Below are 288,358 nucleotides of genomic sequence, written 5' to 3' on the forward strand. Positions count from 1 at the left end.
TGCATATTAATTACTGTGTAGCTGTGTAGCACTTGCCAACCATGCCTGTCCCCAAACGTCATCAGATTCTGCAGCTTTGTCAGGAATCATTCACAAGCACAGGGGGTATCCATTAGCACCAGTTTTTACGATGATGGAAAAACCCTAGCTGTGAGACACATTCATTGCCTAATTGCATCAGATACAAAGTCTATTTAAAAGATTCAGTTTAGCTACAGCTTTCCCAGGCTCCTTCAAAACAATCCACCATGACTGGCATTTCTGTCGTTAGCTCAGTGGGGCCACATCTCACACCTCCACTCACCTTGCACTTCCTTCCCTGCTGCACTTAAAGCAGCGCAGTGAGGTGTTCAGATCAAGCTTCTTGGCTGATCAAAAGGTGCCACAGGCTATTGTGAAAGCTTGTGATATCCTAGAGAGGCTGGCAGAGCACATCTCAGGAATTCACTGCATTGTGAAGAGGAGGCAAGCTTTAGGTAAAGAAAACAAAGTCAAAGAATAAGAGGACAAGAACAAAAGGAGAGACTTGTGAGATCCAAGAAAATGTTGGTTTTCCACAGCAGGATCTGAATCCCAAGCTGGAGCTTGAACTACTGCTTGCTTACCTATAGATTCATGTTTGCTCCCCTGTTCTTATCAGGCCCCAACATGATTAGAATCAGATTATCTCTTATCTAATTAACTTGATGTGAACTTTCTATACGTTGCCTTCATGCTCAAGAAGTTTATAAACCGCTCAGGGATAAAGCACACGGTTTATTTCCCATGTTCCCACAACTGATCGCATATTAGTTAACATAAGCCATTACAGCTTAAATTGGGATTTCATTCAGATTAGATACCATACAAATGCATCCGATGTGCAGAGCCTGAGGTGATCCATTGTCTCCATCCACCTCCCCCTTCTGCACCCTGTAACTACAGGTTTGTGAACTTCGTTTTATGTAACAAACAGGAGTTGGTGCTCAATATGGAATAAATTTTCCAATATGAAAGGGTAAAAAGGAAAGAGAGAAAGAGAGAGAAAGAGAGCAACTGAAACAATCAATTTTCCAACCCAGTATTTTAAGATTCAGCGACAGAAGGCAGCGGGAGAGCTGAGAGGAAAATCCTCGGAGGGGCTGGTTCTCTCTGTCACTCCTGCCTCGTCGCTGAATAGGTAATAAACAGAGGCAGCCAGTGAAAGGCTGAGTAAATACAATGTGCCAAGCAGGCTGAGTCTCAGAGGCAACAAGATGTGGAGGGAGGAAGGATGAGGTGGTGACTGGAGGAGAGAGTGAGAAACAGGCATGGAGGGGAGGCTGAGTGGGAAGGATGAAGGTAGTCTATGGAAGTGAGAGGCTGGTGGAAAGGAGGATAGAAGAAGCAACCTGTTGGGGGTGATGAAAAATGGAGAAAAGGGCATAAATGAACTGAAAAGTGATAAAAGAAAGGTGTGAGAATGGATAGCAAGGAAGGCTGAAAGGGAAGGATATTTAGAAGAGAAGTAACAAAGTAGAGAAAAAAAAAAGAAGTACGGAGGACTAGCATTGAACCATCTGCAGGGAATTCAGGAAACCTTCAATTCAACTTCTGCCAGCTGGAGGGGGAAAAAAAAAACAAGTAAAAACAAAAATAATCAGATGCATGGCTGCTTTTTCTGGTAAACAATCAAAACTTGAAATATGAAGAAAACAAACAGCCAAAGTCTGCTGGAAACTTAGACCAAAAAACAAAGATGAAATCCAAAACGTTTCTTAATCAGTCACAGACACATGCAAAAGTTTGGGCACATCTATTGTTAGAGAAAACTCTGTGGTTTTCCTTCCACGCATGTTCGTTGATTTGGTCAGTGAGAACAAACAACTTCTCTCAAAGTCAAGATATTTATTCTTACAATTAATTGGAAATGTTACAGAATTCTGGGTTCTGAGACTATCTCACCCTCTCTGGTTACAGAGGAAGGAGTTGTGCTGCCGATAGCCAAAATCAGAACCCCACTGCTTTCCCTGAACCCAGTGATTAAACCTTGTCTAAACTAAAGAGTGATTGGACGCTTTAACTAACTAATCAACTGTTGCAAGGCATAGCTTTTCTGCATCTTCTGCTGTCAGCCTCGTCTGTCTGCTTCAGCTTCCTCTGAGGTTCCTGTTTCTGCAATAACAGAAGTACGGCCAAAAGCATCCACATGTCGCAGGCCAGACATTTCCCTAATACCAGTTTGAATCTTTAAATGTCAGCTTCTCTTTTTCTTTACTTAAAATCCGAAAGCAACACATGTTAATCCAAGATTACACAATGTACATGTTAAGTGTGTGTGTTATTCTTTCCAACTTGCAAATCTGCAATTAAATATTTTCATTAATGCCATGCACAAGTTATACATTCAAAGACAAATTTAAAATAATACCTAACACTACTCAAAAGGTCTAAACTGTAATTGAGTGCATGTTAAAATGATCTCCAAAAGATGTAAAGATAAAACTTATATGGTACACTTTCTCTTTAAACCTTGACCTACAAGCACCAACAAGTCGCTCTGTTGCTTTCCCAAACGGGAGATCACAGGAAACGTGAGAAACAGAAGAACGTCTTACTACAAGAGTGTTCATGTTGATAAGATAACGTCTATCAAAACACCATTTTTTCTCAAAAAGAAAAAAAAAACCTTTGGTAATATGAGGCCGATTGGAGTGGTGGAGCAATTGTCTACACTCATGGAGGAGTCTCAAAACAAAGATGCTTTCACAACAGGATAATGTTATTAAATCTATGGTTTATATCCTAAGGATCAAAACAAAACCTTTGTGGTTATCCTTAATGCCCCAGTGATTTAAACATTATGGAAAGACTACAAAGGAGCAGAGTGAACAGCATGGCCTTATGGGTCATTTGCTTCAGCCAATATTTATTCTTTTTTGTTATTATGTATAAAAATATAATAATTTATGGTCTATGTCTTCAAGAAATTAGCTCATCTTTTACTGACTTGGCTATTGACACAGAGAGGATGCTTCTGCTTTGATGTAAGCCAAAAGATTTATTCTAGTTTGGATTCAGTATGAATTGCTTTGCAACCCTAAAGCACAAGAGAAGGCAGTGGTAATACAACTCTACAGTGAAAGTGGTGATAAAGTTTTATCATGACAAATGACACAAATATTAGATAATATCAGTGAAGCTCCCGTTAAAGCTTGCACTATAAGTTCCTGTAATTGCTAAGCATTAGTTTCTGTTACACCAAACTTATTGCAATCCAAACTAGTTTTTATCAGCAAACTTGGGAAGTGAAAACTTTCCTCCGTGAGCAAAATGTCTCAGCAAAGTAGCAAAGGCTAAAGCTATTTTAATTACTGACACAAGCAGTTCAGATGAATGCAGCAGCTTAGCAAAGCTGACTCCAGTCTCTGAGGAGCATCTGCTGTTGTTGCCCTTCTTGCAAGCAAGCGTATGAAAGCCCAAGCTAATCTCAGTTTCTGTTTGGAAGCTCCTTAGTGGAGGGCCTGCTGTCTATTGAGTGTGTAAGACGTCAGCCTGTTCCTTATCATTATAACAAACATGCATCCTGATGCCAAGCTGGCATTATGTGTTGGAATGATAGGAGTAATGCTTATAGAATGACCTTGTTTAAACCAGGGTCCCCGTCTCCTTGATGCGCTTCACACAGAGGTAAGAGCTTAGTAATTACAGACAGTCCTGTAAAGTGATCCAAGAAGGGTTTGTGTATTTTTAAGGAGCGTAAACAGAGTTGAGGAGGCAAAATATTGGCACATTTATTTTCTAACTGGTAGCCACTGTGGGAAGTATGGCCTTGGTTTATTTTTGCTCTATGGATATTTGAAATTAAACTGGACCAGACCGTACCAGTCCAAACCGATTCGCTCAGTGGAAATGCGGCTCAAGGGACTGATTGGGACTGAGCACTGAAATACAACCCAATATGCTGGAACAAAGCACTATAAGTCTCCTATTTTAAGACTTTGTCTTTTATTTCTCCTGACTTACTCTCCTCCCATGCCGATGTCTCTGGCGGGAAGCATCAAACATACAGTAGCTTTGCTTTGTTTCACTGAATGTAATATGACTAATAACCCACCAGCTAATTTATTAGTTAACAACATCTCTATTTTTATGCTCTGACATGTGCTCGCAAACTTCCCACAACTGTGACAATAATGTTAGCGGCCAGTAGCTTGCGTTGCTATATCAGCAGCACACTGGCTCACACTGCACGTCTACTTAGTCTTCCATGAAAATTATTTGTCTTCTTTTTTTTCTTTTTGTCTTTTTTAGAACCTATGGGGATAAGACTCTAAAACTGTGATCTCTGATACTGTCACAGCTCTAAATGTTGTTGTGCAAACTTAGTTCTTTCCTACATGTTCCTCCACTGGGATTTTTAACCTGCAACCCTGATCATTTAAGCCCTCTTTTAAGTTACCCTTAAAGTGAGAACTCACATTATTATTTCTACCACATATGCCTGCAGATCTAAAAAAACAGTCATTTAAAAATATCCCTGTTACTTTTTCTTCGGAATGGTAGAAAAAGTTTTAACTCACTTCAACCATAACTAGCCATGAATGCCGAAACCTGGCCCGACTCTTCAGTCCTGTTCTAGGCAAAGAACAGGATTATATGTTGTGCACTTGGCTTGCATGCAGGCAGTTGTGTGAATGTGTGTGTGGAATGTGTGACAAAAGTAGCCATCCACATCTTCTAAAAGACTCCAGTTTTATGGTCAATGGATGACGAGCATTTATGTGTCCTCTTTCCTTATTGGTTCCACTATGTGGTTTGTACAAAAGTTTAAGCTACTTACTGAAGCTATGGGAAACAATTATTCAACTAGCCAAACACCGAAAGTAAAACTCACTATATCTACACATCATCTATTTATGCACGCAGCACTTACAGAACATAATGTGCTATATGTATACATACACAGTCTATACTCCAATGATATAATTCTTACCGACTTGCTGTGCACAAACATGTGAATGAATGCATAAATGTGCTCTGACAAGCGTTAACACACAAAGCTTTCTGCTAGAGCAGAATCGTGCAACAGCCTTTTGCCGTCATCCATTAAAGGCAAGCAACAAGGTTTACAATGACAACACACTGACACCGAGGCGTTGGTACTCAGTGTGCTCTACACAGCAACACTTTATTCTTAACACCTCCTTGCTGTGACACTGATATTGCAGATAAGACGCCGGCTAAGGCAAGGACAGCAAAGTGCATGAAGAGACAAAGAGGCAGACGTTAAGACAAAGAGCCCGGCTGTAAGGTAATCTCATTTCCTTTAATGGTCTAGTTAGCAGCCTCAAGGGACAGTAAGAATCATTTAATCTAGTATCTGGAAGATTGTAAAGGAAGGAAATAAGACATTTAAATAAATGTTAATTCATGTAATCATATCAGAAAATACCTGCTGCACATCCAGCAGGAGTATCTTTTTGTAACTCTTCTTTTAAAAATCTTGTATTGTTTGCATTTGTTTATTTTCATGCAATGGAGCTGTAAATAATCATCTCCAGTTGCTCCTGGATGAGCGCTGTAGCCCGACTGGTGTTTTAAAACCTCACGATTGAGCCTGAGCTTTTTATAAGGATGCAGACAAAAAACAAGGTCATTTAACTTCAGATAATTAAAAAAAAAAAAAAGACAAAGTTCTTTTAGAAAAAAAAATGAATAAAAAATGGAGGAAGCATCTCCATGAACTCAGCAACATATTGCAAATTCAGTGCAACAGACAGCACATCCCTACGTTTGCTGTGACAGGTTTAAGGTAAAAAGATAAAATGAAAAACTTGAATTTGAGCAATGAGTGTAAAAAAACATTTTCCTGATCAAGTCTAGTAAATTCTAGTGCGTACATCCCTGTGGATTAGCACCATTTGCAAACTCCTCCTTTTTCATTATTAATATTTGTGGCCAAATGAACAAAACCAAGATGTGGAAAGTGAACATCATGACATAAAAACATGTTTGGAGATAAATGGAAACTTAGGAGAACATTCACACCAGGATAGTCCAGGGAAAAGCAGAGAAATGTCACACTTGTTTGGTTTGCTTTCACACTGCTCTTTACTGCAGTGGACCAAAAAAAAAAAAAGCCAGAGGAAGAAGAAAACACAAACAAAGTGATGTTCTGTCATTTGTGGTAGTTTTGTTCTGTCCTTACCTTTCTTTGCTGTTAAAGGAAGGTTATACTTGTAGACAGGGTTACTTAGAAAGAGTTCTGTTCTGAATCTAACCAAATCTTAGTCTGTTTGCTCAGAAAGTCCTCTTTGTTTGGGGAGGTGTGAATGTGCAACTGAATTCCAGTGAAAGAAATGCAGGAATCAGACTAAAACGTCTGCAGTGGAAATAGAAATTGCCCTGATTTAACCAATAGCTTATTTTTGTTCATTTACCTTCAGTCATGGTTGATGCAGTGCAGCCTACGGCAAGGTGTGGAGTCATCAAAAGGTTCAACCCCGAATTAAACCGAGTCCCCAGTTGTACAGAGTCTAGCGAACTATCAGATGTGAATATGAAAGTTTTCAAAAACTGATAACCTATCCCCAGTGATGCTGCTCAGGTCTGCGAATCATTTAGCCTGCATGCAAATGCATTTCAGGTGTTAACAGTCACACTTTTCATTCACTTTGATACCTCGAGTCATATTTAAACATGAATTCTGGGTTTGTTGCTCCATTTTTGCAGCAGAAAGATTAGAATAGTGAAACTTTTAACACAGCAACCCTACTGTTGAGTGTTAAAGCATCACGTCTGTGTGAAACCCTGTGTTTGAGCTAAAAACAACTGGGGGAATTTAAAAAGAAAAAAAAAAAAAAAGTAACTCAATAGGCCTCGGTAATCTGTGCTTCGGGCTGAATAAGCTGCAAGTAGAATAACTTATCTAAAACTCCTCCTGGATTGTGAACTAAATTTCAGGTATTGCTAAATTAGCAGAGTGCTCCTCTTCTGATGGTCGATCCTGTATGCAGTCAGTATACAAATATATACAGTATAGCAAATACGCTATATTTGTTAATGGCTCAAGAGATGAACTTCCACAGTTATATAAAAAAAAAAAAAGAAAAAGGAAAAAAAATGGGTTCATGAAAAGGCTACTTGTTTATTGTTATAATGGCCAAGTGACAAAGTTGTCTGCCAGCTGTACAGATTATACAGTAATGTGATCCTGCGGGCTGATTCTTTTAATTTATATAAAGCATTAATACATAAAAAAACATGGTTTATTGTAGCACTAAAAAGGATATGAACTCATGTTTAGATTACATGAAACGTTCAAACAGAATACAACTGTGCAGTTTGCCAAATTTAGAAAAAAGACGACATTATTGTATCAAATCTGTCTTAATAAGTTTTGATACTATCCCCTCCTTGTAGATATATTATTTGCCAGCTCAGCACATTATCAATCTGACAGTTTTACCATTAAAAGTCTCATAAAAACCCTTTATTACACAGGATTACTGTCCGAGCTTTCTAAGAGGTGTTTACCAGTGGCTGAGGGTCATCTCTGCCTCAAAATAACAACCTCATGAAACACCCACAAGCCTTGTTTATTTGCTTCACGTCAACAACAGTCAACAGAAACTTCCTCTTTGATTCAAGTTTTCCAAAATACTTCCAACACCATCACTCCTGGTTTGAACGTAGTCTCTGACTACTTCCCGGTAATCCATATATAATGCATGGCCTTTGGCTTTGCACACACTTGATGCTCAGCAGGCCTTTCCATGCAATCTAACAAGCAGCTTCTCTTTAAGTATTTTGTTCTTTTGCAACTTAATGTTGCATTAAATCATGCTAAGACACATAAACAATCGTTTAAATACTAGCTTCTGCATTTCAGCCAGTTCACCTTTACCCATCTATAATAATGGCACTGGTTTAAAATGACCTTTCATTTCTTCTCAGATGTGAGTAAATATTATTTTAACTTGTAGACAGATTGGTGAACAATTCAAAAGGGGACTACTCCAAAAAATTCTGGATATGTTTATGTATTAAGTTTTTTTCATCATTTACTTGTATTTGTATAATTTATGTATATTTTTACAAGAGTGATCAAACCATTGGAAATTATGGCTTTACTGTAACTCATTTAGGCAAATTTTCCCACTACAAACAAATGCTTTTATGAATACAAATAGATCTTAATAGATAAATTGTGCTAAATGTTGAATGTTCTGATGAGTCATTGTCTTTGTCATCTGTCTGCACTAAAATACAAACTTAAAAAAACAGCCAATTACAGTTTTTCATTCATTCCTTAATGTTTGTTTTATGAGATGCTACAACTAGACAGCATCTTTAAAAAGGGATTGAATACAAAGTGTTTCTTTTACTACTGTAAAGAGTATCAGAATATCAGCAAACCCAGTTTGACAGGCACACCCGCTAATATAAGGATGTAAAGAATCATTTTTTTCCCAAACAAGGCAAATTGTCTACATCCATCCTCCATAATAATATAAAACAATTTAGTCATTATTCTTACTGCTGCCAGAGGAAGGCCTAATTTGTGACAGACAGTAAATTATGGTCAGTTCTGATCTCATGTGTAGGTTTCCCATTAAACGGGAGGAAATAACTCCATGCGATGAGAGTTTACTTTGATGCTTTTTGTGCTTTTGCATTTTTTGGCCTGAACTAAAACTGTTTTCACTCTAAAGAATAGATTGGGTGAAGTTTAGTTGTGTTGATCAGAAATTGTGACATTTTAAACATTTAAAAAGTCATTTCTGATGCACAGATTAGCTGAATGCTGCTATGTTTTATATTGCGAGGCTGTTTCCATCTTTCTACATCTGGGGGAAAGTTTGAAAGCAAACATCTGTAGAGTTTTGACCCAATTTTGTTATTAAGTGTAAATTAAGTAAAGGCTGTTGAAAGGTGCCGTCTCTGTAGTGACATTAAGATGGGTTACACCTTCTGCACATCATTTATAAAAGCCATAACAGCAGCATAACAGAAGTAGGAAAAAGGAATGCCCACTGCATCGTGAACCATTGATTGTGAACCATTGTCGTCTAAAATGTGATGGCACCAGAACGCTGACAATAGCTGAAAAACAATGTTCATTCCCCAAGAGAAGACTTTAATTTATCCCCTTGTCACTTCTCTGCACACCCCTCCCTCCCCACCCAGAGCAGGAAAGCAGCTACAAAACACGGTAGGTAGGCACTGTGACCATGATACACTTTCACTACAAAACTGGGCAGAGTAAAAAAAAAAAAAAAAGCACATCCCCATTATCTCAGTGTATTTGAGATAAGGCAGAGAAGTTGAGGCTTGTCCATGTGCAGTTTGCAGTCTTTTGGTCTCTTAGTGAGGTAAGAGGTGCTGTATGTTTGGGCCCCATCAACAGGCAACCATAGGGGGAGTCATTTATCCCTTGTTCAGCCATCCAACACAGAAACATTTAGATAGTCTCCAAGACAGGAATGTAATGCAAATGCATCCATCTTCATCTTTTATCTAAGGCTTTTTTTTTTTTTTAATCTCTGATGCTTTCAGGTCCACCAGAAAGTCTGAATATCTTCACATTCTTTGAGCTGGCATGTTGATCCATCAACACTTGTCAGTCCTCATTATCAGTTCAAAGAGCTCAAAGATCACCACTCTGAGGCTCAGGTCTGGCTTCCTGGGTGTGGCTGCGTCCCAGTCTGGGGAAGCGTGATGAAGTTCTGGATCGTGGTGTCTTGGTTCCACCGTCGTTGGTCTGGGGAGTGTCTCTATATGAAGGAGAACAGCAGGGAGGTGGAGAGTAAGAACATAAACAATTATCTGCCAAAGGTCATGATTCAAATAGAAAACTGATGCTGCAGCTGATGAATCGCATCATTTCCCTTCTGCCTCACCATGTTAACTTCTAGGAAAACCAGACAGTGAAAGCAGTGATGCAGCATAAAAGCAGAGTCAATCCCACTCTACATGTACATTTCACATTTATTGTTATTTTCTAAAACAAAAGCATCTTGATTTCTGTCAGAGGCTGACCAAATCTAATCCCTGGTCAAGAAAAGAGCTTTTTAACACATCCTGAAATTACACAGTGCTAAGTAGCTGTCCTTGAGGGGCCTGATGTAAAGTTACTGCTATATGTAAAAAAGTACCTCCTTTAAGTGAAGTGAAAGCAGCTCATTTGTTCTGCCTAGTTAGAGAGGTTAAGCTAAGACAACAGAATCACAGGCCAGAGATTTATCAGCCAAAGGAAAAGTCAGACTTTTTTTTATGTTAACAAAGTTATATGAATTTATTTCCAACATCTGTAATAACATAACGTAATCATTTCCTTCCTACCACTGCCACAGAGAAGCATCCTTTGTGAGAGATGGATTAATATTAAATTTGATGCTGGTCCCATGATGATGTTTAAGTTTCCCATTACAGTCTGGGAAAATCATTTTGTCCACTTGATGACATCATTGCCCTGGTTACCATGACGACTGTCTTCAAAACACGTGAACTGCTGATCCCCCGACACTGATAATATTAAGAATGAAAGAGAGGCACTTGTCGAAGGAAGGAAATGAAAGACAGGGAGGCCGAATACCTGGAATGAAATGCTGTTTCTTGTCCACTGCTGCCCGACTCTCCCCCTAAAGACATCATCCTAAAGCCTCTGACCTGTCACCCACTACACGGGATGAAGCAACCACTTTGTGATCATAGTTTCATGTTCAAGTGCTTTTTGGATATACAGTATTTTTGGTAACCCCCCCCACTAAAAAAAAAAAAAAAAAAAAATAACAGGTGAGGGGGCAGAAGGCATCTTCTCCTTGATGGGCTCTATAATGACACACTCCAGCTCCTGAAGCTGTAATTAAGATTAGCCGGGACATCTGGGCTGCCCCATGTTAGGGAGTTCAATTCCCTCTCAGACAATATGGGCTAAAAATAAATGGGGTTTTGACTGAAGGTGTAACTGTGAGCTATATCCTTGCAAGTGAGGCAACAAGGACTGAAAATGCACTAGAGTGAGTTTAGAGAGGATCTGTCATGTTTTTTTTAAAGAAAATCATAAAGATTATTCATGAGAAATATAGTTGATAATGACATATAGTGCAGGGACGTGACAGAACCCTCAAATCTGTAAATATGGTGAACATTTCTTTTTTTTCCCTCTCTCTCTCTCTCTGGCTCACAGTCATCAGTAGCTCAAGTGCCACTTATTCCCATATCTATGCTGCACCAGGCAGGTTCAATCGCATACACTTTTATACTGTTTGGATTTGCAAAGCTCGGCTGAACAGATGCAACGGGGAGTTATATCAGCAAAAATCTTACTAAATTGAGGGCAGCCTGCAGAGCTGAAAGTGCAAGCCACCTCGTTTATTCATATCAAACTGGGTAAATGTGGCAAATTAATTGGGCTTATAGATTTTGTTGTGGCTCTCAGCATGTTTGCCCTCCCCATTTGGACATGGTATTGATTTGTGCAGGATAATCACTTTTTCCCAGGCACTGTTGGAATATTAATAATTTGAATGCTGAGGAACCAAATTAGAGTAAACAGCGACACAAGCACTAACATGCATCAAAATGATTGCCTAACACTAAAAGTCGGTGCAGTAAACGGTGCAGACGGAATATTAAGCCACTCTCTCCACATTCCCGTATACAAGTGCGGTAAAATCAATGTCCATGTCTTAACATGGATGAAATGTTGCAGGTTCCCTCCATAAACATTTTTATCTTTATTCTGAGGTCAAACTTGCTCAAAAGACCCTTGGCATTGAGACAAAAGTCTACAAAACTTTCCTTTTCCTTCTTTTAGGTCAAGAAGGCATGAGTGTGTGTACTCTGTGTTCTGAGTAAACCATAAAAGTGGTGAGGTGGAGCTGCATACTAAGTGGTGGCAGATCTAGGAAGAGGTGTGACCGTGTCACTGTTCCAGAGAAGTGAGGAAAAATGCAGCGTGTGAGTCCAAAAAAACAGAGTCAGTGTGGAAAAACACAATGAGATCTGTACATCTAAGAAGACTAGACATCAAGCACGACAGACCATCAACCCTGCTGTGTCCTGACTTTTAAACATTAAACGAACAAGACTGGGAGTCTATATCTAGACAAGCTTTAAGCTTAAATGTGATCATTTTAAACAATAAATAATAATTATTAGTATAGCCCTGAGACTGAGCTGCTCTAATTTTTATTGTAAGATTATTCCACAGATCTGGAGCTCTGACAGCAAATGTTATGCCACCCTCGCTCTTCCACCTCACCCCTGGGACAGTGAGAAAAGACCACGAGCAGGGCTGTAAGTGATGGAAAGGTCAAAAATCTAGGATGGGGTATGGCCAGTCAAAAACTTACAAGAAGGATTCTTAATGCCACTGGTAACCAGTTTGCAGTGAAGCTAAAATAATATGATCATAGTTTCTAGTTCTTGTCAAAGCCTCAGCTGCAGAAGTTTGTACAAGCTTGAGGATGCATAATTATTTTTTAGTAAACGTCTAAACGGAAGGACACAAGTGCATGAATGAAAATGATGGCAATGCCGAAGGAGAGAAATATTTCCAATATTCTCTTGATCTTGATGATCACACCCGGATCTCGCATAAGATTCAGTTACAGTAGGCGTCCACTTACTTTGGGCAGTTATATTTTCCCACTTGAGCCTTAATTTCTCATCTTGTAAAAGATCAGCATTATTAAATCGGATGGTTGATGTCAGTGCTTCTCTCAGAGTAATCCTAAGTAAAATGAGAGCAGTGGGAGCCCTTTTAAGTGACGTTTTTCTTTAAAATTTCATCAGTTTTTGAAACTTATTACAACACAATCTAAACAATGGTTTATTAACACTGCTTTTGTCCTTGAATGACTTAATTTCAACTTATTTACAGGAAATGGGACAGCAGTAACTCATTTTTGGCTTTGTTGCAAGACTATTCACTGGAAATAACATTACTTGTTTTTTTCTATTATACTTCATATTGCTGTTGGGCGCCAAGTGTTTCCTTTATATTCTCGCTTTATCTTTTCCTCTCTTCTTTCTCATCCTCAGAACTTAGCTTTCTTTCCCTTAATCACCAAAGTGCCTCCCATTCTCTCCTCTCTAGAGAAGCCTTAATTCTTTCTATGTATTAGGACAACTGTCATCTTGTCAAAGTCTTTCTTTATCTCGGCCAGAAATAACATCTGGTAGCATCGTAGAAGTCCAGAGAATAATTTGCTGCCATCAAGAATCCGACACTGGAAATATCTTGCTTTGAGAGAATGAATTCTTTTTGTGTCCTCCAGTGAGAGCTCATAAAGAGCAGCCATGTTGACTTGAAATTCTGACATATTTTCCCTGACATTGTGGTCAGATAATCAAATGCATTCTTTTACCTTTGTATCTATTCTCTTCTTCCTCTATCTGATGATATTTAGCCACATGCAATTGGATTAGGCCAATCGTACAGCCAGTAGGTTCAAGAAAAATATGTAGTAGTTTAATATTTAACTGATACACATAATTAAAAACACGACTGTTGTTGTCAAGGACCAGTGTTGAGAGCAATCAGGTAATATGGTTTACAAACACAAGGCAGGAATATTATAAGTTGGTCTGGGTTGACTCAGTGTCGATTGCAGCTCCGCTGAGTCACAGTGGTGAATACTCTGGAGTATGATAAGTTCTCTGTAAGTTTATCAGCTACTACCACTGAATCTCATCACAGCCTGACACGGCAGTGGTTTGTCCTGAGGTTTTGTCGCTGTGCTGAAGTGTGATTGAAACTGTCAGTTTTCATGACCCAGTAGAACTCGGTCTGCACGCCATTTTCTAGTTTAACTCCCTGACACTAATTTAACTTTGTGTTCACAATGACACATAAGCAAGTGTTTAATGTAATGTAAAAAGGTTTCTGGTTTCTGAGGTTTACACAGCCCCATTTGGTACCCATAATGGAGAATTTCCTCTCAGATGCTTTTAAATCATTGTACTCACCTTCATTGCTGGTAGTGGTGCTCTATTAAAAAAAAATACTTTGGAAATTAATTTTCTTTTTGATTAATTAGCTTCTGGAAAAGCTCCATCCTTGTTCAACGTGATCAGCCACTGAAACTGAAAACACTAGCATGGATGACTAAGGCCTTAAATTTCTTCCCATACAACTTCACCTAAATCTCAGACTTCGTGTGTGAACACTCCCCTTAAATCAAATACCACTAAATGATGACTGACATCTAAGGTCCCTGTAGTAGGGCTGTGTTTGACAGCACATATGAGTTCTGAATTTCAAGCTTTAGCTTTTTAAAAGAAGATGAAAGAAAAGATGGTTTGCTGTGAGTGGAAATAGCGTGGGGTGAGGTAAGGATTACTTCACTATATTTTGGAGGCAAATATTACACTTTTCACTGCATGACATTTATCCGACAACTCTAATTATGACCTACTTTGTATCAAATTTGACCCAAGCAAAAAATCTGAGTGCTTCTACTGCTGCTGACAGAAGGTCATGCTGCACTTCTCACGACTTGATTGAACTCGTTTTTGGCTTTGTGTTGAGTAACGCTCATCTTCTTACACACTTACACAGTAATGACTGATTAAGATCACTTTTAAAGGCCACATGTGGCATTAATAATAGAAAAGGGTACTTGAAAATTCAAAGCAGCAGTGAACACACTCACACACCGGCCACTTTATTGGGTACACCATGCCAGTACTGGAGTGGACCCCTTTTTTGCCTTCAGAACTGCATTCCTCAGAGATTTTGAGATGTTCAGAGATGTTCAAGAAACTGGTTGGAGATGATTTGAGCTTTGTGACATTGAGTATTATAAGTAGCCATCAGAAGATGCTATACTGGTCATAAAGGGATGAACATGGCCAGCAACAATAGTCGGGTAGGCTGTGGTGTTTAAATTATGCCCAGTTGGCCCAAAGTATGCCAAGAACATATCTCCCACATCGTTACACCACCATCAGAGATGATATTCTGCATACTTTGGTTGGAACCAGAAATTATTTGAGTTATTGTTTCTTTTCTATCATCTCCAACCAGTCTGCCTTTTCTCTTCCGACTTCTGACATCATCAAGACAATTTCATCCAGACAACTACTGCTGAATGAAGATTTTCTCTTTTTCATACCATTCTCTATAAACCCTAGAGATGGATGTGTGTGAAAATCCCAGGAGATCAGCAGTTTCTGAAATACTCATACCACCCCATCTGGTACCAACAACAATGCTACATGCCTAAATTCAGAGTTGCTGCCATGTGATTGGCTGATTAGCTATTTGTGTTAACAAGCGATTGAATATACCTAATAAAGTGGCCAGTGAGTGTATGATAAAGGTGTCTTTTCTGTCTGATCTTAAGAGATGGTGAACACTGATGTGCATAAGTTTTAATATGGTAACCACATTAACACATGTCGCTATGGTAACCATAGTAACACATACCTTTTTTTGACCCTTTCATGCCAGTTGTAGATGCTGCTTTCCAAACAGCCACTGTCATAGTTTTGCTAGCAACTTTTACATGAACTTCAGCCACCTGCACCAAATCAGTGTTTGGACTAAATTAATCATCCTGAGTGTCGAATGCTCTAAGAAAAATGTACAAAATTAGCACAAGGACACCAACTGCTCTTGCAATGACAGCATTTTTTAAAGAATTACAATGATGATGATTATTTCAAATATGCTATGATCTCAAGAAGAGAGAAAAAAATGCATGACATGTTGGTGACTTTCAATAAATAGAAAAAGTACATTTATCAAATATGTTGTTGCATTTGGCCAGATGACTCAGACGTCTCCAGAGAGGAAATGACATTCCAGTCGGACGGTGTGACAGATCACGTACGCCGACTGATCGCAGTAAGTGGAAACAGATGTGAATATTGACAGGAAATGACTGGAACATCTCATTTTCAGATGCAGCCTGGTCAGTAGGTGGGTAGCTGAAGCATCCTACATTTTCACGCTTGCAAGTCAGAGTGTGAGCGAATGTGTGTGTGCATGAGAGAAATTTTATGCTCTATGTGTGGCAATGAGTGCAAAAAGCAGAAGTATGTTTACAAGGGATTTGGCATTTTTACTGACATTAATCCTCCTGTTTGTATCCTGTAAGAACGTCAACCACAGCGGTTGTCACAGCTAATTCTTTGTAAAAATTTTATTGATTAAGCTGGGGCAAATGAACACAAACCGATACAAAACTTAACAGCAGCATTTGTCAGAATGCAGTTGGGTTTCATTTTAAAAACGGGGATATATTGTGCATACAATTCTATTTAAGTTTGCTGTGGAGAAGCAAAAGAGTAGATTAAACTCATCATTTTTGCTACTAAGCTACAAATGCATATCTTTGTCTCTGTTTATTTTACCTCGAAGATCTGGTTTGGATTCTACCACAAAAATAGCTGAAATCTTTCATGTGCAAACAAATACTGGTATATCCTCTATCTCACCTGTGCACATGGCTATACATGCTCTCATAAAAGCAGTCAGCCTGCATCAAATATGTCAGTGTGTGTCCACTTACTGACAGAAAGGCAACAAAGACAGCAGGGTCTCCTTGGTAGGGCTGGCTGTGAACTCTGGCAGCGCCTGGATCAGTTTGTTCATCACCATGCGAAGGTAGCCCTGCAGCTGCTTCCTCCTTTCCTCCACAAACTTGGCATCCTGCAGGCAGAGAGACAAACGGAGGAGAAGGAGACAGGAGGAAGAAATGGTTGGTGATGCATGTTGAAGTCAGAGCATTCAAATAGCAAATGTGTTGGTTATAATAAAGATGACTGAAGTATAAGATACAGCAAACATTATGTAACAACTTGGAAATTGTGAAACAACAGCAAGGAAATGGCATAAATTTGTCAAACAAACCTGCCTGAACGATCTGATTATACCATACTATTCCAGATTAATAAAACTGTAATGTAACTGAAACTGAGCAGATGCTCTGTTTTTGCAAGATCTGAAAAGCTCTGTGTTCTCATGATCACTTCTTATAAATAGCTATCATTAAATGAGATGAATGGATTTTTTTTTCTCCCACAAATAAAAAATGAATTACCTTGCTAGGTGCAGGCTGTGCAAATAGGCCCCTAAAACAATCCAGCACCTCACAAAAGGATGGCAGGCAAAGAATACATGAAACGCCAGATCCAAGTAGCCGTCATAGTGAGCAGAAACATCTGTGCCAAATAAGGACTGGAGACCCCTAGGTCACAATGGGAAAAGCCTCCCAAGGTGGTGGAGAATGAGAGGGCTAAGATCCTGTGGGACTTCCAGATACAGACCAACAAGATGGTGGTGGCCAACCAACGGGACATTGTAATCATGGATAAGTAGCAAAGAAAAGCCATAGTAATCAATGTAGCCATCCTCAACAATGGGAATATCAGGACAAAGGAACACAAGAAACTGGAGAAATACCAGGGACTCAAAGAAGAACTGGAGAAAGGCTGGAAGATGAAGGCAACAGTAGTACCAGTGGTCATTGGAGCAATGGAGGCTGTGTCCCCCACACTGGAGAAGTGGCTCCAACAGATACCTGGAGAAACATCAAACACCTCCATCCAAACGAGTACAGTCATAGGAACAGCTAAGATACTGCGTAAGACCCTTAAGCTCCCAGGACTCTGGTAGAGGACCAGATCTTGAGATGAACAGTCATCCAGCCTACCCAGGGGAGACGGGAAGTTGGGAGAGGGAACAGTTTTTTATATATAGTGTATAATAGAAAAAGCAGACTGAAATTTGCCGTTCTCTTCTGTATTAAATTCTGTCTCCTCATGTCTTTCATTTTCACTTCAACATATCAGGCTTGACTGTCTCTAAAAACCAAGTGCAAATAGTCTGAATTGTGTGTGAGGTACAGTCCCAAGGCAAATTTTTCTTTTTGTGAGGGGAAAAAGGCATGCACCTTGTTTGTGTTCAGAAACATTTCTTACATGTCTATCCCTTGTGTGAAAGAAAGAGCAAATTCCAAAAACTAACATAAAATGCCTCAAATTTGTAGGAGAAATAGTTGTTCATGCTCAAAGTATATTTATCAAAGACTCACAACTTTTGCTGGAGAGATACAGATTTAGTTTGGGTATATAATAAAAATCAGTCACACGCAAAAAAACAACAACAAAAAAAAACTGACTTTTTTTAAGTTTCTTCAGTGTTGCTTCTTTCAGTTCCTAACAAAGGCTGCAAGTAAAAGAGCACATGACCCTTCATTAAAAAAGTTAGGTCTGCCAGATTCAAATCCTACAAGGGCGACTCCTGTCAGGTTTCCCATTAGTTCATTAACTGATTCACCAAACAGGTCCGCAATTCTCTCCAAATCTCTTCTATTCTACTCTATTCTATTCAATTCTATTCTATTCTACAGTGATTTAGCAGACGCTTTTATCCACAGCGACTTACATTTATCCATATGCAGAAAACATGCATTTACTTAGGATGAATACTTTTTATTTAGGATGAATACTTTTTGAGTGGCAGTTTATTTCTGATGTTGACAAAATGTATTCATCAGACCCACTTCCACTGAGCCGCTCTGGAGGCAGAGGCTCAGAGCCACATGGCTGGTGTTAGCATGGCTAATCAGCATCCACCAAGACTCAGAACAAAGCCTGGCAAAGCCATGATTTACTCTCTGCTCCATGGGATTGGAACAAACAGTTATCATGTGAAGCCAACATTTTGTTTTAAAAAAAGAAAAAAAAACACTTTGCTTTTGATGTAAAATCCCAAGGATCAGGTGAATTTGACTTACCCTAGAATATAAATGACTGTAAAAGAATAATTTTGTTTGAATTGTGACAGATGCTCGTTAATGGGTAAATGAAAAGCATTTCTTGTGAAAAATTAAAGCTGCAGGTTTTTACCACTGTTTTGAAAATCATTTCAGATTGAAAGCACCGACAAAAAGCTAACACATGCTCAAATTCATTAATAAGAAAAAAGTACAGTGAAATAACAGCTGGATGATCCATTTTTAAAATGTGAGGGCCATTGAGACTGTTTTAATTTTCTTTTCAGGTTATGCTGCCCCAAGTTGTGATATTAACACTTAAACTACAAACACTGTGTTTAAAAACAAATGTCAAATGCTTTGCAATAAAAGAAGAGAACAGATTAACTTCTAATGTAAAAAAAAAAAAAAAAAATAGCTGAAAATTAGTGCTGGACACGTTAACGCATTAATCGCGAAGAAGAAGAACCGACGTTTCTCTTTGTCTGTCAAAACCCATGCAGATGGAAGAACATCATGATTTTTCAACAGGAAACTGCTCCCAAAAGACAATGAGAAACTTTTAATTTATTTTTGTTTTTTATAAATGTGGTTTAAATTTATGCAAGACAGCAAATGTAAGACATGCTTTCTGACTTTTACAAATGTAAAGTATAAATCGGGTCTTCTTCTGCCTCTGGTTCGGTGAATCTTGGTCATAGCAAGATGAAACTTCCAGCTGTGGAATCTGTGAGATGTGAGCTTACAGTAGAGGAGCCGTTTGTTCGTGTTCATGCCGTCGGTTGGACACGGGGAGACATCATCTGTGTTTGCATATTTTTCGGACTTTATGTAGCTGGTCTTTGAATTATTTGTTGTCTTAACTGTGTTTAGTGGACACTGGGGCGCCGAAAAGGGGGGGTAAAGGGGAAGGATTCATGGGGCCCATGAGTGACAGGGGGCCCAGAAGGGCCCTCAATGCAATTGTAATACTGACAAAATTATCTGATACTTAATGATAAACTTACAATCATGCAAACAATTGAGTCACAATGCAATGGTATCACTAAGTTTTTATGTTTTGGAAACACTTCTGAACATTGAACCCCCCTCTATATTTCACTTAAATGGTTCAGTCCACCTGCTCCTTCAGCTGCGAAGCAGCGCAACAGACAGACAGGGAGTGGATGCTTAGACGGCAGGATGCCTCAAAAGTCAGGAAGCTTAAAACGAAAAGAAAAAAAAAGCTGAGGCTGGAGAGAGAACAGAGGGATGGACAGTACGTCACCCAGTTCTTTCAGAGACAAGGTGGTCAGTTAGCTCGTCTGATGGAAAGTTGTGGAACAGCTTGTTGTCTCTTCTAAACTTAGTTCATATAAGCTAGCTCACTTTGCTCCATATTAGCTCATATTTCTGAATAAAACTGGATTTTATTTAATTTCACTGTTGTTTTAATCAAATAAGCAAGGCAGGCAAACGATTATCAAGCTGCTCTATTAAAACATCAAGCATGTCTGAACAGACACGAGAGCAGCCAAGCAGATGCTGCCTGACCCCCCCTCCTCCCCACCTACCTGAACATGTCCAGGTGACCCCTGAGGAAGCAGGTGAGCAGCTAAGTGTTGAATTAATTGATTATTGTGGAGAAAAAACATTATATAATAGAAAAAAAGTTCGGAATTATTAATATTAAATAAAAATAGTTTGCATTTATTTTCTAGGTTTTCTAGGTCAGGTCAGTAGTTCGGGACTCATCCTCCTGCTTTGCAGCAGGAACAGAGACATTTCTAGTGCAGCAGACTGGGTGACTGCTTTCAATCCAATCAGAGAAATATTTACATTTTCTAGATATCAGAAGATTAACTAGCAACAACCATATACCATCATATATGTTTCCCCTCTAATGCTTCACCTGTGCGTCTACAGATCTGGAGATAAGTTAGACTTCATGTGTTGATACATGAGGGAGACGATGACGTGGAGGATTGGTAGTCAGATCAGTTTCCCTTCACATTGTTGGTGAAATCACTGAAAGCACATTTAAGTAAAACAAATAGTGGGAGGCCACCAGAAATAATGATTGTGATTTTATTACACATGACATTACATGATTGGAGATACTATATGATAGAACAGCTGATAGAACAGAAAGCTGGACTTCAGGACTTGATAAGTGGTTTTCCAGGGAGAAAGCTCCACGTTGGGCTCTTGGTTAAAAAGGCTGAGCAATGAGATTGCAAGAGCTTGACTCAGCAATAGTGTACCTTTACCTCTCCTTGATATCTTATTACACAAAGTTCTACCTTTTAAAATGTAATTATTTAATTTTAAAGACGCTCCCAGCCGTTGTTTGGCTATAAATCTCCACAGTGGTTTGCTTGTGACCGTTTTACATTCAGTTCATATAAAACAATAAACCATGTGAGGTCCTGCTAGTTTTTTGTTTATGAGCCTACCTAATTTATTTTACCATTGGCTTCTGATTTAATGATGATAATTTCGCCAATACAATAAATCATAAAAAATGAGCGGTCATTTTGTTTTTGATGGTGTTTTAGCTGATATTTGATTTGTTTCTCCACAGATGATTAATGCATTTCATTTTCATGGAAAAGGTTATTTTGTATTTAAGTTTTGTATTTGTAATTTGTTTTGTAATTATCATGAGATAATTAATTAAGTATTTAAAAAAAGAGAGATGGGTTTTGAAATATAAAGTATCCGTCTTGCAGCATATAGTTGAATCTAAATTAACTTCATTGTATTTTTAGTGCTTCGTCTACCAACTAGCCTGTCATCTTTTTCTTTTAATTTCTTTTAATTTAATTTATTTTAATGCTATTTTGATGGTCAAAATAGCATTAAAATTGCCAATTGGATGTAGAGGGGGCCCACTGAGTTTCTTTTCATGGGGCCCAAAATCTCTAGCAGCGCCCCTGAGTGGACATAGAAATGTTTTTGCTGAGCTGGTAGCTGAGATTCTGGACTTTCTGTGGATAACACACATTTAGTTGCACTTCTGACGCTACACCTGGAAACGAGATGTTAACCCCTTAACTCACGGTAGCAGAGGCTGCAGTTGCAGTCAAGCTAAAAATGAGAGTTTAGAGAAATTATAGGCCAAAAATCTGGATAATGAAACACTAAAGATGCATGGATGGAAGTTATTGTGCATATTGTGAATATTTCTCTCTCCTCACCATCTAGAAGCTGTGAGATTCTAATCCTGCTTTTTGTCTGTTCACCTGATGCTGATATTCATCACATATTGTTCCTTCTGTGTTTAGAAGGTAGCAGCTTCACAGCTTTAAATTCATCCTGCTGACTTTTTACCTTTTTAGTTAGTAAAAAAAAAACTAAATATGCTAAATAAAACTCCTTTAGAGCTGCAAATGTTACGAGAATTTTCAAAAAGGCAACTTAATATATATTTTAATTAAGAACCATCATAGGATGTTTGTTATTTTTTAAGAACCACATTTTTATTTCCATTTTTAGGTTGTAAAATAAAGAAAAACATAAAACTTTTATAAAAAGAGGATAAACAGACTTTCTTCTAAGGGGTGTAGATATTTGTGAAAAATTATGTAAAAGGAAAAAAAAATCCCTGGTTTCCAACCTAATGACAAGATAGATTTAAAAAAATATTTTAGCCCCGTATTTAGAGGCATTGTGGAAGGTCCAGAGAGACACTTGCAGCTCCAGAGTTACAGGTTGGAGACCCCTGATGTAGTGTTTGTAAACCAAAATTTACTGCATTTTCTTTATATAGCTGTAGGCCTTCTTTTACAGGAAAGATACTTTGCGCGTAATAATGTGATTAATCGCGATTAATCGCATGACATGCTGCGATTACTTTTAATCTTTGCCCAGCACTTGATAATATTATTTCAAAGTGAGGTTTTCCTTCCATCTGAAATAATGAATGATTGCTAGCAAGATCTTATCTTAAACCTTTGGTTTACAATGCAATTTAATCCATTTTAAAGCATTGACTGATTAATAACTTTAGTCCCTTCCAAATCCATGGGAGCCCCTCAACATGCATAGACTTCATAATGAAGCTTTAGTTGATGTGGTCACATGATTTTTGTCATGCTGAACAAACAAACAATGCTCGCGACACTTTCATGTCACATGCTCAACACATGCTTAAGCAGGTGGGCGAGCTTAACATCACTACTCCAGCTACGCCAACACACCCTAAACATTTGCATATAGTCTTTCTACAAAAGCTTGCACAATTTCTACACTTGTTGTGCTCATCTTCATTCTTCCTCTGCTTTTTGTTCCCCCGTGACTTCTAGTGGTATTGCTCTATTTTCTGCGTCAAGCAACGGATAGCTAAGCTCCCTAAAAGAAGGACCAAATTACACGTGTAACCGACGCAGAAGACATATCCATCTTCTGTGTGCTTAATGGGCCTTTAGTTCCCCTCTGTATTTGTTCAATTGATCCATTGGGTTGCTTTTGTTTTTGTTTAGACACTGGATTGTATTATAATGATTCTCTATATAGTTAAAGGGAGGGGTTCAAAGGCAGAGTGGTTTTTGCATGTGTTTTGTTGCGTTTTAAGTATTATAATTTGGTTTTTTGTTTTTAATTCCATGCATAGTAGTTTGGTTTTTAAAGCTGCCCTTACTGAGCCTTTCCAACGATATAGTATTGTCTTATTTTGTTTCTTTTGTTTGGTCCATTTCTTTGGTCTAAAGTCTCAGTATAGAAATACTGTCCACGCTCTTTATACATCCAACATTTAGACTATTAAAGATTTTAAATGATTTTATTGTGTTTATAAATAAATTGTTCTTTTAAATATAATGATCTCTTGTTCCAGTTCATTCTGGTGTTTTCCTGGGTTAAAAAACAATTGGTTACACATGTAAAACAAAACAAAGCTTAAAGCCAGAGAGGAAGGTTTAATTTCCAAAAGAGGCACCATCTCATCTGTTATTCAGAGCTGATTCTGTTTTGCCACTACTCAGAACAAGTAACATGTTGCCAAATCAGTTTATAGGTCATTTCTACCAAAACAATTTATTTCAACAACTCATATACAGGCATCCTGGCAAGTGGGAGAAATACTGGTCTCCATGAGATGTACAAGACAGCAAAAGCTCACAAACCTCTGCTAAGAAACAGTGGGATCATTTTCATAGTGTATCCTGTATGATAAGAAAGGGCCCGATGGAAAGAGGTCATGGATGTGGTTGTGTTGCATCTTGTTAAGGATACGGAACCCGTTCATATGGTGGAAAGGCTCGCTTCATTTACATTCTTCACATTATTTTTAAAATAGGAAAAGTCACATTTACAGTGCAAGAATATTAAGTATAATGAAACTGAGTTCAGGACTGTGGTAACAAAGAGTGTGTCTCAAACAGTGCACTTACTTGAGTGCACTGGAAGGTAGTGCGTAGTGTGCACTAAGCACTACCTTCTGTAATGCACACTATCGTGGATAAGTGCTGACCCAAATGGAGCACGTTTTGCACTTACTAGCAGTGACGTACCAGCATTTGATGGCGATTCTTCTGCCTGCTTCAATTTACAGAATGAATTTCCAACTCTTTTGTTTTTACTTTTTCATTTACTCCGTTCCTTTACTCCTTACTTTACCCCATCTGTAAACTACGTCGCTTATTGATATATTTTAAAATATATGACCCTCCTACATGCTGCCTAATGGCAGCGCCGCTCCATTAAAATACTTTTTTTTAGGACAATCCGTCCAAGTTCTTCCAAAATCCTAATCCAAAATCACGCTCACATACGTGTTTGCATGTCATCATATTTTTATGCTATTAAATGCCTTTAAAAGGCCTCATTTGTGAAACGAAGTACCGTTGCCTACACTGTATTGATCTACCTCAGCTGATAACAATAGTCCTAAATCCTGGATCCATCAGCACACACGTTCATGTGTCTTCGCATGTCTCCCCGATACCTGTTAGTATAAAGTGCAATTTAAAAAATTTGTAAAACAACTTTTAAATATGCAAAGATATCTTCACTGATTTAAAGTACTTTACGTCACATACATCTGTTTTCATTGGTATTTACACTGATAAGTTCACATCTGGCAACAGGAAACGATTATACTAGAAATCATCATTTAAAATATGAAATGCAGTAATGAAGAGGCTTAAACAGGGATGCAGAAAACCTTTTATTGAAACTTTTAAATAAAACATTTCTCTCTTGCTGCCTCCTCTGCCTCAGTGCCACTGCTGGCTCGGTGGTTTGATGCCACAGTGACCTATGGTGAACACACAATGGCCGTTTATATAAAAGCAAACATTATTTGTGTTTATATGTACTTTATGGGTACTTTGCAGACTCTTATCTAAAGTGATGTACAATCAGCTACGGCTTAGTCAGCGGTACCGTCCAAACGGGCCAGTTCTCTAACCAGCAGTGTTTCCTAATCAGTTTTAAGATCAAGGACTACTTCGTTTACACCACAGACACCGCAGTGCTTAATCTAGAGGTTTAACAATTACGAATAAACATACGGAACCTATAGCATTCATAACACTTAAAGCTTATCTATGTCTGTGAAACTGGCTAAAAAACTGCTAACATTTATGTGTGCTAACTACTGCAGCATCCAGGAAATGATCAGATCCATAACTGTTTGCAGGGATAAAAGTGATAGGTAGTATGCTGTCGCATAGAATTCTGATCAAATAACTTCATACTTACATTTATACAAAATAGCCTCCGCCTGCATCGGTACCACTGAGTCAGTGACCGCAATTATTCAGCTCTGGAGAACTGGTTGAAAGTCCCTCCCCTTCCGCACAGTCAGCAAGATGGCGTCCGTTTAGTGCACGTAATGTCCATCGTTTCACACTAGATTTTTACAGAAATTTCTGGGTCAGTGCACTATGCACTTGACCCATAAGAGCCTGATGTGACATATATGTTACATACAGTTTCTGAGACATTTTGCCTCAATTTATGGTATAAACTTTACTCAAAATCCTGTTGAACACAATCTGATACTTCTCTCCCGTAATAGATACCCAGAAGTGGAAAACCATATTATAATATTTTTAATATATCACAAGGTAATAAATGGTAGATATCTCTCCCCAAAAAATGTAAATTTTTTTGTTAGATTTTGTTAAAGGGCCAAATAAAGACCTCATATTTAAAAAAGTTACTTTTCTTATAATTTTTTCACAGGTCAGGCCTTAATGAAGTTTAGAAGCGCGTGGATTGGGACACACCCAAAGACACGCCAGGCATTAGCATTACACTAGTATTAGCACAGCATTTGCTAAACTGTCTATTGCTTATTCACAATAAACACAAGAAAGCTCATATATTCCCATGGCAACAGATTCCATTGATCTCACTGTACCCATGGCAACAGTGGCCATGTTCTGACCTTACCATTTTTATGGCATCGCTGGCAGCCTTGTGGCCTTGCAATTCCTACGGCAACAGTGGCCATCTTATGACCTTACCATTTTTATTGCATCACTGGCGGCTTTGTGGCCTCACTGTTCCCATGGCAACAGTGGCCATCTCATGAACTTACCATTTTCATGGCATCGCTGGCAGCCTTGTGGCCTTGCAATTCCTATTGCAACAGTGGCCATCTTATGACCTTACCATTCCTATGGCATCGCTGGCGGCTTTGTTGCCTCACTGTTCCCATGGCAACAGTGGCCATCTTGTGACCTTACCATTTTTATTGCATCACTGGCGGCTTTGTGGCCTCACTGTTCCCATGGCAACAGTGGCCATCTCATGAACTTACCATTTTCATGGCATCGCTGGCAGCCTTGTGGCCTTGCAATTCCTATTGCAACAGTGGCCATCTTGTGACCTTACCATTTTTATTGCATCACTGGCGGCTTTGTGGCCTCACTGTTCCCATGGCAACAGTGGCCATCTTGTGACCTTACCATTTTTATGGCATCGCTGGCGGCTTTGTGGCCTCACTGTTCCCATGGCAACAGTGGCCATCTCATGAACTTACCATTTTCATGGCATCGCTGGCAGCCTTGTGGCCTTGCAATTCCTATGGCAACAGTGGCCATTTTGTGACTATTATAATGATTTTATCTTATTATAATTGCTGATGAGGAAGGTTCTCAGATTTACTTCATTGTCTGCTCTGTGTGCATCTTACCTGTGCCAGATTTACATGTTCAGACCAAAAGACCCATGAAGATTTGGTTTTTATTTTTAGATTTTTTTTCGTTTTTTATTTTTATTTAGTTCCCTGTGGTGCACCAGAATTTGTTTTGATGAATAGTTTTATTGAATATGTCTACTGAAAAAGTCACTGGACATTAATAACTAAATTAACTCTTAACACTACCTATCATCTTTAACTATATTTTTTCTGTGTAATATTTATGATATTTGTAGTTTTGTGAAGAACAAGAGTCAAGTCAGTTGTTCCTTCAGAAAACTACATGTATAAAAAAAAAAAAAAAAAAAAAACATTTGCCATCAAATACGATGTTGTTGTTTATGCATTAGTCTAAATAAGGTTTTACAACATTATAACATTCTTTACATAAAAACAATGAAACTATAAACTTATTTATTTATTTATTTTTATTTATTTATTTATTTTATTCTTTTGCATTGGCCATCCTGCCATCCAGCTGGATCCAGCCATTATGGCAGAAATCATTATCACCATTTTCTAGTTCTTGCATTTCTTCATTTTGACTGGAAGTCTAAGGTGTCTGGGAGTTATTGCAACCCTGAACGTTCTGTGTACTCTGCTGGTGTTTTATATTTTTCAAGATGTCTCGACTTTGTCCTGTTTTGGTGTACTAGCTGTGCTAGTTGGTAGCCTTTTGTGTGTTGGACTATTGTGTGTGCAGCAGGACGAGTCCTGGCTGTGTGAGTTTATTGGGACTGCTGCCCTTTTGCCAATTACCCTATCATGCCAAGTTAAGAGCACCTCTTTGTTTGTTGGATTTGAGATGGTATTACTTGGCGGGTTTGGTGTATAGTTTCTGATTTAACTTTTGTTTTCTTTCAGCAGTTCCGTTAACCCCAACACTTGGATTTACGTTAATTCCCTGTTTTACCCCTTTTATTTTATTCTCACCACAATAAAATCTGCTTGATTTCAACTTTACAACTGTCTGCGACTGTCTTTTGTGTTATGCCCCAGTCACACCCCTATAACAGGACGTAACAGAGGGATTTTTTCTTTTGAAGTCCACATCTGATGTTAAGTCTTCCTCTGGTCGAGAGACATCCTGTGGTTGAAGGTCCAGTTCTTTGGAGACTTGCATTTCTTCATTTTGACTGGAACTCTATGGTGTCTGGGAGTGATTGCAGCCCTGAACGTTCTGTGTACTCTGCTGGTGTTTTATATTTTTCAAGATGTTTCTACTTGGTCCTGTTTTGGTGTACTAGCTGTGCTAGTTGGTAGCCTTTTGTGTGTTGGGCTATTGTGTATGCAGCAGGACGAGTCCTGGCTGTGTGAGTTCCCAGTGGAGAACAGTTGGATAGTCCTTTTAGATTGGGCTTACCTTTGTGTTCCCAGTGGGGAACATTCTGGGCACAGGTTAGGTGTTGAACAGCGCTTCCTTTTGTGTGTGTTCTGCCATTTTGTTATCCTTTGTGTTAAAGTTTGGGTGGGTTGTGTTGGGCTAGATTAGGCCATATGTGTTGACACTTAGTTTATTGGGACTGCTGCCCTTTTGCCAATTACCCTATCACGCCAAGTTAAGAGCACCTTTTTGTTTGTTGGATTTGAGATGGTATTACTTGGCGGGTTTGGTGTATAGTTTCTGATTTAACTTTTGTTTTCTTTCAGCAGTTCCGCTAACCCCAACACTTGGATTTACGTTAATTCCCTGTTTTACCCCTTTTATTTTAATTCTCACCACAATAAAATCTGCTTGATTTCAACTTTACAACTGTCTGCGACTGTCTTTTGTGTTACGCCCCAGTCATACCCCTATAACGGGATGTAACAGAGGGATTTTTTCTTTTGAAGCCCACATCTGATGTTAAGTCTTCCTCTGGTCGAGAGACATCCTGTGGTTGAAGGTCCAGTTCTTCGGAGACTTGCATTTCTTCATTTTGACTGGAAGTCTAAGGTGTCTGGGAGTGATTGCAGCCCTGAATGTTCTGTGTACTCTGCTGTTTAATATTTTTCAAGATGTCTCTACTTCGTCCTGTTTCGGTGTACTAGCTGTGCTAGTTGGTAGCCTTTTGTGTGTTGGGCTATTGTGTGTGCAGCAGGACGAGTCCTGGCTGTTTGAGTTCCCAGTGGGGGACAGTTTGATAGTCCTTTTAGGTTGGGCTTACCTTCGTGTTCCCAGTGGGGAACATTCTGGGCACAGGTTAGGTGTTGAGCAGCGCTTCCTTTTGTGTGTGTTCTGCCATTTTGTTATCCTTTGTGTTAAAGTTTGGGTGGGTTGTGTTGGGCTAGATTAGGCCATATGTGTTGACACTTAGTTTATTGGGACTGCCGCCCTTTTGCCAATTACCCTATCACGCCAAGTTAAGAGCACCATTTTGTTTGTTGGATTTGAGATGGTATTACTTGGCGGGTTTGGTGTATAGTTTCTGATTTAACTTTTGTTTTCTTTCAGCAGTTCCGCTAACCCCAACACTTGGATTTACGTTAATTCCCTGGTTTACCGCTTTTATTTTATTATCACTACAATAAAATTTGCTTGGTTTCAACTTTACAACTGTCTGCGACTGTCTTTTGTGTTACGTCCCAGTCATACCACTATAACGGGACGTAACAGAGGGAGTCCACATCTGATGTTAAGTCTTTCTCTGGTCGAGAGACATCCTGTGGTTGAAGGTCCAGTTCTTCAGAGACCACCTGTGGTTTTGCTTGTGCTTGTGGCTGTGGAACTTCAGAGTCAGAGTCCACAGATGGTGTTGAGAAAAGTTCTGGTTTGGACTCTGCTTCCATTGAAGGACAACCTGCTTCAGATACCTGATCAGGGATCTGAGGGCCATTGCTGGCCATTGCCATGTTGAGTCGGACAGTAAATTCTGCCACCTTCCACTCTAGCTCTTGTATAAGCTCCTCTTGAGACCTCAATTTGGATTTCATTTCTTGATTGGATTTGATCTCCTTTTCCAAACATTGCTTTACCTTTCCCAGCTCATCGATGTTCCCTAACGGGGTTTCTTCCTGTCTGAGCTCACTCTCACCATCAGGGCTTGGTTCCCTGGATGATTGATCCAGTTCCTCAACAATGTCCATATTTGTCTTCAGCTTCTGTTCAAAATGCCTTCTGAGACGGCATTCTTTTTCCCTTTGCTGGTCTGTTTCTACAAACATTGTCCACAAGTTTTCAGATCCTTTTTCTGCTTTTATTCTTTTCTCTTTCTCCAAAGTGAGAAATTCGTTTTTCTTCTGCAGCCTTGCTCTGAAATCCTCTACCTGATTTTGGTATGATTGAGAATCTTGTTCTGCTTTAATCCGTTTCTCTTTTTCCAAAGTGAGAAATTCATTTTTCTTCTGCAGTCTTGCTCTAAAATCCTCAACCTGATTTTGGTATGACTGAGAATCTTGTTCTGCTTTAATCCGTTTCTCTTTTTCCAAAGTGAGAAATTCGTTTTTCTTCTGCAGTCTTGCTCTAAAATCCTCTACCTGATTTTGGTATGATTGAGCATCTTGTTCTGCTTTAATCCGTTTCTCTTTTTCCAAAGTGAGAAATTCGTTTTTCTTCTGCAGTCTTGCTCTGAAATCCTCTACCTGATTTTGGTATGATTGAGAATCTTGTTCTGCTTTAATCCGTTTCTCTTTTTCCAAAGTGAGAAATTCGTTTTTCTTCTGCAGTCTTGCTCTAAAATCCTCTACCTGATTTTGGTATGATTGAGCATCTTGTTCTGCTTTAATCCGTTTCTCTTTTTCCAAAGTGAGAAATTCGTTTTTCTTCTGCAGTCTTGCTCTGAAATCCTCTACCTGATTTTGGTATGATTGAGAATCTTGTTCTGCTTTAATCCGTTTCTCTTTTTCCAAAGTGAGAAATTCGTTTTTCTTCTGCAGTCTTGCTCTAAAATCCTCTACCTGATTTTGGTATGATTGAGAATCTTGTTCTGCTTTAATCCGTTTCTCTTTTTCCAAAGTGAGAAATTCGTTTTTCTTCTGCAGTCTTGCTCTGAAATCCTCTACCTGATTTTGGCATGATTGAGCATCATGTTCTGCTTTAATCCGTTTCTCTTTTTCCAAAGTGAGAAACTCATTTTTTCTTTGCAGTCTTCTTCTGAGATCCTCCACTTGATTTCTCAGATGGTTCAGTTGTGTTTGGTGAGCCATTTCTGTTTTCTTGGAGACTACTTGATGTTTCCAAAAACAATGTCCAAAGATCCTTTAAACTTTTGAAAATTGGAGATATTAAATTTTTCTCAACACAATGTCCAAAGATCTGTCAAACTCTTTGGTTAAATTTGACAAATAAGGTGTTTCCCAACACGATATCCAAAGATCCTTTAAAATCCTTGGAAAAGTTGAGGAATTAGATGTTTTCGAAACACTAAGTGCAAAGATCTGTCAAACTCTTAGGTTAAATTTGACAAATTAGGTGTTTCTCAACACGATGTCCAAAGATCCTTTAAAATCCTTGAAAAAGTTGAGGAATTAGATGCTTTCGAAACACAGTGTTCAACGATATGTCAAACTCTTTGGTTAAAGTTGAGAAATTAGGTGTTTCCCAACACGATGTCCAAATATCCTTTAAAGTCCTTCGAAAAGTTGAGGAATTAGATGTCTTCCAATACAATGTCCAAAGAGCCTTTGAAATCTTTGTTTAAAGTTGAGAAAATCCCAGAAAAATGTCCAATATCCTACAATTTCTTGTCTAACAAACAATCTTGAAAAGATTCAGAAATCTATTTGGATGCTTCTTAGAAGTGTACTCCTTGCCAGACGAACTAACAATACAGGAAACTGGATATCTGATTTACATATGTAGTGTAATTAGGTCACATGTTGTGATGTCATTGCTTTGATCTATTCTATGTCGTGTTGTCATAGTAACACAAATAAGGAATGGAAGTCTCCTTGTTCCTAAGCAATATGGGGCAGGGGTAGAAGATACAGAATTTAGAGTTTAAATGTAAACAGATAAAATATACTTCTGGGAACAAAGACATGTCTGACCTACCATCATGTGTTTTAAAGCTACGTCAGAATCTTTTTTTCTTTTAGTTCTATATATCTTTAATTATACCATGGTCTGGGTGAATACTCGATTCTGATTGGCTGGAGGGTGTCCATTAAAAAGTGATAATGGACACCTATGAAAGAAGTTTCGGTCAAATAGACTTATTGCTGTAAATTATTGGGCTAACTAAACAGTAGTTGTAACCATGGCAACAGAAACTCAGACGCTGGGCTGTAGATAGGCCAGATCGTGTCTGTGAGCATTGCTGTGAAAGCAGGTGCAGGCTTATTGGGCTCCGTCAGTCCAGGAGAGAGAGAATGGCAATAATTTCTATACAAAAAAAGAAAAAGGTTACAACCCAGCTGGGGAGTTATAACCCCCAGCAAACCTAAAAAGAATAGGTTCAAATAAAAGTCACCTTTAGGACAGACTTACTTGATACACTTTTTAAGGATCAGAGTGGTGGATAATATTTCTTTCAATAAAAAAGAATCAGGAAACTATCTGTGGACTTTGACTGTTTGAAACAAAATATCGTATCATCCTCTGGATACACGCCCTCTGAAATGTTTGTGTCATGTCTGCAGCCAACTGAGCTGCAGGTTCTGTGCCAGAGCCGGTTGCTGTGGCAACGCGTCCCAACGAAATAGTCCACTCAACCGCTTCTTGTGAAAAACCTATGATTTTACAGGTAAAAAAATAACATTAACGCATAAATAATTTATTTAATATTTTTTTCTTTCTTAATGGACCTTGGTATAAGCGGGATAATGCGCTCTTTATAATAATGCCGTTTTCTAACCAAAACTTACTGCATTTTCTTTATATAGCCGTAGGCCTTCTTTTAAAGGAAAGAGACAATGCGATTTATCACGATTAAAAATTTTAATCGTTGCCCAGCACTACTGAAAATATAACAAACTATTAATTTAAGCCAAGACGACTCTTAACACATTTAACCCTTTAAAGCGGTACTGCTGAATTTTGGCAGATTTTTGCTCTGTCCCCTAACAACAGCTCATTCAGCATCCGTTAGGCATCCTGTTTCTTCTCTGAACTCCCTCCACCCAGTAAAAGTCAGTCCAATGTTGACTCTTGTCTTATCTTTTGCTTGGTCACTTTCTCTCTTTTTCTTTGCTTCTTCTGATGATGTTTTCTTGGGTTTCTTTGCTGAATCAGCCATGGTGTGGGTCCAAAATGGCCAGTGTGTCGATATGCAGTTGCTGCTGGTGACACGGTGTGATAAAGCAAAATTCAGCTGTCACAAGAGTTACCCTGCTCCAATTAAATGTATTTCTGGACTTTTGTTTTTATGTGGAATTGTACAGATGCATACAGAGTTTACAGAAAAATTTAGAGGTGCCTAGGTGGAATATTTCCTAAAGGTACAAAGTTAAAGATTAAACTTTTATTTTTATTTATTTATTTATTGTATATTTTTTTTTATAAACATTTAAGTTCTCTGATGACTTACTCGGGTCTCAAATGTTACAAGATTGTGCCTAAAATAGGAATGATTGATTTAATTTCTTTGTATGTGACCAAACTGCCGATGAATAACGATAATGAAGAAATTGTCATTCACGTATTATTTTATCAGTTTGGTGTGTGTTTGTCTGAGTTCATTTCATGGTGTGTGCTAGTGTCATCAGGCTAATTACTGTATGCTCTTCTTTATTGTTATTACATTCTTAAAAGGGCCATTTGGTGTAATTTGCTTTCAAATTCATATTTGCGTGGTGGTTCAAAGCTGTGGGACAGATCTTTAGACAAGCTTCACATAAGAGAGGGGTGGCATGGAGTCGAGTTTCTCACTCCAAACTCACTCAGAGTTGCTCTGAATGGAGCTGGCAAGATGGGGCTGATAAGATTATGTCTGTACTGGATCTCTGTGGTATGTTGACCAAAGCAGTCATTAAGACACTGACGAAACTGAAATTGTGTCAACTTGTGGGAAAAAGGTCATGTGCCTCTTTTAAAGATCATTCTGCAGTGATGTTAATATGTTCCAGTAATGAGTCAGTGACTTCATGTCCAAACAAAAGGAAATATTGGTAACATTTATGCAAATTCCATTTACAGAAGAACAAAGGCTGTCTTTATCTTTAGATTATGACACTAACTTTATAATTTGAAGCTCCAAAAATATGTAGATGACATGCAGCACAACAGTCAGAGAGAACTAAGGTGAATTAAAGAAAATGGGATGAAAGGTTCACTGTAGCTCAGAGTAGAGCACAAGTGTGCAAGTTTAACAGAGTCAGAGTGGATAACTACATTCCTGAATGCAGGGTGAAATAGACAGGGTAGGAATGGGTAAAATCTGATGTGTCAGATTAGGCTGTGCATGCCAGCGTGGGTTCCATGCTATGTCAACACAATAAGGGACACCATGACTGCTTTCACGGATGTCAGTGCAGCAATAAAACTAATGGACAATATGACAGATTCATCCTCTTGTGGAGGCTAGGAGGAGGACTGAGGAGGCCAGGTGTTGTCAGAGAGGAAACTACGAAGGCTGATTCTGTCTTTCTACACGTCTGCTTACATCCAGCTATCCCTACACTGCGCCTCCTTAGCACTCCCCCCTCATCCACACCAACTCTTTTGACACCACTATAGTCGTGTTACATGCAGCCTAAATAAGTTTATTTTATCCAACAAATACATATGAACATTAAGGCGAATAAAGTTTAATTGAGCAGCTTTCTGTTTTAAACGGGAGCTTTTATAAATCTCACACGAAGGATAGCACAGGAAGCAGATTAGCAAACAGCTGCAAGACGTTTAGTCAAACTTAAAATTACATGTGACTCCGATTATCTGTGTCTTCTGTGGACCACCTTGTAGAAACTGCTCTTGTTTATCACAAGTGTGGATGGTGCTGTCATCTGTCGCTGCAGCTGGCTCTGTCTAACCTGGAGAGCAGAACACAGAGGATCGTGTTTTTTAATTTCCCCAGTGAACTCACTACCATGAAAACCTTTCCGCTTACTGAGAGGCTGTTAAGGATGGATGTTAGTTCTACTGTCTCTTGGTTTGATGACTGTGTGTATGTTGAGGAGGTGGGTGGGCTCCTTGTCTGACAGGATGGTTTGCGACATAGCAACACAAAGGATTTTCCTGTCTCCATCCATGTTTACTCTGCAAGCATGAGATATCCAATATAACCGAGTCTTCCCACCAGCAGACACACTCTGATGACTCTGCTGTGTTGAAAGAAGCGGGTAGTAAAATATGGGAACTGCTGGGAAGCTTTGTGAGAAAATGCCGCAGCAATTGGTTGCTACACTTTGGCTTTTGTTTCATACAATGGATCTGAATTAACTCCATATTGGTACTCTTTTGAATTGAGTGAAATTATTTTATATCGAGAACTGATGTTAAATTAAATCAACCTCAGCAACTGAAACTTAGCTGAACTGTGTAATACCTGAATCTTAAATGGTTTTACTACTATCTTACAGATGGATCATTTTCTTAAGTATGCATGCGTGCTCCTCAAGAAGCTATTAAATCAAGTCTCACAGCTATGCTGATGATACATAGTTCTACATCGCTGTGTCTCCTGATGACCTAGAGCCGGCAAACGTCTTTTAAAGTGTATTTTAGATAGGATCGAAGAGAACTTCTTACAGTTTCACCCAGGACAAAACTGAAGTTTTAATTACCGGTCCTGAAGACAAGAGAGATCATTTTAGAAAAACTACAAAATTTTACAACTTCTCTGTGTGTGAGAAATGTGGATGTTCTTTTCACTCTGCACTGGATTTTATTCCACATAATCTGTTTTCTTGTCACAAAAACAAGACACTTTTAGTTTTAGTTGTTTGCTAAAGTTAGAACCAAACCATGCGGTAAGAACTTGTTCCATCTTTTCACAGTAAGAAGGTCGCTGGTTCGAACCTTGAGGGTGGTGGCCTTTCTGTGTGCAGTTTGCATGTTCTCCCCGTGTATGCGTGGGTTCTCTCTGGGTTCTCCGGCTTCCTCCCACCGTCCAAAGACATGCATGTTAGGCTAATTGATGACTCTAAATTCTCCCTAGGAGTGTGTGCGAGTGTGAGTGGTTGTCTGTCCCGTATGTGTTGGCCCAGCGATGGACTGGTGAACTATCCAGGGTGTACCCTGCCTCTCACCTGTTAAAGCTGACATAGGCTCCAGCTAACCTGTGACCCGTAATGGACTAAGCGGTACAGAGAATGAATGAATGAAACATTTAATTATGTACAGTGTATTTATTTTATGTACACTATGTAGCTATGTAGGGTGGTACATGCACTTCGTGTGTGTGAGAGAGAGAGTAAGGTTTGGTACATATTTTAAATTGTTATGTTATATACTTGGGTGTGTGAAGGATTATGATTTGTTCTTAATATGCATAAACTGTTCTTATGTAAAGCAATTTGTGCTGTTTTTTGCATGAAAAGTACCTTATAAATAAAATAAAATTTTATTTGATTAAAGAGTTACAGTCCTTGTTGTTACCTCTGCTTCAGGAATTTGAGGAGAATAAAAAATTATTTGAAAATTGCATATTACTGTGTTTAATGAGACTTTTTTCTCTGCTGTGACCTTTTTTCTCTCGCTCTTTCTTGGCTGTAGAAAGAAATCTTCTCATGATTAAAGTCCTAGGCCAAGCTTGCTTTTGGCATAATAAGCTGCTGTCTTAGCTATTTCGGTATTTGTTATATACATACTGCAGGCAAAAATTGCAACAAAACACGCTCAGATGTAAATCTAGCCAGTGGTGACTCCTTTCTAAGTATTAGCTGAGATAAGAAATCAAAAAAACTACACAAAACAGCAAAAACTAAAAAAGCTAAAATCTCAGTACTTTACAGGAACTTTAACCTGAAGTCCTCTTGAATAAAATGAGTGTGCAGCGTTGGTATAGTCACAAAACAAGGTCAACACTTTTGTCCAAGCCAGCCCACTCTGGACCACAGTAGGGCTCAAAAGGCTGCTCTCTAGGTACCATGTTTAAACACTCGCCAAGCTGCAGGGCTGAGCCATGCATAAATCATCACAGGCAGTTCAGGAATTCTCATACAAGACTTCTACAATGGCTTCTTGTCATAATTAAAAGCATAAACATGTATATTGCATAATATGTGAACACAACATACTAAGCCTGGTTAATAATTCACTCTGTGGATTCTGATTAATTAATCAGGGCGGCCTTGGCACTCGTCCCTCCATCTCTCAGTATATACAGATGGGGCAACTGCCATGGGCAAATGGTACTTGTGTAAGTGCCATTTTTTCTGGTATGACTACCTTTCAGGACACTTATATAATTTGTAACTGTAATCAACATAATTAAAGCGAACAAGTACCACTGTCACTGAACAGATTTCTAGCATCAAAGACAGCATTAATAAACTGTTGCAATCACTTTTCTCATCTCGTTTTAATTCCCTTGTGAAATGTTAACCTGTTTAAGTCAGTATTTCTTTGTCTTTTTTAAATGTAACATTACTGTATATAAGGGAAACTGATCTTTGGTAGATTTCTTTGTGTATCTGTTAGCAGGATTACTCAAAAACAAGAAAGTTGATTTTCATGATCTATGTGCTAACTCCTTACTTTTAAAAATATGGTTTTAAAACTGGATTATTTTTATGTTTCTGATAATTTAGTCATTGATGTTTTAAGCTGGTAAAATAGTATAAAATATGACCTCTGAGGTCAATGTTTAATTTAAACCTGCAAAAATGACTGTTTAGGTCTCAAATGCTTCCTTTTAAACTCAGTCAGGGTAGGTTATGTATTATATTTTTTTCTGGCTTTTTTTTTTTTTTTAATCAGTTTGAGTTGGAGTTAGATGTGACACAATCAAAAAATGCACAGATGTGCACGAGTCTGTCCAGATGCTGATGACCATGTTTCAGCGCTTCATAACATGCTGCAGCATTTCATAGCACCGTGTACATTGCTCTGAAGGATAATTCAGAGAACTCATTAACAAAAGTGAGAAATGTTCATTTTGGACTGTGAACTTGGGTCAGAAATTTAAATGAATGAAATGAAAAATGCTTTATTAATTCCAGAGGGAAATTGCAAGTGAATGAACTATGAACTATTTAATTTTAAACTGTGTGAATGAACTGTTTTTTGTAAAGTTTGAACTCACACGATAGCTCTTCACAGTACTGCGAGCAAGCAACATAATTCTTCTCCATAGAAAGAGAGCAAGGCAATGCCAAAACCTTACACCAACAAAGTCCAATAATAAACTCCAGTGTTTATTAGTGCTGTTAAACAGCAACATCATCCCGAGCTCTCTGTTGGAAAGTCCAAGACTTTATCACAAGTGAAAAATATGATCTGTTAGAGGCAGCTTTGTAGGATGCCAAAAACATCCAGGGGCTTTCCTCTTTAGGGAAACTGGTAAAACAGTTCTGAAGTTTGTTTAAAATAAAAAACTAAAAGAATGTAGTCTAGTTTTTGTGTTATTTTGCTATCTGACTGATGATGCAAGTCCTGTAGTTATTTTCTTCTAATTGCAAAATGTAAAATGCAGCAACTGACCCTGAATTCTCTGAAGAAAACATGCTGATGTCCTAAAATATTGAAAAAACAGAGAAAAGAAAACACAGTCAACTATCTCTAGCAGTACCAATGCTAACACACATCTTCCCCCTTTCGTCTTTCTTAAGCCCCATCTTTTATCATTGCAGAAGTCACACCAAGCTGCGAAGCCAGGCTTGTAGAAGTGGGAACAAAAAGTCTCAGATTTTTCATTACGGAGTTCTTGTCTCATCCACTGAACAAATCTGTTATCCATTCCAGTACTGGTGGAGGTTTTTCTGCCTTACGTAATAACAGGCGATGTTGGCTTCTGTAAATGTAGCCCCTAAAACAGCAAATTAAATCAAGACGTGTCTTGCAGGAAATATTGGAGAAAGCGAGGACGAAAGCAGATGAGCAAAGATCAGAAACTCCAAGATTTGAAGGGAATGTTACAATTACATCAGAATTTAATGAGCCAACTTATAAATGATAAATGCTCTGTGCCTTTTAACCTTAGTGGCTCTATAAAGCACCAACCCACACGTGCACACAAGCACTGGAGTGGGGGGGATTGGGTTCGTTAAAAAAGAAAGGGCTATACCCTCGAAAATTTTACTGTTAAAGTTATACTCACTTTAAACATAAAATGAACCTGATTTTTTTTTTTTTTTTTTGGGGGGGGGGGGGGGTTAGTTGTTTACTTCTTTAGATAAGTAGAATAAAATGTACACTGTATATAATTTTAACCAGACTGCCTTCAATGTTCGATGATCATAAGAGGAGAAAATTTTGGGTGTTAAAAAATAGGTACATTACTCAAATGGTTAAGTCTCTACTCAAAGATTGCCTATCCATAACAAAATTGGTATATCAACTACAAGGTATATTTGAATGCTTTTGGAGTCATAGTAAAGGGATGTGCAGATATAGCCTATTAAATCATACTAGATTATGTAAACATATCTGCAATTCATTAATCTGAATCAGGTGTGTTGGAGTAGGAACACGTCTAAGACATGCAGGGCAGTGGATCCCGAGGACCTGGATTAAGAAACTCTGAACTAAGTAATGGTTAAGGAGTAAAATGCATGTACAGTATGTACTTATTAGTCTTGTTCGGCTTGCTGAATTGTGTTCAGTAGTGCAGCTAAAGCAGTATCCTCCCCAAGACATATTACAGATATTTTTTCTTTCTTGTTTCTTTTTATTTCACAGCTCCTGGAAAACAAAAAGTTCAACATCTCCATTTACAGCCTTGAGAGGGAAAAGAGAAAGATTACATCAGCAGCAAAAATGAAATGATTTTTATCAAAGCCGAGGGCGAGTGAGTAACTCGAGTGAGAAAGAGGGGAGATGGTGAGACACTTGGTCAAAATAGAGATTGATATAAAAGGGGGAACACACACAGAATGGTAACCTCCTTTGGACACAAGCTGTAAAATCTGTATGAGCTGCAGCCAATAAGGAAACCTGACAACCAGACTCTGGGGTCTAACCAAAATGTGACTTTGACGTGTTAATTCTGCCCCCTCCTTTTTCTTTGGTCAGCATCAGGAGGGATTTGACAGGCACAATTCTGGAACACTTAGCCTGTATGCCTGGCTCCTGACAAATCAGCTGGTTAGGAGCTGTCAATGGTACCGGGTGTGCAGCTGTATCAGTGTGTAACATCTTCTGTACCGAGTTATGCAGCTGGCCGGTCTCGCCTAAAGCATTAGTAGATGTAGAGAGGGGGGGATTCATTAGCTCATTAGCAGGACTGAAATGACACAGAAACAGAAAGTGAGCGAAAGAGGCCGTCAGGCTGACGGGGACCTCACAGCTATTACTGTCAGGGGTCAACACTGCCACCGGCTGTTGTGACACGAGTCAACCTTCTTCTCTTTAGATGGAATTACACAATGACCTTGCAGCCAATAGTGTTCATTGCATGCTCATCCTCAACACCAGATGTGCACTTTGCCACTACATCACATTAGTGTTTAAAATAATGAGTATAAAGTCTTTCAGGTGTCAAGCACACAATCTTCAAACTCACTAGAAAAAAGGAAAAAAGTTAACTTCAACTAGAGTGGTTCAACTTAAATATAATCATCTTTTCCAGAATGTAATTACAATTATCATGTTATTTTGCCTTAAAGCAAAGCTGAGGTGTTATCAGTCATGAAATTCTGCATTTTTTATGATTTTTATTAAAGCAGACATATAAGGTGTGGACTTGAATGCTACATTTATTAATGACTGGAGGAGACAACTCTGGTGTAATAAACACATTTCCTCTAAGTGAAGAAAAGATCCAGTCTTCAATGGCACTTTTTTTTCCATTTACAGTGAATCTTTAAGTGATTGTGTGATTAGTTAGAGCATGATAACCCATCTCCAACTGATGAAGATCAAGACAATGGACATAATATCTGAGACAAATCACCAGCTTCCAAGAAAACTGGCTAAAATTAGACTGTACATTTATATGATATCAATTAAACAAGGGACAGCTTTAAGTAAATGGTCCATTCAACAACGGCAAGAGCCAAAATCAAAATGATTCTGTGTTTAGACTGTATGAATAAACATATATAGTCTGTCAGATCCAGATTATATCTGGATTGATTTTTTTTTAAATAAATTCAACGTGTCAAAAAACAAGATACTCAGAACAGACATCCTAAAAGCCCTTTTATGCTCTATGCAAAAGATTAATACAGAGCATTTTGTCCGTCTTCACGTCATTTACATACGTAATTTGGTTAGTTTTCAGGGCCCCTGCAGGTCTGTACCCTGACAGAGCAAACAGAGTATTACCCCCAGAAACCATGAGGGCAGTGTTGAGCAATATAGCTGATATGCAACCCAAAAAAAGGAACAAAGAAGAACTCATTGCGATTTATTTAGTGGCTACACAGACCACCGCCATCTACAGCGCTACCTCCTTTTACATCTCTTTCTGAGAATGAACATTACCATGATCCTATCAGCCAACACCATGTTTGTTATTGTCTGAAACTGTAGGTGGAACGCAGAGCTTAACTCTGAACTCTGCACTGCCATCTGGTGGATTTATTGGCTAACAACTAGGCTAATGTAGGCGACGCATTAAAGTATGAGAGCAGTGACATTTAAAACAGACGTGCCTAGATGTCAACTTTAGGAGCAGATAAATTAGGACCCAAATCGAGAGAGAGGTTTCCCTGTTTTTTTTGTTTTTTGTTTTTCCCCTCTTTTCTCAAATAAATAGGCATCCTTTTGCAACCACATGAATGTCTCTCCGCTAGAGACACGATAGATTGCAGGTTTGCAACATATCAGTGTTGGCTTTTATTTATCAAACAGTTACAATTGCATTAGGGCTATCTATTCAATTGCTTGTTAACACAAACAGCTAACCCATCCTATCAAATGGCAACATCTCAATGGATTTAGACATGTAGACAAGGTCAAGATGACTTGTTAAAGTTCAAACTGAGCATCAAAATGAGGAAGAAAGAGGATTTAAGTGACTTTAAAAGTTGCAAAAAACTGCAGTTCACTCCTCAGCCGCTAGGGGCTGGCTCCAAAACAGAGTCAATCCCCATAGAGTCCCATGTTAAAAAGACCAACTTCACAGCAGAAATAAACATGTTTAAAGCCTGGTACAAAAAAACATTTTAGGATTAATTGGTCAAGTTTACCTTCATGACAACTGTGAGGGGGGTGAATTCTTTTTCTAACTCATCCGTTTGGATGTTATTTAATCTTGAACTTTGGCATAATTGGGGCGTGTCCTTTTGATTGATGAGTATCCAAAATCCGTGGCAAGAAGGGAGAGTGTAGCTCAAACAGTTTTTAGCCGGCTAACAGTGCACCTTAGCTTTAGCCCGCCTACCTCCGTTAGCTGGTTAGCTACCAATGGCACCAGGTTAGCTCGGTTAGCTCTTAGCCACAGGCAGCTCGGAGTTTGAAGGGTGTCAATCATCCACCCCCACCTTCACAGTCCCCCTCTCAGCTCCACCTCTTTGCCCATTTTTGGATTTTCCAGGAATGACAACACACATGACGCTGCCAAGATCGTGATGGTGTGAACCGCCCAATGAACCCTGTGCTGAAACCATGCTTGATTTTTTACTTTCAAAAGTGAGATTTTCACCACAAATGATGTATTCTGGCTGAATCTCAGGAGAATCTCATAATGGATGTGCAGCCAACAAATCTGCTTTAACTATGTGAAACTATTATGTCAATATGGAACAAAATCCCTGAGGAATGTTTCCAACATTTTGTTGTATTTATGACACCAACCATAAAGCCAGGTCTGAAGGTAAAAGGAGTTCCAGCCTGGCTCTAGCAAGGTGTATTATATAAAGTGGCCGGTGAATGTATGTCCATCTATTTAATATTTTTTGGTTGGTAATGCTTCATGATCAAATCTTTGAAACAAGCAGAATTTAACAAACCAGCTTCCTTTTAATTTACCACATAAAAGTCATAAACTTAAAATATAACAAAAATTACATTTTCCATATAAGTTTAAATTTCTGTTTTATGAAATGTACAATGTTAGCTTGATATTTGCTCATCAGGCTAAGTCCTTAATAAGCCATCATCAAGGTGGTTGCTCACATCAAGCTAACATCTGGATGTGAGCTCAAGTGAGTCAAATGGTGTGATAAATCCAGGCTAGGCGGTTTGTGGGAAAAAGGGCCACTCACTGGGCACTGGTATGAAAACTGCTGGAGAAGTCGGTCAAATCAAGTCAAGCACAGATAATCTCACTAAGGAGCACATGTGCAGGCTAGCTATTACATGTGACAGGCAGGTGTGAAATGTTCTTCCAGAAGTTTCCCGGCTACAAAAATCCAAAGCCTGGCAGATGCTTTCTGACAAGTTCAGTTGTTCCTTTCTGACTTGTCAATCATCTCTGAAAGTGTCTGGTGTGTGTTTGTGTGTGTAAGAGCGCACATTAACAGGCATGAAACTGAAAGTCCTTCACATGTAATACAGTTAGCAAGGTGGGTGTGTGTATTAAACATTTCTCTTACGACCTGATCAAGATAGTTAGTTTCATCCTTTCTAGAGCAACTGAAACAGAGCACATATTAATGCTGTGGCCTCTCCCTCACACATTAAACTAAGTTGACATTTTTTCATTAGCTGCACACATAACAGTGTGAAGCCTCATGTGGACATGTTTGTGTGTGTGTATGTGTATCAAAGTCAGCCTTGGTTTGCAAAGTGTCTGTAATGGATAAAAGCATGACAGAGACCGAAAGGAAGATAGCATCAAAAATGGAGATAGAGAAACAGATGGGCTGGGGAGAAAGATTCTGCACAGCTACAGCTTTTATCTACACTGGTTGTCACTCAAGCCTTGGCATCATACTGGATATGGCTCATCTCCTGTGTAACTTTATCTCTTTGAAGACTTTGTACTTTTTGTTTTAAATGAGTTCATTTTACTCCTGTATTTACTCAGGAGAAAACTATTATTAAAACAATATGTCCATAAATAATATTTCTATCTCAAATTTATTCACTTATAACTGCTATTTTGAGTCCATAAGCAGATTTGTACATACATGGTGAGAACCTGGAGGGCTCATAAAAAATGAATAGTGAAATGGTGTGCATTTCTCACCTTTAGTAACTGGCTTCTAAAATCTTAGGACAAAAACAGGCAAGAAATTTTCGACCAAACATCTCATCAGTATTGTTAGCTTTGATAGTGATGCTCTTGCTAGCTAGCTGGTATCCATCACTTCCTACATTTATAGGGTTTGTCTTGATTAATGATGTCACTGGGAGGGATCAAGTATTGGGGGAGATTGATTATGTTTTGTTACAGGAATTGTTTGATTTTGTGTGTGTGTGTGTGGTACTAGGATTTAATTATTAATAACTGTATTAGTGGTTATTTAAGTTTACTGTAACTTTGGTTAGTGTTAAGATTTAAGTTACATTACGTTTCTTTGCATTTTCCCATATGTATTTTGTTAAAACATGCACCTTGAAAAATTAAAAATAAATTAATCTCATGGCAATCTGTTGTATTTATTGTTGCTTTAAATTCAACTTGACAGGTGCTCAGGTGAACAGATTTCTGTTACAATACCCAGTTTGTTCATATAGTTGTGGTAATTTTTGGTGATTTTATTTATCTATTTAATGTTTGGTGGCAGAGATAATGCAAGAGTAGCTTTGTTAATTTAATAAGATTTTATCTTCTCATGTCCCATGTATGGTGTGAGTTTATGAACAGAATGTCTGCTGAAGGCGAGGGACATCGCAGTTTAATATAATAAAATAATAATAAAAGTCCACTAATCATGGGCTGATAATTGGGTGTAATTTGTTGGAGCATATTTCCCTAGTTAGTTAGTTTTGATTAAAGTAAACAAGAGAGCAGTTTATGAAATTTTTATATATGAAGAAAAAAAAGTTGTTTCAAGGGCTGAAGCTTCAGTGACAGTTCTGTGTGATTAATATCAGCAATGAGGCTGATCAATTTAACCATGTCACATCCTTACGCTGAGACGGGAAAATAAACATGCATTGATAATAAGTGGTCTAAATGGATCCACCCTTTATTCCAGCTGGACTACATGGTCTGTTTTTAGTCTCTGTATAAATTCCAATGCAAACAGATGTTCCACAACAACATGCTACTAGTAAAAACCTAATTTTCTTTTTTTTTTTTACTACATTTATTTATTTATCAAAATACAATGATGATCATCGGAGCAAATTAGTTGTCCTCAATGTTGCAGAAGTTCTAAATTCGGATGTTTGTGAGATGTTTTGCTGAACAGCACCATAACGGTTATTTTTAGTTCTCCTAAAAGAGATGGCTGATTTCTGTCCTGTACTTTAATCTGTTTTTGGACTTTGAGGAACCTCTTTTAAATGTAAGCCTAAATATTGTCTTTGTTATCTTAGATGGGATAATGACACAGTAAATAGTTTTAAGGTGTTTTTGTGGATCTTGTCTTGACTCCATTTAAGGGGATTTTTCCATACTGCATGAGGACGATCAAGAGCTACGATTACATGGATCAAAATTTGATCTGACTTAAATCAGTTTGTTCAGACATTCCAGCTGAAATGATAAAGTAATCTGATCAGTTGTGTGTTTACATGAAGATTTAATGTGATGATAACTTTTTAAACACTCGCAAAGATTTGATCAAATGTTTGAACAACTTGTTTCAAGTCTTCTGACTGTTGAGATGCAGAACTGAGTGTAGACATGCTTATTTTTTCCTGTTGATCAGATCATGGAAAAGTTTAAACATCCACCTTGTTCGAATTAAAAGTGAATTCCAGTCAAGGCCGATCAGATGCATTTTATGCTAACATATTAGTTTTACTTAGGGCACCCAAGTGGCTAGCAGAGGCCCTGCTCTGGAGTCTCAGATCCTGGGTGCTTTCTGGCAAACCGGCCCACGTTCACACCAGTCTAACCAGAACCTAAGTCAATCAGTGGAAGTAAACATAAGTCATATGGCTTTATTACAACTTTGGTTTTCCCAAAATAAACAAGATGTGCAGATGACCGAGCAAAAGCCCTAACTATCAGCTCAGCTGACCACAGAGATTTCTTTCATTCAGCAGCACATCTGTGTTTGAGTTGCTGCAATATATCAGTTGTTCTGTCATCATGGTGAAAAGAACCTTTAAAAACTAATTATTACAACATGATGATGCTTGTTCTTCATCTGAGGTCGTAAAACTTAATCAGTTCCAAAATTAATCAGGGGTGTCCAACTCTGGTCCCTCAAGCGGCCAGAGTTCTGCCAGATGTTTCCCTGCTCCGACACACCTGATTCAAATTAAATGCCTCTCAACACCTTGTCATCAAGTGCTGCCCAAGAATGTTGACCCATTAACCTGATTCAGGTGTGCTGCAGCAGAAAAAACATCCTTAACCTGCAGGACACCGGCCATCGAGGACTGACTTTAGACACACCATAAATAAATAATGACACAGTGTGGTGCTCCCTTGTCAGCTGCTGTCTTTAGTTGTACGTGTGTGCACATGTGTGTCTCTGAGGGGTAGGGGCAGGGGGAGAGCCCACTGTCAATTATGGAAGCCCAAGACGAGTGTTGGCAGTAAAAATTAAAGGGGAGTCATATCGAAGCTGACAGCCAACTAAATTGTCTATTGCTTTTTTTTAACAACATGCCAAAGCTAATTAAATTAGCTGCTGTTAGCATGTCTTCTTTTCTACTTGTTGGTAAAATTGTACAGTCCACTGCTGCCCTCTACTGTTAACGACTAATGAGGAATAATTTGATTGGCTGAATAGCAGTGTGAGGTCATCCAAAACTAAACACTGGGAAAAAAAAAGTAATTGATCAAAATTGAGAAAAATGTCAATGCAGGAATAATTTGGTATTTAAAATTCAAAGGCTTGTGAAATTCAAACTCCGGTAAGACAGATTTACTCCCATACCTATTTTTTTTAAGACAATGAAGTAGGAGAGCTGTCCATATATTTGAGTGTTTCAAGGGCCGTCAAAAAAAAAAAAAAAAGTCACACACAGCTCTGGTTTATGAAAATCGTTGGTGAGACTATAACTGAAGTCATAAAAAAACGGCATTAAAATGTTTCCTATGATAATTTAAATGAATCCCTGATTTTCATTTTGTATATCTTTATATAAATTATCATGGACGATTTTGACTCATTTGAATTTTCAGTATTTCTGTTTAATGTTTATATTTTATCCCTGTTTTTACCAGCGGTGCTCACCTAAAGGGAAAGGTTTTCACAGCTGCACCTGGAGAGCCGGAAACAAACACTGACTGGTCAGAAATGGAAAGTCAACATGGTGAGCCTGCTGATTACTAAGAAAACCACAATTTCACCCCCACCCACATGCACATGCATACACAATACTCTGTACAAGCTGCAGAAACACACTTCTTGTGTATAAAAACATATTTCAACTCAGAAAGACAAGGGTACACCATTTCAATGACAACATCAATGTCTTTTGTACACACACACACGCAAAACATCTCTTTTTCCCTCTACATGTAGAAAATAGCCAGTGTTTTATTCTCAAGTTTCAATCGGATTTTAGAGACACATTTTCACTTTAACATGCACACACACACACACACACACTTGGCATAAAGTCACACTCAAACCTCCCCAATCTGGTACTTATCATATCTTTAAGCTATAAAGCCCTCCACCTGCTTCCTCATTTCCTTCCGGTTTGGACATAAGGCCTTGAGTTCTGTTTTTGTCGCTGGAGGAGTCGTTTTTAGAAAACAGAACAAATGATTGAATTGGGTTCAAGCTCTGCCTTAACTTTGTTTAAAGATGGAAAAAATACAGCATACAGTCATGTTCAATTTTCAAAATGTCCTTTAGATGCCTGATGCAGCACCACACCCTGTAACAGCAGTAATATAGAAAGAAAATTAGATGCAAAAACCACTAGATATTTAGTTTATCAGTTTTAGTGCATCTGATCGTTTGTGCAACAGAAGATCCCAAACCAAAAACAGATGGTTGCATGCATCCTGCAGGAATCGTATATTTATCCCCAAATTTACTTGGAATACGCTTTATTTGCAATCAATTGCACAGTGAATTGCTCACTTTTAAGGGCCCTGGTTGATGGGAATGAAAAAAGAAAAACGATATGAACTAGATGTTGCAAATGAAACAGGAAATCAGAGTGTGTACAGTATGTTTAAGTAATCGAAACTGTAAAAAAGATGAGAGCAAATACAGTGTGGGTGCAGAGCGGAGATCCAGAGAGGCAGATAAAAATGGCTCAATATAAAACAAACATGATGACAAACAAGAAGTAAAGGTGATTTGCTAGAGAAGAAAAATGACATAAAAAGTCAACAAGAATAGGAACAGAACAACAACAAAGAGAAATCAGACAAAAGAAAGATTTAAATAAAACTAGGTCAACAGAGAGGAAAACTGATGGTGACAGATGACTTCCATCATTTACAAGCATGTCAGTAACTGGAAATAACTGCATTACGCCTCCAAGTTTACTGTCTTTACAGTTGAGCAGATTGGTTTTATGACAGTTTCTTGTCCTGTGCCTTGAATTAAAACATCTTTTTCTTAGTGAGCTCTGTGATTTTTGGACATGATCTCTTATAATTAAGTGGACCTCCAACCTGCAGTGCTGTGAACATGAAGAGGGGTGTTACTCTGCTCTGATCCTGCAGAATGGGCTCCTCACAAAACAACAAAGCCAAGGCCGCTTTCTCTGCGTCCTGGGCGACTTCTTGGAGACTGTGAAAACCAATAATTCACAGAAACCTGCAGCGTAATGAGCTTTCGGAGAGCCTTCCAGAGCACAAGGACACCAACCATCTAAGCCTTTGATGGACACTTGTCCTGCCCACAAGCTCCCACATGGTCACGCAAGCAGGAACACACACACACATTTCACCTCTTGTCAGGGACCGCAACTCTGTGCTCGGTCCACTTACTGACCATGAAAGTACTGCGTCTTTGAAGGTGGGAAGTCACACCGCAGCCTCTTGCTGCAAGACCGTCAAATCCAAGCAGGCAGAGAATTGGGGTCAGAGCCAAATTATGTCCAAAAGGTTGGAGGGTGACAGAAGAGAAAAGGAAGAAAAAGATGAAAAACAAGAGGAGTGAGAGGAAAGGGAGGAGAAAGGTTTTCCAGCTGGAGAGGAGTGCAAATAGCGATTGAAATTAAAAGACAGAAAAAGATGGCGGATGAGTTGGTGGTGAACTCCACCTGACCGGCACTTAATGCTTTCTACAGTTTAACATCTTTAAAAGCTGTTAATGGGTTGATAGAAACGTAGTGAAAGACAGGTGCCATTAACAGCTTGTAAATATCTAATATGATTTTTCCTTGTTGCACCAGTGAGTATCATCTGCTGTGCTTGTTATTGTTTCCAAATCTCATTAACACTGCTGAAGTTGGCTCACGCACCAAGCTGTACCACAAGCAATACCACAAACCTAATTTATCTGGTGATTAAAATGATTGTGAGGGCTTTGATTTGCATTGTTAATTCACTGCTAAACAACTGTAACTTCACACAGCTAACAAAGACATCGTTGAGGTGTGGACAAATGGCAAACCAGTAAGCACGGGGCTGTAGCAAATACCGTATATTAAACACAGTCCAAGTTAAGGTTTCAATCAGTTCCAGCCAGCGTCCCAGACTGAGCTACCTGTCACATTTCTGAGTAATATTATGGTCTCATAAACACAACTCAGAAAATTGAGTGTTTCAAAAAGAAATTTGATGTTAGCCTTGGATGCATCGAAACTTAGCACAGAAAGTAAGGAAATGTGTGTGTAACAATGTTTCTAGGAAATAATCTTTTAAACGGAGCCACATTTGAGGAAAATTCATTTGTGGGATGAGCAGCAGAGTTAAGTATGTGTGTTGTACCGAACATAAAGTACAGCCTCCAGAGTCTATCAAACTTTGCATGTTTAACAATGTCCTTCCAGACACATCTACAGCTCAGTATGAATTCCCATTGCCCTGCCCACTAAAAGACGTCTCATATCTTTCTACCAAATATACCTTTACATTCTAATCAAACATTTTGATGTGCCCCACTTCACCCACTGTCATGTTTTGCCATGAAACGAGAAGTTGCTGTAACATTTGATATTTCCCAGTGTTAATAAAAGTCACATCAGTACCCACCCACAGTCAGATCGTCATCTAGTATCTACAAGGCGTCACCTTGATGTCACACTGGGCATACTGAGGCACCTCTTCATCTGGCGGTGGACGGGATGTGCACAAGTGCAAGCAAGGCCACAAGCAAGAACGACAGTGCCATCGTAGGGCAATAGCCATAGAGCCGCCAAAGTGTGAGGGCTTGCTGTTTGTGCACGTTGCAGCACCAGGAATGAAATACTCTCCCAGTGTGTTTGTTTCAGTAAAGAATGTTGAAATATCAGGAATTTAATTAGTTAATATTATCAGAACAAACAATGGAAACTAAGCTCCACTGCAACTTTTGTCGCAACTTTTCACAAAAAGCATCATAAGACAATTCTGTGAAACACTAGAGGGACTGATTTCATTATTATACTAGACTTGGACAGAGTAGCTACTCTGTCCTGTATTACTGCTTAAAACTTTTCAAGATCCATTATCTGCCAGTCATGGTGCACATTTGGTACCTGCTTGAAAAATACAAAATAGCTCCAATCTTTCTAATTCTGCTTTAAAAAAAAAATCCATTCAGCTAACATTAGCTTAATTAGCCGACTTGTGAGCTAGAGCTGACAAAAGCTCTCAGTCACAGCTGGATACCTCAGTGTTTCTCAACAGGTTCAAATCACAACTGCGAACCTAATCAGGCTGTTGTTCGTGACCTGTTCTCTGTTTGCTCTGCACTGACTCAACACAGGAGTATAACAGACACAAAGACTCAGCTCACCTTGTTCCCTATGGCTTTCTTGGGTGGGAAGTTGAAGGTGTCCACTCGTGGAAACTGGGTTCTCAGGTGGTTGTGGAGCTCTCTGAACTCTGTGTAACGCCTGTACACATTCCACTCATTATCCAGGATGCGGATATAAACCTGAGGACAGGCAGATACATCATCATCATCATCATCATCATCATCATCTCAGTGATCATCAGCTGCATGTCCTCATTTTAAAAAGCTTGTCTAAACCAGAGTCTAAAATACAGTAATATCTCTATTCTATTGAAGATCTATCAAAGAAGAAAAAAGAAAGGAACAATAAAAAAAACACACCACTAGGATGATAATGGCTGGTTTGAGCACTTCACATATTGTTCATTAAGCTCTTACAGTGCCTCACAATAAACGAAAGAGATTGGAGAAATAATGTGCTCCTCTTATCTTTGTAAATGTGTATTTTCCCTTACATATTGCAACGCATAACACAAAGAGTCCTCAGACGTGACTGTGCTGCCACCATCTCCATGCACCATTAGCTGCTTTATTCAGACTCATGAAAGATGGAGGGAGAGGAGAGAGAAGGAAAGATGAGCCTATTACAGGAGAGAGAGGGAGCAGGAGAGCAGAAGCTGGGCTCTATTCTCGCACCAAAAACCAGGCAGCACAGACAGACAAAAGAGAGCACAAAGCTTCTGAAGATTCAATTTAAAATGCACAAACACATACTCTCTCTCTCTCACACACACACACACACACATACACACACACACACAACAAAACAACATTCTTGATTCAAATCAGTGAAAACAGAAACTGATTTAAAAATCACTTAAATTTATGCTGGATTACCTCCATCCCTGCCAGGCTTATCAAAAACTAAAGAAGATCAAGAACTTACATCAACACACCCTAAGCAGAAATATTCAACTGTATATTCATAACAGGACGTGCTGTTTTACAGCCTTGCTTTGGGCTTAGGATCAGATGAAGTTGAATGACCATGATTTTTTTTTTTCTTCAAGACTCTGAGTCTCATGCAGATTCCTGTTGAGCTGCCGGGTTCAACTGCAGTTTGTTTTAGCAGCTGGTAATTAAGTCTGTCCAAAACAGGGCTGCCTAAGTCCAGTCCTTAAAAGCTACTATCATTTACCTTTAAGATGCATCACTTCTCCAACACACAAATGAATGGCTCGTTACCAGGTCTCTGCACAGCTAAATGATATGAGCATGAAGGAATTTAGCTATTTGTTTCAGGTATGTTGGAGAAGGGATGCATCTAAAAGTTGCAGGATAGTAGATCTCAAGGACTGAACTTGGGCACCCCTGATTCAAAACAGCAGCCGTTAACAAAGTTGAGGATCTTATCACACTAACAGTTGTGTTTGCAGTGGCTGAAGAGTCTAAGCTACCCTCCCTCAACACCTTTTATCATCAAAAACACTGGGGCTGCTGCTTCCAGCAATTCTGCAAAATTGATAATCTGCCAGTCACACCCACTTCAGACAGGGATGGGCCAAGTAACCTCTCCTCTCTGGCTCATTCTTCACACAACTTTTTAAGTATATAAATACGTAAGTACAACACTATGTCCGCTTCAAGGAGAGACTGTAAAAGTTTGCGCTTTCATCCTGGCAATTAAGCAATCATCGCATCTCATGCCTCCTACTGACGGGCCTGCTTTTACCAGAGAGGAAGTTAGTAATAAACTATAAAAGCTTTTTGATGTCATTTTTTAGGTGCATAGTCTTATTTACGCTCAATGGGCACTTTATTAGGTCCACCTTGCCATTACCAGGTTGGACCCTTTTCCCCTTCAGAACTGCCTCAGTTTTTCATGGCATAGATTCAACAAGGTGATGAAAACAGAGATTTTTGTCCATAATAGAATAGAATAGAATCGAATCACATAGTTGCTGTAGATTTGTCAGCTGCACATCCATGATAAGAATCTCCTCTTCCACCACATCCCATATGTCAGGGGTTGCTAGGTCCAGTTGAGAGCTACTATCCTGCAACTTTTAGATGCATCCCTTCTCCATTACCTGGTTCGTTACTGGGCTTCTGCAGAGCTGAATGACATGTGGATGAGAGAATTCAGCCATTTGATTCAGATGTGTTGGAGAAGGGTTGCATCTAAAAGTTGCAGGATAGTAGATCTCAAGGACTGGACTTGGGCACCCCTGCCATAGGTGCTTTGTTGCAGTGTTTCTCAATCCTTGTCTGGCAAGTCCTACTTCTGCTGCAACTGACAGCTGTCAACATTGAACCTCTGTCTTTTGGCATCTGGCCCTCAGATTCATCAGAATGGATACTATGAGGCCTAAAACTTGCAGAGTGGAGTTTCACCCTAAAGAATCTTGCTGAGATTTTTAATACCAATCTCAATAGGATTGAATTCCACTCCAATTAAACATGATTGGCATCATGTCCACTCAGGTTGTGTTTGAAGACAAGGTTGACACCTTGAACTCTTTTTATGTTTTTGCTTTTTCTGAGCAGTTTTTGCTGCACAACTGACACAAGGAAGTGCTGTCCCAAACTGTAGGCCAGAACCTATTCTATTCTGCTAATGACTTACATTGGAGAGTAAGAACAACACAAGCAAGAAATAAAACAGGAGGGGACATCATAATTTAGTGGTAGTCAGACTGCTGTGAGTACAGTTGGACACAGGTGCTGTCATGTAATGCTAGTGCATTTTTTATATATTTATTTATTTATTCCCGTTCCCTCCCTACAATAGTCCTTTGTTTAATTACAAGATCACGATTTCATCACACAATATCATCTTGGGCGTTAGTGCACGCAGCTTATTCAGTACTGAGTTGAGCCAAAGAGCTGGACAAATCTTTCTAACTCATTCAGATGAGTAGAAGAGTTAAGTTAAGTGTGGAAATGCTCCTTAAACAGGTGAGTCTTTAGTTTGCTCTTAAAAGTGGATAAGGACTCTGCGGATTGGACAGAGTTTGGTAGATCGTTCCACCACCCGGGAACAACAGAGGAAAAGAGTCTAGCTAGCTTTACGATAACTGTTGATGTCTGTGGTGTTAGTTAACTCCATATAGAGTGTGTATTTGTGGATGTGTTTCCTTTTACATGGTAATGACATGGCTTATTTTACTGCATGAAATATTCTGTGGGCCCTGAACCAAACATACCTCAGCAGGTGGATTAGTGCATAGTTTGTAAACCCCTCTTAAGGAGGTACAGTCTTTTACCTAACATGAGTTGACTTTTTTATTTTCCAGTGTTATTTGAATCATATCAGAATAGCATATTATGAGCTTCCATCATAAGGACTCAGGCCCCTGACCGACACCGGGCGAGCGGCCTTCAGTACGCCACATTTCCCGCGTCCGCCAGTCGGACCGGGATTCGGCGCTGGGCTCTTCCCTCTTCAATCGCCGCTACTGAGGGAATCCTTGTTAGTTTCTTTTCCTTCGCTTAGTTATAACTTGCGATGGACTGGTGACCTGTCCAGGGTGTACCATGCCTCTCACCTGTCAATGCTGGGATAGGCTCCAGCTTACCCGCGACACGTAATGGACCAAACGGTACAGAGAATGAATGAATGAAAAGGTCCCGGTGTAACTGTTGTGCTGAGTCTTTTGGTGAGAGTAGGACAGAAAAGAATGTGATTGGTGAATTATATTTGCGTGTGAATGTCAGTCTCTATAGGATAAAAAGGTTTGGTGATTACTTAGTCTATATGTGTACGTTTGCATGCATGTGTGTGTGTGCACTTGCATGTGAGTATATGTGTGCAGTACATGAGTTGGGGTGGCATGGTATGACTCCTAGCCTGATTTTTTATCCCAGGGTTACCACAGGTTAAGCAGACTGTTGTCTGTGTAGTTTTTGGGGAACAATAACACAGTGAAGCTAAAGTTAGATATAGTACATGCAACTAAATGAACTGGTTAAAGACATTATTGAAGTGTAAGGCCATCAAATTACCTTTAAACACAAGTATTCAAAACACCTGTTAGAGGCTCTGTGATCAATTTTGTCTTAAAATTTCTGCATCAATGCACATCATAGACAGGAAAAACAGGAACTTAATAGTGAATTCATGTGGTTGTTCCTGGAGTTTAATGTATCTGGATCTGAAAATAAATATCCTGATCATGAGTCTTCATCATCATTCTGCTTTAAATGTATTTATTTAATTAATGTTACTGTATAGCCTTACGCCATCTACTGGGTTTGAATAAAAGAGCTGCATTAGCAAAGATAAGAAGATGAAATCAGTCCTCCAGCATCTGGAAGAAGCTTCTCACATAAGGTACCGTTAGCACAACAAGCTCAATTCATTTTACACCATTAGCCACATCAGTCCCCAGCTTCCTCCCCATTACTAATCACAAACAGTCCATCATTATCTCTGTCAATAATCATGACAACATCCACACTGCTCTCCTAGTATTTGAGCACTATGACTTTGATAACTTCAACAAAACCCATCCTCAAACAGTGACAGGGCCTTTAATAATTGTTCAGAGGGATCTTGTGGAAAAGAGCTGATGGGTTTTGTCTGATGTTGAAAGCTCAACTATGATGGACACAATCCTATTGTTAGGGTTTAAATGGCTTGTGAGAAGATGTGGGGGAAAATTAATTAGATGAGAACACGACCTCAGAAAGTCAATGTAAAAAAGGACATTTCAGCCATCTGAACTAAAGCACGTGTTTTTTTTTTAACCATGCTAGAGTGCCATAATTTCCTTCTTTGACATACCAGCCATTCCTCTGAAAATGTACTCTGACAAGTGCAAACTCACTGGTTTATAGCCTCTGGCCACATTCTAGCAAAGGGAAATGTTGAGGAAATATATTTTCTTAATCATAACAGCACATGTTTGATAAAGTACCTGCGCTGCACCTTTTCATCCACAGAGACTGATGAAGGCACAGACGGTTGGCTCTGCCTCCATGACTGATTCATCACTCTGTGATACATAACATCAACCTCAGACTTGTAAATTGCTCTTTTTAACTCTAAAGATCACCTGTAAACGAGGAGGTAAACTTCCATGCATACTTAGCACCAATACTCTGCCATCTATGTATTTGCTTCATCAGTGCCAAAATGACATTCACAAGGGAGTAACAGGTGGAAATAAACACTGGGAAGATTCAAATCCTATCAAAAATAAATAGATTATGCTTTAAAAATGACTAAATGTCTTATCAAAGCAAAAAGTCCAGGTAAAGGCTGGTAAAGCATATTTTTTATCATAACTATTAAGGATTTTGTAATGCTGTATATCAATCAAACATTTTCTATAAGTATAAAAATGACCAGTGGGGGAAAAATCTTCTCTTAAAAAAAAAAAAAAAATTGAATTAAATAAACAAGTAAACAAAAAAGGTCCGGATCTAATGGAGCGTTTAACTGAAAATCCTCCTTCATTAACCACAATTTTGTTGAATCGGGTGTGCAGTTTACATCAGTTTAGCTGGTTGTCTTCCCATTATTAATTTAAGAGTATTAGCTGGTTTTCGTTCAAATTTTCCCAAAACCCTTTCTGATATTTATTGAAATTATTTTGCATATTAAGGCTAGATCATCCAACAACATCAAGGTTTGTCATTGAGAAAAAGCTTAAAAATATTTATCCTGTCCTGAGACATACTGTAGATTTGGTAGCCATGGCTTCAGATGCTGCATAGTAAAGTCGGTCCAAAGGCAGAATAAGTGAAATAAAGAATTAGTCATCCTGACAGAGTTAATTCAGGGGATGAAATGTCACAAAGTTTATTGTTTGTTTTTATTGTGGTGTTTTAATGTCCAAGCTGAAAATTTACATTAAAACAGTCTTGAGTTCAGGAACCTAATGCTCTGTATGTGCTCTTATGGAAGTTATAGATTAAAGCTCTGCTACTGAACTTTAGCAAATCTTAACAAAGGCTAATTCAGCATCTGTCTTGCATCCTGTCTCTTCTCTCAACTCTCCCCGGCCAGGAAAAGTCATTGCAACATTGACTCTTGTTTTATCTCTTGCTCCGGCATTCTCTCTCTTTCCTTTCCTCTCCACCGATAATGCTCTCTTACATTTTTTTTGGTGTGCATTCAAAACAGCCAAATGTGTTGATATCCAGTTGTTGGTATGTGACATGGTCTTGTAAAGCAAAACACAGCTGTCACATGATATTCCAGGCTGGAATATTAAGTTGTGAAGTGTAGTTTCTCAGCCTTGGGATGCTGCAGGGCAATGAGGCCCCAGAAATGTGCATAAAAAATGTCAGTGTGCCATCAAAACAAGTCAAAAACGCCCCGTTTTAAGCTTCGGAACTTGTGTAGCGCTGCTTTAAGACTCTTGGATGTATTTTCAGTGTAATTCATTTGCCAAAACAGATAAAACATGAAACAACGTTCAAGATGGATTTGACTGACAATTTTACAGATTGTGGGATCAGCAATAAAATTCACATTAACTTTATTATCAGGAATTTTAGCCACATAGATTACAGCATTATGTGTTGTTTTGTTTTTAAGTCAAGAGTTGTTTGTCTTGTGAAAAAAGACAAATTGTGCATGAAGCTATACTTACAAACGAGTTTGAAACATTTATGCATATTGATATTGAAAACTGTCCTTGTACAGATTTCATGTAAAACCTGTTTTGTTGTTTAAGGAAACTCAGGATTTTGATTAATCCCTTTAGATTACTGATCTAATAATATACACCATATGAGCAGACAGAAATAATAAGTAATGTAGTAACACAGTGGAACTAATAGTTTTGTCAAGTGGATGTTAAAGTCCAGTGGATGTTAAAGGGCTAACAATTTCATTCAACCAGGATTAGAGAAAACCACAGGAACCGCAACCCGGTCTGAGTCCCTGTACACCAAGCATAATGCATGATTCAAAGTTTCTAACCACATGTGTGAAATGTTGAAGGTTTAGTGCCTTAAGCGTACAAACTGCACAGAGCAAGAAAGCCAAACCTCCTCTACATCTCTGTGCCTTTAAGCATGATGGCTGCAGAGGGAAATAAGTCCTTGCATAAGCGTGAAATAACTTCAGAAAAAGATCTGAAAGAGAAAGCCTCTGAAGATGTAATTGCTGCTTTTTCTTTGCTTGACATTTAACTGGCTCTTTAGCCTGAGGGTATTCCAATCAGCAGGTGGAAATGGGATTAGTTGTGAGCCACAGCTGAGAAATGCAGAAAGTGCAGATGATAATGATGTCTCTCTGCCTGCTGTACCTCCCAGAGAAGACCCTGGACTGCTGCTCCTCGATCTGTCAGCCAGGCGGACAGTAGGAGCGCTAGCTGTGGTGAAAACTGTGTGCAAACCCATTTCCAGCACCACAGGAGGCCCAAACAGATATGCGAGCTTTCCGCTCAGTCTCTTCACAGTTGCAACTTTAAGCATCAGCCACGCACAGGCTCAAAACAGACGATTTTGTTCGTTGATCAATGTGCGATATCAACAAAAAGGCAACAAAAGGTGCAATCAGCATGAAATTAGATCCCAAAATCTATTTGTTTCTGACCAGCTTCAACCAGCAAAATAACACTATAAGAGAGTCGAGTAAGAAATTAAAATAAGAGCTTGAAAATACAAAGTTATGACTTGAACCATAAAAACACACACACACACACAACTGACCCCAAAATATAAAGAAGTTCCACAAAGTCTGTAAAATCAGTGTGCTTGTTCTATATTTTGTGAGAGAGAGTATGAGAAGAGAAAATAACCACCTCAAATCAAAGCAAAAGCAGCAGAGCATTGCATCATCATCCCCTCTCTTCACAGATCATTGTTGGCCAAACCATTTGCCTAATTAGGCAGAAAATAGAAGCCATTTAGAGGATTTGGGAGAGAGGACAGTAACAGTAGCAAAGTACAGGAACAGAAAGGCATCAATGTGCCCTTTCCTTTCAAGCAAACAATACAGAATTTCACCATGATAGCAATGAAATTACACAGAAGTCACTCAGTCGCTATCATCTAAACTGAAGCCCGATGTGGATGCCACGCCTCTGACTCCACAATACCTGGATGCTATTAGACAGCAAATGCTCCTGACTATTTTAGGCACTGTGAAGACAAAAGCTAGCAGATAAAGATGAGGAAAGGACGAGTTTTCTTTTCCATATCTGTTGAATGTTGGAAAAAATGGCGAGAAAGAAATTAACCAAAGACACCAACAAGGAAAATTATGAATAAAACTGAAAAGCAAAGCAAAAGGAAAAAAAAAAAAAAAAGTGAGCTGCCATTCAAACAGGAGGGCGAAAGGATGAGAGAAGGCTTTATTAATGAGGATATTTACCTTTTAAAGACACTAAATAGAAAAAGTACTGAAGAGGAAAGAAAAGGTCTGATTTAATGACTGATGAATGACTCCATGAGCTCACAAAGAAAACAACCAGCAGGACAACTTCCAGTATCATTATAAGAGTGTGATGAGACAGTGGGATGTACCAAAATAATCTCAACTCTACTGTGGTGGGAACAAAAACAAAAGCTGATGCACAAAACTCCAGCATGTGCTTTTGATGAACTTAATTAATAGATTCACTCAGCACATTTAAGAGCCACTAGAAAAAAAAAAAAGAATAACTGTTTTGGTGTTTGTTGTCCAGTTCTACCCAAGCCTGTTAATAATCCAGGTGTGTTGAGCCCGGAAACATGTAACACCTGTAGGACAGTGGCCCTTGAGAACCAGAACTAGACAAACCTGAGTTAGATCCTTTCTTTTGTAGGTTTGGTCCTGCTCACCCTGACATTGAAATTTAACATTTTCTTTCATAGAAATTCTAATTAGGATAGCACTACATTAAAATCAGGAATGATTCTCTGTGTGGGTTCAGGAATCCAGTAATCGCTGTCCGCCATGCAATCCACAAATGCAGGTTAAAGCTCTATCATGTGAAGAAGAAAACATAAGTGAAGGCAATCTATAAACACCACCATCTTCCCCAGAACAAAGCTCATTAAAAATGGTCTGAGGCCAAATGGAAAATTGTTCTGTGGTCAAATTAATCAAAATGGGAAATTCTAACTGGAAACCATGGACACTTAGTCCTGTGGATTAAAGAGGAGAGGGACCAGTTTGTTATATAGGGTTGCACTAGTGTCCATGGTTGGGCAGCACAACTCCATCAATGCTGAAAAGTACAAAAAAGTTTTAGTGCAACATCCGCTCCTATCCAGACGTCTCTTTCAGAGAGAATTCCTTGCAGATTTCCGCTTGACAATGCTGAACCACATCCTGCATCCATCACAAAAGTCCAGGTGCTGAACAGGCCTGTCTGCAGTCCAGATCGTTGGCGAATAGAAAATGGAACATCAGGAAGCAAAAATTCCAGCAACAAAGATTGAGGACTGTTGACTGTTCCCCATCAGACCAGAATGGAACAACATTCCTCTCATAAAACTCCAGAAACTGGTCTCATCAGAGACGTTTCCAAGTTGTTCAAAGAAGAAAAGATGTTACACAACAGTGAACATCACCTGCTCCATTTGTTCTTTTTTAGATCTGTTGCTGCCATCTAATTAAAAATGAGCTAATATTTAATATTTAATATTTTTTTAAAAGTTTGGACATCTGATGTGTTTTTAAAGTTCTATTGTCAATAAAATCTGGGTTTGTAAGATTTGCTAATCATTGCATTCTGTTTTTATTTACATTTTACACAACATCCTAACTTTTCTGGAACTGAAAAAGAGAAAGTTAGAAGCAGCAGAATATTTTGAACATTTTTGCTCTGCAATCCAGATATTGGACATAATTCGATGCAAAAGTCAATTCCTCTTCCACATTCAATTAAATGTCCCGGTCAAACTAACCGTAACTCGTTCCAACTGAGTACAAAACTATGCTGAAGGACATCTAACTCTACATCTCCACCAATAACTCCTTACATATACTTTTTATTTGGGCTGATAGCGTAGAGACCTCTGGATATCCTACACTTTCCTATAATTGAGGAAGGCTCATGGAGGCTTGTGATATAGAGGTGAGCTTTTAAAACACAGAGAAAATTAAACCCCATAAATCTACCCAACCACCTGGGTCACCCTCGACTTGTTCTTTTACACTAAAGCAAGTTACCAAGAAAACAGTAATACAAAGTCACATTTACAATCTATGACATGTACATCTTGAAAATATTCATCATTACTGGCAATACACAGAGCACATGTAAATAGATTTGCTGCTTCCATTAGTCTGTAAAGTCTGACAAAGGAAGCCACTGATGTTTCAGCTTCACATCTTCTCATTAAAATGTAATAGGTGAAACCAAGAGTGTGAAAAACATTTTATCATCTAAATGTAAAAAAGGGACTCATTCCTCTTTCACTCTGTGAATTGAAGAAAATGTCACATCACTCCACAAATCATACAACAAACAGGACTTCATCTGCTATCAAGCCCCTAAATGCACACTGACACTGAAAAGACAGAATTTTTGATGAAAAAGAGTTTTGTTGAATAAAAAGATGCTGGATAGCAGACAGTATGTCCATCTCCAACATAATCAGACTGCAGATGTGTCATTTAAAATGCATATATTAGGGAAAATACTGCAAACAAAAGTAGAGTGAATGTACACTTGGAAGAAAGAACCATGATGCCTACAAACGCCAGCTTTAAGAGAAAGCTCAACCACTGAGCTGAAAATAACTAATTCTCTGTAGACCTAAGTGCAAATCAGCTGCACTAAATTGTCAAAATCTTGAAAATCATTCACATTAATGCAGTTTCCAACATAGATTTCATCTTCTTTAGTTTGCATAAAATGGGGTTCTTGACATTTCTGAATAGAAAAAAGCTGCCTTTTTAGATTTATGTATAATAAGATGTTCCCTTTTCAAAAGTGGGCCCGAGATCCACGCTAATTTACACAGAATTAATGTAAACATTTTAAAATAAAAAAATGGGATTAATCCAATCTGATATTAAATACTGATTATAAAAAGTATAATTCATAATCTAGAGCAGGGGAGCCCAAGTCCGGTCCACAAGATCTACCATCCTGCAACTTTTAGATGCAACCCTTCGCCAACACAGCTGAATCAAATGACTGGCTCGTTACCAGGCCTCTGCAGAGCTGAATGACATGCAGATAATATTTGATTTAAGTGTGTTGGAGAAGGGTTGCATCTAAAAGTTGCAGGATGGTAGATCTCGAGGACCGAACTTGGGTACCCCGATCTAGAGTTAAGCTTTCGGCCAAAATGCTGTTGTTGCAGACTTAATTCATTAGTAGTTATATATTCACTGGCAACTTTATTAAGTTCACCTTGTTAGTATCAGGTTGGACCTCTTTTTGACTTCAGAGCTGACTTAATTCTTCATAGCATAGCTTCAACAAGGTGTTGGAAACCTTCCTCAGAGGTTTTGCTCCATATTGACATGACAGCATCACACAGTTGCTGCAGATTTGTTGGCTGCACATCCATGATGAGAATCTCCCGTTCCATCACATCCCAAAGCTGCTCTACTGGATGGAGATCTGGTGACTGTGGAGGCCGTTGTCATTTTCAAGAAAGCAGTTGAAGATGATTTGAGCTTTGTGACATGGTGCATTATCCTGCTGCAAGTAGCCATCAGAAGATGCTACACTGTAGTTATAAAGAGGTGGACATGGTCAGCAACAACACTCAGGTAGGCTGTGGTGCTTAAATGATGCTCAGTTGGTACTAAGGGTTCCAAAATGTGCCAAGAAAACATCCCCTACAGCTTTACATCACCAGCAGCCTGAGCTGTTGATACCTCTGTTGTCTCCCCTGACATCTGACAGCAACAAGGCATTTTGGTCTAGACAAATGCAGCTAATATTTTCACCTTTCCAGATTCTTCCCAGTAGATCACCAGTTTTTGACATTTTCAGACCAGCCCATCTGGAACCAACAACAATGCCACATTCAAAGTCACTTAAATCCCATTTCTTCCTCATTTTGATGTTCTGTTTTAACTTCAACTAGTTAGCTTGACCGTGTCTACATGCCTCCATGCATTGAGTTGGTGCCATGTGATTGGCTGATTAGCTATGTGTGTTAACAACCAATAGAACAGCTTGACCTAATAAAGTGGCTCTTGAGTGCATATCAACTGAATCAATTAGCTACCCAGCAGTCCCATTTAAATATTTCAATTTCTCTAAAGACATACTAATTTTACACAGTTTAGACCTGCTATACAGAAGCAGGTAGAGCTTCCAGAAAGAGTCAGCCTGATACAGACTGAGCAGTCTTCAAACTGAAGTAAATCAGGTATTTAGGTAATAAAATTAATCATGTTAAGATTTTCTATATCCACTTAATTCAATTCAGTGTAATTTTATAAAATCGAAAAGGACAAATGTCTATCATAAACTGAAACTAGTAATGGTAAAGCAGGGATGTGCAGCAAAGTGGACAAATGCTGTCTACGGAAAGGATGGAAACGTGCAGGCCTGAACACTGGTGATGAGTGCACACTTGGGCTCAGAATGTCAGGAGGTTAACCGCTCATTGAGGATGCTGGAAAGAGATTTAACCCCCTCTCCAGATGAAATAATGCACTGAAGGGCCCTTCTACGTTCCTATCCTACATCCCTATTTACTCATACAGACTTTGATGCATCACACTAAGATTTTAAATTACATGAAAACTTTGGTCAAGTTTTTTAAAACAGAAGATGGTGGTCAGATAGGAGTCATCATTTTTTAGGCTGGAGACCAATTTGGAAAAGCTGTCTGTAGCTGAAGCAGGAGGAAAACGGGACAAGATGCAATTCTTAACTCTGTCTTTTAACACAGCTAACCCTGTTCTCTTCATCTATCACTTTGCTCAGCAGCCCTCTTTGTCATCTGTCTCTTGTCAGACATTTGACTAAAACTTCAGTCATGGTAGGATACTTTGTCTCTTCCCTCTTTCATATGAACCAGTGAGTCACTGACAGGGCTTGTGAAAGAGCTGTGAGCCTGGAAAGGAAGTCAGCTAGCAAATCATTGAGACGAAGGGCAGAGAATAGAGGATGTAGAGCACAGCAGAGCTGAATAAGAAACAGAGTAATAGTGAAGTGATGAGGAAAATGAAACGTGCGATAGAGAGAGGAAGGCAATTACAGAGACTAAAAAAGATAAATATAAATTGAAAATAACAAGGGAAAGGGAACATAGTGAGAAAAGCTCAGAAGAGAAGAGGAAAAGTGACACTGACAAATGGTGTTCTATCCCCAAGATCCAATCAACTGTCTGGAGGCTAAAGCAGAAATCCTCACACTCTTGTGACTTCCTCAGAGACATCGTCAACATCCTAATTCTGATTCCACCATTCTAACAAAAGAGACAGCAGCTTCCTCTTCCCCTCTCACATCACATTTCCACCTGCTGAAATCACACCTTTGAAGTTTTACAGGAGGGCAGAACACTGATGAAGAACCACAGGACAACTTCAGCTATGACTACTGGGTATTTTTCATGAACTGAAAAGAAAGGTGGGAGGTGCTGAGATCAAAGATCAGATCCTCCACAACGTGGTCACCAGTTAATGGTTCATCCCTTTGCAGAACACTCTCTGGAGGTTTTCATCTCTGCTGATTGTGGTTCATAGGTACTGAAAGATGAAATGTTGTTGAAAGGTTACATTGTATAGTTTGTTTTACTTGGGAAAATTTAACCAGGTGAAATGAAACAGAAATACCTCAGTGGCAGCCATGCTAAGAGCTGGTTGAATCCTCTAAAAGCAAAGGCAAGGAACTTCAATGTTTTGAAACAGGACTTTAAAAATACATACAAACACATTTATCTGAGAAAGGTCTTAAAGCCAGAGAGAGGCTGAAACTACACTTGCTTTTATTTACACATAAGCTGTGTTTCCACCAACGGGTACGTCAAGACAAGATGGTTAAGGTACGGATGTAGTTTGTAATCTGTAATCTTCCCACAGCCAACCATAACCTTACCTGAGAACCTTACCTGAGTATCAACCCAGCTACAGATGCCTCAGCTACGTCGTAGCATGACGCCATCACAGCGCAACGCCTTCCTTAAAGTATAACCCAAAACACAACTCAAAAAGAAAAGAGGAGAATGGCGGTCAACAGTTTGTGCTCGGTTTTTCTTGGCGGTGCTTCATAATGCCATTCTAAACCGAGATGTAATCAACAAAACAACAATATGTTCCTCTAAACAAGGAGCCATTCCTGCATTGGTTTTATGCTAGGTGCACGGGAAGTGACTTTTTTTTAACCAATCAATGAATTGTAGTGTCTCTAACGGCACCCTTTTGGGTCAGATCGGTTAAATTGGTACCCCAACGGAAGGGTCCTAAAAAAAGTAGGATGTGTTGGGTGGGATATTAGGGTACTTGTCCCAGTTTTTGAGTGTGGAAACACAAAAAAAATACATCCCGATCCACCAAGGATCCAAGGAATGCTCAGGCTAGAGACCAGCAAATGGGGGGAATTCTGGCTTTCGGGCAGGATTTAGACAACCTTGGGCAGGAGTAGGCAGTCAGACCAAAACACGTCGGGTCCTGCCTCCCTCATATGTCTCGACTGACTCACAAAAAGCAGTGTGTGAGACAGAGAGAAGCATGATGAGTGATAAGGTGTTGAGGGCAAGGTTAAGTCGGTTAAAAGTAAAATAAGAGATGGCACATACAAAGTGCAAGCTAACAAAAGTGGGAAGTCAGACATTTGGAGTCGCTTTCAAATTTTGGGGACAAAGACCACCTTCTTTTTAAATCTCTGCACTGTGAACGCAGTGGCCTGCTGTTACTAGTAGCGCAGGTCACACGATCCAGCCTGTGTTAGGGTTGTCAATCAAAGCGTCATTCCGCATGCTGGAAAAATCCCCTCATAAATTGTAATGAGAAGATCATCTTTAGAAATTGCATTACAAAACTCAGGACTCGCGGGACACGTGGAAATCCCTTGGGCGCTCGGGTAAAGGGAGTCCCACGGACGGACGCACGCAGGGAAGCTTCGGGAACAGGATTGAAAATCCAATCCCATCCAGGTCTCTAGCTCAGACTTTTATATAGAACAGGCTAAACAATCACGTCATTAAGGCATGGCACAATGTAGGAGAGCCAGCTCTACAGGTCAAGATTCAGCAGTCCATCTCCATCTCAAGGATTGAAGATGCTCTTTTGAGGACAGCAATGCACACCTTTTGAACAGGGAAGACAAATAATTTGAGACTGGTGTCTGGAAAGTGGTCTAATTTAAACTGGAAAAACCATCTTCAAACAGAGGAAGTGGCCTTAGATATCACCTTCCCAGCACCTACAGTATAGCTCTGTTTCCACTAAGGGGTCCAGCTCAGGATGGGATGGTTTGCTGCAGTTTGGTACAGTAAATCCCAATCTCTGCCGTATTTCCTCACCGAACTGTACCCTTACCTGGTAGGTGGATAATAACCTGGACAGCAACAGATGCATCAACTATATAATAGTGTGATGTCATAGCGGCGCAATGTCTTCCTTGAATTATAACAAAGAAAAACGCGACAGAAACAAAAGTTAGAATGGTGTTTGCGTCTTTAAAAAACTAAACCTAGTAAAGTAAACTTGTTACCACCAACGTTGTATCATGATTTTATCTACAATAATATTTAATGTGCAACTCCAGAACAATAAATAATCGAACTTAAGAAATTTCTTTGCAAAAAAAAAAAGAAATTCTTCAGAATAAAACGAAAGAAATTTCTTTGCATCTGGCAGCAGTAATATAACTCAGAATAACCTGCAACAATATTATTGTTATGAATTTCTAGAAATATAGTTGATATTAGACTTCAAAATTCTCATGTCAAGATATCTGTAGCAGCTCTCCTTGAGTAGTGTATTTATTGCAGATGTATTCGAGAATCCGTTTTCTGTGTTCTCTCTCTCAAGCTGGATAGTCACAGCTTTAAGCCCTCCTGCCAAAACACATCTATTAACTACAATGTGCTTTCAAATGCCATTGAAAAGGATACTAAACCTCAATCTTCCCTGTTGTGAACCGCTCTGGATAAGAGGACTGACGATGGTGGCTAAAATGGAAATGTAATGTAAATTACAGTGAAGTTGATAAGGTGCCAGTGCTGAAGAGTGAGGCTGTGAAAGCAGCCTCAGTGCCTTCCAGAGGGTGTTTAATCTATGGCTTATAGATGTACGACCAACATGATTGCAATTATCATCATCATCTTTGTAAAACATCCATCACTGCCATCATCAGAATACTTATCTCCCTCTGTCACCAGCCGGTCGTTACTGCAACCACAATCACTCATACAGGCATGAATACGCATGCATTCAGTAGAGATCATGGCCAGAATGACCTACATTCAAAACCAGAGCATTCAGCCATCTACGTATGAGCTTGCACTCAGTGTTCCCAGTAATACATATGTATGGATCACCTCATCTGCATAGCTCAAGCAGCCCAGCAGCATGAGGTTTAAGCTTCTGGCTAATCAGGGCGACTCACACGAAGCAGGTCTGAATGTAAAGCTTACTGCCTTAGCAACTGCCAAGTCTCCCAAGTTAACTCAGCCATATCCAATGGCTGACATAGAAATTAAAGGTGCTAACACATTTCACACTTCGCATTTCTCTGGAGGGATGACAGTCCATTGATGGCAGCAGTGCACACATCCGAAAAGAGTGTCAGCAAGGACATCTCAATTATTCATCGAGAAGCTGATTTATGTGGCACTCATATGCTGCATATTAAAGCCTTATGGGTGGCACAAGGAAAACAAAGATAGTTTGTGCAACTATTTTTAATGGGGACATCTCACTCTTTTTCTAAGCTAAAAACACTGAGCTTTGCATGAATGTAAGCATACGTGCAGGAGATTATAAAAATCCACTTTATTAAAAAAAAAAGAAGAAGAAAAAGAAATAGAAAAGCAGTGGACATGACTTCTTACGTTGTTTACTTGCAATATATTTCAAAAGTGTGAAGGGCAGTGGGAGAAACTACATTAAAGGGGAAAGTTGCAATAGACAGTATTCTGACTTGCTGGCATTATAAAAACAGTGAGAAGTTTGCACTGAGCCCTTGACTTTGTGATGAAATTAAAGGCTCAGCTTTTTGCCGATCAAAGAGAATTCCTCATCTGAACTATATGCACGCGCACACACACACACATATATATATATATATATATATATATATATATATAGAATAAATGTATATGTAAATTATCTGCTGAATTGTAGACAAGAGGTGCCAGCTTACTGACAGACTAATTATGTAATGTATATAGTCAGTTCACACTGTGGTTCCTGATACTTGGATGTGTTTTGAATGCAAGCAGATGTGGATGTATGAGCATTATTGAGCTGATTTTAGCTAATCTTTTTTCTTTTTCTCCTTTCAGTTAGCAGTTTCTCATCTCTAACGTGTTTATCTCATCTGGGAAGTTGCAACAGGTTAAATCTGAGATTTGTAAAAGGTCCTTTCAGTTAAGTCCTGAAACATATCCTTACGTGCATGTCTGACATAACTGGGTAAAAACTGATTGAAAAATAAATGAAAAAACTTGAGTGGGGAGAAAAAAGATTAGTCATAAAACTAGAAAGAGCAGGATAATGAAACATAAGAGGGACTAAATAGGATGGGGAGAAGAAGCAGAAAGATAGATTATGTAAAAAACAGATCAATAATTACATGCTGGTGTGTTTTTATTGCCATTTAGCAGTTATAAAAACTGGCCTTCCAAAGCTCCTTGTGCATCAGGGTTATTAACAGCATGGCTTCTTGGTGTTTTGATTAAAAATATCTTACTTTTATAAAAAAAAAAGGTATGACCAAAGATAAGACCACAGTTACATTTCACAGGTATACTAGTCTCTAATATGTTAGAGCAACACTTCTGAGCAGAATTCTACACTTTGATACCCCTTAACAAAGGCTAAGTATAGCATCCTGTCTCATCTCTGAGCTTTCTTCAGCCAGTAAAAGTCAGTCTGATGTTGACTCTTGTCTTATTTCTTGCTCTATCACTTTCTCTCTTTGTTTTCTTCTCTTCCATCATTAATGTGATCTTGCAGTTCTTTGCTGAATCAGCCATGGTGTGCACCTACAACAGCCAGTGCATTGATATCCAGTTGCTGGTGAGTGACATGGTGCCATAAAGCGAAATGCAGCTGTCAGGTGATGCCCTGGACTGGTGGGGAGGGGGTACAGCAGTTGTGAAGTGCGGTTTCTCAGCCACTGGATGCTACAGGGCAATGATGGCTGCAGGAACGTACATAATGAATGTGCTATCAAAACAAGTCAGAAGCAGAGTTTTAGGGTGAGAAACCTATGTAGTGTTGCTCACATATTATATGTGATTTCAATGTTGCATCTGGTCATTGTCTCCATTTAAATAATTTATATTATAATAATTTAAATACCAAAAGTCAGTGCTAGATTTTGGCTACAAACCACTGCTGTCTCCACAAATTTAAATGGTAATTCAATTAAAGCTGCTGAAGTGAACTAATTTGGTGAACCAAGTGATTTGGTGAGAGTGCTATTGCTAACTCTAATAATGAGATCACAGACATTCCTGTACACATCAAGGCTTCCTGTGTTCACTGACTTTGTGCAAATAATGCTGCCTTTCCTAATAGCTTCTATGTTGTTTGGTATTGTTCAAAAGAGAGACACTGATTCGCAAGGACTGGTATAATTCTGTCATTATGGAATCGGAAAAGGACAAGAGGAGCAGGAAAGTATGGAGTGATAAAGCAAGGATGAAGGCCCAGAGGCACAGTCTTCCACAAAGAGCAGAAGCCAACTTATAATGGAACAAATGCATCAGTCTCTGCCTCTCCATCGCATTCTGTCTCCTATCATCCATCCACAGGCCTTACTGCACTTTAAATGGAAGTCATTTCAGAGAGCTCAGACTAAAAAAGTGGCTCTGAAGAAAAAAAAAATACAAAGACAGAAAATGGAGTACATGAAGTCTTACCCCTGCCATGATGCCATGAAATCTGGCAGGGAAAGGGAGACTGATAGAGAAGCTGAGCAGAGAGAAAGAGATGAAGCAGGCAAGAAAAACGGAGTGGACAATGAGAGACAGACATTTAGGGACATGCGGTGTGAGAAGTGGTGGTTAGCTCTCTCTTTCCTACTCTCTGGATGGCTGAAACAGCAGCATGGAGCTGTCATTGTGCTTATTTTCAAGCACAAGGTTGCAATGACCTAACTTAGGCTCTTGTATCCAAAAATCCCACGCACTCTCAGAGTCTCGAAAAACACTCTCTGGCTTTGGCTATGGCTCATTGCTCTCATCATTGGTTCAATCGTACAAGCATATGCATGTGTGTGCAAGTGAGACTATATGAAAGGTATTGTATTCACTAGAGGGCATTTTAAAGAGACCTTTGCTCGCTTCACATGGTTCTCTTAGGTCTTTAAGAATGTTGGCTCAGTGTTCAATCACCACAACAACCTCACCTTAACAACAGTGACTTCAGTAACCTTGGCCATCCATTAGCCTGTCGAAGAACAAAAGCTGTTTCCACAGGGAGCTATTAGACAGATATAGCTCTGGGAAAGGAAGTATCCAATACACCAGATGGGCTGTGCTTTATACCAGCCCCAGGGCTGGACAGTAGTCTCTCAGAGACCATTATTGAGAGGAAGAAATCAGGCTATATCAGCACAACACATGGAACGTGCTCAGCTTTGATGCTGGAGTCGAGCCACAAATCCCAACTGCAGGTGGACACCGATTATTGCTGAAAGCCCAGCGGATATCCAAATCCACCAATATGATTCACACACTTTAACCAGCTATTATCACCTCTACCCCAAGTTAGAAACATTTATCAAGCTGAACTCAAGAGAAAGGTTTATCTTTACTGATGGTTTGTTGATTAGTACGTTCATATATAAGAGTCTCAAACTGAGCACAGGTGGCACAGAGATGCAGTTAGTGCAACATCAGTTAGCAACAAAAGCAAGCAGCATTCTACCATTACCAGAAAATGAAAATTCAAAGTTGTTTTCATGAAAGATAAGTGTAACATTGTGTTTGTGCAGCGTTGAACAAAGTGCACTGAACCAGGCATCTTTGCAAAAGGGTTTGAAGCTATAAGTGGCAGGAATTATAACAATCCATCTCATTCACCATTTCTGTGCTTTCGTCCTGTCAGGAGAAAGGAGACATTTTAACCCACAAAGACTTGAGAGCTCAGAGCTCGAGTCCTGAGCTGTGAATTAACATTTATTATGCACAAGTTGAGCCGAGCTGAGCTTGGTTGCCAGTCTGACCATCAGTTATAGCTGAGGATGTGCCTCTGCTGTCTCCTCCTGTCCCACATGGTTTCCACTGACTAGCATTACAGCTGTGGCTCCTGGTTACAGAGCAGATAACAACACTGTGTGTATCTATGTGTGCGTGTGGGCACATATTTCTGTCTGTCAAATGTTTCTACAAAACACCAAGACGAATGTCTACTATAGCTTCTGTGTGTCTACTTAGTTTACTGTGTGTATGCACAAATTTGCAATGATATACCGAAGCACATATGTGCATGTTATCATGTAACCACGTGCATCTGTATGGATTTATGCCGAGCAATGAATACCATATTTATACCACTAAATGCATGTGTGTTTATATGTGTGCCTGTCTCACAAGGCTGAGCCAGGGGATTGGATGTCTGATCATGCACGTGTGTGTGTCGGTCTCATATGGCTGTGGTGAGAGAGCTGAGGTGTGACATCTTGTTAATGTGACAGAGTAAAACAGTAGCCCAGGGAATGAGCTGCTGTTGTCGACTTTGCTCGATAACTTGACAGACGAAAGCAGAAGGTTTGTTAAGCTGCTCTCGAATCCAGTTCCCAGCACACCACACTCAAATAAGTACCTGGCAAAGGAGTTCAGGAACCATTATATGCTTTAGGAAGAGTCGTGCTATTATCATTGCTGTGCAAAGTCTCAGCTTCGATAAGACTTCTTTTCGAAATACGGTGTTAGACTGTAATGGGAAGTTAGACTATAATTTAGGGACGTGTGACTATGATCAGTGATAGAAAAAAATAATTGTTAATATTATGTTAGCATTTGTTTTAACAGAGTGGTTCCTGCTGACCTAAATGAGATGCCAAAGATCACAAGGAGGAAAGCAAAGGAAAGATTTGAACAAGTACAATGTCATAACTTATTTACTGGATAATCAAAGGTCTGTGTGAGGACAAACTGCATCAAACACTGCTATGACACACAGGAATGCACTAGTTTGTTTTGAGGAAATGAAAAATTGTCACATGACAAACTTTTCTAGTCGGCATATCCTTTTATCCATGCATTTACCCAGCATATAAATGGTTTGGGAGGGAATTGTGTCTCATTTTACAGATGATGATGCATGCTAATAACATGAGCCTTGGGGCTTCATATTTCCAAACTCAAAAACATGAAATATCCTGGCTGCAAAGACTAGCTTACACCCTTGAAAGCTGATTGAGTGAGAAAGAAATATTTATTTTTAATGAAGCAAAAGTGTGACTGACTGTCCTGGAAAGGGGTGACAAAGTTATGTGTTTACAGGGGAAAACAGATCAGAACCACTGTTCCAGACAATTCTCTTTTTTTAAAAAAAGTTTTAAAGTATTTAGTTCAGAGACCACCTCTAAAAAATGTCTTTCATGCAAGCGGTACAGTAGCACTTCTAGCTTAATTCTTAAATTTTAGCATTTTTCTTCTAACTAAATGCTAAAATCTTATCTTTAACCTTTTCCATCTTTAAACTGAATGCTAAAACGAGCTGCCATCTTTGAAATAAACCCAAAAATTTATATTTAATCTTTTTCTTTACGCTGAATTCTAAAATTTGCATTCATGTTTCAGCTAAATGCTAAAATTCACATTTAGTATCTTAAGTTAAATGCTCAAATTAGCATTTAGTTTAAGGCACTACTTTATTACATGTGTGTAACCAAAATGTAGAAATACAACTGTTTAGCTGGTTAGTTTATAATTTTATTCTATTTTATATTGTTAGCATCAGACAGCTAGCATGCAGCTGAGGCTAATGCTGTTAGCACTGTGGGTAAAGGACAGGGTGTTTTTGTTTGTTTTGTTTTTTTTGTTCATGCAGAGCTTTCCACATTCAATTTAAATGATTTACTTGTATGATAATCTGAGTTCCAAAGCAAACAAAGCCTGGTCTTTGTTAGATTAGTGCAGCCAATTATGGACAGATAAGTCCATGCAAATCATTGCAAATGATTAATTGCAAATCAGCTGATATAAAGAAATATCTACTTTCTTTCTCTCTCTCCTTTTTTCTTTCAATCTTTCCTTCCTTCCCTCCCCCCTCCTTCTTTTTCACTTTTCATTTCTGGCCAGCCAGCCAGAAATGAAAAATTCTAATACAACCATGTGCTGGACAGACTGAAGAACTAGCGGACTACCACTGGCAAATTAAAATGTTCTGCTTGACCACTTCAGCAGAGATGAGGGGATAAAAATCTCTAAGCACAACAATGCTAATGAACACTGATGATGAGCTTCTGATGCTAATGTATAACTCTTTCAGAGCTTTCTCATTTATTCCCTCACTCTTTGCATTAATGACCTTTTAACTTCTGTCTTTACTGCTCTTCAACATGATCACACTATATACAGATAATGGCTTTGTCCTCTAGTCAGAGTTGCTTGTATCCAAGTTAGGCCCAAATCAGTTTGTCCAGATGAAATGACTGTTTCGGCATTATTTTTTCTAATAAACAGTCACATTTCTGTGTGAGCAGTGTCCTATGAGCGTACCTGATAGACATGGTAGGCGTTCGCGGCTCTGCCCTGCAGGAACACAGAGGGGATCCACACGTTGATGAGAGCACGATGAGCCCTGAGAGACACAAACAACAAACAGTCCTCAGTGACACCGTCATTATCACTGTCATCATCATTATCACCAGCAGCAGCAACATCAACAGCACTATACTTAATAGCATAATGATTTAAAAAGAGAAAAAGTAGCAGAGAAATATCCTCACGTCTCAAAATCTGACAGGCTAGGATCATCTGAGGTCTGGCTTAAGTCACCTGGAACCTGGAAAAATGAGCGAGGGACATTGGTAGACAAGTAGAAAAACAGTTTTATTAGATATTAAGGACAAACTGAAACACAAATATACAAATACGCTAAATGTCAAATTTGGCAATGACTCCTAACTAAGCTCTACTTGTAGGCAATTTAAAGGGGGCTGAGAAGGGGTGTGAATGTTTCTCCTCTAAACATTGTTGCAGACTCAAGCACGCCTCCCCATAGCAACGCTGCACCCTGACAGCAGTAGTCTCTCCTAGCACTGTGACTCATGTTGCATTCCTGAGGTCCCTTGCCCCAACTTGGCATCTTAAGTCCCTGGATACTGATCTGATCCAGCATCAGTAGGATGCATCAAATCATTCCACTGATGCCCAACCTCACAACCCATATTCCCAACCTGCTGCCAAAAACTAGAGGACATAGTAAGAGATGTCCACACACTGAAAGGTAAAGGTTTGTTTTGGCAGCACAAGAAGGATCTCCATGATACACAGCAGAAGCGTTAAAGCTGTGGCTGAGGAGTGTTTTCCCCATACTTCTATTAGGTAAAAAATTAGACAAATTGTGACTCTAAATGCTAATCTATGAAACACGGTTGGCAAACTTTACAGTACACACATTTCCCTCAGCCCTACTAAACATTATGAAGCAATGTTTAGCAGGGCTGAGGGTTTTTTGATGTTTCTGAAGCAATGAATTATACTGAATGACAAGAATAGGTGAAAGAATGGATAAATGGATTTCCTGCTTACAGGCACAATGAGAGAGTTTGCCCAGCTAAACCAAAAACATAATAAAAAAAAGCCTCTGCAGTAGGGTCATCAGCCTCCAGACTTTGATGAAACTCTCCAACACTCACAGATAAACACACACACACACAAAGTAATAGGAGGGTGCAGTAGAAACACAAAAAGAAGATGAGGTGTGGAAGCAGGGGAGTGAACCAAGCTTGGCCATTTGCAGCAGCTCTAAAAAAAGATGGAAGAGTACAACAAACAGGAACCAGGGATGGCCATGCGTGCGCACACATATATGGACAGAGTGAGCGGTCCAGCAGAGCAGGGCTGAAGCAGAAGGATAAGAGGTCCTATCTTCAGCCTGAGGCTGCCTTCACTGCAGCTGTCTCAACTCTCACTGTGAGCAGAGAGAGTGTTTGTGTGTGCATGTCCAAACTGCTTCAAGCTCTTCTGAGCATGACCAGATGTTGGGGCTTTATTTTTTTTTTTAATTCTAGAGAGCAACCTTTAAAATACTAAAGTACTGAAAAGTAGTTTTATTGAAATATTCTTAAATAATCTTAAAAAAGGAGATTGTCCCGATTGGCATTTAGTATGTTTACATGTCTGAACAAAACCATTCCTGCATCATACATGTATGTAAACAGCACTTTCTGATTACCTCAACAAAAAAAGTCATATTTGGACGAAAAAAAAATAGGTTTAAGCTAAAAGAAGTATTTAAGATCCGTCATTCCTTAATCACATTGTGTAGACACGAATACATCTTAATCCCACTATTAGGTCGTGCTGGGCCTTTTGCAACATTTTGAGGCACACACTGCTTTTTTACCCAACATCCCCTTGTGCTGCATTCAATGTAATGCAGAATTTGGAAGCTGTAACTCTAAAATATGGCTTCCATAAAGATTGTTTTGCTGGTTTGTTATCAAGCCTTTGCTTATCTGCATATCATTCTCTCAAATCATGAATCACACTTGTAGATTTACCATCAAGTCTTTGAATAAACACTACATTTCTTGGCTGGATTGTAAAACCTACTAGATAGGATATAAATGCCTTAAAAACTTAAAGACTAAGCTATTCATCACAATTTACCCCACAGAGTTACACACTACCGTTCCTGAGAAACTATTGCCACTATAAGTGATAGCGCTAAGGGTTGCTGGCCATCTGGCAGAGTTTTAAGGGTTAAAATATTTCATCAGTCCATAAAACACACGCAGATATGCACACAGTTTCAAAGGTGGTTCATTCTGAAAGGATCTGTCCTGCAGTGATGGCACCAAGATAAAAATTTGTGAGATTTTGCTGAGCTAGAAAAATCCAACCAATCAACCTATTAATTAGAAAATAAAATTAATTAAGAAAAAAAGTTTGACATGAATGATCTAACCATTAATCTTGCAGACAACTAAATAACTATACAGCTTGGAGAACAAGCTGGATTTCATGCAATCACGAATTAATAATAATAACATTTTATAACATTTACTTTAAAAGACACAATATAGGGTCACACATAAACAGGATGAATTTAAATTGATCCAATAAAATTTTAAACTAATCTGTATAATGCGATAAAATCTCAAGCAAATTTAAACTGTAAGTCTCAAAGGTGTGACCAGTAGTGCAGGAGAAAACTCTTTTTGCCTGTGGTGTGTAGAGTTATGGTACAAGAACTAATAAATCTCAGGCAGAGGCAAACTAAAGTGGCACCATGGAGAAAGAGCACCACAAAAAAACAACTAGGGGTAAGTGGAAATGCAAATGAATCAAAATACCCGGGAGCAGAGTGGCAGAGAAGGAACAAGAGGAAAACAGGGGGGAATCCTGCAGAGACTTCAAGATGAGACAGAAGCATGCATGTTTGTCCAGTCACTCACCGGTCCTCTGAGGTCAATGAGTTCCTGTCTCATCTGGACAATGAGGTGGTCTTTGGCCATGAGGGAACGATATAGGCGCTCATTAAACTCTATCAGCTCACCGTGCATCTCGGCCACCTGCAGCACGTACACGAAGAGGAACAAAACACACAGGACGCTTAAATTAATCACTGTGGATCATAGCAGCGAGTGAGACACAATTATATAAAAAGTGAGAAAAACTTATTCATAGCATGAAACAAGGTAACAAAAAAAACAAGCAACTTCATTAAAAAGCGAAAAAGAAAAACACAAATAAACATGAGACATAATAGAAGTTGGCAGATGGACAGATTCTTGGAAACAGTCAAACAGAGATGGGTGGGATGGAGTGAGGGGGTGCACCCAGCTCATATCCAACACTTTGCAAATCCTTCCAGCCCACAATTCAATCGTCATTAGCCCTAATCAACCATGACGGGCTGTTATTTACATCTCTGTGTGTTTGTGTGTTCATGCAAATGTGCTGATGTTTGTTCGCTACCCCGGCCCGTCCGCCTAACCAGGCCGGACAGTGTGGACAGGTCTCTGTCTGGAGATTGGCAGCTGTGACACCCACTGTGCTGTATGGAGGACACCTGCTGTCACAGCCTCTTCCACAGGCCGCCATTGCCGACTGACAGGTGAGGCAGTTGCTACGGCAGTTGCTACGGCTGCTCCAAAACCATCAGTCATACATGAACTTATTCACATCCCATTTCAGAGCAAACACACTACAATAATAAAAAAGCCCCTGTTACATGGAAAACTGAATGTTATCTTGAAAAAATAAAGTAGCAGACATAGACATGTTTATATTCATGTTTGTAGCTTCCCACTTTCTTTATTACCTCAAAACAAGTCATTAAGCTGGAAATTCAAACTCCTGGAAACAAACTTTCTGAGGTAAATAACGACCACATACTCTGCTTAAGCCGTCTTCTAACATCCTCTTGGCAGCAAGTTTGTGAAGTTTTGCAGAAAGTATTCCAAATCGAAATTCCATTTAAATGAATGAACCTATATTTTGGCGCTTTGCCCTCAAAAAATGTTGCTCCACATTTGGATTACTTGTTTCGGATTAAATGTGCTGCCAGCAGGCAAGCAATTACCAGAGAGTGGCATAAACCAGAAACACTCACGGCTAATGACTGCGGGTGTTTCTCCGTCCTGTATATGATATATACAGGATGAAGAAAATTGTCTTTTCTGTCAAAATGTAATTACAAAAACCCTTATGGATCTTGGTTTAGTTTTTATTTATCTCATTTATTTAGCCTCTCAAAATTAGGCATGTCCTCCACACTTTTAGTAGTACTCCACAAAGATAACTTTGTACTTGTTTATGTATTTGGCATATGTCTTTATAGGGTATGACCCTATCTATGAAATCTGTGAATTGTTTTGTGACTGTGTGGTGTATGCTGCCTTGTGCCAAGTGGCAGCTAGACAAGGTCTGGCCACCATGCAAGCCTGCATTGGAACACAGTTACAGACAATGGATGGATGGAGACATTATTTACATAGTGATTTGACTACAATCACTTCAGGATAACGCTTCTAAATTTTTCTCATTTAATCTTTCTTTAAACAAGTGGAAAAATCCATCTTTCTCCAGCATTCTTACAGTAAAAAACAAGTTCACACTGTTTTCTTTGGGTCAGTTCTTTTGCTCTCTTTTGGACAGAATATTTCTTCCCAACTGACTTTCTGACAACTTCAACCAACATTTATTGTTACTAGGGGTGGAAGTTTAATTAGTTAATTACGACTAATTAATTACAAAAATTTTACGCCTTAAAAAATGTGTGCTTTTAATTGCAGTTTAAATTCCAAATAACGTGGGACGTTTGTCAGTGCACGAGTTCCTGGTACACTAATTAGATTGGTGCACACGTCAGAACTCGGCTAACAACTTAGCAACTTAGGCGCTTATTTAGCAAGTTTTCACACGACTATTTAAAAAAAATTGACTAGCGACAAAAGTAGCTACTTTTCTGGTGTTATTGGGAACTTTTGGAGACTGATGTGAAATCGCATATCGTTTATGCTTCTCAATGAGCCGCGGGTGCTGCTGCAGGCTCCTCCCCCATCCAAAAACTCTCCCAGCCTGCAGTCAGAGCAGCAGATGTTCATCTCTGCTGGTATGAAGTGGAGACAGAACATGAAAAGTGCAAAGTTTGCTGATCCCGCCCTGGCTTACCATCCAATATTAATGTCTATTAATGAAGAGTTTGGACAAAAACATTTTAAAAGTTAAAAGTACTGTAACATGGTAAGTTTAGGTACAAAAAACAATTTAATACATTTTTCCAGAGATTACTAGAACTTGAATTTACATTATTTACATATTTGTCTATTATATGATTAAATCATCCTCTAAAATCTATTTAAATTAAAAACTGTTGCTTTTGGGGGCAAATATTTTTATACGATTAAAATGAGATTAATCGAGATCAATTAATTACATTAATTTTTTATTGGAGTTCCACCCCTAATTTTTACACTTAAAAAATAAAAATTGAACAGACAATACTTCTCTTTCCTCTCACACAAGAGTTAAATTGGGCCAATGAGATGAGACCCAGCACATAAGCTGATGCTGCATCATGGGAAATAAAAACTTCTCATGACTTTAGAATGAATCATTAAAACTATATATTTAACCTTTAAGACAATCAAACGACTTCACAGGTTTTTTTTTTCTGCTAAGAACTACTGGATATCAAGTCAAGCGAGGGGTGAAGAGCTGAGAGGTGCGTTGAGAAAAGCCAGAGTAGTGATTACTGCAAGAGCTCCGTCCTCATTTGCACTGTCAATTTTCACATACTAAATAAGATATCCTAATCTGTCATATACAGTACTAATGTCTTACAAATTAGCATTTAAAATTAATTAGCTTTTGTCTGTAGCAGCTTACAGCAGGGGCGGACCTAGGCATTTTCTGATGTGGGGGCCATGCAGGAGCACAAACTGGAAAAAGGGTGGCAGATGTAAATGATATATTAAAAATTGGGGGTGGGGGGGTGGGGGGTGTTGTTAGGGTGATCCTGTATTGTATTTATCCTGCTTTATTCATTGTTGTATAAAGGCTTATAATTAATTCATAATGAGAAAACTAAACCAAATCACAAGTTTTATCAGTGTATCTTCAATTGGCTGTTTAACTTTGCATAATCATCATAATCTGGTGTTTTTATGTTTATGTTTTTTATGTTTTAATCCTTCAGAAGCCATAAACAGTTTAGACAGACATATTATCACCTATGTAGGTAGTTGCTGAAATGATGCTATATGAATGCTGCATTATGATCAAGAATATGGCGGTGCTGATACAGAACATCATATACAAAAACATATAAAAATCATTACATGCTGCATTCACTTTGAATTTAATGAGATTCCCTGTGAGGGGGATTTTGGATTACTATCTTGCCCTCTAGAGGTGATGAAACAGTCAAGTTTCAAATAACTGCTCAGATGCCATGGCAACCACATCATAAAACATAGAAAAAAGGGTGCTGTACAATAGATTTGTTCTGCCTCTGGGACGAATAATACCAACTCTTCCTCGGCCTTTTTCTTTTGCTATTTCTGAAAAAAAATACAATAAAAAGATCTGGCAAAAATATGAGATGAGTAAATGAGTCCAAATGACTGATTCCAGGAGTAATACAAAGTAATGGGTGGCCTGACTGCCAAACAGTGTGTAGATGGGTCACGATTCTCAGCTGGAAGACTCATAAATGCACAGTGAGGCCATTTGACAGAAATCCTAAAACTCCTGCAGCATGGCTCTACTTCAGTAATTAAAGACATATCCATCCACAGTTTAACACATCCATCTACACGAGCACACCAGGAATTATTAAGTAAGACAGAGACATTAAAATACTATACCATATCTACAGAATCTGTACCATCCATGTGGTACAGATGTACCAACATATGCATGTCTTTTTCTGGCTAAAATATTACCATAAGTGAATTTCATGGGATTGTACCATGTTGTTAAAAATTCCTAAAGTGTTTAAGGTAAGGTAAGATAAGGCAAAACAGTCCCACCATGTGAGTGCTTTCACGCATCAAACCAGCATCATTAAACTTGCTATTTTTATCACTGGTGCTGTTGTAGCTGCTGATTTCATGACACTGGTTTGATTTGGGGAAGGACACAGTGATGTGGGACTGAGCCTTCTCTGTTTGACACGTGAGTTATCGAAGAACAGCAGCAGGTTAAATAGATTGTGGTTTGTTTTGTTTTTTTGCCAGTAAGGTGCAATTGATATCTGAACAGCCCTGGACATATTGGTGAGTTTCAGCTGTTTTATTCATGCAAAGAAAATAATGTATATATGTTGAAGTTACTGTACAACGGCCAATTGGTGGTAACTAGAGGAGCAATAATTCATCGATTTGCATAGACAAATATATCAATTCAATGATCAACGAACTAGTAGAAACAATATAAATTGCAAACATAATCAGTCAATCATCTTTACAGTAATCATTTGTAAGAGACGTTCAAGAAAAAACATGTGAAATTCTTTACATTTTCTTTGTTCTGAACATTTTCGTCTGAGCCTGTAAATCAGAGCACGTTTACACTGATACCACTTAATATAAACTAATGCAATACCAGCCAAAGGTTTGGACACATTTTCCCATAAACTAAAAGGAAAACGTGCCCAACTCTTTTTACTGGTATTAAACATTTTTTCCTTTTGTTTCCTTTTACACTATTTTACATTATGTGAAAATGTTAACACTCAATAAACAGAGTGTGGTACATCTTGTTTTTGTTAAAATAACATCATTTTTTATTTAAATGCCTGAGTGAGCACAGGAATACAATTATATTTTAATATCTTAGTTGTTTTCTGTGATGTGGTAGGAATGGAAGTGATCCTATTAAATCACATTGTCACATATTGATCGCTGGCTTCTGAATCAAATCAAAATTGTATTGAGGCTGAATTTTTAATATCAGCAATCATTATTTACTGACCTGATATAATACCATATCAAACCTGTGACTCACTCTCCTAGTGGCCAAAAGAGAGGATGATGCTAAGATTAATTCTTATAATCTGCAAGATTATCCCTTTTTTTATAATTCAGTTTAATTCAGATTTATTTGTATAGTTCCAATTCACAATATTCATCTCAGGACACTTTACAGACACAATCAATTCCAGCTGATTCACTGTGATCCAAATCCACATTACTTCAATTTATAATGACTGTGTTCATACAAATGGATTTTTAAAAAATAATTGCCTCACTAAGGAAAACCATCGGCCTGCATCTAGACTTCGATTCAGTTCTTCATCCTGAGCATGCAAAAGGCAGCGGGCCTCATTTGTCTCCATAAAAATCCTCTCACAAATAAGACGTGATAAATAAATAAGTAAAAACCAGAACAGAGGAGAAGACCGGCCTAACTTTTAACATTTGCAGAGCAAATCTCCATGGCACAAACACCCCAGTTATGCATTCCTCTCACATCTAGTGTTGAGAGTTTTACAGATTATAGTGGAAACACAAAACTGCAGCAGCCACTTGGCAAACATTATGTGGTCTGTGGGGCCTTTTGTTTTAACTTTGCTCTAAAATGCTAAACAAATTGGGCAAAACACACAACTACAATTAACTGCGTGACTACCGAACACATTACAACCACCCACAATAAAAAAGAAATCACAGCAACAACACTTGATAAAACGGGTTGAAACGTGCTCCTGAAATCAGAGCTTTTTCTCATCTGCTTTAACAACAGCTGCTCCAAGCAGATCTGCTCGAATTTTCTCAGAATCATTGTTTAAGTTTAGCTAAAAGTTATAAACTAAAAATGTGTTTATCCGTAGGCGGGTTGTAAAACCCTGAGCTCTATGGAAAGTAATCTATCAATGGCATCAAATAAACTAGTTGTAACACATCTGGGAGCTCTCTAAATGATCTTATGTAAATGACTAGAGAACTAATCATTTTGACACTTATTGTGAAGTGAAAAAAAAAGTATGTTACACTTTTTCACTGGTGGAAATTTATGGGAAAAAAAACAAAACACTTTAGTTGAGACCATTTGGGCTCTGCTGATCCCTCCTCGTCCTTCCTCCTTTTATTCAAACAGGTGCACCAATGCTCCCAATCAATACATAAAACAACCAAGACAACAGAATCACAGGATCAGATCAGGTTGCAAAGCAATAAAACAAAGCTGTTGGGAATCTGAACATAAAACATCAACTAAGTCCAGTTCAAAAAAATAATCCCAAAACCTCAAATATGCCACTGCACCAACATTTGTTGAAGAATGTGAAAACATGTCCAAACAATGTGATGAATCATGAGGGGTACTCTGGACTGCAAGTCCCTCTCCTGTAAACACACGTTAAGTCTTGTCATTTTCCACTCAGTGAAGGACAAGAGGACACCTCCTCTGACTGTCATGCCAGCCATTCATCACCTCTATTTATTTTACCACCACAGTTCTTAACTAGGACATTATAAAAGATGGAATTAATTTTAAGCGTGAAGAAACTCAATTAATTCTCAGTGAGAGGAAGCTAATAAGTTTTTGTGTGTGCGTGTACAGCATTGTGTATGCAGTATAGTGTATGTCAATGTGAATTTGACAGTGTGCATGTTCATTTTTCTAACCAAACACTGCTTTATATTAAGTAATTGCTGTGCTGCATGCTAGCCCGATCAATTTGTTTAATCAGACTAGGTCATCGTCTAGCAGATGTCAACACAGGCTCAGATTCATTTACTTATTTCAGGACCTTATATGAAATCGGCATTACTCATAGAGCATATTCATCTCTCCCTAGCTGACCTTGCACAAGACAAGGCTACCCAAAGGCTTGCTTCAGGCTTGCATCAGCTAATAAATATCTGCAGGACAAAGGCTAATTAGCAGCTTCAAAAGCAAAAAGGTGTTGTATGATTAGGTGATTAAATTGTACAAAGACGGGTTTACTAGCAGAGAATGCAGCATCCAAACAAATCTTAATCAGCAAGAATTTCTCAGAAAAGCATTGCAAAACGCCATGTCTCTACAGTGTGAGTGTGTGTGCATCAGTTTTCCTTCTGACACACAGCCTGAACAGTAACTTGTTAGTCTTAAAGCTGATGGACTGGCTGACAATTTCCTTCAAGCCAGTGCAGTTTCATGCTGAAAAGCTTTCAGTGGGGAATCAAAAACATCACAAAAATCTGACAGCTCAACAAGCCAGCAAAGTGGAATCCTGACATGCAGTTGTTGGGAGCTTTAGGCTACAGCCCATCCACAGCCTTGATCCATGGATATGTGGCTCAGGCAGGGAGCTCCCACGGCTGTCTGGTGATTAAACCAGAGGTGACCGAAATGAGTCGCAACGAGGAGCCTGAGGAGCAAAAACAGCCTCATTTATCCAAATCAGTCTAACCTGTGTTTCTGCAGTGGCCTACGAACAGCGTACGGTGGTGTTTCTCTGCTCTGGAGGGTTTAAAGACAGGCTGTCAGATTGTTGATCAATACTAGCGCTGCGGCACAATAATTCCAACATACAAGATAATTAAAGGGAATCAAAAATTGCAGGGTTGCAACATGGATTTCATAAACACACATATGACTCAGTTCATCACGAAGACAACTCCAGAAATACAAAGACAAGAGGCAGAGGAGCAATAACTGAAGCTGTACAGGTGTGTCCTTCATCTCTGCACTCACTAGTAACCAGTCAACTACAGGGATTTTAACATGCAACCATCTCTAGGGTTTACAGAGAATGGTCTGGAAAAGAGAAAATACCCAGTGAGCGGCAGTTGTCTGGACCAAAATGTCTTGCCGATGTCAGAGGTCAGAAGAGAATGGGAAAACTAGTTGGAGATGACAGAAAAGGCAGCTTTACCTTAAAACACACCACTTACAACCAACACCGCCTACCTGAGTATTATTGCTGACCACATCCACCCCTTTATGGCCACATTGTATCACCTTCTGATGGCTACTTCCAGCAGCAAAATATAGAATTTAATGAACACCATTAACACTTATCACGTGTTTCTTCTTCCCTTCTTTGCTTGTTTTTACTTCCTCATCTCCTCTGCTGATCCCCCAGGAGTTAGGGGCTAAGATGTGAGAATAGGTGACAAGGAAAGGAATCAAGGATAAACAGAGTTAACCAGCAAAGGATAAGTCTTGGTTTTACAAGGATGCTGTAACAGATGATATGATGCACATTCCTGCTGTAAGTGTTGTGCTTTTGCTCTGATTCACAGTTGGTAGTGGTAGCTTGCATGTGTCATGAGGACACACACACACACACACACACACACACACACACACACACACACACACACACACACACACACACACACACACACACACACACACATACAACCATAGTGACACATTGCAATTTTAAAATACTTCTTGGCTAGGTACTTTAAATTATAATAGACATGTTTAATCAATCAATTTGCATAAATTCAATTATTGTGTGAGCAATTAGATTTTTTCAATTTTCATGTGGACATACATGGCTCATTGCTTTTACTGGAAAATGTACAAATCTGATTAGAAAACGCTGGAACTATTACAGCAATACATCAAATTGAAAGATCTTTTTTTATTAAATGAGGACATCGTGTTCAAATTAGACAGAACTCATTGCATGATTTTCAACATCTCTTAGTATATCCAATTTTCTATTGCATTAATCAGTTTCTCCTGTTGACCTACTTTAAGTTAAGTCGGAGACATTTAAACTATTACCGGAAAACTTGCAATGACCTGACTGAATTAAGACAACCTCCTCCAGAGTTATTAATAATGATAAATGCACAAGGGGCTCTGCAGTAAAAAGTACCACATTTAGTGGATGTTTGGTTTATAAGAAAGACAAATGTGATCCATTATTTTTATCCAACACTGGAAAAAAGTGTAGCTCAAGAAGTACGTGCAATGCAATCGTTTTTGTTCTTAGAGTCTGGACCAATACAAAAAGAATAAAAAAATCACATACTGTAAAAGAAATTATTTTGACTTAAGAGCATGCACACTTTCTGTCAGACCTGCAGGGTTGCTCTAGCATGACGCAACTGTTGGTACTGCTACAGGCATTACATCACATCTCACTGCCACCCATAAGACGCTGAGCCTACAAACATTACCTGCAACAGTGTTCAGAGCTCACGAACACACACAATCTCCAGAATGACACCCTAACCTCCCTCCTCCCCAGCTTTCTTTTTCCATGACATCTTCACAGAATCTCTCAGTGACGTTTTTTTCTCTCCTCTCCCTCAGTGGATGTTCTTATCCGAGCTGTGCCAGGCTGAGCTGGCCTCAACAAAAAGACTAAGAAAACCCTGGCTGGCTGAACAGAGCTGCAGAACGAGGGGAAAGGAGAGCAAGGCAAGCTCCAGCTGTAGCACAGCTGACCCAAAACCTGATAACCTTAATTAGACTGGACGCATGCAATGAATGGGACGGAGCAAAACGAGGTCGAGGGGAGGGAGAGAATCTGAATACTCTTCAGGAAAAGAAAAGAGGATAGGGAGAAATGGATATGATGGGTCCAAAACTGTACAAAGCTTCAGTGTTTCCTTGCTTCTTTTATTTTCTTTAAAAATGCAAACTCACAGTAATTTTTACACAGTGATCAATGTATGCTCATTGTCAGAATATGAACAGAGTATGTGTGGGATTTTGAGTTTTTTTACATACGAACTCAATACCATAAAAAGTTGATGCACTGTTTAAAATATATATAAAAACAGATTACAATTATTTGCAAATCTAACAAGCCCATTTTTTCTCCAAAAGAACATAAATAACATTTCAGATGTTGAAACAGACAAAAGATCATCCACAATCTATTCCAGCCTTTTCCAATGCAGTCAGTTGTCACAGAGACATTTGAGCTTTTATGGAAAATGTAGAATTTGATGCCAGCAAAACAGCTTAAAAACTTTGGAAGAGGATGATGTTTACACATGTTAATAATAAACATGGGAAAGTAATGGGACAGTTTTAGAAGAATATGGCATCTTCTCTGTAGGACAGAGCTTTAACCTGCATTTGTGGAGTGCACAGTGAACTGTGTTCAAGCTGATTTCTGGAAGTATTCCTGAGCCCATGCAGTCATTTCCAGAAGAGAAGCAGTACTCCCTGAAGATCAGGTTACTTGTACTCAGAAAGGGCTCCAGATTCTCTAAATCCTCTGCTATTCTCTTAAATAGATGACACAGTATTCATTTACTTCATAATTTTACATCAATGAACATTATTCTAAAATGTTACTGACCTGGTGCTAATTAATCTAATTAGTTGCATCCTCTTTAAAGCACCACTTATTTTTCCAGTCTGTTGTTGCACCTTTCCCAAATTTTATAAGACATGTTGCTCTCATTAAATTTAGGAGTAGCTGACCGTTTTTCATGATATAGTACAATGTCTCACTTTTAACATTTGATATATTTTGTTTTCTACATTGTATTCTGTTTTTATTTTCATTTTATAGTGTTCAAAATTTTCTTGGAATTGGTGTTTTAAGACTCTGTTCCTGATTCCCGATTAAGCCAGCTTTTGGAAATTTAATTAAGCAGACTTAAAAGGGCTAAAGAAAATATGACACAAGGGACATCGCTGAAAGACGGTTAAGTTATCCAACGGCCAGACATAAGAAGCCTGCATAGAAAAGGCTCAACACTGAACTCATAGCTTCAAAACTGCAGTTCACAAACCACCGAGTTACATCACCACATCTTTTATATAAAGTCTTTGGCTTTAATAACTAAATTATGGTCTACAGCCATGAGAAGTAAACCATTAGATCTCCATTTCTGGTCCCACACAGTAGTTACACAAACAACCTTTTTACGTTTAGTACAAGTGGGTCTTAGATGTAGAAAAATACTTTATTTTTTCCAGAGGAAATAAAGTAGAGAGGGACATTACAAAAGAAAAAATATGAGGCTTGTACAGTCAAGAGGCAGCAATACATGTATGTGTTGATTATTGAAGAGGAAACGGAAGTAGGTGTTGCCATGGAAACTTAAATTCAATGCACGCTAAAAGAAAGCTGGTTGATTTTTTCTAATTATACAAATTAATTTATTTCATGTTTTAAAACTGCACATCAACATATTTTATCACTTTTAAATCAAAGTGAATGAAGATATTTCTAGACCTAAAACACTCTAATTAACAATCATATTTCTGAAATATCTACTTATATCTGTGTGTATTTACTTTGGTAAAATATACTCACCAGCCACCTTATTAGCTACACCTGTTAACACACGAGATACACAGGACAAGGTTTAAGTGATTTTGAACATGGCATGGTTGTTGGTGACACGCATGCTGGTATGTGGAAGAACATCTCTGAACGTATAACATGTGAAACAATGAAGCAGATGGGCTGCAGCAGCAGAAGACCCCTCCAGGTGCCACTCTTCTCAGCTAAGAACAGAAAACTAAGGCCACGATTGACACAGACTCACCAAAAGTGGACACTAAGGAAGAATTATTGTAAATTATAAAAAATTCCAATAAATATATCGGAAAAACGTTGCCTGGTCTGAAAAACCTCAATTTCAGCTGCATCATTTAGATGGTAGGGTCAAAATTTAATGGAAACAACATGAAAGTATAAATCGATCCTGCCTTCCATTAAAGGTTCAGGCCGGTACTGGTGTACTGTGGAGTGTTTTCTTGACACACTTTGGACCCCTTAGTACCAAATATCACAGCCTACCTGAGTATTATTGCTGACCATGTCCATCCATTTATGAGCACAGTGGAGCATCTTCTCATGCCACTTCCAGCAAGATAATGCACCATGTCACAAAGCTCAGATCATCTCCAACTACTTTTTTTTAACATGACAATGAGTTCACTTTACTCCAACGGCCTCCACAGTCACCAGATCTCAATCTAATAGAGCAGCTTTGGGATGTGGTGGAAAGGGAAATTCTCATCATGGATGTGCAGCAACTGTGTGATGCTGTCATGTCAATATGGAGCAAAATCTCTAAAGAATATTTCCAACACGTTGATGAATCTAAGCCATGAAGAATTGAGACAGATCTAGAAAAAAAGGGGGATCAACAAAGTAATAGCAAGGTAGGTCGAGTACAGTGGCCACTGCATGTTGTATGCCACATTTCTTTAAATTCTGGTTATTTTTATCCACATCAAGACATATCATCACAGTGGTGTTACAGAAAACCTAATGGCAGGCAGCTCTAAGTGTTCATATTCCAACTAGGATGATTTCACACTGTGCAGTACACCCCAACTTGAGAGAAAAATGTCCTTGATCTTTTAGGTTATTGATTCCACATGGGAGATCCAATCAAAGTGCTTCAAAGGCATCATAACCTGGGCAAGAACTTAATCACAAAATGGCCAGAACTGGGGTACTCTGTATATGTAAATGCTGCTTATATCTCTGCCTATGTCTATGACTCACTTCAGCACAGCTGCTCCTAAACAGGAAGCGAGATGGCTGAGGAAGGAGGAAAAAAAGAAGAAGAAAGAGTGTGAGAAAGGACCAATATAGACATCACAAGCTTTGCTGTCCATTCTGAGGTGGGAAAAAAATACAAAGAGAGATAGAGAAATGAGGCACGCCTTAAGAACGAGTGAGAATGGCAGATGGACAGACAGAAAAAAGACTATTTTCAGTTTTTAGAAAAGGTCAAAAGAAAAACTTTTTTTTATTTTTAAGAAGAAGAAGCATGATACAGAGGTTCGTCTTTGTCTCTGCAGCATCACTCAGTGACTTCCTGGAGCAGCTGAATCCCATTTTTCTGGCTGCGTTGTGTTACTGCTCTGATACGCAGCAGTGACGGAAACAGTTAAAGTGCAGTCTGTCAGCTTTAATTTAGCAGTGTTTTCATCACATGCGGATGAACACTCCGGGAACTAAAGCCTTCTCTTAGTGGGCCTTCTCAGACAGATTAAGATTAGGTTTCCATTCATAAAGTTGTCCCTTTAACCATCACAGGGCCAACATTTTAATATACACTGACAGAAATTTGTCAGGATAAAGATTGTGGATTAAACAACTCTCAGCTGGTAGCTGTGGATTAAAGCAGCACATGCTAAATGTTTTCATGTATTTGGGCACATCTGTGTTTCCATGACTCAGACTATTGCAGCAGTAAGGTGTCCTTTTCTTACAGGGGTAAATAAATAGCAGTGGTCATTTAGATTCTGAGTCATGGCGTTGAGCTGGCCCATGTGGATGGCTACATGACCACTATTTCTAAGAGAAAAGGGGCTGTTCTCTGATCTGCAAGAATGACAAACGGAGGAGTTTAAAGCTAGTTTAGGACAACAAAGTTGCATCTTTCTTTTGGCCTTTCCAAGATTAGAAAGAAAAGCTGCACTGGCACTATGTCCGTCTATCCAGCATGGATTTATAACTTTAAAACTAACACATCAATCACATAGTTTTCTGTAAGCCAAGCCTGAACACTGTGGGCTCAGTCCTGCTCCAACACCTCAGCTAGTGTCATCCCCCAAAAAACACTACAACATGTCTGCCAGATGTACCAGCCCTTGTCTGTGTAATCTATCTGTAAGGATAAGAAAGGATGGTCATCACCCACAAATCATATGGCCCAATATTCAGTGATTAGTTTGATCTTCAGTCTCCTTATCAGCAAAGATCTCATTTTATATCATATGAGATAAGAAAAAAACCTGTTTTTTTTCATCTTGTAACATCAAAGGGAGGCAGGTGAAGTGAAAACTGTTAACAATGACTAAGCCACATTTATATTTCAGGTAATAAAATAGTTGTGGGTAGGGCAATGTGGAATGCAGCCTTCAGCCTTCATTAATGCACCTGAGAGTGACTTCATATTGTAAAATATTTGATACCACAGCTCATATTATGCAACATTCTGCAATATCACTTCTTTCTAATATCGTTTCAAAAGAAGCTAATAATAAATCTGCTACTATTTCCTTACAGTGAATATCTGTCATGATCTTTGGGTTTTTTTTCTTGTTCTGTTGCTTTCCATTTAGTTTTCTGGTCTTTTATAATTTTTTATTTCTGTCTTGTTTCCTGTTTTATTTTGTAGAGTTGTTTCCCTTTGTGTACCCTGTCTGCTCTACTTCCTGTTCGCTGCTTCCGTCATTGTCACACCTGCTCCTCATCTTGTAATCAGCACCTCTGCTCCAGGTTTTACTTTAATTCGTTGCCAGTTCATTGTGTCTGTGTTAGTTTGGTCTTTTGCAGTTGAGTTTCCTATGCAGGGTTTTTCTGTTCTATTAAACTATCTTTAGTCACCTTTTCCTCCTTCCTTCCACCTCGTCTCCTGCGTCCGTTCAATGACAATTTTATCCAAGGACGAGTGAAGCAACAGTAACTTACATATTTTAAGACCAGGCCTTAATATTTATCTGTTTAAGAAAGTTTTCTATTCATTTATTGCTTTTTATCCTCTCTGGTACTTTGATAGTATAGTATACTTACATCTATATTAGTACTTATTGTTACTTGCAATTTGCTATGATTGTCGTCATCACTACTTCATTGTTTTATTTAATTATCTCCTTTCATGTTTTTTTTTCCTTTCCTTTTTTCCCCCTGTAAAGCCATTTAGATTGCAATTGTGTATTTAATCAAATGCCTTATTAAAATATGTTGATTTGTGCAACTTAGAGGAAGCTGCTTTGAGCAAAAACATGAGACTGAAAGAAGAAAAACAAGTTCGTCACATAAATTCGAAGTTGTAACAGACCAGCTGCAAAGTTTCAGAAGTGACATGTATTATTTTCCACAATGAATTCTGTAATTAAGACCGAAGAGAAGACCTGACTTTAACATACGTGTCCATAGTTAAACTCCACAGGAGCAACATTAACTTTTGATACTGGAATGATGGTTTTAGAGCTTTGTGGGTCGACAGTTATTCTTCTAAATATAAATGAAAATGCCACAAATTGTAACTGAAACAGTGACTGATTAATTAGGACATTTATTTACATTTTTAAATTTGAATGCATGAGAAAGCCTACTATTTCCATCAGGATAAAGATACTTTAATAATTAGTCTTAATAAAACAAAAAGGCGAAGAAGAAGGCAAAGATTAGGAGGGCTTTAACACAAACACTTCAAAGCAGATTCACCTGCATCATTTGGGAGAAAACTGTGCATTATGCAGTAATTTGGCTTTTCCAGGGTCACATCTACTTACATAACACTATAAAGACAACAGGCATTATGCAAGCACATTGGTTCATAATCCTCTAGCCATTACTACGTCTCTTCCGAGTCAGTGGCTTGTAATTGTTGCTCTTGTTCTTGATGTTGTTTATGGTTAATTAATGAGCTGGTGGATCAAAAGGAGAATCCCTGATCCCAATGGAGGTTTCGACCTATATGTCTTTCTTTCTTTCCACCAACAGCTCTCTTTAACAATACAAAACAACAGACAAAATACATGGCATGTGGAAACATCTGGAAAAAAATAAATAAAAAAATCTACCTTAACAGCATAGCTGAATGTTTTTTAAGCCAGTTTATAGGATGTGAATGCGCAGAATAATTTGGGTTTGCAGCAGTAGTGCCTGTCTGTAGGTCTAACTAAACTATTTTCAGTGTTCCTAATCTATATATGAATGTGTTCTTAGTTTCAGCAAAGACTGATCACAGCCTTGATTCTTAACAGTTTCAGACAAATATATTGAAATTGTTGTTTTCTTTCTTTTACTGACTTATCTTTCAGCCTTTCAGTCTTTCTAACAGTCACCAAATGTCATCTTTTGAGTTGTGTGCATGGCCTATAGACAATAAATCAAATCTAATTTTATTTATAAAGCACTTTTCATGCACAAAGCAACACAAAGTGCTTTACATAATAAAAGCAAATTATGCATATTGAAAACAAAATTTAAAAAGCCTTTTCCTTTACACACCAGAGTATGTAACAGCAATTTAAAAACACACCTCTTTGTAGTCTGTTTCACACACACACAAACAAAATGCATGTACACCCCCACCACCCTCCCACCCACCCCTACCCTATTCTGCCCAAACATGAACTCCCATCCCTAGTTACTGTCTCTTCACTGAATGTAGGTATAAAAATATTAATAGAAATAAATATTTGACTTGACGCCGCTGAAAGGAAACCATATCTTGGGGATCCAGTCAAACCAGAAAGCCAGCCCAACCATGACCAGAGAGGGCACCTACCACAGAAACCGCCCAGATCAGAGCAGGCCAGGGTCTACACCACAGCCACAGGGCCGGACCCCCAGCCACCCAAACAAGGGCTATCCCCATGGCAACGACCCTGCAGACCGAGCAGGCATAGCCCCTGGTATGAAGGATCCCCAAGAGGAAAATTATTGATTATGTTTTGTTACAGGAAATGTTTGATTTTGTATTACCTAGTTCTGTGGGTGGTACCAGGATTCATTTATTACCAATTGTGTTGGTTTATTTAAGTTGACTGGGATTTAGTAATTTAAATTGTATGTATAATTTATGTTGAAAGGATAGACTCACCTGTTAAGTGTGAGGAATCCAGGGAAGCCATTTTGTGGATAGAACTCAAGCTTATATAAGGCTGGCCTTTAGTCTGTATTAGGAGGGGCCATGATGATGCAGCAGGGTGCATGTCTACTTTAAGTTTGGTTTATTAGATTTCACTTATGTTGGTTAAGTTAACTGTTAACTTAGATTATGTTTCTTTGCTTTTTTTCGTATATATTTTTGTTGAAACATGCACCTTGGTGAATAAATTATTGCCATTTTGGAAGACCTCTGCCTACTGCCATCTTTCTGCCACTCTGGTCACACACCCTACAACACAGTTTAAAAATGTTTTTCTTTGTTTTCTCCAGACTCACCATTGCTGTGTGTCCCTTGGTTGTTTGTGTGTTTGACTGCGTGGGATCAGGCGTGAACTTTGCCTATATCTGCCTATGTTTGTCTTACTGTGACATTTTAGTCAATCATCATCAGTTATATCATTGTCTAGTTTATTTTTAATAGAAAATTGACATATCAGTCAAACTATGAACAACAAAACAATTTTTGAGAAGACTCAGACATGGATACACATCTCTGTAAAGCAGACCTAAGACAGCCACAAGTGCCTTGAAATATTGCAGATGAGTCAGAAACCTGAGGTGCCTCAAGGGGGGGACTTTCTGTTTCATCTCAAACTGCAACTGAGAAATCATTCTTCTCTACAACTCGCTGTCATTTTCACCAATTTATAAGAAAGATATTCTGTTCGTGATGTTCGGTGATGATGAACAACATGCCTCCAAGGTCCATGCAGTTCTTACCTCAGTTCCCCAATTGATAACAAATGTAATTAAACACGAACAGTCACATGCTGGTGAGTTTAAGTGATTTGCAGGCTGATAAGTTCATAAAGGAGGTTCACTGCATACAGTACACTACACAACTTCAACCTGACAACAACAGCCTGTATGCTCTGATAAGAGCTTGTGTTACATCACCACCTGCTCACCCTTTCCTTATCACCCAAAAGTTGTGGATCAATGTCACGCAGTACGGCTTTTTCTCAGAAACCTCTGGACATGTTTACAGCATTATGAAATCTGTTCCTATTACTCAAAGCCAATAAGAAGCAGTGTGAAGTCGATCCAAAGATTTAAATGCTCACATCTTTATCCTCTGGAGTTGTTGCACATACATCCGCTTGGCTTTATCTCTTTGCATCTGCATGTCATTGACACATTCTTCGTTTCGTCCCACCTCACCTTTGCTCATTTCAGACACAGAACTTTAAGTGCTCAGCCACATAGATTTTTAATACGACTTAGATAAAACATTCATGCAGATTAATGTGAGAAGAAACGTTTGGATCTGGTGAATGCATGCAAGCATAAATGAATATAAGAAGTAGTGCGCTGTCTCTGGTACAGAAGCGAATGAAACAAATGAAGGCGTGACAGGAGAAAGAGGGAAAATCTCCCTCTGGGTCCAACTCTTCAGATCAGTTTTACTCAGTAACACTTGAAGCACATTATTACCATGTGACCGAGCATGCAGCAAACTAGCAAACATACCAAATTGATTTTTTTTTTGTAAATTACTTAAATGTCTCTGATCTGGATTCTGTCATGGGTGATTTTGGTAATGATTTCTCTTTTAGACTCAGTCATATGACTGAGTTGAGTCAAATTTTAAATACATATTCAATTGTAAGAAATTGAATTATTAATAGTTAAGGTGACTATCAGGTATGAACCAGACTGTCGTTTTAACCAGTGCCTGGTAGTAATGCAATAATTAACACCACCACAATCTGTCTGTCAACCGCCAAAAAAAAACAACCAAAGAAGGTTTCATGGTTGCAAAGCTGTGGTAAAATGCATGTGGTGCTGTGGGATTTTATGCCAATGGCGTACCAGAAATAACCAGTTTTATGTGGAACCTCTTCAAGAAAATAAGAGAAAATGAGATCCAGTGAAATCTCTGTCAGACGAAGCTACCATATCACAAGTCCAATACGGTGGCTGTAGCTCAGGTGGAAGAGCAGGCATCTATTGAGGATTCCCCGAACTACAGGCAGAAACATCCTCAGGCAAGACACTGAACCCCACATTGCCTCAATGTATCTATCGATGTGTGATAGTGAAAAGCGCTTTGTACTGTGTGTGTGTGTGTGTGATTGGGTAAATGTGACATGTAGCGCTTTGAGTGGTCAACACTTGACAAGAAAGGCACATTTACCATGACAATGCAGTCATTGGAGAGCAAAGCATGCAACAGACGATATGTCCACAAAGTAGCAGTCAGTGACTAGCTTTGTCACCACAGGAAGTAAGTTGGATGTCAGATGTGAAGAGGATCTCATCTTAAAGATAAGCTAAAGAAATCAGTTTCCTTTAAGGTTTTCAAAGTTTGCTGGAACTGGTTGAGCCTGAAGACTGAAGAAACTTTATGATGATGCTGTAGCTGAGCTGCACACAAAGTTAGCAAGATGTCGCTCACGACAAATTCATGCAGTGTTTACAACAGAGTAGTATATAACATCATATGTCATTGTGTACTCAAGAAGAAAGTGTACTATGCTGTTCTGCAGACCAAAGCTGTGCCAGAGCATCATAACGCTAGAAACCTTGCAATGTGTTTTCCAAAACTACTGAACACTGGGAACTAAATGGAAAACCAACAGCATGTGTACATGGCAATGCTAGCAACATGGTGTTAGCCAATACTAACCACCTATCTGGGGTGAGGTATTTAAATTTAAAAAACTTTTTTAGTGATTTCACGTAATATTTTTGCTTGAAATGCTTGTCTCTTATGTAGAAACCAGGACACAGCAGGCAAAGAGCACAGTATGCCTGGGGATTTCTCTCAAATATGAGCCAAGTCAAAATCAATACAACACATTTGCATTCGAGTTAAATTAAAACTGAAGTCAGTCTGAAGTGAAGGTTTTTCCCATTTTAATTCAGGCTGAGCCCTGTCCAATATTTGTCCGTAGTAGACCCGTATGTATCCATCAAAGCTCGATGTGACATTTTCTAAAATCAATATGGTCAGATTTTATCTCAGACACTGAAGTGAGATTGTTGAAAGAGGAGTACTGATAGCTACTTTTGTAAATCACAGACTTTCCAAGTCCTTATAACCCTCAAATCAGTGAATACACACAAAACAGTACACACACTATTATATGAAGCTTTTTTCTACAATCACTACATCTGCTTTTCTCGACCCAATTTCAACCGCAATCCTCTGTATTTCTGAATAATATGGCAGCTCCTATTAAACTGGATTGTTGACAGCACTGGTGCTGAACAATAATGAGAGCATCCCGAGTCGGCTGTTAGAGCCACATCTCTCTTGTTTCCTCTCCTCTGTGGCTTGCTGATACAGTACCATTAGCCGAACAAAAAGAGCCAGCAAGGGTCTTGCTGTCGCAACCACTTTGAATTTTTGCAACGTTTCCAGGAGACAACTCATTACCAAACAGGGACAAGGAAAACATCTGGGTTCTGAATGGCGGGATTATTTACATGAAGCCATGGAAGCCCGGCTGGCATGGAACCAGGAGAGAGCCGACACTGTTGCTCTGTCCTACACCCAACCTGCAGGCCTTGCTGTGAACACCTGATCATGACTGACAGCTAAGCAAATAAACAAATAAATAAATAAACAGCTAAAAATGCACCATACATGCATGTGCATAAATAAGTTAAAAAGTTCTTTAGGAGAACAAGGACTGAATTACTTTTTATTAAAGAAATATAAAACCACACATCAATTATTCATGCAGCTGCTCCCCTCCTACACACACATCACTACCCATCAGAAAACACACGGAGAATATCGCCTCCTTTGTCAATCTAACAGGAATTGGACACAACTCCTATTATTGCTCACACAGCTGGCAGCATTAAGGCTCATGTCCAATTATTAGACATCTTTCCCATCTCCTGCTATTGATATTTCTGTGAAGAACAGCTCAGGGAATTTCTCTTGGCACTGTTACGGTTTTTAAATCAATGAAACTGCAGATGGTTCAGTTCTGTACTTTTTTTTTGAGGGGATAAAGTCGCTTAAGGAGAACTTTTCCCTGCACAGCTCTCCACAGGCTCTAAAAGACTTCATTCTTAACTAAGTATCCAGGAGATTCTCAGTATACGGCATCATCTCATTTACTTTGATGAGATATACAGTGGAGAAGTGACACTGTGTGACAGGAAAAGGGCCTTGGTCTGAAACCTGGCAGATTGTCTTGTTTTGCTTCAGCAAACAGGAGTTATCTGAAATTCTGGCATTGAGAGATGATCCGAAGACTGAAATGCAGATGGAAAGATCATGTTTATTCCGCAGGAAAAAATAAACAGAATAAACAGCAGACTGAAGAATCAACTTCCTCTTTGAGGCAAGAAGCAACAAGGTTTATGTGGTTGGGAATTAAAAAAAAAATCCTGAATGCCAAAAAGGCAACAAATTAGACACACTGACATGTAAACAAGCAGCAGGATGAATGAAAATAAAGATAATATTACTAACCAGGCCTGGCCACAGTGTCACCTCGCTGGTCAACAGTGACCATCATTCTTCACTTATTACATGTTTACATGATTATCCTAACAATAATTATCATTCATTATGTCAAATGATATAACTCATTATTACCTTCTGTGTTTACGTGTGTGGTTATTTACAACTGTGACAAACGTTTCAGCTGAATCGATACTTCATGATTTCGCTGCTAAAAGTTGTTCTATGAGCTACTGAATCACAGGCCTAGTGATATTAGTGAGTTGCAGTTTTATCTATGCACACTTCTGTCTTATTATACAGGGATGAAGTTACTGTGCAACTGCCCTTTGAAGGCAGTTAGAGGTGTAAAGGTACATCCATCTACACGGATTCAATGATCAACAAATCAGTAGCATTCATTTAAACTGAGACATCATTTGAGACATGCTAAAGGAAAAATATGTGGAATTGTTTACATTTTGCTTTATTCCAGCAACCAAAGTTTCTTATTTCAGTTTGATGAGGAAAATGCTGATATCTCTAAATAGTTGCACTTTTGATCCGATCAAAAAAAAAACAATCATGTAAACATGTCAGCTGATCAAATTGGCCTCAAAAGGAAAGAATTTTCAATCCGATCGAGAGGGACGGTTTAAACCTTTTCACGATTGGATCAGCAGCATAAAGTAACCATGATAAGCTCATTTCCTTTTTTTTTTTTTTAAACCTGCATCATAGCACGCCAAATGATGGTCTTGTTGCTGTGTTGTGCCAAACAAATTTGCTTTTCCAAGGGGAGGTTTATTAGTATAAGACTCCTCCTGATAATCTAATTCATTTATTTATTTATTTATTTACTGTAATTTGTTTACTTTGAATTACAGAATCTATGTAATCTTGCTGGACCAGACCAGAGGAGACAGAAAAAGGAGGAAAGGAGGAAGACAACAGATAGAAGGCAACGACCCTTCAGTCCAAACCATCACCAGACAACCAGCTGCTACACTTATACAGAAACACACCAAACAATATATCATATTCAGCTTGTACAAAAACAAAAACAAAGCTGAACGTTATCCTAAATAATAACCATATCAACAAACATCACAAACATATCACAACAACAACCAAAGTACCAGATGCACACTCACAGAGAAAAAAACAAAAATATCTTTTAGTCTATAAACCCACTGAACATGTCAGTGACTGTGTCAGCATGCAGAGTATGAGGAGTCAGGAGTGATCAGAGATGACTGTGATCGTGCAAATGTGACCACAACTCTACGGAGGCTAGAGGCAGACTAGGGCGGCCCAGAGAGGATATGATATATTGTTATCAAATTTGTGATTTAAATGCCTAACGTTAAGCTAATTAGTTTCCTCCATTTAAATAAATAAATATGATTTTATCTATTGATAGGCATGAAAGTGTAGATGGAGACCACACCTACCTCAATAAGTTTGCGTTCATAGCTGGAGGCCAGCTCTTCAATGTCACCCATGAACTTACTCTGCTGGACAGGGGTCTGCTCCTCACTTGACCTCAACACTGTCAAGGCTACAACAGATAGAAAACAGAGGGGGCAACATTAAATACACAGAAAGATCTTGAACATGACCAGACAACCAGCTGTGTGGGAAAACTCTTTCTGAGACTCATTTTGAACAGCGTGTTTCCACCAATTCAGTTATCTTCTGTGGAGATTTACCACACTGGAGGATTTTCGATGTTCTTTTTCAAACAGCAAAAAAATAATTTACTGTACTCTTTTTTTTTTTTTTCTTCAATTAATGTCACACACTGAAGATGATATGAGTCCTGCTGCTTAATTATTTAGAGAGAAATGAACACCCAAAGATTCACTGTGTCTTATATGAGCATTATGAAATGGAAAAGCACATTTTTATTTCACAGAAAAACTGCTGCTCTGTTCTTCAGAGAGCTCAGTGTTTGGTCAAAATTGTAAACTCCCCCTCTCTCACCCCTGCCTTAACTTTGATTTGCTCTTCAGATAGACTTTATTGTTTCTTTGCAATACTGTCTCTTGCTAACTGGTTAAAGTCATCATGTGGCAGCCTGAAGCTACGCTTTTAAGCGTATACACATCAACTAATCCAGTTCCCTCCACAAACAACAACAGAACTTTACAAAGTCAGAGATGTGCCTCTCTCTCTCTCTCTTTTTTAATTTTTCCCCTGATAGTGGGCGTAAGATGGATTGTTTTTCACCTCAACAAAAGCAAATTAACACCGTTATTTCACTGCCACCACACAAAGCCAACACTTAGACGAGGCTTCGAGGAAGGGGAGACAGGGAGAGAAAGAAATAAACTCAGCATGCGTGAAGGCTCCACAGAGCTCAAATAAACTTGTGCTGATAGCTCTTCGGAGAGGCGTTTTAGAAAATATACAGCCAGACTGTGATTAGATGGAGTGAACCCACAGCAAGCGTCTAAATGTCTAAACAGAGCCAGACAGGTATTGATGATGGAGGCCAACTTGTCTGAGTTCCAAACAGAGAGGACCACTGGGAGGAAAGCAGCTGGAATCATGAGCGTTCACACACACACACACACACATAAATATGCTCAATATGTTTTTCTTGTTTGTTTTGTTGTGACTTTTTATCAATTTCACCAAATCTGAGGCAATGTTTGCATTCAGTTGTGTGTAGGAACGACTTGCTGACGGAAAGAACAGCAGGGCTGGATCGAATTAGTGTTAAAGTTTTTAAAGAAAATATCCATTAACAAAGAGTCCTTTCTGTTTTAGTTGAATGACCATTCTAAATCATTTGTAGGTGTATGGTGAGCATTTAGTTGTCTTTATGTTAATCCACCTTTAGTGTTCCCTCCTAAAGATAAAGCAGGTATGGACTGCATGTGTTCTCAGATGGATGCTACAACATTGCCATTTCCCTCTGGGACTAATAAAGTATTTTTCATTAATTTCTGTCATTTATTCATTAACCTTGTTAACACATTTTTAAATAACTCAACAGAAATCATTGTGATGGTAAAAATAATTAAAAAAAAAACTAGAAATAACACCTGTCAATCATATTTTATGACCCAGTAGACACGTGTGGTGGTGTTTTTCTGTGCATTGACCTATGTTTTCCTGGTCTACTCTCCACTTTATACTTTGTCTGCCTTCTGAACAGAGAAGAGACATAAAATCCGTCATTGTGGCACCTTTTCATGAGGTTATTTTTACTTAATAATCCAGCCATGAAACAATGTTTTACACTGATTTACTGCTTTGTTCTGTTTCTGGCCCATCCTGTCGATTTTATTTGTTATACAGATTTCTTGAACTTAGCTGTTGCTCCATTCCTCGCTAAATGAACCGGGATGAAGGGGGCCTAAAACAAAACACAATTTATTGATACCAGTACTTTGTAGAAATAACACAAATATGAGTGACCAAGCCTTTTCTTATCTCATCTGCAGTGTTTTGGATTCAGACTCCGGGGAAAACCCAGGACATGCTAAAGGGACTATCTCTCGACTGGAAATTTCAATTCAATTTAATTTAAATTTATTGTTTATTTGGCAGGGACAATGCACAACCACATGACTGCACCAGAGTTGGCTAAAAGCTTATTTACATCTGCAGTCCCTGGGCAGGTAAACAAACAGTAAATACGCAATAGAAAAACAGCACATTACATAAAACAATTGACAAACAATTTAAGAATGAAAACAAATACAGATAAGACAGTAAGAAGCTATAAATACAGCATAACAATTTAGTCTAAATAACAGGAGTAAAAAATATAAACTGTACAAAGCATAAATAGTGAATAATACTATTAAAAAGTCCTACTTTAGTTATAGCAGCATCTTTAAAAGGATCAAGCCCCGAGTGTGAATCAATAGTGCAAAACCAGTGAGATGAGGCATTTAATCATGGTTACAGTCTTGTGTGGATTTTAGCCAAAGTTTAAGTAATTTTTTAACAGTGTGCAGTGGCCAGACCACAGTGTTCAGTGTAGATTAGCTGACCACTTGTCCCTAATTTTAGCACACTGTTGTCTATTCTTTAAATAGGAAATAAGAATACTGCTCTGACTACGCCACCACTACCAAGGTAGCTTTTATTCTACTCCACAAAACAGAACACCTCGGGATCCCCTTGGATATTGGGAAATCAGGGTTTCACTGCTTAGGCTGCTGACCCTGCGACCCAACCCCAGATTGGCAGAGGAAAACAGATGGATGGTTGGGATTTAGTAAAAATGATAATAAACAGATTAATACAAAGTTCAAACCTTATTGTTTGTTGGTGAATGCCAGACTGAAAAACACTACTAACATCTTTTAGCATCTGGGAAAAAGTTTCAACCCGATGGCGATGCAGACAGCATGTAAACATGGGCTGATATTACTCAGTGCGCCAGTACTTACATCACTTGTGGCCACCGAATTTCTAAATCATGCAGAGAGATTACACAAGTACTGTAATCTCTCGCTGTATTGTAAAGTGTCATTGGGTTTAGTGAAAGGCGCTCTAAATAAATGTTTTTTAAACTTGGCCGTTGCAAACAGAATCATGGTCTGCTTTGTTTAATGGTTTATGGGTATAGGGCTCCTCTTGATAATCTTATTTATTTATTTAGAATTATGTAACTTATGTAATCTAGCTGGACCTAACCAAAGGGGACAGAAAAAAAGGTAAAATAGTGAAGAGAAGTAAAAAGGAAAATGGAAAAACTAAAAGGAGACAAAGATACAACAGAAAGAAGCAACGACCCTTTAACACCAGACAGCCAACTGCTACACCTGTACAGAAACACAACAGAGAATTTCCTACAGCTTTTACAGGTAAACTCATCAGGAGTTCCTAAAAATAAATAACCAAGACAGCAACAACATGTATCACAACAACAGCCAAAGTACCAGAAACACACAAAAGAAAAAACCTAAACAAAAGTAGCTCTTAGTGTATAAACCCACTGGACAACTCAGTGACTGTCAGCATGCAGAGTATAAGGAGTCAGGAGTGATCAGAGACGAGTGTGATCATGCAAATGTGACCACAACTCTACAAAGGCTAGAGGCAGACTAGGGCGGCCCAGAAACCCAGGCCATCAGCAGCGATCCCGGAGCACGAACACAAGCCACCCCACCACGGAGACAACCCCGGACCCACCCAAAGGGTGGCAGAAGAAGGCTCCAGCCGGAGCCCACCATGGTCACAGTGCACAGGCCCCGGCAGGCCAAGATCAGCAGCTGCCAGACCAGGGCTGCCAGAGCAAAGAGGACCAGCATCAAAGTATTCAGTATATTTAATCATGGGTTATTTTATCAAATTTAAAAAATATATATATATTACTTAACCATCACAGCCTACCTGACTATTGTATTAATTTGTCCATCTGAAAACTTTGTTTATATGCCAACACTTTTTATTTAATTAAATGGAAAAAAAATTTAGGTATGTTTTACGACGGCAGCAATAAAATGATAAATATATTTATTATTGTAACCCCTGAAAAAAATACAGTTGGTCTTGTGAAACAGTTTGTTTTGTCTGAATTGCTGAAGAGTATTGTTCAGTTATTTAATGTGGTCACAAGAGGGCGCTTTATGTGTGCTTAATGACGGAGATCCTGTCATATGTGCATTGCATGATGGGAAGGAGATGGGCTAACGATCTCATACCGAAGCTACCACGAGGTGTCACTGAGCAAGACTTGTGAACGTTTATGAAAGGATTTGGTTATATTTTCCCAGAGAGAAAGAGTGTTTTGTTTGAGTTTTTAAAGAAGTGCGAACGCGACTGTAACCGGAGCAGATATATTTTTGTTTTACCGAGGACTCCGGTGAGTTCTTTTACATGTTACGGTGCTAAAATGGCTAACAGCTAATGCTAACGTGAATTTTCAGTTGATTATTAATATGGGATGTTCATTCTTTCTTATGTATAAAAAAAAAACCAATCGGAGTTGACTTTAAAAATATTGGAGAAGCTGTAATGAGTCAATATGTTGAGTTGAGTTAAAACAGAATATTTATTTTATATGGATGTTCGTTTTTTTCTGATGCCATGTTGGATGCTGTGAGTGAGAAGAACTCAGTGTGCTTAAGCAGCATGTGTGCGTACGCAGGTTCTTACCTGATCCTTTTCATAATTTAAACGGTCTGTTTAGATTTAAATTTCTTTGAAAGGATGAAAATATATTTTGTGAATTTAAATTAGGAACACGGTTGGAAAAAAGAATATAAGGATTTATCAGTGTAATACAATTCATATAGTACTGTTAAGAAAAACACATTAATGGCAAATTGAGGAATTAATATCTCATGATATAAATGCTTATTTTGTGGGCAGTATTATCAGTTACATTGAACAAAAAGAGAAGAATAGAATTAATTCTGTACAGAGAGAGAAATTTATGACTGTTAGTGACATTATGTTCTGCTATGCAGATTGGTTTTTTTTCCTCTTGGTTCATGCCGAGTGCTGGATCTACGACAAGTTAACAGCAGTCAGTTAACCGGAGATTCCGTTCGAGACGTGGCGGAATCGGGAGGATGCCTAATTCTTCATCTTCATACTCTTCATGGAAGACCACATCCGGAGGAGAAACCCCTGAACAGCGCGCAGTACTCATACACACACACACTACCCGGGTAGCATACACATACACTGAATAGACTTGGACTGACTTGGATTTGGACTGGACTTTGAATTGGACACATTGAACTTTGAACTTTTGATATCTGAACAGCTACAAGCTGTCAAAGGACAATTTCTTTCATTCTTGTTGTTGTATTATTGGGTTACTTGGGAGTTCTGAAATCTGAATGAGTCCGTTGTGAGAATAAACCACTGTGTTGTTTAACATAAATAATTTCCCTAGCTCCTTGAGTCGAACCGGTATACATTGTTCATTGTGAATAGATTGTGTAAACCACAGAAGGTCACATATAGGAAACAACAAAAGAGAATTTACCATTAACAAGTACACAGCACAAATATAAGTGTTATATCCCACACATGTTACATTATAATGTCTCATTATTGTTTAATTTGTCTTTATTCATTTATCTATTTTACGAAATGAAGAAACTTGAGGAACATCCTCCATCACTGCTCATTCCATGATTTTTGCCAGTAGCTGGATTATGTACTCTAAAGAAAGATGATATTTTAAAAGAAATAATAAATTTGTACATTTGACAACATTTTACTCATACACGACCACATACCTTGAGAGTAGAGATGCACCGGTCAATCGGCCGCCGATCAAAAAGGCCGGTTTTCTATCCAATCGGCCCAATCGGTGACCGGCCGGTCACTGTCGTCATTTCCGGTTTTTGGCCGGTCACGCTGACACGCATGCGCAGCAGCTCAACGCGGACAGCTCAAAACTGAACCAAAGCAAAACAAAGATGTCGTTGATCTGGACATATTTTACCGTGTGCCAGGACGAACCGAAACAGGCTATGTGTAATGCTTGTAAGTCTAAAGTAAGCCGTGGAGGATCAACGCCTAAGACTTATGGAACAACCAACTTAAGACGCCACTTGGAAAAGAAGCACCCATGCTTGTTTAGCAAGTATAAAGAAGACACGGCTGCTAGTGCTAAGACTAAGAGGGATGTACCTGAGTCACAGCAACAACACCCCACCGTCGCCCCTATGTTCGACACGAGTGTTGAGAAGTCTAATGCCACCACTCGAAAAATAATGGAGTACATGGCACTGGACGACCAGCCGTTCAGCGTAGTGCAGGATAAAGGCTTCGTCAACCTGATTAAACACCTGAGTCCACGGTACAAATTACCAAGTAGGCGATACTTTTCTGATACAGCGCTATACAGTGTTGAAACTCACTATATCTTATTTTTGATGTTTTATTCTCAAGCCAAGTAAATATGGTGTCTATTGTATGATTATAATGATTTCTTAGATAGAAAATCGGTATCGGTAAAACCGGTTTTGGCAGGTCAGACCCCCTCAAAAACCGGAAATCGGTATCGGCCAAGAATTTTGCAATCGGTGCATCTCTACTTGAGAGGCAGTCAGGAAAGCAGTATTATGACTCCAGCTAAGTGGCCAACTGTATAGCACTCCCGAGCTTATCTTTAGTTCACCAGCAGCACTGAGTTGTATACAACAACCTGCAGCCTAATAACTGAGAAAACTATGGCATGCAAAAAACTGCAAAATATATTTCCCTAAGGATGGAGCAATCCTAAAGGAAACAGAAATTAGAGCAACACTAAAAAAAATAGCAGACAAGCATAAATAGAAGTGCTGATGGTCACTCTATTTCCATCAGCTAGTTCTCTTTTTTTCTCAAGTTGGATTCTCAGCTGTCGCATTTACATAGTTTAAATGAAAAATACACAAGGTGTGTAAGCAAATGAGAAAAGGAGATAAAGAGACAGCAAGGTAAACAAGAGAGGAAGGGGACGACACAGATGTTACTGTAGCTAGGAAATATGGCTCACAGCTGGTCTGAAATAACAAAACTAAGCGAGCCACAAACCCATCGGCTGCACGCCTGCATGCATTGTGTCCAGCAGGGAAACCTCAGGAAAGTCAAGATTCATACATGAGCAAATGCAGCTTATGCAGAAATGTGCTGGACATTGTATGAGGTTGTCTTCTGGTGCGTTATCCTGCATTTTCCCCATTCCCACAGGTGTGCATCCCGTGGGTGCTCACCGGAGTGTGTGCGTCTCTGGAGGCATCTCCAGAGCGCAGGCGATAACGAGCCACTTTTAGCGGGGAAGTCCACTGAGAGACAAGGATTCGGGCCAGTGGAGAATTTCCCCAGAATGTGGGCCAAATGTTCAAATAAGCAATGTTCAGAAAACACTGTACAGTAAAGTTTTAGATGTGCCTCAGTGGCTGTTAGCAATGTTTTCCGCTTTCAATTCACTTAGTGACACTGCTGTAAAACTGCTGTCGGGTACAAAAGCAGTTCATGTTTACTGGGAACAAACAGGCAATTGGAAAGTTCACCGGGGACTGACAACACAGAACTTTGCTAAATAACCAGGATAACATGCCTCTAACTCAAGTCATGTTTATTTTATACTGCACAGAATTAAAAAAATATATCTGTCTTGGGTGGACAAGTCTGTTTGTTTCCCTCTATTCCCATGATCTGTTGGTGGCTGGATAGAAAAGCAGTAATATGCTGACAGTGACAAGAAAGCAGAGGGCTGTTAGCTAACAGACTTGCATGTAAACGGTGCAGGATAGAAGTTATTCGCTAGAGTAAACAAATGCATTCTGCATGTTTAATTGGAGTCCACACAATGAATATTTATCAGATTTTTCAATGATGACTTTAACAAACAGCAGAAGGACATATTTTCAAAGTACAGTGTAGTTTGTTTTATTTGTAGTTGATGGTAGCTCCATCTTCTGATTCATGTGATTCTAATTCTGCGCCACAGACAAGCTAGATAACAGGGATTACTGTCAGGAGCAAGTCCGTCTCATTTATCTTTCCTGCAGTACCAAGGACAAGCTGCTGGAAACTTTCTGGTGTCCATAGGACATGATAGCAGGAAGAAATCCAGGCCAGAATGACACCGTGGGTGACAACATGGGTGAGCAGAAATGAAAGACAAGACTGAATTTGTATGGATAATTTAGAAAAGTTGCCAAGGGGAAGCTTCTTCTTTTTATAAGGTACATTGCACTACAGTTTAGGTTTGCAAAGATGCAGGTGAACAAACCAAGACTTCTGGAGTAATGACCTCTGGACAGACACCTCATACCAAGTATCAAGCACGGTGGTGTAGGGGTTATGGTTTGGGGTTGGACACCTTGCATTTATTAAGTCAACCACAAACTCACCCATATGTCAAAGTATTTTTTGACTAAAAATACCTAAGGAAGAGGGTTTTGCATATCAGTGGGACTTTCCTTGCAAAATAGAGGACAAATAAAGAAAAATAAATAATTCTACCCTCCTATGACCTTGCACTTAAACAGACTGACTTTACATTATTAGTTGTCTGCACCATAATACTCAGTTCTGTGTAGGTATCGTTCACTTACACAGCCATATGGTGGTGTCAGAAGATAAATTCTTATTATATATAAGAATTACATAAATTTTTCCTAGAAGATATTTTAAATGCGATAAATTCTTATTATATAATAATTACATTTATTTGTTCATAGAAGTAAGCCAAACTGAAGCTCAAGTCTTAGGAAGCTACAGTCAAACATGTGGCCATCTGTTAAACATCTAAAGAAAAATTTGTAAAGAAGAATGGCTCAAATTTCCACTGCAAATCATTGGAGGGACTTGTAACATCACACTTGAATCGATTTCTTCAAGTTAATGGAGTAAAGGTTGGTTTTAAAAAGCAAATGCATGCTTTATTATGCTAAGACCTAAGACCAAAGAATTTTCTATTATGCTCTGATAGGCAAAACCTTAGAAACTGCAGCAGGAGTTTTATTTGCATGGAGAAAAACAGTTGTGACGATTTCCAACAATTATATTACTGTATTTTTTGATCACTGTAAATTACACTGAAAAATTCCAACCTTGGATCTAAATGAACAGTTTAGCTGTAATTGAGGTGGTTACAAGTTACAATGAACAGCTATCTTAATCCTCACACACTAATCAAATACAGTTCTAGATACTGTATATCGTGGAGTAAAATTGTTGCAGTGTAACCGGACCCCTCTGTGAAATCGAGAAGACCCTGAAATATCCTTTCCAAATGGGGAGCTTTGACGGCTGATGATAACATGAGTGCCAGCAGTTGAGAAAGCAGGACGGAGGCTGACACACTTGACTAATGCTGCTCCGTCCATTAGCAGATGTGTTACGGAGATGTGGCTCTGCATCTGCGACCCCGAGCACGCAGCAGGCTGAAGAACAAACAAACGCCTGTCCTGCTACAGCCAAGCTGGAGCAGAGCTGCTGAATAAAAGATGCGCAGGGCTCCCACCACAATAGGACTAATACGCAATCAAGTGAAGCGCTCCTTGTGATGCCGCAACAGAGTAAAACCCGCGGCACTCACACCACTGTGAAATTGGGGCTCCTCTGAAACACGTTCCCTGTATCTTATCTTCATTTGAAATCGCTCCCATCCCTCCCAGCTCCTTCTTCTCCATCTTTGTTGTTCCTGTTTATGTGCCTATAACTTTCTTCCATCTTTTTTCTTTTAAAAGAAACACATCCCTGTTTTTGCTGATTCTTCTCCCCTGCGGTATAAAGTATTGATTGGCTCTTTGTTTCTTGTCTTTGTTCTTTCTTTTAAACTTCTTTTTTCCACCCACCTTCATTCATCCTTCCTCTCTTTACCTGCCTTATCTATTTATCCTCCTCTTCCATCACTACCTCTCATCTCCTTTTCTTTCCTGTGCTTGCTACTGCCCCGTGCCACTAATTAGACATTGTAAAGACCACTGTCTTCTTCTTTCTATGCACACACACACCTGCAAGTGAAAGTCAAACGTCAGAGCAAACCAAGGTTCATCTGTTTGTCATTAAGAAAAAAAAAAGAGTGAGAGAGAGACAGTAAAAAAAAATGTCTTGTATCACTAAGAAAAGCATGTCATCCTCTGACTCACACATAGAAAAGTTGAGTTAATCATGCAGTCAGGCCATGTGTAGTCAAAGGGCTGGTTATGGAGCAGGCACTCCGCCGACTGAGCTAATTAATACAATCAAATCAAAGACAATCTTCTTTCATTTACTAATCGTTCATAGTTCATTTCTCATGTTCTCCTCCTTCAAATACCACAGCTCTTTGTGTATCAGCTCATATATATGTGTTGAGAAAGAAAAGAGGAGAAAGAGGCCAAAATGCTGCTGTAGCACAGGACAAATCACGCATGGTTTTTCACTCACAAGGGAACCACAAGGTGAGGAAACCGCTATCCTTCTCGCTCTGATGGCTCCAATCGGAGGAGCTCTCACTCCAGGAGGGGGTTAGCTGATGATGAGCAAAGAACCAATCACATCTTCATCACACTCGTATGCACACCCTAGCTCTTCTTCGCTCGCCCCCAGATTTCCTGACTTGTCTGAAATGGCTTGAAAGGAGCTTTTCCAACTTTAATGACAAGAAAAATACAGAAACTGAAGCCTCTGTTTTTTTCTATTTTCTTTGTTTTTTTCTTTTCTTTTGCTCTGTAAGGGATTTCACTCGAGCAAAGAAAAGTAAGAAATGTGAACAAATATTCTGACACAGGCTGAATCAAAGAGTCAGACTTTCTTTTGAGTGTGGTACCAAACAAATGAAATTAGATTCAAACTGAAACTTCCTGCACCATGCTTGCGTCATATCATGTCAAAGAAAGGATAGTGCATAAGAATATACATACAACACACACGGCTATCATTACCAACAACCATCTGGGTGTTTGCTCTACTTTCATTTTAAGTGTGCTGTTTCTCTTCTTTTTTTGTATGTGTGCTCTGTTCTTGGCTCAGTCCAGAGTAGCTTCAATAACAGCAAACCACCATCTATCACAACCAAGCCACAGCCAGTTTCCAGCCTTGTATCACACAAAAGGTGAAAAACAGGTGAAAGTACTTTTCTTCTGCCCCAGAAAATGCTTTTTTTAAACAACCCACACTCAATTCAGCTAATGTCACAGCCCTCTGAATAGCTTTTTCTGTTCCACCCCGGTGAAAATATAACAAAAAATAATGGTTTCATGCTATTTTTTTTCTTTTTCTAGATGTACACTGACCTGCTCCTAAAACACGTCATCTTTTTTTAGATTAGTTTTTAAAACATCTGCAGAAAACTGCAGGCACAAACACTGCAAAAACATAATGGAAAATGTACCTTTTTATCTATTTAACATCAGATTTTAGCAAAAAGAAATGATGGCTCATGATTGGTGACATGAAGCCATCAAGCCTAAATTATGTATCTTCTAGATCAGCTCTCTGCCTTAAATCGTTTTAAGACTTTTCAAAAATTTTTCCCACTCATTCAAAAATATATCTATCTCATAGTAATGAATAATAACCTTCAGCTATCTGAAACTCATTGTTTCGGTTCGCCATTCTCATCGGAGCCATTTCAAGCCTCAGCAGGCAGCTGATTTCATTGAAAAGAGCAAATAACTGAACACTACCTGTTCTGCACCAAAAAGCAGATAAAGCTGGAGGGCGAAGTGGCACATTTGGCAACTAAAGAGCCACAAATTCCCCTCAAGAGTTGCCACACATGAAATCTGAGACACAAGAAAAAAAAATAAAAAAACAAAAACAGAAAACTGGCCTAACACACAAACTGGAATCTGGCTGTATTTTACATCAGCACTGATATGTCAATGCTTTCAATAAATCTTCTCCCAATCATGTCTGGTGGTCAGTTCACTGCTTTAAAATGATAAAAATGAAAAATACTTTTTTACTATCCAAAGGGAAATTCTAATGTTAGGTTTATAAAAAAAATAAAGGGAAACTTATTAATTATATGCCTGTTTTCTAATAGTGATCTTCTGTTATTAGTGACAAGACAAAGACGGTAAGAGAGCCACTACTGCCATCAAAACAAAAACCCAAACATAATATTTAGGATATATTCCTGATCATCATCCTTCAGTATATATTATAAATTTTGTATGCAACTTTGTTTGCAAAGTAAACATAAAGGTTCAGTGTGGAGGCCATTGGAGGACATTGTCATGTTCAAGAAACCAGCTGGACATGATATGAGCTTTGTGATGTGATGCATTATCCTGCTGGAAGCAGCCATTAGAAGATGCAACACTGTAGTCATACAGGGATGGATGGTCAGCAACAATAGTCAGGTAGGCTGTGGTGGTTAAATAAAGCTCAGTTGGTACTAAGAGGTCAAAATGGCTAAGAAAATATCCCCCACATCATTACACCCCCACCATCAGCCTGAACCACTGATACAAAGCAGGATGGATCCATGTTTTCATCATGATTCCACCAAATTCTGAGCCTACCATCTGAATGTGGAGCTGAAATTAAGACTCATCAGACCAGGCAAAATATTTTTCCATCTTCTGTTGTCCAGTTTTTGGTGAGTCTGTGTGAAGTTTCCTGTTCTTAGCTGACTGATAATACTGAATGGAGGATCGTCTCTTCCATGAGTCAACAGAAAATATGAAAATGTGTTTTCTGTTGTGTAAACAAACACTTTCATATCGTTATCCCCCCAATGACCCAATTAATCTGCCAGAATCAATAACGTTCATCTGATGCTGCCGGTATGAGACGATAAAATCTGATTTAGCCTCACAGAAGTTCTGATGAGAGCTCTGCTGTCAGATCTGTGCCGCATTGTTTGGACGGGTTCTTCATCAATGGTCAGTGTGACCCCAACAAGCTGCTGCTTTACGTAAGCAACACTTTTCCAACCATAACGTTTCTTTCCATTTCAGCTTTCTTAAAAGACGAGGTTATACACGTGTCAAAACAAATCCATTAATAAGATTTTCTTTTTGAACATGAATTTTGATCTTATGTTCTTAGCACAGACCAAATGAACATCACATTTTGAAACGTATGCTGCAGCTCAAACTATTCTGTTTACTTCTCAGCAAGCTTTTTTTTTTCTTTTTTTTTAAATCGCTTTCAATATTTTCTATTTGCTTCATTGTCATGTTTTCATTTTTACTCCAATAAATTCTTTTTTTTTTTTTAAATCATGTGAGGTACTCGTCTTTGGTACACAAACAATTGCCGAGGTTACAGACTACAGCTGCGCGTACCCAGCATGCAATACTGTGGTGATTAAACTAATAGGATGGGAGGCGTAGAAGGGAGGGATGGTGGCGATCAATATTTGGATTATGTGAAGCGGAAGGATTCAATAAATATTCATTGGAAATTCAAAAGGTATGTATCTGGCTTAATTATTCATTCTCATAGTCTAACTGGGGGGAAAAAATTGGATTGCAATGTGCAGGTGTCAAAATCACAAATGCACAAACAGACACATATTTGTCACGCAGGCATGCATACAGTATGGAGAAGAGATTTGCAGGCAAAGACATGCATGCACAGAATCCAAAACAGTTCAGCTCGCTTCTGTAACTCTACTATAGAAAAGAAAAATCTCATTTAACTAAAAAAAAAACACATTACATTAAGTCAAAGCCAGAGGCATCCCAATTCATCTGGGAAAAAGTAATGTCTAATAAGTAACTGCAACAGTCGAGGCTAAAATGTGAACATGAACAGTTTTATGGGTGTTTTAGTGGTAGTGTTATACAGGTATTTATCTTAGTAATCCAATGCCAGCTAATGTTGATGATCAACACCTCTATAATTGGTCAGAGTTGGGAAAACTGTGGGATAACCCCCAACTGAACCTCAGAAACACCATGAGGATCCAGGATTTTTTTTAACCACAAAACGTAAAAAGTAAGACATGATTTATGATTGATTTATTTTTATTTTTCTTTCAGCTCTTTGGCTGCTAGCTCGCTGAGTCTCTGCTTCCATATAACTGGTTGTTTGTGTGGTTTGCTTGAAGTGTCCATATAATTGCTTGGTTTTTCATTTGAATGCCAATACTTGGTAGACTTCTAGATGAGGGTCTCCCCAGACCATTTTGGTATCCTACATGTCAGGATTGGTGTTTCCAAGCATGTGCAAAGATCTTCTGTACTGCATGCCGCCCCCTGTATGTAGGGCCTTTAGTCAAAGGGAGAGAAATCGTAGGCATAACTTTGTCTTATTAAACACATCAAACTTGCTTAAACTTGCTCAAGTTCTTGTTACCTTCACATTTAAACTTCACAGATTGTCTGCATGTGTAAGATAAAAAGACTCAGGAGGAAAGCAGCCCCACAGTGGGGAGGGTTTGCAATTCAATTTGAGATTCACAGGACTCCACCTTTAGCACAGCATGCCCAGGACTTTTCTACAAATAGGTAACAGTACAGCAGCTTCAGAGAGCAATTATTGCTTCTTATGCAGACATGTTGACGTGAGGAATCTGTTTAAAATTCAAATCATCTTGACGGCGTGCGTTTGGAAAACATGGTTTCCAGAAAATCTTTGAACTGACAGCGCTTCAATCGTTTTGTAGCCCGTTCCAAAATCTTTCCATCTTCTGTCAGGGTTTGTTAAATGCGTATGACTGCACACTCGAAGGATAAGTGGAGAAATGTGGGTGAGCAGGTGTCTGAGTTTTCTAATGGGTGTGTTATGAACAGGGGAAAGGAGAAAACCTAATTATTCATGTGATCAAAGCAATAATTAAGAAAAAAAAACTGACCCAAAAACGTCTCAGCTGGAAACCATCACAGTTCAATCTGCTGCAACCTATTAAAAGAGTTATTAGGGATTCTCAGGGTGCTGAGAGGACCCAGACTCTCATGCATGACAAAATTTCCACATTTACAGAACCAACTGCATGCAAAATCGGGTCTGATTTCTCTAAAACAATACACACATACATAGTTTTCACCCCATTATTTGAAAAGTGTAGGCATGTAAGACCGAGCTGACTTATAAATCCACTCACTGCACAATAAAAAGCACTTGTGATTGATAACGTGTGAAATATTACGCATGTCTGAGGATAAATTTGTATACATGCATAGTGTTTCCCCATGTGGATGGCATCTAGTCTACCAATCAGCGGCACAGTAATACCAACCGTTCATGCATTTTGGTGAGCTACTATTGAAAAGTTTAACTTCTTTTTAACAGTATGAGAAGAGAAAAAGTTGGAGGCTGAAACATATTTGTGAGTCGCCTTTCACAGCTACAGGTAAAGGAAATACACAGTTTGATAAATAAGCATGACTTGTCTTAATGTCCAAGAAAGTCCATTCAGAGATTTGCATGTTTCAAGAGAGAAAACTGTTTGAGTGCCTTGTGCAGGTGGACTGTTAAAACAGGTTGTCATCATTTTTCTGTTGAGGCTCTTTGGGGCTGGTCTAAAATCTGGTATCCATAACACATTGTATTTTTTTATTATTATTCATTTGTAGTTTGATGTGTGATCTCATTAATAAACCAACAGGAATCTCAAACTCAAGTCCTCAAGGATCACTATAACGCAGGTTTTAGATATTCTCCTGCTTCAACACACCTTGGACATGAAATTTTCATTCAATTTCACACAACGTCGGATCACTATTCACCAAAACCCTCGTTGAAGTCATACTACAAATCGTATGTAAACGCCTCAGTAATGACAGGACATTTAGGAAACATACAAATCTCATAGCTGAAGACATCCCTTCTCCTATGTTTTTTTTTTCCCAAATCCACCTATTTCAAATTCAATGAGAAAATTTACAGACAAAAAGAAGGATTCACAATGAGACATCCATTGTCAGCCATCATGAACAGTTTTGGAAGATGGAAGATCTGGAAGAAAAAGCCTCAACCACAGTACCCACACAATCCAAACCCACCCTCTGGAAAAGGTATGTCGACAGCATACTGGGAAAAAAAAATCTAATCTGGCCACACACAACAACTCTCAGATTGTTTGAACAAAACGGACACAACTAGAAACATCAAACTCACCCATGAAGAGGAAACAAACTGAACTATAAACTTCCTGGACATGAAAATTTACCACCAGTATAAAAATACAGTAAACAGAAAACCCACACACACCGATCAATACATACAATCTCACCCCATAACACACAAACTTTCTGTAGCCAGGGAACTTGCTATGAACGAGCCAGTATCATCACTGAGGAGGAGGACAGACATGAGGATGAAGAAGACATACGGCACGCACCGACACACTGACAATATCCAAAATGGGCCATAATCAAAGAAACACAGCAAATCAAAAACTAAGAAACATGAAGGAAACACAACAAAACCCAAATAAAAAAAAATGAAAACAGCAACAAGGACATGGTGACCATACCATACATCAAGGGAATCAGTAAACACGTAACAGAGGACAATGAGAAAACACAAAATCAAAGCAATAGCATCACCACACATAAAGCTCCACCAGCTCTTGATACACCCAAAAGACAAGACTGACTCAGGCCAAAAATGCAACGCAACACATGAAATCCCATGCAAACTATGTGAGAAAACGTACATAAGAGAGACAGGAAGAAGTTTCAGCACAAGTAACGAACACAAAAAAAGAATGAAAAGGAAAAAACAGGACGACTCACAAGATCAGAAAAAAAATAAATACTGCAGAAGAAAAGACCATATCATGGACTGGGACAAGACAAAAGTCATCAGAGAGCAACAGATTCAAACGCTGGAGCCCAGGACACCATATACCATGATGAGGGGGCATTCATGATATCCCACACATGAGATTCTCTCCTGCGAAAACCATCGGGCGGCAGGAGGCGTGACCAGCCGGGCAAAAATCTGTCAGACTGCCAGGCTGGTCACGTCTCCGGGATACCATCAGCTGATAAAGACACGTCCTGACACACGTTGGATAACGTTTTCTGAAGAAAACTGGAATAGACAGAATGAACCTAGTCACACTACATAATTAAATTAAGTAAACAAGTATTAATAATATTAAACATTGAAGTAAGAAGTAAATATAGAGAATAAAAAACTGATAAAATAGACTAAAACAACATAAATAAAAAAATTTATTATGAGATAAGCCAAAAAAGTAGGTCTACTAGTCTTGAGCCGCTTTTTCTCTGCAGCCCTGAAGTTTTCAAGCAGGCTTTTCCACAGATGAACGCCATCATTAATCCAGGAAAAACATCTTCTCTGAATGCCAGCATTTATTGTGCTTTATTTTCCTGTTGCCTAATTAAATTAATTAGGGATGATGATAATAATAATAATAATAATAATATTACAAGCAAGAAGAATAGATTTATTATGTAAAAAGTTAAGCTAAAATGCAGCATCACAGATGCTGGAGGGCTACCAGTCCATTAAATCAGATACACTACTCATAAAAAGTTGAGGATATTCAGCTTTTTGTATCTCAAAATTTACCTAAAATACACTATACCCTTTACATGTTAACTTAATCTAACTTACTCTGAACTCTGGATGTACACGTACAACCTTTCAATGTTGCATGTGTGTTCAGTAGATCACTAAATACATTATTATTATAAGTCCAAGATGACACTTGACAAGTTTTTTAGAACATTTTATGTTGCAGTATATACTGCTGTAACATAACGCTCATAACACGGTATGAGATGAAAGAATTACCATTACGTGATTCTACTTAAATGTTCTAAATTCATGATATAATGTGTAGCATGAATGTTTATCACATTTTCTGTGAATTTTACTTCAAAGTTAAATATCTCTAACTTTTTGTAAGTAGTGTAAGTGATCAGTGGATTGAAGCTCATTTACTTACTGGACATATAATTCAGATCCAAGTCCAAATGCATCCAGAGAAAAGTTTCAAGAATAACTGAAGTCAATGGAAGGATTTTCTGCAGAGTAACATTGATAAAGTCGAGTATTACGGAGAGAAAATTGACACGACTGACACACACACACTGCATTCAGCAGAAAAGCTGCACAGGTAAACAGCAGCTGTTGAGAGCAATTAAGCAAACTGCAGACAGAGGACATCTTGAAGGGCCAACTATTCTGTCACAGAAAACATTTTTCCCTCTTTGAAATAAATGGAAAAGAAAATCCAATAAAAACCCCAGATTACCCACTTTTCCACCAGCACTTAAACACACCATAAACACACCAAGCTGTGTGGTTCCCAGAAGTGTTCAAAGAGTCTTAAATCCCCTCATGCACAGTTTTATCCATGCACACCAGGCGATTTCTGCACACATATTTAACGATTTGTCTGCGTAGGAGCCTTTTTTAACAGAAAAGTGTGTGTGTAGATTTTATTGTTTGTGGATTTTTATAATTTGTGCAAGTGTAAATTTCTAGATATTTGTGTGTGCATTTAAACAAACATTTGCGAGTACCCAAAATTATTTCAAAACTGTTTAAAAACAATGTATTACACACAATGATATTGATTTTCTCTTCATAGAGCGTCCCCTCCAACACCCAGCCATTATTGAAACCTGTGGTTTCACAAACTTTTAGTTTACTTGGGATTTATTGATGTACTAATATACCTCTACAGTCATCAGACTGACTCTCCCCAATGCACTGATATCCCTGCTGACCCGTCAGCAAAGACCATCAGGAAAATATGAGATCGAGCGTGTCAATGTGTCAGAGCAGAGAAAGATCCACTGTTTCAATCATATGCGTTTCACTGGATGGTTCATAAGACTTACGTGATGTCACAAACTTTGAGCAAATAGGGTTTTTTGCTTTATTCGTACCTAACATGGAATAATTTCAAAACCCAAGTGGTTGTTGGGTAATATAAAAGAGGGAACACTATTTAGAAAAAAACAACTACTGATACAGTCATTTCTTTTATGGGCTTGTACAAGAGTTCATTGAAACACCAGTATGACCAAACATTTAAATTTTCCTGGGAATGTAACCTTGTAATACAATTACTATGAACTGTCTGCCAACCGACAAAACCAAATAACCAAGGCCACCACTTATTATCTTGTCTATTCCCATGACAACACGACTTTCTTCTTCTCTGCTTCCCCATAGCAGCAGACTGCATGCTGTGAGACTTACTTTACGAGGAACAAAGCATACAATCAAACATTGAATATCCTAATATAACTAATTCTTCATTCACAAATGCAGTCTGAGAGTGCTCTTACTTCTGAAAAAAGGTAGAAGAAAAACATCTCAGAGCAAAAACCGTATTTGCATGCCAAGAAAAGACGCTTCCTTTTTTCCATTTTCCTGTCTCTTTTCACAGGCACAACAGTAAATATGTGTTTTATTCTAGTACGTTTTCTTAGGGTTGAATATTTTCGGTCAGTTAAACTTCAGTCCTCAGTTGAAATTTCAAAATTCGAAGGAGTTCGATCCACATCTATCAATGTGGTCCTCCCTTTGTTCCAACCGGAAACACAAGACAAAGCCAGACGTCTGCATAGTACAGGCATTTCAAAGAAAAAAATATATTAAAGAAATTTTGGGACCTGTCTTTGTGTTCAAGACACAAAATCAAAACAATCTTCAGTGTTCTTTATACAACTAAATCTTCTGATGAGTGGCAGCATAAACCCTAATCAACACAGTGTGATCCACAATCAAACAATAATCAAAGCAACACATCTCTTACTAGCACAACAATAGGGATATAAAAATTGGCAAAAATCATACATAATTTGGGGATTTACTAGGCAACATGAACTTTGCAAATATCCTCCAGCAGAATTTAAAATATGAAACCCACCAGCATGAACAAAATCCATTTGTTTCGCCAATAAAGTTCAAAGCTACACTGACCACTTTGCTAGGACTCTACAGTATTTTAACTAGCTCAGCTCTTCTTTAATTCCTCTAAGTGGAAAATATCCTAGAAGAGTAGGACTGCCTTGAACTTACTTTAAAAATCAGTAAATTTCACATTAGCAAAATAAGGAGGTGAACAATGAATGCAGGTCCATTAAAAAAGAGAATTAAATTAAAATGTGATGCAGTTCTTGTACACTATAAAATGTAATATTGGTTTTAATAGAATATATTTATTTGATATTACTTCATTTTTGTTTCTAATACTAATGCAAAATATTGAATAAATTAATGTATTTAACTTGAATGAATGTAATTAGGATGGGTCCATGAAAAATGGTGGTGATGGTCAGGGGGATGGGATTTCCCACAATGCTGTTCACTTCTATTAACAACAAATTAGATGTATTTAATTCTGTGAAACTTTTCACTTTAATTTTGGCAGTAGAGTAATAATTTACCCAGTTAATTTTTGAAAGTTCATCAGTAATAAGATTAACAAAAAAAGTATCAAATGAGTTCAGTAAGAGGTAAAATAAATAAATAAATAAATAAAATAGATGTCATATCTATTTTCCAATCATACAAACTAAAATGTCGCAAAATGTCCTCATGTTTAATTTTCTTTCATTCTTCTTGTTTTCTCTCTGTTATGATGAATAAGTTTTAGGAATGATAAAATGTTAGAAAAATAACCATCACCTGTTGTCATCCTTCATCTTCTATATCTCCAAACCTTGTTTGCGGAAAACTGGTTTCAGCTAAATTGAATTGAAACCCGGTTCAACTCAGAAACTGCTTCTAGATTTTCCAAAGCACTGGAATCATGAGCCACTGGACCTATCAATGCAATCTGTCAGGGTCAACGGGTGCTGGCCAGCTCGCTGACTACAAATAAGCAGACATGCGTGTCTGTTGTGGGAAGAGGCGATCCAGATCATGGCTACATGGGGAATAATGCAACGTGCTTTCCATGTGCGCATCGGGCCTTGCACAATACAGAGAGCAGCGGAGAAATGTTGTTTTATTCTATGAAGTCTAGAAGTGGGCTGCATCATAGAGTTGGGAGAAAAAAACTCTGACACCGGCAGCAGGTGAGGCAAAGCAGAGCGGCAGGTCTGATTTGCTCTGGCTGAGACTTCTAAATAGTTGTTTTAGCCTCATAGTAAATCGTGTAGATTTTCATGACAGTATAAATATTACTGCCTTCTTTCCAAGTGCACGTGCTGTATCGTAAACTACATGAACGTGCATGTGGTTGACAGATGTGGAGAGAAGGCAAGATTCCCTTCAAAAACTCTGCTACATGTTCGTTTGCAAAAACCCCTTTAGGCTGTGTGTGTTTCAGTGCACTTCTTGATGATCGGGACGTTTATTCCTAGAAGGTCGAGTGTGATGTAACACACAGCATGAACTCATCTCTGCACATCACCCTTTACAGGATACTTCTGCATGATTGGATCCAGAATGAAGGGAATCTAAATTAAAAAATAATAAAACAACACTGTCATAATGACAACATGTAGTATTATTTACCCTTTTCAGAACAGATGTGTAGTTTTGGCATCCAGATCAGTTTTTATTGATCTGAGTCATTTTCTCTACATTGTGTGTTGACAAAGATTCTAAACTCAGTTTAACTCTTTTCAGATAAGAAATAGATCATTTTTGACACTGCAAATCTGTGTTGTAGATACTTGTTTCTTCTTAATAAAAATTGGGTCTGGAATTGATAAGGGAAACAATAAAGAACTGGATCGATAGCCAGAATTGATAATGGTACTGATATCGACAAAATCTTATCAATTCCCATCCCTAGTCTCCATAATGACCTCGTATCAGCAATAATCCACCTTTATGGTCTCAATTTATAAACAACATGTTATGGACATAAAAATACTGTCTACCTGTAATAATGTTGATTGGTGATGAAAATTTATAATTTTTAATTAACTTTGGCAGCGCCGTGTTACTGCTCTGAAGTTACTGCTGGGCATCTCTGTGGTTAAAACTCAGGCAGAAGTTGTTCCATGACAGAGACATCTGTGTTTTAGCAAAGACCACACCCACACCCCAAGCAGTTTGCTTTTTTTTTTGTTGTAAAACCAAATAGTTAATTTTTTCAGTAACCCATGCCTTCCACCATCAAAAGCTTGTCCCTTTAAAACCTAATGGGACAGTGTGTCCAAACCTTTGACTGGTAGTGTATATATTTATATAGTCTGGAAAAATAAGTCAAAGAAAAATAATCATTTCAAGGCCATGGGTTAGTGATGCATGCTAACATGAAAACTAAACATCTTTAATGATTCATGGCTTCAGGACAAAGAATCAGTCTTTCTCTGTACTGAGTGAGCTTTGTAAAGTACCATGGGACTATAAACATGTAAGACACATTTGATTACATTTCTTTTATTTTAACTGTGTGATGAAAAATTGTGATATTATGTGATCTTTTGGGGTAAAAGACACTGTGATCATTAGTGAAATTAGCTATTTAAAAGACTGGGGGATGACACCTTGTCCAACACTTATCCAAACTCCAACCACTTAGTGTGTTATTTCAATAGATCAGGAAGACAAGCAAAAAGCGTAAAATGCAAATAAATGACATGCAGTAAATACCAAAGTGTTGCACTGTTCATGCACAATGTCAATATATTTTACAAATCTTTATAACAGGGTTGATCCTACCTAAAGAAACTGACAAACAAGGAAGACTATGCTTGGCATTGCTCTGGAGTGGTCGTGCATAATGCACACCATCTAAACAGCAGTCATTAAACAAAGCATGTTCAGTCAGCGGCTTCTTCAGCAATGTTCCAATAGGGACAGACACAGTTGTCATTACAGCCTAGAGAAAGAGCCTTAATTACTGTCACGACCCGACTTAAGGGGTAGGGAAGGGCGTAACAAAATAACACGGTGAAGACAGATGTTACTCCAAAATAAAAGCACATTTATTTACAATCCCCGTGAAAGTGATGGACAACCTGTAAAACAAAAGATGAGCTGGGGTTAGCGGACCTGCAGAAAGAAACAAACCAAAACCTATACCAAACACTCACCGAGTGCACACACAGACACAACCGCAAGTCGGTGAGGAAACTAAAACCAAACATAAGCAACAGGCCCATAACTAAAGTGACCGTCGTCACAACACAATAAAACGCTAACCTAGCCCAGCTCTAACACAAACACAAAGTAAACTTAACTCAACTAAACGCTTAAACACCCATTGTGGAAAGGAGGTGGTCGTGACACACACACACACACACACACACACACACACACACACACACACACACACACACACACACACACACACACACGCTGCACAACATGAGGGGGAGAGCGGCCTGAGCCTTTCTGGCATCTCCCCCTCCAGACCTGCCTCGGCTGCAGCCTTTCAGCCTGAGCTTCTCCGTAGGCTGCAGCCTGACTGGTCCAGAGGGGTGCCAGTCACACAGGGGCGGGGACAAAGGCGCTGGCCTTGGCCACTCCGGGCAGCGCTCTGCCGCCCCTAATCACACACAAGCGGCCTCAGCTGTCTGAAAACAGCAGGGGCCGTAACAATTACTCATTTATACACATTTATATACTCACTCCTCACTTAGGTACTATTAGGTACACCTGTTCATTTGTTTGATGACAGAAATAGCTAATCAGCCAATCACATAGCAGGATCTGAACGACCTGGTCAAGATGGCCTAGTGAAGTTCAAACTGAGCCTTAGAATGGGAAAGAAAAGGGATTTAAGTGCTGATCTACAGGGATTTTCACTTACAACCACTGCTAGGGTTTACAAAGAAAAAAAAAATCCAGTGAGCAGCAGTTGTCTGGAACAAAATGCCTTGTAGATGTCAGAGGTAAGAGATGGGCAGACTGGTTGGAGATTAAAGGCAACAGTAACTCAAATAACCACTGGTTACAAGTAAGGTATGCAGAATAAGTGAATGGACAGCACGTCCAACCTGGTGTGTGTGTTTATTTATGAAGTAAACAAAGCCCTTAGCTATTATCAGAATCTTTCTCTTTTTTTGTTTGTAAGAAGGATTTATCCTCCCAGCTGGACTTCTGACAATGTCAGCACCTGCTCAGTGTGCTGCTCTTTTCTCAGCACTTAAATCGAGGGCAGCCAGCAGCACTTCTTCTCCATCTCCAAGCATTTCTCTCACCTCTGCAGCACAGCAGTTTTGTTAATTGAATGCCATTTTAGAAAGTCAATTTAATTGCTTTTTGGTCACTATGTTAATTGTCTGTGCTGTTAAAGAGCACCTGCACTGCTGACATCCAACTTAATCATACAGACTATTCACGTCGCAGTAGCTCCGGCAGTCACAGTCTCCCACTAAATAACCATCATTTAACAATGTATTATGTGAGTCCAGCCATTTCTTTTCTGTTCTTCTTATATCAAGGTCACCACATTTAAGATTTAAAATTCAAAATTTAGCAACAAGTTGGTTCTGGCTGGAAATCACAGCAACAAAAAATGAAGTCAGACACTGCATTAAAGTTTTTTATGATACATCAATAAACAAAAGAAGAAGCCATTACCAAAAACATAAACTAAGCGATAGGTACATGAAGCAAATTAGATCTTTGTAAGACAAAAGCTAAACATCTGGATGGATAATCTTTAGGCAGTGGATAAATCTGCCTCTGAATAATGCAGTGATGGTGCAGCTTGTTGAAGATAAAATTCTGTACAGTTTGTATTGTGAAGCCAAACTTGTGTACTTATTAAAGCTTTAAAAAAAAAAAAAAAGATAATCAGCCACCAGAATTCTGGTTAGAGGCATTTTTTCCTCTCACAAGAGCATAACTGATTCCGTGTCTCGCCGACTAAAACAAATACTGTGTAGATGATGAAAAGAGAAATGGTTATGAAATGCTGCAAGAAAAAGACGCATATCTGCATAGAAGAAAAAAATCATATTAATGCGTAACAAGAAAATGTCTCGCCCTGATATTTACAGATATAAAACCGCTGAATTTCCTGCGTATTCAAAAGGCAACACTAAGCCATAGTAACCAACCAGCATGTCTAGCCATCCTGTCTGCCATGTATCACTGCAAAAACACATGCTGAGGTTAAAACATCCAAGTTAACTCTACTCCACAACACTGTCAGAGAAGAGGAGGAAATTACTTTTTCTAAGAGCTGAGAAAAATACAATATAATACAATATAGCAGATCTGGTTAAAGTGTGATAAACAAATGCCATCGCAGCAGAAATGACGGCATACAGTGCTGGAAAAAATGATTCCTAAAATCAGCATCCTTGAATATTAGTACCAAAAATTTAATTCCTACACAAGCACAGCTTATTCTGCTTCATGAAGACAACAAAGCTACAGTCTCACAGAGGGCGAAAACAATTTAGCACTGAAAGGGATGAATGCAAACTCATCACTCAAGAACTGTAGGGTGACATCAAGTGACCTTCAAACACGGTGACAAACAGAGACTGGGGTCAAGTGCACGGCAAGAACAGTTGGAAACAGCCTCCTACAAGCAGGACTGAAATGACTGAACTTACTGTCATGGTTAGATGATACCCAAGGTGGAAGTAATAATGTTAGATGTTCGGCCTCTTCTTCTGATGAGGCTAATTCCATGATTATTTCTGGAAACATGCATGCACAATCCAAATGTTGGTTAATCCAGCAAGACATAAAGGACAATGCAATTCCCTTTTTTTTTATAGTTTGAGATATTTCAGTCTCAATCCAAAGAGAGGGACTTTGAGTTAAACTTTTCTTTCTTCAAAGACTAAATTAACATGGGCTCATTAATTTTATGTACAATATATAGATGACCAAGTCAAAGCCTTGAGCAACCGATCGTTTTATTTATCTATAAATATCCTATATAGCTGCAGTGATTTACTGAAACATACAATATGGAGTTTTATCAGGCAAATTTCAAATTGACTTAAAACTCAAAATATGGTATGAGCAAACAGTAACCCTCCTATACAAGCTTTCCTGTAATTTATTTAAGCAATTTTCATGAAAAGTACTTCAGGCCTCTTCAAGGACTTTCCAAAGCTTTTACTTGGATGTTGGCTGCCTTTTGTTCTGTTCTTTGTCAAAATGTCACTGATTTTCAGTCCAGTTCTTGAGCCATTTATGCAAACCTCAGCTTTTTCCTCCCCATTTCCTGTAAGAATGACTTCTAGAAAACCACTCCTCCACGGAGACCAGCTCTGACGATGTTTCAGTAAATAGTACATGGATCAACTGAAGGTCCAGATGTACCTCTCAGGTCTTGGGTCAAGTCTTTCCCAGATTTTTCCTGTTTCATAAGAGTTGTTTTTGTCCTCCAACTGTTCATTTTTTGTCAAATTATTCACCAACATACTGCTCACTATGCTGAGATATGCAAAGTTGTCAGCAAGTAAACATACAAACTTTTTGTCTTTGTTCTCATTTAAAGAAATGAGAACAAATTATGTGTCTTTGTGTCAGGCTGCTAGTAACAAAATGCCTTAAGATACAATTTAAAACAGTTTTTGTTTTTTAACTAACAAACATGGTGCATGTCATATTTATTACACATAGTTTCTGGGACCTATTGCATCCCTTCATGGTAAAAACTACCAGGCTGTGTCTGTCTCCCCAGCACTCGCCAACTATTCTTGGTAATCAACCAGACTGTTCCTGGTGGTCACTGGAAAAAATCTGACTAGCAAGATGAAAGATACATCCTATGGATGCACTGGAAAGTATCTTTGTCTTAAATAAAAGGATACGTGACCAGACTTATATGATGTGAAGGTTAGTATGACGTGGCTCTTCTGAAAATGGTCAGACAGAAAGCTTGGTCTACAAATGAGTAATAAAGAACAAAATTATCAAAGAAAAGCTTTGAAAGACCTTCAGGAAGCCTGAAGAACTACTGCTCATAACAACTTTAAAAGATTACACGGATGTCTGACTGCTTGGAGGCAAAATGCAGGAATGAGACACAGTTCAAGACTTCAAGACACAGTACAGTAAATCAATCCTTATTTCACTAAAATTAAACTGATGAGTTTATCTCTGAGGAGAAACTGAAAAATACTGTAATGATATTCCACTGCAATTAACTAGCAGTGACGCCTTGAACCACAACTGTAAATCAATGCAGCACTGAGAGAACCTAAATCACTGTAGATTAAGTAGGGAAATATTCTCCTTATATTTCAGCGAATTCGAACAAAATTAAATTAATTAAAAATAATTCTAAGTTGCAGCATTATTTGTGCTTAAATGATTTCCTTCTTGAAGATCTGTAATTCTTTAGTTTTGGATGTCAGAACTAATTTCAAACAGTGTCTAATTTCTATGTTAATCTTTATCCCTTTTAAAGCAATAAAGTCGAGTCCTACAGTGTCAGACCCATCAGCACAGAAAGCAGAACCCAGAGTGCGGGCTAAAGGAAGCTGCCAATCTTCTCACTGCTCGCAGTGTTTGCAGTGTTTGGTGAAAGCGATTATTCTAATGTCTCAAAATGAATATGATAACGATCCGTCAATGTGCAAGTGAGGTACTTTTAATGAGTATTTGGCTCAGGTGTCTGAATATGATTTATTTTTTTAAAAAAGAGAGATTTAATCTTCTCGTAGGTGTTTTAGACAAGCAAAGTGAGAAGGTGCCCTGTGCTCTGGTTTTATATGCCTGAAGGGGGGGCAGGGGATGCCAGCATGGCAGAATGAGCATTAAGAATTGATGTTCCCATCTGGAAGATCTGGAGAGGAGAGGAGAGGAGAGGAGAGAGGAGAGGAGAGGAGAGGAGAGGAGAGGAGGAGAGGAGATTGCGCTGAGCAATCCTTTCATTCAGTATCAAATAAACCAGCTTCATTCTTTATACTAAATTATAAAAATGCAGACAAAGGGGGGCATAGGTAAAAACAGGGCTCCAGAAATCTATGAGCAAGGTTCATTTAGACATCTTCTATTCTAGAGCTGAGGGAAATAAAGAAAATAATAACAGGGGGACGAACAGAGAATGATAACGAGAAGGCGATAAGACGTAGAAGACAGAAAAGCTGATGAAGAGCAAGAGATAATTAGATTTTAATGCTATCACAACATAATGAGGACAAATGGGAGAAGGGGTGTCATAAAACTGTCTGAAACACACACACACTTTGGATGGAGAAAAGTCTGCCAGTCAGTTTAGAAATGCAGTTGAACACATCTAGATGCAAACATCTGATTTCTCGTTCTGCTTAAGACTTGTGTGCTGCAAAATATTTAACAATACAAACTTTTAAAAATTCAGGGGAAAAAAAGAAAGGAAAAAAACAACTTAAGTGAAACATAACTTGGGAGTCCAGCAAGCTGCTCACAAAAAAATCTCAGAATAAACAAAACATTTTCCCAGCTCAGTCCCAGCTGGTTTGCTCATGTGGAGATTGAAAGCCTGAATTTCTGTCTGTAAAGAAAATCATTCTGCTGCAGTTTGTTTCACATACCCCTTAGTTATTGCAATAACATGTAAAATATTACATATATATTGAATCTCTAGGTCCAGCACTCCACCTGAGGCTTGGTCAACACTCAAGACTCGGGTTTCTATGGTAACAATTCATGACAGCTGCTTGCCACCCTCACCAAATGACAGAACATAGATTTAATCATTTTTGGTATCTTTTATTAACACATTACAAACTGATACAAGACATGCTTGCTGTTACATTACAAGCCTGATGAGACAAAAATGTTGCATCAACACCTTTAAAACTTTTTTATTTATAAATGTATGACCAAGTCAATAAAAATTAAGATGTAACCTCTTAAATGATTTTTTTTATTTAATTTTGAAATTGTTCACAGGCTGAAAAAATAAAAAAAAAGCTTCATCTTAAAGGTTTAAGTTTCTTTATTTTATTTTAAATTATTTGACAAAATTAATTTTACTTATTTGTACATTTTTATTTAAAATTGTTTTTATTATTTTATTTATTTATTCATTAATTTATTTAACTATTTTTAAAAGCCCTGGGTTGAAATGGGTTACAACTATTTCTTATTACTGGATTTCTTTTTTTAAGCCAAAAACCCTAATTTGTTAGTAGAAATTCTATTTAAATTTTATGCTTTTTATGTTCTTGGTATGTGGAAATAAGTTTTTTTTTATCATTATCAATGCCATCCACACACAGAAGCAACTTTTGCCTAACAAGTCCACCAGTACTTGCAGCTGACACCTGACTGGGACACCTCTCTATTAAAACACATAAAATGCTGCCCTTACTCCTCTTGGCTCTTATGCATTATGCATGAGTAGAATGACAGACCACCAGCTCCATAATAGCCTCAGGTCCAAAAGACAGCCTTACAGGAGAGACTTGAAGTAAAGAGAGGAAAGAGTAGGTGGTGGAGAATAGAGGTCACATATTCTCACCAGGCAGGGTGAGAGTGTACGAGCATTTGTCAATAGCGCTAGGTAATACACACCCACTCTTACTGTGACCTTATCAACAGGTTCAAATCATATCATTTCACAACTTGACAAAGAAAAAAATAACTTATTTCTGTTGTACTTTCTTCTCAGTCCTTAACTAGTATCATTAGTCAAAGTCTTTGGCAAATCAATGATCTAGGCTGTAGTTTCGCTCGCTCACAGTGAGGTCAGGCCACGGCAGACTGGAGCAAGATGTCTTTCCAAACTATTTAACAGTCTACATCTCATTTCCTTGGAAGTCATTACAGTAAATCTACATTACAGGGGGGTTGTCAGCGTCTGCCAGCATCTCCTCACATCATTACGGCCCAGCAGACATACAGACGTCAGGCTGCAGACCCATGGACACACTGCCATCTATGGGTACAAGATTCAAGCTTGTAGAGAGTTGTTGAGAGTTGACTCTTTGCTTTTATTAAAACATTTAGTATTCATAGCAAATTTCTATACATTTCTCTTATTGTAGAAGTGAAACTTGAGTTAAATATGAAGTGTGTTTCAGCAGCTGCTACACAATTCATAAATATATAAATCTGTTAACATGAGAGGTGTATTTATTGGTAAACTGATTAGAATAGGGGCCAGCGCTTTGCCGCTGGTATCTCTTTAACAACCATGCTATTTAAAGGGAAAACGTGTCCAGCAATGCTAATTCATGGTAAGTTTGGTTGCAGATTATACATTTTGAGCTTTCTAGAAAAACAACAAACCATTGCTCATGTTAAAGGGACTTTCTGTAAAGACTCTGTCCATGGTGCTGATTCTGGAGGGGTGGCATTTGAGAGTTGTACAACCAGAATTGCAGGGAACTCAAAGATCAAAGGCTTATTTTACTTATATAACATGTATACTCCTTCACACATCTCACAGGCCTTTTAGTTAGGTGTTCAATTTCATCGCCTCCTGTTTATGGTCAGTTTAGTTCATTTTTCCTGCTTATTCTGCCTGCAGACTGTTTCTCATTCTCTGCACTCAGTATTCAACTATCTCTGCATTGAAATCGTAAACAACAGTCAAACTGACAAAAGACAAACAGGAAGAATCCAAACTGGAATTTAAAATTTTAAAAGCCCAGTCTCAATTCATCCCCTTGGCCTCACCTTCTGATTCTACCATTTAGGCAACAAGATGTGAACTAATACTTCATCTCCAAATAAAAAGGGAGTCTTATTACTGCAAATTAAAATGGAAGGGTAGGACCAATAAAAAAAACTGGAATTGGACAGAAACCTTGATCATCAGAAGCGATGGGAGACGAATGTCACTACAATTAAAGAAGATTATGGCCCAGTCCTAATCCCTTCCCTTGGTCCTACATCTATGTGTGACAGAGGTAAGGTACCCCTTTATTTTTAGGGATTAAAGAGTCATCTAGTCATCTAAATGGCCTTCACAGCCCCAGTTGGGCTTACATTATCACAACTCCTACCCATTGCTGAACAGAGCGGTGTGTCCGTATAAAGGAGACAGACTGGTATTTAACCTTAGTCTTATTAATGAATACAACAAAAGCTTTTCTACAATATTTTAACATAGAGTTTTTCCTTGATTTCTGCTGCTATAGCAACAAAACCTTGCCTTAAAACCAGGATTGCATTGGCTATCAGGCCAAAGAAATTATGTAATTTTCCAGCAGAAGAGAAGCTAAATATCGCAGTTTGCTGCAATAAGGTTTGTTGTTGGATGGCAATTACATCATACCACAACATTTGTCCAGATTATGTTCAAAAACACACCTTGCATCTCATCTACAAGTTTTTTGTTTTGTTTAAACTTTCCATTTATGCACATCCGTAAACCACAATTCATAACTTTGATTGGAGTACCACAAGAAGATTTAAGCACATGCACGTTCACTTCAATCATACAGCTAGCATCTAAAGTGAACCCCAGCATTCAAGGATTATCAACTCATCCGTAGTTCAAGAACTTCCTGCATACGTTATTTAATCAATATGGGAACTAATTACGCAGGAGATAAGTGCTATTACACACTGACGTTTAGATGTAGCTAATCACTGGAGATGATGGCGGATTTAAGCAGCACCACCTGCTCCTCACTTGGTAGCGGTTCAAAACAACTGCACCATGGCACATTTTTGTTTTTGCAAACTCTTTCACTTCACTTTGTGCTTGTCAAGATCCTGGCTCATTCATAACCACAAACAGGCATACTGATGAGGCCTGACACCAGCACTCGTCAAAGTTCATTAAGTGGTCTTTAATCACCATAACTTTTCATCAGAAATGCAAGCTCTTACTCTGCTAGCAGAGAAGTCCTGCAGACAGGAACCCTGCGAGCTGCTCAGACGCAACGAAGCCACAACGAAGGAGGGATCTGAAATAAGGTGATAGTCTCAGCAGCTCATAAAAACATTGGATCACCTCATTAGATCTTGTCCGTGGAATCAGCTAAACAAACACACACATGACATTCATTAAGACGTGAACATCCAGGAAAGGAGGTCTGCAACTTTGCTCATATAACCTGCTACCCCCCAAAAACACCCCGACACTCCTCTTCACATTAATATTGACACAGAAGGAAATAACCTTAAAAACAAAACAGTGTTTCAAAACCTTTTTGCACATGCAGAGGATGAAAGGGAGCTGGAGTGCTTCTAAAACACACACCAAACAACACCCCCCCCCACCCCATTATTTCCTCAAAGGCCACAGATCAGTCACGCCAGCAGCACCACAATGCAGACTGCAACAGCTGCTTTCAAAGGATGGTCAAAGGTTTTAAGATTATCAAATATACATATGGTGTCCTATTCATATCTCCACGTCCACTGAGAATTTGCGTGGATTATTAATGCAAAAACGATAGATAGCATGGATGGGAAATAGAGTAATAAAAGACAGCAAAGGAGAAAACTGGGGAATAAAATGTGAAACGGAGGGGGTTGGGGTGGGGTGGGGCTGAGAGTGCGGGAAGAAAGCAGCATTTCATGAAGCTTGGTGCCAGTATTAAACATTTCAATCACACTCTGAGCTGCTATGAAAATGCGTTTGATCCAGACTCCAAAGGGCTTTTTACAAAACAAGCATTTCTTTGAGTTGGCTGCAGCAATGTGGGGTTCACCGAGGGAAAGTCCAAAAAGATGCTTTGAAGGGGGGGAAAAAAAACTTTTTTCACTTAATAGATTCTCTCCAACAGAGATGTCTTTATCATATTGTATAAAGTTTTTTTTATTCATCTTCATTACAAGAGAAAAAAATGCCATGGGGGATTTTCGTCTATATTGGCTGTTGAAACATGGTCATTTTAAAGACTCAGATTAATCAGAGCAAGACTTTAAATAAAGTCAATGAAGAGATGCCGACAGATGCAATTTTTCTAAGTACATGGTTGTGAAAAGGCATCCAGCTAAGCAAAAAAAATCTTTCATGAGCAAGTAATTTATATGACCTCAGGACGTCAACAGCAGTGAGAATCAACAAATTTCTGAATGAATACACGTTATCAGCCTGAAGATGCTCGTCATTAGAATGAATAGATTTAAGTCTTCTTTAATTACCACCGTCAGGTTTTCTCCTGTTAGTGAGGTGTCCTCAAACGACTGCTAATTCGACATCGATCTTGCATCCTACATGTACTCGGAGCTCTCTCCAGCCAGTAAAACTCAGTCCAATGTTGACTCTCTTTGTTATGTCTTGCTCTGTCCCATTCTCTTTCATTTCCTTGCTTCCTCCGACAATATCTTCTTTGATAAATCAGCCATGATACACATTAAAAATGGTAGGTGTTGATGTCCAGTTGCTGGCGTGTGATGCAGTGTGTAAACCAAAACTCTCATTTCACAGAGCTTAGCTATCCGTCAGAAAACGGAGCAATACCACCAGAAATTGCGGGGGCAGTGCAGAGCAGGATAACTGACATGCTACCAGCGAAACTAACAAACCAAAGAAGAGGATCAGGAAGAGGAAAAAAAAAAAGAACAACAACGAAGATGAGGACAACAACTGTAGAAATTGCACAAGCTTTTGAAGAAAGACTGTATGTGAGTGTTTAGGGTGTGTTGGGCAGTTGGAAACAACTTCATACAGGAGCATTGCCGCTGCCAAACGGTGTCTGAAACTGATGTCGGATCACGGGAATGAACTCTGAACTCTGCCGAATAGTAGAGGAACCAACTTAACAACCATGGTAATGCAAAAGATGTATGGAAGTATGAAGACAGCGACGTATGACTGTTACGAACCCTGGGGCACTAGCTGTAATAGGGTTGGTAACACAACAGGCTGGACTGAACCAAGAGTGGTAGAAATGAAATATTTATTTCCAATAAACATAAAAGCTCACGTTTAACTAACTAAAGGTGTACACTATAGGAGATTATACCATGTCCAGCAAGGAATCAATAATCAAAGAAAAGGAAAATCAAACAAAGGTGTCCTTTTTCAGGTGACAATATACAACAACAAAATAAATGAGATACAAATCTTAGCTCAAACAAAAGCGTCCAAACCAATATACCAAAAACATACAAAGAAACGGACGTCCCTACTTACGTTTGTAAGGGAGCATAAATGGGATCCATGTGAAACCAAGCATGCTAAACCTAATATTACATCATGAGCTACAAGTGCTTTGCAAGGCTGCAAATTTTAAAAGGTTTAAAAGCCATCATGTTGTCATTAATAATTAGAAAAGTGAATTAAACATTATTCCAAGATGGAAGTCAACAACTGACCTGCACAAAATTAAGTAATAAATGTTTTTTTTTTTAGTTGACTAAATAAACTGTAGCTTTTGATTAAAGTTTATTTTTAAAGGTATATTAAAGGTTTAGATTTCAAATTGAAGTTTTGACATCCTAGGGCTGAGAAACCGTACTTCACAACTTTGTGTTCCAGTCAAGTCAACAACAAGACAACAAGACAACTTTAAGACTATAAAAACACAAGCATGAAACAAATAATCAGCCAAAAAATGCCAAAACTCAGTCTGGTTTAAAAGGAAGAGAATAAAAATAAGTATTTAAACAAGATTTAAAAATATCCACAGAGATTTTAATAGGAAGGAGGAGGCTGTTCCACAATTTGGGGGTGACAACAGAAAAAGCCCTGTCCCCTCTTAATTTCAGCCTGGACCTCGGGACAATAAGAAATGACTGGTCAACCCACCTCAGCAATCTAGAGGGAGCATGTGGGCTTAAAAGATTGGCGAGATAAGAAGGGGCCAGCCTGTTTAAAGACTTCAAAACAAACAACAGAATCTTAAACTCAACTCTAAAACTAACAGGTAGCCAGTGCAAAGAAGCTAAAACTGGTGTGATGTGGTCTCGCTTCCGAGTGCCAGTTAACATGCGGGCAGCTGCATTTTGGGCCAACTGCAAACAGCGCATGAGGGACTGACCCACACCTGAATAGAGGCTGTTGCAGTAGTGAAGTCTAGATAAAATAAAAGCATGAATGACTTTTTATAAAATCAGAAAATGACAGAAAATGCTTGACTTTTGCAAGAGCTAATAAAAACTGGTTATGACCACGACACTTATTTGTTCATCAAATAAAAAGGCCCGATCAAAACTGACTCCCAGGCATTTTACGGAGGTTTTGTTCCATTGGTGCAAGGGGCCAAGATCAACTTTCTGGGCCATGCCATGGTCCAAGCAACATATCTTCAGACTTATTCTCATTTTAAAGTAGGAAATTTTTAGCCATCATGAACTTAACATCTTCTGAACAGTTTAACAAGGTGTTTAAAGGAGTCTGGCTGTTTCGCTTCTGAGGGATGTATATCTGTGTATCGTCTGCATATAAGTGAAACGAGATGCCATGGTTTTTAAAAACAGACCCTAAAGAAAGCATGTAAATAGAAAATAGAATTGGACCTTAAAATAGATCACTTGGAGAACCCCACAGGAGAAGGGGGTTGAAGAGGCGGAAAATGCACCAATGTTGACAGAGAAGCTTCTGTTAGTGAGGTAAGACTTGAACCATTCAAGTACAGTGCCCCAAAGACCACTAATTTGTTCAAGTCGTGATAAGATGCTGTGATCGACCGTATTAAAAGCAGCGCTAATATCTAAAACAACTAAAATAGTGGAGTCCCTAGAATCTGAAGCGCTGTGGAGGGCTTTAAAAAAACCAGACTGGTAAACATCATTAAGACCATTAGAGGGAGCTTAGGGAAGAGACAAGAGCATCGTGTGACACCTGCAACTGGATGTCAACAGACGTTTTGAACGCGTAAATGCCCAACTTAACAAAAAAAGCCCAGGAGAAAGAGAGAAAGGAGCACAGCAAGAAAGAACAGAATGGTCAATATCAGACTGACTTTTACTGTCTGGAGGGAGCTTAGGGAAGAGACAGGATGCTAGCTGGATGCTGAGTTAGCCTTGTGTGGCGGGAACTAAAGTGTAGAAGTCTGCCAAAGTTTAGTAGTGCTGCTTTAATTTCAATTTATTCGGTTGACTTAAACTAGACTAAAACTCAATATGTTTTATTTGACCAAATTATGAATAAAAACTAAATTTATTTATAAGATTGACTAAAACTAGAAAAACTTTCCTTGCAAAATAAACACTGGCCACAGAGACTCATCTAGCATCAGGATCCTCAGTAAATTCCTGAAATTTTAGGGCTGCCTGTCTGCTTTTTTTGGATTTCATAATGTGTTTAACACAAAAATTTAATGTGTGGGTGGTGGTGATTACGAGTCTGTGATGACGAATGAGTGTTAAGCTCTGAGTAATATAAAGCAGAATAGTAATAATAAAAATCTTTTCTTTATGGAACAAGCACTGTGTAGTAAATAATTGATTAAAGGTTATTTGAATATGTTTATCCCATCCAGTTCCTTATTTGCATTTTTCTTTTGAGCGATCCAATGTAATGCAATTAAGAGCCTGAAAAAAAATGGTTTGGATTTGGATGCATTTGAACATCACAGACGATGATGATGATAGCAAGATAAGATGTGAAAGCAAAACCTGCATTTCATTTCTAAATAAAAACCCAAATTTATGTGAACTTAATAGTCATGCTAAAAACAAACTGCAGATTAAATTAATCTCAAAGCTCCCCACAATCCAAATCTCTGAAGCCATTCGTCTCAACTAATCACAATCAGACAGAAGCCAAAATGAAATTCATCTCCACCATGTTCACATGCACAATCTATTTAGATCTGTGGACTGTTCACAGTGGCTCAGATGAATCATACGAGTGGCTGCCCAGAACAGAAACGTGGCTGTTTACTGAAGGTGGCACAGATAACTCAATCTTCAGTACATACTGACATCTGGCATCGGTATTCTGGGTGCGAGCTCTGACAGCTGGCTGGGTCTGCAGGTAAAGTCCATGTGCCGTCCCAAAGGAGGAAAAAGAAATAAACAAGCAGCACGGATAAGGTGTTTGGAGACTTATCCTCTACACTGGTATTTGACCAACAGCCTTATGGACAGCAGATGAGAAGGCTGTTAGGAGGTGATTATGAGTATAAGAACAGAAAGCTCTGCAAAAGGAGAAAATTCAAAGTGCGGTTTTATCCATCCAAAACTCTATTACCATGTAAACAAGAGGCCAGAACCCAACAACACTTTTGCTTTTACTGTCTCAGTATTGTGGCGTGAACAGGGCCTTAGTTTCTTCATTTTTCAGACATGCAACCTCCTTTCCTACTCCATTTCACAATCCTTTCACACTAGAACACAATCCAGTCACCTGCACCTCTCTTCTTAAGCCCTGAGGTCTGTGAAAGAGCAGAGCGCGCTGCTCTTTAGCATATAAGAAGCAGGATTAAGTTGTTTATAGAGCTAGGCTGTTATCACGTAGCACATTAACAAGCTCAACTCTCAAACTCTACCCTAAACACACACATACGTTCACAACTTGTGATTGGGTGCGAGGGGATGGTGGAGCGAACTGTGCTATGAGGCGGCGATAAAGTGATAGAGATTTGCTGGTTTGCTGGTGGCACTTATTCAGTAGAGAGTTGCGGCGGCTTCTCAAAAGGCTCCATGGGGTTTCGAATGAAAAGGCTCCAAACAAGCATGGATAGTTATCTGTGTAAGCCTCTAAATATTCATATCCAAATCCCAGCAGTGCTTCAAAAAAGAAAAATAAAACTCATAATCAAGCCGAGACCTATCAATGAAAACAGATCACTCCCACGTTTGGATACCCATTTTGAAACTAGAAAAGAAAAAGGATTCCTTTTGTGTTTGGGTTCCTTAAAAGGCTCTCCAATGATATATTATTGCCATTTTTATTTTAGGTATGCCGGTGAGTAGAATAATTGAGCCTAGTTGTTTCATTTTATGCCAATTTTGCAGGATTTTGTCTACAACTGTTCATACAAGAGCATGTTCTCAATGACCTTTTGCAGCCTGTTCCTAATTCCTCTGATCAAATAACAGAAGCTCATCCCTCTGCACACACTGAAAATTACTCTGGATAAGACCTGGAGGATTATTAAGATATTCATTTTCTAATTTGGCATCACTTTCCTTGTTCCTGTCATTATGCCAACTAATTCTAACCATTACAAAGCCTTTGTTCAACTATCCCCCCAATGAGTTTACAGGGATTGCTGCTTTCTAATGAGCTCCATCTAAACATCCCCCAAAGGACCCAAAATGTTTAGCACGGATGCATTCATCAGCCATGGAAAGGTTGCTTATCACATTCAGTATAAAGGTTCTCCCAGCCTCACACTTCCACAATTTCGGGCCCATAGAGCATGCACATTAACATTTTTCTCAGTCTAACTCATGAATAGCATGCACAGCTAAGCTGAATCCTACCGCTTGAGCTAACAGACTTCCATCACAGTGGGTTTTTCTAAACATCCCCCTCGCAGCTTTTCTTGACTTTCCGAATGCAGAACAAAAGTTATCACATTTTTTTATGGAGTTTGGAGCTGTGCTCAGCAGGTAGCGATATCTGTCAGCCAAAAATTTTGTTCAAAGTGTCTCTTTGTGACTTGCAAGCAATTAAACCAAAGATTAAAAATGCTTATTTTTGATGACTAAGTTTTAAACACAGACAGAAAGACTGAGTTTGGAGTGCAGTTTAGGTTTTACATTAGACTAAACCAGGAAAAGGTCTTTGTTATACAAAAAATAAATAAATAAATAAAACTACATCCAAGCCCTAAAATTGCCTTTAATTCAGTTTCCACTTAATTCAGTTCATCTGTATAACGCAAATTCCCAATTAAAGTAATTTCTGTTAAGAACTAATCCAACTAGATCAGTCCAATTTTATCCAGTTTAATAATTAAAAGGGCTCATTTATGCACCCTTCACCTGCGTGAAGCGGTACATCCGTTTCAAACCTTGTCAGACATCACTGTTCACACCGCTTTCTGGAGTGGTCGTTAACTGGTTCAGGTCCTATTTAGAAGGCCGGATTATTTTGTTAACATCGGCGGCTATGAATCCGAGCCAGTGGCCATGACTTGTAGAGTACCCCAGGTGTCAGTCCTTGGACCTCTTCAGTAATGGACCTCCGCAAAGTCCATTAATTTATGATAATGGACACCTTAAAGGGCATTATCCCGCTTATACCATGGTCACTTACAAAAGCAAAAAAAAAAATTAAATAAATTATTAATGCGTTAATGTTTTTTTACCGTTAAAATCATAAGATTTTCACAAGAAGCGGCTAAGTGGACTACTTCGTTGTGACGCGTTTCCTCTCTCTTGGGTTGCTGAATGCGCTGCCTGTCAAACGTCCTCCAGCCAATAGAGTACTAGATCAATGCCGACCAAGCAAATCATAGCAACATTTGCATTGTTCAAGTTGGACCAGGTGAGCCCGTAGGAGTAAAGAACCAAATCTGCAAGACTGGGACCAGATTCATTCACTGGATGATTGGCACTCCAGAACAAGAAGAATTAGATGTAGTACATCTTTCAAAGAAAAAAGCCATTTATCTAATAGGTGAGACAACTGCTTTGACGGCCCATTGATCAGGAGATAAAACGTGACATGATCTGTCAAAGTGACACTGAAGGATTGATCCCACTGTACACTTTGTGGTTATTATTCAGAGCAAGAAAAAAAAAAAGAAAAAATTAAAGCAGAAGCAGTATTAAAACACACATTATTGGCTGTCTTAGTTGGTTCTGATATTTTCCACCAACCATCACAAATGAAAGAAATTAAACAGAATTAAACCAAGGTCAGTTGTCAAAAGTAATCAAAATCAAAATGGCTTACAGTAACACATCTAGAGCTAATTTATTCAGACTCAACTTATTAAAACTGGGCACCATGTGTTTCAATTAAATCTCCATTTCTCAGATCCTGTTTTAAAATGTAAAGAAGCACAACTGCAACACACTCCTGCTGCAGAACACACGCATCAAACATTGTGTACAAAAACCTCATTTCAGTTTTTTATGGATTGAAAGGAAAATCTTTTAACACTTCAGAGGCTTTTCGGTAAGGGTAATTAAGTCGTGGTTTTACATTAGAGTAATTTTTCAAATAAAAAAATAAGAGCTTTAATTTAAAGGCTGCTTACTTGCATGAGAAGACAACAGGAACAGGTGAGAGGACACCAAAGACAGATGCTGCAACAGTTTCATTATCAGCTCAGTGTGGGGGCCACCACACAGGATGGCAATGTGAGGATACTAATGAGCTCTGATTAATATCCCCATCTGATAAACCAAGCCAATGACATCATTGTAACTCAAGTATGCCACTACCTCTTACCCAGAATGCATTGCAACAAGTGTGGTGAAAATTTAAAAATGCTCTCCTTTAGACATCAAACTCTTTCCATTTCGATCTTTATAAAGCTCAAACCCGACTCGCAGAACTTCACTGTTTTATCGCACGTCGTCAAGGCAAAAACGTGTCCAAGTCTGCCACAAGGAGACATCATGTCAACCTTTGTACCCAATGTCTGCCCACCACAAGCCAGACTGCTTATCCCACACCACCAGGCAGCATGCTAAAGTAACTCGGTGCTCTGTTATCGTCAGCACGGGCGGCCATGCGGTAAGCAGCTGGTCTGGCCTCTGCTAATACAGCACCAGAGCCTGCGCTGGCTGAAGGGCATGCAGGTGAGCTGGGACCATATATAATTACTCACTAGATAGAAGTGGGAGGTAGATGGTGGCAGGGGAGGCAGCAGAGGACATGTTAAATGATTGTGTACTTTAGAGAAAGTTTATCCTACCAAAACACACCCAGCAACACACAGACCCTTGTGGCTGAGAAGCGGTGAGACGTATCAAGCAGAGAGTAATGGAGTACACAGATGGCCAGGAGGCATGCGTCTATGCATGTGTATGAATCCAAAAAACACCCTGAGGTAAGAGGGGGATGAATCTCCAGATGCATCACCTGAATGCTTCAGGCTCTTCTTTTCCTCTTCTGACTCACAGCTTCTCTGTTTTTTCTTAATCCAGTTTCAGAAATGGATGCTTTGCTCCATTACAAAGCTTCGAGAGGACTGAAGCAACAGGATGCATTGGAAGTGTTTTCCTTATGAGTTGCTTTCAAATTCCACAGACAGACAGACAAACAGGCAGGCAGCAAGAAAGCAAGAAAGAAAGAACGAAAGAAAGCAACAAAGCAAGAAAGAAAGAACGAAAGAACGAAAGAAAGCAAGAAAGCAAGAAAGCAAGAAAGAAAGAAAGGAGTCATAGGACAGAAGTTGGAAAGAGTTTAAAGAAAATACAGGATGCTTAATTGTGGTTAATTTATGCTCCCTTTATGTACGTAAATAGTTAACGTCTGTTTCAAATGTCAGTACCGTCATACTTGCGTGCGTCCTTTATGTAGACATGGCTGTTAGCAAATACATCCACCAGAGGGCAGTACAGAGATCATCCTAAGTTCTGACATCATTTTCATATAACAACAAGCATGACAATAGTGGAGAAGATCACGTTAATGTACATTCTCAAAAAGAGACATGGAAAGTGCGGCACAGCTGACGGTGACAGCCTGTCCAGCCATTAAATACATTCATTGTGTCTTTATTGTTTCTTTTGCTAGTTGCATGTGAGCTATACTGCTCAACACCAAGAGCCTAGGCAATATTAAAGAGTACAAGTTCTTTCTGACTGAATCTTGCTCAGCTATCCTTATTTAGAAAGGACCATTGTTAAAGATCGTCCAAGTTGAGTTGCCTCCTCTTCCAAGTTTGGATAAACTGTGGCACCTACTAAAACAAACAAGACCTGCACTCATTTGAGTAAATGTTTGATTTTCTCTGTAAAAATACGACAAATTGGCGTCGCTTCAGATAAATGGCTTGCAAGATACAAAATAAATAAATAAAATCATGACATTTCTTGTACTAATAAAAAAAAGATGAACACAGTACTGTAAGAAAATTTAACTAAATTTTGTTCACTGGAACTTGCATTGTTTTTACGGGTTATCCCATCTACCTAAATATTCCCTTAATCTCATTAAGAGCAGGGTTTTTCAGATTGGAAAGCTATAAGTAAGCACCAAAGCTTAATGGTGGATTTGCTTCACATTCCAGTCAATTTTGTTTTTTCCTTTGTTTTTTTAATTTAAGGTAAATAATGACAATTGTATTCTAAAATATATTAAATCCTTTTAAGTGTGAATCTCAGAGTCACATTAAGCCTTTAGGTGACACTGTTCCAACTTTTTAGAGACGTGTTGCTGCCATCAAATTCAAAATGAGCTAATATTTTCTATGAAATGGTAAAATGTCTCAGTTTCAACATCTGATATGTTGTTTATGTTCTACTAGGAAATCATTGCACTCTGTTTAAACTAACATCTTATACAGTGTGTTTGGAAATGGGGTTGTACATTAAAAATTAAGAAAAATTAAATAAATGATTGTAGCTTTGTAAAAACCCATCATGGAGACACCATTTCTTTATTTGGGTTATAAACACTGCACCAAAATGGCAAAAGCCCCCCCAAAAAAGAGGATGTTGTTTTCCTTAAAGCAAAGAAGTGCTTCATATGTGAATCCGAACTCCTGCTGGAGCACTCCCCCTGTTCATCCACATTTTTCCATATTTATCTCCGGGAAAGGCAGAAGATGACACCCAGCAGGCTCTGGCATTAGGCGAGGTGATTAAAATGTTCATTAACACCGATCTGTCCAGGTGATGAAATCTGTCACACACCCCTGCTGTGCCTGCACTGAATTGCCTGGGAGATATGATGCTGAAGACACAAAAACCTTCACGTGTGTGTGTGTGGATGACCACCTGGTCCCACCTGTAACAAACAATATGCGATGTCACCTCTCTTGCGCCAGGTGAATAAATAGCATCTGTTGGATTAATTGTCACATGCACCCACGAACGGACCACCCTCTGCTGAATAAATGAAAGTCCCTCACACCTTTGGGCTGGTAAACAGACCCAATCTGTTGGATTGAGATCTGAAAGGCGAAACAACGGGAGCTGCTGCCTGGTTCTCCTCCTCTCATGATCAGAGTCCACAGCTGAGTGTGTGGGCTCAATTACGCTCAATTCACATAGAGAATGAGTCATTATTTGCTCTTTTACAGTCTGCCAACTGGGACGTAAATAACTTTATAACATAAAGCACTTACACACCAGTTACAACAGTTTCAAACCCACCCACAGCCACTAATGCACTTTTTAATTTGAACCTCTTGCATGTGTCTGTCAAAAAAAAAAAATACTATTTGCCATGTAAATGTGCACACGTATGCACATTTGTCCTGTACAACTCACATAGCTCCACATATTTTTCTCATTAGGACTCCCCCTCTGTCATCTATGACCGGCTCTTCTCATATTAACCCCCAAACACACTCCTTCGCTCATTTGTCAACAAGTAATGAAAAATACACCTCCACGTTGGCACATTAAAACGGCGCACTGAAAACACACCTCACATTTTTTAGCTTGCACACACAAACACAGCTGACAGCTCATATGCTCAACCTCCCTGAGACCAAGGGCAAAGTGGAGCATGCAGCATGGCAATAAATGCAGATCTATGTGTGTAATGAATAAGTTACACACTCCTATTAGGGCAGGCAGAAGTGACAAATGCCTCTCATTCACTCATTAGGCCACTGGCTGTCACAAGGAGCAGGAGAGACCAGGGCCCAGCGAGGGAAGCTTATCGGGTTTTAAACGGCCATGTAATCCATTTCCTTATTGCAGATGAATAAGCTGCTGTCCGCAGAGGGTTTATTTATGGACGAATTAAACACGTATACGGAAACAGGCAAAAACGCAGGATGAATCAAAGTGGCGGTCATGAATGTTTCACGTTTATGACTCTGGTGAGGAAAACAGGTGAAAAAAAGTCACCAGAATGGATCCTAACATTGGAAGGGTTACTTTGCCCTCTTTACAAAAAGTAGAAGAGCTTGAATATAAGGGATTAATGGACTCAAAAGATAAAAATGAAAGGAAATAAAACGTATCACAAAACTCTCAACTAGAAAATGGAGGAGAGGGAATTCCATCTCGCCAACCTAACAGCCCTCTGACCCTTCATTGATCTCCTCGAGTGTCCTCGACGTGCCCGGCCAGCACTTAACAGGTTAATAACTCCTGATCCCTATCCAGCACTGGCAGGCCAATCTTTTTTCACATACAGCACCGCAGGCCAATTTCAGCTAACTGTGTGGAGAAATCAGCCATCCTAGGGGGAGGAATTGAGAGCTATTTTCCTAGATTTGGTGACCCTCATCCTTGGAGGAGAAAATCCCCTCAGGTCGAGCCGTCAGTCAATCGCTAGCCGGTCGGTCGGCCAGCCATTAAGGGTCCACCTCGGAGACGGAAACGGTCTGCAGTATTATCACATGAGAGACAAAGAGCTTCTAGTTAGAGTGAGGCAGCACAAGTACTGTGGGAAAACTAATGTTTATTTAATCTTGTCTCTGCCCTTATTTCCAACCCTCACCTTCCATCGCTACACCAGCAGACTTCACAATCTCACAAGTTTCTCATCTCAATTAAAGCAAAGTACTGCTACCAGTGGAAACCTTTTTTTGTTACTAATGTACTATACCCAAAGAAAAAAGAGCAGCACCTTTCACATAGACAAGCAGTCTCTGGGTTTTAATCATAGAGACAAATAAAAGGACCCTTTGACTCTAAAAAAAACATCCTATCCACAGTGAAGCATGGGGGTGGCAGCATCATACTGTGGGGACATTCTTCATCAAGAAAAAGTTCGGAATGGAAAGACATTGTGCCCTGAACCAGATCCAATACTAGCATACTCCCTTTGCCTTTCCAGTGAAGTCTTTTAGTCTTTGAAAATGAATTCATACAGACTGGTTTCAGGCAGGTTTCCACAGGTTTAATCAACATCAGATCCAAACCAGGGAAAGTATCAACGTCAAGATGATGAAATTTGGTGAAAACAGAAATAATCAGAGTGAAAGAACCAAGTTATGAGTTTGTCACACGGGTGAGGTTTTAAACCAAAGCACAAACTAGCTTTCATTGCCAAAAGGTAGATTTATCTGTTCGGAGCTTATGTTACACTACTGCTAATCTCTAACCCTGATGATATTTTAGGTGTTTAGTGGACATAAAGGACTGCAGTTTTATGCTGAAAAGCCATTACAGATTCACTTCATTTGCACAAACCTTTGTGGTTATTCAAGACCCACAGCAGCTGTGTAAAAGTAGGTTTGTGTGTATACAACTCGGTATCTTTCCCATGAGATTTGTAATCATACCACTCTGCTTTACAGTAAACATGAATGTCACTGCTACTCCACAAGTCCTCTGGGGTTCAGCTAATGGCTTCCCTTAAAGACATGCATATGAACTCATTATGAAAGCATTTAAGCTCATGTGAACTCTTGACACTAGAAAAACTGGAGCTATGCTAATGAGACATGGAAAGTACATCCTGTTTTCCACTTTAACAGCATACAGTATGCAGATGTTCAAGCTGGATCCGTGCACTGAGATGAACATTCAGCAAAAGAGCAAGCAGATACGCAGAGTGTGCTGCCACCTTGTATGCAAGTATGAGCAGAGAGGGGCATCCCCCGAATAAACGGGGACAGACGCTATCAAACACAGGAACAATAATTATCACTCCCCTAAACAGTGGGAAAAGCAACCCGTCTTCTGTGGGATGTCAGTGGTTCTGACAGCGCCTGAGGAGCGTTTGTGAGATCACATCTGCAGCGCTATCATTAGACAGGAGGGGTTTCAAAAAAGCCAGCACTCCGATTGTGAGGAAGCATGCTGACAGCACATGAAAAGGGAGTGCTTGTGCATCAATTCACCTCAACCCCCCGTCCCTCCTTTATTCTTCCCCCAAAGATTTTTTTTGCTCACCCCTCAGCAACTCACACATTATTTCACTGTTTCCCCTCCCAACACACACACACATGCTGTGGTAGTCAACATCAAAGTATGATAGAATGAGGCACATCATTAGCAGAAGACAGGGGCAAGGGAGGATGAAATCATTTAGACGCCGCAGAGGAGAGGGAATTACTACGCCCGTCGGGACGAGGGGAGCGTGGATAGAAAGAGGGTAATAAGAGCGGGGAAGAAGAAGAAGAAGAAGAAGAGGGGAAAAAGACAGAAAAGGTACAAATGATGAGAGAATGAAACCTAAACACAGGCAAGTAGGATAATAACTGCATTAAAACAAAAAAGCACAAGAAAACAAACAGGAGTCAAAAACAAACTCCAGATGACAAACCTGAACAGATTTTTCAAAGACTGTTTGGGGTATTGAGCTCAGAGACAGCGACTTTTCCTAATAACACATGTATGTCTTCACTTAAAAGGGCAAAAACGTCTTTAATATCCAGTTATTTCCTTTCCTGGTTGTTGCAGCACACCAGGCGACCCTGTCTGACAGGCTCAACACAGTTATTGCCAGGAGCCCGAGTAATGAAATGTGAAGCGGTTGTGATGTTTTAAACATGATGCTGATGTGGGTCCAACCTGCACCTTAATAAGTGGGGGGCTGTCAATGTTACTGATATTATTTGACACTTTGAAATCCTCAGAATAATTAAATTTTTTTTTCTCTTTTTTTGGTGACATGTATCATAAATGTTTTCCAGTCCCAGAGTGATTCAGCTTTCTCTCATCTGTTGTGTGGGAAAAGTCGGATGTTTTGGATATGAGTGGTGCATTTGCATGATAAAGGATGATCCCATGAGAAAAACTGAGTTGCAGCTGCAGGATAATAATAAAGTTGTACAGTGGAAACAGTACATATAAACATAAACATCACATAGTGTGATGACAGTAAGAGTAAGAATAGTAGAATAGAATAATACTGTATAATATAGGTTAAAAAGATCTCTGCTGCATTAAAAAGATGAACTAAGATGGACATGTGGCTAAAAATATCCTTCCAGTGATATTTTCTGAATTGTTAGAGCTCAAGCAAGATACAGAATTTGATAAAGCTGTCGTTATAAAAATGTACACCAATGTACATTTTAGCTTATATCAAATGTATTCACACCACATGTCATTACGTAAGCAGGGTAATGCCTTTAATATTTTCTGTCTCACTCGCATTCATGTGTCTGTTAGCTGCATGGATGCTGAACTCACTCCAGAGCCTGCAGTGAAGTCCATTACAACTTCTACCTGGTAAAATAGGCTGCCCCTGTATGTGCAACACACATGCAATAACTCTTCCTTCTGCCTGCCTGCAGCAAGAACGGGCAACCTGAAGTTACTTTGTTTTTTTTATTTTTTTAAGAAGATGCCTTTAACGAACTTCAAGTTCAAGTATGGATTCGACATGAATCCAGGGGAGGGTAATTTGCCAGAAGCAGCACAGTCTCATGAACCATTTCTGAGTTTGAAATGTTTATAGTTTCAGTAAAGCTAGCACTAAGTTTATTTTTAAAAATAACACTTTTTTCTATTTAACAATTGTGCTTCAAATAAAAAAATATTTTACTAAACCTCATTCTTGTTTTCAATACTTTAAATAACCATCAATGTATGTGGGTATTGATCAAAAGGCAATCCTTAAAATGTGGTGCTGAGAGTGATGCTGTAATATTTTGGTGCACCTCAATTTTTTTGCTGGTGTGCCAAAATTAAAAGAAATTAGGCGCACTAGTCTAACCAACACAACCAACAAACAGCTCCAAAGGATCTCTGAGGGTTCAGGGTTTAGATAGCTCCAGTAAGGACAACGAACCTTTATGAAAGTTCTCTGGTTGCATTCTTACTGCAGACAGGAAGTGACATCACATCCATACACTGGTTGGTAGACAACTAAGATTCTTCCATAATAATTGATACTTGCTCAGTTGACTATCAGATTGACTTTTACTCCATTACGGTTGTGTTTTGTTTAGTTTGGCAAAACAGAAGGGAACTGCCTCCAATAGTAATAAGAACTATGAAGATTTTATGAAGTCCATAAGTACATAATAAGTTTGTTTAAATTTGTTGCTCATGCTTGTCCTGCTAACCTCTTCCTGTGCCCATTTCAGATATTAGCTTTATTATAATAAAGATAGAAAATGAGCGCAGTAAAAAGTGTTTCTTTTAAAAAACTAGTAGAAGCAAATAGTGTTGTATTACTGAGAGTTCTGAGGCACAAAAAAAAACTGTAAATGTATTAACAAGACAAAAGTCCACGAATCTCATTACCTCAGTCTGACAAAAACATACAAAAAGCCTCTCAAATACATAAACTCTTTAAGCGTCAGAGATAAGCACTCTCTCCTCTAGCCTCCCAAAATGCAATTAACTATTATGTGGTCCTCTATAATCTGCCACAGTCGTTTTAGTTTCCTTTTAAACAGCAGCGGCTTATCTTGCAAGTCTTTACACAGAGCACCGCTTACATCCCCTGGCAACAGGGAAACAAAGTCAAGTCATGAAATCTGAAAACTACAATGACGGATGAGTAAAAACAGAGAGACAGAAAAAGGAAACAGGCCGTAAATGTTTGAAATGCTGTTATAAAAACTGAAGTTAGTCATTGGAACAAAGTAATGATCTGATTTTTCTGCCTTTGACTCATTGGCTGTTTCTGTTTGTGAGCAAGACAGATGTACTGGCATACTGGAATGAAGAGAAAGTGTCTCTTACCGTCGTTGCCCTGGCCTCCCTCTCTCTTCAGCATCTGCACAGCCCCCACATACTTCTTTAACTGGACCTTCAGGACCTCATTCTCCCTGTACAAATAGATACAAGCAGTTTACTTCCAAGCATTTCTGATTTTCCAAGTCAGATCTTTTCTCTAAATCGCTGTACCAGATTTGTGCATTGAAGTCTAACCACCAGGTTGCAGTAAAAACTTTACCATGAACACCTTAACAAAGGGCACATTCTCTAACAACAGCGAAAGCTGCAGCCAGACACTGAGAGGAGGATGTTTACTCTGTTTTATGACAGCATGCAGTGGAGAGAGATGGTGTGAATCTTGCTGTGACATCTTGCCACCTGAGGAGCGATGAAAATAAAAAAAATAAAAAAAATAAAAAAAACACTTGGAACGTAATCCAGATGGTCAGACTGAGACATGTTCACAGAGATGTGACTTGATGATTACACAGGAATAAAATGCTGAGACTGAGATCATCAAAAGCAGCTGTGTGGATAAAATGAGAGCTCTGAAAATTCAAAATAGCGTAGAAAACCTGTAATTAACTTCTTCATGTGAATCCAAGCGGGAAGCAAACAGGTGGCAGGGTGCCGTCCAGAAGGCTTTTAGATGGGGGTCTTGGAATTAAGCAAAGCACAAAATACTCTAAAATTCCTGGCAGAGCCAGAAAATGTTTTAGGGGTGGTCATTTTTATTGGGTTGAGACCATAACTGTCATGGGAATGAGAGAAACTGAAGCCTCTACTGTTTTATGTCTGCATGGAAAATTGCTGTATGGTCTATAGTGAATTATTTAGGCCATTCAGAATATCAGACAGGTATGACTGTAATGTAGAAATACAACTAATTTAACTCTTGATTGATAAAATATTTTCTCTTAAAGCAATTTCTTATCTTAACTTTTTAAACTGCTGGTAAAAGTCATGTTTATTTTAGATTTAAAGTACATAATATAACAACAAATATACATTTGAAGCATCTTCCCAGAACTTCTAAAAACAGCTGTAATCAAACCTCTGCTAAAAAGGGACAATCTTCCACAAATGAGCAACTACAGGCCAATCTCAAATCTTCCTTTCTAAGTAAGATTATTGAAAAAGTCGTCTTTCATCAACTAAATTAATTTTTAAACACAAAACAACTTAATTAAGGGAATTACAAAATCAGCCTACTATCACCTTAAGACTATATCAAGGGTAAAAGATCTGATGTCTCAGCAAGACTTGGAAAAACTAGTCTATGCTTTCATCTTTAGTCGGCTTGATTATTGTAACAGTGTTTTTACAGGTTCTACCTAAAAAAAAAATCTATTAGACGCCTGCAGCTTATTCAGAACTCAAGAAAGTGGACCACATCAGTCCATCTCTGAGGTCTTTACAATGGCTGTCTGCTTGTCAGAGAATAGATTTTAAAGTTCTGCTGCTGGTCAATAAAGCTCTGAATGGTTTAGGACAAAAATACATCAGTGACCTCTTGACCCATTATGAACCTACCAGAACCCTCAGGTCATCTGGATCCCGTTTCTTATCAGTTCCCAGAGCCAGAACCAGACATGCAGAAGCTGCATTCAGCTTCTCTGCTCCACATGTCTGGAATAAACTCCCAGAAAGCCTCAGATCAGCTGAAACACTCAGTTCATTTAAATCAAGGTTGAAGACCCACCTGTTCTCTATTATATTTCAATACTTTTCCTGCATCTGTTTCTTTTACGCTGAAATCTTAACTATTTCTTTATCTGTGCTTTTTTTTCCTCTTTCTGTTTTTATGTAATTAATTTTATCTTTTTTAATTTTTGTTTTTCTAATACACTTTTGTTCTGCACCTTGCTGTAATGTTTTTATGTTTTGTGTAAAGCACTTTAAATTGTCTTGTACATGAAATGTGCTATACAGATAAATTTGCCTTGCCTTACAGAGATCAGTTGGATCATGGGGTCAGAGTAGGGAGAAGATGCAGAGAATGCTATCCTAATTGCTGCACTGGTAGGATAACAGTTTTGGTGGAGGCAGTGTGATGGTGTGGGGCAGCATCTCCATTACAATATCAACATATCGAGATGAGATTCTGCAACCAGTGACCATCCTATCTCTTCACAGTCTATGACCGAACTCTATCATCCAACATAACAATGGACAGAGCGGGATTTATCAAGAGACTAGCTCCAGGATTTGGGAGAGGAGAGGATGAAATGGTCTGACTGTAGTCTTGACCTTAACTCCATTTAACTGGGAATGAGCATGAGGATGAGGTGCCAGACTGATGTGGCTGTGTATGGTTCTTACACATGCTAATGAGACCCATTTGTTAAATTAATAAATTGTTAAATTGCAAACATTTTTTGTTTCTTCAGATTCTAATAATTGAATCAAATAAACATCACAAAACAATAGCAGATTAAACTCTTTGGCATTAGCAGATAAGATTTGGCAAGTCTTTCATGGGCACAACTTACATGTTTAACTCTATTCATTACTTTATCTCTTTATATATTAAATTACTTTTTCTGCTTTTTCACATCATTTTATTTATATTTCTAGTCCAATGAGGTCCTTTTAAGATTTCACAATTGAACAATTTTGCACATCTTTGCATGAACATGGGTAGGAAGGTGGGTAGGGAGAGAGAGTAGAACATTCTGACTCATCAGACATCAGCCATTGGTTATGTGTTTGTTAGCATTTTCAAAACCCCTTTCAGCCTACACAACAACAACCTGCAAGCTAGCAAACGATTCCTGTTTGATGGAAAGATGGAAAGTTCTAATGAAGATATGGATCATGTAATGAGGCAGGTTGCTTAATTCTTCTAGTGAATGGCTCTACAAAAACTTCCACCTGTACAGTCTATTCATAATAAACTTCACTTAGTGTTTAATAGATGTGCTTGTGTTGTTAAATTTGTGTTTAGTGAGTTAATATGTATTTATTATATTATTCTTTTTATTTCACCTTCCTCTGTTGAAAGTAAACTAAAAAAAATAGAAAAAAGAAACGAATAAGTAAATCCACAAAGGCATTTGGGAGAAATCCACAGGCTGAAAGGACCTTTATATGGTCACAGAATAAAGAAAAATCTATGTGAACAAAGTCTGTTTTAAAGTCTCTTTCATGTAGTTAGAGAAGCAGCAGGTGTATTTGAACCTCTGTTGTGAGAAGAAAAAAAAAAAAAAAAGCTCAAAACCTTGGAGATGAACTTGGAGAGTGTTTGTTAATGTAAATACATGCTCTGGACAGTGGCTGAGGACGCAGACACAAAGGCACCGATAAAGAAACAGAGAGAGATGGAGGCGGTCTCTTTATAAAGGTAAAACCAGCTGAACATCATTGACTTTGTGAAGGAAATCAATCACAGTGTGGCTGCGTTGTAGCTTTATGCCCTTGGCAGTTAAATTTAACAGTCTTTGTCTTGCTCTGCCGTCGCTCCCACACACCCCCCACCCAACCACTCATTCTCCATTGCTGATTTTCGGTGCCCTGCTTATCAAACTCCTTTCACAACCAACAAAAGAAGCGCCTGGCAGGAGACCTCCTGAATCCACATGACAAGCTCTCAGTGGAGCCGTCCACACTCTTATCACAACCACCCGCAGCCCAGACGCTTTCTCAGCTTGATTAAATTATAGCTATAGTGTGTGTGTATTTGTGTGAGGGCTTGGGGAGATACACAGGTATTCAGACCTGTCTCATTTTACTAACAATAAGTGTTATGTATACAGATATACCTGAAAGCAGATTACATTCTGAGTGGCCTTGAAATCTGAAGTCGAGTTCACTTTAGGCTGATAAACATTAAAGATCAAGACAACATAGTTAGAAAAAAACAAGTACACTAGTACGGCTTGTTTGAAAGGCACCCTAGGACAAAAAAAATCATGTCAGCAAGGTTGAGGTTGGTAAAGTTGTATTCTATTCTACAGTCATTTACCAGATGTTTTTCTCCAAAGCGACTTACGTCTGAGAGTAAGAACAACACAAGCAAGAAATCAAACAGGAGGGGACATCATAATTAAGTGGTAGTCAGACTGCTGTGAGTCCAGTTGGGCACAGGGGCTGTCGTGTAGTGCTAGAGGCAGTGCCATTTTTTTTCATCCCTAAAACAGTCCTTTGTTTAATTACAAGATCACGATTTCATCACACAATATATTCTTGGGCGTTAGTGCACGCAGCTTATTCAGTACTTAGAGTGTCAAAGACCTGGACAAATCTTTCTAACTCATTCCGATGAGTAGAAGAGTTAAGCTAACTGCGGAAATGCTCCTTAAACAACTGAGTCTTTAGCTTGCTTTTAAAAGTGGATAAGGACTGTGGATTGGACAGAGTTTGGTAGATCGTTCCACCACCGGCCAACAACAAAGGAAAAGAGTCTAGCTACTGGTTTGGCTCCACGTTGTGGTGGGAGCACTAGGCGTCTTCTGGATTAAGGAGTGAAGGTAGATCGGAGCCGTTTGAGTTATTGTTTTGTAAGCCAGAAGCAGAGCTTTGAATTTGATGCGAGCTGCAACTGGAAGCCAGTGAAGAGCAATTAGCAGCGGAGTGACATGAGCTCTTTTGGGCTGGTTGAAGACCAGACGTGCTGCTGCGTTCTGGATCATCTGCAGAGGTTTTACTAAGCAAGCAGGCAGGCCAGCCAGTAAGGAGTTGCAGTAGTCAATGCGTAAAATGACCAGAGCCTGAACCAGGAGCTGTGTGTTCAGTCAGGTAGGGTTTGATCCTCCTGATGTTGTAGAGAGCAAATTGGCAAGATCGAGCAACCGAGGCAACATGGTCCTTAAAGGTCAGCTGGTTGTCAATCATGACACCGAGATTCCTGCTAGAAGACGTAGGCACAAGCGTGATAGAGTCAAGCTGCACACTTATCTGTGGCAATAAGGAAGGATTGGCTGGACAGACGATAAGCTCGGTCTTGGACAGATTTAGCTGAAGGTGGCGACCCTTCATCTATGCAGAGATGTCAGCAAGGCATGCTGATATTCGCATCGAGACGGTTGTGTTGTCAAATAGGAAGGAAAGGAAAAGCTGAGTGTCATCTGCATAGCAGTGGTAAGAGAAGCCATGAGAGCTAATGATTGCACCGAGTGAGGAGGTGTATAGTGAAGAGAAGAAGGCCAAGCACCGAGCCCTGAGGCTGTATCTCAACAAACTACAAGATTTCTGGAACAATGCCCTTTGGACAGACAAATGTACAGCATCATGTTTAGCAAAAACTAAATCCAGCATACCAGTCCTACCAACTGTCAATCATGGCGGTGGAGAGGACATGATCAATGGTCAATCATTGGGTGTACCATGAACTCCTCTGTATACCATAAAGTGAAATATGAGTCCATCAGTCTGAGAGGCATCTAGAAAAACCAGATGCAACATATATGTACAGTAGTCTGATTTCCTCCCAGTCTAAGGAAACCCAATAAGAGAATCATGCCTTGGTGTTTGTGTCAACAGTGCATCTATGCTAAAGCAAATAGAAGAACATCATAGTCTCTGTGACTGTGAAATCAGTTATTGCTTAAAAACAGTGCCTAGAGAAAATACCCAGGTGATAGACTGACATACATATTTATATATTCTATACACAATATGTTATTTTAAACATTTAAATGGAAAGAAAATCTAACCTTTTTTGGTAACTATCTGCATAATGATTAGAGGCAACCACTTTGAAAATGACTCTTGAAATACTGTTTATAACTGCAGAAGTCACATCAAATTTTAAACAACAGGATTTTAAAAGATGTTTAGATTATGTGTTTGGTGCAGAGGTCAGATGACACATTTGGTGTTACAGGGTTATGATGTTAAATCAAAGTGCAAACTGTAAAAGTCACTCATGTGCTCACACTGAATAATACTGCTTTTAGTATCAGTTTCCTGTTGTATTAGTAGGTGCCTAGCATGATCTAAATCATTTTCAAGGAACTTCACCAATCCAAACCATTCATCTTCAGCATGACGTAGAACAGCTTGTAATCTTCCGGTCTGACCAGCAAGGATTGCTTAAAATGCTCTCAAACCAATATGCAACTTCCAGGTAAATATTGGCTGCACTGAAGAACTTTTCTGTTTGTTTTTGAGTAAATGTTCAGTGAATTCACAGCAAAATTGCCTTACCGATTTCTCTAAACAAACAGTACATAATATGACTGTGTTTGAAGTAAGACAGCCTGATAATGAACACAATTTGCTGAATTATTGATCACTTTGATACAGCTTAAGTGCTTACTACTGATGTAATATGCTTACTTTTCCCATTGCTTAGGACAGAAATCCAGTCTCACCTAAAAGAACAAACCAAATGTTTTTACAGGAAATAAAAAAGAAAGATAAAGTAATCAAGTATGATATCTTGCTTCATCCTCAGCCATGCTCCCCTCTGACAGGGAATTATTAATCAGCCACATCAGCCTAACTTTTAATTAATGGTTCTGCTTTTGGGAAGGGTTCCCACTCCTCATTGAATACGCAATGAAGAAAAAACAGTCATTGACCTTAAAAAAATAAATAAATAAATCATATCAATACACTGCGACTGACTGGTGACCTGTCCAGAGTGTAACCCTGCCTCCCACCTGCTAAATGCTGGGCTAGGCTCCAGCCTCCCTGTGACCCTTAACTAGATGAAGTGGTATAGGTAATGGAAGGATCACACCAATACAATAAAAACAAGACAATATAGTATCGAGGGGCAAGGAGCACCTATCAGTGCCGCCGCTCCCACCATAAACATCACACACTGTGCCCTAGAGTACCAAGAAAAAAATCAAAGATTTTTAATAAGATGCTCCATCAATCACTGAATTGATTGGGCTTAAATGACACTCTGTAAATGTCACTACAACATTAACAGAATATTTTTATCTCATCTAAGCTGATTCTGTAACCACGGTAACAATCTTAACGTGACAGTTTTATGTAATATGTCAGTTTGTTACAATATGAGCTATGTTGACCAACATAAAACAATACAAAACTATTATTTTGATTGTTTATTATTGATTATGATTAACATAGACAATTAGAGCCTGTCCCACTCAGAAATCTTCTGCTGGTCTGTTCTGTTCGATTTTGCTTCAGACAAAGGTGCTCGGACATTACACAGATATTTCTTTCTTTTCCTTTTAGTATGTTTTATGTCAATTTATTTATTTATTTAATGTTTGGTGGCAATGTTAATGCAAAAATAGCTTTGTTATTATATTAAGGCTTCATCTTCTCATCTCACAGTTCTATGGTATGATTTTGTGATACTGTTCCCACTGGTCTAGTGACACCACAAAGCAGTTGCTTAGGGCACCTAAATGGCTAGCAAGGCCCTTGGCATGGATGTTTCTGAGTGAAAGTTTAGGAAGTGCATACATGCACCAGCTGTCTGTGTGGCAACTTAAACCAGCAAGAGTCCTGCAGGTTATGAAGGAATATGGCTCTTACAATACAGGACATTATTAAATCCAATTTCTAGCAGAAAGATAAAACTCAACCTGGAGGGAAAATATTCAGTACACCCTTTTTGTTCTTTATCGAACCTTCATCGGAGCAGCTCACCTCTAGGTCATACACTCAAACCACAGGATTTCTTTGCTTTACCTCCCAACATGTCCAATAGACCTGCTCAAATCACGCTGGAAAGTGCTCTATTCATTCATTTTCTATACCGCTTAGTCCAATTCAGAGCTGCGGGAAGCTGGAGCCTACCCCAGCAATTAGCGGGCGGGAGGCAGGGTACACCCTGGACAGGTCTCCAGTCCATCACAGAGTCAACACAGAGAGACAAACAACGGTTTCTCATGATCACATTCACTTCTAGGGAGAATTTAAGATGCAAATCTTTCTTGTCATTATGCAAGCATAATGAAATTTTGAGGAGTCTCTCGGCTTAAGCACATATAAATAAGAAAATAAAAATATAACAGGCACACATAAATAAGTAAAAAGTAAAGATATAAAATATATAAAAGATATAAGAACACCTCTATATTTACAGAAAAGGAGAAAGAATTCACAGCAGACAGAATATTTACAGGGTGGATAAAGTGCATCCTAGTGAAAGGATGGAGGTCTCTGTGTGTGTGTGTGTGTGTGTGTGTGTGTGTGTGTGTGTGTGTGTGTGTGTGTGTGTGTGTGTGTGTGTGTGTGTGTGTGTGTGTGTGTGTGTGTGTGTGTGTGTGTGTGTATCATGCAAACTCCACACAGAAAGGCCACTGTTCGAACCTCACCCCAGCAAAGGCTCAGTGCTAACCACTATGCCACCGTGCAGCCAATGGCTCCTTATTTGTGAATATTCAGTCTTTTTTTTTACTTATTTTTTTACATTGTTTCCTTTTTTTCGTTTGTAGTGAAGAAACATAGCTGTATTTCTCTGTTGTAATATACCACAGGCATTGCCAGACCTCATTTACAGGGGAATGTGAGGAACAAGATGATCTAACATTAAGATAATTGTCTTTTGTAATTGTTAGACTAATATCTGAATTCAAATAATGCAGTTTCAGGGAAATACAGGTTCCAGTTCGCTCTGAATCCTCCATTTACAAAAATTATGAATGTTCTCTTAAGCCCCTCTCTTCCCTTTAAAATGGTGCACAATGGTTTAGTCCACACCTACACCAGCGTTTCAACAGCGTTATGGATCCTGCCAGTAGCCAATGAGTGATCAGATAGAAGGAAGGAAAAGTTTATCCCTAAAAAGGAGAATCAGGTTACCAAAAACGAAAAGAAAAGAGAGAAAATGAGGAGAGAAGCAGCTGCTTCCTGACTTATTTGAAAAGACAGGTGAGTAACACCTGAACCATCAAAGTTTGAGCTGATACACCAGCATGTTAGGATTCGTTTAAAGACAATACAATTAACCCTTCAAGGCCTGACCCATGAAAAAATGATAAGAAAAGTCCAACTTTTTTTAATATGAGGCTTTTATTTGGCCCTTTAACAAAATGTAACTAAAAAATTTTTTTTTTTTTATTTGGGGGGGATATCTACTATTTATTACCATGTGATAATTTAAAAATATTATAATATGGTTTTCTGCTTCTGGGTATCTATTAGGGGACAGAAGGCAAGTATCAGTGTTCAACAGGATTTAGAGCAAAGTTTATACCATAAGTTGAAGCAAAATGTCTCAGAAACTGTATGTGACAAATATGTTGCATCAGGCTCTTATGGGTTAATTACAAAAAAATCATCTGTCATTACTAATAAGTATCTATGAGACGTTTCGGCTTTGTGTTGATATTCATCCCTTTCCCAGTGATCAACCAGGACATATTCAGGATCAATGGATTCCTTGGAATCTCTCATTGCTCTACCTGAAAACTGGCCAAACACTAGCACCATTTCTTTCATCTATATGATGTGATTTTTTTTTCTTTGTGCTACTTTATTATCATATGAAGCTCAAAAATTTAATATATACTTAATAAAACAGCTGATTCAACCACTTTTTCCCGTTTTGTAAAATGATGAACAATAACGACTCATCCCACTTTTACACTTGGATAAATATTTTTATATTCTCAAAATAGAAACAGTCATATCTCTGGTTATATGGTCTATAAAAGTCAAACAAAAACAAGAGTTTCAGTTTCTACTCTTTCGAGTGAATTTGACAGCAATGCTCCAGACGGCCTAGTTTTTATTTTAAAACATCACGTGATCTGATCATAGACTCCTCTAAGCTTAAGGGCTTAAGGACTAGGATCATTGATCTAAGGTGGAGAATTTGATCTTTGTTTCCTGGTTTTAAACAGGTGGTTTTTTTAAAAAATGGACAGGCAATAATCAGGCAATTAAAATCAAATATTGCCTCTAATCCGTGGTTCAATGTGAATTAAGGATGCAGACTTACCTGCAGAGTTACCATTAAAAAAATGCAGTTGGTATCTCTTTGCATGCAGTAGAAACAGGCTGCCATAGAAACACTTTCAAGATAACAGCTTTATGGTTGGTGACATATATATCAAGTAGCTTAAGGGTGAAACCAGATAAGTGTAACATGTTTAAGATGTGACCTCTATAGTGTTGGCCTCTTTCTCAGTTTGAGTGAGGTTAAAAGTCTGAGACCTAAAGAATTATAAGTGTCGTAGTGAAACGGGTGATATACTGTACTTGAATATCAGTTACCAAGAACAAGAAACCATTAGAAGCCATTTTTTTTCTCTTCTAAGTATTAATCTAAAAAAAAAAAGAAAAAAAGCAGCATTTAAAACCCAGCTATTGTCAGCTTGAAATTTTGTTGTCGTAAACATCAGCTCAGAGGATGAGGCCTTTTAACTACTCAGTGTGATAAAACTGTTGAACTCATCTCATCTTCTATTGGATATAAGTGAAGGATGAAAAGCGTCTGTGCACAAAATCCATGAAAGACTTGTGAGTAACAGAAACAGCGAGGCAAAGAAAAGCTGTGAGCCTTAAAAACAGATATAAAGAAAGTGAAGCTGTTTTGTGTGCAAATGAGGAGGATGGTGAAAAAGCAGGAAACAGTGTGCATCCGACAGCGAATAAACTGTAAATGTTTTGCCTGAAAGAAAAAGGTTGGCAAAGAATGTAAAGTTTGAAAATGTGTGGGGTTTCAGTGCAAAGCAAACACTGTGGGAGATTATTAGGAAAAGAGTGAAAATGGAATAGAAAAAAACTAAAGTGAGAAGCTTAAGCTAAAACTTAACAGTAATTACTGAAGTTGTACTGAAGCCTTGGAGTGCTTTTTTTTCTCTGTTATTATTGTATTCCCTCCACCAATTTTCTTGACTATCCCCTTGCTCTGAAGTAATCTTAACGTCTAATAAACACAGATTCATCGGCTGTTCTTCAGGTAAGGTTTGCTTTTGTTTGGAGGAAGTAAATGAGAGTCCTTTGGAAGCAGACAGCTCAGTGTTTAAGTAAGGCTCCTGGGTGCAATTTACAGCTCAACATCTCCTTTTTTCCCCCAGGAATTGTCTGAGCCACACATACATGCACAATAAGATTATTGGGTGCAGGCCTGGGTTGCTAAAAATTCTAAGCAAGATGGCCCCTAAAGGCCGAGTGGCGTAACAGAGTTGTCAAAGAAAGCAAAGCAAGCCTAAACACTCCCAGCGAATAAATAAGGCAAACTTCACAGCCGCTCTCTGTCACTTTTTAGAGCAGCCATACCAGACCGCCTGAAGAAAGACGGCTTTGCCAGCTAAGAAAAAGGCATCTGCTCTAGTTTCTTTCTTGTGCAAGCGCACTGTGTAGGAGTTTGCCTGTCCCAACACCCCCTCTCCTTGCAAAAAGAGAGCACTTCCTGGCCTGAGCCCACTCCAATGGCCGCCTTCCCGCTGCGAGAGGCTGGCTGTCTCCTCTGCCAACTGATGTCTAAAAGGGGTAACAACAAACGGCTAAGGGGAAAGAGTGTCTATGAGTGTCTCACTTATCTACATTTGAAGGGGATTTTTTTTAGGTTCAGACATTCTGAGAACATTTAGGTTTTTGGACGCTTATCTTTTATATAACATCATTTTGCTAACTTTAAACAGTTATTTGTCAAAGTAATTTAGTAAAAGCAGAATGCTGTCTGATACCACATGACAAGCTATTACTGAAATATAAAATAAATCAAACTTTCAATATGGTGAACCAACAAATTAAGGAATTAGCTTAGATTTTCTAAATTAAAGTTAATCTAAGATACATGGACACTGGATCGGTCTGTAAGGTTCGTTCATCGAGGTCATGTGTTTGGTTTGAGTCAAGTAAGCTGGACTGGATTTACTTTCTCAAAAGCTTTTCACTTACATTCAGAAGAGCTTCATTTCTGACGTAGACAGTGGGGGAATTCACTTACGTAGCCTTTAAAACCATTGATGTTTCAGAGTCTAGGACCATTGTTAAGGATTGTGACTCTGCTGAGCTCATGTTAAGCCTCATTTATGCTACCTTTACGTACATTAATGAGTACTTCCATGCCAAATGTTGTCAAATGTCCCTACTCATATATTCTCATGTGTTGTTTATGCTGACAAGGGTGTTAGGCTATACATCCACTAGAGGGCAGTGTGGAGTTTAGAGTCCACTTCCAGGGTCCGGTGTCAGTTTCAGACAAAAGTAAACATGTCAACGGTGGATGAGGTCATGATAATACAGTCTCAGAAAGAGAGGTGATTTGTGTGGCCATTTCTTCTTCTCCATTCCTTTCATGTTACTACATGAGCTATAACTGTGCAATACTGCCCCCGCAGGTTCCAGTGGTACTGCTCTACATCTGGGTATGCATCTGCAAGTTTTCAGAAAATGGACAGAAATACACATGTAAAGCACGCGGAAGACGAGGATAAGACTCCGTCCGTTAGCATATGATAAAATAGCATCCTTTCAGCTTACCCACGAAAACTGACACTTATTCACACTTAGCCTCAAGTGAAATTACGAACAATGGCCATTATAACTAGACCTCAGGATACGTTATGACTCTTAATGGCAGTCCTAGACTGTAAAACATCAGTGGTTTTACAGGCTACTTAAGTGAGGTCTCCAAAGACCGCCATCAGAACTGAAGAAGCTTTTCTGGATGAGAGCAAAACCTTTTCAAGAAACTAAACTCAGTCCAGTTGACTTGACTTAACCTATATTGGACATGTGAGGTTCAGTGAGCAGCTGTAGCTCAGGAGAGGAAGCAGTTGTCGACTACATGTCAATACACTGAATCCCACATTGCCTCCAATGTCCTCATCGGTGTGTGAATGTGTGATAGGGAAAAACACTTAATAAATAATTCCTCAGAGCTGTATGTGTATGTAAGTGCTATATGTGTGTGTGTGTGTGACTTGCAGTGTAAGAGTGCTTTGAGTGGTCAAAATGACTAGAAAAGTGCTGTACAAGTACAGTCCATTTACTATTTAGTAAATTAACAAATGAGTGTTTGCAACCAAAAAAAACTAATTGGGAGTATGGGTTTCCTTTGGAATAAAATATTCATTAAGTCTATTTTTGCAAGATTGTAAATCTTGCATTGTTAACATCTGCTAGACAGCAGTCTCGTTCTTCTTCCTGTTAATTTTCTCAGCTACTCCCACCGACGGTGAAATAACCATCAGTGAGAATATGTATTGCATCAGCAGCAGGCTTGCTTGTGCATGTTTATGCAGCCTTGTGCATTTATATGAAATGCAAAATAGGTTCCTAGTCAGTAAAACATTGCTCCACAGAGCTACTTGTATATTGTTTAATTCATTTGGTGGTCTATTGTAATTAAAAACATATGGTGCTGTAGGTAGGACTAACCCTGCAGGGGTCTGGTAAGTGGAGTAATGGAAGTTTCATGTTTTGCTTGGCTTTCAAAATTACAGACTTTGCCTTCTTATGCAGACGTGTGAAAAAGAAAGTACATCCACCTTTAAAGCAATACTACATGAGTTTCTAACATTAAAACTCTGTGCTCACGACTCATTCTGATGGCACTCTAGCATTCATTATGGACATTTTTGGAGCCGTCTTTGCCCTGCAGCATCAAACAGCAGCTCACAACAAACCCTGTTGTCAAGAACAGAGCATTACATGACAGCTGCATTTTGATTTACAGCACCACACCAACATCTGTATATCAACAGCTCTGGATGCACATCATGGCCAATTAAGCAAAGAAATGAAAGAGGACAGAATGAATGAAAAAGAAAAGAATCACAGTGTTACAATGGCCCAAAGTCCAAACTTTAATAATACTTCATTTTAATTTACAGAAATTTTGTTCTATAATTTATTGATTTAAAACAGAGACATATATTAATAGGCTTAACCAACTAATGAACATAACATTAATGAATTCAGAGCACTGAAAGTTTCAAATGATATCTTCTAATGCTTGTGCAGCAGTGCTTTGCTTGCACCAAACCTACACCCTTAGACTGTTGTGGATTTGACTGATTTTTGCATTTTAATGTTAAACAGTGCAATGACAAGTCCAGGTTTATGACGGTAAAAATATTCTTGCTTCTGCTTAACAGTGGAGGTTTTGACAGGTTCTGACTATGATACTCGGTTAGAGCGGTGCTTTTCAACACCAAGCAGATAGGAAGATTTGTGCGTCAGCACATATTCATCCACAAGAACATGATGGGACATCCCCTTTTGTTCTTTAAACACAGCACAATACATTCAGGCAATTTTCAAATCTCTCCAATAACACTAGTTCCAGCAGGGAATCACAGTCATTAGCCTTTGAGGCTATACACACCATTTGTCAAATAACAGACCTTTTCCTCTGGCAAATTCTTCATGAGTTTGTCCAGCAGCTTTTCTCTGCTATCAAAACTTTTTTTTATGTAGGTTTCAGGAACCAACTCAAAAGCCCGCAGCACTGTGGTTTTAACTTTTTCATGGTTCAGGTTGTACTTTAGAGGGAGCGCGGCTACAACCTCCTGAGCTTTACCCAACACCTTCACTTTTACAAAAAAGGTCAAATCTCTTGAGGCCATTGCAAAGCACCAGCCATACGTTCAAATGCTGCAAAATATGAATCCACCTCAGATTCTAGAAAAGCAGGTACCAAGATAATGCACTTGCTAACATCATAGGTGGTAGCAGACACAGGATGGGAGGCAGGCGGAGCTCAAACCTGAGAATCTAGCTCAAGCTTTCGCAGGTTCACAGCCTTCTTGGCTTCAATCTCCAGTTTTCTGATTTCCAGCTCAGCCTGCCTGGCATGTACTTGTGCTCTTTACCGAGCCTCAATCTCAAGGCATGTCGAGCAAGCCTTCACCTGAGCCCCATAACAGGCTCCAGTACTGGCAGAAGAAAGTGGATTGTAGCAAGGAAGAGTAACTGCCCAGTTCACCTTCCTGAACATTCACCACCGCAGCTGTAGTAGGAGTGAGAGGCGGTGCCTCATCTTTAGAACCGCCCGGTGTCAGAGCGCCCTCACTTGGCACTGCAGAAACACCAGGCACACAAAGTATACCAGAGTCCACCAACGCCTTTATGTCACCCTCAGTAGCCTGTTTCGGAACCTGCTGTTGAAAGATTTCCACAATCTGCAGCACATCACACCTACAGCAGCTGTCAAGCAGCTTGAGGGAGGGAGCAGCTACGAAGTGCTCCAAATTAAAGGTAGATGCCATACTGAACCACGGCAACCACAGAACAATGAAAAACCACTCCACAGGCACAGGAATTAACACAATATCCCGGACAAGCCCCCACTTATGTCATGACCCAGCTCGAGGAAAGGGGATGCAACATAAAATAAAATGCTCCAACCGAATGTGGAGGATTAGGAAATTTTATTGTCCCAATTGGCTGGTGGATACAAAGAAACAGATATACACGGGAGGGACGGGGAGGTGCTGCTGTTCAAATCAAAGAACCAAATAAAACAGAACAGGTTAAATAAATAGAAAACAACCAGTCTAACTAATCAGCATTCAAACCAGCACAAAAAAAAAAAAAAAAAAATGACTGACTCTACTGATTCCCAAAGGAAAACACAACCAGAAGCATCACCGCTAAATAATGATCTCACAAAAGAAAGAAAACTGCAAAAGGTTTACAGTCCTAACTGGCCCAATCTACAAAACAATCAACAACTGCAATTAACAATCACTAAAGCAAAAAGCCTTAAAGGCTCAACACTAGACCTCAGGGGTCAGACACAATTCAGTATCTTCACAAAATCACCAGTCTCAACAAGTGGGCAAGCTGTCAAACAAAGAACACAGCAGCCACTGCATGAAGGGATGCCGCATCCTTTTATCTGTGGAACAAGGCCTCAGCAGCAATTGGTCCAGAGGTCAGTAAACCAGGGAGCAGGTGAAGGTGTGGTAGAGCGCAGCCAATCCCAGCCAGACAATGACACATGGTGTTTTGCGTACAAAATAGAATAATTACTGCAGCAGGTGACAGCTGTAACACACTGTACAAATATCGGCAGAATTTCAGGGACTTTTTTGTTGTTGTTGTTTTTAAGTGAAACTGAATACATTTACACAGTCTGTGCTGTCAGGTGCAGTGAGAGGACGCACACTGTACCTGCTGCAGACACCTCATGCAGCACATCTTCAACAGCTGCAAGTACAGTATGCTCAATATGTGAAGAGCCAGACTGGAAATAAAGGCAATGATGGCTCCTGCACAATCAATACATCCCATGTCATGATGCTTCTATCAAAACATTTATAAATAAATGTGAAATCATTTGAAAATAGTTTTTAAATGACATATTGTTGTGATCACCTTGACAATCAGTGAAATAAATTCTACTGTGACACGTCTGTGCAATACAACATGACAGATGTAGCTAAACTGCTATAGGATTACATAAATAGAACAAAGGCTTTTTGCCTCTGTCTTTTTCTCACCTGCCTCCATTTTTGTCTTAAGATGTGAATGGTTTTGTTACCTTACCAAATTTTGGTGCACAGCAATTTTCCACCTGTGTCTGTATATGCGCTTGGATCCCACGCAATGTTTTCTAAATGAGACTCCTGGACTACAAAGGCTGACATGGTTTCACTCTGTATCTTCTATCCACACCACCAGCGTTCTTTTGAGTTTGCACCGTCAGTAATTCCACAATACAAACTGACACGCAGCTACTTCCTGTTCTCAATGCTGATGTCATTGTTTTGTCTCATTTCAGTTTGTATACATCCTGTTGGATTTAAGGAAATCTCAATATTTGCAAACAGGAACATTTTTTAGCGTCTCCTTATTAGCTCCCTGTCAAATCCAGAATAGAATTTAAAGTTATTCTACTCATATCTAAAACTCATAGTGACCAAGCTCCATTGGCTCTTAAACATCTCATAGGTCCACAGTTTCCCAGCAGAGGACTTCATTCTCAGACTACAGGTTTTCTTGTGGTTCCTAGAGGTTCTAAAAGTAGAATGTGAGCCAAAACTTTCAGTCCAAAACTTCTCTGTGGAACAAACTTCCAGTTAGTATACAGGAAGCAGACACCCTCTGTACCATCTAAGATTAGGCTTAAAACATTGCTTTTTGCTAAAGCACATCTTTGGGGCTGGCTTAGTTGTGCCTTTGCCATCCCTTTAGTTTTGTTGCCATAGGATTACGGCTGGGATATACTTGTTAGCGACGTACGTATCATGGCTGCCATGCATTTCTAGCATTTGCTTGGCACGTAGAAAGTTCGCGTTGACGCTGACGTGTGCGCGAGTTGCAATATTGACTTGAATGCTGGAGGCACTCGTGAACAAGAGCAAGACAGACCAGAGGTAAACACAATGGTGGATAGTTTTGAAGACTGTCTCTCAGACCTTGTCCGAAACTACCGGCATCTGTATTATTTTTCCTCTTTGTTGCACACTGATAAACACTTGTGACTTAATAGTTGGCAACAAGTTGGAAGTGTTTTCGGGACTGATGCCCCAGAAATACAATGTGACCGGTAGATTGACCTTTTCACTATTTCAGAGTCCACTGTGTACTGGCCCCCTTGCAGTGACCTCCTGTATTGAGCGTTTTGGTCGCGCCGTCCTTCCGTTGTTTGCAGTAAGTTTATACACAAACGTAGTGGAACGTTGACGTGTACGCTGGCGTTCACCGAAAAATAAAAGTATATTAGACTGCTGGGGGACATCCCATGATGTACTGAGCACCACCCTAGTCTCTTTATTCTCAATGTATGAATATTAGGGATGTTAAATTTATTCATTCAGACTGATTTCCAAAATAACTATAATTACAAAGGAAATTTATATTTATCTGAACGCTTATATTTATAGATGAAAAAAGTAGTAATTTGCAGTAATAACTAAAATTGAGGATGCAACACAGTGATGCATCGTAGAATCAAATTGAATAAAATCGTTGACAAGATAACGGTGATCTAATCTAATCATGAGACTAGTGAAGATGCACAGTCCTGATAATTATGTGACATCAACTTGTGTTTCTTTCTCAGCAGGTATCTCTGGATTAGAGGTATGATGCGTGTTGACCCCTCTATTGTGTCCCCATTTATTCTGTCTTCTCCAAACACAAACTGGAAAAGGCAGATGGCTGCCATCCTGAGTCTGGTCCTGATAAAAAAGGGAGTTCTTCCTCTTCACTATCGCCCACCACTCCGTGCATGTTTAGGACAGGGACTATACAATCTGATGGTTTCTTTAGCTGGACATTTTAAGGAATTGGACTAATGTAGATCATAGAATGAATTGTATTTAACTCCATTACAACTGGATAAAACTGAACCGAATTCGATTGTACCTGGACTATAGTATATCTTTAAAATTGTCATGAGATCATTTTATCATGATTATCTGCAACACAAATAAAATTGAATTCAAGTGAATTGAACTTATCCATCAGGAATCCAGCTGGTTCCAAGTTTATTTTCTGATCAACACTGAGCTCAAATGTACAGCCAGAGCCACAAAAACATCTTCGGCAACAAAAGAACAAGAAGTTTTGCAACAGATGGTCTGTTCCCCCTCAGAGCCCAGTCTTCAAAAACATGTAGTTAGTCTGGGATTACAAGACTGTTGAAGGCATATGGCAATTACACAAATGCTGTTTTTTCATTATTATTATTATTATTATTATTATTAGTTCTCTTTGTTCACTGCACTTAACAATGCTGGTACTAATGGGAAAAAAAAAGTAGAAAGAGCAGCACAGTAACCTCTTTGTCTCGTTCTGATCTTATCATCATACTGTGCAGTCAACGGTTCTGCCAGAACAAACATGATAATCAGATTAACTGTGACAAATTCACTCGGTCTCATCACGGTGTTGGCTGTCCTGAAAATAAATCCGTAATTAAACAGATTTTAGGCCTACAAGATATACATTTTGATCCTCTTGCCCAGGTAATAACTCTTGCTGGCTAAAAATTACGAAAAAAAAACCAAGAAGATGCCAAACTCAATGCTTTAAAATAGCAGTTTACAAATCAATAATTGGTAATGATGCTTTCTTATATACAGTTTTTAGGAGGATGTTGACAACAGGCACAACTTCTTGGTGGAATTGGTTGCAACATCAGTTTTTGGGAACTTGTGGGCTGTTGTATGTCAGTGTGTGAGTAATGAGTAGGGGCCATATATTTTCATGTTATATTTGGATTTGGGGGTGAGTAAGGGTCCTGTATATCAGAGTTTTGTGTGTGAGTAAGTCAGTAAGTGAGCAGCATCTCATTTTAGCCTGCACCCGTCTGCGGGTGTGTGCGTCAGCCGGAATCTATCTATGGCGGCTCGCTCATCCTCTGCCACCCCCGCACACAATCAGGCTCAAGACACACACACACACACGTACGTTCGCCTTGTATTTGTATGCCACTTCCTTGAGTTTAGCTTCTCTGCTATCACAAGGAGAGGCTCTAAAATAAGAAGATGAGTGGTGGCATCTTCCTCGAACAACAGGACCATCTGGTGCTGGAGATAAACATTTAACCCGAGCCTCGCTGCTGGCAGCGGCGTGATTCCTCTCAAAGCCGGAGCACGTTGTTGACGTGTCTCAATTAAATCCACAGCGGATGAGTTCCTCAACTTGTTGTCAGTCAACAAGTGAGCCAACAGCCCACTCAGGTGTTAAAAACTGGCTCCCGTTTTACCTGTTCTGGAAAGAAAAACTAAATCACAAAGAATTGTGGCAGAAGTAGCTGCTGGTAGTCTCTTTCCACTGAATGATGGTGACAGCTTTCAGCCCTCGTTTAGTAGCTCACAGCACCTTTAGGAGTATTTATAGCTGCTATTGATTGAGATAGATTTGGTGAAGAAGGAAAAGCAACACTTGAGAATTAGCAGCAGACTACAGAACAGACTGTCTGTTTGGTTGTGCAGAGATGTGCACTGTATGCCATGGTCACTAGCAAGTAATGCTTCGCTGCCTGTACACTCATTACTAGTACTCTCTCCTCATTTACACTCTGTTAAAGTGTGAACACAAACAGCATCCTGTATTAAAAAAAAAAAAAGCTAAAACAGCTGCCGCTATCCTTTCCAAAAAACAAACCCATCAGCTTTAGCAATCCCTGAACATGAGTCACTCGATCAATCCTAGATGGTGGCTTGACTTCCTGTAGGAGGCTACTATGTGAGCACAGACTTGCTGGGGCTTTCTGTTTAGACTGCTGAGAGATGACTAATGGTTCATCTAAAAGGCTCAAGGATTGACTGAAGACTCCGGGCTTATGGCCAATATACCATGGAAGCTGAGGTGACGCAGTCCACTTTCAGGGAAACTGCAGGTGGTTAATTATTGGGATAGAACTGTGAGTATTTATGGTGTAGGGAAGGAAATGGAACACAATAACAATGAATAGTGCAACATTTCCTACTTTTTTCTGACATTAATCCTCCAATTCTTAAAATCTCAAGTGGATTAAAAGTTGATATGCCCTCTTAACACTGATTTAGGCACAAATTTAGTTCAGTTTCCTTTTTGTGTAAAGTGGGGTAGCAATAATTACTGTGATTATGTGTAAAACAGTGAAGCAGCTGCAGCAGGTATGAGGCACAATCAGCAGCAACACGGCGGCTTTAATTACAGACAAGAGGTTGTTCTGGGCTTTTTTAGCTTTAACCCAGCTCTGTCGACTGAAAACTCTTCTCTTTAAATGTATGGATCTACAAAGCAAATAAAAGGCGCTACAAACAGGCTTAAAAAGAAGCTAACAAGCCTAACAAGGTGCAGCATCTTTGACCACAGATATTCAAAAAGGTGCAGCTCAACATAAAAACTGTGTAGCACTAAAACCATCATTGGTAAAACCAGGTGCAGTTAATTAAGTGGAAGCAGACAGCTCATGCTCAAACCTGATTGGCTTAGAGCACAAGGGGCGGAACCCAATAAAGGCTCAAATCTGATTGGCTCAGAACAAAATCTGCAGCGAAAATATCAATGGAATTAGACAAATAAGAAATAGTATGAGGAAATTATAAATAAATTAAACATAAAAAAAGGTTTAATTTATATGCACAAAATAAATATATAAAATATGATGAAATAGCTTTTGTCTTTCCTCATTTATTTATATGTTTCTTTGTTGAGTCTTCATTTATTGTTTTTTTTTTGTTTGTTTTTATTTTTTTAATGCCACTTTAATCATTTCATAGCCATCAGCCTCACCCAGAAACACTGACCACTTAATTTTTTTTCTAAACCTAAAAACTAAAATTAGTGTAACTGTACATTAAACTCAACCTGTTTGTCAAAAGCCTACTCATGACTTCCACCATAAATTAGAGTTTATTAGAGTGAACTGCAAACTATCAGTGCTGTAATTGGTTGTTAGCAGATATGAGGTAGTGGAAGACAGATGGACAATTTGCGCATATATAGACATGTTAGTTCAGCAGCTACTTCAAAGACTTTAAATACAGTGATTGTTTAGATTATTTTGTGGCAACTAACACATGGAACAAAGTAAAAATAATTTTTCTTTGTTAACCAACTGTCCAAAATCAAAAACATACCAGCGGGATTTTCTGCGTGTTCTTTTTTTTACTTCATAATTTACAAATGTTTGGACACCCTTGTTAACCTTGGCTTATTAAACTCACATCTAAATTTGCTTGTTAGATCTTAATTCTGTTCTTTTTAGGAAAGAGAAATTTTCCCAAACATCAGCAGCTTCTCAAAGCGGTTGCCTCAAAGTCTGAATGAAATTAAAGAAATAACTGGTGCCCGCAAAGCAGAAGAAGACTGGAAGAAGAAGGCAAACAGTTCTCTGGCACCTCTTTCCTCAGATTGTTATGTAACAGAAATGGTGGAGGCGTATACGAGGCCAGGAAAACTTGGTACAATTATACCTCAGCTTCACTGTGAATGGACTTCAGGAAGACTTTCCGCCATCCTCAAAACAAAATTCAGCATCAGGCAAAAGGTTCCTCACAAAGAAGGTCTGATCATACTTTAGGCTGGCATTATAACCAGAGACACAGAGTTTAATACACTTACAGAAAGAAAATAGATGTCTACAAATACTGGGACCAAACATCAGACCATCTTAAATAAAACTTAAGTGGGAAGAAATATTTTTCAAATCATGGTTGTAAACACAAACTAAAACCATAATAGGAAAAACTCGAGAGCTCAGTTTAATTTTACACAACTGGAAGCCTTTAGCAGGAAGACGGGCTGGACCAAAGGAAAAAGAAAAAAAACATCTTAATCAAGAACTGAAAAACTACAAAAGGTTTTTACCAGCTGTGAAACTTGCCAGAAGGATTGCTACTGAGTACTGAATGTACTTAGTGTCCTAATCTTTGCTTTGGGCTGCTTAAAATATTCAAGAAATGTGCCATCTTTAACCCTCTGCCTTTTGAAATCAGGTTGTCTTGTAGTCACAATGTTAGACAGTCACAGGAAGTTTAACTGATTGTGTGTGTGTGTGTGTGTGTGTGTGTGTGTGTGTGTGTGTGTGTGTGTGTGTGTGTGTGTGTGTGTGTGTGTGTGTGTGTGTGTGTGTGTGTGTGTGTGTGTGTGTGTGGATGGGAGGGGGGGGGGGGGGGTCAAATGTTTTAATCCCTCTAAAGTTCAAAGCAGAACAAAAATGTGGTTGTCATGTCGACAACAGCTGTTCAGAGTGGATTTATAGGTTCAGTCGAATCTTAAAAATCTTGGCACACGCTGCTTTAATATCTTCAAATTTACTAAACAGGATTTAATTATGTATGAATGTGGAGTACATCCCAGCTGTGTCTTACCTGGCCAGCGCCTGGACCTTGGCTGCATGTCTCTCCTCCAGCTCTGCCAGCTTCTTCTTCTGCAAATCAGTTTCCTGCCTCAGGCCTGCTGAGTGCTCCATCTCCCCATCTAACAGACTGCGAAGAGACCTGCGGATCACATGCCAGAGTAATTAAATAACACTGGTTTCTGTTGCATCATGTTCAAGTGAAACTCTTATCCTTTAGACATAATCCTTGACTAAATGTTAGCATTCTGATGATGTTATTTTCATGAACTGATTAAATACCACTTTAACAGAAATGCAGACTGAGAAGCTGAATCAAATTTAGCTCTGATGGAAAACACTTAATCAACACAAATCTGTGACTGCATCTCCTTTAATACCCTAACTGCAGATCATACTCTTTCATGAAAATCTAAATGCTGCTTGGCAGAAGATTCACATTATTTCTGATTAGCTGCAGAGGTACATTAACATAACACCATATTTTTTTTTTTATTGCAACAGGAATGTAATTAAACTGATTTACAATTTTGCACATCTTTAGCATTTGTTAAACTAGAGCAAATTCAAATCTCTGCATGGTTATAGCTTGAAACAGTTTGCTGCCCCAAGTCAATGCTAAAACATACAGAAAACCACTTCTCTAGGAGAAAAAGGTAATTTCCCCTTCCAGTCTAAGTGTGTTTATAGTAACGTACGCATTTTGTTCCTCCAGCTCGTCCTTCCTGTTCATCATGGCTACAATGGCCTGACGCAGCTCCACTGAAAAGGACAAAGACCAACATTAGAGTACTTCAAATACAAAGTATGCACAGAAACGAACAGGAATATGAATAAACCAATAACCTACAGACTAATCATATTTTAGATTTGACCAAAGACAAAAGGATCAGATAAAAAATCAATGATTCTTATATTTACTTTCACTACTTTCAATGCAGACGGTACAAAACTAAGACATTTCCCATTTGTCTCATTGCCTCATTTGTTAATATACACTTACTGGACAATTTATTAGATACATCTTCCCAAATGCTTGTTGACACTAATATCTAATTATCCAATCACATGGCAGCAACTCAAAGCGTTTAGTCATGCAGACATGGTCAAGACGACTTGCTGAAGTTCAAACTGAGCATCAGAAAGAGGAAGAAAGGGGATTTAAGTGGCTGTGAACATGGCATGGTTAATGTCAGAGGTTGAAGGAGAATGTGCAGACTAGTAGGAGATGATAGTAAGGCAACAGAAACTCAAAAGAACACTGGTTACCACCAATGTACGCAGGATATTGTCTCCTAATGCACAATACATCTAACCTTGAAGCAGATAGGCTACAGCAGCAGAAGACCACACCGGGTGCCACTCCAGTCAGCTAAGAACAATTTCAGCTTTTTAGCAAAGATTTTTTTTTTCCAAATTATACAATGAGTATCCATACCAAGAATAACTTGAAAGCTCCAACTGTTTGCAGAGCAATAACTTGGAAATTTAATAAAAACCACTACAACATAATTAGTTTCTATTTTCATTTTTCTTAAATTAAGTTTTCTGATGTGAGTTTGTAAAACGAACCCCTTTGTAATGCTTTTTTTTTTTATCATTTCTTACTTAAATGTTTTGTAAAAGTTCCAAAGAAATTATTGTATTAAGGTGGACATCAATAAAATCTTTGGAAGTTACGATAAAACCTTTAAAACTTTTAAAACCTGAAGAACTCCATTGAGGATGGCTGCGAAATGATGGCAAACTGCGCCAAAACGGCCATTTTGGAGACCTCGTCTGAACTGTTAGTATTAAAACCTCTTAGAGTTGGCCTTTGCAGAGATAATGTTCACACATTGTACTGTGATTTGATAGAGATTTAGAGCTACAGTTGCATCATTACTAAAGGATGATGGAACTCTCTTTGTGACTGTACTTAAATTTTTCACGTTAAGAAAATGTGCTCCTTTTTTTTTTCTTACATCCCTCAAAACCAACTCCAGTTACCCAGCCTGTGCCACCGATCAGAGCTGCCGAGTTCTCATGAATTGATGTTGATGTTTTCACTTAATAAAAAATATGCATGTATGGAGAATTTTTGCATACTATGATAATAAATTATGTTTGCTCTTTCACACTGACAAGAATGAATTGCTGAGTACTTCAGACTTTGCAAGAATGTCCACAGTGTTCATTTTGTTCTCCACTTCTCTTAACAAGACATCATCATCAGCAGTTTGATTCCAAATTAAACTTTTGACCCGACACTAAACAAACTGTTAAGGGACCACCAAAGCTATTACAATATTTTCCTGAGGGAGGGGCATGCCAAAGCAACGGAGGCAGCAGCTGTTGAGATATTTCACTCTCATAGTCAACACAACCCATTTTCAACCCAACTAAGAAAGATTTCTTAAAAAAATTGACATATTAATTGCAAATGAATATAGTATTATAATAACTCTATGATGCATTTGCATCATGTGTCTCTGCAAACTTGCAATTTGCAATTCTGAGCATCTTTTCCAGGCTTAAAGCATCAGGGTGCAAGCTGTGAGAGAGCTGCTGGGTGATGTTAATCTCCATCCTGATATTAAGGATAGATTGGGGCCGAGCTGTGTGGCGGTGATGGTGACTCATCTCCACAGTTGTGGTACATTCACATGTTCACGTGAAGGTTTCCAAGCTAGGACTTATGAAAATAACAGCTAGAAAACAAGGAGTTTGTCTACCCTGCAGACATGAGACCACAACACTATTTTTGACTATTATCACAGGGCGTCAATGTAGACCCAGATACAAGTAGGTCTCCTCCAGCCCCGAGCTAAGAGCCATGTTTGGGGGAAAAGAGGAGGAAGACTGTGATGACGAGTGCAGCAGGGAGGACAAAAGCAGAATTCCATTATCTCTGTTGCTCTGTTCTCCACATCAGCAGGACAGAAATAAATGTGACCTTTAGTCCGACCACGCGTTCACAGCGGGTGCCACAGACGAGCCATTAGGGACTTCAGTCGAGCCAGACGCCCCTCCTTCCTCGCAGGAGGACGTGAGTAAATTACAGCACAAGTGTGTTGATGTATGTATGCATGTACCGTTGTGCTCATGCATCAAAGAGGCACTTTTTTTTTCTTTTTTTTACAGGAAAAGACAGCGTCTATATGTGCTGTCACATGCTGCAATAATAGGTGCATTAGCAGAGAGCCAGGCCTCGTAATCAGTGCCTTGTGAATCACAGACTCCATACTTGGCAATCAATGGACTGCTTGGCCTCACACGCTGTCAAATCCAAAAGGAAATCACTAAAGCAAGACCTCCTGCTGAACACTCCTTCCTCTCTCACGCCATTTTAACCCCACACAACTTGAAAAAAAAATCTATCAAGGTTTCAATGAATCTTGGATTGTGATCGGAAGTCGGTGCAACATCCTATGAAAGATAAACGTTTGAATGCAAGTCTGTATTTACAAAATCATGAGAGGGGCAAACAATGATGGAGACTGTTATTGCTGAAGCAAGGAACAGATTGTAAATAAATATTGCAATGATTTTTACAAGTGTGTCAACATGTAGCCAATCAACAGCTGTATTTAACTTCTGACTCATTTCAAGTATTATGCATTTTGTGTGACACTGATAACAGGTTCCTTTAATTGTTACCTTTATGAAGATTAGAGGAAAATGGGGTTTATGCTTCAGGTGACTGCAATGCAAATTATGTCTTACTTGCACGCAGGTGAAATCTACAGTGAAATGTTCTTATAAAGTCAACGCATTATCAATTTGTCATGTTAGGTGCAGTGAAAGTATTCTCCTTCGAGTCTTCTTCCTCTGTGGTTTTTAGATATTTCTCTGAACAACTCTGCACAGATCCCTGGAGAATCACTGCTTTGGGTTCGGAGAGCAGGTTAGACGAAGGGAGTCAGAGAAACGAAGACTAGGAAAGACAGAAAATCCAGGTCTTTTATTCAAAATGTAACCAGTGTAGTCAATGTCACCACTGCCTCTGTCAGAATGGATTTCCCCCTGGGTGATGTGAGCGAGTTTAAGATGGTTTTTGCTCTATATAACACACTAATGAAGCACTGTTACAATATTTCAAGGTTTACTCTGAATTAAAACACTGTTTTCTCTCCTACTATGATCGTTTGTGACTACACCCTGTGATCTGACCCTGTGATCTGTTCTCATCAAGTGCAAACAGACAGAAGATGGTGCCTTTCTTTCTTTCTCACAAACAGAAAAAAAATCATTCAAACAGCAACCATCTGAGAAGCTGAGGGTTTTAAGCTCCGATCAGCTCTGGGGCTACAACTGCACGCCAGGCAAGAGCCGAAGAAATCTGACGTCACAAATCTGATGTAAAGTGAAGACATTCACACAACTTTTCACAAGCAAGATCCTTGAAGAGGAGCAAATGAGTCCACACATACAGTAAATACAGTAACATGTCCCTACACTGGACCAACAGCGCCACCTGCTGGATCATTTGATACTGTGGAAAAAATATCAGAAAAAAGAATTTTTTTTTTTTTTTTGGCACAGGATTTTGAAAAACTGTACCTGCAAAAGGAAAACAGGTTTTGATTCAAGTTTGATTTCATTGGCTCCAGGCTAAAGGTGATGAGGAAACTCCAAACAATGACAAAGGAATTCATTACCATCACAAGCCTCTTGTATAACCTAAAACCTGACCATCTTCTGGTAAACCTGAAGAGGAACTGATCATGTAAGCAGCAAATGCTGCAGTAGTGTTTGAAGTAAATAATTTGGAGGTCAGATCAAAATGATAATAGGTTAAGTCCCTGTTTGTTTTTGTTTCTAAAATTTGACCACGATTTTACAGAGCTATCCCACTGAAATGACTGAAGTCCTGTTGGAAAAAAAGAACACCGTTTTGATGATGGCTTACATGCAGCAGGATGAATCATTACACAGAACAGGTTTGGAAAACACACACACTCAACCAGAAGAGCAAGAAGTAGCCAGAAATGGTGACAAAGCAGATGAAAAAAGAAGACATCCTCACCCACTGTCATGGACTCTGGCAGACCAGATGTTGGCAGCACACCGGAGAGTGGAGCAGGCTGCACTGGTGGACTGGACTCCATACTGGTGCAGATGAAGGGAAGAACGGAGTACTGTTTGAATGATTTCATCTTCTGTTTTTTCTTATAAAGTATAAATCTGCAGCACTTTTTGCCTCCAAGTAGGCTCTCAAACTACAGAAAACTGATAGTAATCCTCATTATTCCTGAACACAAAGATCGGCTTACTTGAAAGTCAGCTGTGATCTGCTGCTCTCACAGTTTTCAACCGATCCTGTTGACTCACACTGAACAGGAAATGCAGCTGTGTCCTCCACAGAGCTCACTGAGACAAAATGGAAGTGAAAGTGAAGGTGCAGGCAGAGAAAGTACCTACGATTCCAACTGAATAGTTGGGCAACTGTGGAAAGATTTTACTCTGTTCCATAAAGGTTAGGCTTTGGTACCTGGTTGAGAGTCTGTGGGGTTCAGGGGAATCAGAATGTCTGAGGTGGTCTGATTGGCCATGACCTGCACAGGACTCCACGTGGACACACTGGACAGACTGCCCACCACCAATCTGATACAAGACAAAGGTGACCACAGTCAGTTTTTGCTTTCATTAACTTGTTGCCAATGTTTTCCTTAGTTTGTCTTCTTACAGGTGCTCTAGATGATTGTCTGGTTTGTTTTCTTGGGCTGTAAGATGTTTTCTTTTAAGTTTATTTACAGGTGTAGGTGTTTCCATTTTTATTTTACAGTTGTTGCTTTCTGTCGTGGTATTTTTGTCTCATTTTTCTTCTCTTCACTCTTTCCTTCTCTCTTCTTCTCACACTCCCCCTTTCTCTATGATTTCCAAGCAGATTACAGGACGTATACTTGCAAATTACTAACATCTGCAGAAAATAAAAGTGATACTGAAGTTTATTCGACTCAATCCTGTAACATTTTCTTAATGTTGTATCTGTTGTATTTGTTTTTTGGGTCATTTTAGTCATTTTTGGGGAATATCTTCATTTAGCTGTGAAGCAAAAATGCAATTTGCACATTAAAGTGAGACATAACACAAACATTGATGGTCCTTGGCCTGTTTTCTAAAAGGAAACACTTTTCTATCTTAGTCATCAACTGCAGCAGCAAATCATTTCACAGCTATTAATAAAATGACAGACTGAAACAAAAACATGGGTGTTCTGTGTTTTTTTTTGTTTATTTTAGTATTTTTATGTTTTTTTAATAATTATCTTGTTTAAGTCCTGAAACACCATTCTGCCTCCTTTAAATCTCATAGAAATCATTTGTACAAGTCAAAAAAGACGTTAAACTCACTGATCATTGGGGATCTTTTCTTCCTCCTGGGTTTGTCTTCTGGGTTTGTACATCTCTTCCTCTTCCTCCTCCTCTTCATTATCTATGCTCTTTCTGTCAGGCAGGGGAGGTGTGGGAGTTGTGCGGCAGGGATGGGGGGAACCCACCCAGTTGACGATGCCCGGCTCTGCCAGGCCATTCAGCGTGGGAAAATCTGAGAAGGCCGGCTCCAAAGGGTCTATCCCTTCCTCAACGCTGCTCTGAGCCGGGGCGGTGTGACTCTTCCTCATCCCACTTGCTTTTAGAGAGTCTTCCTCTCCTTCCTCCTCATCCTCTGCCCCTCCATCCAGATCATCATCAAAGGAAATAATGTTGGTGATCTTCTTTTTCCTCCGACGCTCCTTCCTCAGTCCTGAATCTGACGGGAGAAGGATAGAAACGGGCTGAACAAACCTTCCCTATGTCAACCATTCATTTAACCTTAAGTTTATTGCAGCCTTGATTTAACATCCTACTAAAAAATCCACTAAATGTCAGGTCCCTCTACTCATTTTTTTTTGCACCACAGAAAGCAACAAAGCAGACCTGTCCTCTTTCACCAGAATGACTCCACTACAAACAACATACTTATTCATGCACCTGGATTATTTCCTGGCAACAAAACAGGAGAGAAGCAGATCTTCTATCTTACTAACAGCTTCACAGCTCACAGAGATAAAAAAAAAATCAATCCAAAGCTAATTTGGCTGCAGGTCTCAGACACAGGGTATTATTCTGTCTCTTTGGGACAAGACAAATGTAATCAAAAAGATAAATTGTATACTGAAAATTTAACCTGCTGCATTATCTAAAACGCAGTTTTCAATCAGATTTAAAAAAATAAAGAAAGAAGAAGTCTTTTCTTCTGTCTCTCTTCTTATAGGAAGCTGGCTGTGAAATAGCAAATTTTCTGCCAGTGACAAACCTCAGCAGCTCGCATTTAATTTACATCCATTCCAGTGGAAAGATTTAGCACCACAGAGTTAAAATTTAAAACCCTATTAACCAATAATGAAAAGAACATAAGGAGAGAAAAAGATATGGTTCTTCAGGAAAGACGATGTACAACAGGGAGAAGAAAAAAAAGCTGCTTCCTACCAGCAGAGGTGCTGCGTGGCAGGACGGGTAGTGGGTCCGAGGCTCCGTCCACTCTGGGGGTGAAGCCAGGCACTACGGCCGTGGCGGTGCTGATCTCTCGCAGCAGGCTGCTAACGCCCTGAGTGGACTCCTTCCAAAGACTGCCTATGCCCTGTGTGGACTCCTTGAGGAGGTGGGACACTGATGAGCCTCCTCGTGTTACGCCACCGTTCAGGTCACTGTTGTCGATGTTGATGGCAAACAGGATCGAGTTCAAACCTGAGAGCAGCGAGAGGAAGAGATAACCAAAGAAGAAATTACACATCAAGCCTGATAAGTTTTTGAACCTCAACTAAGTGTTTGAAAAGCATTTCTGCTTTACACAGTGAAACCTAGATTACTTAAAATGACTCAGGCTGTCTGAAAAAAAAGAAGGGGGGTAAAAAAGCAGAAAATCAGGGGGATATATTCTTAATATTCAAGAGTTTGTGTTGATTCTAGCCAGGCTTGTCAAAACTTAAATGGAAAGAGCATAGCTGTGAACACAAACGCTGCTTCAGTGGTTCGTAAATCCAGTCAAGTTTAACAGGTAAGCTGGAAAGTAAGAAAGTAAGGCAAGTTACAGCTGCTTGCATGAACCAACTTCAACTAGACTGAAAATGGAGCAGTGATGCTACACATCAAAACCCTGAATTCTTAGATTTTAACCTAGTTCTGCTGTTTTAGATCTTAAACACTAATGGAGCAAAGGGAAAAAATAGAAAAAAAAGAAGCACAGCTCAACCTGAACACAGAATAAAGCCTCCTATGGGCCCCCTATGTCAGTTCAGTTAAGGACAGCTGTGGCTCACTGCTATTACACATTGCCGAGGCATTCAGGGGGTCCAGTTTGGTGGGTTCAGAATTGGATCTCTGCTTTTTGCAGATGATGGGGTTCTGTTTGCTTCATCAGGCCATGAGCTTCAATTCTAACTGGAGAGATTCCCAGCTGAGTGTGAAGGCTGGGATTAGGATCAGCACATCGAAACCCAAGACCATGGTCCTCAATCAGAAAAGGGTGGAGTGCTCTCTTTGGGTCACGAAGTATCTTGGGGTCTTGGAGCACGAGATCAACAGGCAGATCTGTGCATCATCTGCAGTGATGCAGGCTCTGCATCGGTCTGACATGGTGAAGAAGAAGCTGAGCCAAAAGGCAAAGTTCTTTTACCGTTTCTACCCTTACCTATCCTCATCAGTCGTGGGTCAAGACTGAAAGAATAACATCACGGATACCTCCAAGAAACCTCCACAGGGCCTCTCCCTTAGGGATGGAGGCCATCCGGGACGGGCTTAGCGTAAAGCCACTGCGCCTCACTATCAAGAGGAGCCAGATGAGGTGGCTCGGACATCTTGTTAGGATGCCTCCTGGACGCCTCCCTGGTGAGCTGTTCTAGGCACGTCCCACAAGGAGGAGGCCTTCAGGCAAAGACCCAGAACATGCTAGAGGGAGTGTCTCTCAGCTGGCCTGGGAATGCCTTGGAATTTCCCCCGATGTGCTAAAAGAAGTGGCCAAGGAAAGGGAAATCTGGGCTTTACTGCTCATGCTGCAGCCACCACAACCCAACATCTGATGAGTGACAAAAGATGGATGGGTGGTTATTTAATAGTTAACTTGATGAGGCTTTTAAGCAATACCAACATCCTGGCATGCTAAGTCCATGTATACAAAAAATCCACTTTTCAACCTGGTTATCACATACATAATATTTTTTGTGTGCTACAAGACATACAGCAAACCATTCATCAAAGCTATAGTTATGCTTTGAACCTGCTGAGCACCACCTACAGGTTGAAAAGGTCAAACTGCTTTTTTACAGGGTGAGACTGTTGGGACTGTGTGGGAGGGATTGTATTGCTATTTTCCATACAGTGTGAGACATAGATGAAAAAAGAAGCCAGCACATGCTACAAGGAAAAATTAGCTGAGGGCTAGTGGTCACTCATAGCAGCTTCTGCAAAACTGTCTGCTAAAGCAACCATGTGTTAGCAAACTAGCCACACATTAGCTAGCTAGCTAGCTAGTAGACACTACCAAGAGTCTGAGCAGGTAAAAGCCGGACTAGCAAGCGCCCGCTACAAGCTCTTCTAGTGGCTAGCAATGTGAGTAGGACAAGATTAGTATATTCATAGACTCCCCTTTACTGAATGAGGTATAATAAAAGTGAAGTGTCCTATTTAAGCTATTTTATGATAATTTCTCTCATGCTAACTGGATGCAAAATTACCATTATTTTCTTCCACGTTTATGCTAATATTGTAACAACATGTGGATGGAAAGTTTTCACTTTTATTGCATGTTTTGGGGGGGGGTTATCAATAAAACTAGTATTGAGAGCTGTTGTTCCCAACAGTTCTAGTGGGCAGTCTCATGTAATCTTACGACTGATCGTATGAGTGATCCTACAAGTTTTGGCACCCATTTGCTTCAGAAGCTCTCCACAAGAACAGAGAAATTAGTTAATTTTCTCTGTTCTTGCAGAGTATATACAGGACTTTCCTCCCACTCTTCTAGGCAGTAGGACATAAGCTCAACACGTCTGTACTCTGGATTTCCTTCATGGTGACTATTTGCTTGTTGGTTACCTATCTGATCAAGGCTATTTGCTCCTGGCAACTTAGTTTAGCTGAGAAGTTAGATCTAAGAAATGAGTAAATGTTTCTTTTTCAGAATGATGGAGGTTTTTGTAATGGATGGTCACATATCCTTTAGTGTCTTGACAAAATCTTGTCTCCTTGGTCCATAGGCAGTTTACCTAATCTCAAATCTTGGTTTTCACTCTGATATTTATCCTTAAATTATAATAATTAGACAGGTTTGTGCCTTTTCTATTGACTTTATTCAAATACACAAGTTACAGAAGCAGGTTATGAATACATATATACTCCATTTTAAGATGCATCTGAAACATCTCAGCAAAATTTTCAGTCAGCACATGTGTAACCTTTAAAAACAAACTTACCTGCAGCCATTGTGGGAAGCATACTTGCTCTCTCTTCATCAAGAATAAAGGCCCAGTCTTCATAATAAGTTCTACACAAAAGAGAAGAAGCACCGTTACATCTGAAGAAGTCCTACATACCTGAACAACTTCCAGCATTAACTGTAAAGGCAAAGAGGACCTATGAAAGCCCAGACCCAAAACTTATCATGCTTTATAGATACAAATATACTTGATACCAATGTCACTGAACAACAGCATAAAAGGTGAGTGTGATTCAGCATAATTCAGCTCCACTAACCCCAGACGTGGGCGGTCAGCCAGCAGTGTATGAAGGTAGCGCTCCAGCGAGTGCTCATTGAGGGCGCAGCGCAGCCATGCACGACCCCGGCCCAGCTCTGAGGAGATGTGGCGTAGGGAATAGAAGCGCTGGAGCTCATGGCGGTTCAGATGCTCCTTCACATAAAACCAGAAAGTCAACTCTGGTGGGAGAAAAAAATGAAAGAAAGAAGTCAATTACAGGAAAAATATGGGTAGGAGGAAGGCCCAGAGAGGGAGAAGAAAGTTAAAGAAAAAGGAGTAAGAGGAAAAGGCGTAAAGACGAAGAGAATTAACTCCAGCTCATTTTTTTAGAACAAGTTTTCTTAGGTTAAAGAACAGGTTTACAAAGTCAGGAAATATCCACACCTCCTGTTTCCTTCTGTTAATAAGCTCTAACCTTATAACTCTTAAATTTATTTTCACTCATAAAACAACAACTGAAAGGTAAAAAATATATATTTGGGTCTGCTTTTCTGCATTAAAGTTTTCCGTAGTGTGCGGTAATTTGGAAGAAGCATTATGCCAGTCATTTACATACAATTACAGCATGACCTCAGAATAAAGTGTTAAAAATATGACTGCTATTCCTGGCTTTGTTAGAGGACTTGGCATCATTAGGGAGCTCCAAATCCATGAGTTCAACCACAATCCTGTCTTCTAATTGACTGTGAAATACAGGAAAAACGTCAGATATGCTAATGCTAATGGTTAGAAGTCATGCATTGCTCCCCCATTTGAAATTAACAACCATGCCGGACTTCAATAAGACACAGTAAAAGCTATTCAGTATAATGTGTAGCTAATGTCTCAACCAGCATACTGGTCCCTGCTTTTCCCATGGCTGCACAGTCATGTGAAAATGAAAAGACATTCTCTCAATTCTAATATTTCAGATATCAGAACACAAGGTAAAAACAGCAACAGGACATATTGCTCTATGTCATCATTAATTTAACTAAACCAAAATGCAGAAGCAATGTGTGATTTAACAGTTTGTAGAACCAACTTAGCAACAATAAGGTTTGCAGTGATTGTTTATGCATAGCATTTCAGTCAGGTTTAAGGTCTGGGCTGGCTTGATGCAGTTTTAGCTAAAGCTTTAGCTGATGGACCAGCACTAAAAAAAACAAAAAAAAACAAAAAAAAACTTGGTGTCAACTTAATGACTGCAAGGTATCCAGGTCCTGTGGTGCAGCACTTGCTTTTTTATGTAAACGATGCAAAAGTAAAAGGGCGTCTACAAGTAACAAGAGTCCTCCAGCTTTTTCATTTTTACCCCGAGGATGTGGAGGGTGCTATTCTTAGTCCCATATATTCTTGGCACTCCGAAGCATATTTGCAGCTAAGACTATATAATAGGTTTCTTGTATTGCAGCCTCTGCATTTGTAGTAAATAGTTATTTGGTCCACATCCAACCTTTTAAAACCAAAGTCTCTCCAGACAAACGACACAACTTCTTTTTGCAGTAAAAGTTCTTCTGTATCATCATCTTCAACTAAAACATCTACTAGAGCTTCAATTTTTTAAACATTCTCCAATTGGCACCTCCAATAACACAGGTGCTCTGTTGTATACAAGTTTCCACTGAATTATTCCAGATCAATCATTTCAGGTTCTTCCGCATGCTATTGGTTGTTTGGGATCTTGACTGGTATTTAAAAAAGAAAAAAAAACATATTGGCTTTTAAATACATTTTTTTTTTTTTTTTTTTTTTAAAGACATAGAAGCAGAAGAAAAAAAAAAAAGAACACGCGAATATACTTGATCTGTATCTAAAAAGGGAATAGAGGCCAGAGTCTTATCACACTAACTGATCCACAAGTTTCAACATGTGCAGAGAAAGTGAAAAGAAGAAAATACTCGCTGGTCTAATAGACTAGATGTTTCCATGCACACATACACACACATTTCCTAACCTTCCATGTCCTTCCAAAAATAAACCAATCTCCTCTGCTGCTAGGTCAGGATTCTATGCTCTGCACAGTCCAAGGTAACTGCTGCAATAAGACATTCGTACCTGCTTCCGTCTTACTGCTGAAGCCTGCAGCCTGCTTAAGAGCAGCAGCAGTGAGGGCCAGACCTCTGCTCTTCCTCAGGCCGTGCTGCAGCACCGCCTCAAACTGGGCACACAGGCAGATCACCCTGCAGGCACAGGGACACGTAACCAATGTGAATAATACTTACACAGCAATGTGAAGGACTGCAACTACACCTGACAGTTTAACCCAGCAAGAAGTAACTACCAGACTAAAGTTACAATCTAAGATGTATTTATGTTATCAGAGTGTAAATTTAGCTCTACTGAATCAATTAAAAAGGCATTGATGAATTTTTGCTGGATACTAAGCAGAAGTTGTAATCAATGGTGGTGCTACAAGCTCAAAATGAAATCCAACCAGCACAGGATATGAAATTTTGATCAAATAATACTTTTTGCTGGCATTAAACTCTCATAACTCTCGTAAAACATGGCTGAGGTCTAATTTGTGAAACATTTGTACAAGCCTTCCTTTGTAGAACAGCATTAATATCATTAAACTGAATATTATCACTGCTTAGATGAGGGATTTCACTTTGAAGAAAATGATCCTCAGATGGGACATATCGCTGGATCGCTCTACAAAAAGAGGCTGAAGGTGACGCCACCAGATAAAACACAGATAAGGGCGAATGAATCTCTGGTTAGCTTGTCTTACCTACTGTCTGAGTCTGTGGCAATCTCCTTTCTTCCTCCAAAGCGAATCTGGCACTGGGAAGATATGAGGGGAATGATAACAGCTGCATATAAAATACTACTTTTCCCCTGTGCTTGCCTGCTAGGGTCTAAAAGCTCCCCTGCACACACATTTCTACATTTCAAGACTTAATTCACTGCTGTATACACAGAATAGAGTCTGTTTCTTTTAAGGGGGGGCAGGTTGGTATACTAGGGAGGATATTTGTAAGATCAGGTTTGCCAGGCTTGTGGATAAAGTTTTAGAATTCTGATTACACTCAGAGAAAATGGATTTAAATCAAAACAAAGGCCACAAAATGACAGAAATCATTGGATTGGGTTACATTTAATCAGCTTAAAGCTCACTATGAGCTTCCTGTTTCCATTTTATTAATGTAATATGATGCAAGACATAATAGTCACAGAAACCCACTTTTGAGATCTATTTATGAAATTTGTGGCTTTGTTTTTCTTTATTTTGGTGCTTGGAATTCTTTGATTTGCAGCACTGGAATCAGTTTTGGTGCTACTTTCTCTGTCTTTGTGTGTGAAGATCCATCAAACCATATCTGCCTCAGTTTCACTGCTAAAAACAAACAAATCTTCCATTCTGCTCATTTTTTTTTTTGCCATCCACCCAACATGTTTGCACTGAATTCCACAGAAGATCAACCCATCAAAGCTGTGAGCAGAGCTTAGTTTTACTTCCTCTGGTGTTCATTGGTATAAAGGAACTAAAACATGCCAGGGCACCGCAAACTGTGACCAGTGTCAGGCATCACTCTAAAAATGTCTGATCAGCTGTAGATTATCTGAGACTCTGTTTATCTATAATTATTTATAAAAGAGGCTCAAATGTGAATTACTTACAAGTACTATGCTAGTTTTAATTTCAATAACACACAGATGACATGATACTCACCTGTTTTACAGCATCCAGCAGCCTCTCCAGGAGGTGCTGTCTCTTTGTATCGCTCTGCTGCTGAGTGCCTATGGAGGGGAAACAACACCCATCAATGAGGGGACAGGGCCAATGACCATATACACTCAATTAACCCAATATTACAATATCACCATCAATTATTTGTAACTAAAAGTACAGGAAGGAAATGAACTGGCTAACGAGAAATGATAGAACTGCTGGGCTCTAGTTACTCCAGGAAGTGCTGGAGTAGCTTTCATGTCTGCAACAATTCGATAAAAGGTTTGTTGTGAGACCATGTGTGTTTCTCACCAGTACTATTGTTCCATGTGTCTTGTACACACAAATGGATGCACTCACTTACTGTGATTGCTCTTTGTACTTATACACTCTTTAAATTGATGTTTATTGCTTTAGGGTTTCCTCTACTTAAAATAAAGCACCCTTTGAGTTTACTGGTTTAAGAAAATTCATATGCATTCATTACATTTGTTATCTTAAATAAGGATCCAGTTATCTGGTCTCATTTTTATGAATCAAGTGAATTAAACATAAGGGAAAAAAAGTCTTTTTGTTTTGTTGTCACAGTAGAGATGAACAGTATGTGGTTTGACTTTGGTGCAGTTACTGAACTTGTTTACATTAAGAGTAGCCCTGCATGTAACTGCATTTGAACTTGTTTAATTAATTTATTTTTCTCGCGAGCAAAACCCCTATAAGTAATATATCCAGATTTTAGGACCGTCCAAGTCGGTTACAAAAAGTAGTTGCAGCTGCACTAACTTGCTGTTAACTGTTATCAAGATGCTGAAGCATGTCATGATAGTGAGGTTGAGATTCACACAATACAAACAAGAGAGCTCACCGTTCATTCTGACAGCCAAACTCCAATAGCAGTAACCTCCAAGCTAAATAGCTCACCGCCGATACGATTCATCGCTTTCTGAAGCTGTTAAATCACAAAGGCTAGAAAGCTAGCGATGCACCGGCTCCATGCTGCCTCTGTGGACGAGCTGGACCCACCCAACCGCGCTGCGAGAGCTGATGCTCACTCGGTGAACAGCGAGGCCTGCCGGAGAACCGCTGGAGCTTCCACAGTCTGACATGAAGGAGTTGTACTCAGTCTATTAAAGCAAACAAACTGCAAAGAGCTCGAGTCTGAGTCTAATTTGAAAGTATTTACATCACCTGTTCGCAGCGTGGAGGGCCGCTGGGTAAAGAAACGAAGTGTTTTTAGTTTCTATGGTTTGGAGCCTGTGACACTGCGAAAAAGAGAAACAGAGGACTGACATAGCAGTGTCAAGGTCACATGACAAACACATTGCGATCATATGACTACAAAACGCTGATGGGAGTTGTAGTCCTCCATGAAAATGTCTCTAAAATAGAATGGATAAAAAATTAACATTTGAATAGCTTTAATTTAAATGTCTGGGTGCTTGACGAGGAAAAAAAGTAAGAAAAATATACTCTGTATTTCTAAAATGAGAAATATATATATATACATAAAATATATGCAGACATATCTGAAATTTGTTTAATGTTTAAAAATGTTTTCCCTTATTTTTTCGTTATCAGTTATGTGTCTTCTGGGCCAAAATGAGAAGAAAAAAATCAGATAAATTTTAAATCAAAAGATAAGAATATTTTCATTTGGTTTTTGTTTTGATTTTCGTTTTTGTTTTTTTGTTTTTTGTTTTTTTGTTTTTGTTTTTGTTTTTTTTGTTTTGTTTTTGGTTTTTTTTTTTTGTTTGTTTGTTTTTTCCTTCTTCTTCTTGTTCATTGAATTCAGTGATTTAAATTTGAAATAATGAGAGCCATACTGACAAAAGCAACTTATTTATTTAACCAAGAGGATTCCCAGTAACTTGGAAAAACCAGTCACAATAGCATGATACATCCTCCTCATGCTGGACACACACAGTACTGCATCAAGGCACCCATTCATCAACCAACATCTAGCCAATGTGCTTGTGCTGGTCACTCCGGCACTAACAGTAAACCAAGAATAGACTTTAGGTCCAGACAATGGAGATTTGCCACCAGCTGGAGAATCTCATCACGTTATCTCTCTGCACCTCCAGTTACTTCCAATGATTCCTTTTTACCCTGTGTGCCGCCCCACATCATCACACTCCACCACTAAAACCTTATCAGTGCAGCAATCACCATAATATTTGTCAATAAATGATACCAAACAAGAGCTTACTATTAATATTATTATTATTATTATTATTATTATTATTATTATTATAGTAATAATTCACACCTTTCTATTACACCAGTTCCAAAATACTGATATAAATGTAAAATATGAATTAAAAAGAATTAGATGATTTACAGATCTCATAAAATTATATTTTATTCACAGTGGAAAGAAAATTAAATATGTAATTTCATGAAAAATATAATCGGATCTAGAATTTAACAGTGACAATGCACTGGGATTGTGGCCCAAAAATGCTGGGAATTACGTAGTGCTGCAAAGAACCAGCAGAGGAACATGTTGCAACTAATTTGGTTAATTGGTAACAGGTCAGTAACATGACAGAGCATAAAAAAAACACCTTAGAAAGGCACTCTTTCAAAAGGTTGGCAGAGGTCAAGCAATCTGCTGAAAACAGTGAATAATATTTTCTAATGTAAAATTGTGAAGATAAATTACTCCACTGACAGTACACAATAACACATGATTACCAGAAACTGAAGACATCTGTGCACAAGGGGTGTGGCTAAAAATGTGTAGCAGAGCTCTGTCCTGGAAATTACTGCATGGGTTTGGGAACACTTACACAAATTGTTTTCTGTGAACACAGTTTGCTGTGCAATCAACAAACGCAAGTTAACGTTCTATCATGCAAATAGAAGCCATATATGAAAAAAGTCTAGAAACACCTGTCTGTCCTATTTAAAATGGACTGTTGCTAACTGCAATTTTGTTCTGTGATCAGATTAAATTAAATTTTTAATCGTTTTGGGAAATTTTGGAACATATGTCCATTTGATTTACTATTCAGCTTGTTATCAGATCTTAGTTTAAAAAACTTGCATCTCTGATGTTCCCAGTAACGGAACTAGGAACATATACATCTGGAAAAGCTGTGACAGCAGATGGGTGTCAAATAGTGTCCTGCAGGGATGAAAGCATAAAACCCAAACTACTATGGCCCAAGGCTAAGTAAACAAAGTATGGAAAGAAGGGAGGGACGACGAGGGGGAGAAAGAAACTCCATCAGCAGGAGAACTGGCCAGGTGCTCCTGATCACCCTGATCTTGATTCCACCCACCAATCCCTGCAAAAGAAAGCAGAACAAGGAAAAGGAAACAAAACTAGGCCCCACCAATATGAGAGGGCTGTCACTGAACCACACAAGAACGGGACATTCCAGCAACTCTCCTCACTTCCGGGTTGTGTACAGACTGTTGTTAAAAGAAAAGGAGATGCTACAAAACACTGTTCTAGCTTTTTCGAGACCATTTGCTGCCATCATATTCAAGATGAGCTAAACATTTTTCATAAAATAGCAAAATGCCTCAGTTTCACCATATTTCATTGTTCTATTGTGGTTTATGAGATCTGCAAATCAACGCAATGCTTTAACATATAAAATGTCATCCCAGCCTTTTGGAAATTGAGTTCTACTTGTTTCATATATGTAATATTCACATTCTTGATATTCAGAATTTAACATTTAAGAGACCATTTCTCTGCAAGTCCATAAATATATGTTTAAAAGGAAACATTCTGAGCAGCGTTTCAGGCATCAAAACTTCACGGTTAAACAAGTTTGATGCACTGTTTAGTGTTTAGTGTAAATTTCCAAGGAAAAGCAATGTGAGAGAAATCTAATACGGGGATATATATATATATATATATATATATATGTATATATAGCAGTCATCTTTCGACCGGAAGCTAGGCAGATCGATTCCAGGCTTCCACTGACTACATGCTGAAGTGTCCTTGGGCAAGACACTTAACCCCATGTTGTCTCCCGATGTGCCTATCGGGTGTGAATGTGTGTGTGAATGGGTGAATGTGATGAGTAGTGTAAAGGGCTTTGAGTGGTCAAACTGACTGGAAAAGCGCTATATAGGTACAAGTCCATTTACCATTTATAATGGTCACAGATGTGAAAATACAAAAACTCCTGACCATGCATGGAGGGTTCCACCCCAAATCCAGCACCCTGAGACTGTACACTAACCACAAGGAAGGAAGCAGAGGACTAGTGAGTGTCAGAACCACTATCCAGGATGAAACATCCAACATCCTTGAATACATCAGGAAGATGGCCTCAACGGTGCTCGGTGAATGTCTCAGGCAGTGAAAAACAGATCATGTGGTGATGGAGGAACCATCATGGGAGGAAAAGCCCCTCCATGGGATGTACCACCGACAGATAACTGAAGTGGCTGATATCGAGAAATCCTACCAATGGCTAGAAAGGGCTGGACTGAAAGACAGGAGCTGCACAGGACCAGGCCTTGAGCACCAGAGCATTAGAGGCCCAGATCTGCCATACAAGACAAGACCCCAAGTGCAGGCAAAGAGGCCCCTGGGACAATCCAGCACATAACTGCAGGGTGTAAGATGCTGGCAGGGAAAGCTTACAAGGGGCTTCATAACCAAGTGGCTGGTATAGTGTACAGAAACATCTGTGCGGAGTACAGACTGGAAGCAGGGTCAAGGTGGGAAACACCTCCGAAGGTGGTAGAGAATAACGGAGCTAAGCCTGTGGGACTTCCAGATCCAGACCAACAAAATGGTAATGGCAAACCAGCCGGACATTGTGGTGATGGACAAACAGCAGAGGAAAGCCGTTGTGGTTGACATCGCAATACCAAGCGATTGCAACATCAGGAAAAAGGAACATAAGAAACTGGAGAAATACCAAGGCCTGAAAGAAGAACTTGAGAAGGCCTGAAAAGTGAAGGCAACAGTGGTGCCCGTGGCCATCGGAGCACCCGGAGCAGTAACCCCCAAACTGGAAGAGTGGCTACAGCAGATCCCAGGACAAACCTCAGACATCTCCGTCCAGAAGAGTGCAGTCATAGGAACAGCAAAGATACTGCGCAGAACCCTCAAGCTCCCAGGCCTCTGGTAGAGGTCCCGAGCTTGGATGGATGAGAGGCCGCCCACGGAGGGCGAGGGGACAATATTTTTTTTAATATATATATATATATATATATATATATATATATATATTCACATATACACACATTTTGGATTAATGACATGAGGTTTTAATGACATAAAAACTTTTGAAGCTCCCTTTCAGACATAATTATTGACAAAAAAAAGCATTTTAACAAGAAGTTATGATGGATTTTGAAGCTAAAAACACAATCTATATCTTACATTATGTTAAAATTAGCTAATGCTAATGTTTCAAAAGGCACATTAAATATTTATTTGCAGCAGCTATAGATCAGATTCAATGTTTGAGAGGAATTTAGGACTGTTTGCAATCATCCCAATTTGCAGGACATTTGCGGTCCATCTTCATCTTGTTCATGTGGTGTTTGAGCCTCTCCAGAAGGTGTCATTCTTTTTGCTTTCAACTCCTTCAGTATTTACATTTAAGCAGCTTGTTCCAGATCACAGCCACAAGTACACGCTACACTTACAATTTATTCAGATAAAACAGTTCTTCTTCATTGCACCTCTCTCATTATAATCCTCTTTTTGATTTACAGTTACAATGGTCTTCCTTTAAATCTCTAAAGGTGTCGGTGAAACATTGTTATTGTGTGCAAAGTTTCTTCCTTATCAGCAACACACAAGCATGCAGACCTTATCAAGATGAGACTTCAATGTTGTCTAATCATTACCAGTGCAGAGCAAACAGTACATCACTTTCAATAAATTCAAAATGGAACAAAAATAAAGATCCAAGTCTTTTATGTGCTAGTTCATACTGACAAGGTCTCCCGCAAAAATGTTTTTGAGGAGGAAGCGTTGGTGCTGTCGTGTATAGTGGAGAGTGACACATCTGTACTGGTGTTTGAAGGTCTGTTGTGGCCTGCAGGTTCCTCTCTGACAGATTGACCTTTCTTTCTGAAAGAGTTCCTGATGCCGTTGGAGAGGCGGTCAGAAACCCGCCGCACAACCTGGCTGAGTCCACTTTTCTTCACCTTGATCAGGCCCACATCATCCTCTAGCTCATTGGGTGACACATCAATGTTGCCCGTGTACCAGAACACCCACCAGATCAGGCTGAAGAAGATGATAATGGCCCCGGAATAGACAAACAAGTCATGGACAACCAGCCCTCCAAACACCCCCACCAATATGATGAAGACACCAAGTATGTCGTGGGCCACAGCAAACCAGAATGAGCACTTGCACCGACCAACTCCTCCATACCTCTTCTCAGTGGCTGGGTCTTCTTGTACAGTTGACATGATGATAGTGGAGAGCCCCCAAAGTAGAAGTAGAAGCAAGTACTGCAGGAATATGAAGTGGAGTCCTCACATGAAACAAGTTGCTCTGACACTGGTCAAAGTCCAGCCTTCACGAGCTGTTATCAGGAAGCACCACACCAGCTTGACTGTATTGGATGTTTCAGTTGCATCATCACTGACAAAAATAGCATTTCCATTTCCACATGAAAAAGTTATTCCCATCTTCTCTTCAAGCCCCCTGGCTGAATCGCTGCCGCCTGTGCTTCTCTTTCAGAATGGGGATCCACACCAGCCCCACCACCACAAACATCAGCCCTATAGACAGGCAGGCCGAGGCCACAGAGCGGGATGCATCAGTCACCCCCGACGGCTGGATGAGGAAGAGAAGCGAACCTGTGGCAGACATCAAAGCTCCCATCACTATCGCAGTAATGGGTTTGTGGAAGTAGGTCCAGCCTGGGGCCATTGCAGCTGCAGACTGAGGGTCTGGACAAAGGCTTTCACTCCCATCTGGAGGTAAAGTTTCTCTGATAGTCTCCATGGTAGAAAGTGTGCCAATTAACTTTTTTTTCCACCAATAGAGCTCCAAATGTCTATCTCCTGCTCTCCCTGTATGCTCAACCAGTCTGTGTGGATCTGATACTTAATGCAGCTGCCTCCTTACAGTCACATGTAGGAGCTGCATCTTCTGTATGATGACAAACTGAACATGATGCATCTCTTATACTCCTGCCCAGTAACCCGTGAGAATGCTGTAATTCCAGATGGCCCACTGCACCCACACAGCAGAGGGAGGGCTTAAATGAACCGACAGACCCGGCCCGCTTGTTGACAACAATGCCATCATACTTTGGTTACATTAACGATCAAAACAGCCACATTACTACTGAAATTCAGGACGACCATACTGGAGTTAAACAAAGGTGTGCAAAATATGCTCAACAACCTCAGACATAAATATAATGAAGAGACTACTTGACTTCTTGCATATTGGATACACTTGTGTCCACTTTGCATTATTACATGCAGGTAGCAGCTGCACAAGCTAGAATCTAACAATGGGCCTGTTACCTGATACATCTGACAGCTATGCAAGCACACATCTGATGGCTGCATTCAATGAGTGCAAACAGTTTTCAAGGCTAATGTTTGCTAAAGTACAAAAGTTGCATAAACAGCTCATATTCAATCATTATAATGGTGGAGTGGCTAATGTTAATGCTGTTGTCCCAAATGTTTTGGAAAGAGAATCGCATTTTAAAGGCATGATTAACTAATTCCAGTGTTTAGTTGAAGCCTATATAAACCTACTTGGGTGTGAGTTGAATGTGACTTCTGTTTTTATTTGTTGCATTTGCCACAAGCATTTATCAAAAATAAAGTGTGGAGACTGTCATAAGCTGTTATTGAGGGGAGATGAAGAGGTAGGAACCAAAGGCAGGATCTGGGGAGTCAGCCATGAATCCCAAATTTAAATGTCATAATCTCTGAGCCACATCTTTATCACTTCAGCACTGTGTGCTTCATCATAATGGAATTCGCACTGAGTGTTATTAAATTGCTTTTGGATTGTTAGAAGTAACTGCTTGTGGAGAAAGGTTTGTCATTTCTTATAAGTGTTATTGAAAAGAACTGAGTGAGCCCCTCATGTGGAGGAGAAACAGCCCTTCACATGTATAATCTCAGGGTACTTCACTGTTGGCACAACACAGGACTCATGGTAAAACTCCCCTTTCTTCTTCAGACAGCTGATTTTTTCAGATATCCCAAATAGATGGAAGTTGTCCTCATCTGAAAATGTAACTTTGCACCAGTGTTCTTCGGATATTTATTCTGATGCTCTTCTTGGAAAGAGCCCTTCTTGAGACCAGAAAATGGTCAAAAATCTTCATTCCACGGTGCGTGCAGAAGCCCTCCCATCTGCTTGCTGGCCCTCTCGTACAAGTTTTGCAATGCTGGCAACATGAGTTCATAGCAGACTCTTCAGGAGGAGACAGTCCTGGTGCTTATAGTCCTTCTTGCACGTCCTAAAGCCTTCACCACACTTGAACCTTAATGATCCAGTGCAATTTTTTTTAGGTGCAATACACTTAACAGCAATTTCCTTGCATGTAAAGCCATTTTTATCCGAAGCAATGATGGGTCTTTATGGTTTCGGTAGACGTAAATACTGCTGACAGAAGAATATCGTGACTTCATATCATTCAAAGCAGTCATGTGACCAGCTGATTTGTATACACTCACATTTTTTCCTGCTGACATGATACTAAAATGATGTTGGTTGATAAGAGGATAAATTTACTCTGCTCCTTCACCTCAGATCAGGACACAGCAGGATTCAACGCTGCCCACCTTGATCCTATTTGGGGGAATTTAGTTATTCTGGAATTGGAGAAAGCGCCAGGTGAAGCAATTAGCAGAGTGTTTACCACTTATCCAGATTAGTCAAACGTAGCAAGCCTAGACACCAACTGACCACTGTAGCAGGGTCCATGCTCAAATGCTGCTAATCACACACCCAATAGTCAGCACCTGAAGTACCACAAATACAGCTCCATTTAAAAGGGAAATAAACCAGTTTGCAAATGGTATAAGATTTTCAAATTAGTAACATTAAAATGTGGAGGCTCCTTGTGTTTCTGAAGTCATTCCTGAACAATTTATGAGACGCAGGAAGCCACTATGGTCAGAATTGTCGCTACCCGGACATCAGTAACGTTTAGGCGGGTGATAACGTCGATGTTAGTGCTTCTAAGCACATCACTGCCTTTTTGATTTGATCAGTGTGGCTGACTGGCAATGTCAACACTCACCAGCTCAAGTATTTTCAAAGCTGACTTCTTCATACAAATTAAACTTGTAGAAACCACTAAATACTTTACAGCTGTTTTTCTTTAGCTTGAAAACTTTCAGGGAGCTGACCCTGCATTAACGGCTCATTTTAATGGTTTGTTCGTAAACTCTAAACAGCACCACGAATATCATTTCTACTTACTGACCACTGAGATAAACAGCTCCTTGTTAGACACTTTTCAGAAAAGAAAATGCAGCCAAGGAAATTTTACATATCAGACTTTATAATACGGTTCATAAAGCAAAAACAGACTAAATACACAGACCACACTCTGAGCTGTGTTAAATGTCCACGTCGAGACTCCAAACCAGCACCAAGAAGAATCATTTCACTTTAGGTCCTTTTCTTTTCCCTTTGGACTCCATCTTTCCAGCCTTTTTTGTCACTTTGCTCTGAGCCTTTATTTTCTTTGCTGCAGCAGGTTTGGATGCTTTCTGCAGCTGCTTCTTTTTGGTTGGCTTCTACAGAAAATAGAGAAAAGGTGTAACATCAGACTATTAATGGCATAAGAGCTGCTTAAACCGTTATAAATCATAAGCTGAAACATTTATAAACAGCCAGAGCTTGAAACTTGTTGCAGCCATGAACGGTACTGACCTCCAGTTTAGGCTTTTTGCTGGGTGTTTCTATGGGAACCAGCTGTGGGACTTCTTCGTCCTCTTCCTCCGTCTTTTCCTTTAGCTCTTCCCTGATCTCTGCTGTAGTATCTGCTTGCTTTTTGTTCTCTTTCTTGATCTTCTTTGTCTTTTTGTTTGCGGCTCCCTTAAATTCATAAAAAAAAAGCCTGTTAGTTTTACAAAGCATATGGAGAAATCCTTAAACACAAGACTGTTTCTCAAGTTTTCACCTTATCTTCTGCAGTCTGCAGCATGCTGAGATGGTTCAGGTCTGAGGTGTAGATAGGCAGTGCCACTGATGTCTGGCTCTTTAAGTGGATCAGCTTCACCACTGGGCCTTTCTGTAAATAGCACATGAATGACACAACCCCAGTTTATAAATAAATATATGTATAAAACTGTCACAATGAGATGGCTTTTGATTTATTCTTTAGAATATGTCATTTAACAATGCTGTAAAACATATTTAACATCTAGTGTTAATTTGTTAATAGGTAAATAAATTGGGTCGTTTTGCAGCAACAGTCTAGTTTATTATGCATGATTTCTTTTTAATTTGCTCCAAGGTCGACTCCTTCAAACCAAAGTGTTACCAAACCAATTGTTTTTCCACTTCGTTTTTTTCTTTTTAGTAAGAACAAAAATGAAATAGTACAGACACATGAACATCCCAGAAAAAAAAAAAAAAAAAGAAGGTATAAACAGAACAGAGATGTGAGGGTGCCCTCCCGGCAGAATATCAGTTTATTATCTTCATCGTCATTCCTGTGGCCGTCTTCGCTGTTCTGATTTAAACACAACCAGACTAAATTTATTTTTCTTTTTTATATTAATAAAAAGCCACGTTTCTGACATCTTTTATAAATTAACAACTTCCCAAACAACTCCAGAAATAAGTTATAGTTTCTAGTTGAATGAAGTGCTGTGCACTGCATTTACACCACACTCGGGCTGCAACGATTAGTCGACATTGTCCACAATAGTCGACAACTAATTTACCCGTCGGCTATTGTCAGCAAAAAAACAAACAAAAAAAAAAACCTATAGAGTGAGACATCGTCTTCTTCCCCATCTCTGCTGAGAGTTGCACAATGCACATGGGCAAAGAAAAAAAAAAAAACACTACAGAGTGAGACATCGTCTTTTTTTCTTATCTCTACATGTCAGATTTGTAAAGGGGACCTTGTGTACCAGGAAAGTACGTCTGCAAAGCTCGAACATTTGAAGCCGAGGCAGGTCGGACTTACAAAACAACCTAATGCAAGATTTCAAAGCTGAAAGTGAAATAAGATCCATTTAATAATTATGAGATACATAATGCGATTGGTCGACTAGTCGTTTTAATAGTCGTGACTAATTGACCATCAGAATAGTTTAGTTGCAGCCCTACACCACACGATGAGTGAAAACATCCTGCACAATAACCATTTTGGTTGATTATGTCATTTTCAGAAAAGTCACATTTGGAATTAAAATTGCCCAACCCTACCCTGCACCATCTCCTCCACCGTCATTAGTACTTTCGTTAATAGATCTATTTTACAGATATTTGACAAGCACCTTAATAATAATAATAATAATAATAATGGATTAGATTTATATAGCGCTTTTCAAGGCACCCAAAGCGCTTTACATTGTGTGAATCCATTATTCATCCACTCCTCACTCATACCTGGTGATGGTAAACTACGTGTGTAGCCACAGCTGCCCTGGGGCAAGCTGACGGAAACGTGGCTGCCAGTCTGCGCCTACGGCCTCTCCGACCATCACCGAACATTCATCCACACATTCATACACCAGCGATGCCAACACTGGAGGCAAGGAGGGTTAAGTGTCTTGCCCAAGGACACAACGACAGATGACTGCGGGAGCGGGAATCGAACCGCCGACCTTCCGATCATTGGACGACCTGCTCTACCGCCTGAGCCACTGCCGCCCCTTGGCTGTACAACAGTTATAGACACATTCTTTAAAAAAAAAAAAAAAAAAAAATTATATACACACATCATTCATATATATATATATACACACACATACAGACAACACACACACACATGCAAAATACTGTCATGAAAACATCAGACCATTCTCTTGGTTGCTGGACTCACCATTCGCAATTTAGCCACGATAGTCTGAACCGCAGCTTCAATGTTTTCCGTCACCTCATCTGCAGTCATGCCCGAATGGGCAACACGTGCCATACTGCAACACAGAGCTCAGAGTAAGACGATAGAAACCGGGTGAAACGCAGAGCTGAAGCTGCATCAGTTCAAGAATACATGTAGTTACTCATTTCATGAGAACATGGCTTCATGTACCAAAGTTGTAGAGACGGGCCCCACATGAGGAGGAGGTCCATCTGGATTAACTATGAGTTTCTCTAGCACCTGCGATACCCACGTCAAACAAGAAGAATCGACACAGGTTGTACTGAGGTGCTGTCAATTCTTCTAGAATAACCTTTTATTCAAACATTCTTAGGCTACTTTTTTATTTTGTTTCCATTCCTGGTAAAATACATTTTTGAGACTTAAGACCCATTTATACTCCACGCTAAAGACAAAGCCTTCTGTCTATCTTCTGTTTGGTCCATTTCTAGGACCTTGCAGATGCGTCCCCTGACGTAGCAAATGGAGCAGTACCACTGGAAACTGAGGTGGCAGTGTTGGCCAGTGCAGCCAACGTGTGACTAGCACAAAGAACAAAGAAGAGGAAGCTGTGACGGATTTAAACACTGCACAGACCACCGCTGTCTACTGCACTTATGGTCTCATTTACGGCCGCCATGTTTCCTGTTATCTGACATCAGAACTCAGAAGACGTACTTATTCAGGTACATAAAGGGAGCATAAATGGGTCTTACATCTGTTTTTGCAGTTAAATAAAAAAGGAGAAAGCTGAGGTTGACTGCTTGGGATAAATCTCACCAGCAACTGCCTTTGTTGGTAATCTTCAAGGTGGTGCCTTGGATTATTCTCTGGATGTCTCTGGCCAGATGTTTACTCTGCAGGTTCACAGACAGTGGCTCTCTGGTAAAGACGGGGACAGTGTTGAATACAGACAGAAATTCATTTAATTGTTCTCTGGTTTTGGTACATCATTCTTTCATAATTGAATTGTTCCCCTTCAACAAAACCTTTCCATGATTATATTATGAAATATACTTGTCTGTAATAGCTGGGTTTTTCCCCTTGTCTACTGGCTGCTTAGAAAGCAGATCCTATAGTTTTGACACTGAGTGCTCTGTCTCTTGTGGTAAATGTGCTTGTTAGAAGCAGAACATTTTTTATAAGAGTTTATATATATATATATATATATATATATATATATATATATATATATATATATATATATATATATATATCTTAAATCTATATATAGATCTCACAACCCTAAAAAGGTCTAGCAATGGCAAAGTCAGGATGGTTCTTACTTTTTTCTTTCATAGAAGTGTTTTCCAATGTGTGATGGCAGCAGGCGGCGGATACGATCATCAGAGAGGAATAAGTCAAAGTTCCCAAGCAGGCGGCGTTTGGCTTCAAATGGTTTGTATTCTGTCTTCAGTACTTTATAAGGTATAATCTGCAAAAACGGCAAAATTATGCTCAGCATTGAGAGGACGTCTTAAGGTCAGGGGTCATACAGAATACACAAATTAATGTAGCAAATCAGACAATTACAACACTGATTGTACAATATAATTTTACTCAGGAGTGCGTTTAGTCTGACTACTAAACTGCTATTCATACAAGGACCAAAAGTGGCATCTTTACAGAACCTTAATTACCTCAGATATGTTTTTGACACCCTTCTCCTCCAGCAGCCTCTTGTAAAACCTCTGTGTCTGCTCTGAAGTCATCTTAGGCTCATCTCTTGTGAAGAGGCAGATATCCTCTGTGTCTGGACGCTGGCCATTGGGCAAGGGTCTAAGAGTGGAGCACACGTGAATATTTGGGATGCATGAACAAGGAGTTGTGCTTAGACGTTGAAAAAAATTGCCAGAGGATCAAAAGATTAGCCATACAGGTACCTCTGTATCCCTGTTAGACGGACTTACATGCGGATGGTCTGTGCCACTTTGGGTATCTTCCATAGGGTAAAGAGCAGGCTGATCTGATGAGTTTCGTTCAGGAACAACGACTCACCAGTAGCCTTGGTTTTAAGGAAAGCCTGCAAGGCTTGAACGGCTTTCTTTACCTATAAGACATTACATTCTATTAAAATGAGACCAACAGTTTTCTACCAGTTTTCTTCCATCGGGAAATTTATACAAGTTGTGAACTAGCTAACAAGTTGTGAACTAGCTAATTTCAGGGCTAAAGTTAGCAAGCCAGCAATCCTAGCTTAGTGACAGCTAGCGTCTATAAAAAATCTTTAGAATTGTATAAATGAAAGGAATAGCACTCAACACGATAGATTATTTCATTGTAAATGCAAAAATACGAGATTAATGAAAGCTTTTACCTGCGCCTGGTCCAACGTTAACTCTGTTTTTTCAGCCATGCCGTCCACTTCACGTGTATGCTGTAGCTACGCATGCCCACATAGAAGTTCCAGGGTGACGCTATGGTGACGCCAGGAAATACAAACTCCATAAACTTTATTTGTACAAAAAACTGTAACAAACGGCGCCTATGGCCAAGATGCCCTGAACTTGTCAGCGAGTTATTTACCTAAGAAAAATGATCAATGATAAATTGATTTGAAAAGCTTAAAGAATATAACGGACTTCTAAAAAGTTGTTTTTTATTATTTCTAAAGAAAGCTTAACAACAAAATTATTTAACTTTTTTTCTGTCTTTTAATTTCTTTATAAATAACAGCTTTGTGGGATTATTTGCTGTTATTATGCAGATAAACTATCAATATAGATTAGAAATTAACAAAATTTAGAGCAAATTCTTTTAATGCAAACTGCAAATCTCAGTTGCGAATATAAATAAATAACAACAAAATATATCTATATATATATAAAAAACTCATACAACTTTGTCATCTTGATCTTTTATTTTCACTTGAGATTATGTAACAGTTGTCTGTTTCTGTTTGTGTGAGTGTGTTTAGCATTGGATCATCAGATCATTACTGAATGTGAGCTCAGTCCAATTAAACCATCTCACGTGGAGAGAGACCAAACTAAAAATTTTGGTACAGCAATCCTTAAAACCAAATCAAATGTTTGCTGGATTCCTAACCCCCCCTCTTAAAAAGTGAAATTCACTTTGAATAGCATAACTACAAGCTAATCCTGGTGTTTTTCAGGATATTTAAACCTTTCTAAACTGTTTTCTTCTCCAAGCTTGGAAACACTGCATCCATTCTAAAAAACAATGGCGTGGTCAGCCGACAGCACGGTTGGCCCTGGGAGAAAGGAGGACAGGGGGTGTGGGGCATGTAGCTACATTAGTGGCATAGCTGAGCTCTCAATATGAGAAAGCTGACACACTGGACTTGGTCTCTCATTTCATATTGTTCATAAAAACTGATTCAGTCTTGTTTCTCTTCATCTGACATGATTTTATTCTCCTTCATCCCTCCTTGTTGTTGTTGTTCTCTTCAGCAAAGTTGTGTGTAAAGAGAGAGTAGGTGTTTGGGTCGGCTCCGGCAGCGTTTCTCCTCTGATAACGAGTGGAAGAACTCCATGCAAGCTGCCAGTGGCGCATTTAGTCTTTTTCTGGCACCAGCTTCAGCACTTTGCCAATAGCGATAGTTTTGCCTGGTGGTGTAAAGACAAGTGACACACAAAACAGTGTCAAAGCTTGTATCAGTAGATAAGCTGTGCAAAGGAACTCAAATAAATATTTTATCCATGGTATAAGTTAAAGATTATTTAATATAAAATCAGTAGCATGGAACATCCTGACATTGCATCCTAAAAACTTATAAAAGAAGTATTCAAAATTTTCCCCTTACACTCACCTTATACTTTAGCACTTCCTAAAAAATAGTTTAACTGTTGAAAAAAGACCTTAGCAAATACCATAAGAAGATAACTGTGAGCGCCTTCAACTGCAGAATGGTAAAATACATGGATGGAAAGAAATTAAGGAAGTTAACACATCCAGGGAATTTATTGCTGTAAAAACTCGTCCTCGTCTACATATGTCTTTTTTTAAGAAACTCTGTGGATCAAACTCAAGTAAATCCTACAGCTAAGGAGAGATTACGCTTTCAGAGTCACACCTGAGAAGCAGATGTCAGTTCTGGACTAGTGTTGCTCCTGATTCAATGTCAGTTAAAGGGGCATTTTACCACCAAAATGGTTCCAGTGCTGATTTAAAGCCAGAGCCTAACTTCCAACCTGTTCTTCCTCTTTTTGACCACAACACTAACTGGTGTTACAACAGCAACAACTCTTTGTAGAGCTAGAGCCAAAAAAAACTGCTAAAGTTAGGCTGTGGGTTTATGGAGAACATCAAGTAAAATGTGACCGCCTTGTTCTAAATCTAGAGCCAGTGTCAAATTTAATCTGCTTAATAGAAAGAAAGGTAAAAGAGAAGTATAAAAAACTGAGCATCAACCCGGATGGAAGTTGAAACAGCAGAACACATGTTCCTCTCAATGACCTGCTTTTTAATGTTTTTAATCACCAATCAAATATGTGAATTGCCCCTTATAGAGCTGCATTTACAATCCTAGTTTGTACTTGTAAAACCACTAATAAGGACTGTCAGGTGTCTGAATATGTTGCCACTGAGAGATTTCCCCTAAAACAGTAGGTGTAAATCCTGTGTAAATCCTGTCTGTAGTGCTGTTCATATCTGTCAGTCAGTAGTTGGAAACACCTGTCAGGTTTGACATGAGCATTCACAAGCACCAGCTACTGTTTAAAAACTATGTTCATAAATAAGATAAATGATGTTCATTTCAAGACATTGGTATTAAGGGAACAAGTGACAAACACTGTGATCTGTGAGGATAAATTATTTCCCTGCTCTGTGGCCCTGTACGGAAATTCAGGATAGCATCATAAATAGAGGGACTTTCAGGCATGTGCACTTAAACTATTTTGGACAAAAAGGTTGAGTCTTCTGAGAACTTGTTTGCTTTTCCACGAGCTACAGAGCTACCTCATCTTCATTAACTTCACCGTGTACATCTCTGCTGATAGTCTTTTAGATCTTAAACCTACCATAATTCATTATAAACTACTACTGAGCACCACAGCAGGAAAAAGACACTTTATCTTTTCTGAGCCATATGTGATTCACTTCATTTTTCATACTGCTGCAATTTTAAATCACCACTGCAGCTCTGGGAATTCTTTTTTTTACCACTTTCTCTGGACTAGATGCTACACTTCATGCTTTTTGGTCACAGTTTCAGTCGGTCTAGTTAGACGTACAGTGATAATACTGCTTTCAGCCGTCTGACATCAGCTGTTCTCGCCTCTATCTCAAAAACAGAGTTGCTCTGAAATCTTTCTTCCTTGTTGAGCTACAGCCGTCCAAATGTGAAGAACTGCCTTGGCCGTCCTTACCTTCGTCTCGCAGCGTGAATCGTCCCATCTGAGGGAAGTCTTTGAAGGTCTCTAAGCAGATGACTCCTGCTGCCCGGAGCCTGGCGATACACACCTGGTCCTGCTTGACAAAGCGAGGTCGGGTTTTGCTTTTGTCTCCTGTCTTCTTGTCAACCAGACAGATTAAGGCCTGTGGAGAGAATTTTGAAATATTTAACCACAGTCCAGTCAGGCAGGAGGCCATGTAAAATAAACTGGCTGAGCAAACGAAACAAAACACTTGTATTACTGTCATTTGTGACAAAGATGAACAAAATGGTGCCATTTTATAAGTTTGTATTGTTACAATGAGAAACCTAAGCTTGAATGAGGAAAATATAGGACATGCTTTATTTATTCTGTTTAATTTAGCCAAGCCCAATGCCTGGTAGATTATTCTTTTATAAGGGTTCATACTCAATAAGGGATTTAAGCAGAAGGGAGAAAAGCATGGTGTCATTTCTCCTTGATCATCTGGATGGAAGCGATCCCACAGGTCACACCATGTTTTCAAAAGCAGTTTGTATCCATAGCGCTGCTGTGTCAACCCAACCGTGAAGCAGAATGACATCATCGTTGTGTAAATATGCCATTGGTCATGTGTTTTCCACCATTTAACTCAAATATTTCTCTTTAGCTGGAGTGGGAGCTTCCGCAGGACAGAAGAGCAGCAACTTACTGTGATCTGCACTTCTTCAATGCAGGTGTGGATGTGAAGGACAGCATTGTAACCAGGACAAATGATTGATTTGTGCTCAATGATGACAATCTGAAATAAAAAAAAAGCAACATGTCAGTTTAAATGATTTTTTAAAATTGTGCACAAGTGTTTCAACATCCGTTCAAATAACTGTCTTTTATATATAAATGATTTTACAGGAAAATAAGCTATTTTTTAAATTCCTACACAGGTAGGGAATGAGTCTCCATCCTCTGCCTTTTAGTCCACTTCCAACAATCGAAACTCATCCAGCTGGCCTGTGAACTGTACCACATCTGACAGACTGGATGCCTTTTTATAGAGACTTTGTATAAAACAGTTTGGCTCAGAAACAGATCAGTTTAAAACACAACCATCCCACACACAAAGGCCCTGTTTTGGACAGATCTCCCAGTCGTTTGATGCTGTTGCTATGCCAACCTACAAGAGGATGCATTTGGTTTTTGAGTGTTTGATCAAAGAAAGCTGCACCCTGAGATGTGAGAAGATTACACAGAGGAGGATATGATCGGAGAGCTTATTCTTCCTGCATCAAATAGAATAAGTGAAAGGTAATCAATCTTGCTGCCGCCTGAATCTTTAACTTGAAAACATATTTTTATTTTTCTTCTTAAAACTGATGTCTCTGAGCAGCTATCATTTGGTTTTACCTGTGCATCAAAGGTGCGGCCAGAGTGGCAGAGGTTGTCAGGGCTACAGAGGATGAAACCAGGGAGGATCTCTTCTTCCTCGATTCCCTTCAACCTCAGCTTGAGGTTCTCACCAGGACCTGCATCATCCGTCTCCACATCGTCACTGAGCAGGCTCAATACCTCTACTGTATGCTGCAACACACACATTTATATATATGTGTGAAAGTCATAAATAAAAAGACAATACTGAAACAGGATATGTGACTCAGTGGGAATGAAACAGCGTGTTTGTGGTTATAAGTTCCCTCTTAATGTAGGTTGTAGCTTTCAACACCAGAAAGCAGGCTTTGATGTACAAGTTTTATTTTAGACAAAGTGTACAAGCATCTCAAAAAACCTAAATCTCATGCACGACTCCAATTTTATTGTTACTTTAAAACTGTTTAACAAAGAAATGTGACGGCCCACCACCACCTGTTTTGAGTTTGTGTTGCAGGTGCTTAGTGGTGATTAGTGGCACAAGTCACACCTGGGCCCAGTGTGCTCTGCCTCTTATTTAAGAGCCTCAGGGACTCTCCCAGGCTGGGACATGAGAGCACCTGGGCTTTGTGGGGGCGGCATGTTTGGTTTTCTTCTGGTTTGGTTCGCATTATGTTTTCACATACATTCCCATACATCCATGCACTGCTTACACCACTGATAAAGACCTTCACATATTTCAATGTTATTTTCAATAAGTTCTGCTTTTGTTAAGAGCCACTTTGTGGCTGCCTCCCTCGTTGTTGCAGCCATTGAGCCAGGCTGTATCAGAAGTCTGCAGGTTTTTGGGAATGGTCCGATGTCATTGCTTCAAATACAGTAAGTCCTCAGGGTTCTGTTCTGTCTCCACTAAGAATGCACTCATATCACATTGCACTTGAGTACTTGCCGATACAGAGTACCCATATACGTACTAATAAATCCCATTACAGTTCACTGGTAAGGAGTGTGGACCAGATTCCCAGATGCGATGAGTTGAGTAGTTAATTGTGTGATATATCCGATGGGTTATCTGGTGGCCTTTCAATAAGGGTGGTGGGTTATATCAGCTGTGACAAAGCACCTACAAGCCTAAAATCAGCTTCTCTTACAGCATGAGTACTTACTTTGTTTATGCATTAATGTGTTAAAAAATTCCTGCATTAATTCCAGATTAATCGCTTTGCGTTAACGTAACAATTTTCAAACATAACTAGTTTTTTCACATTGGTATCTGGGTTTTGTTGTATCAGAATATCTTTACTAAGTACAAGTACATGCACATAGTACTGGATTGATACCCATACCTAGTCTCCACTACTCTTCAACATGTACACAGACAGCTGTAGGACATCTATGATGGCAGCCATCTTGTAAATTGTCTGACACTGTCCTACTGGCACTGCTTCAGGGTACAGATGGTCTTGGCTGTGAATTGTCAGCATTTGTGAAATGGTGTGATAATTTTTTAGACCTTAATGTAATAAAAACAAAGGAAATAATAGATTTTAGGGAGAATTGTGACCATCCAAAGCGCAGGATTATCCATGGTGAAAAAATTGATTTGTAGGCAGTTAAAAGTACTTGGGAAGTGTGTTTGACTCGAACAAAGAATCCACTAGATGCTGAATTCATTTAATGTATCTGAAACTATTCAGTGTAAATTGTTTCTTAATTTAAAGTCTTAACATTTTCTTTATGGTTTTATCTGTGAGGGACAATAATAGCCTGAATAACATGGTGAAACTATGTCCAGCTAACATCATGAGCCCCCCCTGGAAGAAACTGGTGGTCCGGAAAGCAAAAAGTCTAATTAACCAATCTGACCACATTCAGTCTGACCACTTCGTTTAATGGCTTCTGTGACCTGATCTGTTGCACTGCCTGGTCCTGGATGTCAGAATGCTGTTTGTGGTTATGTTATTGTTTTTATCTCTATTTAATTAAGCGACTGCAAAACCCAATTACCTGTCAGGGATAAATGAAACAGACAATTTATTAGCCCCTTGTGTCAAAATGAGAACTCACCCTGTTTGGCATCATGGTCAGCTGCTGGGCTTTACTGATGGATCCAGACTCCAGTTTCCCGAGGATGACTGTACCCATATCCTGGAAACACATGGAAAACAGAATCAGAGAGATGCAGCATTACACGGCAGCAATGTCTGACTAAATCTTTCATTTTTGGGGGTGAATATTTTTTTTTAGATTATTTTAATTTATAATGCCTTTTCTTCTAATTTACCTTGTAAAGACTTTTTCACTGTAATTTAAAGGTTATGTGGTTCATTTTAACTTTCAGGACTTGTGTATCATGTTTAAACTTGTGAGAAAACAGTCCCAACTATCAACATCTGCTGTAGAAAGCATGAATATATACCCACTCATTTCATACATGTACAGAAATTGTTTAATATTTTAGAAGATATACATGTTATTTTGCTGAGAAGATCAAAACCATGGTAACTTCCCCTGGTGGTCTTGAATTAGCCTGGTAGCTAACAAGTCTGAGGAAAACACATGAGCTCATTTTAAACTAATCATGTGTATTTTACATGTTAGGATGGTGCGGATAAAACAAGGATAGCTGGTTGGTTTCATTGCATTTGACCAGAGCCAGGCAGCTGTTTCTCGCAGCCTTTGATTAAACTAGGAACATAGATCTACGTATACCCTAACATGGCTCTGGGGTGGTGCTTTACATGCACACATCAACTTGTTGTTGCATTCCAGGAGCGAGCTCGTTATTAGCTATTGTGTTTGGAAAGGTGCTCCTTGGACCGGTCCATTCAGGAAGGTTGTGTAACAATCTCTTTCTTCTGCTATCCTCTTTCTTTGACTGGGTGACCTTGAACAAGGCCTCTTCCTTTTCTAGTTCAACCAAACATTTAGTCAGTCAGCTTTCTGTTACTGCAGAAAACTTCTGTGCATTAATGCACGTCTGTCTGTCTACATTTAAAACTTGCTCTAAATTCATAAGTCTGTGGGTACTGAGAGCTACAAAGACCAATATGTATGCATATACATGTAAGAGTTTAAAAAAATGGGTGTAACTGGCTGCTGATGGTGGCATCACAGTTACAGCACAGACAGGAGGATGCTGCATCAACCCTCTAAAACAACAAAGTGAACCACTGCTTTAACTGTGAGGATTATTAATGATTTATAAATCTATCAACTTAGTCAGATATAAGCATTTAAAGCTAATTGAAAAATACATGATTCACTTCTGCAGACACAGTTCAGTTAAATAATAATCATGACTTTTAGTTAAACACTGGGACAATGAGGGTTTCGTCCACAGATCTGAACGCTTCATATCTCGACTGGGTGGCTGTTAGGACAGCAGCACCTAGTTAACAAGACCGTAATCCCATTACATCAGGAGAACACCAGTTAAGGCTACTTAGTCATATAACTACTGTGTAAGGCTATTATGCAGTCACAGGGAAAGAGGAGTATTTACACCACACAAAGACAACAATCTGAAAGAAGAGTGAAGACGACAAATAAAGACATAAAACAGGACATTTAACGGAAATGCAGAATATACTTCCAGCAAGTGTCTGAACTGCTTCCAAAATCTAAACCAGTGAGTGCCAAGAAGTTGAATTATCTTAAAGAGAAATGGCTACAGCATGCAGAGGTCTGCAGTGTGTGTGTGTGTGTGTGTGTTTGAGCATGTTTGTGTGCTTTTGGAAAATCACCAGAAGGAAGGAAAATGATAAACTGAAAAGGGAGCAAGAAAAAAAAAAAAGAAAGATTTTGGCCAAGTGCGCAAAAACCCACGTCTGCAGAGACCAGTGAGACTCAGAAGAGAAGCTACCACTGACTTCTGTTTTTCTCAGAGAGGAGAATCAAAGCCCTCCTGAGGCTCACCTTGTACTTGTCAACGATGGGTAGCCTGACAGGTCCGTCACTGGATCTGTTGAAGTTTGGCAAACTGTCCAGATGGGAAATAAATGGCAAACCCCTGGGAAAGCAAAAGATAGGCACTTTTTTTTTCATGTGCATTTTAGTAAACCCAAAACTCAAAGCTCACCAGCCAATAAATCCAACAAAAACAACAAAAAAAAAAACACATCTGAACAATTCCTTTCCACCACGATTCAAGTGTGCAACAAAAAGACAAAGACAGTTTTTCTCCATAAAAACCCTAATACCTTTTAATTTAGACAAATGCTCATTGAAGCCTCTAATGACTTCTACTACACACTCTCTGGTCCCTTTTAATGCATGAGCAGTTCTGAAAGTCAGGGTGACAAAGAAATGATGAGTTAGTGTCCTGTCACCTCCATCTAAGCTTGATCATGGCTGCTTTGATCATCATGCAGTTTAGTTTTTATTAGAACAATTACGCAGACTATGAATGGAGCGATGATCGGTATAACATCATAATTATCACTAATGTCTTCGTCACTTTGCAGTAAATGGTCATAAGAGGTTAAAGGTGATGTAATGTGCCGATGATGACGATATTAGGGTGATGATAATGGGAATAAATAGTCAACACTGACTTCTATTGTCTTTATACTGTTTCTAGTCTTTATTCAGAGATGTAACCATGAACTCAAGAGAAATTTCAGCTACTTATGAACTCACATCTGCATTTACGTACTGATTGACTTGATAAATTAACTTATCATATCTACTACTTTTCTATCATTGTGTGGGGGAAGTGAGATGAGCCTACTTACGTGTACCAGGGGCACTCAGTTACAGGGTCTTTGAGGTTGGCACCTGTGAGTCCAGAACAAGGCATAAAGTGGATGTCCTTTTTAGGGTTGAAGCCCACCTTTTTAAGAAATGGCACCAGCTTCTCTTTACACTCCTCATACCTGTGAAAAAGGTAAGAAAACTGTTCAAATTTACCACTCAAACAATAATTATCTTATCCTATTGGAGGTTTTCATTGAGATAACCTCTTATCTTAGTAAAAACTGACTTTTTATCTTATATTAAATCGATTTTAATCTCAGCCCTGCTTACCTTTCTAGGCTCCAGTTAACAGTGGGGTCGTCCATCTTGTTGATCAACACAATGAGGTGTTTAACTCCGGCCGTTTTAGCCAGCATGGCGTGTTCCCGCGTCTGTCCCCCCTTCTCAAATCCAGTCTCAAACTCCCCCTTTCTTGCTGAAATCACCTAAAACAGATTGATAATTAACAGTAATAAGCAACAAAAGAATCATCAACAAGTAAATAAATGTTTGCGTCCCATAAATGAACAGATGAGAAGAGCATCATCGAGACATTTCATGCGTTTTAAAGCTCAGTGCAGGATTTTAGGTCAGTTATTAGTCCGCCTTACCAGGACTGCCAGGTCGGCCTGTGACGCCCCGCCAATCATGTTGGGGACAAAGCTTTTGTGTCCAGGGGCGTCCAGGATGGTAAAATGTTTCTTCTCCGTCTCAAAATAAGCCCTTCCAACTTCAACTGTCTTCCCTTTGTCCCTCTCCTCCTGATTTGTGTCCAGAGCCCATGATAGGTACCTGCAAAGACCAAGTTTCTTTATAATTACATTCATTTTTATATAGAAAACAAGCTGAATGTAATCCGAACATCTGACCCAATAATTAATCTAATTCTGTGCTTTTCTCACCATGTCTCCCTGTTCTTTTCTTTTGCTTCTCTTTCATATTTTTCCAGGGTTCGTTTGTCCACCATTCCAGTCAGGTACCTAACAAGAAGAACAACACAAAGAAAAGCTGACGAGAGTCAAAAGAAACCTGTTTCACTGCAAATCGCAGCTACAGTGTTGTCACCGCTGCTCCAGATATATGAATTCAGTTTCTTCATACAATAAGATGCAGCCATCTGTATTTCCATCTGAGAGACAGCAAATGATTCAAATTCCAGTGTTAAATTACATCTGTGATCATCAAGCACAGCACATGGAAGATAATTACTCACATGATTTGTCCTCCAATAGTTGATTTGCCAGCATCTGACATGAGAGTAATTAAAGGTTTTAAAGATAATTATATTTATATAGAATCTGCCTTAAATAAAAAAAAAAGAGGCAAATTAGACGTTACGTACCTACATGACCGATGAAGACCACGTTCACATGTTCTTTCTTAGGAGCATCAGGAGGGGGCGGAGCCACTTTAGGCATGGGCATCTCCTCCTCTTCCTCCTCCATCATCTCTTCATCCTCCTTCCCCACAGCTGCCTCCTCCTCACAGGGTCCTCCTGTCCCTGAATCCTCCTGTCCTCCACCTCCCTCGCCTCCCCCGGGTTCTTCCTTCTGCTCCCACGTCTCCTCCTCTGTGGTCATGTCTGCTTCTGTGTTTCCATTCTCCACTGGAGCTGCAAACAAACGATTGTAGTGCATCTCAATTTCTTAGTAATGACTGGGCCTGTAATGACAACTTAACAGTACTATATACACATGAGGAAACTTTAATGACGCAGAGTTTGCAGATCCATAACAAACAACTGTGTCTGCTTGTTTAGCAAACGTTTGACCAAAGATGGGAGGTCCAAACGGCTGATTATGATTATTGCCATAACAACGCAGATCATTAACTCTTTCCTCTTAACAATATGTTGTTAAATTTTGACAAGCTTTGCAGTTGTAAAAATAACATCAACATTTACATTTAAAGTTGTTGCTTCTGTCGTGTGTGTTCATTTAGACATTTAATTGGTGTAATAATGTATCGCAGGACTTATTAAATAATCTAAGAACAATAATGCTTCACCACCTGCTGTCTAGGAATACGATTCAGTTGTTTAGAACACAATCAATGCAGCTACTTGGCACAGGAGTATAACTTGGAATAAAAAGGGGATTAAAAGCTGCTGAGGGCTGCCCCATATCTGTAAACTATGAAATTATGCAGCATACAAAGCCATGGCTGCTTCTTAACCGATCTTCATTCATAATGAGCCTGTGAGAAACTGTGACTGGCAACTCAGAAAGCTGTTCATGTCTTGTTGCCTGACTCATCAACCTGTAATTATATTCTGTCTTTCAGAAAAGCTTGGCGAAATCTGAGGGGGAGCATATTAGAACAAGCATCTCCATGAACATGTCTGTCTGAGATCTGAAAAGGAAAGGTTATTCCAGATTGATCTGTCTTTTATGTGACCCGAGTACCTGAGTCTTATAATTTGTTTCTCTGTCTGTCTCTGACAGTCTGACTCTACTCCAGGTGAAAAGAAGAAAATAAGAAGTCAGCAAGTTAGGAAAATTAAAGCTGGCCAGCACACACTGACAACATTTCAAGAGTATTCACAAAGATATTCTACATTGCTCTACAGGCCACACAGCAGACCCAGAGCCTTGAACATGGAGCACTTGTCATGGCATGTGTCAATGGGATGTCTATTTTGGGCAGGGAGCAAGGTTGCATCATTTTTCTACGTAGGTTCGTGCACATGGTTTAGGCAATGTCAGAAACCCAAATAAGGTGCAGTAAGTTCACAAGCTTTACTAGACCGCATGGGGTCTCAAATTTGCCCACCTCAGGCTATAACCAATGTCCTCTGATAACCTGCACGAGACAGATTTGTAGCTCGATAACCAAAGCTTGCAATGTCAGGAGTGTACTGTGGATGCCTACCGACTGTGTCTGCCACATCCATGTTAGCAGCGGGTTCAGGGGTACCTTTGAGGACAGAAACAAAAGCTTGTCAAACTTTCATATAAATGTATATAAAAAAGGGTGGCCGCGTCTTACATTTTCTTATAAGAATTAACGTGTTATAAAACAGCTATTACAACGTTCCAACACATGAACAAAAACTGAGGCCGACTTGTTGACCAGTTAGTAGAATTGAGACAGTGACCGGACTGAACGCGGTGAGTTGCACACAGAAAAGCTAACTTAGCTGGATTAGCACGCAAGCTAGCAAGTTAAGCTAACTTCTAGCCAGCTGACTGAGATTAAACCCACCGTCTGGAACCGGCATTTCCGCGGTGCTAGCTTGAAGAAAGCTTGGTACAAATATCGGGGCGTTAACGTTGGGAACAAACGGCTTGGCATTAACGTTGAGGGCAGCAAAGGCAGTCTGAAGCCCCGCCGCGGGAGCCGGGGCCTCGGCATCCACCTCCAGGTCCCATGATTCCGGGGCTGTGTCTCTCGAGTCCATGGCTGCTTCTTCCAGAGTTGACAAGGTTTTCACCACCAGCCGAGGTGGATGATTTTTGTAGTTCCTTGAAAAGGCCGTTAGTTGCTGGTGTGTTTCAGAGTCTTAGCAGCACGTTTGATGAAGTTCCCATAGCTTTGTTAACCCTGGCTTTGATAAGCATATGGATCCCGTAGCTGACAAGAGGTGGTGCACAGCAACTGCAAGTCCACTGCACACCGCTAGGGGTCAGCATCGGACTGCGAATCAGATGTATTTATAACCGAGGATGAAATAATCACTCAGACTAAACCAAAACCGAGTTAGTTTTTATTTGTTTGTTTCATTAAAACATCTTTGAAATACATAAACAGCTCAAGTTGGCGAATAAATACAATAAATCCTTAAAAAGGTGCAACAGTAAAAGATTATCAACATAACTTCAACAAGTTATCTTAGGTCAGGAAAAGGGAATAAATATAGAAATCACAAATACAATAAATATCTTAGATGAGCCTGGAACAGGGTTGATATTTATGTGTCTTCTTTTTGTTTGATCCTTCACTCTTTGGCATCAGTAACTCCTCCAGCGGAGATAGCAAAGGTGGCTTCATTCTCTGGCATGTCAGGACTATAGATCAAGAAGGGACACATGAGTATAGATGTGAAGTCAACAAACCTCATCCACCTTTAGCACCAAACATATTCAGTCAAATTTAACTATAGTTGGTGAGATCTCATTTATTTGCCGAATTCTAAACGTGTTAAACCTTTAGGGAACCTGGACGTGTTACAAATGTCCACTTAAACTGCTTAATTAATACCTATCAAATATCTTGGCAATTCTCATCTCCCCGCGTCCCTTCCTCAAGCTGATCCGTGTGGTGGAGGCGTGCGCCAAGATGTGCCCACCGATTGGCTTCTTGGGATCAGCTTGAAACCTGAAATGGGGAAAAATTAAATAAACCTTAATCAGTCTTTCAAAACAATCTTTCTAGGACAATATTTGTCCTATTTATTGGAGATGAAAGTATTTGATATCTCTTACGTCATTCCTGCTCCAGGATCAGCTGTCATTTGGTTGGTAACAAACACGGCTACATTGTACTCTGGAGAAAACATGAATAAAAGCCATGAATATATATATATCCTGCATGGGCAAAAGCTTAAAGCACAGAAAGGAAAAATACTTATTTACACACCCTACATTTAAGACATTACACTGAGAAAGATGTTAACTGTTTATACACAAAAATTGATATATCTGAAAATAGATTAATTCTGTAAAAAAACAGCTGGGGTTTATTTCATATCTCAGGTCTGTGAGCTACAAAATCCAAGATGGGTAGACTGTTTTTGGTTCAGGAGACTTAATGAGTTACTGCAAACAGCTCTGAAGATTTTTACTGAGTTAATTGCATGCATTGTCATTACGAGCTACTATTTTTCTGATGTGTTTCATGATGATGCCATAATGAGAGCAAAAGTAAATTTTTTTGGTCAAATGGTCCAAAAAATGACTTCCTATTGTCTTTTTCTGAGCCCTTTTCTTTGACTTTGTTGGAAAATGTAATTTAGTTAATGAAAGATGGTAGGAGAAATTCAGAAAGGCTTAGGGAAAGATGATGGTGCTGCAATAAAAATCTGACAATAGGCACACTGCTGCAGGTCTGAAGCACTGAAAACTACAAATACTTAACACATATTCCACACAAAGCTCTTTACATACATTATTTAATGTGTTTATATCGTAATGTTACAAAGATTTAAAAGCATTAGTATCTTAAGATAAAAAATAAATTACTTTTTTATCAAGGTTCGTAAGAAAACAAAAGAAAAGGTACAAATGTTAAACATTGTCATTCTCAACCGAATTGACAGCTGGGTGGCGATCATTTCTGCATACTGACCATATTAACCAGTTAAAACAACTTTGAAAGATGTGGCTGCATAAAGGATTCTCCACTGTTTCATATAATAAAGAAGGAGCACTAAAGCCGCAGTATATACTGCTTCAAAACTTATCATAGCTGCTCTTTTGATACTTTTGGATCATTTAATTCAGTTAGAAGCGAAAAAAAGAGACTTTTTGACTGAACCCACAGATTAAAAACAAGGTGCTTCAGATGTTCATTACAGTACCGCAGACAACGTCACAGCACAGACGTTGTCTGCAAGTTAAAGTGGTGATTTTGTCGTACGATGCTGCTGTTAAAAAACCCCTCTTGATTTTAAAAGAGCAGAGCAACTGTAGAAACGTTTCACTCATATTTATTAACAGTATCATCATAATCGGCTGTTTTTTAATTTTAATTTCTGATGTGTTTGCTGTCTGTCAAAAGAAACAGAAAATATGTAAATGAGAGCGGCTTAATCGGGAATTCAGCTGTACTGTTTTTACAAAAAGATGCAGAAATAAGGAACTTTGTGTGGAGGACCACCAGAGTCTAGTTGATTCACAGTTCAGTTAATATGAGAGTTAATTAAATTCTAACCATATTATCTGTGCGTGTTTGTCCAGTTTGGAAAGCTTTAATTTTTCTTGTTTTCATTAATTTAGAAAAACAGAGCTTTTTTTTTCTCAAGTGAGTGCAATAATAATATACAGTACATGTTTCAGACTAGACAAACACCCTGAGATCTAAGGAATCTACGCTGTCCAGTCACTTTTTACACTTATCATCACTTTTGTCATCCTTAAAATACACTTAGTAACAAGCTAATGTATGATTTCAATGTTTTTAAAACTTTCCGAATGTGTCTCCTAATCTTTACACTCATATCAACTTTACTAATGAGGGAACAAAGTTAGTTTCTACTAAACCTCTTTTCTGGTATAAAATCCTTGTTCACACCTTCAGAGATCTTCTGCAGTCTGGAAAGCATCTGGGCCAGTTTCTGCTGCCGCTCGGCCAGTTCTCCACGACCAGAAAAGTCGACTCTGAACAGAGCCATGATGGAGTCGATGATCTGACAGGACACAACCAGAGAACAAGTTAATACTCTGCTGCGATTGACTTTACAGAGCAGATTAAGACAAAAGAGAGAAGATGCCATTAAAGTTTTTGATAAGCTTTCGTTGCTTACCAACAGTTTAAACACCCCTCCTTCTTCATGAAACTTGGCTGCTACAAAGTCCAGCAGCTCCATCTGGTGTTCACCTGCAGAGAGAGCGCACACTTTCTAATTAAACACAATTTAAACATAGAAACTTGAAATTCCAAGTCATAAAGTTTTAGGACATAAAATTACAGTCTTTGCACACCACAAAAAAAAGAAAAGAAAAAGATTTTATTAAAATAATCTTGCTGAATCTAATTATAGCGTCTGTTCGCACTGGTGTAGGCTCTGGCATAAAGCACATTGTCCAGTACAGCAGTGTGGTCCACATTAAATCTGTCAGCGATGTCTCTCAGCCTGTCTGGGCGACTGGAATCAGACAAGTCAAGGATCATAGGAATTAGATTAACACTCACATTATGACATCTACAACCATTCATGTCTGCACAGGACACATCTACAGTCAGTCTGAAATTACAATATCAGCCAAACTGCACGTGTTAAATGTATTATTGTTTCTGGCTATAAGGATACAACGTGTTCTCTGTATCAATGAATATCACTTTTCCACCTGAGTAGCCATCTTCACCTGGAAGCTGTGCGGTGACTGGACAGAATAACACAAAACTAAATTTATTTAATGAATTGTATTTTTATAGCATTGTAACCACTCTTACTCCTTACTCACCACAAAGTGTGTGAGACAGCTGGGTTTTCCCTGTACGGAACTCTGGGAAACAGCAAACCATGCAGCAGACACAGAGACATTTCATTACTTTGTAAATAAGCAGTATAATGCATTTAACAACAAGTAAAATAAAAGAATCACTGTTAGGTGGGTCCTCACCTCCAAAGGCCTCTGTGATAGCCATACTCTCAATACCTCCACCCAACAATTTGCTGCACATACAAAAGGTAGGCATTAGTTAAAATATAATGTATCTGCATCACAGCCCAAGAGGATGTAGCATCAAATATTATCTTACATGATCAGTGTGTTCAAGTATGTAAATTCAATACTGCATGATATTAATATTAAATCTTAACTCAAATTCCTGGCTTCCAGTTGAGACGTGGAACACCTGCCTCCTCTTTGCACTGTACTCAAAGGCCGTCTGGAAACCTACGTTCTGCAATGTAGAAAAAAAAACCTCTTAATTATAAATAATGTCTAAAAACCACTTCTGCCCTACTGCCATCCGAACATAGTGCCACGGGCTAAAAACTTCAACATCTTACCAGCATTTTTCCTGCAGCTTCCTTGATTTTTTCTACTTTTGCCTCTGAAAGACCCTTGATGTTGCAAAGAGCTTTGCGTGTAGTCATCTGGATCCCTTTAACAGTGCAAATACCCACTGACTTCAGCTTTTTTATGTCTGCCATGTTCTGTGGTTACAAGTCAGGAATGAGTAATAGTCATCTGACAGTAGACATGTGGAGTTTTGAGTAATAAACATGCTTCTGCTGCCGTTCTGTTTACTCACAATTCCATGTTTCTGCAGGAGGTCAATGTCTTGGAAGAAAGACTCCTGTTAGGTTTAGAGAAACCATCTATATGACGTTATTGCTGGAGAGAGGACTGAAATAGTGATGAATAACACATTTCCTATAAAATAAACGTTGGTCATTCTTTCAATCTAAAATGTTTTTTTCATACTTAAAATGATATACTAACTTAAAATGCAAGTATGACTTGATCATGTCTACTCAGTTAACTCAATGTTACCGCTGTTTAAACAGGCTAATTTCTTTTAGTAATGATGTAGTGAACTACTAATGCTACATTAGCTAGTCTTTTAAGAAATAAACTATTATCTTGCCTCATCATCCTGGAAACCTGTATCATCTTCAACGACCTGATCCTCTGCAACTTTCATTTTTTTAAATCTACAATGGAGTGCTAAACTCCTAAAGAAAGAAGTTGAGCTAAAATCCAAAGAGCTTTAGCCGAAACCAGAGAAGTTCGCTAAACCAACAGTTGCGCTCTGGTTTCACCACAGGTTGGCTTGGATAAAAAGAAAAAGTGAGCCCGAATTCATTAATTTAGTTATGTTAACCACCAAATAACGTAACTATATATAAACATAAATATATGGGCGATAGTTTAACGCGTTTATTAATTTAAAATTTATCCATCTCTCTGAAAGGCTCACGTCTCGCGCCAGTGGCGGCAATTTCCGATTTCAGGTGGGTTCACGCGGCATCGGGAAATATGATTTCAGCTAAGAAATTAAGACATTTCATAAAGCCTGCTTTCAATAAAGCTGCTTCACTTTCACGACATTAATAGTGTATATGCATAAAGTCATTCATATAAAGTCTGAATAATAATAATAATATTGTATACATGTATGAATACATTCAAATCTAAGCCCCAAATTCAGGCCACTCAACTTGACCATACGAGCCATGAATGCAGCATTGTACAGTAACTTCTAAAATGCTTCAAAGAGGTTTATTTTCTTTTGTCATTATCTATTTTATTTTACTTTAAGGGTTTATTAAGTGAAATTATTATGTGCTGCGTTCTGGCTATTACTTATAGTTATCATAAGCTTGTTGTCTTTTAAACTCAAGTGAATAGGTGTATTTAACCATTATATGAAGTATTTTTCAATTAAACAAAAATGAGCAAATTTATAAAACAATAATTCTACATATATTTATCTATATATCTATATATTCCAGTGATAGTAAGTTAACTAGGTGGGCCTGCGCTTTCCTTACAATTAAATCTTCCAATTTCTGTAGTAAGTCTTTAGGCCCTTGAATAATTTTACAAAAACATCTTTTCTCATTGGCAAATAATTCTGGAACTCAGAAACAGCAGGCACCAATACTCCATTAATCTATTTTAAAATTTGAAAATGCATAATCTTATATTAAGTTAAAATTACATTTCATTTCATGCATAGGAGCAGTTGTACAGCTTAATATATTTGATCAAAGACACCACCACCATTGCTACAGGTAAACAAGGCTTTCTATTTAATGTGGTGTTTTCATTTTTGCAGCCATGTTTGAAAAAAGGTGGGAAACTGGTTTGCATGAGTGTAAGACAATGTAACTGGATACATATATAACATTGGACAAAACAATATAATATTCTTTTAAGACTGAATTTGTTGGAATAACTATGGCACGAAACATGTGCACCATCTAAAATTCCAAAACTATGAAAATTTCATATGCACACCAAGAAAAAGAATGATCTTGACTCCAGAAGAACATGAATTCTGGTTCTTTTGCATTATGTAATACATAGTTTGAAGCTGAGAAACAATAAAATCAATAAACATGATGGGAGCATTTTGACACAATTTACAATTATTGTGAGAAATGTAGACAGAAAAACACCACACAGAAAAACGTGCCGTTTACTTGGTAGAACTTTGAGAGGCTGCTTTGTCGACACAACTTGACGGTGTTTACAGCAGCTTCACTTAATCGTTTGGACCTAACATTACTCTCCATATACAGGTGGAATCAACAAGACCATGAAGATGGACAGAACTGCTGAAAAACTGCAAACACCAGCACAAACAACCTTGAGGAAGTCTTCTTCTCGTCGTGTTTCGACCTGCATCTGATATCCGCTAATGAACACTTTACTTTTGTTTTAATAAGTATTTTTTAAAAAAGAGAAAAAAAGAAAAAGACCAACATAATACAAGACATGCTCCTGGAAATCAGTCTCTGCATAACATTAGTAGTAAAGAGAGACAGTGAGAGAGAGGCAGTCTGCATCACACACTCCTTCTCCAGGCCGATGCACCAAAACATGTTGGAGTGAGAGTAATGCAGTGTTGTTGATTCACAGGTTTTGCCTTAAAATGCTTTTCTTCTCCCTGGTCTCTCTGTCTTTCCTTGCAGATGACCCCGCTGGGTCACTGGCAGCAGATCTGAGGCTAATGTCATCCCGTCCCATTGCTCACATCTTGCCAGTTGCAGGAGGCATCATACTCGGCATCCCACCAGACATTCCAGTGTTAGGCCCCAACAGGATCTAGAAAATGGAGAAACAATGAATCATTCAACTTGTTCTTCGAGATATTTGTGCATGTTTCATAATTATCCCTGCTTTGTGACAATACTTGCTGCCCCAATCCTACAAAAATGTGGATTTTGTGATTTTTTCCCTTAGAAATAACAACTAATGAAGAGCAACCTCGGTGCTAATTAAAATATGTGATCACATGGGCAATAAACCTACCTGTCTCTGTTGCTGTAGCTGCTGCTGCTCCAGCTGTAATCTCTCAGTTTCAAACACAACAGGAAGCACCAGAATCATGAAAGAGGTAGTGCCCACCCAGAGCGCAGAGCGAGAAAAACTGAAGCAAACAAACAACCTGATTATTTTCTGTTGTGTACAAAGTTATTTAATACATAAACATTTAAGAAAATAAGCCTCACACATGTAAAAGCTTGATTTAATCTCAGGATGCACCTGGCTACCCATGTTCTGAGTAACTAGTCATATTGCCAGTGGGAGTAATTTGCCTTAAGTCCAGTTTACTATCTTAAAATATATTTCTAAACCATTAAGATTCCTTGTTGCAATTCAGTATAATGAACAGTTGTGAGACACGTGCTTATTTCTTCTTCATTCCAACAACCTCCCCTTTAAATTAAAAAGATAATAATGATTATGCAGTAATAACTTAGAATGGTTTTAAAAATTAATTGGAACTAGTTTTATATGAGATTATCTGTTTGTTTGTTTTTGTCTATAACATTATATCCATAACAGAGGGTTATGGTGATCACGTGTAAACAAATTCATGAAACTATAGTGAGGAGGAAAGGCTGAGAAACACACCTATAAAACTTCTTGGCCAGTGAGACAGAGCACTGAGCAGAGACCTCTGCAGCTGTGCGCACTGTGTCAGGAAACATCTCTGTCAGGCCCCACAACCTCTCCATCAACGTCTCATCCATCTGAAACATGAACAGTAGACAGCATTAATACATACATAAAAATAAACAGAAACAAATAAGAGTTTTCCAAATTGGAGTAGTTATACACAATAATATTAAATATGGTTTTTATTTTTGTTCAAAACCTAAAAAAATATATATTTACTGCCATAAAGCCTGAACAACTTGGATCATTTTGAGCGCTTTGAATGACACCTCAAGTAGCTAGCTGGTTAGCCTTGCTACGGTCGTGTTAGCTAGCCACAGCCGGCAAACACAGTGGGGGAAAAACACACACAAAGAAGAAAGTACAGGTCAAATTAAAGAAGCACAATGAATTACTAAATACTAACATCTTCATCTTCTTCGTCGTCGTCTATCTCGTCTTCTGGTGGCCGGGTAGACACCGGGCCCGCAGCAGGGGAAAGCTCCTCGATTGTAGCCATGCCTTCTGCTAACCCCGCTCCTCTCTGAGTTTTTGAGTTATCTGTGTGGCCGTGAACAAGATGATAGAGAAAAAATCTAAGTCGGAGAACAGTTCAGTGTATTTCTACTAATTTTCTATCCGTTTTCAGCAATACTAATGCTAAGAGGTGTGCATCTGACAGCCTGAGGTCACAGTTAGGAAACGTGAAGCTCCTCAGGGTCGGATGACGGCAGCAGGGTAGGGGTCAATCTAACCGTCAGGTAAAATAAAAATGCGCCCCCTGTCGACGGGACTGTCTAATAGCGAGTCAGGCAGTAGTGGGAAGTTGTAAATGGGCTTTTACTTAGCATTTTAATTAGTATATCACATCTTTAGTCGTCATAGAAAGAGTAAATGTATAATTTCCCTAACCTTAGATTTAAATAAGTTATTTAAAGTCCAAACACCAAACCAAAGACTCTGGAGTCTTCTGTTCCACGTTTAGTATTATGTCACCATTGTTAAATTTAAACCACCTTTAAGGACTTATCTTTTTCTTGTTGGTTTTAGTTCTGTGTCAGATTGCCTTTTGGCTCAACTGAATTTTCATAAAACCCTCTTACTTATTGACATACTTCCAGGTTTTATTAAGTTCCGCTTTTACCTGTCAACCATTTGATACTACTAACAACTTATTAGTTGCTTCTAATTTTACCTTTTCCCAGGCCAGAGCTGTTGTTGCTGCTGGTGGGAGTAAGGAGTGGAGGATTGGGGTCCGGTAATGGAAAAGTTCTGCGATGCAGGGATTCCTTGTTTACATCCTCCCGGAGTACGCCGCGGGGGCGGGTTTGGCTCCGCCCTCATTCTTTAGACCTGACGTCATTGTCGCTTGTGTTTTTTATGAATGAAAGAATCCAACCTCAGAACAGCAGAGTAATTCCGGGAAAAGGCGGACTGACATTTTGTCGCCAGAGTCACGTCGACCCTGCAGGTAAATTTGTTTTATTTTATTCACAAACTATCAAAAGTAAAATGTAACGCTGAAATTCAGTGATAACAGTCGAGCCGTAGAGGTATCGTGTCCGCCGGGCGACTCGCTAAACAAGGACAAGTGAGCAGGCAGCTGTTTGTTTAATCCCCCTTTGCTCGTCTCAAACCGTTTATGCTAGGTGCTAGCAGTTAACATTACTAGCATGTTTAAGATAATTTGGCCTCGCTTCCTATTTATATCATTATACACGTGTTATTTTAAGCCCGCAAAGTATTATCGCCTTCCTATCTTTTCCGAACGTTTTAACACCATTTGAGGGGCTTATTTAGAGTTTAAATGAATTTTGGGACACTTGTGATGGCTGTTTATTGTAGCAGCAGCGCCTTTGCCCCAAGCGGTCTCCTCCTCTCCGTGTAAGGACAAGGGTTGATTCTAGATGTACATAAGTAACTAAACACACATTTAGGAGTGTAGTATGATTGTTTATTATGTAAAATTTTGACATCAAATATCGTAGATAATAAGACGTTATCTTTTAAGAATCATGTTCTAGCTTAGGGCTGTCCGTGTTGCGTTCACTTGTTGCATTTCCACTTCGATAGCGTTACTCAACAGTGCTGGATCATCTGCCGTGAAGTGTATGTTGTTTTGTTTCTTGTTTTTTTGGGAAAGCACCAAAATGACATATGTATTGTTTGGACATAAAGTCATGGTTATGGTTGGGTTTCCTGAGTTTGTACAGACTGCCAGTCTTGGCGGAGCTGAGCAAAGGGTGTATTGCTGAATCACCATGACTTTACGAAACGGCGGTCTCGTCGGTTTACAGCCGGACTCCGCTGGTTGGACAACCGCTATTGCTGCAATCCATAACTTCCTACGCATTTCGGGAATTGTAGTTTATTGTCAGCAAACTTTAAGGACATACAGGCAGGTGTTTTATTTAGCTTTGGTTTGCCAACCGCTATGCGAGTAAAAGGGATGGATGTTTGTAATCTCACTGCGGCCCGCCAGGCACAGGCCACTGGCCCCAAAGAGTGAAGAGCTTGTTTGTGCTGCGAATGTCAACACAACGTGTTAGTTGAAAACAAAAACGTAAACGAAATATATTTACAGTGACTAAATGCCTCACAAAGAGGTTCAGAATTACTGCTACAGAGAGTCAAAATTAGTAGAAACGGACACAAAGTTAGCCAAAATACCACAAATAAAACCGGAAAATATTACAATTAAATTCATAACAGCTTAAAAAACGACCGAGAATAGATCCAGGTTACCCTCACAGAAAAGCTGCAGAATGACTTGAAATATCTGAAGACTGAAAATAAAAACAAAGTAGAAATTCTTGAAGTTGCAATAAAGAGAATTAAAAGTAAACAAACTCAAAGTTAGGGTCTATGTGAAGTTAACATGAATGGTGACAAAAGGGCTTCCATTAGGTACAGAGATGCACAACAAACAAACAGACCTTAAGCATAGTCATAGCCTCTGTTGCTTTCCATGTGTTTCAGAAAAGTAATCTTGCTTCTAAACATGCTCCGTATCATGCTGGCCAGTAATCTATTCGTGTTTGTGTTTTGAAAATACAAGTACAAAATCTTTTGACAGCGTCTATAAAAGCAGATTTTGTTGCTTTGTAAACCAATGCTAGAAATATCCTCTGAATTTTTATGTTGAAAGAAAGTAAGAGGTTAAAAAGTTGTATAAGAAGTATGGCTGTGATGTGACATGTCATAATCTGTTTCTCAATCACAACTATGAGCGCAAGAAGTTAAATCATCAGAAACTGCCAAAAACTCAGCGTCATCCTCAAAGTAGCTACGTGGCTGTGTTTCACTCTTCACCTAAAACTCAATACAATGCAGCCTTTTTCTGATGAGGTTGACCTTTTATTTTTCTCACAAGGAGGAATTAACCTTTTTCTCTACACATCTGGGCAATAGACCAACAGAGAGAAGAAAATCCAACATTGCTAAAATTAGGATGTTAACAAACAGGCTGACATTGCAAAAGTGACATGGGAAAACACCCCGTGGTTTTTATGTCAGAGTAGCAGTCGTTGGTCACAATTAAATGTTCATATCAAATGATCGTGTAGCCGTACAGCCAGCAGTGCACACGGTCTCGTCAACATACAGTGCTGAGTTGAAGCTGGCCATCTCCGAGGTTAGACTTTCATCCCACATGACGGTGAGCTGACTTGTAAGAGGTGTGTAAGAAGTCCTGATGTAATCTGGGTCAAAATGCTGAGAGAAGAAGAATGGGGGGAAAATTTCCTAATTCATGTGTGTTCATACAGTTTTAAAGCACATCACCAAAAAAAAAAAAACAATAAAAGTTGTTGTCAGTTTAACAGTCAACCCCCAACCATGTAAAACCCAGCTGGTCATGCTGAGCCTTCTTCACAGTGGAAGCTTTGAACCGTTAGCGCTGTGTTGACAAGAGGAAGTTTTGAGGGAATAGGTTAGGACACCTGCTTTGAGCAACCAAAGGGGCAGACACATGACAACTTCCTTCTCGCTATTTCAGCTAACAGAAAAAAAAAAAAGGGCTTGTCATTTTCAAAACCTTCTCTTCCTCTCATATCAAACCGCAGAGTTTAATGAGAGAGCGCATTTGGAGAAGCATGAAAGCTCTGTGGGTTCTCCTTTTCTTTATCTGGCATGACTGGCTGTCTTGTGAGTTGTTGGTAAATGTCAGGCCAGAAATGAACCGAAAATGCACGATGGCTTTAGTCACATGTGATAACATAACTTTTTTTTTACTTTATTTTTTTTAAATCCTGTTTCTGTTCTTCCATAGTGTCTATATTTGTTCTTACTGGTGTTTGGGGGAAAACACAGAAGACAATTGGATCATGACGACAGAGAGAAACAGCAAAGCCCTGAAGGTAAAAGACAGATTGTGTTATCATCTTGGAAGGAATGAGTCAACTTTACAGCTTGGGGCTATTAAAAAACACTTAGCTGTTTTTCTTCTTTACCCCTTTTCAAATTTAGGTGAAACAAGAGTGTGGTGAGAACGTCCCCTTCCTATCGGACAGTGAGCTTATGTCCCTCTCGGTGCGAGAGTTGAACCTCCACCTGCGCGGCCTTTCCCGCGAGGAGATCCAAAAGCTGAAGCAGCGCCGTCGCACCTTGAAGAACCGGGGCTATGCCGCCAGCTGCCGGGTCAAACGGGTCTCCCAGCGAGAGGCCCTGGAGCAGCAGAAAATAGAGCTCCAGAGAGAGGTGGAGCGGCTCGGAGCCGAGAACGCCGGCATGAGGAAAGAGCTGGAGGGTCTCGGCGCCCGTCTGGCCGCCCTACAGAGGTTCGCTAGGAGTCTAGAAGCAGGAGGAGGCAGCCTTTTAGCTACAGCCCCACGTCTCAACACAGCCTCGGTCATCACCATCGTGAAGAGTCCACCGCAGCCTCAGCCACAGAGAGAACAGGAGCCGTCCTAGAAGAAGCTGCTGGAACCAGACTGGAGGGTGGGGTTTTTAGAGGGTTGGATAGTCTGCAATGCAAACACACACCCACACAGCCATAAGCAAAAGGCATACATATACTATACACACACACACACACACACACAAAAGAGAGCAGGAAGACTACATAAGTAGGAAAATACTAAACACTTTTCTGCGTTGCGCCTTTTTTTCACATTTTGATATGCAGTTATTCACTTCAGTGCAGAATGGTGTGTAATGTCACCGAGCAACAGCAGCCTGGTTCAGACTGTTAAAATAATGACAATGAGAAGTTCATCCAGGACAGGTGGAGGTGTCCTCTGCTGCAGCTTAGTTGACTGAAAGAGTGTTTTTCTGTGGAAGCACTCAGAGTTTAGAATTATAGGATGCATATGGTTTAATGTGAAGCATTGAACACTGATGCACTCAGCTAACACACTCGCACAAAACCGTCAATCACCAAAGCACCCGAGGGCGCAGACGTAGAGTAACTGGAGCAAATAGAACAGCCAACTCAAAACAGAGGGGCTGTACATCTTTGCTGATCGGTCGCAATGTCTTCCTGCGTCCATCCGTGCAAATGTCCGCAGCTTCTTCCAGCTCTACATCTGCGTTTCCCCTTTAGTTCATCACAATGCAGCCTTTCTTGGTCTGGAAGTATTTAAGCAGAGTATTTCTATATATTGTAAACTCCCTCTATGCTCGATGTTTTCGTGATGAGAATTCAGGGAGCAAAAAACAGTCAGAATCTAGGAGGAAAGGCTGAGAGATGCTGCAGGAAGTGCATGAATTTTTTTTTCAACTCACTTATCACTAGTTATTCTGTTCCTCTGTATGTGGCGAAACTCGTTCTGTACTACTTGCTTCCACATTTCCTTCGGTGTATGAAGGAGCAACAAGAGCCATGAACTCCTGTAATTGTTCCTTCATCCTTTTTCAAGACAACAAATTACTTTTGTTATGATCGCTGTGGGTTTTGAGATTTCTCTGGGCCGTGTCTTCATTGTACTCATTTTTTGTGCAGTAACTGGGCTACAGTCTGACAGGGTCCCCCTAAAGTTTGTTAGTCATTTAGCTAAAAGCACGTAAAAGCAGAGTCATACCTGCAGGAAATGCGGCTCGCCTCAATGCACATCTTCAGCAGACATTCCTGGTTTGTGTCATTTGTAATGTTTATATGTGCCGCTGACAGACGAAAATGTTGAGTGACATTTATAAGAGATATAATCTATATTTTATTTGTATTAAAGTAGATATTATGAAAAGACAAGCTAACGAGTGCTGTGATGTTCTACATGTTTTTGAAAAACTTATGACTAGTTTGAGGATATTCTCATGTCTAATTATTGTGTTATGTGGCAACGATGATTCCAAAATGTTAATAATTAGCTGTGTAGGAGTACTCAAAGCCAATGGCCATATTGCGGTTTGATTATTTGTGTGTGTATGTTTGTACCAGCTTGTCATAGTGCGCTCATGGAGGGATATTTTTCTATGACAGTTTGTATGTTTGTGTGGAAAAAATAATTGAGACTGTTTCTGAATTAGTGGGGATAGAACGTCCATGGGATGTTTTAAAGGAAGAGAGAGATGAGGAGGTAAGAAAGCTGAGGAGCTACTGGATGATGGAAAAGAAAGTGGGCAAGGCAGGCTGAAAAAGAAAGTGTAAGGAGGTGGCATTTGATTTCACTTGAAGACCATCAGACGTCAACCCGTTTCGGACGAGAACTGTCTCTTCTCGGCTCAAACGGGTCTATATTTCATGGAGTTTAGGCCACTGAATAGTGCTAGCAATATTATAAGTAGGTATTGTAACACAATAACTGTGTGACAAATAACTTCTAAATATATGAGGCATATATTTAGCTATATATGAATATCGTGGCAAAGCATTTATCCTCAATATTTTATCGTCTCATCAGTCAAATTGTGCTGGATGTTTTGTAATACCTGCAAAACAAAAATGGTCTTTGTATTTATTACTTGTATTTTTTCTATTGTGAAAATTTAAGTACTTTGTCTATTTTATATATTAATTATAATAAATGTTGTACATATTGTACATAAGATGGTGCCTGTTAAGTGGATTTGAACAACATGGTGCAAGAGAGAAAAACATTCTCTTTTTTTAACATGTTCCCCAGTTTTGTTTTGCTTTTTTTACATTTTTAGGACACATTTTTTAGTTTGTAACAGCAGCAATGTAATATAATTAACCTTTTTACACCAACATTAAGACCTGCAGTAGTTTTTCAGCTCATGCAATTTAGCAGAAAACTGTAACTTGGATATTATTTTATAGCACATAGACACTTGGTGGATATTTACTCTTGGTGTCTGTCTGGTTTCAGGCAGTCTTTCACTGTAAATGTTATAAGGAATCCATCAAGAAGTATTTAAGGGGTTCTTGAGTGATTTAAGCTCATTTTCAGAATTGTTAGAGGACTAATGAGATGTAGGTGAGTGATTGAAAAAAAAAAAGAAAGGCCACACTATTCAAACTGCACTTGAAAAATGTGTGAACTTTAAAAGAATGTGTATCTGGCTCGTTCTGAAACATTTCCCAGGCTTGAAACTGCCCAAAGCATCCAGGGGATGTGATGATACCAAAGTTTTCATCTTTGGTTCCCAGGCTGATACCACATCACACAGCGGTGGCTAAATAACATACGTTCTCCATCATAAATAAAGTGGCAGATGCAGTAAAAAGACCAAAGATCAATTGTTCAAATAAAACACAGGAAAAGAAACGGATCAGATTTTACTGCTGGAGAGAAACTGGATGACAGACAGGTGCAGTTAGCTTTGTTGCTACTGTCGGCATGTAATAACTAATTAGCTTTCTTGTTCGGTCATGTTTGCTTTGCTCGGCTCTGTCTGTAAAGTTGCTGAATAATCAAAAAGATTACAACCATGATTATTTCTTCCTCTGTACAGGTTGTAAATCAGAGAAGATTTAAGCTGCAGTTGATTCCTGCAAAAAAACTAATAGGACATGTTTATAAAGTTGAGACATTAACTTTAGTGCTCTGTATAACAGCTAAAAAGAAATACACAACACAGCAAATGAGACCAAAGTTTCAGAAGTTTGCACCTTTTCAAAAGGTTTTCTGCTCCTTTGCATGCTAAAATATACGGTATGTAATACTACCTACACTGCACAAGTATTGATTTATTAAGCAGAAAAGGCAAATATACCTATACTAGAACTAGATTTTGTCCTTTTTTTTGTGTTCATCACATTACAGGATATAGAAAAATACAGTCTTCCTTGTTTGATCCTCAACAGTCCTCTAAATGATCACTATTACTCGCCGCATTTGGTTGTTTCTGTTGGTGTCTTTGTCAACCTATCCAACAAGACTAAAATTCACCTCTGCCTGTGCATGTGCAGGTGCAGGATCCAAGTGGAGATTTGTTTTTACAACATTACTGTGACATCCCAACACTGTAGGGGGAACCACAGAGAGAGAGAAACAGGCCATATCATGTTACTTTAAACTTATACTTTAAAGTTAGCTAAAGAAAAATGCTGTATTTCTGATTGTATAACCTTTTAAATAAGGTACAGGCTGACTTGTTTCTAAAGCTACTTGCATAACACATCATACTTAAATGTGCAGTGTGTAACAAAACCATCGGTCCAAGACAGAAAAATCTAATATATCATTAAAAACTTTGGTATCTAATCACTTTACTAAATTACCTGTTGTGTTTTGATTCTTTTAAAAAGAGCCGTTTATATCTTCTTGTTGTGGGTCCACATGCATGGCAGCTACTACATTTGTGCCACCATTTTACTACGGTGTCTCTGAATGGACAAACAACCCTGTATTAAGTAAGAAATCTGAGCTTTAAAACTGCAGTATCAGCTTTGCTTGACAGGTGCGAGAGCACCGTCTGGGATAAGTAACGCCTTAAAAGAACCATAGAAGAAGACTAAACACATGTAACAATGTTGACGTAGTTACCTACACCACATCTATTCACAACTGTGCTTGACATTTTAAGTTATTTCTATGCCTTCTTTACCACGAGATATAATGTATTTGTTACACACTGTGCCTTTAACATTCCATTTCTAATTTTAATGAGCTCAACAACACACACAACATTAATTTTTCACAGCTACATGGCTGCATTTCAGAGGGGAAGTCCTAAGTGAGAGGAAAAAAACCCCAAAACAAAAGGTTAACTAAATACAGACTATATATTTATTATTTCTTCTGTATATTTGTTTTACATTAAAATAGTAGCATCATAAGCAGCCTGTACAGTATACTAGAAACTAAAGGCTATTGAAAAAAAAATAAACATGATCTCTTTACAGCAAATTACTATTTCAATACACTTCAACTATTCCTGCTGTAGATAGCACTTAAAACTTTGTGTAAAACAATAGTCTATAACATTGAACATGAACATCATTGCTGAGGAGAAATAAGAGAGTGCATGAGTGAATTATGGCATTTGTAGTCTGGCGCGATTGACACACTGTCTGCTTTTCCTTTAAACCTGTAGACCAAAAAAAAAAAAAAATGACCTGCTTGTTGGTGCTGCAATACATCATCCATCACAAAAACAAACAAATAAAAACAAAAATCAGTTTTAAAGATAAACTATAGCTCCTCTTTTATCTATACTTATATATATGTCAGGTAGAAAAAGGCTGGAGCACCCCTGTATTTCCTGATGAAAACACACAGAACAAAACAGCAATAAGATTTAAGAAAAAAAAAAAGTGTGTTTGTGTTTAAGTTGTATCAGTTTCTTTGTCGCCCCCTGGTGTTCAAACTGAGTTACAGCAAAGCAGTGAAAGTAGCTACAAATAAACACTTGAACACATTCAGTATGACTCATTCTGATGACTCAAAAACTCCTGTTATGAGTAAAAAAAAATATATCTGTTTGTGGCAGATTTTAACCAAATCCCCCAAAAAAACCACAGGATGGAAGTAAAAAAAAAAAAAATGAAAAATGAAAGTTTATGCATTATGAGTTTTTAAACCAATGATACGTCCACATTTACAAGGGCTTATGTTGAGTTAAGCTTTCATAGCTCAGGATAAGAGCTATGGACTGTGCAAAAATAATGTATTTAAACTGGAGACTTAAATATTACAATACTGAATTCCACTGAGGAGAAAGACTATTGCAATGAGGGCTTCGGGACAAATGCAGACAACATACTCAGGTTGATGTTTTTCAATTACTGAAGCCAATCAGAGCTGTGACGTTGTGAAATTTGATTGGTCCAACTTCAGTCTGGGCAGGCAATAAATACTATTTAAGCTGCCACAAAGCTAGGTACATACCATGAGATTAACCACTCACAACTAACTCACAATATGCATGTACACTGTGTCCTGCCTTATCATTTGAGCTGATAAATTTAAAAACATAGAAAGGCATGACTCCATTAATGAGATCAGGCATCTAAATCGAGCTTTAACCTATATTCCTTTGCTGTTTTTCCCTTCAATCAATTTAACCTACATTTTGCCCTGCAGAGTTCTGAGTGAACCAGCACAAGCTTTAATCCTGGTCATTCAAATAACAAGTGTAATCCCGACCGGCTCTGCTGCCGCCACCCTTCACTCTTGCTGCCCACTGGAGCAGATGAACTGTATAATCTATAAGCTGCTCGACCTCCCTCTCATCTGTACCACTGATATCAGCCACAACATTAATCCATGCAAGTGACTGTAACCTGTTTATTTTTATGGATGGGTCTGCAGGTATCTCTCACATAGTTTATTTTCCTTATTTCTGTACTGCATTTTCATGAAAATACCATCAGGTAGGATGAATGATTTGCCACTGACAGACACGTCTGAGAGAAGAAAGGATGACTCAGCTGAAATACAAAAATAAGCTTCTATACAAGCAGGAAAACTATTGTCCCAAATGTCTCATATGATTCATAATAAATGAGCGTGACTCAAACTTTCCAAGTTTGACACTAAATCAGCAGCAAGTGTTCCCACCAAATAAGACATCTGGGTAATGTGCATGATGTAATGCTTATGCAGGAAGGCCCTTGCAGTCCCAGAAAACACAACAACAAAAAAGCACACAACTCAAAACATCGATGAGGACCGGCTGGATTAAAAAAGGCGAGCGCTCGCTCTAGAATTCATCGTCTGAGCTGAGCAGGAGGGTTTTCTCCGTGTCACCGCGGGCGCCAACGGTGCTGTGGGTGCGGGAGACAGGCGGCGGCGCCCCCTGCTCCAACGTGGATTGCTGGGTGTACTGCTGGTAAGCTGGGGAAAAGTTGTGGATGGCATCCTGGACCATGTCACCCGGGTTCATCGTTTCCTTTAGGCTACTGGAGATGCTCTTCATCGGGGCGCAGCGGCCTGAAGAAGATGACAAGAGGGAGTTAAAGCCATTAAATACAATCAAATCAATCAAAACAAGAAAGGGAGGAAGAAGGAAGGGAATGTGTGAGGGAAAAGGGTGAGGAAGAGGGAAGGAAGTGGAAAATGAAGACAACAGAGACAAAGGAGAGGGGGAAGAGGAGTGATTTAGTGCAAGGACAAAAAGGGGCATCAGTGATTTACAGAGTTGTAAAACAACAAGACAAAAGAAGGAATGGATGAAAGAGACATGATAGAAAGGGAGGAATAATACAGGAACAGCAGGTTTGACAAAGAGAGGATATAAATCAGGTAAGGAGAGAAAAGGGTTCAGAGATTTATAGGGATGTAAAAACAAAGTAAAATAAGGAGAAAAACACAAAAAAAACAACGGAATAAGTAGTTTAGGTGAAAAATGAGAACAGAAACTGGCTTAAAACTATGAATGTAACTAAAATCAGCCAATGTATGACACACAGAGAAGGATCTGGGGGTTGGGGGGTAACCATCACTTGTGTTAAACCTACCAAACTCTCCATATGTAAGAACAGGTCCTTTATGGTGCAGCAAAGGAGAAAAGACAGAAATGAAGACAGATCCGTACAAACGGCAAAATGACAAATGAAAACATGTGGAGTGTTGGGATGAAAAAAGGAAATAAAGGGACAAAAATGGTAGGAAGTGAAGTAGAAAATAATCTTTTGGACAGAGGCAAATAAAAGTGAACATTGTAAGTAAATGTTAGTGTGGTTAATAGTCTCTTTTTTTCTGTCCGTGATGCTTTTCTCACCTCGTGCATCAAGACTTTTGTCCATGTAGACTTTATATGTGAAAGCATGTCGCAGGGCCAGCGCTGCAAAAAACATCTCGATGCAAATGATAAAGTTCTGGTAACCGGCGGCGACCGTTCCCTCGCCGAGCGACAACTCCAAAGAGTTAATCTGAGGAATGGCCCCGCACTTCTCCAGTATGGCTAGCAGCATGCCTGACCACAAAATAAAAAGACAGGACTTAGTGAGAATGCCACAACATTTTAGTTTTAGTGTGCAAACGTTAAATAAAGTTGTTTTCAGAACGCATACCCTGCCAGAAGGAGAGAAAAATGACGGACTTGACCATGAAGAACTTGAGCATAGGGCTATAAGGGCTGAGCAGCTCCCTGGTGGCGAAGTAGAAGAGGAAGAGGGCGTAGAGAGACAAGCTGACCGAGATGTTGTAGATGATGGTCACGTACAGGTATCCACTGGCAACACTGGAGTGAGAGGTCATCGGAGTTAGCGGTGCTAGTTTTGCTTTGTAGGTTATTTACTGCTAAATTAGTTCTGATTATTGATAGCATCAGGCTTTACTAAAAGCTAAATTTCTCCTTGAAGTCAAAGAGGGGACCTGAACACCCAACTACAACCATGTTCTTATTCCCAGCTACATATTATTTAACCTAGAAATGAAAGGATGCAGCACTCACTTGAAGTCTCCATCCTTGTATTTGCCATAAGCTTGCAGGATAACGGTGATGACAGCCATGAGTGGTTTGACCACACAGAACTGCAGCGTGGCCTGCTTACAAAATCGCAGGAAGCCTATAGAGTAGGCTTTTCCTCTCAGACAGCAGGTACCATACATACAGCTGGACCTGAAATAGTCAAACATGTGGTTTATGGTTAAAATATGGTCAGAATTTTAAATCTGAAAACCTGCAAGACAAAGAAAACAAAATGCATCTACTGTGTTTTATGCAGGGTTGGAATCAAATATTTTTATAATGTGAAACTCAAGCTGAGGAAATCTGAAACTTACTCTATGGGTTTCCCACGGATCTCTGCCATGATGGCGCTCTCTCCTCCCAGATATTCATAGCACAGACTCAGGAAGTTGTAAATCACAAATGCTACAGAAAAACAAGGAGAGAAAGAGCTGATTGGTTTAATATACTTTACATGTACAGAATGTGCTACATCTAAATATGATGACAACAGGTTTTAAATTGAGGAGACAGATTTGGAAAATTGTGGTGCTACACTACAATTAATTCCATTCCCTGCTTTTACTTTTATTAAGAGAAAAGAATTTTTTAGGGCTTCATTCAGTTCGAATGTTCCCGTAACACAATACACTGACCCTGAAACTGAGCCAGTAAATGGAAATGAGCAATTACTCACTTGATTACTCCCAACGAGACATGTGAAAATGCTGTCCAACGTGAATGAGGCACATTCAGTGCACTGTTGCGTAATATTTCTGTACATTTCAACTCTTGAAGCATTTGCTGTATTTAAAAATACTTTTGGTGTAAAAAGTGTTCACCTTGAGTATATCTTCTGGTCCTAAAATGACGCAATGTGAGCAATGATACGTTTTGTTTATATGACATGCACTTTATAAACGTTTTTGCCATTGCAGCGAGGTCGGTTTGTGCCAGATGGAAGAGGAACAGTGCACAGACAGCTGATGATGTAATTGCTGATAATTGTGTGCATGCTGACACCTACATTTCTTTGTGCTATAAGTGATGTGACAGAGAATTTACAGACAACATGAAATGATGCTGATGTCACGCTCCCTGATCATTCAGCTCGATAAAGCTCAGAAAGAGAATTTGTTTGGTGTGAGACTCTTTAATAGGCTTTATTTGATAACAACAAAAAGGTCACAACAACTGATAGTAAGAGATCACCTCAAATCATAAAATAATTAACCCAAACACAGAAATAAGCAGCCCATGAGTAGAAGGCTTTTGTGTTATAACTATGTTTACAAGCAAAACATGGAGACAGGAATTAAGCTAAATAGTAAACATAGTGTACCCCTTATTTCTCTATCGCTCTCAAAGTTTTACTCCTGAGAAAAAAAAAACATTTTCTTTCTGTGTGGACCTAAAATCTCCAGAGCTTAGCGTGTGATCAGGCATTAGTCCCCATTAGGTATAACAAAGATGAACGCATGCATCACTCCCTGCCTGAATAATATCCACCTGTCTCTTGTGACCAACAGATTATCTCTCCTCTGTCTGTCTGTGAGAGGAAGATGACGATGAAGAAGCTCATGAAAAATACAACCAGGCTAATCCTGCTGGGTCCTTCTGTTTGTGTGGGTGTGTTATGCTCACAAACAGTCTCAGGGTGGACATGCTTGTGACTAAAAACAGGGCGAGGTTGTGTGTTAGTTAACTATGAATGTGTGAAAAGGTGTGTGTGATGTGGATCAGGAGAGTGTATGTGCACTGTGACCATAAAGCATATCTCAGTTGTGCTGCTGGCAGTGATTCTTATTACGTCAGCTCTCGGCTGCTGAGTTATTACATTCTCCTTTTCTTACTCTGTTATTAGCGAACCCACACACTCTGCAACTCTGTCACCACTCCTGTCTGACATCAGACGCCTGTTAGACAGTACTGAGATAACAAGATGCCATAAATATTTTTTCTGTTATAAAGCCAATAAAAACACGCCTTCCCTGCTGAGTGATGAAAACTGGTTGAGCTGCTTCACTCAGCTGTTTACCATTATGCTCCCCAAGGATGCCTGTCTGCAGCGCTAGTTGCCACGGTGATACAGTAGGCCTGCATACAATGAGAACGGGAGCTTTGCAACGAGTTTGGTTGAGAAGAACTCATTATCTGATGCAGTTGGTTTTGGTTGATGAGGAAGATTTGCGAGCACTGTTGCCATGCAACAGGTTGCTGAGGAGAAGATCCGGGCAGGGCTCAGGCGCATTTTAAGAAGATGAGGACAAACAGGAGGATGACAGGAGGCAGAGGGATGAGAGGAAGGAGTGGAAGGACAAAAGTGTGGAGGAAGAGTGAGAAAAAAAAAGAATCAGCAGCAGGAGGAGGGAAAAAAAAAGGAGGAGGTGATCCATCTGTAAGAAGGAGCTGTGTGGTAAGCGCAATATTTGCAGTGCTTCCTGCCAGAAGCAGAACCTTACATAGACCGTCCCCCGGTCCACAATCAAAAAGAGTGTGACATCATCAGCTCGCCAACACAGGACGTGATGCAGAGCGTCCTATTGAGCTGACTATTTCTATCCTTATTGTGACAACTAACTGACGAGTGAAGAGTGGAGGTGGTCGTGTCTTTCACCACAGATTCATTAGTCAGAAATTCAAAGCATTAGACAGCCTTTAATGTTCGTGTTACTCATCCACTCGCATAGGCTACTTTCTTCAACTGTCCTGAATTCACACAGGCTCCATATGAATGAGGAAAAAGTCAATGACACCAATACAATGTCAGATTCTGAAAATTAAACTTCAACAATCAAGTTTCTGGGAGCAGATTTACTGTCAGAAAATAGATTATTTTCTGAATCAAGAAGTTTCTAAGCTCACTTCCAAAAAGGAAGGGAAGAAATAAAAGAATTTTTCCACTTGCACTGGACTGCGTCCAGTAGTTGCTGGAAAAACAGAGCTTTTATATAATATTAATATAATTTGTTTTGAGTGCACTTATGCAAAACATCCTAACAAATTATGAAGATCTGGTCTTGATAAAAATTTTACATTTTGCATTCACAGAATAAAAACTAAACAGCTCCTCACCCTCGTAGCAGTCCCTGACAGTATCAAAGTACACGTAGTACTGATCATTGGTGAAGAAGAGGAGGCTGAGCCAGGAATCAAAGGCGTAGATGGGAACGATGAAGAGTATCCGCACGATGTGGCGCTGCTCTCTAGGCGAGCTATAGAAACGTAAGTGCATGTAGATCTGGGACACAAAAAAAACATTTTAAACACTGACAAACTGAAACCTCTTGAAACAAAATATACTTCTTAACACAAAGTCTGGATTATGTATAATATAGGATTAAAACTCGACACTACAATAAAATAAAATAAAATAAAGCTTTTTATATGGTGGATTAAATGCAGAATGACTCTTAACTTGTGTTGTAAGTAAGAAAAGCTGCTTCTCTTTTCTTATAAAGATTTACTAAATCTGTCATAATGTGCTTAAATGGTGGGTAAGAGAGCAGTGAATTTGTAAACTGGGCTGTTGTGGAGTTTTTCTGGACCTTTAAACAGGATTTGAAAAGTCAAAATTAAAATGAACCACATTTTGTATTAATGTCTATTTGTTTGCCTGTCTGACAAAACCAATGACCTTAAAAATCAACATTGTCTGTCATCATCTAACAGAAGTCTGTTAAAGATGAAAAAAAAAAGAAAGAAAAAAAGGGGATTTTATTCATAACTATTACAAGTTTTCATCTATCCACAAGTTTCACCTTTATATCTGTATGTGTGCTCAGGCTCTGTATCACAAACACCTTCCAAGGGATGTTGCCAAGCAACTCCTGGCCTTCTCAGATGTGTGTAATTGCAGGATCACCTCACTTATGTATAATACAGCACACATACCTGCCTGCTTTATATACATGCACATGCAACAAAAAGCTCAGTCCGAGCTCGGCGTCAATACCTCCAGACAGGTAGCTAAATCACTACGGAGTAAAAGTACAACTGAAGGCCTGATCATTTCCTCATGTCCTCCTTTGCTGCTGAGAAGCTGTTACCTGGTGACAGGTGAGGATGAGCGCAGTCCAGACGAAGAAGCCAGATACTGCCTGCGCTGCTGGAGTCATCAGAAAGATTGGCTGGTCCGGGCCCAGCAGCGGGGCTTCAGAAAGCCATGATATGTTGGGCCCCATTGGGACTGTGGTGGGTGGGGGGCCAGGAGCCCCGACAAGAGGAGAGTTTTCTCCCAGCCTCTCTGAGAGCGGCACGTCTCGCCTCCACTGCCTTAACATCTGGAAGCGAAACAGAAGCGGTCAAACATTCACAAGCTGAATAAGAGCACAGAGAGAGGTGAAGACCTGGGATTGGTTGTGTGAGCGTCTTTTTAAACGGTGACCCAGTCCACAAAGTATGAACACTCATTTCAACCAGCAATCATCAACCTGGAATACAGATCACGTGCGCTGTTATCAATGTAATGTGTAATCTGAGACAGGAAGACAGAGAATAAACAGACACGCTGACTAAAATAAAATATTTGTTCACCTTTTGTACAATGGTATGCGATATTGATTTTTGCTAGTTTCTACATCACCCTGCATGTCTTTAGACAACAAGACATCGCCCATCTGGCTGTGGATTTAAGTGGAATGAAAGTGAATAGTGATATGAATCTATATGTAAAAACAATATATAAGCTCACCAACTGGTCTTTAAGTTTTATAAAAGGGTGTACTATCCAGCTGTGATGTATATCTGATCAATAATCAAAGCAAGAACAGTCCACAAGTGTGATCAAGTTCAGATTGGTGTGAACAAAGATGCGACTTTCATGGTTGTATCCACCACCTGCAGCTCCTGAATCACATTTTAGGCAGCTGAGAGTCATGTCACACAAGCCAGCCAAAGTCTTTGGGATTACATTGTCATGTTCTCAGGGTGTAATTGTTCTAAAAATGAACAAAGATCTTGACTTTGTGGAGGCAGAACAGGGTGTAAATAATAATTAGAGATAATAAATAACAAGATTACAAGATAACAAAGAGAACAAACAAAACAGACAATGACAGGGTGATATAATGCCACACCAACCCCCCCAGATTAACACACATGCCACCATTTAATTTCTTTAAAATACATCCTCAATTTGGTGGTTCAATTAAATGAATTAGGCAGGTTTCGTCCATTTGTATTAACACAGGAGACTGAAATGAGGTGCTTGTGTTTGTTTGTTTGAAAGAAAGAGGCAGCAGGTCATTTGTATTAGTTTGCGGGGGATCAGCAGATCCACATGTCAACTAGAAGTGGAGGCATCAGCAGCCACGCACACAATACCACTGTCAATGAAATGATGCTGAGGCAAAAGGACATCTGTGTGTTTCATTTGGAAGGCAAAGAGGTCAGTTTGCGCAGGCTCCCACACACACACATACACACACAGGAATAAAACATGAAAGAAGCAGGGGGTCAGGAGTAAAGCAACAGATGGAAGGGGGAATTTGGGAACAGACTGTGTGCGATTGTGCACAGTGAATAATAATAATGATATATACCATTACTGGCGACTACAACACAAAGATGTGGTTTTCTAACTACCTCTAACTGGGCTTTTTCCGTTTTTTTAAGTTCATGTTACCTGATTTATTTTATGAATCTGGTTTAAAAAGTTGTAATTTTATTAAAGTCACATTCAGCTTTTAAATCATCCACAAACAACATGCTTCAAATCCGTTTAGGTTAGCTACAATTCACAGGAGTGAATTAAACACTCAACTGCTGGGTAAAGAGGTGGAAATAGCGGTAAGTTGTGATATTTATGTCCAAAACTCACCTGGCGTATTGGCCTCTGCTTTTAAAAACTTCTCAGCTCCGCCAGACAAGATCTTCGATTTCAACAACCCAGAAACGGCCTTAATTCCTCCTCAGAGTCGCCCCGTTAGTCCCAGGACATCCATGTTGACTTCCCAGCCTTCTGCCCCGTCAACCGTCAGCGCGTCCCCCCCAAAATAAACTCACCTCTAAAGTTTGACTCTGATCAATCAAACGTATTACCTATCCTTTCATTTCTCCCGAGTTTTCATTCTTTATGTTTAAAGTCGCTGTTTCACAGTTTTAAGGGCAACTCCTCGAGGTTCGTTCACGGCTTTGCTGTAAAACCAATCCTTGTCGGATTAACACACCAGATCACAACGGCCCCGCCCAATCCACAAGGATGATCCGCCTTAGCCAATCACACGTCGACGACCATTGTCGACCCGGAAAAGGGCGGAGTTTATGTCCCAAAACCAGTGAGTTTGCGCAATTTTATTCTGGGACTCGCAAATGTGATGTATGAGGATGATGTACAAACTGTTCCCACACACTTAGTAAATGATGCATTATTTGTTTAAGACTTCCTGTCAGTAACAAAAATGGCATTTTCTGAGCTCTATTTATATTTCTCAAGGACTTTTGGTGACATTTGGCAAATATTTTGTTATGTTCATACAGGAAAACCATACCTGTTATTCAGATTCAGTGATTACAAGTGGCCATTAAAGTTTAATGATAAGCATTATTCATTACGTGGCGATAAAATAGGAAAGGAAGTTACTTTCCTTTCAAAATGCTAGTCAAGTTGAAATGCATTTTATCTGCAAAATGCACAGTGTTTTAAATTGGATCCCTTTTTTTGTAGCTATGTTATCATACATATTATCACTGGATTCTTGGATACACATTTAAACAAGTGCATAACTGTATAATATTTTTAATAATTTTGAAGCTAAATGACATTAAAAACAAGATTAGTCAGTAATTTAGTGTTGCAAGCTAGAGAACTAAAGACTCATATTAAGAAATAGTAAAGCACCACAGGCCAGGACTTGACTCTGTCACTTAAAAGGACCAAGCATAACACTTTAAAAACAAAGAAAAACTGTGTGTTAAAAAAAAAAACTTTTCAAATGTAGAAAATCAAAGTTTAGTGATCCAAAAGGAATATTAATACACTAAAACTGAATAATGTGTAAAAATATTATGAGTCATAACAGTGCAATATATCAAATAATCAAGTAAAGCACAGGCCTGAGGAGGTTGTGTATATTTTATTGAATCAGAAAATATACACAATTATCATAGTAATAAAGTTGAAGCATGGTAAAGAAATGTACAGGACAGTCATCACCTTCTGACATCCATCAATCCTTGGGTTGGTACTTTAGATGTATTTACAGGGCCTTCTCTGTCATTGCCTGCCAGAGCGATAATCAAAACCCATACTCTTGGCAGACTCTAAAGGTTTCTCACAAAAGGTCTTGTCACTTTTTGCCCCAGGTACTGTATGTCAGGAGGTAAAATGTCCTCTTCTTTCCAGCTCCATCTCTAATCAATCTGTCACATTCTGGCAAAAGATATCTACACATTTACATGTCATACAAACTGGGAAAAAAAGCAAAAAATACAAATATAACACCAGACTTGCTCACTTCCAAGATCTAACTTTCTCAAGTCTTTTCATACCTGGAGTTACAAGCTGGACTAAGGCTTTATCATATCATACAATCCTCATTTTAGGCTGACTCCCATCAGTCTCACTTTTCCTCCACGTTTCACATTAAGTAAATATATTTTCTATTTCTCCTGTAGGTAAGACAAGTGTGCTGAAGAATAGGACTTTTTTAATAAAGATTACATATTTTTTTATAATTCACAAATTTCTCCACTTCCATCTTTCTTTTCCTCATACTCACTGAAGTAAAGCTGAATGCAAAATAAATAGAAAGACAATAACACAGACAAGTTTACTGACAAAAACAGCCTCACTTCTGTCCACTTATTCACTACAGACTTTCTCATGTTCACTCTCTCTCTGATCCCCTACATGCTCCACATTGCAGGATTCTTATGTGTCTTTTCATATATGCCTGGATAGTTTTATTTATTTATTTATTTTTTGCAAAAATCTCCAGAGTTGTTTAACAGATCCCGTTATAATAAACACCAGAAGCAGCATATGTAGCTTTTAAACATTAGCCAATTTTTTTCATTTATCACATGTGTAAACCACACATTTTTTCAAATTTTGTCCTTTTTGTGCACTTTGATGTATTGTATGTCTTTTTAAAATATTTTTTAGTAGGTTATATTGTGCAAAAGCCTTTGAGACAATGTGAAAATAAATATATGTGAAGGGGCAGGATCTTTGTTTTGTTTCCCTCACCTCCCCTTTGGCCACAGTTTGAAAAATAGTACCAAACAGCTTCAGTTTGGATGTTTTTTTAAACTCTGATTTCACCAGGTTTCCATCATCTCAGCGAGCTTTAACACTGAGCATGCTCACACTGCAAACTGACAGACACATGGATGCCCTCAATCCCAAAAAGGGCACACTATGCTGCTTCCGCCTCTTCTTGCTCTTCTTCCTCCTCCTTTATTCATTCACGAATTCATTCATCCATTTGAAAAATAAGGGGTATTCCATTCCCTTTAGTTGCTGAACAAAAAGAGACAAAAAATATTAAAACAAAAGGAAGAAAAAGAAGGAGAAACTTTATCTTTTTATTGATTACTAAGCTGAACACCTCAGTGTGACACCAACCAGACTGATTGATTTCGTTAGAAGATGAGTGAGGTCAGGTGTAAATCTTGGAGGAAAAAGCCGCAATCAAAACACAATATTCCAGTAAAGTTAAACTGATGAAAGAAATTTTATGTTGGAAGTGTAAAATAGAGGTAGGGACTTTCTTTCATTATACATGGGGATATAGGTGACACTATTCTGGGTTAAAGTTGTGGTGGTTCCTCTCATTGTCCTGACATGGTTTGGATTGCATCTAGTTAGGCTACATCCATATCCCAGACTAATCGGACCTTTGCTTTCCTCTGATTTCACTCATATCTTTTTTTTTTTTTTTTTTTTTCGGGGCTCTATGCACACTAAAATTTGTGTTACTTCAGTTTGTGGTCCTAGATACATAAACTTAGCACAAAAAGTATGGAAATTTGTATTTTGTACCAGTTGGTGTCACCTGATTAGTCACCTTTACAAGAAGGTATAACTTAAAAGGATTGTTTTCTGTGGAATGAGCAACACAGCTAAACATGTGCAACCTGGGATCTAACTCCATCCTCCAGGATCTTCCCCAAGATCATCACAGAGTACCTCCAGAATTTGGGAATGGAAATTGGCAGATTCCACAGAAGCACAATCTTTACATGTTATGTCTTGGTGTAAAGATGACTAATCAGGCTTCCTAATGATGTATAATACAACACCAACTGGTATTATTAAAGGGGAGGAATAACTGACTGAACACAAACTTCCTTACTATTAGTGTTAAGTTTATATTGGTTATCTATGCAGCATAAGTGAGGATCCTCATATGAGATGCAGCTTTTTGCCAATATGAACAGTATGCAGTGAGTCATAAACCTGCAGCACTGCTACACTGTTAGCAATAGCTGCTAATACATTGCAGCTCCAGTTTTGACAGCACTGCTACCTAATCCAAATATAGCATTGCTGCTGAGGGTGCTTCAGTTTTTGACAAAAATTTAACAACTCACTGGTTATAAATTGAATAACTTGCTGGTTATAAACTGGATTTTTCTGAGAAAAAATGCTTTATAAAAGTGACATTACATTCATCTTATTATCTATGTTTAATATGAAGCAGTGGCCAACCCAGGCCATTGTAAACCAGAGCATGTGTGGTGAACATGTTTTTAATTTTTAGAAATAGCTTTATGTTTGCTCTGTTTTTGTCTGGGAGCATTGACACATGAAAACATTTAAAGGCTTCCTCTTCTCAAAGCATACATCTTTCATGGTTAATGTATATGAATCTGTACCATTAAATAGTTAAACTTTTAAAAACATTCAGCTGTGTGATTTCTTATTGAAACTGTAAAAATGCTCAGAATACTGCATCAAAGTACAACATATCCCTTTTTTTCTTTTTTTCTTTTTGCTTCTTTTTTTTTTCGCTGTTTTTTTGCTGGGCTTCTGTGAGCCTGCAAAAGTCATGTGATTGAGGCTTTTCAGACACAAGGAAAGTTTGCAAATATGTGCTACCTAACTTAAATGAAAGAACTTTTTATTAAATTTAAATCGTTCACAATTTTTATCCTTTTAGTTTCACAATTTTTAAATTTATTTCTGATTTAGAAGCTCAATGATCTTTATATGACTTGATCTGTCTTTGTGACAATGTTTTGGCATAATTTCCAGGTTGATTTGAAAAAAGTATTTTGCATAAGAAATATGTCTTATTATTTACCAACCTAAATTTTACTAATAACGAACATGTCATCAGTTATTATTATATTGGCCAAATGCCACATCAAAATTGAACTTACATTTAAACAAACAGGCCGAAGCTTTAACATTCAAACTACAGTATGTTCAATCTGAAAAATCAGAATAATAATTTAATAGATTTGAATTGAATCTACATGGTGGTTTAACAACTGTGATGTTTTTTCTTATGGATAGAGCCGACATACAGAACCAGTCTAAAATTTTACTGCACTTTCCCCCTTGATGTTTTAGGAAAATGTGTCCAAACATTTGATTGGTACTGAGTGTAAAAAATATTATCTGAAATCTATACGTGCAGTTTCAGTGGGAATTCACTTTCACTTAAAGTTAAATGCAAGACATTTAAAAAAAGACTTCAAATCTAAATGAAAAGCTACAAGAAAGAAGATGACTGCACTTGCTGTGATTTATTTTGTCTCACATTAAAACTGAATTTTCCACTTATATGTTGTTTCTGTTTGTGTTATTTATCTGCTTTTGTGAAAATAAATTCTAAAAAAAAAAGACTAAAGCAGACATACACATTTGACTGCTGTCAAACAATGTTAGATTTTAATTTTAGTCTGAATTTGAAGCCTGTGGTTTTGGTGATTACTGAGGACAAAATACATGGAAAGCTGCTTCAGGAGGCAGTGTGTGTTTTTGTGTCCATACCTGCCACTGACCTGCAGGCCAGTGAGGAGAAACTCACTTTGCCAGATGCTCAAACGGCACACTGACCTGTATGTGGAGATAAAAAATAATGAGCTTAAAATGGCTTCATTTTTAAACTTTACTTTTTTATATTATCAAGCCTTGTAACTCTTCTTAGTTCTTATTTCAAACTCCCTTCAACAAGCTGTTGGAAACATTCCTCAGAGATTTTGCTTCATATTGACATGACAGCATCACACAGTGGCTGCACATCCATGATGAGAATCTCTCGTTCCACCACATCCCAAAGCTGCTCTACTGGACTGAGATCTGGTGACTGTGGAGGCCGTTGGAGTCCAGTGAACTCATTGACGTGTGAAAGAAAGTAGTTGGAGGTGATATAAGCTTTGTGACATGGTGCATTATCCTGCTGGAAGTAGCCATCAGAAGATGCTACACTGTGGTCATTAAGGGATGGACATGAGCAGCAACAATACTCAGGCAGGCTGCGGTGGTTAAATGATGTTCAGTTGGTATTAGGGGGCCACAACTGTTGACACAAGTCAGGATGGATCCATGCCTTCGTGTTGTTTCCACTATTCTGACCCTACAATCTGAATGTTGCAGCTGAAATGGAGACTCATCAGACCAGGCAACATTTTTCCATATTGTCCAGTTTTGGTGAGCTTGTGTGAGCTAGTAGCCTTAGTTTCCTGTGTGTGGCTGACACCCAGTGTGCTCTTCTGCTGCTGCTAACATCTCTTTCAAGGTTGGACGTATTGTGCGTTTAGAGATGGTATTTTGCATTACAGTTGCATTTCCAGCATCTTCAACTAATCTGTTAATTCTCCTCTGACATCAACTAGACATTTTGGTCCAGACAGCTGCAGCTCACTGGATATTTTCTGTTTTCAGACCATTCTCTGTAAACCCGAAAGATAAGTGTGTGTGAAAATCTCAGTAGATCAACAGTTTCTGAAATACTCTGTCTGGTACCAACATCTGTGCCACATTCAAAATCACTAAAACCCCTTTTCTTCCTCTTTGTCTTTGTGATGCTATAGTTGAACTTCATCAAGTCATCTTGACCACGTTTACATGACGTAGAGTTGCTGCCTTGTGTTATGACTGATTAGCGATTTGTGTTATGAAGCAATTAAACAGGTGTACCTAATAAAGTGGCTGGTGAATATATTATTCAAACAATGGTACAAAGACACAACCACGAACATTCAGAATAGCTGCTGTCATTTCTGCTAGATGCAAACATGATCTAAAGCTGACATAAAGGAGTAGAAAGAGTCATTGCGAATCATAAGAAGACTATAGGAGCCTGTCTTGGAGGATTAGTCTGTGCTGTGTTTGTATCTTGTCAGACTTTAACTGCACAGATACAGAAACTATTCAGATAAATGTCTAGATGGTAATTATGGGTAGATTATGCATGCATTTGTTTCAGTCTTTAACATTTCCAGTCCTGCATTTTAAAATATAAGTTTAATTTAGCATCAGTGACAGGAGTAACAATCCAAAGCAATGAAAATCTCTTATCCTCTTTCCCCATTAGAAGAATAATGCTGCATAAAAAAGACAGCAATATGATGTTTTTAAGACACAGTCCACAGCTCTGCTATGTAAGTTTTACAAGAGCTATAGTCTGCCATTTACATGAGGATAATACAACTAATACACAGGAAATGTGCAACTACTCTAAGTCTTCCTACCTGTGACGCAGTGATGCGGGATTGGTCAAGGCGTGCGGTGAGGTCAGAGGATGAGACATTAGCAGGGGCCCCACGGTGAAGCCTCATGGCCACCTTTCTCTCTCGCTCGGCTCGTTCTGCTCTCCCTGCCTGAGGTGATCGGTTACCTGCACACACACACATACACAAACGCAGCTTGAATGAAAGCTTCTACTCTGGTTTTGTTGTGTTACATCCAAAATCTTCCTGACCTGACTGCTGGACCCCACGCGTGGCCGGGTTGGAAGGAGCAGGATCTGCCTCATTCCTCACTCTGTTGGCTGCAGAAGGGTTGGGACCGGATGGCAAAGCTCGGCTTCCAGCTCCCCTCTGGCCTCCTCCTGCTCGTTCCTCCCCTTCTTTCCCCTCTTTCCTCTCCCTATCCCCATCTTCTGCTGCCCTGCTGGCTCCCTGAAACACAGTGTTGATGTTAAGGTATGTTTCAAAGGAGATTTTCACCTAATGCTGCAACATCAGAACACTTACAAACTTCAACATGTTCCAGTCAAAGACATAGTCGTAGGAGAAGCCCTGTCTGTGGAAAAGGTTCCTGAAAAGCTGCCTCAGGTAGGAGTAGTCTGGCTTGTCGTCAAACCGCAGCGAGCGACACAAGTTCAGGTAGGTCGAGAATTCGGCTGAGAAATGAAAGAAAGAAACAGAGGATTACAAGCAAGGATGGGTGACACAGTTTTCTAATGTTTCAGGATGTTTACTCACAAGGGTATCCTTTGCAGAGCATCTCAATGGGGGTGGACATTTTCTTCTCACTGATGCGTTCATACTTCTGCCTCTTGGTGGCAGCTTTGAGGCCCTGCCAGGGCAGAGAACCCAGGTTGAAGTACATGAGAACATAGCCCAAAGACTCCAAGTCATCTCGTCTTGACTGCTCTGAGGATAAAAAGACAAAATAGATGGGAGAGAAGGAGACAAAGAAGGAAGCAGTGACATCCTACATGTCAGGGCCATTTTCTACATGTTTGTGCTGCCTTACCGATGCCCAGATGGGTGTTGATGGAGGCATAGCGGGCCGTACCGGTTAGATTCTTATTCTCACGGTAGGGGATGTGCTGGTGTGTGCGGGCGTCACGGTATTTCTTGGCCAGACCAAAGTCGATGATGTAGACCAGGTTGCCCTTCTTCCCAAGCCCCATCAGGAAGTTATCAGGCTTCACGTCTCTGTGGATGAAGTTCTTAGAGTGGATGTATTCAATCCTACTGATCTGGAGCAAAGAGATGGAGAGGTGATGTTGGTGCATGTTGAAGCCCGTTAACAAACACACACACATTTCCAGCACATTTTTGGGTTTGGATCTTTCAAGCAGCCTCCAGGTCATTATTTTGGATTTCAAGTCCAAGAAAAAGGCTCTTTCAAACTAATAATAGTGAACACACAACACAAGTTTAAATTTAAGAAAGAAAAATTCTATGCCACTAAAAAGGTTTCACAAGTTTTGCATCTCATTACAAATAAACTCATCTTTAGGTGTAAAATAAGTGGAGCACTTTTATACATTTGTACACCATTAGAGCTCATTTATGCTAAATCTATCAAATTATCATTAAAAAAGTGACAGGAAATGAACACATGAATGCTGTAAAAACTATTTCTTCTCATTCTTTTTCTAATGCACGGAGTAAGGAGTCAGTGTGACAACATACTTTATGAAGCGTTGCGCCTCTGAAAAAGGAAGTATTCAGTCAGAGAACTCATGTACAGTAGCAACAGAAATGATGTTGTAATATGCTTCAGAAGACAGTCAGCGATGTTGGATGTACAAGCAGAGGAAGAGGTGGATAAAGACTTTTTCACTTAGAAAACTAGGGTTCAAGTCTTCTGGATGAAACACTGTTTAAATACCTCAGCTCCCTTAAAAAGTTTTTATTAAACGGCCTATAGGAGGTAAAATCCTGAGTAGCACAAAATCTCATGAAGTTAAAAGATCACACAACCAGAATCAAGTTATTTACGCCCCAAACCTCCATGCCACTCAGAGTATCCATCCTAGACCTCTGAAGCTCCACAGCAAAATATCTGTAAAAAGCTTAGAAGGGATTTTTGATCACGTGTTTTCATTTGGTAAACAAATAAATGCAGTCATCAGACTCGTTCCTCTCGTTTCATGCTTTCATACCAGTCTCTATGCAGGTTAGAGTCAGTTTCTGCTGTCTCGTCTGCAGCTCATTTCATAAAGCAGCTGCTCGACTTTGAACAGGAAAACAGAAAAGTGATCATATCATCCCAATTTAAGCGTGGCTCCAAGACCATTTTAAAGTGGATTTTAAGACTTTTTGTTTTAAAGTGTTTGACCTTTCAACTAGTGTGAGTCTGGGCAGCAGACAACAGTAGCTCTGATCATTGAATGGCTCCCCAGAATTTGGATTTCTGGCTTGTTTTTTGCAGATTCCACAGAAGAAAAATTTAGTATAGCAAGAGGTACTGAAATCTAGTGGTAAACATGGGGATAGAAATGACGTCAAATGCAGTTGTGAATGGATGGTGGCCATCAGTGGACAAAATTCTTCCAAACATAAACATGTTTTAGCCTATGAGTGGATCCAGTGGACTCAGGTGCAGCAATGACTGTACGACAGTTTACTTTTGGTGCCTTTTAAAGGCATTACTCATCCCAAACGGCGCATATCAAACAGAGTCAAAATACTGAAGTTTTAAAGCTAGGAGGGTTCTCACTTCACACACAGAGTTGTTTGTCCACCCAGAGACACCGTAGTAAAAATGGTGGCAGCTGCTATGTATGTGGACCAGTGGCATGTAAGTATAAAAGGCTATAAATAAAGTGAATAGATACCAATAGAAACACAGTTTTTAAGGATAAACTCAAATTTTCTGTCATTAATCTTTGATTTTCTTACATGCTGCACCTTTAAAGGGGAACATTTGAGTCTACAGTTATATTTCCTGTCTGTTTTGGTGTTAAGTGGTAGCGCGGTGACTTTTAAAGTGACTTTACGCCCTCAGTTGTGGAGCGTTTGTTGTTAAAGTGACTGTAACTTTATGTTGTTTAATGTCAATTGAATGATTGGAACTGGTGAAAAACAGCATAAACCTCTCTGCTGATGCACAGAGTTTCTTAGCTTCAGTCCCTTTGAAGGAAGCAGGTAAAGAAGAGGAGTCAAAATGAGAGAATAAGAGGGTGGTTGTAACAACAGCTGAGCAAGGATAAAAGAGGTCAAGTGGCCCAAAAACAATGTCAAAAACTACAGACAACATGATACGTGCAGGATTAAATAGGCTTAAAAAAATAAATAAATAAATAAATAAAATAAAATAAAAGACCATGCCCTGATTTTTGAGGTTTTTAGGGTAAAGTAAAGACATTGAGGGCATAGACTGGAGACAAGCTTCAGCGATTTAGTTGTGAACTACTCTCAGATTTTGAATGATCCATTTAGTGCCAGTCTAAAAATAGCATCTTCATTTTACTGAAATCTCTTCCATTTTCCAGCCTGCAGTTTAGATTGTGTGCAAGCAAAGTGAAAGTTGTGACAGTTGTCAACCTTTTGAATTGCCCAGTAGTTCAATATTTGATTCTCATTGTTTACATATTTCTAGTTTATCTATTAGAGATTGATAAACTTCTTCATGGTTAATTACAACTGACAAACGGGTGTGACAGTTAACTTTGGTTCTACAGTTATGTAGTCAGGCAGTCTCACCATCTGGTCAGCTAGCAGCAGGACTGTTTTCAGACTGAACTTGCGGGAGCAGAAGTTGAACAGATCCTCCAGACTGGGACCCAGAAGCTCCATCACCATAACGTTGTAGTCACCCTCCGCCCCACACCACTTAATTGAGGGGATTCCAACTGTTGGGTGTAAGGACAGGAAGCTGGAGGTTAAACCTCAGAACATTATATTCATGTATACGATGCTCTGCAAAAGTCTTCAGCCACCCCTTTTCTCTTTATATATTGCCAGCAAAAACAGGAAATGGGTGCAATGATTTATTAAAACATGATAACAGATATTAATTTACAGTCTTTGGGAATATTTGTCCAGGCTTCTTGAAGGACTTTCCAAAGCTCTTATTTGGATGTTGGCTGCCTATTGTTCAGGTCTCTGTCAAAGTCATTCCACCCTGCTTCAATAATGTCAAAGTCCAGCCTCTGGGGAGCAGACCTGTTGTTTCTGATCTTTAGTGAAAAAATCACTGCACACCTCGCCGAGACTTTCCAGACTGTCTTGCGGTTTGACCTAATAAATCGTAGAAATTATTTTGTTTTTTATTTCTATTAATGTTCTTTATTTAATTAAAGTGATGTGTAGACAGAGCACTGGTTCATCCTTGAGTTTGGTCTGTTTTAGTTGCATTAATAATTCACAGGTCAGTGTTAAGTGGCTTTATGTAAAAACACATTCCTCTGGAAATGGTCAGGTAGTCAAGGACTGGACTGTAAATAGGTGGAAAGCAGCCAATATCTAAATAAAAGCTTCAAAAAGACCTTCAGAAGACCTTTAGACCTTTAAAGCCCCAAAATACTTTTTTTTTTAAGTCACTTTAAAAGATTACAAGAAACTTGGAAGCAAAATATGAAAAAAATATAAGGATGGTTCAAACTTCATGCACACAAACATCAATTTTAATATTACACCTATATATTATTGCATGTTCCATATTCAGTACCAACACCAAACATAATCTTATATGTTCCTCTCTTTATGCATGTTGTCGTCATTATTTATTATATGCATACCTACACCATGTGGGCTGTCCTCCAGAAATCATTTAAGTCTTAAATTAATCATTTTACATCAATTACTCCATCATCAACACGCTATACCTCAGTGCAACCTTAAACTGAATCAAATGCGCATTAATTCCAGTCAAAGTTGTGTTTCAGTGTCCCTGAATGATCCTGAACAGACCTCAGAGGCCCTTAAATGTTCTGAAATATCTACAAGACCTCCTAAAAAAACAGTAGTTGTCTTGAATCCCTTCAGTACCCCTAAAAGTGCACACTGCCTCTAAGTACGGCCTTGTGAAGATCTCTTGGTGTGTTTTACCTCCACCCTGCATCATTTTGTAGAATTTGCTCTCGATATGGAGCTGTGGGTGTTTGGTCTTCACGCATTCCAGCTTGATGGCTACTTCCTCTCCTGTAGCAATGTTTGAACCTGATGGAAGAAGCAGATGAGAGAAGTGCAGATGCAGCATGTCAGCAGCTGAAAATGAGCAAGGAGGTGTAATTATTATAGTTTGAAAAAAAAGAAGAGTAAACTCTAGAAGTGCTGCAATTTACTCAGATATTTTGAGTTAAGGAAAAAGCTCAGATTCTCACCAAGATAGATATCTCCAAAGGATCCACTCCCTATCTTCCTGCCGAGGCGGTATTTGTTCCCCACGCGCAGCTCCATTGCTCCCGAGCTTTTCAACTCACTGAAGGGTTAAACACACAAACATGAACAAACCACTCATCAATCACCTCTGATCGATAGAGTGAAAGGACACTGTGGTGCAAAGCTGCAGACTTTAAACTTAAAAGCCCTGAGGCTGCTGGGTCAGGTGAGGAAAATAAAACTGAAGGCTTGGGAGAAATTGACAGGAGAGATGAAAAAGAATGAAAAGTGAAAGAAAAAAAAGCATGTCAAACAGTGACGTAGTGCAGCCTGGGTTGGATCACAGAAACTAAAATGTTGCTCGTTTCCAGCTGAAATGTGACTGCATGTGACTCAATCCTCCAATGAAAGCAAAGCATTACTGAAAGCACAGCCTTCAGAGGACGTGATGATACACTTTAGGTAACATTGCAGGACAATTAATGAATGTTTTCGAACGTGCACGAAAAAAAAAAGAAGAAAAGGTGACGGCAAAGAATAAAGGGTGTAGTTGTTTAACATGATTTTTTCAGAAGACACACTCTTCCCAAAGCACTTCAAAGAAGTCTGGTCCTGTGTACAAGTAATTTGCATAAACTCCCAATTTCTGACTGGGGTCCCCTGACAAAAATTCATGAGTCATGTTTTCCTCACTCAAGCCTTATCTGTCTGCACAGCCATGAAACAGGGAATTTAAAAAGTATAAATTGGACAGAGGAGAATAGTTCTCACCACTTTGACATTGTAATAATGGTTGACTAAGTTCCTTTCGGGTTGCAGGCCATTCATCTGCAGGAAAATAAGACAGAGCATCCCACTGCTGCGTATTACCAAACCCTCTACCCTCAGGTTTCCCTAGCTCAATTTCTTCCAGCTCCCTGACAGTGTTACAAAACTGAGACCCACGATTGCAGCAAAAAAAAAAAAAAAAAAAAAAAAAAAAAAAAAAAAAATGGCAAGACGTGATATTTTCAAAGAGAATACTACATTCATTTGCCCTAGATTGCTAGATTGCACAAAACCGGGACTGGGGAAGATGCTAAGCCCAAAAAAATAAAATAAAAAAAAGAAAATACACACATCGTCTGGTCAGATAATTGCCATAACCGCACCCTCCATACAGAACCCTTGAATAAGCTACCACCACCCCCAGCACGACTCTCAGCTCTATTTGCCTGACCCAGACCACCATAACACAATCACACATATACACATATGCCTCCAGACACCTTGACAAGCCAGCATACACCCCTTCCACACACACACAACCACACCTCCTCTCATCCTCCTCCTCCTCACCGGCTCTGTGGTCGCTCGTTGGTTCCGTCTCACTCAGGACCCTGGACAGCGACGTGTCGGCGCGGCTTCGGACGGCTCATAACCTCGGAGATCTGTGACTTCAACCCAAAATAAAAAAAAAAGACACACACACACAAAACACACAAAATCAAAGCAGATCCAGCGAGCCGTGCGGTTCTGGATGATTTCCCGGAGAATTTTTGCTTATCCAGTTAGTTTTTTTTTCCCCCTAGAAAAAAAGCCAGAGCTGGCGGTCCTTCACTCCCCACTGCGCGGCTGCTCCTCTCTCTGCCTCCCCCCTCACACCCAGTCCTAGCTCAGTTTACACCATTGACAATATCAATGATGTCATCCACAGACTTGCGGAGATGCCCGGATTGTCTTAAAGTCGCCTCCCTGCTGCCGCGGATGATATTTGCAGGCATGAATGAAACGCTCCACCTCATTAGAGCTTCTTCATGTGCAAAAAATACCAAATTGATTTCCAAAACATAGCGTTCTTTTGCTGTTATATAAGCATTAATGCAAAAATGCATGTAGAAAATGAGAAAACACCAAATTCCAGTATAAGAACCTTATCCCCATGGAGGAGAGTGGTGGTAGTATCATGGTTTGGGCTATATGACGTAGCAATACCTCTTTAATTATATCAGTTAATTCTAACATTAAATGCCCAAAGTTTGTGAAATAAGCAGAAAGTTAATGTGGTCATGATCATGACCATAGTTCAAGAGAAATGTTGTGGAGGGGACCTGAGAACATGGGGCCCCTGTGAGGTACCTCACTAACATGAAGTTATAGTTGTTAAGCTAAAATTACTACAAGCTAGGGAGGATCTAATCTATGGTTTAGTGCAAAGATTTAATTTGTCATCTCTGCAATTAAAAGATGCATTAGATACTCAAAGCAAAAGATAACGACGTACTGGCAGGAAAGAGACTGTTTCCCCTTTTATTTTTTGTTTGTACCTTTAGAGGCATAAAGGTTTGTCACTGTAGTGGTACCTTCAAAGGTACTGACTGTTGTTGTAGCCTCAACCGTGGGTTTATACCCTTGTAGCTTGTATCATAGCAATTTTGTGCCTCTGGTATGAGCCCTGTATACTAATTTTAATAAAATACAGAAAGGGCTTGTCTCTGTAATACATTCACATGCCAATGCATTGGAAGCAATGCAGAGTTCAGCATATTTCCTCAGTCTTTCCATCTCCTGTGTATCCTAACATTTGGGGGGAAAAGAAAAAAAAAAACAGCATATGTATGTACCACATATACCAGGGAACATAAATTGATCTTTCTAGCCTTCAAAAATGTGCAGCTACCTAGTTTTTTAAATTAGGCCTAGTAAGTCCAGACTGTGCCTTAGGGCATAAAAAATGTACTCCTGTACCCATTTTTTGGACAGTGTAGTTTTGTTCTCATTTTATTTTTTAATTTTTAGAACTGACAAAATCTGATGTTGATTTAAGTCACATTTAAGAAGAAAAATAAAAAAATCTAAATGGTTTAGTTATACACCATTGTACATGTTAACTAAATAACAAAAATTCAGTATAGCATTATATAAATAAGTTACCAATGCTTTGTTTTCTGATGTCTTCTGGTGTGAACTGGCGCAATATAAATAAAACTGAATTGAAAGTAAACTGAAACATTCATATAAATCCGGTGATTTCTTTGTCCGGCTGGAGACTGGCTATCAATTGTAACAGCTAGTTTCATTTCTAAGCTGGAAGTAGTTTGGCTTATCCAGCTGTAAGCAAAAAGACAGCAAATATTTGTGTCATTAGGTTTTAAAAGGCTGCTACATGAACGCTCAGCGGCCACTTTAATAAGTACACCTTGCTTAGTAGTAGCCTGGACCCCCTTTTGACTGTATACAGCATTGATTTAACAAGATGTTAGAAACGCTCTTCTAGAGTTTTAGGTCCTCAGACATGACAGCATCACAGATGCTGCAAACCCATATTGTTTCCATCTAATTCTAATTCTACAACCTGAATGTCGCAGCTAAAACAAACTTTTTAAAAGAATGTAGGAAAACAGGACTTGCCAAACACAACAACTTCACAACCTTATAAACATTTCTATCCCCGATGACGTTTTAGGCTCAGAAACTTAACTTGAAACAGCAAAAGAAAAAAATGAAAAGATGCTTCAACATCGTACAGGTAAGCTAGATGAGTTAGAGGATCTAAACAAAAAGACCAGACTTCAATTCAACCTTTATTATCTTGTTCTTTTCTCAGTTAAATTAACTTCCTCTCCTTTTTGTTACATCTGAAATAAATGAAAACAATCCTGAACAGGAGTGATAATAAAGACTGACTTAAATTGATACATAAAAACAAAGAGAAACACAGTAAAACATAACAGGTAATGTCTTTAACGTGTCTGTAAAACACTGTTCCAGCTCAGCTTGGTATGGTAGGACGTGGCATCTTTACAGAAATGCCTTCAGTTGTTTGCTTTGTCTTAGAAACAAAACATTCATCTTTTATTGCATTTGAAAAAAACAAAAAAACAAAACAAAAAACAGTAAATAAATGCTGATAAAAAAAAATAACGCAAGAGACATATGCAATAGTGCCAATGTTTTTACTTTTTTAGCTATCACAATATCCAGACAGCTGAGCACGCAAACATGTACACATCCACACGCCATCTTTCTTTCCAATGCAAGCTGTCAGATTAACATCCATTCACTTCCCTGACTGGAGCTGATAAGTGTTCAAAAGCGAGCATACACAAACACGCACACATACACACGCATACTTACACACATATATGCAAACTCAAAAGCATTTCACCTGAAACTCGCCTGGACAAGAAGGAGGGGAGGGGGGGGGGGGGGGGGCACATTCAACGTAGTAGCAATAACAGACGCTCCCAAAACCACCCTCATCTTCATCACATCATCCTCCAAGAGGCATATAGTGCAAGTTTGGTTAATGTTTATTTTTTGTTGTTTCCTTTCTTCACCCTGGGTCCCATTAACGATGGCATGTTTCCACCAAGGTAGACGTTTCAGTACCTACTAAAACCCCTCCTTTTCTGCATCTCAAATGTTGCTGATCAACCGTTTGGACTCAGTAGTGTGGTGCCGTACCAAACTTTCCTCAAACTCCCAATCCTTCCCCTCCAGATCCGTTTCACCCCCCACCCACAAAAAAAAACAAACAAAAAAAAAAAAAACTGGAACACAGAAATATGCCAGCCAGGTCTAAAGAGGGCTCAGTCTGCAAGTCTGATTTTTGCGATTTGACCATTAAATAGTAATACAAAAAAAAGGAAAAGAAAGTGGCACACTAAAAACAGCAACAGCTAAAGTTGTTGACATGTACGACTCTGGCTGAGCCTGTTTACAGTGCATGCCTGAGTGATTGGATCTCTGGATGCTGATGGTGGGATTTTGGAGTAAAAAGACAAAGAGCTATCCAGTCAAGTCCTAAAAAGTTTAATGGATTTCACCTTTTTCCCCAGTTCAAGTTTTACTGATGTCTTCATTTAAAGTTAAGCGGTTTGATGTGTGTGTGTGTGTGTGTGCATGTAGCCTGTGTGTCGTATTTAGTAAGTGTCTGTGTGTTGGATGACCAGTGTAGCTTGATTTCTTGTCATTTCTACTTGTAAATAAATGTAGAGTATGACTTTGTGGTACAACTCAGGTGTAAATATGTCAGTCAGACCTTCAGATGGAGTCAGCCCCCCCACCCAGCAGGTCCCCTGGTAGAAGGGAGGCGGGACTACCCATCTGGTGACGATCCTCAAGTGCTGGAGATCCCCAAAGGCTGCTGCTGGGATAACCTGCCCCCCCCATCCCCCCCCACAGTCCCTGCCTTCCGGCCTCAACACCCCCAGCCCCGCCCACCCCAGTTCCATTGCTGCTCCACTGGGTGAAGATGCCAAGCCCGGGCCCCTGGGTGACAGTCTGGTCCGATGAGCTGCCTGTGCTGTCCAGACTTTGCCACCCTGAGCTGGAAGACGTGGCGCCTCCATTTCCTGCTCCTCCAGCTGTGGAGGCTCCCTCTACTACTCCTCCTCCGCTATTGCCTCCTGCTCCGCCTCTCTCACAGCTCCCTCCGTTACTGCTTGTACCCACAGTGGAGGTTACTGTGGGCCCCGAGCCTGCAGAGCCGGCTGCGGCTCCTCCGCTCCCTGCTCCCCCTGCCTGGGAATGTGCAATGTAGCGAGCCACATCCTCCTCACTCATGAACTCTGCCAGGATGGTGGTGTTACCCAGAACACACCTAGTTTAAAGAAAACATTTGTCAGTGACTCAGTAATTTTAAAAAGTTGCTTTAACCTTGTAAATGAACTGTAATGAACATTAAACATGCAGCTAATAACACCAACTTTCACACACAGCTACAGGATAAATTGTAGCACACGGATTAATGCCCAACTAAAGTTTGGCCATTTTCTTTAGTTCTTTGGCTCCCCCTACAGGTGTGAGATGGAAATTAAAATCACAGTGCGCCTTCTGCTCATGGACAGCCATACACGTGAATTTGCTGCCACGGTGACGAGACCATCAATAATGTGGAACAACATGGTACAGAAACAGTACTGAATTTAGTCAAAACTACAGATTTTATAATATCTGTGACAACCGGCAGGCCTTAAACAGAATAAATGAAGATCTGATCATATTCTTGGCTCCTTTGGTCAAGTTGCTGATGTTCAGGTTTTTAAGCAGACATTTCTTACTGACAGCAGCAACAAAGCTAAATGCCTCCACCTGTAGTCGTGTTTTCTTACCAGATGAAAAAAAAAACCAATCTGATACTTATTCTTTTCCTGTTTCTTACTCATTCTCATCAGTTTTCCTCATTTTCTCACTTGACTTTGGGCTGAGAGATTCACTGAACCGGATTGTTGAACATAATGGGGTGTCAGATTTAAGAGTGTCGTTATATTGAGGCAATCACAACAGCAGTCTTGAGCCTTACATGTGGAGGGCACTCTGGGCCTTGGCTGCCTCCTGTTTGGAGCCATAGCGAATCAGAGCAGTGCCCTGGGTCAGGCCAAGGTGAAAAGTCAGCAAGGGACCATGCTGCATGCAGATTGTTCTCAGAGTCGAGCCATCAATCTGCCAAAAATATAAAAGATAGACAACAATGAACTTCAAGGTAGACAAACGGTTGAGACAGTCAAGCCAGTAGTGGTTTAAGAGCCGAACTCAAAATAAACCAAATCTCAATTATAAATAGAAATGAAAATTAAAAATACTTCATGAATCCTGGAAATTAATGAAATCATTAATTGTTAGTGAAATGATATATTCCCTTATATAAATGATAAAATTTCCCTCAGGTTTCCATACAGGAATTTTAGTTTTAGTTAACTATATATATAGTGATTAATTGTGTACCTGTGGTGTGAGGTTACTGAGCACCAACCAACAGCTTTCCCGAGAGCTGCCGTCACTCCATGTCAAGCCTGCGCAGAGAGCAAACAGGAAAAGGATTGGAGGGACTTTTCCATGTTTTCTGTGAACACACTCACTCAGATAAACAGCTTTGGTGGCTGCTCAAACCAAAGCTTGTGTGCTCCTCTGAAATAAATCATGAATTGACTTTGTAAATCAAAATGACATTGATGTATCTGGCAGCTACAGTATAGGTCTTTAATCCTCTGTGGTCAGAAGATTAAATTTGCTAAATACTTGCACATGTACTGTGCTTAAGAGAGAAAAAAACAAAACAAACAAACAAACAAACAAACAGCTGAGAACCAAGACAAGATACAAAAAAAAAAGTGATCACCACATTACCAGAGGTGCTTGAGCCACTGCCCCAGCCACGGCCTGCCAATCGTGGAGCTCCTCCTGACCAAGGGGAAGGTGAAGGTCGCTTTTGACTGGCTAGGCCTGGAGGTGGGCGGGACAGCTGGGTCTGGCTGCTGCCAGGGCTGGGCTTCCAAGACTTGTGTCCAATGGGCTCTGGAGGCCAGCTGGTCTTGTAGTCAGTGTACTTTGCTATAGACAGATTAAGAGGATAAAGTTTATTGACAATTTCCTTAACATAATTATTTAAACACAATTATTCAAGTCTCATATGGCAGGCAAATTCTGTGCTAGCAATTTTCCCTTGTCTGACTATTACTAGCACATGCAAGTGACAATCTTCTAGAAGTTTTAAAACAGCATGGATACCACTGTTACCATCTTCTCACGGTTTCTGCTGGTTATAGACAACTTGCAGCAGCTGCAGACAGGCAAACATCGACTCTCCACTCACTAACAGACTGCAGAGTTGCCAAAAACCTGTCTTATCTATGACAGCAACGCGAGTGGTAACAACTAAAACGGCATCTTATCTACCTGTGACATTCCAGTAAGCGAACCATCTCATCTCATTTTTCAAAGAAACATCATTTAGACCCTGCTGTGACACAACAGTCCTAAATTAGCGATGAGAATAAGATATGAACTCAAGCAGGTGGAATCTGCAAGCAGCAATGAAATGAAAGAGTCATGGCGTTTTTCAGGTAAATATTTAATAAAGAAAGAAACACTTTGTTTTTCTTGCATCGTTATCACTGTGACCCAACATCTCAACTTGACCAAAAGCTATTAGACAGTCTTGAAGCGTTTATTAACAGCAGGACTCAAATAACACTGATGAACTGCAGCAGGTCTGTCTGCAAAAGAGACTTTAATAAAGTCCAGTACACATCCACTGAAACTTCATGTAGTGCTCCTATTTTCCTAAGTGGGACCACTGTTGTAAGTGAAAAAGATTAGTGTGGCACTGGTATGAAGTCTGAAACTTCAGAGTAATTAAATGCTCATCAGTGCAGATGCATCAGGAAAGCATGCAGCATCATCAAGGACTCTTATCATCCTGGCCACCACTTGTTTATACTTCTGCCTTCAGGATGATGTTACAGAATAAAAACAAGAACCGCTAGACTGAAAAATAGCTTTTATCCCAGAGCAGTCACATGCTGAATAGCACAGAGCTTTTAGAACATTGTTTTCAGCTTTTGTTGCTCCATTTTACATTTGTGCAGCTTGTTTTAAACTTTTATTCGGTGTGAAGGAGGTCTTTCATCCTTACATCTTTTCTTAATTTATTATACTGTACATACATGTCCTAAATACAATCTGTATGTCAATATTGATGTTTTTAATTCGAATGGTGATTCGTTTTAATCTGTTATCTTTTCTACACTAGAGTTTTTTTTAAATTTCCTTATATAATGACAAATCTGATTCTGCTAACCTAAAGCACAAACAAAAGGAAACAACAGTAATTAAGACAAAAACATTACCCCCCAAAGATTATATAAAGATAATAGTTTCAGTGTGTGTGGTCACCTGAGTTGTGTGCATTGTTGAGAGGGCTGTCTGAGGCACTGTAGGGCCAGGCACCAGGTGAAGGCAGCAAGGTGTTCAGGGGAGGGGTGGAGTCTGCAAACAGAAGGTCCGAGCACTTTTTAGAGTATTACTAAAAATGATCAGAGGAACCATTATTGGTTTGTTGTTGTTCAAACACCTCCACACTGGAGGTGTTGCTGATTTATGTGCAAGGTGAATACAATAAAAACTAGAATATAAAACCAAGAAAAAACAAAGACAAATATCTTTAATTGTGCAACAGAAGAAGTTTAACGAATTGTTAAATATTTGTCATCACACAGGTGCGTACCAGTATTGTCTTGTAACAACTGGTGCTCTGTATCATTGAGACTGGGGGACACTGCGTTTCCCATCATGCTCCCTGGGGTCATGTAGGGGTCAGATTCAGGATCAACACGGTCAATTCCCTTCCACGGCACACCAGGCTGGAACTCTACAGCGGAGATGTGATCGATATGAATCACCAGACACACTGAAACTCTTTAAGGAACGGAATCACTGTGTGGTTTTTCAGACATTAATGCATACTGCATGTCATATAATCTACTGGACAAGAAATGTCAAAGTTATTTCTTCTGTTGTGCCCTGCTCAAATAATCACTTGTACTAAAAACTGTCACAAACCAGGGGGCCAGCTTGGTGTGTTGTTTGGCTTGGTGCCCATCTTGTTGCCGGGGGTACGATGCCAATTGTCACTCAGCCCATCTCCAACCATCATGTCGTACTGAGAGTAGGGCAAGCTCCCTGGCATCTTTATGGGGGTGGCAGGACCTGGGAGGTTGCCAGAGAGATTATCACACGTTACATCACTTAATACCAGATGGTTTACTACAGACCAAAATATCTAACTTCACATCGTATCCCATTAGCACCATCTGCCTCTACATGAGAAAACCAAACACATCTCACCATTTTTGTGGTACGCATTCTCAGGTGAGGATGTGTCAGGAGAACAGTTTCCTTCCATCATCCATTTAAAACGAGACTGTTGACCCCCTACATCCTTCATGCCTCCAGGCCCCCCCACCATCGAGCCACCTAGGTCAAGACCTGGGAAGTTAACCCCAGAACCAAACCCTGCTCACGGAAAAAAAAAACAAAAAAAAAAACAGAATGAGGAGAAACATTATTATGATTGTTAAACCTAATATTTATCAAGGGTGATTAAAACTCTGGTGCTATAAATTAAGGGTAGACCTACCTACTAAGAATTGTTTTATATTTTTTTTTAATAAAATGAATAAATAATTACTTAAAATTGTCATGCTGGTAAATATGCACACCACACCAAAATAAGCAACCATGTCTTCCACAAGAAACTATCGCTGACCTGAGTATGGTCCCAAAGGTTTCTGTTGCAGGTCAGCTACAGATCCAGCCAAGCCTGGATGGGGTAGGGGATCAGACCCAGGCAGTTTGGGACCAACTCCACCATGGTGGGAGGGGGACAGTTTGGAGCTGCTGCTTAAACTGCCGACCTGCTGGTGCTGCCTCTGCTGCTGGAGCACTGCCATGATTCTGGCCAGCTGAGATTACATAATTGAAAGAAAACCAGTCACCAAAGAATGAATGAAAAAAAGAGAAGAATTATTAATGGCATCTGTGTATGTGTGTGTGTGTGTGTGTGCGCACCTGTTGAGGGTCAGCCTGCTGCCGAATGCTTGGACTGAACTTCCTCGGGTTTTGTAGCAGCTGCTGTGGTGGTTGTTGTTGTTGTTGCTGCTGCTGCTGCAGGAGGAGCTGACAAGCCTGAACAAAAACGGGCAGGAGGAAGGAAAAAAAAAAAAAAAAAAAAGAAAAGAAGAAGAAACGCACAAGCAGATTCAAAAGGGAAAGAAAAACATGAACACGGACATTAAACATAGAAAAAAAAAAAAGTATGATGCGCAAAGTTTGTCAAGGCACAAACAAATCTAGCAAATTTCGTAGGTCATCATTGTTGAAATACTTGGCCAGTTTAAAACTTATATTATTACATATATGTTCAAAGGCAGTCTGCTATGAAAGGTGTCTACAGTTTTCCATTTCCATCATTAAATTTTTATTCTAATTGTTTGATTTGATTTGAGAGATTTTCTCAATTTTAGAATACTTTTTTTTCAAACCCTCTTCCCATTTTAGTTATTCTATACAAGTGAATTATTAAGCAAGTATTAGACAATGTCATTCAGAGTAAAACCCCAATTTGGGTCAAAAATACAAATAATATATATATTATTTATCTAAAAACTTGGTGTTACATTCTGGTGTTACTAAATAATAGTTAAAATCTATGTCCTAATTCATTGTCAGCAGAGGTGTGAAGACACCCTGCAGCTTTCAGAAAAGTGTGGCGCTTCTTACCAGTTGAAACTGGATGTGAGGTGGATAGATGCTGCTGAGCATGGCAATATGCTGAGGAGACAGCTGTGGAGGAAAAACGCCTCCCCCGACTCCTGCCACCCCGCCCATGCCACCGACACCCCCTAAGCTCCCGCTGGGAGGGGGCATCTGCTTCAGCACGGAGCCTGGCACCTGGAGACAGGATAACAACCTCTTACCAAACACACAAAAAAAACAACAAAACACCGACTCTCTCGTACTCTGATTAGATGTATCTAAACTCATGCAAGAACTGAATCAAATCCTTGCAAAAACAAGGATTTCATTGTGCTCTTTTAGCTTCTGAACAGCCTGCAGTATGCATATACACCCCCACATGTCACATAGGTACCATCTCACACAACAATCTAATCATTATGTTAGCAGAGCACATACAGTTACTGTATTTAACCTAAAAAACCTTTGATTCCAAGTTATGCCACATGAATATATCCGCCTATTTTATTTGTGTACAGTCTGCTCATTCTCGACTAATCACTGTTAATGTAAATGCTCATATGACTCACCGGCATGGTGAGCGCATGTGACTTGAATTAATAATACAAAAAGATTAAAATTAGCTGTTGTTGGATCTCCAATAACTGGCTTTGAAAAACAAGTGTCTGTACTCAGCTAAAATATAAGAACATGCATCAGTGTAGCATCACAGTGCAATCAGGGTAGACCATTTCTGTACTTACAATAACTCAGAGGGCAACATTTTTTCCTACTTCAACCACAAACCGAGAAGCTCCAAGACAGGGTTTCTCAATCCTGGTCCTTGAGGGCCAGTTTCCAGCAGGTTTTAAAAGTTTAGCTGTTCCAACTCACCTGACTCAAATTAATGGGTAATTAGTAGACTTGTCTGTTGCAGCAGGGAACATTCTAAAACCTGTAGGACACCGACCCTCGAGGACCAGGACTGAGGATCCCTGCCCCAAGATATATCTAAAGCAATGTTCATTAGTAAATCAGGGGATGTTATTTAATCTTTTTGACACATTTAATTAGCATTAGATTTCTCCCGTTACTAACGAAGGCAGCATATTTATCACTATGTTTATCTTTTCAGTTTGAATACAAAAAATAAGGTATGAAGCTTAGAAATGATCCAAACTGTTAGAAATACATAATATTTACCATGTTCATTAGACCTAATCATACAACCAAGTGCAGATTCCACATTGGATGCATATTGATGAAAATATTTTAACCTACATACGTGTGTTTGGAAGTTTTCATCCAAAAGGTATGGAGATCTAAACTCCCTGAGTTACTGATAAACAACAACACTGTAAACATGCAATAGCAACAAATCTCAAGCTGATTTCTTATGTTCTGTTAATCAATTATTTACCCCACAACCAAAGTCAACATACATATTAATGATAAATGTGAACCACCAGCTCAGAGGAGCACAGATCAACAGTAGAAGCAGACTTTCGAGTACCTGAGGTGACAGGAACTGATGAGGCACTTGCGCTCGTATCCCTGGGGACTGGTTTATCGGTGGGATACTTGGTTGGTGTCTTGACTGAGTCATTCCTCCTGTACTGCCAAAGATACTGTGACTACCCTGTGTACAAAGATGGATAATTAAATGTTAAGATCCATAACTGGATACAAAAATTAAAAACATATAACTAAGCAGAAAGTGACAGATGAAAATGATTTGGGGGTATATTAACAGTAATCTTGTAAAATAAAAAAACTACAAGAACCTGAAGTTAAAACAGTAGGACAGAAACAAGAGGAGAGGTTATCTTACTTGTCTACAGGGGATAGAGTGGTTGAAGAGGGTGTGGGGCTTGCAGACAGAGGGTGGTGAGTACAAAGAACAAGGACCCTCCTCCCCAAGACACCCATCCTGATTGATCAAATGCAAGGACTGTCACAATGACAGCCAATGGGACACCAATTTGGATGGTGGTGAAGGGTGCGGGGGGGCAGACGGAAAAGTGGAAAAGGTAGGAAGAAGTAGAATCACAGGGGGAAAAATTGATAGTGATAAAGAACTAAATATTATCTAGACACAAGAAAGATGTAAGACACAAAGATTGATGACATGGAAGTGAGGCATTACCTTATCATAGTAAGACCCAGCATCCCCTGGTGCTGCCTCTTTGCTACCAGGCGGACGATAAATCAACCCGCTGCCTCCTCCTCTTCCTCCTTTCCTCATGTCTCCATTGTAATCACTCATTCCTATGCCTCGTTTCTCACTTTCCATCTTCTTCTCTTGAAGAGAACCTGGAGCCAAGTCAATGTTTGGCCCACTGGAATCCTCATTCTGTCCAGAAGAAAAGGTCAGAAAAGGTTAGTCTGGAGCCCTGACCATGCACCAAAATATAGGCACTATCATTTTTTACGAGAACCACAGTGGCCCCTAACTTAAATTTTTAGGAGCGCAAGCAGAAAATTTAGGGGCACACACTGAAATCGCCTTGCATTGCAAACATTCACATTTCCTCTAATTTTCACTGTATTAGTAATAAATACTTGAACAATAAGTTCAGAAATTACAATGTTTACAATTCACATTTTATTGTGCAGCAGTTGACATAACATAAAAAAAAAAAAAAAAACAAGTCGAAGCAGAACAGCAACTTTGTCACCATCATCCCCCACAGGGCATGGTATGACTGGTCCATGTAGCCCCTGGCAATAAACAGCTTTAGGGACTGATGCTCCTCTCCACCCACTGTTCCCACTCCTCAGTAAGAAAAGTAGCTATTGGTTGTCCTAAAAGTCGCTAATTAGCCTAATTAGCCTAGTACATATAGTTGTAATGGAGGCTGCCATAAAGAGGGATGTAGTGGGAAAGGCAAAAATTGATAAAAAGACAACCAAAAAATGTTTAGAACAGCAAAAATAAATAAATTCTTTGTCAATATTTTCTTTCTTTTTAGTTCAGTTTTTTAAGTGTCTTTTGTTTTTTAATTAGGAGTCTGCAACATGTCACAACACTTTTAACTTTTTAAATATTTTTGTCAACACTGTTTATTAATAGACAGCGCAGGATCATCCAGCAGCTGCTTTGTACCTTTTATTTTCAGCCTGGTCATGAAACAGAGGTGAACGTCGTCTGTTCTGAATACAGCTGAGAGCTTCACTGTGTACAGGGAGGGGTCTGCACAGCACCCGGTCCTCATTGGGAAGAGTAAACGACGTTCATTCACCTCAGTCTCCAAAAATACCAGAAAAAGTCGCTAAATTTGTTGCTAGTCACTTTAAAAAAAAAAAAAAAAAAAAAAAAAAAGTCTGAAAACTCGCTAAATATAGCAACAAAGCCACTAAGTTGGCAACACTGAGGAATAATAAATACAACCAAGACCCGCCTCTTTTCACACATAAGCCAATCACAGTGGTCGTTTGTCCCTGCTCACACGCACACTGGCTGTCATCTTCTTTGTTGGTGTTTGTCTCCTTTTCTCGTACTGAAGTTAGTTTGAGCCGGTAAACCAGCAGCTAATTTGTGCATTACTATGAACTGCTGGGCTGAAGAGGGGAGCAGAAGTTTGTTAGTGACAAAATAAATTCATTTATAACTACTACAAGAAAAAGACCGGCAAATATATTGGTTGCCATTGCGCGAGTAGATGAAAAATTCACTCGCTCTGTCTCACATTTTTGTCGCAAAATGCGACCATTTGGTCGCAGTCTGGAGCCCTGATAGTAACAAACATGATAAGTAAAATCCAAAAACAAAACAAGCCTTACCAGCAGGCCCATGTTAGAGAACTGTCTGTTGATGGGGCTCATCCATGAATCTCCTCCTCCAGGCTTCAGCGGACCCTGAGTGAGCACAGATGACCGTTTCACAAACTTTGAAAGAATTTTCTGTTAAATAATAAAAAAAAAAAAACATACCCTGTCTTTCTCTTCTATTTAATCTAGATTTATTTTCTCCACCAGTAACCTACCTTGTTGCTGGGCTTCTTCCCAGTGTGGTTCTGTCCCCAGCCTCCATTGCTTCCTTGTCCCCAAGAGGAGCTGCTTCCCTGGGAACCAGTGCTGTTCCACATGCCACCTCCCTCCTCCTCATCCTCCCAGCTCGAGTGACGTGAGGCTGTCACTGAACTCTCTTTGTCTCCCCAGCCATCTTGCATAGACTTTGGACCTGCAAGGAAAAATAATCTCAGTTATAATCGATAGTTGATAAAAAATTGGCAAACAATTGAATGTTTTTGTAAGCATGGCAATGTCTCAAATGCTGCCCATTACAACACAAGAAAATGTACCAACATAAGTTTTCTAAACCACATCTGCTGTTGATTAAATGGATTTTCTCACCAGATCTGTTTGGGTTTGAGGAAGGGTTTCCCCAGCATGCAGTCTTTCCTCCAGCATCATCAGGGTCTCCCCAGCCAGTGGGTGCATCTTTAGGTTTTCCCCAAGCAGTTGTACCATTATCTACTTTAGCACTAGCTGGAGAGGTGCTGCCCCAGCCTGATGAATCTGCACACACACACACACACACACACACACACACACACACACACACACACACACACACACACACACACACACACACACACACACACAGGTGAGATCTCTTTATAGTCAGCCATAAACAACTTTAATGTAGCCTGGTGTAAAATAAACTGGTAAACCTGCCTGTAGGGGGGTTGTATTGGTTTAATTTACTGCCTTCTTAGTACATTATTATTTTATGAGCTCTTGACTTGATTTGGCCTTACATGCTGATTCAACATCAAAGCATCAAGTCTACAACAACGGCAGCACACAGGTCATTTTCACTCAAACGCTGTTTATTCAATCTTAACCAAATTGAGTTGGAATATCCATGCAAGCTAAAAATACTTGAGCTGACTTCTGTAATTATGGCTGCAAAGATGTGAGAGATAACTTGATGGGCTAGCTGAATGACAATTATTCCCATGACTCAGTTACAACAAAACGCAACACCAACCTATAAATTATCTGCATCAACTTTCACATAACAGTGAAACTGAATTTCCCTGACTTATTCATCCTTAGATAAAAAAAATGGAAATGTAGATGACATTACTGTCCTTAATTTCTATGTGTACAACCAACAATCTCACAGACTAATATTATTGTTTTATGTTTCAAATCATAACAACTAAAGCCAAACTATAACCACCTTAGTTGCTAAGGAATTACCCATAGTTGAAGTTTTCGTAGATCCATGGCCAGAGTTGAAGTCTCGGTTGCCTCCGAGCCCTGTTGGCTGCCTGCCGGGTTGCTGCTGTACAGGAGGTCCCTGTTGCTGCTGCTGCTGCTGGGGCTGGGGCTGGGGCTGACCCTGGCTATGTGGCTGCTGGTCAGCAGGACCACTGTTCTTGTCCCATAGGTTGACTGGCTTGTAATTGTAATGGGTTGGGTCACCCCACGCTGATGTTCCATCATCTATCTCATTCTTCCTACTAATAGACTGGGGTGAGGGTTCCTCCCAACCGCTTGGTTCAGATCCGCTTCCAACTTCCCCAGTGACACCAGGAATGGGTCCTGAGCTCCAGCCTGAGCTTTGGTTCTGTGTCTGAGCTTGAGGGATCAATTTCCTCACTCCAACTCCGTGTATAGCCCCTTGGTCCAATGCTTGCTGTGGATGCTGATTACGGGGCTGTGATTGTTGCTGTTGCAGTTGTGCCTGTGGGCCTGAGATAGAGCCCGACTGGCTGTTTGGCATCTGGTGCATTTTGTTTCCTCCGCTCCAACTCTGTTGAGGTTTCGACCCCATACCTCCGACCGCATCAATCCCCCCTCCCCCACTGCCTCCTGCTCCCCAGGTTCTTCTGGGAGCATTTTCATCCCAGCTCCCCCAACCACCTGAACCTGGATCCCCACCTGAGTGTCCTCCATTCCTTCTCTCATCCCCCCAACCTCTTTCACTACTACTTGATTTGGATTCTTGTTCCACCCAATCCTTACCCGACCCAACCTTCGGTTCTGATCCCCACCCACTTCCTGCTCCATTCCCTCCCATTTCTTTCCAACCTCCTGTCCCTTTCTCCTGCTGACTTCCTCCCCAATCTCCACTAACTGAGTTGCTTTGCTGCCCAATATCCCCCCATCTTCCTCCCTTTTCTCCTCTACCAGAGGCTCTCCATTCATCATTTCCCCAACCTTTGGCCTCATGGCCATCCCCAACCCCATTTCCTCCTCCAACCCAAGCTGTACCTTTCACTTGCTGGCTAGGCCCAGGTATAACCCCAGACAACAAACCAGGAGCAGTTGTGGTTACTGGCCCAGATTGTGAGACGCCAAGATTCCGCATGCTGGAGCATGTGGGTGGTGGAGCTCTCCCAGACAAAGAGGCCCCACTACTACTACTGTTACTGCTGCTCTCCCATCCCTCTCCAGAGGACCCAGTGGAAGGAACCAAGGAAGGACTGACCCCCGAACCCCTAGAATCAGTGCTTAGGGTCCTAGGTCCACTAGAATACTGTGTAGGACCACCAAGAGAAGATTGATGTCTCGATGAAGCTGATGAAATTCCACCTTTGGTCTGACCAGCATATTCATCAACGTCCCAGGCTGTGTTTTGTCTGATCTGTGTTTGGCCCCAGCCTGTGTTGGACAGGACCCGAGGGTCCAGATCAGACCGACTGAGCAGGTTCTCTAAGGCAGCTTCAGTATTAGGTGGCTGTCGGCGTGTACGATTACCGTTAGGCACACTCCCACTTCTGGAATTTCCACTGCTAGATAAAGATCCTCCTCTTGCTCCCTGTCCTCCTCCCTCACTCCACTCCCCTGTTTCAACTTCTCCTTTCTGATTGTCCCAGGCTCTGGCTGTAGTGGTGGTCGTTGAAGACGAGGAAGAAGCAGCAGGGGGGTTACCTGCTGTACTGCCTCCACTACTGCTGCTGTTACTACTACAGCCTCCCATTTCCTCACCTCTGGGATTAGCTCCACTGATACCAGTAGAGCTCCCACCCCAATCACTACCAAAACCCCCACTTTCCTCTCCAACTCCAGATAACCCCCACCCTCCCTGAGATACCCCAGAGGTTTGACCACCATTTCCCCCACTGCCCCAAGCATTAACCCCACTTGTAGGATATCCCCAACCCGAGGTCCCTTTGTCCGCTTCTGCAGTTCCTAATCCTCCACTTCCTCCACCCTCCCACCCATCAGTCCTTGAGGCACCCGTTTTGGAGTTAGCTGCAGGGAAAGAAGGCTGCCCTCTCCATGAGGAGGCAAGGCTGTGGTCTCCCACGCTCACCCCACCTCCTCCCACACTGTGATCCATTCCACCCCCAATCCCTTCCCCCCCTGCAATTTTTGGTCCTGCTGATTCACTGTCCCACTTTCCCCCTCCCATTTCTCTGTCTCTGGATTGCATTTGGTGAAGTTGGTGCTGATGGGCGCTTGACAGATTCACAGATATAGATTGGTGACCCCCCAGCACCCCGACTGCCCCGCTTCCCAGGCCCGAGGAAGCAGAGTTGTTGGCGGACCCTCCAGAGCCCTGGTGTGGGAAGGAAGTTAAACTTCCTTCCCCTGCAGCAGCGGGGCCATCCTGCTGAACCAGGGCAGGCCAGGCCGAAGGGTTGGCATTTGGACTGAAGTTGGCACCTGGAATCCCGCTGCTACCATCAATGGGGCCACTGGCATCATGGCACCCTGGCACAGCGGGGGCTTTGGAAAATGAGGAGGGCTGTTGTAGCAGAGGCCCAGCTGCAGCTACTGCAGAACCTCCTCCAATATGACCCTGGGAAGCAGTCGTCCCCCATGCCACACTGTTGGACGACTGCATACATTCATTGGGCAAAGAGAATGAGGAAGTGGGAGAGGATTGGTTGCCAGAGGCACTGATGCTATTCACAGGCATTCCATTGTTGCCACTGTTTCCTCCATCACTGCCGGCTATACTGGGCCACTCCTCGAGGTCATTGCCATCAACAATGACCTTCTCCCTGCCCTGAGAGGAAACCTGGCTGCTTGAGCTTGCCCCCCACATGGAATTTGCATAATTAGAAGTAGTTGTAGAAGCAGCAACTGATGATGAGGTGAGGGCTGATGAGGATGCAGCCATGCCAGAATCTGTAAAAGCAATGTCCAGAAGGAAATCACTACAGGTCAAAAGGCTGTAATTATTAAAAAATTATCGTAATATTCTACGCATAGGAAGTGGGTTAGGATTAATAGTTTTCTGATTTGTTTTATATATGTATTAGCACTGTGCATCATACCTTTCATTCCCAGCTAAGATCAGCAAATCTAAGAAGAGAGGAAAAACAGTAGAAGAAACAAAACAAGACATGTAGAACACTTACCTGAGACAGTAGCCATGTTTGAATTCGGGCCATCCCCTCCTGCCCCACCTCCCAGCAGCATGGAGGACAGTGGTGGCTGACCCCTCTTCAGTAGCACTTTATGGTCCTGCTGGCAGCGGAATCGTGGCGGCACTTCTCTCGGCATGTAGCGTGGTGGCTGCTGAGACGCCTGAGGTCCGCCTCCGCTACCTGTACTGCTGTTTCCAGCAGCACTGGGACTGCCAGTGGTGGAGGAAGAACTAGTGGTGGAGGTGGGCTGTCCGTTGGCCACTGCCAGACGCTTGGCATTGTTGCCGCCCTGGGACGGGGTGGCAGCGCTGCTAGGGCCTGAGGTTGCTGGAGATGGACATGGAGAAGGGGTGGGTCCAGGGCTGGGGGAGGCAGAGCTGCTGTGAGTGGCAGGAGACTGGGCAGCAGCAGACTTTATCAAGTCTGGCACTGGAGGGAGACATGGATGGACACGTGAAAAGGTAGTATATCATTAGTATCACATGATGCCTTTTGTCATGCATGTTCCTTTAATAATGTTTCTAAAAGAACATACCAGCTTCACAAAACACCGAAATGATTTAAATAATTAATATTATGTTATCACAATTTAAACTGAATAACACAGATGTTTTAGATGAAAGATTAACTTTCACAAACACCTAAAAAGATATATCTAAGCATATACACATCAATGACAATGTTGCTTACCTTTGTTTTTTTGCTCCGTAACCTACAATAAAAACAGAAGAAAGAATAATCTGAGCAAATTATTCCAGACTCCAAAGAAAGTTATCTTTATGATTTTTGATACGTTTAGTTCAGGTTTATAATTCACACTCACACATACAATTAGCATCCTCTGAAAAAAAATCTATTACATAAGAGTGATGAGTCATCTCTTTTTCTAATGTAAAAACTCCACTGATAGAAGTAACTGCAATGATAGCAAATATTGTCAATATCTGACTGTAAAACATTAATCTATCCACCTAAAAATGGCATAAAACATACAATGTAGGACCAGTAATCAAACCCCAAACTAAATGCAAAACACCTACAAAATGGGAATGTAGGGAAATGTAAAATAAAAATTTAAATCTGTAAATTGTTAATTACTATGATATGACATTAGATTGAAAACTATGGGCTTTTATCCCCCCCCCCCCTTTTTTTTTTTTTACATTTTTAAAAAAATATCTACATCCCATAAAAAAAAATCTGTCTACTGCAAAAGTTTAAGGCTTTTTTTTTCTTTAAAACCTGAGAATAGAACTAAAAATGTGGTTTCTCAAAAAATAACAAATTTCATATTGTAGATATTTATCAAAAAATTATAAGTTGTCTTTTTAAAACGTCTTGTAATATTTGCAGCTTGAAACTAGTTTTATTTAGCTGGGCTGAGGAAAAAATGGCTCTTTGGATTGTAAAGGGAGTCCTGAACTAAACAAATAAACAGATTTAAAAGAAGTTGTCTCTTAAAACAGCAACAGGTAAAATATTTAATATATATAAAATCAAATATTTATGACAAAGACGGATGAAATGTTCAGGATTTACTAACTAAAAAGGTAAAAAGTAAGCAGGATGAATTTAAAGCTGTGAAGCTGCTTCTAAACACAGAAGGAACAATATGTGATGAATATCAGCATCAGGTGAACAGACAGAAAGCAGGATTAGAATCTCACAGCTTCTAGATGGTGAGGAGAGAGAAATGTTCACAATATAAGCAATAACTCCCATCCATGCATCTTTATTGGTTCATTATCCAGATTTCTTGCCTATTAATTTTCTTATCTGCATTCTTAGCTTGACTGTTCAGCCTCTGCTACCGGGAGTTAAGGGGGGTAACATTAGATTTTACAGGTGTAACGTCAGGTCTGTAAATGTAACTATCAACATGTGTGGTATACAGAGAAGTTCCAGAATCTCATCCAACAGCTCAGTAAAACCATTTCTATGACCACCAAACAGTTAAGACAACAAACAATTAAAAGACCAATTAAAAAGGAACGTGCACATGAAAACGGACCGCATGCATGGTCAACACTGGTAGCGTGTATGTGATACAAGCGAGTAAATTAGTACCCGTGAGTACAAAAAACACATCGCGAGGAGGCATTTCTGTACTGCAAGGGAATGATACAGTATTTGCAAGCAGAGAATCATCCTTGTGACCCTATCATTATATTACCGAAAGTATTGGCTCACCTGCTTTGACTGTCATATGAACTTAAGACATCCCATTCTTAATCAAATGTGTTTAATATGACATTGGCCCACCTTTTGCAGCTATCACTGCTTTAACTCTTCTGGGAAGGCTTTCCACAAGGTTCAGGGGTATCTTTATAGGAATTTTTGGCCATTTTTCCTGAAGCACATTTGTGAGGTCAGACACTGATGCTGGACAAGAAGGCCTGGCTCTCAGCCTCCGCTTTAATTTATCCCAAAGGTGTTTTATCGCAGTGTTTCCCAACCTATTTTCCTTGGGGACCCCTTCAAGCATATACTAAAAAGCCATGGTCCCCCTGCCCTACTGTGTGCTGAAACCATGTTTGGTTTAATGCTTTCAACAGTAGGATTCTCACCATAAATAATGTATTCTGGCTGAGCCCTGTCCTTCCATAAAGCCAAAGTTAAATTAAAAACATATAGCCTTACTTTTTTTCCTTTAAAATGGGGACAATGTGTGGACATTAATCACAATGGCTCGTAATGTTCAAAGCCTCAGGGAACCCCTGTGCTCTTTGGGGGACCCCCAGATTGGGAACCACTCGTCTATTGGGTTGAGGTCAGGCCAATCAAGTTCATTCACACCAAACTCGCTCATCTATGTCTTTATGGACCTTAATTTGTGCACTGGTGCACAGTCATGTTGGAACAGGAAAGGCCCATTCCCAAACTGTTCCCACAACGTTGGGAGCATGGAGTTGTCCAAAATCTCTTGGTATGCTGAAGAATCCTTTCACTGGAACTAAGGGGCCAAGCCCAGCTCCTGAAAACAACCCTAAACCATAATCCCCCCTCCACCAAACTTCACACTTGGCACAATGCAGTCAGACAATTCCCATTCTCCTGGCAACTGCCACACCCAGACTCTTCCATCCCAATCCATGAAGCTCTCTGCACACTGTTTTTGAGCTGATCTGAAGGTCACATGTAGCAACTGTCTCTACAGAAAGTTGCCAACCTTTGTGAGCTATGCACCTTAAGTCACTGAGCTCCTGAGAGCGACTCATTTCTTCACAAATCTTTGTAGAAACAGTCTGCATGTCACAATGCTTGATTTATATACACCTGTGGTCATGGAAGTGATTAGAAAACCTGATTTCAGTTATTTGGATGGATGAGTGAATACTTTTGGCAATATAGTGTATGTGGACCATAGTCTTCATGGTGGTGACCTGAGCACTCTCAATTCTGTCACTGCACACTTGGTTAAACAGTCTTTGCTCACTCAACTGAGTTTTGAGACTCCAGAGGCGGAGATTGTGGCTGACGCGTCTTATCCTCTTATTGGTCAGTTTCTGGCCGATGTCAGACAGAACTTCCCAAAAGTGCTGTCAACACATGTAAATACACAACACTGGGATTTGCCATATGTGTAAAGGCCAATTCCATTAAATTCTTGGTAGCCTAAACCACATTAGACCAGCTCCTGATTAAAAAACTACATCTTCAAATTTGGACTGAATATTTGACAGGCAGAAGTAGCCCAAGGGTTAGGTGAAGAACAGCATGACACAGGTGAGGTAGAGGAAGCGGGAAAGTCAAATGGAGGAGTAGGGGAGACCTCGGGAGACCTCGGCCAAGGCTGATTTGTCTGTCTGTTAGCAACAAAACTCAAAATGTAATGGACGGACTTTGATTAAATCTAGTCAAAAATGGAATAAGAAACAAGTGATTACGTTTAGTTTTCAGATCCCCAGCTGGATTCAGGAATGATTTTTTAAGGATTCTTTACTATTGAGAGATATGGATAAATTTGCCATTACGCCAGTGGGTTCCCAAAAGGGATCCTGTCAAGATTTCTGTTGTGATTTGGAACTGTGCTGCAAAGTTACACTATTGTTCCTTTAAAAAAACAAAGTTATTTGTCTTGTTTTTGGATGATCTGTATTTGTTGGATTGTGAATTTTATTAATGCAATAGACTAAACTAAGTAGAGTTTTGGTCAATGACTCCATAATGCCATCCACAAAATGTCAACATTGGACTGATATCAAACAACTGTGCCGCAACACTTTTTTTCCAGGTTGATAATCAACATCTCACAATCTCTCTCTCAAAAAAAAAAAAGAACCCAAATTGAAACCCAAAACATTTACTGCATTCATTTCTCTCTGCAGCACGTATTTTGTTAGTTTTGTTCTTTTAACACAGTACGTTGTAAATGGTTAATGGTCTGTATTTATTTAGCACTTTTACCCAAAGCACTTTGCAATATACGTCACATTCATCCATTCACACACACACACACACATTCACACGACCCATTAGGAGCAATTTGGGGTTCGGTGTCTTGCTCAGGGACACCTCGACATGAGCTTGACAGGCCGAGGATGGAACCGGGTTACCCTCGGGCTACAGGATAACCACTCTACGCACTGAGCCATGTCGGCAAAATGCTGTTTCAGAGGATTGTTAAATAATATTTATCTCCTGTACTTGAATGTTTGCAAGTCTGCTTCAAACCCATTTTAATAAATGTTAACTGCACTTGAATGAGTGAACTAAACAGATGTATGATTGGCCTCAAATTCAGCAGAATTCTCTTGTTTTCCTCTCCATCACTCCGAGGAGGAACATCTGCGATTATCACAAAACTTCTGAAAGACTGCGTTATCACAATATCTGGTCAACTGAAGGCATTTCTTAATGCACCGAACACAAATGGACACACGCAAGTTATTTAAAACATGTGGGATTTATCATTAGCTGATTACCTACTAGCATGAATACAGCTGGTCTACGTACGTTTGATAAATACACATTTATTTTTGCATATACAAACATTGCAAATTTCTTTCCTAGGATGGAATTTAGGACAGTTTCTAGGAACAGCTGATAAATGAGGGCTCTGATCTGATTCCTCTTAAAAATATATGGAAGATACATCAGACAACAGTAGACAGTAAAGCAGCTGAAACCTTGTGTTAAAAACAAAACACACAAACAAACAAAAAAAAAAAACCAGAATGGACACAGATTCATCTTGCATAACTGTTCCTGAACTATTAAACAATGTCATTAAAAGAAAGGCTGATTTGGAAAATCTGCATCTTTTCAAGCTTTTCAGTGAACTGCTAGCACCTAAATTTTCCATGTTAATGTTTTCTAAATACGTTTAAGTTGGTCAGCGAACAATCTGAAAATTATTTCTTTGGATTTGTGTCTGCAAAAGAAAAACGTTTTTAATTAAATTTTAGAACGTTTCCCCCACCCCAACCAAAATTAGATCTATACAAGATACAGCAGAAATCATTTAAGACAAACATGCTTACCTTCTGAGAGCCTTCCCTTTTTCTTTTCTCTTCTTTTTTCCTTTTCTTGTCTTCCATGAACTGCTGCTCCTGGCTTAATACTCCTCTCTTCTAAAGAAACAAGGACGTTTCAAAATGTGGTCAGATGTTCACCATACCAACACAAGTAAGCACTTGTCTCTATAGTCCGTGAATTTTACAAGTTAAAAATCAAAGGCAAACAACAGTATCAATCCCTATGTGGTTGAGTAGGCCTCAAACGGAAAACTGGCTAGCTAAACCATCAGATGACAGCACTTGGAATGGTACTAATTATGCATTTTGCCATGCAGATGATGGCAAGTTTCTCACATTTGTATGTTCAATGTGTATACAGTTCTTTTTCCTGCCAATTTTTTTTTCACAAACAGACTTCAGGCAGTGAAACCTATAACAAGTACAACAATTAACTATAATGCTAACTGACAGCTTAACAATTCAATCTCAGAAAACAGTAAAGCAGCTGACCCCTCCCACCCTGGACACCATCTGTTTGATCCTCTCCCCTCTGGCCGGAGGCTGCGGTCTATCAGAACCAGAACCTCCCGCCACAAAAACAGTTTCTTCCCCTCTGCCATCAGGCTTTGGAACTCACCTAAAGACTTACCTGACTGACAACGCATTAACACACTCCCCCTTCATTGGTCACTTCAATTTGTACATTTTTATTTTTATACTACAGACTGCACATTTCATTTAATGTAAATACACTACTTTACTCTTATTTATTTTTATGTACATAATTTTTATTTCCACTCTTATATAGTTTTTCAGTCTTAATGTTATATGTTCAGTTGGCTTGTTCATATCTTTATGGTTCATATTTATCTATTTATATGTAGGCACCGTCAAATCACAACAAATTCCTTGTAATTAAAGTTACTTGGCAATAAATCTGATTCTGATTCTAAATAACTCTGTTTTAAGGACTTCAGATAAAAAAGGTGCATAGAGCAGGCTGATGCAACAAACTTATTCTGAACAAATTTGTAAATACTTGCAGTTTTAGCAATAGTTTTTAACATTTAGAAATAAAACTTACATTAGATACACACACACACATATATATATACATCCAGACACACACACACACATATATATATATATATATATATACATATACATACATATATTATATATATGCACGCACACACAACGTATATTGGAATTTGTTGATCGTGAAATATGGATTCTTCTCACTCCTGGCAGGAAAGCCACTGCAAAAATGCGAATACATGACACCATTACACCAGAATATGGCAGTCCAGAAATTCAGCAGGATGTCCGAGTTTATATCCGAATAAAAGAATTATCCGCAGTTATTAAATTAGAGCAGCGTTTCTCAGTTCCGTCTCTCATTAATTAATCTGAATCAGGTGTGTTGGAGTAGAAAAACATCTCCAACATGCAGGGCAGTGGTACTTCAGGTCCACAACTGAGAAAAACTGAATTTGAGAAAACCAGGTCACTTCAAATCCACGAGCTTAATGAACTGTTAAATTCGGCCCTTGTTTGTCTGTCGGTGGTTTCGTTTTTGCTCAAATCCATTTACACTTCCAACAAGCAGCATTCCTAGATTGACGGAAGCCGAACCTAACATTCCTCCTGAAACGTATCTGACCTCAGGCTTGGAGAATCGGAAAGTCTTACCAAATTGTAATGTTATTACCATGTGTCAGATCTCCGGCGACACTTAGATGACTGGTGAATCTAAATTCAACCAGATTATGTTGCCGTATGTCCTGTCAACGTTATTTTAAACCTAACAGCATGTAGATGGCTAACGCTGCAGCAGAAAGATTTGAAGTCTCAGCTAAAATTAAAAAGCATTTCAGAAATGGACTACTAGCGTGATTAAAGACGCTTAAACAAAAAATATAAACGGAAATCGTAACCTACATTCGTCCTTACATGTTTATGCAAGCGTACAACACTAGCAGTTCAGAAAACCATCGATGCTAGTATCAAGGAGTGGTTTCAACCCATTCTTACGTAAAATACGTGGACAGAAAACAGCGAACATTAACAAGTTAATGAAATCAGCAACTGTCACCTAATGTAAGTTTGGTAATTACTCAACAGCCATGAAAAGGAAACACACAGGAGGCCGAATACTCAAATCAGCTAATGCACAGCTATAAATGCTGCTACAAAGCTACACTTACTGAGCGTTAGCCGGTTAAGCTAAGTTAATGATACCGACTGACAGCAGCTACAAGTAGCCAGGTTATGGCGCTAACTACGATAGCAAACACCGTGACACGTCAATTCATGTACATTGCTGACATTTGTGTTAGAATATAAACACTGACAGTACAGCACCTATAAGTAATGTGCAAAATTCCAGCTACTTACCTTAGGAATCACATATGAAGTTATGCTAGCGTGCTAGCTAGCTTAGCTAAAGTGCTTCAGTGCGATTTTTTCTTTTTTTTAGCTTTTTGAGGCATTCGTCGAAGCTACAAAAACAGCAACGTCTGAGCGTAGAGTCAAGTAACTGGCAGATGACGAAATCCACTCGTAGTAAGCTACCGATTTGTAAATAAGTACTAATGTTATAATAGTGTAAACCTTAATGTGCAGAAGAATTTAAATTTCAAAGCGCCGTGGAGTCAGTCGGTTGACGGGCGGCCATTTTGCTGCTCAGCATGAAGCGTTTCCAATGGGCAACCCGAAGCAGCTGCGTGGAAGCCCTGTGACTGGCTGATTCCCGTCAGGAGGGACGAATAAAAGATGCTTTTTGACCTTCATAAACTTTATTCAAACTTAACATCACTGTGTATGCATTTTCAGAATAATAAGCTCATCAGACTAAAGAATAACAGTGACCCCATTGGAGAGATTAACAAATTCACAACTTTTTCCTACTAGAATGGCTCCGAGAAAAAGGGGAGCGAGGAAAAGGAAAAACGAGGATGCTTTGGTAGAAGAAAAGAGCGAGAACTCTAAAAAGGAGGCTGACGAGGAGATTGCAGACAGAAGGAGTCGTGGAAATAAGAAATATATCGGAGCTCATGTTGGAATTCAAGGTAGGACTTCATGTAATATTTTAGAGTAAGTGTCTCCTACATGGGCGTATAAAAATCTAACCTGACCATGGGCACACCTGTCAGAGCCCCTCACCTATTAGACTGGATACTAATTAAAACAAATTAAAATGTAGTTTGTGTATTTTTATTTTGAATTTTGTCACGTTTTTATACATCATTCTTTATTTATTTTATTTATTTTTGTTACTTTTGTGAGTTCAGTTTATGCACATCACTTCTTTTAGTTTTTAATATGTCCATATACCATTTTCAGATTGTTTTCTCAAAGTGAAACTGTTGTGTTTTCATTGTGCTGCCAAAGAATATGCTGATGGGGAGATAAGCCTCTTTGTAGTTAATATGAAAGAAAAAATGTAACACAACAAAGGTTTAATCTGTGAGATGTCATTGTTCCGTCTTTGAGTGGAAAGGGTTTATGACTGTCTCTTATCCCTAGGTGGGATATGGAAAGCAGTAGAGTCGTGTGTAGAGATGGGTGGCAACAGTTTTGCACTGTTTCTGGGCTCTCAGCGGTCATGGAAGAGGCCTGCATTGGACCAGGCAGCTGCAGAAAAGTTTCGAGAACAGTGTGCTCTGCAGGGTTTTGACACAGCTCACATCCTGCCTCATGGGTCCTACCTGATGAACTGTGGATCTCCTAAAGTTGGTTTGTCAGATGCTAAGTTTATACATCGATTGATTGTTTTATGCACACCCTGTGCTTCCTTTGACTTGCTTTTATTTGACTCTTCCTGGCATCATTCTCTGTTGTCTAACTTCAGTCTGGTTTGTGTACCACGTTGAAACTAGATGTGTTTGAAAAGAGCCAGGCCCTGCTGGTGGATGAGCTCAGTCGCTGCAGTCTCCTGGGCCTCTCCCTTTATAACTTCCACCCTGGGTCCTCCCTGGGCACCATCACCACCGAGCAGTGTGTGGACAAGATAGCAGGAGCCATTAACCATGCTCATCAGCAAACACCTGCTGTGGTTACAGGTACAGACAAACATCTGGTGCTATGTAATTGCTATTTGGCTTCATTCTTCTAATGACAACTGTAATGTGGGCATTATTGACACTGAGAGGTTATTTTTAAACCTTTTGATAGCAATAAAAATGTAAATATTTGTGCATGTAGCTCAGTATCCATAAATATCTATATGGACCCCTGATTTGTAATATGTGATTCAGTTCATGTAATATTTACAATGATGCTTGAAAATAGTTTAATTTGGATCAATATGACTATAAACATCAGATTTAAAGTCCAGAATATCTATGAAGAAAAGCTAATTAAGCAAATTTATTATTCCACTAATTTGTTTATTGAAAAAAAATGACCGGAAGATTTATTTAAGTGGGGAAAAAGTTTGTGAACCTCCATAATTAGTATCTAGATGGGTACATTGGTGTCATAAACGGATGGACATAGTCAGCAACAATACTCTGGTAGACTATGGTGTTCAGTGTTGTGCACGTTACTTTAAAAAAGTAATTAGTTACTAGTTACTTCTCCCACTATACTAGTAGCACAATATAGTTCGAACAAGTGTGATATGTATGTTCACCCAAAACAAAAATAAATATTATCTTACAATAGTAATGCACTGTCAGTAACGTTTTATTGTCAGTAACTGTAACAGTGTTGCCACGATGGAAAGAGTAATTAGATAGATTAGTAGATTACCCTTTACTGATAAAAGTAACGCGTGGTGTTTAAATGATGCTCAGTGGGCCCGAAGTGTGCCAAAAAATATCCCCCACACTTTTAAACCATCACCAACAGCCTGAACTGTTGATCCAAGGCAGGATGGTGGATCCTTGTTTTCATGTTGTTTCCACTAAATTAAACTAACCCTACCATCTGAAAGTTGCAGCTGAAATGGAGACTCATCAGACCAGGAAACATTTTGGAAAAATGTTCCAGTGCCCAATATTCATTAAGTCTGTGTGAATTGTAGCCTCAGTTTTTTGTTCTTAGCTGACAAGCATGACACCCAGTGTGGTCTTTTTCAGTATGAACAGTATGTTTCAGTAAATTGTACATTCACAGATGGTAATCTGCATACTTTGGTTGGAACCAGTGGTTATTTAAGTTACTGTTGCCTTTCTTTCATCGCCAACCAGTCTGCCCATTCGCCTCTGATCTCAACAAGGCATCTTGGTCCAGACAACTGCTGCTCACTGGATATTTTCTCTTTTTTTAGATCATTCTCTGTAAATCCTAGAGGTGGTTGTGTCTGAAAATCCCAGTAGATCAGCAGTTTCTGAAATACTCCGACTAGCCTGTCTAGCACCAACAACCATGCCATGTTCACAGTCACTTGAATCACCTTTCCTCCTCATTCTGATGCTCAGTTTGAGCTTCAGCAAGTCATCTTGACCATGTCTACAAGAATAAATGCATTAAGTTGCTGCTATGTGAATGGCTGCTTTAAGATATGTGTTAACAAGCAATTGTATAAGTGTATCTCAAAGTGTCAAGTGAATGTTTTGGCACAAGTGATTGTGTCAAACTGAACTGTTTTTCTTTAATCCCTTTGGGCACAGTGTTGGAGAATATGAGTGGCCAGGGCAGCACAGTAGGCGGGAAGTTCTCAGAGCTTAAAAGCATCATTGACAAAGTGAGGGACCAAACCAGAGTAGGAGTGTGTTTGGATACCTGTCATGCGTTTGCAGCAGGTGAGTGACACCTAAAAGCTTTCCATAATTAACCATAAATATGTATAATATTCCAGCTTACAGGAAAGGGCTGTGGCTCAACTAGAGGAAATGCCTTCAGATCTCTGGGCGTTTCTTCCTGTGCTAAAATGTTGGTTTCTTATCTTGAAAGGATATGACCTGGCTGCAGAAGGAGGGGTGAAGGCTATGCTTGATCAGTTTGATCAGGAAGTGGGGCTTCACTATCTTAGAGCAGTGCATCTCAATGATTCCAAAGGTACAGCCAGGACTTGGTCACCTAGAGTATTTCATGCAGATTACTTATTTATTGACTTACTTACTTACTTTCTGGTTCTTTGTGATCTTTACAGGTAGGCTTGGCTGTAACCTCGATCGTCATGAAGATATTGGTAAAGGGAACATTGGAATCTCAGCTTTCCGAGATATAGTCAATGAGCCCAGACTGGATAACATTCCTTTGATTCTGGAGACACCTGGACGGTAGGATCACTGCAGAAAGATGTAATTAGCCTGTTGATTATTTCAGGTCCAGTTTTAACGTGACTGTTTTGTTATCCCTCCACCCCACTCCCCACCCACAGGCCTGGATTTGAATATGCTGAGCAAATTGAACTACTTTACTCGCTGTGTGAGAAAAAATAACGATGCTTCTCGGTGAATCAAACCAGCTGCTGTTAAATCAAAACTCAAAGAAGTGGAGTGTTTGTGGATGGATGATGGTGCATGTTCACCTCAGACACAATAAAGATGTTGCTGTAAACCCTGTTAGCAGTCTTAACAATATATTGGTTGCATGATTTACATGACTTTTGGAAGTTTTTATGTAATTTGTGAGAAGTTGTATTCAGTTTACCACAAGGAGGCAGCAAATACAAGCAAATGCACCACAAACCTTATGTGCTTTTTTGAGACCACTTTGAGAAAATATCTTCATTGTGTCTACATTTGTTTATTTTGCATGTGAAGTTGAATTTCCATTGAAAGTGCACGTCTTTCATAAGCTTGTGTGGTACATTTTTATTCTTAAAACTACTCTACAAATCATCGATCTATGAATTATTGACACGAAGGAATGTAATCTAATAATTAAACCAATAAAAATCCAAGAAACACAAGAGCAGATGGAAACTGAGCAATGGGAGCAGGCATTTTTATGAGGTAATAAGTAAACTAAAAAATATACTTTACATGGGATCTTTTAAGTTTTATTAAAGAATATATCTTCTAAGTTTTGTTGGGGAGTAAATTAAAATGTACATTTAATGCCAACTGTGACTTTTTTGTTGAATGCTGTCACTGGGATGTTGACATTGGATTCTTTATATGCTGTGGTTAGTGTGGTGGGGCTGGCATGGATCGGGCTGGTTCCTGCTCATCCCACTGATGCTAAATTTAGAAACTGGCCGGGTCAATGCCTGGGGCACTTTGTCAAACAGGAGGAGCCAAAGTTTCCCCACAGAATTTTGGACAAAATGACGTTATTGCCGGTTTTAATATTTTGGTTAATCTGCTAAAGAGTTTTGACATGTATGTAAATTTATACGCACTAAGATGCAAACCCTCACAGCGCTCTCATCCACAGAGAGACATATTTCCTTTATGAACTGCTCCAGCTGTCAAATGCTAAGACTTTGGTGCAGCTGTTGACCACTGGGAAGACACTGATTATCACACAATGTTGTAGTTTCACACAAACACACAGGACAAAACATTCCCTGACTCTCACTCTCTCTCTGTGTGTGTGTGTATATAATAGAAAGGTGTTTATTACGGTATGAATGAAGGGAAATTATGCTTTTCACTAATACAAATATGAAGATGGGTCTGCCACATCCTTCACTTTTCAGCTTCGTAACTTTGGGTTGGGAATTTTCTGTTCCTCCACTTCAGACAAAAAACACTGTTCATGTCTTATTTTTCTTAATTTGCATGTTACATTTAATCCATTGTTGCACTCTATATAAAAAGCATCACATAAAGTGTTCAGTAAGCACTGGTCCAGACAGTGCGTCTTTCAGTGTGGTGTTAACAGCGACGGGAAGTTGAGGTGCCTGGTTCAAGAATGTCTCGCTCTCAGGTCCCACCCACAGGAAATGCCTGTCCAGCCTGTGTGAGTCTGCACTGATGAAAAGAAGTCTCCTTTTAGTGGAGTTCTGCTTTTAACAGAGGAGAGGATGGATGGAGTATGTATGGCCTACAGTTTAGATAAGCAGATGCCTGATGTTTTTCAGAGGCGCTGCGGTGATCTGTTCGGGTCAAGGTCACAACCAAAGACTAAATGGTGAACACATTCCTAAACTCTAAATTTATCATTTTCTGGAGGAGGGATGTGTAGGAAAACACTAATGGGACTATAAAATGTCTTTATATTGTCTTAATTATTGTCTAATATAGTCTAATTATCCTAAGATGACTTAGTTGACTCAAATGTAGTGTGTGCCCATGCTTTGTGATCTAGACAGCCGTTTCTTCTCCTTTATATATAATATATATATATATATATATATATATATATATATATATATATATATATATATATATATATATATAAAATATTCAGGAAATGTCAGAAATGGAATAAAGAAACAAGTGTTTAGATCTTGGGGGTGATGTTCTGTTGAATGGTGCTACAGCAGGCTGAATTTATAGGTTTATCTGTAAATCTGTGCTAAGTACTGCCTGGATCCAGGAGTTTTAGATTCTTTACTATGGGGAGATAGGAAAACATTTGCTTTAAGAGCTTCTAATTCAAAGATAATGCCCACAGTCATTGGCAAGAACAAAAAAAAATTACAATGGCTTAGTGGAGGTCTGCACTCTCTGAGTGCTTCTAATTTCTGTCATGACATTGTGCTCCAAATATTTTCCACTGTCAACTAAAGCCTCCGGTCTTATTACACAACTTTTTAAAGACTATCGGATAATTTGGTTTCTTTTACTGTCTTTACAAACACATTTTAAGTGCCTATCCGGACTCAAGCTTCCCCACAGACTGATAGTTCTGCTGAAATCTTGCAGGATTGCCACAGCAAATAAGTGGCAAATCAATACGAATTAAGATTTTGTATGCAACCTTGAAATTGAGGTAAAACTGTAAAAATTGTAGCAGTTTGCATGCAAGTATACGTTTCATGAATTCATTTTGATATGTGCGCAGATAAGTTTATGTGCTTTGCTTTTATTTTGTGTCCTGCAATATTTTAACATATGATCATGCTTTTTTTTGTGTTCGTGCTAAATAACCTTCTTGTTTTTCGGTTCTCTGCTCTCTTATTTTACCCTGTTTAGAAGGCATGCATCAGAGCTGTGCAGTGAAACCACAGTTCTCCCAACCACTCCACCAGGTCAGATTTCCTTTGTTAGGAATCTGACTACAGGTGGTGTTCCAGTTTAATTTTCTTACTGGGAACTCAGAAATTCTAAACTCAAACAAAAAAAGAAAATAAGTTGAAAGATTTCACAGAGTGTCTCCAAACGCATCTAAAATTAAATTGTCTACCGTTCTAGTACTTTTTCATACAGTGATGGGACTTCTTTGGTCCGTAGGTTCAATCAGTATTTGAGTTACTTGTGCTTATAGTGTCAGAAGCTGGATAGATGTATTCAGTGTTTTTAGTTGTAGCTAGATGATTACTGATTACTATGGGATTAGATAAAACAATCAGAATCTCACCAGCCTGAAACCATGTCTCTAAACCTAAAACAAAAAGTTTGATGTAATGAAAGCTTTAAAAGTAAACATTGAACTAAAGTTTTTTACCCCGCCCCCGAATTTGCTTTACCAAGCTGATATATGGGGAACATGGAGATGGTTTTGGCGGAGAAAAAGCTAAAACAGAAGATGTCTTATATGGAGTTAAACCAGAAAAGACAAACACTGTGAGAGACAGCAGAGACAGATGTGAGAGAAATGAAAGAGAAGGGACGGTATGCATGGCTGTTCTGTTCCAGAGTGGCTTAAATTTCAGGCTGAGCCAAACTCTTTTAACCATCTCATACCCACAGTCCGACTGCTCCATCTGCCAGCATTTCCCAACGGACATGCCACATGCTAACAGACAATACAGGCATGCACAAAGTCCTCCACATTGCCTATACACACATGCTCCTGCAAGCCTTAAAACTCACATACACACTTGTGAGTTCAAGTGTTCAGGAGAAATAAGAGCCTCAGGGCAGGGTGGAGTCCATCTTGCTTTCTCAGCAAATCCTTTATTTTTGCACCTCAGCAGCAGCACAGACATCATAAGTTACCTTCAAGAGATGACATTTCATTTCCAACTGTGAAAGAAAAGAAGCTGGGCAGCGTGTATTTGGGGGCTATGGGGATTTTAGTAGACCTCTGCATGAAACCGTGCGGGTGTCTTGTGGCCTGAGTGAGAGTGTTGTAATAATTAAGCAGCCATCTAAGAGTAAGTGGATGTGACTATAAACAGAAGAGCTGGAAAGGAGGATTTAAGACCAGTGAAAAATCAAGAAGTCAACAGTTTGCAGAAGAAAGTGCTGTTTGTCTCCTCAGTAAGGTCACAGATCTATACGAGACCTACTCTTAATTCCTTCCATTTGTCCTTAACTCCTAATCCCTCCGATCCTTCTCTTCCCCTTTGGCCCAAAATGAGGAATGCTACCCAGCTGTGGCTGGGCATCGGGCCATAAGGAGATAGGCAATCATAGTAACAGCACAGGGGAAGATGTGAAAAAGAGAAAGGCCCCAAAAAGAGATGCTAAGGAAGACAAAAGTAGAGAAAATAGCAGTATAACAGAAAATCACTAAATGAAAGAATTCTTTCCATCCATCTGTCCATCCATCCATCTATCCATCCGTCCGTCCATCCATCCATCCATCCATCCATCCATCCATCCATCCATCCATTTTCTACCACTTATCTGGGGTCGGGTGCAGGGGCAGCTGCCTAAGCAGGGAAGCCCAGACATTCTTCTGCCCTGCCAGAGTCTCCTCCTGGTGGGACGTGCCTGGAACACCTCACCAGAGAGGCGTCCAGGAGGCATCCTGACCAGATGCCCGAGCCACCTCATCTGGCTGCTCTCGAGAGCCCAAGCTGTGCATCGAAATGAGTCCAACTATATCTAGCCAGAAACATCACGCACCTGCTCCTTCCCCACTAGAGAGGTGACGTTCCACGTCCCTAGAGTTAGCTTTTGTAGCTGGTGATCAGACAGCCAGGGGCCTCGCTTTTGGCGGCCACCTAGCTCATAATGCACCCAATCCCTATGGCCCCTCCTGCAGGTAGTGAGTCCACAGGAGGGCTGAAGGGCTGAAAGAATACTATATAGTTGTATAGTACAGACATTACCCCATGTACCAACATTGGAATTTAGTTCTTAATGGTGGACTATTTGTCATTTTTTTCAGCAGTAGAACACCACATTTTTCTGTTTACTATAACCTTTATCAATTTTGAAAATGCATGTTCATCCAAATGTCCTATTAGCATGACTTTGTTCATATTTAAGCCAAGCTAGATGTGCATAAGGCCTGTATGTCTGACCCTAACAAACCACAACTGAAAGCAAAGTTAAAAAGTGAAAAGTCCTTGCACAGTATTAAGTCAGATGAAGTTTAAACTCAGTTTTGGGGCATGAGAATCTGTGAGAATCATTTAAAGTATTAAACATACTTAATCACCGTTCACAGCTATGCCTGGAATATGTCAGATTTTACTGTAGCAACAGAAAAATCAAGCCAGTGCTTACCGATGTTTAACGTTGACTAACCTTCACTTGGGATTTTGTAGTTGTAATAATGACATCAACTTTTATTAAAATCTACACCTTAAACAAAAGGTCTCATTTGTGCCCCCATTTTCCTGTGACCCCGCCTGGCCCCCTCATCTAAACTTTTCTAGGCCCGCCCCTGCATATCTACACTATAAATCCTTTCTACTACCTGTCAACTACTTTGTTAGAGAAGGGTTCTGCTCTGATTTGTATCTTAGAACCTATTTATAATTTCTCTCACCACATTCATGGCCCATAAATGATCAGTCCTGTGTCTCCAACATCTGCACCAATGATTTAGAGAAGACACCCCTTGCTTGTTGTTTCACTCTCACTAGATATCTTAACCTGATCTGTCTTCATAGATGTGTGCATGGCTGTCTAATGACTAGTAGAGTTTACAGCTGTGTCACCTCATTAATACTCTCTTTCTGGAGACAGGACCTGGTGCTTGTTGCAATTTTGCCACTTTGGTGCTTGGAGGGTTATGACAATTGAAATGAACTGAACTATTAACTAATTAAAAATTGAAATGGTAAACTATGAAAGTGAACTATTTATCTTTAACTGAATTAACAGAACTTTGAACTAGTTCATGAGAGGCACGAACTTGGACAACACTGGTTTACAACTATGTTGATGCCCTTTATATCATGAAGGAAATGAGACATTAAAGAACAAAATGAATCTAACCTGTATATTGTAACCAAGGAACTGGTATTTCAGGTGAGACATAAATGCAGCAAATCCGACATAACTGGAATGCAGCATGACGGTGGTTCCATTTCCAAGTTAGAACTTCTTGCCAAGATTAGATTTCTGAGAAAAACTTACCAACTCCATCCTCAAAATCCAGCATGGATGTCCTGTGTGTAGAAATTGGTAATAGCTGCATTAACTGTTTATTATTACCTTATTAAACCAGTCTAGTTTTTCTCATTAAACCAGTCACACTGCATACTGTACTTGACGACTCCTATTGGCGACCATGTTTCTGGGGTATACTGTGCAAAGTTTTAACCAATATAGCACTTTCTGGTCAAATAAATAAAGAGATGAAAATAAATAAATAAGTAAATAAATACATCTAAACAAGTTTTTATTGGTTAATAAATCTCTATGATAAAATTTGGATTATTCAAACTACAAAGTCAGTTTTTTTTTAACACCAAGCCTTTTTCAAGATAGTTTGATCTTTGCTTCAATCTCAAACTGCAGCCAACAGCAAACAATAAATGTCTGATGAAGTGTATATAAACCTTACAGAGAAATTAATTTTGCATGCACATTGGACATATTCTTAGCTCCTCTTTTTTGTTTTAATATGGCCCCTCTATTGTCCCTGACTTAGAAAAATCTAAGATACACAACTGTTTTGAACATGTTAAAAGTTGTGAAATATCACGTTCATATAATACAGAACTCTTTGTTTAATAGACAGAAACAGGCATAATATTTTAGTAATAAAATAATAAATTATCGGTGACCCTCTTTAACCCTCCCATAAAGACAATACACAGTATATCATTCCTGCTCCCAAAGTCTTTACATTGCCTACAACTTGATCCTCTTTTTTCTGTTTTATTTCCATTAGAGTAACACACACAGTTGAACTCCACAGTGGACTCTTTCAAGAAAGCAACATTTAAATAGGAACCACACTAATGAGGAAAAACGTTTATTCCACAATAAAGTATTTGCAGCTTAAAACTTCCTAAATGGGTTTGGGTCTCCATCCTTCTCTAAGCTTTCATTTATTTAGATGTCAATTCACAACAAGTAATCTAAAGGAAGAGTACAATTATAAACAGTCTCATTCAAACTGAGTTATTACCTTGAGGATTTGATTGAAAACATCGAGTCACTTAAGCTGTTTGTACCAATTTTCACTGAACAGTCTTAAATATCTTGTAAGTCTGAAACATCAGTTACCCGTACCGTGATGCTTTTCTGGAGATTCACTACTACTATCACCTCTAAGAACCCAGAATGTGACAAAATATAGCTTTAACTTGGCATTCAAAAGAAGTTTCTTTTAAAGATGCTCCTTCCTCATCACACTAAAATAGAAACCTCAATTAAATCACTCCAAACGCACACATACAGCTATTTTCACACATACAGACATGCCACGACAGTTACACACTACTTTTTAGACACCACAAAGCCCAACATGTAAAGAACTAATTACAGTATGGTGAGTGGAGTCGCACTGATGCTGCCACCCAGTACAGACTGGCTTGCTTTTGGTTCGAATGGTTAAGGTCTGGTTATAGTTCAGATCACAGGCATGTCTGATATGCAAGTGTGTGTGTTTGCTTATGCGTAAGTGAAGCCAGCATATACAGGGTCAGTTTTCCAGGTCAATCATCCACATGTAAAGATCACACAGGTCACACACTGACATTCCTCACAGCGCAAAGATACACACACACAAACTTACTTTTTCTTTTGCTCAGACCAATCTTTTATCAGAGCCTTGGACATCCCCGACCTGGGGATTACCTAAGTAAACACAAAGTTCAGTTTATATAAGCATTTCTGTTATCACACCTTTAGATTCACAGGCCTGGAAG

The 288,358-nt window shown here is 39.3% G+C and overlaps 12 protein-coding genes and 1 non-coding gene across 26 annotated transcripts; 2 read left to right on the forward strand and 11 right to left on the reverse strand.

Moving 5' to 3' along the window:
- Positions 1 to 7,088: 7,088 nt before the first annotated feature.
- snx29 (sorting nexin 29) lies at positions 7,089 to 185,360 on the reverse strand. Of its 5 annotated transcripts, XM_041973898.1 has the most exons (22): positions 185,265 to 185,360; positions 184,942 to 185,175; positions 184,077 to 184,144; positions 183,135 to 183,187; positions 182,456 to 182,580; positions 180,417 to 180,597; positions 180,137 to 180,207; positions 177,159 to 177,416; positions 176,043 to 176,439; positions 175,181 to 175,293; positions 174,963 to 175,059; positions 174,716 to 174,798; positions 170,406 to 170,469; positions 169,721 to 169,849; positions 147,096 to 147,181; positions 98,798 to 98,904; positions 76,323 to 76,439; positions 73,647 to 73,702; positions 73,417 to 73,498; positions 50,713 to 50,853; positions 16,488 to 16,627; positions 7,089 to 9,737 (listed from the first exon to the last, which is right to left on the reverse strand). In XM_041973898.1, the coding sequence occupies exons 2-22, from the start codon at positions 184,946 to 184,948 to the stop codon at positions 9,611 to 9,613; spliced, it is 2,502 nt and encodes an 833-aa protein (XP_041829832.1). In that variant the 5' UTR covers positions 184,949 to 185,175; positions 185,265 to 185,360; the 3' UTR covers positions 7,089 to 9,610. The 5 variants fall into 5 exon arrangements, with proteins under 5 accessions (XP_041829832.1, XP_041829831.1, XP_041829834.1 ...); XM_041973897.1 differs by having other exon boundaries at positions 184,942 to 185,360; XM_041973900.1 differs by lacking the exon at positions 7,089 to 9,737 and adding an exon at positions 16,173 to 16,245 and having other exon boundaries at positions 184,942 to 185,349.
- A 4,388-nt stretch (positions 185,361 to 189,748) lies between these two features.
- On the reverse strand, positions 189,749 to 190,583 carry LOC121632433 (transmembrane protein 238-like). Its single transcript, XM_041973961.1, has one exon. It carries the CDS (start codon positions 190,482 to 190,484, stop codon positions 189,993 to 189,995), a length of 492 nt encoding a protein of 163 aa, XP_041829895.1. The 5' UTR covers positions 190,485 to 190,583; the 3' UTR covers positions 189,749 to 189,992.
- LOC121632440 (phosphoinositide-interacting protein-like) lies at positions 189,749 to 191,049 on the reverse strand. The gene has a single exon (XM_041973968.1). It carries the CDS (start codon positions 191,023 to 191,025, stop codon positions 190,714 to 190,716), a length of 312 nt encoding a protein of 103 aa, XP_041829902.1. The 5' UTR covers positions 191,026 to 191,049; the 3' UTR covers positions 189,749 to 190,713.
- Positions 191,050 to 193,543: 2,494 nt separating this feature from the next.
- rsl1d1 (ribosomal L1 domain containing 1) lies at positions 193,544 to 198,518 on the reverse strand. Its single transcript, XM_041973932.1, has 9 exons — positions 198,420 to 198,518; positions 198,013 to 198,152; positions 197,743 to 197,881; positions 197,389 to 197,537; positions 196,883 to 196,984; positions 196,064 to 196,157; positions 194,186 to 194,296; positions 193,936 to 194,100; positions 193,544 to 193,799 (listed from the first exon to the last, which is right to left on the reverse strand). Exons 1-9 carry the CDS (start codon positions 198,456 to 198,458, stop codon positions 193,662 to 193,664), a joined length of 1,077 nt encoding a protein of 358 aa, XP_041829866.1. The 5' UTR covers positions 198,459 to 198,518; the 3' UTR covers positions 193,544 to 193,661.
- On the reverse strand, positions 196,266 to 196,394 carry LOC121633108. Its single transcript, XR_006009008.1, has one exon. It is a non-coding gene; the product is annotated as a small nucleolar RNA SNORA55 (small nucleolar RNA).
- A 431-nt stretch (positions 198,519 to 198,949) lies between the features above and the next one.
- gspt1 (G1 to S phase transition 1) lies at positions 198,950 to 211,127 on the reverse strand. The gene is made up of 14 exons (XM_041973913.1): positions 210,727 to 211,127; positions 210,394 to 210,438; positions 208,865 to 209,134; positions 208,736 to 208,769; positions 208,425 to 208,502; positions 208,134 to 208,314; positions 207,814 to 207,968; positions 207,522 to 207,662; positions 206,704 to 206,797; positions 204,853 to 204,933; positions 202,825 to 202,998; positions 202,133 to 202,222; positions 201,436 to 201,604; positions 198,950 to 199,671 (listed from the first exon to the last, which is right to left on the reverse strand). The coding sequence occupies exons 1-14, from the start codon at positions 210,920 to 210,922 to the stop codon at positions 199,619 to 199,621; spliced, it is 1,761 nt and encodes a 586-aa protein (XP_041829847.1). The 5' UTR covers positions 210,923 to 211,127; the 3' UTR covers positions 198,950 to 199,618.
- A 95-nt stretch (positions 211,128 to 211,222) lies between these two features.
- On the reverse strand, positions 211,223 to 216,221 carry dmc1 (DNA meiotic recombinase 1). Its single transcript, XM_041973933.1, has 13 exons — positions 215,779 to 216,221; positions 215,443 to 215,487; positions 215,198 to 215,344; positions 215,006 to 215,088; positions 214,806 to 214,858; positions 214,647 to 214,688; positions 214,493 to 214,565; positions 214,236 to 214,327; positions 213,986 to 214,059; positions 213,754 to 213,868; positions 211,947 to 212,007; positions 211,723 to 211,839; positions 211,223 to 211,529 (listed from the first exon to the last, which is right to left on the reverse strand). Exons 1-13 carry the CDS (start codon positions 215,833 to 215,835, stop codon positions 211,460 to 211,462), a joined length of 1,029 nt encoding a protein of 342 aa, XP_041829867.1. The 5' UTR covers positions 215,836 to 216,221; the 3' UTR covers positions 211,223 to 211,459.
- Positions 216,222 to 216,923: 702 nt separating this feature from the next.
- Positions 216,924 to 219,547, reverse strand: tomm22 (translocase of outer mitochondrial membrane 22 homolog (yeast)). The gene is made up of 4 exons (XM_041973964.1): positions 219,229 to 219,547; positions 218,778 to 218,896; positions 218,172 to 218,289; positions 216,924 to 217,964 (listed from the first exon to the last, which is right to left on the reverse strand). The coding sequence occupies exons 1-4, from the start codon at positions 219,319 to 219,321 to the stop codon at positions 217,890 to 217,892; spliced, it is 405 nt and encodes a 134-aa protein (XP_041829898.1). The 5' UTR covers positions 219,322 to 219,547; the 3' UTR covers positions 216,924 to 217,889.
- Positions 219,548 to 220,185: 638 nt separating this feature from the next.
- maff (v-maf avian musculoaponeurotic fibrosarcoma oncogene homolog F) lies at positions 220,186 to 224,473 on the forward strand. Its single transcript, XM_041973959.1, is given in 4 exon segments — positions 220,186 to 220,202; positions 220,204 to 220,272; positions 223,072 to 223,159; positions 223,269 to 224,473. Coding segments are annotated over 4 exon segments (618 nt in total). The 3' UTR covers positions 223,713 to 224,473.
- A 3,436-nt stretch (positions 224,474 to 227,909) lies between these two features.
- Positions 227,910 to 237,733, reverse strand: tmem184ba (transmembrane protein 184ba). Of its 2 annotated transcripts, XM_041973916.1 has the most exons (9): positions 237,361 to 237,733; positions 235,589 to 235,822; positions 234,615 to 234,780; positions 231,875 to 231,965; positions 231,543 to 231,710; positions 231,160 to 231,329; positions 230,868 to 231,062; positions 230,605 to 230,631; positions 227,910 to 230,077 (listed from the first exon to the last, which is right to left on the reverse strand). In XM_041973916.1, the coding sequence occupies exons 2-9, from the start codon at positions 235,820 to 235,822 to the stop codon at positions 229,848 to 229,850; spliced, it is 1,281 nt and encodes a 426-aa protein (XP_041829850.1). In that variant the 5' UTR covers positions 237,361 to 237,733; the 3' UTR covers positions 227,910 to 229,847. The 2 variants fall into 2 exon arrangements, with proteins under 2 accessions (XP_041829850.1, XP_041829851.1); XM_041973917.1 differs by lacking the exon at positions 230,605 to 230,631 and having other exon boundaries at positions 237,361 to 237,730.
- An 867-nt stretch (positions 237,734 to 238,600) lies between these two features.
- On the reverse strand, positions 238,601 to 251,217 carry csnk1e (casein kinase 1, epsilon). 2 transcript variants are annotated; one of them, XM_041973919.1, is made up of 11 exons: positions 250,839 to 251,217; positions 249,503 to 249,600; positions 249,228 to 249,338; positions 247,881 to 248,029; positions 245,197 to 245,425; positions 244,923 to 245,093; positions 244,692 to 244,840; positions 244,418 to 244,616; positions 244,188 to 244,333; positions 242,496 to 242,550; positions 238,601 to 240,003 (listed from the first exon to the last, which is right to left on the reverse strand). In XM_041973919.1, exons 2-10 carry the CDS (start codon positions 249,576 to 249,578, stop codon positions 242,518 to 242,520), a joined length of 1,263 nt encoding a protein of 420 aa, XP_041829853.1. In that variant the 5' UTR covers positions 249,579 to 249,600; positions 250,839 to 251,217; the 3' UTR covers positions 238,601 to 240,003; positions 242,496 to 242,517. The 2 variants fall into 2 exon arrangements, with proteins under 2 accessions (XP_041829853.1, XP_041829852.1); XM_041973918.1 differs by having other exon boundaries at positions 242,485 to 242,550; positions 250,839 to 251,215.
- Positions 251,218 to 253,050: 1,833 nt separating this feature from the next.
- tnrc6b (trinucleotide repeat containing adaptor 6B) lies at positions 253,051 to 276,971 on the reverse strand. Of its 3 annotated transcripts, none has more exons than XM_041973873.1 (22): positions 276,691 to 276,971; positions 274,318 to 274,407; positions 269,525 to 269,546; positions 268,826 to 269,263; positions 265,710 to 268,592; positions 264,855 to 265,019; positions 264,485 to 264,681; positions 264,282 to 264,356; positions 262,645 to 262,851; positions 262,330 to 262,449; positions 262,012 to 262,137; positions 260,544 to 260,714; positions 259,833 to 259,949; positions 259,531 to 259,726; positions 259,110 to 259,277; positions 258,825 to 258,971; positions 258,490 to 258,633; positions 258,159 to 258,251; positions 256,611 to 256,814; positions 256,209 to 256,276; positions 255,787 to 255,926; positions 253,051 to 255,084 (listed from the first exon to the last, which is right to left on the reverse strand). In XM_041973873.1, the coding sequence occupies exons 2-22, from the start codon at positions 274,372 to 274,374 to the stop codon at positions 254,526 to 254,528; spliced, it is 6,297 nt and encodes a 2,098-aa protein (XP_041829807.1). In that variant the 5' UTR covers positions 274,375 to 274,407; positions 276,691 to 276,971; the 3' UTR covers positions 253,051 to 254,525. The 3 variants fall into 3 exon arrangements, with proteins under 3 accessions (XP_041829807.1, XP_041829808.1, XP_041829809.1); XM_041973874.1 differs by having other exon boundaries at positions 262,330 to 262,428; positions 276,691 to 276,970; XM_041973875.1 differs by lacking the exon at positions 262,330 to 262,449 and having other exon boundaries at positions 276,691 to 276,970.
- si:ch211-141o9.10 (probable endonuclease 4) lies at positions 275,878 to 281,285 on the forward strand. 6 transcript variants are annotated; one of them, XM_041973942.1, is made up of 8 exons: positions 275,878 to 275,991; positions 277,207 to 277,364; positions 277,822 to 278,031; positions 278,175 to 278,357; positions 279,912 to 280,043; positions 280,195 to 280,299; positions 280,394 to 280,523; positions 280,625 to 281,285. In XM_041973942.1, exons 2-8 carry the CDS (start codon positions 277,208 to 277,210, stop codon positions 280,683 to 280,685), a joined length of 978 nt encoding a protein of 325 aa, XP_041829876.1. In that variant the 5' UTR covers positions 275,878 to 275,991; position 277,207; the 3' UTR covers positions 280,686 to 281,285. The 6 variants fall into 6 exon arrangements, with proteins under 6 accessions (XP_041829876.1, XP_041829877.1, XP_041829873.1 ...); XM_041973943.1 differs by lacking the exon at positions 275,878 to 275,991 and adding an exon at positions 276,023 to 276,039; XM_041973939.1 differs by lacking the exon at positions 275,878 to 275,991 and adding an exon at positions 276,119 to 276,393.
- The last annotated feature ends 7,073 nt before the right edge of the window (positions 281,286 to 288,358 follow it).

Source organism: Melanotaenia boesemani, chromosome 21 (genome assembly GCF_017639745.1).
Source record: "Melanotaenia boesemani isolate fMelBoe1 chromosome 21, fMelBoe1.pri, whole genome shotgun sequence".
NCBI classification, from domain to species: domain Eukaryota; kingdom Metazoa; phylum Chordata; class Actinopteri; order Atheriniformes; family Melanotaeniidae; genus Melanotaenia; species Melanotaenia boesemani.

Coding starts and splice junctions, on each gene's coding strand:
- snx29 (XM_041973898.1), bottom strand. Junction 180,598..182,455: donor CAGCAGTAAGACGGAAGCAG/GTACGAATGTCT, acceptor TTCTCCCACCAG/AGTTGACTTTCTGGTTTTAT. Junction 50,854..73,416: donor ACGCCTACCATGTCTATCAG/GTACGCTCATAG, acceptor GCCTGTCCTCAG/GTTTATATCCGCATCCTGGA.
- LOC121632433 (XM_041973961.1), bottom strand. CDS start 190,484: ATGTCAACTGTACAAGAAGACCCAGCCACTGAGAAGAGGTATGGAGGA.
- LOC121632440 (XM_041973968.1), bottom strand. CDS start 191,025: ATGGAGACTATCAGAGAAACTTTACCTCCAGATGGGAGTGAAAGCCTT.
- rsl1d1 (XM_041973932.1), bottom strand. CDS start 198,458: ATGGCTGAAAAAACAGAGTTAACGTTGGACCAGGCGCAG. Junction 194,297..196,063: donor TCGTGGCTAAATTGCGAATG/GTGAGTCCAGCA, acceptor TGCTATTTACAG/AAAGGCCCAGTGGTGAAGCT. Junction 194,101..194,185: donor TGCAGACTGCAGAAGATAAG/GTGAAAACTTGA, acceptor TATGAATTTAAG/GGAGCCGCAAACAAAAAGAC.
- gspt1 (XM_041973913.1), bottom strand. CDS start 210,922: ATGGACTCGAGAGACACAGCCCCGGAATCATGGGACCTGGAGGTGGAT. Junction 210,439..210,726: donor GGAAATGCCGGTTCCAGACG/GTGGGTTTAATC, acceptor CTGTCCTCAAAG/GTACCCCTGAACCCGCTGCT. Junction 207,663..207,813: donor GTTAACTGGAGCCTAGAAAG/GTAAGCAGGGCT, acceptor CCTTTTTCACAG/GTATGAGGAGTGTAAAGAGA.
- dmc1 (XM_041973933.1), bottom strand. CDS start 215,835: ATGAAAGTTGCAGAGGATCAGGTCGTTGAAGATGATACAGGTTTCCAG. Junction 214,060..214,235: donor TTATGCCAGAGCCTACACCA/GTGCGAACAGAC, acceptor CTCTCTCTGCAG/GTGAACACCAGATGGAGCTG. Junction 211,530..211,722: donor ATTGCCAAGATATTTGATAG/GTATTAATTAAG, acceptor CTTGATCTATAG/TCCTGACATGCCAGAGAATG.
- tomm22 (XM_041973964.1), bottom strand. CDS start 219,321: ATGGCTACAATCGAGGAGCTTTCCCCTGCTGCGGGCCCGGTGTCTACC. Junction 218,897..219,228: donor ACGACGAAGAAGATGAAGAT/GTTAGTATTTAG, acceptor TTCATGTTTCAG/ATGGATGAGACGTTGATGGA. Junction 218,290..218,777: donor CTGGCCAAGAAGTTTTATAG/GTGTGTTTCTCA, acceptor TGTTTGCTTCAG/TTTTTCTCGCTCTGCGCTCT.
- tmem184ba (XM_041973916.1), bottom strand. CDS start 235,822: ATGTTAAGGCAGTGGAGGCGAGACGTGCCGCTCTCAGAGAGGCTGGGA. Junction 231,966..234,614: donor TGTCAGGGACTGCTACGAGG/GTGAGGAGCTGT, acceptor GTTTTTCTGTAG/CATTTGTGATTTACAACTTC. Junction 231,711..231,874: donor ATCCGTGGGAAACCCATAGA/GTAAGTTTCAGA, acceptor TGACTATTTCAG/GTCCAGCTGTATGTATGGTA.
- csnk1e (XM_041973919.1), bottom strand. CDS start 249,578: ATGGAGCTGCGCGTGGGGAACAAATACCGCCTCGGCAGGAAGATAGGG. Junction 245,094..245,196: donor CAACACCCATCTGGGCATCG/GTAAGGCAGCAC, acceptor TTTTATCCTCAG/AGCAGTCAAGACGAGATGAC. Junction 244,841..244,922: donor GCTCTGCAAAGGATACCCTT/GTGAGTAAACAT, acceptor TTCATTTCTCAG/CCGAATTCTCGACCTACCTG.
- tnrc6b (XM_041973873.1), bottom strand. CDS start 274,374: ATGGAAGACAAGAAAAGGAAAAAAGAAGAGAAAAGAAAAAGGGAAGGC. Junction 269,547..274,317: donor AAAGGGAAGGCTCTCAGAAG/GTAAGCATGTTT, acceptor TTTTTATTGTAG/GTTACGGAGCAAAAAAACAA. Junction 268,593..268,825: donor AAACATGGCTACTGTCTCAG/GTAAGTGTTCTA, acceptor TTGCTTTTACAG/ATTCTGGCATGGCTGCATCC.
- si:ch211-141o9.10 (XM_041973942.1), top strand. CDS start 277,208: ATGGCTCCGAGAAAAAGGGGAGCGAGGAAAAGGAAAAACGAGGATGCT. Junction 278,032..278,174: donor CTGTGGATCTCCTAAAGTTG/GTTTGTCAGATG, acceptor CGTTGAAACTAG/ATGTGTTTGAAAAGAGCCAG. Junction 280,044..280,194: donor CTGTCATGCGTTTGCAGCAG/GTGAGTGACACC, acceptor TTATCTTGAAAG/GATATGACCTGGCTGCAGAA.